Source organism: Rhineura floridana, chromosome 15 (assembly GCF_030035675.1).
Source record: "Rhineura floridana isolate rRhiFlo1 chromosome 15, rRhiFlo1.hap2, whole genome shotgun sequence".
NCBI lineage: Eukaryota > Metazoa > Chordata > Lepidosauria > Squamata > Rhineuridae > Rhineura > Rhineura floridana.
The window spans coordinates 34,969,338-35,189,610 of record NC_084494.1 but is presented as its reverse complement, the minus strand read 5'-3'; the positions used below and the strand labels follow the sequence as shown (position 1 = coordinate 35,189,610).

Sequence of the window (220,273 nt, the reverse complement as noted above, 5' to 3'; positions counted from 1 at the left end):
TCCCCAGGGTCTCTGGCAGAGAAGGCGCCTTTCCAATCACCTGCTACTTTAGGTTTAGAAAACTGAACCTATGACCTTGTGCACGGAAAACATGTGCTGTTCCACTGAGTTCTGGCCTTCCTGAGGGGTTGATATTGACCCCCTGAGGTCGATGGGACTGTGCAGGGAGTGAATGAAGGCCTGGGGTTCAAAAGGGGTTCAAAAAAGGCCTAGGGTGGAAAATATGTTTATGAGCTACAGTGCAAACAATTTAGAGTCTCAGAAATAAATGGCATAGGCATGTACAGAGTGCACTTCCTTTGCCAGTGAGGAACCTCTGCATTTAATAAGAGGATTCCAAGATACAACAATATTCTCAGACCATGCTGCATTGTTGCTATAAAAATGTACACAAGCGCAGAGTTTCATTTTTTAGACTTTTTTTACAGTGTCAAAGGGATAATTCTAACACTCATCTTTCCCTCCCCCAAAGATGGAGACATATAAAGGCAAGCTGACTTTTGCAAAATGTCAAGGAGCTTTTGAAAAGGCTTCAGAGCTGCATTTCCCTACCCCCTTCCACATGTTAAGGACTCCCCTTGCTGCTCCACAAGGCTGCCATTTTTAAAAGTTCTCAGCAGCAGAATTTGGGGTCAACGACAACTTTATAAGCTCGTCAAGGCGTCAATGCACTGAGAAATTTGGGAAAACCCTGATCTGGTCTCTACGGGCAGCAAAACGACTTGAGCCACACTTCCAGCTCTGAAGGATGCTTAGCCAGGATTCCAGCAGGCCTGGATGATACTGGCCACCTCTCTTTCTCTTTTCTCTCCCTTTTACTTCTCGCCCTTCTCTAACAATCTGGGCTGTTCTGCCATGTTTCAGCAGCAAACAGGAAGTTCTGGTTAATCATCAACTGGACAGCACCACCATGACAGGTGTGGGCCAAGGACGCCAAGAGATAAGGGAACAGACGGTGGCGGTGGTGGTAGCGGTGTTGCTGAGGGGACCCACCCCGCAGATAACACGTAGCCACGCGGCTTAACCTTTTCCATCCCAAGGCACCTCAAAATGTTGCCCTCCCCCAAGGAGGCAGAAGAATCAGCATTAACAAGAAATCTGCAGGGTTATTTATGGCATAGCCTGATACTAAAATTCTTTACTTGGAAACATTCCCCAGTTAATTGAATGGGGTTTGCTTCCTAAGAAGAGTGCACTGGATGCAACAAGCTCTGATTCCCCACAGGAATGAGTGGAATATGATCTATTCCTATTGGAGCACATCTGATGTACCACTAGAGGACAAAATAACAAGCCATCCCTTCAGCAATAGATAAGAGGGAAATCTATATTCAAATCTCAACTATGAAGCGTAATGGAAGGGGGAGCTTTAGTGCGACACACTCTCCCAACCTAGCCTACCTTGTAAGATTGTTGTGAGTTGAAAATGCTGCTGTGAGCTCCTTGCAGGGAGACTGAGGTAGAAAGACCTGGTGTAGTCCAAGGTTGCTTCTTGATGTGGGTTTAATTTTCAAATAGGTCAATGAGATACTGCAAAAGGGACATTGGCAACAGTTTTTTGTTTTACTTATTGGATCCTTCCCCCCAAAAGTATGTCCAGATTAAATAGGAGAGGAACTGTGGGCTGGAAGCACAACAAGTGTTTTTCACATGGGAAAGTTGAATCAGTTTGTGTTTAAAGTAAAAGTGACGGACAATGTGACTGCAGAACCTAAATTGGCCAGAATGTCCATTTAATTTATCTCCCCCGTTAATAGCAGCTGCACGTGGCACAGATTGGCAGGGAGGTGCAGAAATACACTATTAGTGCTTGGTGCAAAAATGGTCTTTGCAACTGGGCGACAACCGGTTGTAGAATTTCCTGGTTTTCTTCCTCTAATAATGTCAGTAAGCTATAACTAGAGTGAGTCAATAGGTTCTTCCCCCCCAGCCCCCAAGGCTGAAGGCAACCGGAAAGAGGAATTGGCTGCTTGTAGAGTCCATTCTCATCCCACTTTGCCTCTGGTAAATGGGTCTGGCATTTTGTGGCATTGTTTCAAAATCCTAGCCAACCTGTTTGAGCCGAGGGGAACTCTGGTGAGCACCAGCTTGAAGAAGGCTGTTATAAGTCCTTGAGGTGGAAATTGTTATTTCTTTGCTCTGTTTAGTGACACCAGGGATGCAAAAAATGTCAAAGAGCTGTCATAACTGTAGTTTGCCCCCCTGGTTTGCTGCCCCAGACTGAACATGCAGGAAGACTACTGATTTTGCACCAACCTTGGGAGGGGAGAGTGCTCTTGTCCACTGGTCCTGCTTGCAGGCTTCCCAGAGGCCTGATCCAGCAGACTCTTCTTATGCTCTTCTTTGCATTCCTAGTACATATCCAATGTGATTCATTTGTATTTTGTGATTATTCTATTTTAATATTGTTTTGATTCATTTGTTGTATTTATTGTACTTGTGTGTGTGTTTGAATTAGGAAGTATCGTTTTCATTTGTACGTGTTTTGCTATTGTGAGATGCTTTGCGCTCAACCTGACTGTTGGGAGAGTAGCATACAGTAGGGCCCCACTCATACGGCGGGTTATGTTCCGGACCCCCGCTGTAAAGCGAAAACCACTGTAAAGTGGAACTAATTTAATATAATGGTGCGCGATGCCAGAAAACCACCGTAAAAGCGAAACAAGCGCCGTATGAGTGGGGCTTTAGTCTAATTGCATCTAATTGAGACCGCTGTATTAGTGAATCGCCGTAAAACGAATCGCCATAAAGCGGGGCCCTACTGTACAAGTATTATTATTAAAACTACAGGTCCCAATCCTGCATTTAGTACATTCACATCTTGCTCTTTTCCCTAGGAAAAAGTATTTGTGAACCCCTCCCCATTTTATCCTCACAACAATCTCACAAGGTTGGATTAGGCTAGCCTTTTCCGACCTGGTGCCCCTGAATGTTTTGGACTATAGCCCCCACTGCCTCCAGCCAGCACAATCAATGGTCAGTAGTGCTGGGCACCGTAGTGCAGAAGGTCTGGAAGGTACCAGGTTGGGCGTGTCTGGGTTAAGTTAAGAGTGGGTGATCAGCCCAGTGTTGCCCAATGATATTACTGAGCAAAGATTCAAACCTACATCTCCAGGATCCAGTACTACAGACCCACTACATTACGGGTAGCCAACATGGCACCCTCCGGATGTTTGCACTCCATTTCATATCAGCCCCAGCCAGCATGGCCAATGGTCAGGGATTATAGGATTTGTAGTCCAACAACATCTAGAGGGCACCATGTTGGCTATCCCTGTCCTAGAGGATGCGGCGTGTGCTCTGTGGCTAGGAATATACACGAAACAGCCCCCTGCAGATCCTCTTCAGTAAATGCCAACGTCAGGGCAGATTTCTATTTCTGTTTTATTTTGATTTTATTTTCACATTTGTATCCCATTTTCGTCCAAGGAGCTCAAGGTGGTGTACATGGTTCTCCCCACCCTGTATTCTCAAAACAACCCTGTGAGGTAGGTTAGGCTGAAAGAGAGTGACTGGCCCAAAGTAGCCCAATGAAGATCAGGATGAGTGGGGATTTGGACTTGCTCTCCCAAGTCCTCATTCAACATTCTAACCAAGACACCCCACTGGCTTTTGATTTTTGAGGCCATGCGCCCCCGAGAGCACTTCCTACAGGAGTGAATGGTAGCAGTTTACTTAAGCTCACCACATGTCATTGGACTCTAATTCCCATTAGCCCTAGCCAGCATGGCCAACGGACAGGGATGATGGGAGTCCAACATCATCTGGAGGGCACCACGTTGGCTATCCCCGTACTACATCATTTTGTGTGTGTGTGTGTGTGTGTGTGTGTGTGTGTGTGTGTGTGTGTGTGTGTCTCTCTCTCTCTCTCTCTCTTCAGGTTAATAATAATCAAGGTGGTCTGCTTATCAGCCTCTCCAACACCACCGCCCTCTGTGATGTTCCTGCTTATAGTGTAAATATGGTAAGTGCTGTTTATATAGAAGACATATGGTAAGTGGAGTGAAAGAGGAGGGGGGAGTACATGAGCAGTAGAATGCTGGATGATTGGCTGAGCGTTTGAATGGCTGGGAGTATAAATGGAAGAAGGACAGTTGAATCTGGGTGGATGTTGGGAGTGTGGAGAAAGAGGGAGTTGGAGTTCTGATTAATAATAAGTCAAGTACAAAACAGGAATAGATGAAACCATACGCTTGTGAAACATTCTAAAACTAATCTTGTTATTTCTGATATTGAATAAATACTTATTTGGTTTACCAAAGGCCAGATCCTTGGCTGGGGGATATACATACCAGAAGGGAGGGCAAGGTAATTACCAAGGCTGAACAGAAACAGTATCTAATGGTGGCAGCGGTGAAGGGAGGAATAATAACAATTCAAGTATCCAGAGCAACCCAGAGTTGTATGCGTTATCTATAAAGATACAAGGGGGTTGGGAACAGCACAAGCACGCAGTCACAAAAGTAACCAGCTAGAGAGAGACTCAGGCAAAGTCTCTGGGAGTATTAGTTATAGGACGTGACTGGTGGTGCTGCCTAGCAGGGGGATCTAGTGAGATCTGTGCTAGAGCGGAGTGAGAAACCTTATAAAGGATGGTCCGGACTGGTGGTATCCCTGGTGGTGCCTAGTGAAAGGCAGTAGCCACAAGCAGGTGGGAACCTGACAGGGAGAACCAGGGGAGGGCGTCACATGTGGTGGCTGTAGCGGTGGGATATGAACAATAGAGAGTCCCTAAAAGTGGTGTGGCTAAAAGAAATAACAAATAAAGATTACTTGTGAGAGTGACTGGCAAAGAGTGTGTGGCAAAGTGCGAATGAACTCCTAAAAACATGGCTGAATATATAAAGATGAAAAGAGAGGAGCTGGTGGAGAAGTGCATAACATTCAATTTACCTCACGAGGGTAAAGGGGTAGATGAATTGTGAGTAGCATTGATAGCATTCGCATCTGTTAAACAAAAACAACCTGACAGAGAAGAGAACCCAGAAGGGTACTCAAGCAATCCCGCTTATATAGAGTATTTGAGAGAGAAGTTAAAGTTGGAAACTGAGAGATTGAGGATGGAAGGTGCAGAGAAGGAAAAACAGTGGGAGTTGGAAATTGAGAGAATGAGAATGGATACTGAAAGGATGAGAATGGGGTTTGAGGAGAGGGAGAAGCAATGAGCATTGGATGCTGAGATACAGGTGGAAAAGTTAAAATTTGAAAGAGAGAAGTTTCATTCTGATGAAACAAGAAAGGACAGAAATGAAACCAAAATAAAGGTTACACCAAAAGATTTTGCGGTGTTTGAACCTGGACAAGACCCACAGATTTACCTCAACACCTTCGAAAAGGCAGCTCAGATGTGGGGGCTACCGGAGGATAAATATATGCAATATTTATCAAATCTGATCAAAGGGGAATTGGCAGAGGTATACCAATATTTCCCCTCAGACAGGCCCGTCACATATGCCGAGTTTAAAGAGGCAGTGTACAAAAGATTCAGACTGGGACCTGACTACTTTAGGAAGTTATTTCGAAACTGTCGGATTGAAGCAGGGAGGTCTTTTGTTGAACTGGGAGCAAAACTGATGGACATATTTGGAAAGTGGATGGAAAGTGCCAAAGCTCAGTCAGTGGAAGAGGTGAAAAGCCTCATGATACTGGATCAATTATACCATCAGTTACCACCAGAAATAAGACTCCATGTCAAAGACCGTTCCCCTACATCTGTTCAAGAGGCCGCAGAGTTGGCAGATCACTTTGCCTCCAATAGAACTGGCTGGATGGGGAAAACATCAAGAGAGTTTAAACCCAGACCATATAATGGTGGCAGAAAGGATGTGGTACCACAGCGAGTGAGTCCTCCAATAAAGTCTGAAGGGCACAGGACACCCCAGAGTGGATCTGTGTACCCTAAAATGGAGGAGAAATTATGTTATAAATGTGGTAGACCGGGGCACCTATGGTTTCAATGTGAGATTGCCAACCCCATTGGTAATCCTGCTCAGGGAAGGGCAGTGAAAACAGAACCAAGGGAGTTAGAAATGAAGAAGGTTCAGTTCTGCCAGATAAACTGGACAAATGTAAAAGACTGATTCGAGTCTGAGGGAAGAAGTGAGTGTGCAAGGGGCAAATTATTGGGCATTGCTTGATACTGGTGCCGCTCAGACGTTACAGAGGCCAGATTTGATAAAATCTGAGGAAATATTACCTCAGGAAACGGTGACAATCCAAGGAGTGAGGGGTGAACCAGAAAGCATACCCATGGCCCTGATAAAATTAAAGTGGAGAGGAAAGGAGGAAATATGTAAAGTAGGTATTAATGCCCAACAACAAGAACCAGTGATACTGGGAAGAGATGTTATGGGGGCACAAGGAAAAATATATGTGGTGACCAGACAACAACCTGGCAAAGCAACAGAAACCATGTTAACAGAGGCCAAAGAAAACAGGGTGGAACCTGTTATCGAGCCTAAGGTCACCATAGCAACCCCTGGCAGGCCTGCTAAAAGAGACAAACTGTATCAAATGGTCTCTAGTGAAGAGGCAGAGCAGTCCAGAGAAGAGCTGGATAAGGATGCAAGTTTGAAGCAAATGAAGGACCAAGCCCTTACACAAAAGATTCCCTTTACTGACAATCTGAGGAATCAAATTGTGTGTGAGAATGGGATTTTATATAGACTGTGAATGCCTGCTGAGAGAGAGAATGAATGTGAACCAGTGAAACAATTGATGGTACCTAGCAAATACAGAGCCAGATTGCTAGAGGTAGCCCATGATGTCCCATGTGCAGGGCATCTTGGAATAAAGAAGACCAAGAAAAGATTGGCTGCACACTATTATTGGCCAAATATTTCTAAAGACGTAGAACAATATTGTTTATCTTGGGACATATGCCAAAAGGTGGGGAAAAGTGGAGTAAAGACAAAAGCACAATTGAAGCCCCTTCCTATAATAGGACAACCCTTTTATAGAGTGGGAATAGATGTGGTAGGCCCTTTTTCCAAACCCACAAGGCATGGCAAGAAATATCTATTGGTGGTGGTGGATTTTGCCACCAGATACCCAGACGCTGAAGCACTAAGATCCGTGGAAGCCCCTGTAGTGGCAGAGGCTTTATTAAAAATCTTTATGAGACTGGGTTTCCCTCATGAAGTGTTGACGGATCAAGGCAGTGTATTCATGGGAGAAGTGATGCAATGTATGTGGAAGAGTTGTGGTCTAAAACATTTAAAGACAACTACTTACCATCCAGCAACCATTATCTCTACCATAGATCTGTGTAAAGGATTTTGGCAGATGGAATTAGATGAACAATCCAGAGCCAAAACTCCCTTCAGTACACCAGGTGGGTTATATGAGTTTGTGACTTAACCCATGGGACTAAGGACCTCACCAAGTTCTTTTCAGAGACTAGTTAATACTGTGTTGCGAGGCATGTCAGATTTTGCAGTGGCCTATATAGATGATGTGGCCATTTTCAGCAAGTCGGTGCCTGAGCATGTCCAACACCTGACAGCAGTATTAGAGGCATTTAAGAAAGCAGGGCTAACAATAAAAGCCAAGAAATGCCAGTTTGGGTTGAATGAAGTGATCTATTTAGGACATAAGGTGGGGAGTGGGAAAATAACCCCCTTATGGAGCAAAGTTGAGGCAATACAATCATGGCCCATCCCCTTAACTAAGAAACTAGTTAGGGCATTTTTAGGTGTGGCTGGTTTTTACCGTAAATTTGTAAAAGATTTTGGGGAAATCGCAACCCCCTTGCATGAGCTAACAAGGAAAAAGTGTGCTGAGCGTGTGGTGTGGACGGATGAATGTCAAAAGGCTTTTGACCCTCTGAAGCAAGCCTTGTGCCAAGGGCCTGTATTAATAGCACCAGATTACAAGCAACCATTCATCGTGGCTACAGATGCGTCGGACCTAGCGCTGGGAGTCGTCTTGCTACAAGAGAGAGGAGGCACCAGACATCCAGTGGCGTATCTTAGTCGCAAGCTGACATTGAGGGAGAAGAATTATTCGTCGGTCCAAAAGGAGTGCCTAGCGGTCGTGTGGGGACTGAGCAAGTTGCGCCCATATGTGTGGGGACGAAGATTTACAGTGACGACGGATCATCAAGCATTGTTATGGTTACAGACTATGAAAAATCAGAACACTATGCTGCAGAGGTGGTCCTGGGCTCTACAAGATTACCAGGTGGACTTCAAGTTCATAAAAGGCAAGGACAATGTATTGGCCGATGGACTTTCAAGGCAGGTGGCCGGGACTGCAGTGACGTGACCCAGACGTGGGTGCAAAAAAGACATTTTCCCCAAAGAGACTTGTTTTTTATTGTTAATGCGTCGTATGAATCCTAGAGCAGGAATAATACTTTGCTGTTATTTTAAGGGGGGGGATGTGATGTTCCTGCTTATAGTGTAAATATGGTAAGTGCTGTTTATATAGAAGACATATGGTAAGTGGAGTGAAAGAGGAGGGGGGAGTACATGAGCAGTAGAATGCTGGATGATTGGCTGAGCGTTTGAATGGCTGGGAGTATAAATGGAAGAAGGACAGTTGAATCTGGGTGGATGTTAGTAGGGTGGAGAAGGAGGTGTTTGGTGGTGGATGTTGGGAGTGTGGAGAAAGAGGGAGTTGGAGTTCTGATTAATAATAAGTCAAGTACAAAACAGGAATAGATGAAACCATACGCTTGTGAAACATTCTAAAACTAATCTTGTTATTTCTGATATTGAATAAATACTTATTTGGTTTACCAAAGGCCGGATCCTTGGCTGGGGGATATACATACCAGAAGGGAGGGCAAGGTAATTACCAAGGCTGAACAGAAACAGTATCTAATGGTGGCAGCGGTGAAGGGAGGTATAATAACAATTAAAGTATCCAGAGCAACCCAGAGTTGTATGCGTTATCTATAAAGATACAAGGGGGTTGGGAACAGCATAAGCACGCAGTCACAAAAGTAACCAGCTAGAGAGAGACTCAGGCAAAGTCTCTGGGAGTATTGGTTATAGGACGTGACTGGTGGTGCTGCCTAGCAGGGGGATCTAGTGAGATCTGTGCTAGAGCGGAGTGAGAAACCATATAAAGGACGGTCCGGACTGGTGGTATCCCTGGTGGTGCCTAGTGAAAGGCAGTAGCCACAAGCAGGTGGGAACCTGACAGGGAGAACCAGGAAAGGACGTCACACCCTCCCGAAAGGTAATCGAGAAAAATGTTAATTCTTTTCCTCTTTTCTGCCAGAGAGTCGCCTTTGACCCATTTGTTCCTCGTGCAAAATGTGAGGTGTGGCTTTCTAAACGGCCTTCAAGCAGAACTTTCCTATCTGTCCCTATATTCACACATTGTTGGAACAAGCAGGAAAAGACCCTGTGGTGTGCAGTGTTTGGCTCAGGAGACCTAGGTTTGTTTGCTGTTTGTTTATTTTATCCACAAATATCCATTTTTTTGCTCTGTCACAAATCTGGTTTGCCACCAGATGGGCTGAAGTCGCCCTTTGTCTGTAACAAGGGAATCCTTCCACTCCCCCCCCATTGCTGATTTCTCCCAACACATCAGATGCCGGCTCTGTTCCAGTTTTTCTGAGAGCGTTAGTCATCAATGTTGTTGATTCATGGCAGTTTATCATGAAAGCCTTTTCTTATCGTGAGGAGAGAGCTGTAGAGCTCAGCTGCGGAAGAAACTGACCACGGCTAGTTGTTTTGGATGCCAGCCTCTTAAGACCCCGAAACCGATTGTGTGAAAGACTAGGGTGTCATTTGCTGGGCCAGTAAAATACTTGTTTTTGCTGATTGGCGACTGACAGCCACATTCCAGAACATAATGTTGGGTACCAGCTGGGCCCCCCCTCCAAACTGGTATTTTTGTTTGTTTGTATGTTTTGCAGGTATGTTTGGCAGCATGTCATTGTTGACTCAATAATGGTGCAGTAGTGGTGGAGTTATACTGGACCACCTATATTGACACATCATTATGCTTTATTAGTTGTTCTGCAAATGCTTCCCCCCTGTAACCCCATTATTGCTGTCTGGAGGGAGACTCAGCGCATCAAAAGTAGGACACACCCCACACATCTGTGGGAGCAAAAGTGAAAGTATTTCATCCAGAAACTAGAGGACTTGCACCTATTGCAAACAAAGCAGTTATGAATAACCACCCCCCCAAAAAAACATTTGCAGGCACACATGAAAATACAATTACATATAACCACTCCAGCGCCATCCCCACCACAAATCATCATGAATGCACTGTTAAAAGAAGACGCTTGGAAGGGCTCCGAGACTTAAAAAAAAAATCTTACTGATTTATGAAAAGTGTAGTTCTTAAAACAAAATGGCTCCCTGCTACACAATGAGATTGCTGGGGAGCCAGTTGGTTAAAAACCAAAATGGTCCCCTCCCATGAGCTGCCAGAGAATCAATACAGGCTTGAAAAGGAGGCCCTTAGAACCAAAATGTCCAGTTTGCAAGGCAACAACATTTGCTGAAACACCAATATTACACCATCTTTATTCTGAGGGTATGCTCTGGTACCTTTTTTTAGAGCATCAGTGGGAAACTGTTTTGGCCAAGCAGGCCAGATCATCATCTCCCCTCACAGCGTGGGCCAACTTTGACAGGTGGGCAGGACCACCCAACTTCAATCATGTGATGTCACCTGTCAAGTTGACCCATAAGGTGGGGGGGGGAGAGATAGTGAGCAGGATTGAACTGATGGGCGGGGTGTGTGTTCAGTCCTGCTTTCTGCAGGCTTTGGACGTGTGAGAGAGTTGTCTGCGGAGGGCTCCCTTGCATACCCGAATGGAGCAGGATTTAATCTCCCGCCCATCAGCCAAAGAGGTGCGGTTGGATTCAGTCCTGCTTTCTGCTGGCTTCAGGAGTGCTAAGTAGGCTTTGGTTACTATGGCATCTCCTTTTTTACAAAAAAAAAGGGGGGGGGAAACAATGATTATATAGATGAACTCCTCAGCCAGCCACATTTAAATCACATCCAACTCACATTGAAAGCCTGTAACTTCCCTCGATGAATAATGGGAACTGTAGTTTGTTAAAAGTGCTGGGATGTTGTAGTTCTTTGAAGGGGAAACCACTGTTCCCAGGATTCTTTGGGGGAAGCCATGCGCTATAAATGTGCATTGGATGTGATTTAAATGTATGGTGTGGATCTGCCTAGATGGCATTGCCAGCCTGCCCGAGACATTTCATATCACTTGAGGAGAGCAATCCAAACATTGCTTCCTTCCACAGTAAAACAATAAAAAATATGTCCAGCCACTTCTGACTGGGCCTTTTAATTAGAGCGCCACCAGGCTCCGTCTGCTCTGGAAGGTTCCATTTCACACCTGTCACTTTAAGGGCTGGTCTGAAAACCTCCCTTTATAGAGGCATGATCTGGAGGGGGACTAGCCCTGAGGTAATCCCTCACAGCAAACACGGAATGTGTGCTTAAGATATAGGCCTCCTGATAGACTCTTCACCCTCCTGCTTGAAACAGCCGGGCCTCTCCCACCGCCCCCACCCAAGGGCAGAGCTAATCCATCAAACTGGGACATGGCTTGCTGGCAACCCATTAAACATTAACCCTGGTGCAGTTTTTGCTGCCCTCCCGCCAGTGCCAAGAGGGCGGTGCCGGTTGGGTGGGGTCTGATGCTGCCGCCATCAGCATGGGATATTGCTATCTTGGAGGGAGAGTCTCCCTATCGTGGCTCCCCCCTCCCCCCGTGAGTGGGGCCAGCAGGGCAGGACTTCGGGGCAAACGTCCCGGGCCCCACTCAACAGGAGGGCCCCACCCCACATTTTTTTTTATTTTAGCAAGCCTGGTTTAGGCTTACCACATTTTGAAGCAAGTGAAGTAATCCACATTCCCTTCTAAAGAGCAGGGGCCCATAAGACCATTCATTCCTGAGTCTGACATGACCTAAGGGCACCACCACTGCTGGGTCCCCCGCTGTTTTGAAACCTGTTGTTTTTTGGCTCTCTCGATGTCAGCATGCTGTGAACATGGTATGCAAAATGAGAAAATGAGACCTTTTCCTGATTGATTGATTTCTTACACTTATTATACCCCACCTTTGTTTCATCATGCAAACCCAAGGCAGCATACGTCCAAGCACTGACCAGACCCACACCTGCTTGGCTTCAGCAAGGTGGTGGCCTCATGTTCCTACAGACCATAGCCTTGGGCTCCTTCTGGGAGGAAGAATGGGATATAAATAAATAAATAAAATAAATGTATTATTTTGATTTAAAGCCATATGCAAGTGGTTTACAACAACAAAAATACAGCAAAGTTGTGTGCCGTTCCCTCCCCACAGAGGTGCGTCTGATCTGGCATTTTCATGATGCAGTTTATGTTCAGTACTCAAGATGCACCTCTTTATCCTGGCCTTTGACACCTTATATATTTGGGACCCCACCCTATTCTTCTGACTGTAATTGTTGGGAAACTGTTTTTCATATTGTATTTTAAATTGTAACCTGCCCTGGGGCCTTATGGTGGAGAGCAGGTAACAAATTGAGATGATGATGATGATGATGATAATACACTTTAAAAACAAAATTCAGTTTCCTGAGATTTGCACAAGAATGGGTAGGATTATATAGTAATTCAGGGTCAGACTAGCCTATCAGAGCCAGCTCAGCATTTAAAAATACGTGGTAGACGAGAGGCTGAGGGGCTGGGTGCACCTCACGTATTGCAAGTTTTTCTTTCAGCATCCACATGACACCATTGGCAAAAAAATATGCCAGCCCATATTTTCCTCCATGTAATCAGGATGTAGCCTTTCAGTGAGAAATCAACAAAATTAAAAACAAAAATCTATTGCCAACAGCCTTTTTGCAATATCTCAACAATCCGTTTAGAATATTAAACTCTCATCTGGAAGTACCCTGACTATGGATTTTAGGAGAGTTGAAAGTGGCTGAAGCTTTATTTTCTGTATGGTATATATACACGTTTATTTTTTCCCCCTTCTCTGTGTTAAACAAGTTTGGCAGTTTTTTTAAATAACACAAACCCCTGCAAAAGTGGTTTACCAAAGGCAAAAGGGGAGAAGTCTAAGCACACCATGAGCAGTGAGCCCTCTTTCACACTCCCTGCAAAAGTTATTATCAGCTTCAGCCCATATGCAAGGTTGCTTTCTCCACCATTGGGCATGTACAGAATTCTGGGGCAATATCTGGGACTCCACTTCAGCTGTGTGACGTGAAGCCCATCCATGATGGAAACCCGAAGTCATCCCAAGAAAAGGGATAATGTGCATCACATGGGCCCCAGTCAGCAGGTTTTCCACCCAGGCCCAGGCCCAGGGCGTCGGAAAAATTCCCTCATCATCACATGTGCTAGCTCTTCTGCGTGTTAGTTGAGAAAGATGCTGGTTTCTTCGAGAATGAAGAAGGGAAATGCATGTGAGTTTCCCCTGTGCGTTTTTGGAAATCCACCTTCATCCACATCAACTGTGGCCTTCTTCTCTTGAGAAGCCCCATCCTTTCTGTCACCGCCACCACCACCGCCGGAGTCCTCCACCCCACATCCATTTCCACCCCCTCCCAACAGCGCCCTGACTCTGTCCATCTGAGTTGTCCTCCTGTCTTACACCTTGGAAGGAAACTGGCAACCCGGACAGGAACATCTTTATACTCGCAGCCTGGAAGCCGAGTCCTTCACACCCAGCCCACCTAGCTGGATACAAAGGCCTGAGTGTTTGGTGTCTCCCTCCCACCTCCAGCCTGTCCTCCAAGTCCCAACTGCTGGAAGAGACACAGGCCTCGGTGTTGATTTAATAATGTATGGATATATATATAAAACTGCTCCAAGCAACCAGGGCCAGGAGACGGATGTTTTCGGGGAAACTGACTGAGGATGTGAGGAAGGTTGGACAGGCAAGGGCCCAGCGACGTGAACGCCAGTGGGGTACACCCTCTACTTTGTAAAAAATAAATAAAAATTATTTTTGCCATCTCCTTCAAAGCTATTCTATATTTTTTTTCAGATGCCAGAGCTGGTCTGCCTTCTAGAATGATTGTGGTGTTCCTGGGAGTGGTTGCATACTCCATGGGGGCAGGGAATAACAGATGCAGTTTTCCAACCGTCAAAGGTGGCACAGAAAATTTGCCCACTGATCCCACCCACCAACCTCAAATTGCCACCTTGACAAACTTGTCCTTTTGAAATCAACATCATTGCCCCCCCTCGACACCACCTGTCTGAGGCCCCCCCTCTGCACATCCGCTGCCTGCTCTTACCACTCTCTCTGTCTTAGTGACAGGCGTTACATGTGAATATTATATTTAAACACAGGTAGTGGTAATTATATTTGTATATTATTCTTACATAAGCAGGCATGCATGTTACATAAGCTGCTGTAGTTATGTGAATCCTGGGTTCAAATCTCAGCTGTAAGCTCAATGAATAATGTTATGCAAACCATCTCTTAGGGTTCCTTCAGGTGACCTGTTTGTGCAGCATTCATCCTGATTGCTTGCATAAAGCTTACATGGTGGTTAGACTATGGGTTCCTGCGGATGACCTGTTTATTGAGCATTCATCCTGACTTGCTTGCACATAACTTACACAGTGGATAGATTATATTGAGCAATCATTCTGATTAGGAGGTCATTCACAGACTGGTTCAACAATCAATCCCTCTTCCTAGAGAACTCTGAAAACGTAGCTCTGTGAGGGAACAGGGGCCTCCTAAGAACTCTTAGTACCTTTACCAACTACAGTTCCCAGGATTCTTTGGGGGAACCTAGGACTGTACATATACATTTAAAGCACATGACTTCCCTCAAAGAATCATGTGGGAACTGTAGTTTAAGGCCACATTCACGCCATACATTTATTCTGCTATTATTCCACTTTAAACAGTCATGGCTTCCCTCAAAGAATCCTGGGAAGTGTAGTTTGTGAAGGGTGCTGAGAGCTGTTACGAGACCCCTGTTACCCTCGCAGAGTTACAATTGTCAGAGTGGTTTAACAGACAACCCAGGTCTACAATCCCCACTATCCTTAACAAAGTGGGGGGAGATGGGTGCTTTAAATGTGTTTTCAATGTGTGGTGTCGTGTATGCAGCAGTCATTATGCTTTAAATGTACGGTGTGGATGTGTTTGTAACAGTGTGTTCTTAGTGGATTTAAATATCTGTTGCTCATTTGTTTTATTATAAGCCACCTCAAAAAGAAGTATGGAAAGGAAAGGAAGAAGGAAGGGCATCCAAAAATTTGTCAACCTTACAGTGGACTGCCTTCCTTCTCACACACACAGACGAGTCAGCAAGTAATGTCTCTCAACAGGGTTGACTCTTTTTGTATATTTTCTTCCTTCTTTACTTTCTATTCCTCCACCCTCACCTCCTCACCACTTGCAGATCTCTTAATAATTGGCCTTCTTTCGATTTCCCTCTAGATCAGTGGTAACCATTTTTGGATCAGGAACCCCTTTGAGAATCTGATGATGGACCCTCTCCCCAGAAAAATGCACATAAGCACATACACACAAACATTAGCATACAATTTATTTTATTGCATTGGATTATTATTATTTTGCTGATAACCCACCCATGAACCCCCTAGGACCGCCAGGTTCAGAACCCTTGCTGTAGATATTTCTTATTTTGGAGGTTTTTCTTTTTTAAAAACACACATTGTTATTTATTTTCATCTCATTAATTTCACACAATATAAATAGGAAGATAGAAAAAAGTTATCAGTCTTGGTTTATTGATATTTATTTGGCTTCAGATTTTATCTGTGGTTGTTGACTTTATTGTTTTATATTACCGATGCTCTCGGTTTTATGTGTTCTAAAAGTATGTTCTCAGTGCGCATCATTTAATGACACTGATTTTTATGTAGCCTACCTTGAGGTTTTGCACAGAGAAAGGCAGGATACAACAGAAAGGAAGGAAGGATTGTGGCTTGCCCCTTTTTCTCATCCCCTTTCCCCCTGTGTGCAAGTGGGTGAGGCCTGTGCCAGTCGGGGGTGGGGGCCGGGGTGGGGGAGCTGCCTAAACAACAAGCCCATCTGTCCTGGAAGTGACGGAGGCAGCAGCAGCAGCAGGGCTGGTCTCTGGCTGGTGCGGTGGTGGCAGCAGCAGCAGCCCATATGTGGGAGCATGAAAGGAATCTTTGTAGCCTCAGGTTGGCCACGCCAGGAACCGGGGAAAAGGACAGGGTGCTGTGCCTTCCCTCCCGCCAGTTATTTATAACTGCCAGCCAGCAGGTATCCCACGTCCCCACCCAGTCCCACTGCCAGACCCAAGGCAAACTCACCTGATCCGGCACAGCTATAGGCCTCCCAGAGCCCCTAGGTAGCCCGGTGCCCAAATGGAAGTTGACATCATCTGTTGCCTCCTTCCATGATCGGATGCCCCATCAAGGTGAGGCCAGGGATGTTCCCCTCCCCCTCCCCCGAGCATGATTCTGGTTCACATAGTACCATCCTCAGGATCATGTACTACATGTTGCCAGAAACTGAAGATGCCCCAGAGAGGAACTGTGCAGTATGTGTGTGCATGAGAGAGAGAGAGAGATTATTGTGTACTTGTTTTGTTTCACATACAATACTCAGGCATGGGCAGGTGCACTTGCATGTAAGTATGATTGTATATATGTATTTTATTACACTTTTATCCTGACCTTCCTCCCAGGAGCTTTAAGGTGTAATACATGACTGTCCCTCTCAACATTTTGTCTTCACGGTGGCATGGAAGGTGAGGCCAGGAGTGACTTGCTCAAGGTCACCCAGTGAACTTCATGGCCAAGCAGACAAATGGACATTGGTTTCCCACTCCCAGGAGGATAGAGACAGATTCATTGTTTTGCCAGTTCTAGTGCATCTCCACGTCTCTTTTCTGAAAATGGGGGCACACAATGCTAGCCAAACCCTGCCCCATTTTACTGTACAACCTGGTGGGATCAGCGTAAATGCCTTTTATTTTTTAAAATTCAGCTTCAAACATTTCACAGCTGATGGGCAGATCAACCCGTTGCCCCTCCAGGTGTGGCCAATTAAAATGCTTTGCTGTAGGTGACTAGTGTGCTCAACCCAGTGTCTCTTCCAGACATGGGCCTCCGATGGGCCTCTTAATCTACCCATAGATGAGTTGTGTAGCCATTCCACACACATGCATCATATTTGTTGTAGAGCACTTGGGAAACCCAGATTTTTGGGGAGAGAATGTTTTGGATGGGTCTTTAGACCCTGGCTTTAGGTCTTGTGAAGGGGCCCTCAAAATCAAATTCCAGAAACCACATTTAATAAAAAGACAGAATTTTACATTTTGGATAAGATATGTTGGGAATTTGCTCAAATGTATGGGAAATAAATCTAAGTCCCTCCCATTTATTTGTTTGTTTGTTTCACCCAAGAAAAACAGGTTTCTGGCATGAACCCCCACACGTATGGTCTATGAATGATGCCTTGCTGCATGCAAGGTGCAAGGAAGATGGATTCGTCATCGCTCTGTTCATGAGTTGGGCGGTTCCCCCCTTTTCCCACAGCAAAGGAACTACTTTGCCCGGAGCAAAATGGGCACATCCGGCTAGCCAAGGCGTTTCACCTGTCGTGTTTGCGCTGTGTAACGCACGAATAGGAAGGAATCGTTGTGGCAAAACAAATAGATTAAATTACATGGAGCAAGGAAGGCAAAGCCGTGGAGGAATGCACATCAGTTGCCACCTCCAAGGCTCAACAAAAGAGCCAGGGGGTGTGGATCAGGATGTGGGGGATCCTGGTGGGTGTGTGTGGGTGAGTGGGATTTCCACCCAACTGCTTGAAACATCTCCAGTTCATAATCCTAACAAATACTTATGTGTGACTGAGGGAGGTGGTGGCGAACTACTTCCCTGGGTTGCCCTGAGGGCAAAAGAGAGAGAAGGGTAGTTGAACACTTGTCGCATTTTGTTCCTGTTGTTGCTAATGTTGTTCAAGAAGAAATGGCAGCAAATTTTCACTTTGGAGAACCACTGTTTATTTATTAATTCATTTATACAATGTTTTTCCTTAAAAATGCTCAAAACAACAATGTAATCTACTTAATTTGTAGACTATACTGAGTGGGATGGAGCAAAGACAGACTCCTAACATCTCCATATTTTAAATCCTGACGTGTAAGCAAAACTCAGCTACTATTCCAAAATAACATGTACAGCATAAACACATCTAAACAGTATAGCTATATATAACAATCCATGAGAACATCAAATCCCAGGAGTAGGTAAGGAAGTCTGTATTACAGTTTAGCATTTCTCTGACATTTAGCCCATCTTGGAAATTGATTAGACTTGTGTCTCACCATCTTCCTGATTAACAAAGGAAATAAAGTCACTCCAAGTTGTTGAGAATCAGGGCACATCCAGGCTATAGATTTAAAGTGGTTTAATAATTAGTCCTTCACCCCAGGGAAATCTGGGAACTGTAGTTCTGTGAGGGTAATAGGAAGGGTCTCCTAGCAATTCTCAGTCTCCTTAACAAATTACAGTCCCCAGTATTCTCTGGGGAAAACTTTGGCAGTTAAAGTGGTATAGAATCACAGAGTTGGAAGAGGCCTACAAGGCCATCAAGTCCAATCCCCTGTTCAATGCAGGAATCCAACTTAAGTCACACCTGAAAGGTGGCTGTCCAGCTGCCTCTTGAATGCCTCCAGTGTTGGAGAGCCCACCATGTTGCTAAATAATTTGTTCCATTGTCGTACTGCTCCAACAGTCAAGAAGTTTTCCCTAAAAGTGCTTTAAATGTATAATGTAGAAAAGCCAAATGTCTGTTGCCTTTGGATTTCTTAGTGACTTAAGGTGGCATGTTAGTTTCTCTATTATTGCCAAGTCATAAAATTTGGTGTACCAGATCTGGATATTCAGTCCCGGAGCGCTACTTTTCCAATGCTCTGCAATAATCAAATGTGCTGCCAGAAGCATAAACCTAATCAAGTCCTTAGAAGATGCTTCCACATTCTCACAGAAAATATGGATAACAAGCACAGGCTGGGGTCTTTCACCACGGGACAGTAGATAATGAGGCTTATCTCAGTAACAGCATAATCTCAAAACACATCTGCCAAACGACACTGCTAGCACAGATGAAAACAGGAGGCTCTAAAGCCACATTCTTTCCAGTAGTCTAGTCATCACCCTCCTTGGAATTAATCTACTTTTTGAAACAGAAATGTGCAGACTAGCATTGCTGCATTAAAATACTGTCTGTTGTGGCATGTGTGTGCATGATCTAATAACATGTGAATACATGAAGCAGAAGCTTTATACCATTCTGACCATTTGTCCATCTAGGTCTAGTGCAGTCTACTCTGGCTTGCAGCAGCTCTCCAGGGTCTGCATTGAACAGGGGGTTGGACTCCATGGCCTTATAGGCCTCTTCCAACTCTACAATTCTATTCTATGATTCATGCAGAGCGTTTTTGACCTCATTTGCTATTCCCTGAAATCTTTTTAACTGGAGCTGCCTGGAGTTGAATCTGGGGCCTTCTTCTGACTTTTGGACACCAAAAAAAATAATGTTTGTTCCTTTCAGATTTGTTGCTTTTATTCATGTACAAATGTGTGCATATTTGATTTGTTAATGGTCTAAAACTCAGACGAAATCAACTAAGATTGCTTTAAGTGGGTGATGTCTCCAAGAGCTTTATTATCAACTCAGGCCAAGCCGCTGTCTAGTCTACCTATCTTCCTATCTATCCTGAAGCAAAGGGATCTCTGCCTTTAAGTTTGCATTCCTAGAACATTGGCCAATAGTTATTTATAACAATACTCACTCAGTGCACCGACTCTGAGTTAACCAGAAAAGTAGGTACATCTGATTAACTTGCTATCATCATAATGTTGCACAGTGTAGATAATTGGGGGGGTCGATTCCCCCCATACATTTTTAAAGGCTCGAAGCTACCACTTACCAGCAAACCTATCCAGTTGGTGCTTCCGTCTGAGACCTGAATGACAGGTGCGTGAAGGTGTAGAGTGTACAAATTAAAGACACGTCTACCCAGAAACTAGGACGCCGTCATTTGGTATAATTAATTCAGCCAGGAACCATCTTGCCAAAATTAATAACTTTTAAAAGTCTAATTGATTTACACCTAATTGAATTACTATTATTATTATTATTATTATTATTATTATTATTAAAGTCTCATTGATTTACAGTATGTTAGACACATGCCTAACCTTTTCCCGCTGAGTTCAACAGAAGATAACACTTCTGTCCTCACTTCAGCTGGAATTGTGCCTTTTATTATTTGTTTCCAGATAATGTTAGCTTGTAAAGATAGCTTTAAGTTTAGACAAATTCATGGAGTGAGTTAAATCTATGAGTGATTAAAAGCCATTATGGACTATAGCAGGAGTGGGAAACCCCAGGCCTGGGGGTTGACTCAGGCCCTCCAGACCTCTCTGTTTGGCCCTTGGAACTCTCTGCAGGCCACACCCCTCTTCCCAGGCCACACCTCTCACTGGCCCTGCTTTGGTTAAAAAGTTGGCAATCCTGACCTCAAACAACATCCTATGCCTTCAGACCAACCATTCCCTCATCCCACAGAGTTGGCGGTGCAGACCATGTCCAAGTGCCTGGAGTCCGTAAGTGGATGGATGGGCGAGAACAGGCTGAAGCTAAACCCCGACAAGACCGAGGTATTGCTCGTGGGTGACAAGAGAAGGTTGGGAGACATCGACTTGATGCTTAATGGAGTGAGATTACCCCTTAAGGACCAGGTCCGCAGCCTAGGGGTCATTCTTGACTCCCAGCTGTCCATGGAGGCTCAGGTTTCGGCAGTGAGCCGGGCAGCTTGGTGTCAATTACATCTGATACAGAGGCTGCGGCCCTACCTTCCTATGCATCTGCTCCCACGAGTGATACATGCCCTGGTCTCCTCTTGTTTAGACTACTGTAATGCGCTCTACGTTGGGTTACCCTTGAAAACGGTCCGGAAATTGCAGCTGGTGCAGAATGCGGCGGCACGCTTGATAAAGCATAGCCGTCGCCGGGATCACATCACCCCGGTGTTGGTAAACCTACACTGGCTGCCAGTGGTGTACCGGTCCCAATTCAAGGTGTTGGTGTTGACCTTTAAAACCTATACGGTTTCGGCCCAGTTTATCTGAAGGACCGCCTCCAGTATCACCAATCAGGCCGCCTTACAAGATCAGCCACACAGGACCTCCTCGCGGTCCCACCGGCCAAAACAGCTAGGCTGGTGCGGACCAGGGAAAGGGCATTCTTGGTTGTGGCCCCCACCCTCTGGAATTCTCTCCCTTATGATATTCGACATGCCTCCTCCCTGATGGGTTTTCGCCGAGCTCTTAAGACCTTGCTATTCAGGCAGGCCTATGGGAATTTTGGGGTGGATTAGCTTGCTGTTGTATTAGTTGATGTTTCTTGATGTTGGATTAATGGATATTATGTTTTGGATTGTTATTGTATTTTATTATGTTGCTGTAAGTCGCCTAGAGTGTCCATGAATTCGGACAGATAGGCGACTAACAAATAAAATTTTATTATTTTATTATTATTATTGCACCTCAAGTATGTTTGCCTGGCTGGAATTTGTCTTTGAACTCTGATAATGATTGTCTAGAATAGATGGAGGATAGACAGAGATGTATGTGGAAACTAGCCTACTGTACAAACATAAAATTTACATTTGTTGCTCTGCCCACTTTTGCTTCTGGCTCCACCCACAGCAGGCATGTGGGCCTTGGATTTGGTAAGTTGCCCAGAAAGGAATGTGGCCAGGGCCGGAGCCAAAGGGAAGCCTGGTTGTGCCGTGGCCAAGGGCCCCTGTGGCCCTTGGCCCTTCAGGGGCCCCTCCTTAGGGTGCGGGGGTAGCGCTCCCCTTCTGTAATCCTTGGCAGGGTCAATTCCCGACCCTGCCACGGATTGCAGAGATGGAGCTCCCAGCCCCCCCTCACAGACTGTGTGGGCCTGCAGCACCTGCCCACTCCACCTACCTCTCCTCCCTTTTCAACCAAGATGGCAGCAGAGGCTTCTCTAAGGGGCTAATGCCCCTACCACCATCTTGACTGATGGCAGGCATGTGCGCGCACACAGCACAGCATGCATATGTGCCATCAACGAAGATGGCTGCGGGGGTATCAGCCCCTTAGAGAAGCCTCCGCTACCATCTTGGTTGATGCCAGCAACCTGTGAGCCCAGCGCGCAGGGCATTCACAGAAAGATAAGAGGTAGGTGGAGCGGTCTGTGATGTTCCTATATTAATGTATATATGGTAAGTGTTGGTTGTTTAGAAGATACATGGTAAGTGGAGTGAAAGAGGAGGGGGAGTGAATGGGCAGTAGAATGCTAGATGATTGGCTGAGTGTTTAAAATGGCTGAACGTATAAAAGGAAGAGTGAGAGTGGAATCTGGGGGGAGAAGAGAAAGAGTGGGTTGTTTGGTGGGTTTGAGAGAGTGGTTTGCCAGGAGAGAGTGGAGAAGGAGGGGGTGGAGTTTGGATTAGTATTGAGTAAAACCATATGCTTATGTGCCTTAAGAAGAAATCTTGTTAATCTTGTTAGCTTCGTTATCTTTAATAAATACTTAATTTGGTTTACCAAAGGCCTGATCCTTGGCTGGGGTTTCACAGACCAGAAGGGAGGGTAAGGTAATGACCAAGGCTGAAGGGAAACTGTAACAAATGGTGGCAGCGGTGAAGAGAATAACAATACCAGTATTCAGAGTCTCTGGGACTACTGGTTATAGGATGTGACTGGTGGTGCTGCCTAGCAGGGGGATCTGTTGAGATCTGTGCTAGAGCGGGGAGAGAAACCATAAGAAAGGACAGTCCGGACTGGTGGAGTCCCTGGTGGTGCCTAGTGACAGGCAGTAGCCATGTGCAGGTAGGAACCTGACAGGGAGAGCCAGGGAAGGGCGTCACACGGTCCTGCATGGTCTGTAGGGGGGTGCTGGGAGCGGAGCCCCCGGGGCAGGCTGGCGCCCAAGGGCCGAGTCACGCCTGGAGCCAGCCCTGAATATGGCACTTGCTACTGACTTTCAGGCATCTCTTGAAGACCTTTTTAAACAGACAGGCCTTTGCAGCTTTATAAATTGATGAGCCTGTCACTTTAATTATTACTTGCATTGCTTTAAATGGTGTTTCTACGTTTTATTGTTGTACACTGCCCTGATATTTTATTGTATGATGAAATAAATATACTTCTATAAATAAATACGTTGTTCTTGAAAGCACAGCTACAGGAGCCCGTTAAAAAGTTGGCAATCCTGACCTCAAACAACATCCTATGCCTTCAGACCAACCATTCCCTCATCCCACAAATCACTTTCCTTCTCCCTCGTATGACTCCAGCCTCTCTTCCTCGCTGCCCCTTACATCTGGAACTGCCTCCGGGCACTGGAATCTGGGCATCTGTTGGGCCACAGTGCCCTGGAAGGGCCAACATTTGACATCTGCCCCTTCTTCTTCTACTATCATAATGCTTTTTTTGTAAAAAAAAATAAAAAATGAGGTGCTGATACTCATATCTTTGTAAAAGTGGTGTGTGTACCAGCACAAAACGGTACAAAATGGCTGCCAATGGCAGGAAAAAATGGCAGCACAAAATGGCTGCCAATGGCAGAAAAAAGTACTGTCACAAAAAAGCACTTTGTTATAGTTATTTTGCAAAGCTGACTCAGTGCTCTGAACAGCTGATTCTAGTTGCCATATTAATTTCCCACAATGCTCTTGATGTCACTCCAGGGCATTGTGGGAAATTAAAAATGGTGGCTAGATTCAGCCACCATTGTGGTGTCATTGTCTGCTGCTGCCAGTTAAACTAAAAAGGGGCACACCAGCAGTGGGGAGGGCCCCCCAAGAGTCACTTTGCCCAGGCTCCTCTCAAACCTGGAGGGCACCCTACCTTCCTGAATGAGAGGGATCAGAGAAGCCAGCCCCTTCCTTGTCCGCAGCTGCCAGCTGGGGGGCAACTGGGCTCCTATGCAGCTTGCCCACAGCTGCACAAGTGGCAGGGCACGTAACCCCTGAGCCACTCACTGTGGGGGTGATCTTTAGCTGGCCCTGACACCCAGGAGACATGAGTGGGGATTTGAACTCGCAGACTCTGGACTCCCAGCCAGGCTCTCCTCTCCACTGTGCTATAACAGATAAATGTATATCTCCCTATATATATATATCCTGCTTCCATTTCCTCCCGCCCTTCCTGTCTGTCGTCTTCCTTGTGCTTATTTACATAGAGGAATCCTCTCAGGGCACTTTGTAAATAATCAAATAATACATGTAATAACAATGCTACAATAATAAACCGTGTATAGATTTTTTAAAAAAATTGGCCTCGGTGTTTCTGAAATGTGCAGCTAGCCTCTCCCTTCCCCCCACGGCCACGTGAGGATCTCTGCCTCTATCCCTCTGCCCCCTTTTTCTTGTCCCACCTGCAGGCCTCTGCCCCTCTGCCTACCTGATTCCCTTCTCTGTACTTTTCCATCCGCGCTCCTACGTTGTTTTTTCCTTTCCAGTCTCTCTCTCTCTCTCCCATTCCTCTCTCCCCACATTGCCCACTTATCCCTGAACGTTGGTGCCAGGCACGGGGCTGACTTTGAGATTTTATTTGCAGGTTCCACACGGGCGCTGTGGTCAACCCTGGTGGGTACACGGGGCCTCAGAATAAATGGTGCTTTGCTCAGAAGGGCCCATTAAAAATAAAAGTGTATGGGGGTGTTTCTCAGTTTTGGATGGGAATGGAGGGTGAAGCCAGGTCGTGGGCTCTGGCAGATAAATTTAGAACCTTTTGGAATCCACGTGGCTGTTTTTTTTCAGCCCAGCCTGAAACCCCCTTGAAAAAGGGCATTGAAAAAGCTGGGCCTCATGCATGCTGCTGCCCAAGTCTCTCTCAGGTGAAGCGCTTGCAAACTTGGACAGTATGTTTATTAGAGCTGCAGATGTTTCCAAGGCTGCTGGATGCAAGCTTTTGAGTGTTACAGGACTCTTCTTCAAGTAGAGGGGTTAAGAGAAAAAAGGGTGATACTTTTATTAACACTGGATGATTCCAAATGCGAAGGCTGCTAGCACTATCCAATACTTGCTTTTTAGCCAGTTTAACAAACTACTGAACTCCCCTAGGAACTGAAAGAAGAGCTAAACTGAAGAGGCTACAGGTGACTATCTGATCTTGAACTGCCTCTCCTACCCCTCAATTTCCCCAGTTGTCTCCCCCAACACCAACATTTAGACTGGAAGTTCCTAGGGGCAGGAAATTAACTTAAATTGTCCCTGTGCATTGATGGTATAATATAAGAAGTGAACATTCCCAGAATAAGGCCTATTCTGTCGCTTCTTTTAGAGTGGCCACCTTTTTCAGTGACAGTCCTCTTGTAATTATAACAGCTGCCTGAAAGGCAGAAATTCAACAGTGGAAGTTTTCCTCATTACTGCATGCTCAAGAAGCATGCCCCTTGCAATGTTGCAGAGAGGCATTTCTCAGCTTCTCTTTCCTCTAAGAAAAGAGAGGCACTTTGCATGTGCTCAGTTTAACTGTTTCCTTTTTAAACAAAACAACTTTGTCCCATTTGGAGAAGCAGGCACTCTACACCAGTGGCAGCTGGTGGCTCCGTGTCAGTGGGCAGTGGAATCCATTCCAGGTTTTAGTCTGGACTTACAAGGAGCTGTCCAAGATGTGAAGCTCCTTGAAAGTTTGGATGGCTACCAGCCGCTACTGCTGTATACTGTATATACTTACAAGACATTCAGCCCAAGGTCCACTGCTAGGTTTCATTTTCTAAAAAATATACAGACAGTGTCAACTTTAGCTCCAAGCAAGCATTTGTGTACTTTGCCTAATTGGGCGGGGCTTGCAGGGCTTAGCATTGATGTGAAGCTTGTCTCACATCACTCGTTTGGGACATCCAACTGGGTCTGCCCCACTTTAGAAAAGAAACCCTGTGGCTTCCTTATGGCTGAGGTGGAGCTAGCCCACTGGAATCTTTCCAAGCTTATGTGGAGGTGGATAGGCATCACTCTTTGGTTTTTACTACTGAGAACTGTAAATCCCTAACCAGGAAACCGTATCCTGTTCAGCAGGGCCTTTGCAGCCACACCTGCTTTATCACCAGTGGATGGGAAGAAGGAACCAGGAAGTCGAGATGCCCACATGCATCTTCTCATTTGGTGTCAATGCTGGGGCAATACTGAGCTTTATATCAGCTCCAACAATCAGTTAGCAATATCCTGTGGGGTGATGTATTTGGGTCATAGGGCCAATCTGCACATGTAGTGCGAACAGGAGTGGGGAACCTTTGGCCCTCCAGATGTTGCTGAACTACAACTCCCTAGCAAACATGGTCAGTCACTCAGCCCTACATCAGCCTAGCAAATGTGGCCAATGGCCAGGGACAAAGGGACTTGTAGTTCAGCACCATCTGGACTGTCAAAGGTTCCCCACATCTGATGTGGGAGATCTACAAGCAGTTTCCCAATTATAAACATATATTTACTTATTTTACTGAAAAGGAGCCTCCCATGGGACTGTGTAAGAACATAGGGCCCTGCTAGATCAGGCCCACCATGTTCAGCATCCTGTTCTCACACACTGGGCAGTCCAGTGCCTCCAGGAAGCTTGCAAACAGGACATGAATGCAATAGTACCCTCCAGCACTTGCATGACCATCGGGGCTATGGATTTGATTGCATCAGTGAAGCTAGGCAGGGGGGAATGAATCAATAGCAACTCTTCACCAACAGCTTTCTTACCTATGTCAAGGAAAAGCCACCAGGATGTTTGTGAAAGCACCTTTGGATTTTGCAGTGGGGCATGAGGGGGGAGGTAATCTCTTGCAGAGCCCAAGCTGATAAGGACTTTAGTTATAGGTCAGAATCAGCATCCTGGATTGTATCAGCAGAACAGCGATAAAAGGCGCCATCACTTCATCTCCATCACAGGCCCATCAATATCTCATCCTCAACAGCCAGTTAGGTGCATCAGTTGGAGTTTCTGAACAGTCATCAAGGGCAAACCTATGTAGATTGTTACAGTAGTCAAGCAACAGATTCTATATCTTCAATTTGAGAGGTCAGCTTACAGCTGCTGACTAGGCCATAGCCTGGAAACAGCATCTGTTTTTAGGAGATCCACAGCTGCAGAACAAACATACCTCCATGGAACTATTGGGAGGAAATGCAACTCTTGTGTTAGCAGACCACAGAGAGGGTGGGCATGGATCTGAGGAAAGGGCAGGAGAAACTTCAGATGCATCTTGCTTTGCAACCAACAATGCTACTGCTGACACCTATTCCCTACAAGTTAAAGGTTTTATGGGGAGGGAAACTAAATACTGAAGAGACCAATGAGGCAAATCAAACACAAGATGGCTCCAGTCCTTATCATTCTTGTTGGGGTGCAGAATCCTCCCATCTGAAAGAGCAAACTGATATTGTCTAGGAATTCAGCATCCCCTTTTCCAGTTGACTCAGTAGACTTGGCACCCTCTTTTTTCCTTTTATCTTTTTTTCCAGCCATGAGAGGCTGTGGATCCCTGACCTTCTCCCGGCAGCTTGCGGTGTTTTCATTAAGAAGGTGTTGCTAGAATGACGGTTTGGCTGCCCACCTCCATTGAATAAAGAGCCCTTTCTGGTCAAGGTTTTGCACTGGCCTGCCTTGGAAACTGTTAAAAACAGCTCTAGGAAGGAAGGGAGAGAGATTGGTCTGGTGGGGAGGGAGGACCCAAAGGAGGATTCAGCCCACCTCCTAGCTGGAGGAAGCCTCCTTTTATTGGCTGGAGGCTATGGGGCTGGCCTGTGTGCAGAGGACTGGTGTGTTTTTTTTTCCAGCTCACTGTATACAGGTGGCCCCACGGTGCTGAACTGGGTCTGTATTTATTTGGCCATTTGTATCCTGCCCATCCTCCAATCACTTTGGGATATCATAACTGCATGTGGAGTTTTCCCATGTCATATTCACAACAACCTTGTGAGGTGGGTTAGGCTGAAAGACAAGTTGCTGAAGGCTGTCTGTCTATCCATGGGAATGGAAAAACCAAGGTCTCTCTATACTGACTCTGCACTTGGATTTCCATATTTGTTGGTTTTATTTTTATGAACAGTTTTTTTAAATAGTGTATCATAGCAGTCAGCTAGGTGTTTGAGCTATGAAGCAGGAAGCCTCAGTATCAAACTGAGTTCACTAAGCAGTGTTCAGAGGAAGGCAATAGTAAACCACCTCTGAATACTGCTTACCATGAAAACCCTATTTGTAGAGTCACCACAAGTCGGAATCGACTTGAAGGCAGTCCCTAGCAGTGTTAGGTAAGCAATAATTCCCCCACCCCACCTTTACAACTGCACTGTGGGCATTATCTTTATAATACTGTGCTACCTTACAGGGCTGGCGTGAGATAATGTACGTGAAGCACTTTCGACACTTGAAACACCCTGTGTACAGTAAATGCTCCTTGCTGTTATTACCACTGTCTTTTTATAACCGTATGCCAGGTAGAAATCCAATTATCCTGATAATGGAGAGCGCAGTGTTAGGAAAAGCTTCACCTGACGAACTTTCACCTGCTGTGCAGTTATTATTAAGGCACTGGCACTCCGCTAGTCCTCTCCCCACTAAAACTAGCAACCCTGTTTTTCTGTTCTCTGATAGGGGCACCCCATGGTCTGGGTGGCTGGGGAGAGGGTGGGGTGACTAAATGGCCCTGCAAGTTTTCCCCAGTGGCGGGGGGGGGCAATGCGGGGAGGAGAGATAATCTGAACCCGAGGAAACATAACAACAATATTATTATTATTATTTATTACATTTGTATACCGCCCCATAGCCGAAGCTCTCTGGGCGGTTTACAACAATTAATATAACTCGGTATACTGTACCACTGAGTATGCCACCCCCGCCCCCAGCAGACACAAAGCAGGCAGAAACGCGGCAGGTGCTGCTCTCCTAATGGCTCCAGTGCCAAAGCTGTGCCCGTTCAGGTTCTGCCTGCGGCGGAGCTTCTTCAACGCATACGGGGATCCAACCCCAACAGAACAAAGAAGTCAGGCGGCCCCTGCCAGTGTGGTTGCGCAGGGTGGATCCTCGGGGATCCTTGTTCCTGTCCAGCTGAAAGGAGGCGGGTGGTTTGTAACGCCCCGCAGCTCCCTGCCTTGAGCCGGGCAGGGCCGAAGCAGGCACAGAAGCCCCCTTTTTTTTGTGCAGCCCGGCGGCGGCGGCTGCAGCGGTGTTGTTTTTTCCAGGAATGTGCTGAATCGCGCTGCGTCCGGCCAGCCAGCCGGCGGGCGGGCACACGCACGCACACGCGCACACTGGCCCCATTCAGGCCTGCAGCCGGGAAAGGGAGTAGCCGCACCGCGGGCTGGCTGGCGGGCTGGCTGGCAGGCAGGATCCCCGTCTGTGGAAGTGGTGGCACTGCCCCAGGGGCCTCGAGGCAGCAGAGCAGAGAGACAGAAGGCGAGAAAGGAACTCTGGATGGATAGAAGGATAGATAGCAGGAGGCAAACCATTCGTTTAGCACTTTGGTGGAGATTTAGCACTTTAGAGAGAGCGTTCACGCATACACGGCCTCTATAACTCTTATAATAGCCCGGTAAGGTAGGTGAGCGTTCTTGTCGCCTATGTGAGCAGACACGCCCTGCAAGTAGAAAACTAGCATAAAAAGCAGGAGACTGGGTGGGTCAGTTCCTGACACTCTATTTCTTTCTTGCAGGTAGAGGGGAGAGCTTTAAAAATGGCGCCCCCCCCACCTCCAGGGTGATGTGGTACACCTCAGCATTGAACCACATCAAGCTCCTGCATGTGTAGATTAGGGCGCAGCCCTGGGATGGTTGAAGAAATAATTTCAAGAGGGCCTCTGAGCATATGAAACATTTCATCTTCCTCCTTCCATCGCTGAGTAGCACAGGGTGCTTATGTGTATCAGAGGTTAATGGGAGATTAAAAGATGTGGCTTCTGAGGGAGGCTTGAGCCCTGACACCTCTTTTTAGAAACTCAGACTTGGATAAATAATGCATTATTTTGAATACACGTTCCTGCAGCCTTTTTTTCAGTAGCAAAACCTGGCCCTTGAATGCATGATGTGGCTAGAACACATACTGTACATCAGCCTTCACCAACCTGATACCCTCTAGATGTTTTAGACTCCAACTCCCATGAGCCTCAGCCAATACAGCCATGCTAGCTGGGCCTGTTGGGCATTTATGTAAAGGAAGAGATAGAAAACAAGTGGCCTAAGTGAATAAGGGGTACCATCAAGGTTGGACTTTGGGGCAGAAGTCCATGGCCCCACTGTCCAGACTAAGCAGGAGCACCCTCAAATGCAGCAAGGCTGCCTTATCACTTTTGAAGTCAGTGAAGTAATCCACATTATCATCTAAAAAGCGGGGAGGTCATAAGACCATGAGGTCCAAAGGCTAAAATTACCTAAGGGCTCTGTTGCTAATGACAGCTGCCCAGGGGTTTTCAAACTTTGTGGCTTCAAGAGAATCCTTTCCACATTGACTTATCTGCCAAGGGACCTTGAGTTTGGGGAAGGGCCTAGCTCTGTGGGAGAGTGTCTCCTTTGTGTGCAGAAGGTCCTACATTCAATCCTTAGCATCTCCAGGTAGGGCTGGGAGGGATCCCTGTCTGAAATCCTGGAGAGCTTCTGCCAGCTAGAAGCGGCTTCCTATGTTCCTATGAGTGTCAAGTTCCAGAACACCTGCCTACTGCTGAGGATTTTGGACTGGTGTCTTCTAGGAAGCAGAGTCAACTCATTCTGGCCCCACAAGAACTGTCAGTGTGCACTCAGACACCATTTGCTGTTTCTCTGCCTCTCCAGATTGTGAGGGAAGACCGTTTAAGCTATCTTTCAAGAGCTCTTGTCTGCTGTGATGAGAGATACGCCCTCCATAAGCTTCTGAGGACCCCTAGTGTCTTCTAGGCTAGAACAACAATTTGTAAACCACCAATGAATGGAGATGGTTTAGATAATACAATGTGGAGTGTGGAGTATGTACAGAAATGACATTGTGGACGGGATGGTGTTTCGGAAAAAGTGGAGAATGTGGTTGGGTTCCAGAATTCCTGGACTGGAGCGTTCCAGGGAAAGGGATTAGTTTTCAGTTCCAAATGTAAATTCCGTTCCCGTTTTCAGTGGGGCCTTCCAAGCTGGGCTGGTTGATTAGAGGGGATGTTACAATCCATTGTCCCCACCTTCCTTGTAAGATCTTGTAAAAGTGACCCTCATGGCTCACAGGACTTTCGCATTGCAGTGCTACAGGTGCTGCTAAGAGAAAAAAGGGTTCAGAAGGTGTGCATGCTTAGGACATGTCCCTGTGTGTGGTGTGCTTGGCCACGTAGTTCTTGTGTGACCCTGGTGCTTGGGTGTTGGGGCTTTGGCAAGTTAGTGATTAATCTGCACTGCAAGGGCAGTAGGAGTGGGATTTGAAGACCTGGATGCCTCCCATAGGAGAGTGTGGGCACTGTGTTTGAGGAGTAAACAAACCCAGGGGTCATGGACCACGGTGGGTGGGTGGCAATGGTGGAGGATAAAGGTTGGAACAGTGGCCGGAAGGGATGGCATGAGGATTTTAACACAGGTCACAGTGAAGGTGAGCTGTATTCCCTCCGCCCCCCCAGACATGCACACCGCCCCTTTTCATCAGAGATTTGTGGGGAATCTCAGGTACCCCTAAATGTGTGCCCCATTTCCAGGCTTTTCAGACTGGGCAGTTGTTTGAAGCCCTCTTTCTCTGCTTAACTTGCCTGCAGATGAGGTGAGGTTCTGGCTTTCAGAACTTTAGGTTTGAGCTATCCACCATGATCAGCCAAGCTGAAGTTTGCCTTTCCTTGGAGCTGGAGTCTTGCAAGGAGCTCTGATCCCATCTGGCAAAGCTGAGGGCTTATTTAAATGAGTGTGCAGAGGAACCTATATGCCTTGCAAAGAGTTTTGGTTTTGTCTAGCAAGTTCAGGTTTCCTAAATTGCTAATGACATCACTTAGGACTGGGGTTTCCAAAATGTGGCCCATGGACCACCGGTAGTCCACAAGCTTCATTCAGGTGGTCGGGGGCGTGTCTGTGGATTTGTGGTTGAAGAAGGGAGATGGCATATCCACTGCAATGAATATTCATATTGATTTTTATTGTTTTTTTATAGCTTTTATTTCTTATATTATGGTATTACCATTTGAATTCTATGGAATTACAGTTACTACAACAGGCAGGAAAACTGCTAAGTGGTCTGCCAAGACGCTCAATGACTTTCAGGTGGTCCACGGGGGAAAACATTTTGAAACTACTGACTTAGGACACTTTGAAGAAGCTGAAATTTTAAAGAAATGTGGGGAAGCCTGGAGTCAGAGGTGTCATTTCAGATTGAGGGAGTGGCAGTGTGGGGTAGTGTGGATAAGATTCTCAGCATGGTTTAGAGCCTGCTTTCAAATATATTCAAGATTGAATAGGAGAAAAAGGATTATATTTTATTACTGTTTATTGTGGGGTTTTATATATATATATATCTCACAGTATGTGTAGCAGTACCATCAACCCCGTTCATTTATATTTTTAAACAAAGGAGTTTGTGCCATTGACATATCTACCTAGTATAGGGGCCCATTTAATTATTTCTAACAGGACTCTGTATAACAGCCTTCAGGCCCCTAGAAACCTACAACCTTACAGCTCCTGAACCCACTCTTGTGTATGGAAAAATAAAATGGAAGGGACTTGATGAACCAAGGTGACGTCACAATGGCATCATTGTGACTCTGTCTTCGATCCCTAAGTTCCTTCCAATTTCCCTGGAAAGTAAAGTAAGAAGCATGGCTGGGGGTGTGAGGAGGCAGGAACTGTAACCATGGAGGACCGTAATGTGTTCCTTTTTGCTCTTCCCCGTACCCCAGCTTGACCAGAAGGATCCTCCTTAATTTGGAGCCTGTGTGCAAATTTCTGGGATGGTGTGTTGCATTCCACTAAGTCCTACTCAGAGTAGACCCACTGAAAGTCTACTCTGGGCTCCTACTGGGAGGAAGGGCAGGATATAAATTGAATAAATAAATAAAAATAAATAAAAAACCTAAGTTAGTCATGTTTATTAACTCCAGTGTGTCTACTCTGAGTAGGGCTAGGATTGAATACCATCCCAGTGTTTTGGTCTTGTGGAGAGGGGTAAGGCCTCTGTGGTTGCTTAGCAACCACAAGTTTTGAACGTCCCACCATTTTGAAGCTTGTAGAATACTTTACAACAGAAGCTAATACCTGGGCCTAATCCAGTCCCCTAAGTTGGGGAGTATGGGTCCCAAATTGCCAAGCAAATATCTGAAGGAGGGAAGGCATCAGTGGCAGGAGAGATAAAACCCCAAGTGTGTATAAAAATAAAGATGTTATGACCCAAAACATTTAAAATGTAAATTATTCTGAGGCACTTGATAAAAGCACAACACCATGTGTTCTAGGCTAGAGTACATTAGATAGAACATGGTGTGTGTGTGTGCTAAGTGCCCTTCAAGAAAAAGTTTAGTTCAGTACGTATTGGGCCAATAAAATATTTATTTTTGTGCATCCTCAGGATTTCATCTCTCACCGTTTTTTATTTTCAAACTCCCAAGATCAGTCGCAAGAGAGGAATGAGCAGCCATGGTGGCAATGGGATCTGCCAAGCTGCTGCTCTTGGCCAGCCACTTCATAGTCTTACTCTTTTGTGGAAATGGCTTTCTAGGATTTGCTGACATAGGCTTTACGGGCAATGGTTGCTAATCTGTAATAAAGGTCTGGCTTCCCCTGAGATAATAACACAGGTGACTATCGCTCGCAGAGGCAAATCAGTACCCCCTGGACAGATGTCCATCTTGCCCATCAGCAGTTTCTTTAAGGGAATTGACCCATCTCTTACCCATAACAGGCTCAACTCTGTGGAACTCCCTCCCATTTGAAATCAGTCAGGCACCATCCCTGCTAAGTTTCAGATGTCAGGTCAAAACAGTTTTATTTCAGGAACTCTTTGCGCCGTGAATGCTGTCCTGTCTTATTTTTCAGTGTTTTGATGTACATTTTAAATGTCGTATGTTTTCATTTTTGTAAGCTGCCTGGAGACCCAGATGTGTGGAAAAGCAGGGCATAATTTTTTAAAAAATAAATCAGGCCTTGTTGATGGCCCAGATGTTTGCTCATTAATTTGATGTTTCAGTAGCAGCAGATGCCCTGTGAAGCTAGAAAGCTGAATGGGTCAGAGGGGAATTGTGAAAATTATGGTGCCAATTTTGGCTCCCATTAAACTCAAGAGGCTGGGGAGGAGGGTAGTGGAATTGCCATTCTGTTGACCTATTTAATCTGATTCTCTCTGTAGACTCTGCAATTGCATCTAGGACTGTTCACACAAGCATGTGGTTTCCAGGGCACTTTGGAGTAATCTGTGTTTCTTTGCAAGCCTTCACACGAAGGATGGAAAAGGAAAAGGACAGTGACTACAAAGGGAGATAAGGTAGGGAGATACAAGCCATGGTTTATTGGTAGTGATACAGATGAGAGAGAGAGATTGCAATCCCCAAAATAGGTTAAGTTCCATTGATATCAATGTAACTTAATTGTGTCTAATTTTTTCTGGACTGTAGTCTTTTTGTTTTGTTCACTGTATACTGTGATTGAGCTGCCAGTTCAGATTTGTGGTTGGAAAGTGGGGGGAGGAAGGGGAAGAGATCTTACTGAGTATCTGGGCATGATAGTGGTGGTTAATTTTTTTAATTTATATCCTCTATTTCTCCTCTGGAGAGGTTGTTGTCCTGCAGAAGGGCTGTAGCTCAGTGGCAGAGCACCTGCTTTGCATGCAGAAGGTTCCAGGTTCAGTCCTTGGCAATGCCGAGTAGGGCTATGAGAGAGCCCCGTCTGAAATCCAAGAGAGCTGCTGCCAGTCAGTGTAGACGGATAGTGAGCTAGATGGACCAATAGTCCGACTTGATATAAGGCAGCTTCACATGTTCACATCCTCAGCCCTGAAAGACTGGGAGGATTATATAGCAAAAATAAATAAATATTTTTGAGGTCTTAAGTGTTGGGAACTAGGAATCTTTGCTGACCATGCCAACAGATCAGATTTATAAAGTCCTTGCCAAGGGGGGTGGGGGAGAAAAGAAAACCCTGAATACCGTTTTGTTTTAATTATCATTAATACAAAAAAAGGAGAGACACACAAACTTGAAACACCCCCCTGAATTGTCTCTAAAGTATGATATATTAAATCAACTCTTACCCCTTTTCCCAACAGAAAGCACAAATATTTAAATATATAAAGCAACTTTAAAAAAAGGTCAACTATATTTTCCCTGCTCCTGTTCAGGCTGAGGCCTAAATTGTCTTGGGGGTAACAAAACCCCTTTGTGTGTGTGTAACAATGGAGTCCAGCCATGTATCATTCTGACCTAAATGGGTGGGTTTGAGAATCCCAAGACAAGTTCAACCGTTGACTGTAACATCTATGTTGAGACAGGAAAGTCAAATGTTCTGGGCCAAGGGATGGTCCCCAGCTTGCTGAAGATTGCAAATTTCCATTCCTATGTTCGTTTTCATGTATTCATGGACATCCAAAGCTTGACTCCTGGATATTTCAACCATCTTTACTTACTGTAAAATTCAGAAAGGGGTCCATCATTTTCAGATGATGGAATTTGCCCTTGGGAACCCATGCTAAAATAAAGCTGAATTCCATGGCCTCTTTTACCCAACTAGCCATTGGTTGATAGCAGCAAGGTGTGTGGACTTGTTCTTCCTTGCTTCTCCCTGGTCATTTATGGGCAAGTGAGTCTATTGAAATGGAAGGCCTCCAAAGGAGCTCTTTGACCACTATGAGGCAATTTCGGTCTTGAGGTCTGGAAAGCGTATGGTTCATCGGTGTCGGATAGACCAGGGCCTCTGGCTTCTTTCTCCTTTCCATTGGCCATGATGTGATTGGATGGCAATGGAAGGGAACATCTTGCTGATGGACTTACTGGTGATTGTGGCATGAGGCTGAGTTTCTTTTGTCTCTTTGGCCTCCTCTTATCTTGCATTGCAACAGGGTGACAGCCTTATGAGGCGTTGAGCAAGGAGCGGCTGTACAGGTTCTGATAGTAGGAGCCAGTCTCGCTGAGCGAGGTGGTTGTCTCGTAGGCGTGTTTGCTTTCCACTGAATGTGGGGAGCTGTAGCCACTGTATGCCATGGCCTGCTCATAGGACTTCAGGTCAATCTTGTGGCTCTGCTCTGTGGACATCAGGTTGGTGATGGAAAAAGGGTGGTTGAAGTTGAACTGAGGGTCCATTTTGAGATCACTTGGAAGATCCAGGTTGGTAATGGAGGTGGCAAAATAGTGGCTATTCATGGACTGGGAGATGGGGGCTGGGGAGGCTTCAGAAGCGGGGGATGAGCCCTGCCCCCCGGAACAATCCAGTTGGACCAAACCTCTTTGCTCCTCAGAGCCATGGGAAGTATCTGAGTGGCCTGACTCTGCCCCTTCAGAGCCTGTGTTGGGGCTCTGGCCTTCCTGAAGACCCTCTGGAATCTTGGAGGCCTGCTCTTGCGTATTGGAACCTTTGGAGTTAGGCTTCTTGGCCTTGTCCTCAATTTTGAAACGCTTCTGGCGCCTCAGATAACAGCCATTCTCAAACATGTTGCCTGAATTTGGGTGGAGGGCCCAGTAGGAGCCTTTGCCGGGCTTGTCTGGGGAACGGGCCACCTTGACAAAACAATCATTGAAGGAGAGGGAGTGACGGATGGAGTTCTGCCAGCGCTGCTGGTTTTCACGATAGTAGGGGAAGAGGTCCATGATCCACTGGTAGATCTCGTTGAGGGTCAGCATCTTGCTTGGGGCTTGCTGGATTGCCATGGTGATGAGGGAGATGTAAGAATAGGGAGGCTTGGCATGGGTCAGTGTGCGCCGATATGACTTGTTGATCTCTTTGGGCCTGTTCATGCTTGATGGTGAGTAGCCTAGTGGGGCCATTGATTGGGTGACATTTTGATAAGGTGACAGAGAGTTGAGAGTGGGAGCCTGAGCTCCCAGCGGAGTCAATACTGGACTGACAGGAGATGCCACTGTCGGAAGGCCCATGGAACTGGTGGCGTTGGTCAGTCCAGTGAGAGACGGGCTACTCAGTCCACTGTTTGGATATGTCATGTTCATAGAGCTGGGGGAACTGAGAGGGTTCAATGTGACGTAGGAATTAATAGGGTTCATAGGCCCCAGGCTGGACGTCATAGTGCTCACCGAAGGAAATACCTAAGGGAAGCAAAGAGAGACTGTCACAAGAGAGACCTTTACTCTGTGGGGAGACAAATACCAAGGAAATGGTCCAAAGTTTAATGCCTTCAGTAGTTACACAGCATGCAGAAATCAATAGGTGAAGCTTTTACCACCACTCAAATACAGTAAAGGGGACAGCTACACCTGATGAATTTCTATTATGCCCCTGACAAAGACACAGATCCCCGCTGTGTCTAAACAAGGCGGAAATGACTTAACAACTGCTTACCACATGAAAATGGAGGGAAAGAAAATAGACTGAGATTTTGACCGCCTTTGTTTGTCTGAGGTGAGCAATGTGAAAGAAATCTACAACATGGTCCATACAGGGGAAATGACAGAAGTACGGAACACAATTAGTGGTAGTGAAGGCCCACCATTGCTTCATCTGGGCCCAAAATGAGGAACAGCCCACCTCTGTATTATCGGGGGGGGTGTCCATAGAACGACCATTTTATGGTAGGAGACTTAAAAGGAAGAGGGACCACCACCACTAACACACAAAATATAGGGGGAAGGGAGCCATTTTCCCACAGGGGAGCACATAAAGTTCTACCAGAACACATCACCACTGTTCTACCAGGGAAAAAGCAGAGAGATGGAGTGCAACTAGGAAGAAAGAGCTAACACTAGACTTTCCACTGAAATTTTGCCTGAAGGAAAACTTGAAGTTAAGGGTTTCTTCCTAGGTGAAACTTCCCTGGTCAGCACAGTCTACAGGGAACAGAGAGGACGAAAGTGCACAGTTTGTCCAGTGGAGAAATTTAGGGAGTTTGGGCTGCCATGGTCCTTTCCTGTGCTGCTGAAGCCTCCCACCCCTTCAAATGAGGTGAGTTGGTGGTCCATGAACCCAATAATTTCCCTCAAGCATGCCATCTTTGTTTACCAATCATTTTATTTGCTCAAAACCACTGAAGGAGAATCAGATGCTTAAGGGCAGAGAAGCAACACCTGCTATTTACATAAGAAAGGGACTTCATTGGTGAAACTATTGATCCTCATTGATAAGTGAGGACTTGCTGCCAACGGATGGGCAATAGCAATCAATACAGTCTGGTGCCATAAGCCTCATTGGCCATATGCCTGGTGTCTGTTGCTGTGGGTGACTGAGCCATAAAATCTATTCACAGAGCCTGTTCTGAAGGTCGTGCAAGGCAGTGCGAAGACATCTATAGATCTGAATGGGGTTTTGTTTAAGAAAGGAGACATGCCTAAGGAGGCTATTGTGTTGGGTAGAGCATTTGCTTTGCATACAGGCAGTCCCAGGTTCAATCCTCAGTATCTCCAGGTAAGACTGGGAATGACCCCTCTCTGAAACTCTGGAGGGCTGCTGTCAGTTAGTGGAGACCAAGGATTGCCAGCATGGTGCACATGGGCACAGTTGTACTATTGACCTCTTCCCCTGGTGTCCACAAAACCTCTGAGTTCACCCCACTCACTGTCCCCTTTGTCATGAGGTGGTGAGGGTGGGTTACTTTCTTCTCTCTTGAGAAGTACATAGAGTTGAAGGAGGAAGTTGGAAGAGTGACACTCTTTCCTACTTCCTCTTTCAGCTCTATGTGCTTTTCAAGACTCAGATTAATTCTACTGGATCTAACTTTTACCCAGATCCCTTGGAAAAGCTAAATGTGAGTGTTCATACTTTTTTACTTTCTGTCTCATTGCTGTGTGTGGGGGTACTGATCCAGGGGACTCGTGGGGGGGGAGTGACTAGATGGTTGGTGCCCACAGTATTGGCTCAAAAATCCAAATGTGCTTACAGGCCTAAAAAAGTTGGTGACCTCTGGGTAGACAGACAGTACCAAATTAGATGGATCTTTGGTCTGACTTGTTTAAGAAAGAAATGCTTTCATCATCCAGCTCCCATCAGCCCCAGCAAGTATGGCCAGTGGCCAAGAATGATGGGAGCTGTAGCCTATTGGCTAAGATCAAGTGTAGTAGTCTAGAAATATCTGATGGGCCACAGTTTTCCCACTCCTGCAACATACATGCCCTGGGTGCCAGGGAGGAAGATTAAGATTAGGATACAAATGTGATCAGTAAGTAAATGAATACTTATATAACCTCATTAACGGCCCTGACATTCCCCAATGAAGGGGATTATTATCCCCCTTACAGAAGTACAGTTCCTATGATTCTTTGAAGGTGGTAGCCTGCCTGCAACAACCTATTTCTAAAAAAAAAAAAAGTATTAGAGACCCAGTCGCCGTTGAACGTAGTAGGATTTCCTTCTGAGAAGTTCTGGGTAAACATGCATAGGATTGGGCAGTAAATTAAGTCAGATGACTTGTTCCCAAAGAATCTGAAGGGAACTCTTTGTCTATCGGTATCAACCTTTGAGAAGCAGCAGAGATTTCTAAAAAACCTGTTCAGTCTTCTCTTAGGGACAGGGCACTTAGCATTTACAAAGCGCTTTTTGAGTGTTCAAAGTGCGCCACATAAATTACTGCAGTAATCCTTACAACAGCCCTGTAAGGCAAGGCAGTATTGTCATCGCCATATTGCAGATGGCCAGAGATATGGAGGAGGAGAAGGAGGAGATAGTTGCTTGTTGAAGGCCACCTAGTTAAGGCTGAGGTAAGATTTGAACTGGGGATTTTCCAGCTCACACTGTTCGTCACTACATTATGCAGGTGGCCTCTCGCTTCATGGACTGGATCCACCTAAAGTAATCCACCCAAATGTTTGTCTAACTGCCTTATACAGCCTCTTTCACTGCTCCACCCACCACACTTACAGTTAAGGCAGCCTGTTCGATTGGTTCACCACTCTTAGAAAATTCCCAGTAATGCAATGGGTTTGCAGAATGTGGGGCAGACCCTGGCTTGAAAGGACACCGTTTCTAGGGAGGGAGAGGAGAGGCAGGTGGAAGAGCCTCCCTTCTTCACCAACCAAAATATGTCTGGGATAAATGTACCCTGGACAGGGACCATGATTGATTCACTTTTGATTCGTAGGGGTGACTGCAAATCCCACACAATCCCATCATCCCAGTCTGATCTGGGGAAAGGAAGAGCTACTGTTTTGCTCTAATGAAAGCTCCTCTGTGTGTGACTTTAGGACCAGGAAAGGTCAGAAATGTCCTCTTCTATTCCTCTTCTGAGGCCAGTGTTGTCCTCCAGTCTAGAGATCCTCACAAGCAATTTTGGGAAACTGCCTTCAAACGTGCATTAGAATCTGCACACAGTCACACTCAGCTGTAGAGAGTTGGGCTGGGGAAGGGGAGGGATGAAGTAGAGGATGTTCAGAAGAAGTAGCAGTCATGTTTAACCTGAATCTTTTTGCAGTCTGCCGTCTGAGCCCATGCCTTTATACAGGGGTTGCTGTGCTAGTAGTCTCTTGCAAGAAAAACAAGAGTCTTGTAGGCCCTGAAAAACTAACAGACTCATTTTGGGATAAGCTTTTGTGGACTACAACCACTTCATCAGATGCATAAAGTGTTACCCTGAATTACACAGGATGACCATGTGTGTGTGCCTGCACCTTTGTGCATCTGATGGACTGTCTGCAATCCATGAAAACTTATGCCAAACCCGAGAGGTTGTGTACTTATTACAGGCTTAAAACGCAGCTAGGCTGTTCTTTTTCTCAAGTTGGATCAAAGCTGGTTTGGAGAAAAATGCATCAAAACACAGTATTTTATAAGAAACAACAGGGTAAGTAGAGGATAGGTATGGATTGTAGCTAACGTGTGTACACCATTTCCCAAACCAGCAATGGGAGTGCACTGGATGCAGTTTAAACGGGAGCGTGTACATAACCATATAGACTAAATTTGTTAGCCTTTAAATTGCCACAAGACTTTTTGTTGTTCATGTCTTTCTAGTTACATCTATAGTGAGACAGCAGCTAAAACTTGGAGAACTACTTTAGCTGCACTCAAATCCAGTAGGACTTCTGACCTGTTTGGTTTTACACCCCTACCCTATGATATGTTAGTGTTTTGCCATATTTTGTTTTGGGCTGCTGTTTGAGAAATATACAAGCCCAAACATCAGCTGGGTTCATGGAACTTGTTACACTGTTTGCTGGATTGCAGCCATGGAATACAGCTTATAAAACATCGGCTCAGTGCAGATGTATGAAATGCTGACTGATCTCACCATGGTTAGATGATTGCCCCCCCCCTTTCCCTGTCCTCTTCCTCTCTTGTATGGACATTCCTCTCTCCCTTTGAGTTTTGGAGCTAAGTGTGGTTAGTGTTGTGTTTACACCAGCATTTCCACTAACTGTTGCTGGTGCCAAACCATAGTTAGTAACCACGGTTCAAAGTGGGCCTGCAAACTGTGGTTTAGGCTAACTATGGTTAGCACAAATGACAGTGTAGATGTTGCACTAATCAGAATTATCTCTGAAACTCAGTGCAGTGGGTGAGTACCTGTGTTAGAGGGGAGGAGGAAGGAGAACCATAAAAGCCCATGGGTAATTCCTTGATCTTCTGAGCATAGTTTGGAGGTGGGGCAGCATGATGTCTACACCAGGGCTTTGTAGTTTATGTGCTGGGACAATGTAGTTTCCTCCTAAGACCTTAAATTAAGATATTTCTGAAGCAACACCTAACAGTATTACAAATGTCTGGAAATGGTCCTAATACTTACAATATCAGCACTTTGAAATTTATTTATTTATTAATTATTTTATTTATATCCCACCCTTCCTCCCAGCAGGAGCCCAAATGAGTGTACTAACAAGTTATTTAAAACAACACACAGCCAATAGAATGCAAATGCCTTGGATCACAGCCTATGTAATAAAAGAAACTCTGGAAGAACCTCCCTAGGATGCTCAAGGGAGCAAAGAATGTAATTGGTTTTGAACAGAACTGAATATAGGTGTGAATGTATGCATTTAATTGTAGGGTAGGTTTTAATCTGGATCTGGGGACTCTAATCTTGTCTGTAATATATCTTCCTTCTGCAGCATCAGAAATATTCTTAATTATAGATCAGTGTTTTGATGTGTGTATGAAGAACTTGTAAAAGAAGACTAAGGCTCTTCCACATGGCATTTTATTGTAGACTCAATGCTACTCCCTCTCCACAGAGGTGCATCTTGCAACTAGTAGTAAAGTCTACCCTGGGACCTAAGGGTGAAGGGTGAGTTGTTAATAATAATAATAATAGTAATAATAGTAATAGTAATAATAATAATAATAATGCAGATTTTCTCAGCCTCCACACAACAGTGTCTTCATCAAAATGCTATCCCATATATTCCCCCCAACATTTAATTAAAACTGGATTAAATGGGAAAATAATATGGGATGACATTTTGATGAAAATGCTGTCACATGGACACTGCCAAATTTGCATGCATGAACAGTACCGAGTTCCCAATAAAACACCGTGTGGAAGTGCTTTAAGAAACATCTCCTGGAGACAGTGGAGGCTGGTGGCTCTAATGTCAGTGGGCAGTGAATCTTGCTCCAGGTTTTTGCCCAAACTTTCAAGAAGCTGTCCAGTGTGCTGAACACACTGAAAGAACTAATTCATGCCTGCAGTCAGGAGCATTAAAGACTGGATTTCTCCCACTCAGAAACAGTTTTATGGGTAGCAGCAAGGGCAATTCCACAGGGACTCTGTGGACCTCCAGATACTGTTGGACTCCAACTTCTATCAGCACCAGCCAGCATAGCCAATGGTGAGGGATGATGGGAGTTGTAGTCCAGCAATCATTGGAGGGTCACAGGTTCCCCATCTCTGGATTATGCTGATGTGAATTAGGATCCCCAACCAGCATATAATATATGGACAGGTGGGGAAATCCACTATATTCCAACCCTGTAACTGGTCTATAAAGGTTGCTAACACTTTTATGGCCCCTATGCCTGTGCCTTTTAACAGCATGCAGAAATTTGGCAGGTGATATTTCCTCACCAATTTCATCCCCAGGTTCATGGATACAGCCGGTCAACAACAATGGCATCCTTTCGAAGCTTTTGGCTTCACCTCTAAATCGAATCCCCAATAAAATGAATGTATGCAAATTCGCACTTATTCAAATTTTGCAATGCAGTTCTCTAACCAAACCATGTTTACAAAAATGCATATGTTAGGGGAAAGTGTGCATAAAAATGAATATGTTAGTGCAAATAATGTACTAAAAAGCATTAAATTAGGAGAAAGTTTGCAAAAATGTATATGTTAGTCAAATGTGCATCCAGAAATGTGAGTTAGAGAAATTCATGCTGAAATGCAGAAGAATTTTCATGAGAATTTCCTATTTTAAAAATTGGCACATTGCTGCAGAAATTTGGGGAACTGAATTTCAGATTGGAAAAATGAGAACCTGAGAGAACCGAAATAGACAGATTCTTCCATCCCTAGTCTTTGACAATCAGGAAGTTTTTACCATTGTATTTGTTAATAATGTATTTTGCTATGTTTATGTAAGCCCGCTTGTGAGGGTAGATATCCTGAAAGGTGTGGGATAGAAATCTAGATAGTAAATAAATAAGCAGAGAGACCAGAGGCAAAACCACAGCGAATCATGGTGAGGACTGGAGAGAGCTTGCTTCTACTCTGTAGTGTGCACTAAAGTGGCAGTTTGGGTGAAATTTGCATGCAGAATTTTTGCAGTGTCCACACAGTTGGCATTAAAATACTAGGCAGTATTACCACTGGATTTACCTTTTCCAGGGAACAATTCAGTGAGTTAACTATGTTGTCAACAGCCCATTTACGCTAGTGGACTGTACTGAGCTAGACCCCGAAGGTCTGATTTAGTTCAAGCCAAACTACACATTATTTTGACGTTCCATGACTGGAACTCCAACACAACTTTGTTCAAAAAGCAAACACAGGGAGGGGTAATTGGGGAAAAGAGGGTCCAAACCTTTTCCAGTTGCAGACTTATTTATTTATTTGATTTATATCCCACCCTTCCTCTCAGTAGGAGCCCAGGGCGGCGAATTTGAATCCCAAGACAACATATAGTTTGGCTTTTAAGGTAGCTTCTTGTAACAGCTCTCCTCAACAGAACTTCAGTTCAATCTTCGCCAGCCTAGTGTCTTCTAGATGTTTTGTCCTACAACTCCCATAGGAGTTGGGGGGGGGAACCAGGTTGGTGAAGGCTGCTTTAGAGGGATTCCTACTTGGCCTGTCCTCCTCCATCTGCCTTGGGTGTGTCTACCTTGCAGCTTGTTTTTTTTCTGAGCCAAACATTGTAAATCTTTTTTAGAATGAGTGAAGGAGATTAGCCCGCTCCCATCCAAGGTCAGCTTCCTATTGTTTCTGAAAAAGCAAATGGCTTTTGAACCTTCTTTCATTATCTTGGATTAAAGGGAGCTGTTTCAGGGCCGTTCTTTAACTCCTTTGTCAGTGGCTGGAATTTTATTAGCCAGATGTTCCTGGGGTCCAGTAGGAAATTTCCTGCCCCCTCTCCAGGTGCGTGCAACCCATTCTTGTGCAGGATGTGTTGAAATGAATAAAAGATGCAATCTACGTTGCTTTGAGAGTCAGTTGACATTTTGAGACAGCATGTTCCCACTGGTGTTTACAGATGTAAAGTGTTGAGAACAGATGTGTGTTTGTAAATTTGTGGGAACACGTGCAGTTTGGCACGTATTCACTGTTTACAAATACACAACTATGCCACACACTTCATTGTGTTTACTGGTGTGGACACCAATATGTATGCAGCAAACACAATTTGCCACATAAATTGTGAATTGGCTTAGACATATCAGTTTGCATAGCTGTATTGATTAGCTCCCTTACTCCAATTCCTGCCAATTGTATTGGGGCTTCTACCTGCCCAACTGCTGGCCTAGAGATACCCCCGGAAGGTGATGGCTTAGAGCAGGTGTAGCCAACGGGGTACTCTGTAGATCAGCCTTTCCCAACCAGTGTGCCTCCAGATGTTGTTGGACCACAATTCCCATCTTTCCTGACCATTGGCAATGCTGGCTGAGGCTGATGGGAGTTGTGGTCCAACAACATCTGGAGGCACACTGGTTGGGAAAGGCTGCTGTAGATGTTCATGGGCTGCAACTCCCATCAGCCTCAGCCAGTATCGTTCCATCAGGAATAATGGGAGTTGTCATCCAACAATATCTGGAGGTCACCTCATTAGGTAGCCCGGCTTAGAGCAGCCTTTGCCAACCTGGTGCCCTCCAGCAGTTGTTGGACTACAGCTCCCATTCCATTACCACATGCTGGCTGGGGCTGCTGGGAATCATGTCCAACAACATATGGAGGGCACTACTTTGGCTAACCCTGCCTTTGTGGTCTGAACCCTGATCTCCCTAGTCCAGATCTAAATGATGGTCCACTGCACCACACACAGTCTCTTTCTTTGGATATATTTTTCTGTATAGGAAATAAATCTGGAGGCTCTTACTTTTCACTTAAAAGAAAAAGTAAAGTTTCGAGCTCACAGGATTATCAAGAAATGTTTAGAAATTGACCTTGGGGACCTTCATGTTTTCTGTCACAACCAGGGTTGAACAAAAGTTAAAATTCTTTTTCTAGAAAAGCTGCGTTATCCTGTGCACATAGGTTCTTGAGAGCCCACCTCACCTCTTCCATCCTTTTAATTTCTAATTAGCAAGATACAGCATTTTCAGCTACAGGTTTTGCAAGTTTGGGGACGCAGCAGCCTTAATTGCAGCAGCTCAGGAGAGTGGGATTTAGATTTTCCATGGCCTCTCTCGTTTCCCAGATAGCCCCAAATCCTTTCCAAACAGCAAGGCAGACGCTGGGGTTGTGCAAGCTAGACTGGGGCCGTCACCCCCTCACCCTCCCCCCCTGGACAGGCAGCCTTGGACATTAGAACCAGTTGTTTGCATGGGGGGGGATGGCAACCAGCCCTGGCTTGGTCCTTACCCAAAAGGACAGAGGGATCTCTCATCCCCCGCCTCCCCTCTGCCCTGTGTACAAGAAGACCTTTGAAACATGACAACAGCAGCATCAAAGCCCACCCCTTCGTTGGGAAACTAGGAGTCAAATCTATTCCCTCATGCAAATGAAGAGATAGGGTTGGTTTGCAAAATCTTAAAAAGCATTTTGCCCACGGAAGCCCAGATTCATTAAACCTGAATAACCACCATGGCTTGGCTTAACAGCCAGACAGTGCAGTCCTAGGCAAACTTAGTCAGAAGCAAGTCCCATTGTGTGGATAGGATTGCAGCCCCAGCCACAGAAGTACCTTCATGATCACCCAAAGTGCAGCAGCAGCAGCATTGTTCTGCCTCCCTTTTAAAAATATGCCATTATCTTTCTTTAACATCAAGCTTGTGAGTAGGGACTGTCCAGTTTTAAAAGGCACCTGGTCTCTTTTTAGGCCGGGGTAGCTATCCGGATGTTGCTGGACTACAACTCTCATCATCCTTCATCGCTGACTATATTGGCTGGAGCTGATGGAAGCTGGAATCCAGCCGTATCTAGAGGGCTACAAATTCACATCCCAGTTTTAGGAACTTGAAACATTTGATTTAGGGTTGCAACATTTAGTGGATTCATTGGTTAGATGAATAAATTAAAATTCATTTTGATGAACTTAAAAGGGGGCTTCTGATTAATCGGGCAGCAAATTTTTAACTTTTGAATCCAAGGACTTTAAGTTTTTAATACAAGTTGCTTGTGTAACTGCACACGGCAAGTGCTATCCTAGAAGAATTCTGTCCTGTGTGACAGAGAAGCAGGAATGCCTCTTCTGAGATCTGCTTGCAATATCCAAAAACAAAGGAAGTCTGCTTTTTTATTTATTTATAACGGTTTAATTGTTTCATGTGCAAATTTATCCAGTGTAATTGATCACTTAATTAATTGCCCCAGGATGCAATCCTAAATACACTTATCCACACCATACATTTAAAGCACATTCAACACACATTTTAACCATATGACATCCCTCAAAGAACTGTGGAAACTGTGGTTTGCCCCTTACAGAGCTACAAATTCCTAGCAACCTTAACAAACTACAGTAACCATGATTCTTTGTGGGAAGTCATGTGCTTTAAATGTGCGTTGAATGTGCTTTAAATGTATGGTGTGAATTGAGTAAGCACCACTGAAAGCAGTTATTTCTAAATAAACATTGACAAATTCACACCATACATATATCCCACTATTCCACTATTCCACCACTTCTCAGAATCCTGGGAAGTGTAGTATGTGAAGGCTGCTGGTAGTTGTTAGTTGATTCCTATTCTGCTCATAGAGCTACAATTCTCAGAGTTCTCTGGGACTGACTGTTAAACCACTCTGGAAATTGTAGCTCTGTGAGGGGGAATAGGGGTCTCTAAAAACTCCCATTAGCATTCACAAGCTATACTTTACAAGATTCTTTGGAGGAAACCATTACTATTTAAAGTGCAATAAATATATGGTGTGAATGTGGCCATTCACAGAATTACAGTCCACAGTTGGAACTTACTTCTACTCTGGGTAAAGATGCATAAGATTGTTACTGCTCAGTTTCTTTAATCAAGTGATCTAATATTATATAAGCAGGTTTATTATCATAATTACTGTACCATCAGGAAACACAGAGCTTTACAGAATAACAGAAGCTCTCTGCACTGAGGAACCTACAGTCTAAATCAGTTTCCCCCAACCTGGTGCCCTTCAGGTGTTTCAAACTACAACTCCCATTAACTCCTGATGGGACCTGTAGTCAAAACATCTGGAGGGGACCAGATTGAGGATGACTGGTGTAAACATATAGGCTAACTATATATTGAACCAGTGGTTCTCAAAAATTTTGAACATGAACATCTTCTATACTTTGTCTGTTTTATGATACCCATGGTGGACAGGGGTGGGGGGAGGCTTTAATTGCCAAGATACCCTCCTTGGTTGGAACTTTGTGCCTCCTTCAGGTGTCACATATGCCCCCCCAGCAGCCTGCCCCATGCAGTTTTGAGGCCCCTTTTGTGTTGTGTGCAAATACATGCAACAGAGCCCCAATGTTGGCTGTTTAAAAAGAAAAGTTGGATGCAAACACCTAGACCCTTGGGCAGCAGGTTAGGAGGGACTGAGGAAGACAAAAGAGGCAAGTCTGTTTGGGAGGAAGGGCAGGATATAAGTTTAAATAATAAATAATAAATTTCATAATAAATAGAATAAGTGAGGGGCACAATTACTAAAGGATGAATGAGATCATCCTGCAGCAATGTGCCAATTAAAAAACATTCTTCTGCATATTAGCATGAATTTCTCTAAACATTCATATTTTTCTATGCAGATTTGATTAACATACACATTTTTGCAAACTATCCTAATCTAATGCTTTTTAGTACATTATTTGCATGAATATATTCAATTTTATGCACACTTTCCCCTAACATATACATTTTTGTAAACATGGTTTGGTTAGAGAACTGCATTGCAAAATTCAAAGCAGTGCGAATGTCGCACAATCTATTTTAATTGGGGATTTGATTTAGGGGTGAAGCCAAAGGCTTTGAAAGGATGCCATTGTTGTTGACTGGCTGTGTCCATGTACCTGGGATGAAATGGTGGGGAAATGTCACCTGCTAAATTTCTGCATGCCAGGTTGCTGTTAAAAAGCACAGGCGTAGGGGCCATAAAAATGTTAGCAACCTTTATAGACCAATTACAGGGTTGGAATATGATGGATTTCCCCACCTGTCCAGATATTACATGCTGGTTGGGGATCCTAATTCACATCGGCATAATCCAGAGATGGGGAACCTGTGACCCTCCAATGATTGCTGGACTACAACTCCCATCATCCCTCACCATTGGCTATGCTGGTTGGTGCTGATGGAAGTTGGAGTCCAACAGTATCTGGAGGTCCACAGAGTCCCTGTGGAATTGCCCTTGCTGCTACCCATAAAACTGTTTCTGAGTGGGGGAAATCCAGTCAATGCTCCTGACTGCAGGCATGAATTGGTGTTTCCACCATGTTAAGGACTGAAAAGTAAGGGCATAGTGATCTGCATCATGCCCATTTATTCGGGAGATGCACATCAGGAATAACATCACCATCCTTTGTGTATGTCAGCCCTCCTCTGCTGGCTGGGGCTGAAAGGAGTTGTAGTCCAGAGCATATGCAGGCACCAGGTTGTGGAAGGCTGTTGCATGTTCACTTTCGCTAACAAGGGCTGCAACTCTAATTCTTCCTTCAAATCTCTCCACAAAACCTGCTTTTCCTACTTTGTGATTTGGGAGAAGCAGGTGTTTGTTACTCTCTTCCCATCAGCATTTCCCTGACTGAAATCCCACCCCCGTTCCCCACTTGCAAGCTGCTATTAACCCATGGAGGGGGAAAATACAGATATCTTTCTACCTGTCTTTGTTCCCCTCTGTGAATGACAACAGCTTTGGTGGGAGGGATAGAAATGATGCTGGGGGTGAAAGGGTTAACTTCCCCTGTTGACTCAGCAACCCCCCCCCCCCGGAAGATTCCATTACAGCATACTCCCATGTCACATCTAGCTTTCTTATTATTCCTCTTACGAGAAAAGCCATAGCTCAGTGGTAGAGCATCTTGCCTTGCATGCAGAAGGTTCACTCCTCAGCATCTCCAAGTAGGGCTGGGAGAGACTCCCTGTCTGAAACTCTCGAGGGGTGCTGCCAGTCCGTGTAGGCAATACTGAGCTAGATAGATCAATGGTATGATTCAGTATAAGGCAGAAATCCTATATTTCTAAGTAGGGCTGGAAAAGAGCCCCCCGGGGCACTAACTTTCGAGAGCCTCTGCCAGTCAGTGTCGACAATAATAGAGTGGCTTCCTTTATTCCCCAATGAACTGAAGTCTTAAGTATGTGTAATTTGCATGTACTTTGCACTCCACTCTCTACATGGCCCTCTGTTGTTCTCTGCATTGTTAAAATTTAGACTGTAAGCCCGTTAAGGCAGGGACCTAGGGTTGTATCCAACTAAGCTACTCAGAGTAGACCCATTGAATTGAATGAGCCTAATTATGCCTTAAGTGGATCTATTTGCAGGACTAGCATTTGGTACAAACCCTGCCCTTTTTTTTTGCATACTCTATAAAGCCGTACATGGAAGGAACCGTATCAGCATCAACATCATGATGGTTATTCCTAGACTGAAATCTGGTCCTGAAAATAGGTTTAGGACCTAACTTTATTTGAAAACTGGCTCAGATTAAACTCTGCTACTGAGTGGAATCCTGCCTTGCTCTGATGGAATTGGTTGAGCCCAGAATCCCCCCCCTTCCCAACCATATCCTGTTGTCACCTTCCTCTGAAGGACAACCCATTGGCTCCTGGAGAAAGTGTACATCTTGCTCAGCAGGTGTCTGTTTGCTCCGTTCCACCAAGACCACAGAAGGTGCTAAAATTAAGTCACTTTTTCCTGCATGGGAAAGTTTGGGCCTATTCTGAACACCTGGGGGCTGGGAGATATGAGGGACTGGGCCACATGGGGGAAAGAGAAAAGAGCCCTTGTCTTATAAATGGCTGTAGGTGCCAACTCTGCCTGGCCTTGCATAATTTTTTTCTCTTCAACCAGCCCCCAGAAGGACTTCAATGGAGAGTTGGCAGAGTTTTCAGAGTTGGCCTTTCCCCTGTGCATTTAACAGCAGCCCGACAAATAGAAATTTAGCCAGTGAAGCTTTTCCCATTGCATTGGTTCCATGCCAGGAAAATATTCTCATTCTGCATTTCTGCCAATCAAGTCACTGCTAAAGACACAGGAGCAGGGCTAGTAACAAAAAGTTGGCAACCCCTTTTCTAGCCTTAGACTTCTACCAAGGCCAGCTCTGTGACAAATCATGTAATCAAAAATACCAGATCAATACATCTGAAAGAGATTACTGAGTTTCAGAATATTCCTTTGGATTATAAAATCCCTTTAGACCAGAGGCAGCCAACATGGTGCCCTCCACATGTTATTGAACTACAACTCCCATCATCTCTGACCATTGATCATGCTGTGTGGGGTTGATGGGAGTTGTAGTTGAAAACATCAGGAGGGCACCATGTTGCTTGCCTATTTTAGGCAAACTGGGTCTCTAGCAACAGCAGTAATCAGTGTTAGTTTTTATCTTATGCATACAGGCTGAAGGTTAAAAAGTATTCCACTGATAATTGTCAGCACGTTCTGATTGAAATAGTCATGAATGGGATTGGGAGATTCTATCTGTCCGTCTCCCTCTATTTTATGTCTGGGGGAATAGAGGCTGCAGTCCTAAACACATGTGCTGCCACTCTGAAACATATTTACTCAGAAGTAGGTCCCACAGCATTCACTGAGACTTACTACAACGTAAATACACAGAACCACATCCTTTTATTGTACCTCTCCCCCTTACCCTGCCCTCCCCAAGGCTAACAGCATACCCCCAGTGCCACAGGTTTGATCCAGGTCTTCTCCCCTGCCCCCCACTATATTTGTACAAAGAAAATGACTTTCACTGTTCCTCTCTCAGATCTACTGACCCACTAGAAAAGTAATTTTCTTATCCACCCTTTTATTTCCAGTTACTGCATAACACCCTACATTTAAAACACATTTAAATCACATCTTTCCCCTCTCCCCTGTCCAGGAATCCCTGGGACTGTAGTGTATCCCTCACAGAGCTACAGGTCCCAGCACCCTTAACAAGACACAGTTCCGAAGAACTGTGGACTGTCATCTATGAAACCTTATGCCACTAGTAATCTGTTAGTCTTTCATGTGCCACATGACTCTTCTTTGTTTTTAATCCAGCCTAGTGCTGTGAGGGCCTGGAAAAAAATGGGAACCCCCCCCCCTTTTCCCAGTTTTTTCCAATTTTTCGGGGAAAAAGCTGGAAATATTTTTGGGGAAAAATGTTTCCCAAATTTCTGGTTTTCCCCCCAGGCCTTCACACCTCTAATCCTGTCTAGTTATCATAGGAACACTGGATAATTTACAGCCCAGTCCTAAGCAAGTTTAATAAGTCCCATTGCACTGAACGATAGATTCTTCTACAAGGGGCCAAACTAGCCAGGGCCTGTGCGATCTGTGAGAGGATCTCCTAAAGGGCATTTCTAGCAATCACTATCAGTTTACTGTGTGTGCAGCAAATTTCACCTTTCTGTCCATTGTAACATCTCAATATTAACACCCCCGAAAGTGTGGATGAGTCAGTCAGTGAGTTCCAAAAATCGTTATCTTCAAAATAAGTAAATACATAAATAACATTCAAGAATAAGACACTGTTTGCTCTGCACACCTAAATCTAACAAATTTTAAACTTTGGCATTTTTTCAAAGAACTTCTAATGTATCATGTCACCAGTTCCCTTTCATTGCTTTCGGCCACCACTGTTGTGGATACTCTGTTTTTATTGTATATTTTGTGATTTGTTTATTTTTAAAAATATATTATTTTTACATCTGTGAGAACTGCAAAATAACCTGGGTCAAGAAGGCCCTTTGTTATTTTCTAGATCCACCCATTTTAAATACTCTTCTGTCTAAGGTTCTGTGCAGTTCATTCGCACAAAGATTTATCCCACTAGGTGTGGGGACCACACAGCTTTTCATAACATAGCTGTTGCTGCATGTAAACCCTGCCAGGCCTTCTGTACTTCGCAGTAATCCTTCCTACCACCTCCCCTTTTGAAAATATTTGGCTGCCCTCAAATAGGTTCTGTTTCCAGTATCAGTGACAGCTGATTTATTTTAGAGGGCGCTCTCAAGTGAGGCACTGTCTGTGGGCTCCCTTAACCTAGAACAGATGTGTTGTGTTGCAAATGGGGAATTCTCTCTTGTGCGTTACACTTTACCTTCTTGGGTAGTACATAGGAAGTGAAAATGTCAGTGTGTGGTTGACAGTGCCCAACAACTAATTCAGATTAATAAAACTGGAGTAGTTTTGTCTAGAGTAGACCATCTGCATCTATTGTAATGGTGTTATCTTTTTGATTAGATTGGTTTCTGATGCTGTTGGAATAGGCAGATGCTGAGAACATGAAACAACTAGGGCAGTCTGCTAAATTAAGGATTGTTTAGCTAGTGTCTCTTTTAACAACACATTAAACAATTACTAAAATAATGTGCAAGCTTTTGTCTTATACAGAACTCCTCACCAGCTAGAATTAAAATGTTAATTCAGAGGTACTCTAACAGCAAAGTTACTTATTAACCCAAGTCTTTTAAGAGACTCACATAGAAAGTGGCCCAATCGTAAAGACTTCAGCAATAAGATAAACCTACATTAACCTGTGGGAGGAGTGACTCCAAACTGTTGCAATGACCCACAACGTCAATTCAAATGGTTGTTTGTAGAACTGAAAATTTAAAATAATCTTAATCAGTCGATTCTGACTTATGGCAACCCTATGAATAGGGTTTTCATGGCAAGCGGTATTCAGAGGGGGTTTACCATTGCCTTCCTCTGAGGCTGAGAGGCAGTGACTGGCCCCAGGTCACCCAGTGAGCTTCATGGCTGTGTGGGGATTCCAACCCTGGTCTTCCAGGTTGCAAAAAAAAAAAAAAGATATTAAAGTTGCCTATTTACAGAGTTTGCACATGGCTCCTTTCAGCTATGGTCTGAAGGTACATAAACCCAGTTTCCTGCTGAAGCTAAGGAGGGTCAAGTCTGGTCAGTGCTTGATTGGGAGACCGCCTGGGAACCATATGTAAGCTGCCTTGGGTTTCTATCAGGAAAAGAACGGCGTGGTTTAAATGAAATAAATAAATAAATAAAAGACACCTGCAGTGAGGTTTTGCTATTAGGCCCATTTACTTAACACTGAGTATTTGATTAATCCATTCATTGGGAGGTCACCTAAACATCAGCAGGCAGTCCTAATTCTATTACCTTCTTTTATAAATGCAAATAGTCTATCCCAGACAAAATTTCTCTAGTCTGATTAATCTGAATTACTTCACCAAATCAGGAATGACTGCCATTGTGCAATGGATCATTGCATAGTGCGTTGACATGTGGATTATTTTATCTGTACCGCTGAATGAAAAGAAGTCAGGGGAGGCAACTGCCCAAACGTAGGATTCCCTTACTGCTTCTTTTTCCTGCTACATTGGATCATTTGGGTGCAAAACATCATCATACCCTTTGATAATTTGAACTAAATTTACTACTTATGTACAAAGGCACATTTACCAAATGGAGACTTCTTGGCTGGCTATTTCTGCAGGGGAAAGGTGGGGTTTCTAAATTCTAGAAACCTAAAAGAATCTGTCTAATAAGGCAGAGGCGGGCTGGGGGTGTACTCAGATATTAAGCATTCATTTATACTGTTCTAGAATCTGGCCCTTGCAGGTCAGTGCTATTCCTGATTTACCCTCATTGATTTGCCACTGGGTTCAGTTGTACAGGATTTAACTGTATAGGGTTAGTCCTATACTACAGGATTGGTTCTGTAGTTAGTCCTAACTGACTTCAGTTGTGCGGCCCACCACACAACTGTTCTTAGGCATACTGCTGGTTTTTTTTTTTAATTGCTGGCTTTGATCTTGTTATAGTTTTGTGATTTCAACAAGTTTTTTCTTTTCTTTCTAAAACAAATTAAAAAACTTAGCTACCTTGGTGGAAAGGTGGCATATACATCTTCTTTAAAAACAGAAATGCATGCTTAGCTGATTTTTCACATTCCCCTCTTAGTTCCCTTGCCCACTTCTGCAGACCTTGAGGTTCCCCCAAGCTTGCAGCGACCTCTCTTTGGTGCATGGATGGTGCTGGCCATGACAGAGATGTAGCCAGCCCTGTGGTTTGTCCCCAGGAACTTGTAATCAGACTTCCCGCCCCTGGCCATAGAGGCTCCATTCTGTCCTCCTGTGCGTGTGTTGTGTGCCTTCAAGTCGATTCTGACTTATGGCGACCCTATGAATCAGCGACCTCCAGTAGCATCTGTCGTAAACCACCCTGTTCAGATCTTGTAAGGTCAGGTCTGTGGCTTCCTTTATGGAATCAATCCATCTCTTGTTTGGTCTTCCTCTTTTTCTACTCCCTTCTGTTTTTCCCAGCATTATTGTCTTTTCTAGTGAATCCTATCTTCTCATGATGTGTCCAAAGTATGATAACCTCAGTTTCATCATTTTAGCTTCTAGTGATAGTTCTGGTTTAGTTTGATCTAACACCCAATTATTTGTCTTTTTCGTGGTCCATCCTCCATGAAATCAGAATGGCCATAGCATCTACATGAGTCCTTTCTTCCAGCAAGCATGTAAAGTAAATAAATAAATAAAACTAGAAATTAAGATAGAAGTGTTATCTCTGTGCTAGTGTTAATAAGCCAGTGAAGTCACATGTTCTAAAAAGGCAAAAGGTGCTGGCAATGTGTGGAGGGGGCATGTGGATTTGTAATCCAGTTATACTTTAGGCCTGTACAGATAGGCTTAAGTGAATGTGTGAAGGGATGGTGGTGGAAGAGGATTCCAGTCACGCCCACTGGCTGTGCCCTTGACCTTCAGGTGTTGTTGTGAAGAGCCTACACTTATCAGTCGATGCAATCCCAATTTTTCCTCCTCTTTGCCATTCTGCCCATTATTGCTCTATTCTGCACAGGGGCCAGGGCTATAGTCTTTGCCCCGTTGGCTTAGAAAATGGCCACCAACTTGGATGGCTTTAAGAGAGGATTACACAAATTCATGGAGGCTTAAGGCTATCAGTGGCTACGAACCATGATGGCTACGTTCTACCTCCACGGTCGGAGGCAGCGTGCCTCAAAATGCCAGTTGCTGGAAACCACAGAAGGGGAGAGGGCTCTTGTGCTCAGATCCTGCTCGCATTGGGGCATCCTCCCATTGGGGCACCTGGTTGGCCACTGTGAGAACAGGACACTGGACTAGATGGGCCCCCTTTAGCCTGATCCAGGCTCTTATGTTAAAGCAGTTTTACTGGGTTTTACCTAGCTAGTACCGGTAAAAGCCATAGCCCTGAAAACTGTACAAATACATGCCTAACAAATGGTGGTGGTTGGGAGTTGCTTTTTCCCTGCTTGCAATGGGAGTGCCTGACAGGTTGCATGGAAAACTCCTTTTTTGAAACTCACAGGTGGGGTCTAGAGCAGTTGGCACCAGAGGACACTGTCTCTGCAGCCTCTTTTATGCCTCCTGGGGGGATAAATGATGGCTTGATCTTCGAGGGGTAATTCTAACACCAAGCTAGTATCTTCAGCCAAGTGTAAGCCTCCCGTTGAAGGATTAGGTCTCGCGGTAAAGCAATGGCTACCTCCATGTTTGCTGCCTTTTGATGTCAGGTGAATTCCATCTTCTGGGGTTTTGGACCTGGTGCATGTTTGAAAGTGCAGCTGATGGTGATGTGACCCAACCTTTGTCACACCCAGGGGTGTAGTCATCCGGGGTCTTGGGGGGTCATAGACCCCTTACGTTTCTGGGAGCAGGGTCCCAGCAGGGTCCCTGTGCCTCCAGCATTCTACGAGCCAATCAGCATGAAAGGGGAGTGTGTTAGTCACTGAGAAGAGTCTTCTAACCTGCTTCCTTGCCCTTTCCTGCTGATTGGACCCAATCAGAGTGAAAGGAGGTGAGTGAACCACCGAGAAGACTCTTCTCAGTAGCTAACACTCTCGCCTTTCATGCTTATTGTCTCCTTGGGGTGTCTGTTGTTGTGGAAGAAGGCGTTAACAAGGATCTCATTCTCAACCACTAGCAAAATAAGAGGGGTGTGTGTACAGCTGTGACTAACATGAAGGGACTCTGCACTTCTGAATTTTCCACTATGCTACTGGTCACACCCAGTCTCTACAAAGTATGGGTGCACAAGGTCTCTCTCGGTTGTGACTTGAACAATCCTGATGCACCTTCCTGGCACTTTCAAGTCTAGCCTGGTCCCCAAGACTAACTTTGGCTGCCCTTAGCTGGATTATCAGTGTTTTAATAAGTTTCATCCTTGTGACTCTTCACCCCTGAAAGCGTTCCTTCCTTCTTGAGTGCAGCGTCAAGCGATGGTCTCATGGGGGGGGGGGGATGAGCAATCTAAGCTGATGACTCACCTCAAATGGACCTTTTTGAGGCATCAGATATCAACTTAAACATGACATTTTTCACACATTCAGCTGAGAACTGTGTTTTTGGGGGGGGCTTAAAATTACATTTATATACTGGTGCCTAAGGTGGTTTACAAATTTTAAAATATCGAAAACAAATCATATACAATATAATATATGTTAGCTGTTACTTTAGCTTTGTTGCTAAAGCAAACCCTTCCTGTTTCCTAATCATCCTAACTTTCTTTAGCTGTAAACCTACGGGCAGGATTTGTTCTTTTTATTGACATTATCATTGACATTATCGTGCAGTGCCTGGCCCCTGAGGCAACGTTAATTTGCCCCATGGGTCACTTTTAACACTCTCCTGCTTTATTTATGATCTGCATTATTCTACCTTTTGTAAATTGCTTACAGATCTGTGCATATAGTGGATTCATAAATATTTTAAATAATATATATATATATATTTATATATATGAAGAAAGGTTGCTGGGAAGGGCCATAGCTCAATAGAAGAGCTTCTTCTGCTTTTGCATGCAGAAAGTCTCAGCTTCAAGCCCCGGCATCTCTGGGTAGGGCTGGGAAAAGAACCCTTCTTTGAAACCCTGGAGAGCTGCTGCCGGTCAGTGTAGACGATACTGGGCTAGATGGACCAATGGCCTGAGTCTATGTAGTTTAAACCATGCTGTGATAGAAATCGTTAAAATAAATACATAAAGAGGAGTCATCAAATGACAAGAGCTTAACCGACGTGTGCCCATGTTTGCCAGGGGATTGCATGAAGGCTGCCCCTAATTTGCAGAGTGTTTGGTAGACAGGGTTGTTGCACGAAGGTGGCTTTGGGCTAGGAAGGAGAGGGCTACTTTTAGAGGTGGGTGCTCCAAAGTTGAGAGAACCAGTGGGCAGTGTCCCACTCTGAAAGTGTACTCCCCTCCCCGCATGTGCACACACTACAGAGCAGCCTTCTCCAATTTGGTGCCCTCCAGATGTTTTGGACTACAATTCCCATCAGCCCCAGCTGGTCCAAAACAGCGGGGGGGGGCTTGCTTGGTGCCTGCCTTAAGGTCTTTTCAGCATTTGGCAAATATCTTCTTCTTCTCAAAGGCTTTTTAAATTTGATGATTTCCCAGCCTGCGTTGCACTGGTTTTTTAATACGGTTGTTTTATTCTCGAAGGTTTTTTTTTTAATTTGCGTGATCTGCTGCTTGGTATTTTATTTTATTTTATTTTTAGATTTCCTTGGTTTTATCTTGATTGTTTTAGCACTGCTTTGTAGAATTGCGTTGCGGATTTTTTGATTCTAAAATGTTGGATAATATTTTTGTATGTTGCACAGAGAACGACAATTATTGGGAGACTAGTAGATAGAGCAGATAAATAAACAATAACCTTGGCAGCACATGTGTAGGAGGCAGCAGTAGCCCCATGCGGAAACAACTTTGCCCTAAGAATATATTTTCCATTGGCTATGATATTGGGTGTCCTGAACGTATCGCCTTGTTGGATTCAGTCCAAAGATCCGTCTAGCCTAGCATTTTCTTACTCAATGTCTCTGGGAAACTCATAAGAGGGCAGCCTAAAGGTGATGGCCTTCCTTTGTTGCTAGTCCTCAGGGTTTTGCTTTCAGTGATATGATGGGGCTTCCATTTTAGATCTCATCATGACGGTGCTGCAGGGATTTACATAGTCTTTCTGCAGAGCTGCAGATATGAGTAGCTGTCATAGGCTTTTTTAGAGACTTCTGCTTGAGTAACTTATGCACAGAAAGGTTACAGCCAGAATGGATGCCTTTGGAGCAATCATAGCCCTCTGTGCATTGCTGAGAGAGAACAAGGAACTGGGTGAGAGAGATAGGCATAGATCTGGGCCCTTTTGTGCAAAAAGGCATGTTCAGATGATGGAGGAGGGATGTGCACTGTCTTCACTCCTAGCTGGACACTGCAGCATCATGTGCAAAGCACAAGAAATGGCCTAGAAATAAACAAATATTTGGTAGTCGTTCCCCCTCCCCTCCAAGCAGGGAAGAGTTATTCCATAAAGCCATGGTTACTGGGTGTATATGCATGGGGCCAGCAGAGATGAGGGTCAGAGGTGCTGGCAAACTCCTGCTAAGTCCAAACTGTAGGGTTTCGTGACATTCAAGAAGGCCAGGACCTTGTACCCTATGTGGGGACTTAAAACTCAGTGAGAGAGCCCATATTTTGCATGGAGAAGGTCCCTGGTTCCATCCATTCCACGCCATCTCCAGATAGGGTTGGGAAAAGACTTCTGCCTGAGACTCTGGGGAGTTGCTGCCAATCAGTGCAGAGCAGACAGTGCCAAGCTAGACAGATCAGTGGTCTGATTCGGTGAACTTTGTATGTTCCTGCCTGTGCACTGGCTGCTTATGGAGCCATTTTGGAAATGCGTTGCGAACTATCCAACACTTATTGGAAGCATTAGCCTGAGAAGCAAAGTGTTGGGAGTGTCAGTTTGCTTATTTTATAATCACATTGACAGCATTTTTTCTACCTTAAGACCCTATGATCACAATGTTTATTTATATAGCAGCAACAGTTGTGGAAAAAGGAAGAAAACATGGTAAAGTTAATGGTAAAGTTTTCTAACTGGTGTATTAGTGATGTATTTTAGCTCATTTTATCCTTGTTTTTAATGTTTGTTTTTGTAAGTCGCTTTGAGTTCATTTTTCTGAAGGAAAAAAACGACTAACAGCAACAACAACTGCGGGAAAGATGGCTAAAAGAAAGGTGCTAGAAAAATGTAGCATGAGAAAACTGCTCTTTTCCTTTCTTTTTGAGATGGGACTTTGCCACCATCACCACAAAATTAACACACTACGTACACTTAAGAAAAGGCTGACGCCAAGATTTTTGGAAAACTGAATTTCATTTGCTTAACGACTTGGAATGTGAAATACCAAAACGGCGTGAATCCTTATGCACTGTGATTGACCATTTTACAGGTTTTCTTTAAAAATGTTATAGAATGCAATAATAAAATGATATAAAATTATGACCAGGCAGATACAGGGTGTGTGTGTTAGATACGTGATTCAGCCATGATTGGAGGCTGTACATAAACCGTTTAATACCAGATGGTGGGGCCTTCTAATGGCACCTGGGGAAGGGCTGTGGCGGCTCACTGGCTGAGCACCTGCCTTGCATGCAGAAGGGCCCAGGTTCAATCCCTGGCAGCATCTCTAGGTAGGGCCAGGAAAGATTCCCTGCTGAAACCCTGGAGAGCTGCTGCCAGTCAGTGCAGACAATACTGAGCTAGAGGAACCGACGGATTGGCTCGGCATCAGGCAGCTTCCTATATTTTCTATCTGGAATAGTGGAATAAGTGGACCTTGGACCTGAACTAGGAAGGCAAACTGTAACATTCTTAAGCATTCCTAAAATCTGCAAGAACAAACTGCTGTACTAAATTACGCCCTCTGCTACCTTTCCCCTCATTTTACGTTGTCACCAGGTAGACAAGTCAGCCAGTTCCGCCTGCCTGGTGAGGATGGCCACTATAGTTCCTTATAACAATGGGAATGTTGAGCTGCATATTCTAATGTACAACCATGGCTAGCTGCAACATTGTGGAAGCACAGAGTACTCTCCCCCCCCCCCCCGCCTGCCAGATCACAGTATGGTTGAGTCCTATAACTAACATTATTTTGTATGCACTCTCCAAATAAAGATGGAGTGCAAATTCATTCCCAGACCCAGCCAGCGTTGCTTCTTTTGACCTCTAAATCCATACATCGATTCCCAAGTTTGTTTATTTTTTTTCACTTGGCACCTACCTCCGTGGGTTCGTTGTAGTATGAAGTCCATTCGGAAATGTCGTGCGATTCCATTTTGACAGAGCCCAGCATTCCAAAATCCCAGTGAGGAAAAAAAAAGGAATCTTGCGAGTACGTGCTTATTGTTTTTTTAAAAAAAATACTGGAATTGCTTTATTTAGGATTTTTTTTGCTACTCAAAAATATATTCTTTCTGAAATTGAGCCCGAATCCACCCAGCAAAGAAAGTGGTGATCAAGTCTGATGCTTAATTAACCGCCTGCCACCTTTCCTCTGCCCCCCCCACCCAAAAAATGCACAGTGGCACTTAGGGAGCAGAGTTAAGGGAATCAATAGGCGTCCATGGTGTAGAACGAAGTGAGGCAATCCATCCAAGGTTGGGACATCAAGTCTGTTGCGGCTTTCACCAGGTAGAGATGTGTTTTCGTGACGCTCCTGTTGGCCACTGCTGTATAGACCTGAGCTGCTGCGGGCTGTCCTCAGCTTGTCTCCAAGTAGATGAAGGGCTGGCCCTCTGGACAGAACCAAGTCTTTATAAAGCAGCCAGGCCCTTATCCCAATACTCCGCCCGCTGGTTGGCAATCAAAATCTTACCGCTCTTTTACCTGACGTTTATCCCAGCTGGTTGGGCCAGGTTGCCTCTGCCACCTTGTGGAAGAGAGGAGTTTGGCAAGGAAGCTGGTGGCCAAATGGGTATCACACTACACTCAGGCTGTAAGGGCCAGCTCCAGAGGACAGTGACTGCGGCCCAGGCAATGAAATAGGCCAAAGGGCACACTTTGCACCCAAGGCAGTCAGAAGCAGCAAGGGAAAATGGGCAGGTTAAGGGGGCTCACTGTGTTTTGTCTGAACCCCCCCTCCAATGCTGGAGCTGTTATGTTCAGGGGTACCTTTTGCGGGAGGGGATAGGGGGGTTAGGATTGCCAGCTTTTAGCCAGCCATTGTAGCTATTTCTTAAGCAGTAGCTTGATGTACAGATGTTAGCAGGAGAAAATATTTATCTCTGTGGTATGAAGTGCTTCAGCTGCCAATATCAGCTGTCAAAAGCACAAAGGGAGGTTTCTTTCACCCCACCCCAATCAGTTGGCAACCTTATAAGAGAGTTTTGCCCTCCTTGTTTTGGGGAACTGTCTTTATTCCTCAGGGGCAGCTGGATTTCTGACCTATTCTGGTTCAGTACACAGAGTGGCTATAAAAAGCTCAAAGGCCTGTGCCCTAGGTGTGCATCTTAAAGGCACGAATCCACTTGCTTAGAAAAATGGTGTGTGTGTGTGTGTGTGTGTGTGTGTGTGTGTATCGCTGAACATGCGTTAACATACTATGAGGTATTCATTCCCTCATGTAGATAATCCTAATTACATGTAAAGAACGATTGCTCATTCTCCTTTGTTCATCCCTCTGTTGTTTCCCCTGTGTTGAATTTTAGATTGTAAGCTCCTTGAAGCAGGGACCTCTCTTTCTGCACCAGATATGGGGCTGTTATAGAGTTGCACTGTTTATGCAGGGGTTGCCAATGTGGTGCCTGTGGGCACCTGTGCACCCACAGAGGCCTTCCCTAATGGCCTCAGGGACCCCTTCCCCCCACCAAAATTAGGCTTGAAAGAAGCACTCTATTCTAGCCATTACAATTGGTTGCAGTGTGTGCTTGGTTGTGATGTGTATGTGTGTGTGGTGCCCACAACAGTTTATCCGGTTTGCGAGCATGAACTATTCCACATTGAGAATAATCTACATTTTTGTGCTACAAACAGGTCACAGTCCTGTTCACAAGGCCTGCTGGCTGAGTAGCAGGAAGGAAGTGGCAGAAGCCTTGCTATGCCCATGGAACACAAGTTACTCTGCTATCATAACAGGTACACTGGCGAAACTCCCCCGGTATGCCAGCAGAAAACTCCACTGGTGGAGCCATTCCTGCTGGTGAAGTTTTGTTAGACGATCAGCTGAAATGCTGGTGGGTTGCAACGGCACAGGAAAGGAGCAGCCGCGTGCCAAATCCTGTACTTCTTCCATTCACAGCCACACCCTTGTCTTTTGGGGCCTGTGGACACATTTGCAAACTGTTGTGGCCCCTCACACATACACCAACCAAACACACACCACAACTTATTGTAATGGCTAGAACAGAGTGCTTCTTTCAAGCCTAATTTTGGCCTGTGTGGGTGCATTGGTGCCCACAGGCACCACATTAGCAAGCCTTGCATAAACAGTGCAACTTTACGCCAGCCCCAGACCTGGAGCCAGTTATTTCCTTCCCATTGACTTCAATGGGAGATGGGAAAAATAAAAATAGCTACCACCACCACACCCTGTCCTGTGTTGCCAGGACAGAGCCTAGAATCCTCTGCACAGAGCATAAAATAGTGCGTAACTCAGTAGCTAATCATAGCATCCCATGACCATTGCATAACGGTAGCATCCTGCAGATACCATCCTATCAGGAAGTGTGTTCCGCATGATGTTAGAATTGGGCCTTTAGTGTGGTGGCATCTATCCTTTGGAACTCTCTGCAATTATATCTCAGACAGGCGCTTTCTCTGTTGTCTGCTCAGCACCTGCTAAAGACATTCTTCTTCCAACAAGGCTTCTAAAACCCTTATTTCAGTTGGTATCTGCTTTGGATTTGAATTGACTTTATGTATGGGATGTTGTTGTTTTAAACTGTATAAGGGCTTTAGATGTTATTTATTTATTTATTGCGTTCCACATGTGCATCTCAGGGCGATGTAAAAGATACAATAAAAACAGCTAAAAAAAACCCAGTTAAAAACACAGAAAACAGCAGATTTTTTAAAATAAAAAAAATAAAAAGTAGACACCCATGACAGAGACTTACTCATCCAGCTGTGAAAGCCCGTCAGAACAAAAATGTCTTCAGTTGTTTCTGGAAAGTGCAGATAGGGGGCACCTGCCATACCTCAGCAGGAATGCTGTTCTACAGAACAGGGCAGCCACGCTGAAGGCCCTGCTGAGTTACTGTGGAGTGAGGTTCTGATCTCTTTGGAACTTGCAGGAGAAGCTCTCCTGCAGATTGCCGTTAAGACTTAGCGGGTATATAGGGGATATATGCAATCGTTTTAACTTTTTTCATATATGTTATTATATTGTAAATTGCTTTGGGATGCCTCATGGGAAGCAATCCATAAACGAAAGAAATTATTATTGTTGTTGCTGTTGTTGTTATCATCATCACCAACAACAACAATATAACCCCCATGCAGAAAGTAATAGTTCTGTGGTAGGGGTGGGAAATCTTTTTCAGCCTGAGGGCCACATTTCCTTCTGGACAATCTTCTGGGGGGCCATATACCAGTGGTGAGCAGAGCTAGAGGCAAAAGCAGGCTGAGTAATGACTATATTTTTTACCGTTGACAAGTTTTAACACACACCCCTTTGGCGTTTCCCTCTGTCTGTCCCTTGGAACTCTCCCCAGGCCACACCCCCTCTCCTGAGGCCACACCCTTCACTGGCCGTGCTTTGCATCCTCCTGTTTTTGCCTGGCTGGAATGTGTCCTTGAACTCTGATAATGCATTTGGCTTGCCTGGACAGAGGTTAGAGAGGGGTGTGTGTGTGTCAACTAGCCTACTTTGCAAAGGTAATACTTACATGCATTGCTCCACCCACTTTTACCTCTGGCTCCACCCGCCACTAGCATGTGGCCCCCAGAAGGTTGTCCAAAAGAGACTGTTGCCCTTTTGCTGAAAAATGTTCCCCACCCTTAGATTAGATGTGTGCATTAGAACAAATAGGTGCTGCACACACAGTGGTGCATTATAATCCTCAAGGGGAAGTGTACTCGGTCACGGTGTTCTCCAGGCAACCGGTTTGCTCAGCATTCATCCTGATTTGCTTGTGGGGTGTTTACACATCTTCCCATTAAATCATCCATTCATCCCATACTTTTAAATGCATTTCCCTGCTACTTTCCAAACTGTTTTAAAAAGAAGAAGCAGCAAACAGTGGATTTGTCACACAGTCGAGTGACAGAATGCTTTAATATACTTTAAATGTGCAAAGCAGTTCCAGTGCGTGCTTGAACCCCTCCTGCAAAATACTGGCAGTCTGGAGGCACCCACAGTCACTGCAGCCTCTGACTCCCCTGCCCCCCCCCCAATAGCAGCAAGGAAGGGGAGGTTGAGGCAGGAGCACTTGTGTGTGTGGCTCCACTCTCTTCTCTTTTACTCCTTCACAAACACATCTGTTCAGGGACTATGGGTAGAGGCACACTCACTGTTCTACCAGTTCCAGTGCGTCTCCACCTCTCTCTTCTGGAAATGGGGGCACATGACGCTAGTCAAACCCTGCCCCTTTTTACTCTAAATCCTGGTGGGACCAGCTCCAGTGTTGTAGTTGTTTTTCTTTAATTCAGCTTCAAAGAGATTTTGCAGCTGATTGGCAGATCAACCTGTTCCCCCTCCAAGTCTGGCCAATAGAAATGCTTTGCTGTAGGCGACTAGTGTGCTCACAGCCTTCAGGTTGTATCCATCCAGAGTAGACCCATTGAAGTGAATGGATATTACTAAGTTAGATCCATTAATTTCAGTGGGTCTGTTCCTAGTAGGACTTAGTTGGGTACAACCCAATGTATTTTAGCTCCTGACCAGTGCTTGTTATTCTCTCCTTATGCCTCCCTTTGCTCTCCCACAGGTACAGGATCCACCCCACACCTGCTCTGTGCAGAGCAGGAGGAAGGCCTGTCCCCCCCCCCCCAACCACCAGCAGACTTTTCTTGGGGTTGCTACTCCAGCCATGCTCCCTTACACTTGCATGACAGACAGTTGCACAACAGGTGAAGGTGCGTCCTTCTAGCATGGAGGTGGTGCCATTAAGGCACAGGAGCCCTGCTGGGGTGACTAGTGGGCAGCCCTACACATCTGCCTTTACCTTTCAGGACCTGTTCCATCCAGGATGCTCTTCAACAAAAGCCTTTGACGTTGCACAGGTGTGGTTCCTTTTGTTGCTAGGGTGCGGTGTGCAGGGATCTTTTTCCCACACCATTCTGGAGCTGGCTTCAGCTGGCCTCGGGATGGGACTCGGAGGGAGGGAGGGAGGGAGGGAGGGAGGGAGGGAGGGAGGGAGGGAGGGAGGGAGGGAGGGAGGGAGGGAGGGCGCTTGATGGGTTCAGGGATAGTGGCCCCTCGGCTCACTCAGATACCCTGTACCATGAGGGGGCAAGCCTCTCAGGATGCACATGGGGATGGGCGCTGCTGCCAGGATATAGGAGGCAAAAGGGGGGGGAGAGCAGGCAGGGGAGGAGTAGTCCAAAAGGGATGGTTAGCCATACAGGGCCAGGCTATTGGTCTGTTCTGTGCTAATTCTGATTGGTTCAGGTGTGCCTAGGTGTGGAAGGGACCTCTCCCCTCCCCCCCCCATCACCATCCCTAGTATTGGATTGTACCAGGAATTTGAACCAGGAACTTCCAACATGTAAAGTAGGCTGAGGGCCACATTCCCTTCTGGGGTCCATATGCTAGTGGTGGGTGGGGCTCAAGGCAGAGGCAGAGCAAGAAATGTGAAATTTTCTGCAGGCTAGGTCCTACACACACTCACTCTCTGCTCCTCCATCCACAGCAGATCTTCAAATCTTGTTGATGATCCACCCCAGCCTTTGCCAACCTGGTGCCCTCCAGATATTTTGGACTACAGCTCCCATCAGCCCCAGCCAGCTTTTAAAAATGGGGGAACAAGGGGTCAGTTGACAAAGAGTTACAGGCAGTGTACATGCCATACCTTTATAGCACATTCAAAACACATGCCCCCCCAAGAATCATGGGAACTGTAGTTTACCCCTCATAGAGCTAGAATTCCCAACGCCCTCAACATACTACAGTTCCCAGAATTCTTTGTGTGTGGAAAATGTGCTTTATGGGTATGGTGTGTACACATCTCAAGGCTTAAAAATACAGCTAGTTCTGCCACACATTTGCCTTGGCAAGTCATTTTTCTCTCAGCCTCAGTTCCCTGTAAGGTTGCCAGCTCCCCCCCCCCACTTTTTTTTTCCTGGCAGGCCTCCTCTTCCTTTAACAGCAACATGAAAGATATAACATTTGGTACAATTTTCCTCCCAATATGGATAGGACAGCCATCTCCAATCTAGTGCCCTCCAGTTGCTTTGGACTACAACTCCCATCGACCCCAGCCAGCGCAGCTGTGGCACCAGGTTGGGGTGGCTGGGATAGGGAGTGATGAGGAAAAGACACTACTGTTTAATTTCTGCCTGACATGCAGATGTTAAAGACACAGCCCACCTGCACACCAAAAAGCAATCCTCCTTTTATTGTTTTATTTGTTTATTAAAATATTTATAAACTTTCCACACATGTGAAATATCAAGGTGGTGTACACAACAATATGTACAGGTACTATTAAAACATAAGATACCATAAAAAACAACACAAAATAATTGTTTAAGTGACTGGCTGATCTTGAGCAAAACTGAATAGGCTTCTTGGCAGGAAAAGGCTTTCAAGAGATGCCTGCCGAATCTCTGCTGGAAGAGTGTTCTGCAGCATGGGGCCAGCCCAACTTCTGGTTGAGGCCATTCAGGCTTCTGAAATACTTCTCAGCATTTTAAGTCACGTAACAAATACAGGCAAGCGTTTGCTTGATACCTACAGTCCCAAAGTGACACAAGCCTCCTGTACAGTCAGTTAAGGGTTTGGCACCCCCACCTAGGCATGGTAATTAACAGATGGGTTTCCTGAAGATCTCCAGGGTCACCTCTGCAAGACCTTTCATAATCCCATGGCCTTCACTGCCAGTTGCAATAAAGTCTAAGTACATTTGCTCACATCTATCTCTCTGCCACTTCTCTGTTTCTTTGGTTGCCTTTCCCATTGTGAAAATGTAGACTGTATGTTCCTCAGGGCAGAGGCCTGGTTTCCTCTAAAGCGCCAAGCACATTGATGGCCCTGTATCTGTTAACAACAACAGCAGCAGCAGATCCTGAAAAGGCAGTACTGAGCATTTTGGGAAATCTTGGCCCATTATTATTTGGGCCCTGATTCTGCTAGCAGCAAACTATCTTTAGTGCCATTAGTAAGCATGCACTCTGACTAAAAGTTGGCTACACTGACATTCCAGGCCACTTCTCTCTGACTCTTGAACACCCAGCTGAATACCTATCTCTTAATCTTCACCCCATGTGGACATATCTGCAAAGAACATATGAAACTGCCTTATACAGAGTCAGATCCATTGGTCCATCTCACCTTGTATTGTCTACCTTGACTGCTAGTAGCTCTCAGAGGCCACTGTCAGAAATCTTACCCAGGTCTGATAAGTGAAGTCCCTTTAACGTAGTGGAGGCTGGCATCTCTGATGTCAGTGGAGCAGTGAATCCACTCCGGGTTTTAGTCCAAACTTTCAAGGAGCTCCTTGAAAATTCAGACTAAAGCCTGGAGTGGATTTACTGCCCCACTGACATCAGAGCCACCAGTCTCCACTGCCTTAATTGGAATTGAACATGGGACCTTTGGGATGTTTAAACAGGTGTTCTACCACAAAACAGTGGTTTCTTCCCAGACTGCAAAGAGCCTGAATATACATTTACATTTGCTTGTATTCATCTTTTGTTACCCTTGCCTTTCTACCCTGTTCTCTTCTTCCCAAACCCACTCTCTAAATTTAGAGTGTGAGTTCCTTGAGATAGGGACCTGTCTTTTGCTTATGGTACCCTGTAAACCCCCATATACACACATGAGTAGCCTCCAGCCAAGGAACTGGCTGGTTAGTTAACACTATGAGAAATTCAGCATTATATCCTTCTGCTGCTTTGTCTCTCTTGTCACAAATACAGCAGCAACAGTAGGAGCTGCAGACAGGCAGAATTCCCTTTTCAGGCAACTTTGGTAAGATTTTAATCCCAAATTGACAACTCTCCCTTTCCTAAAAGTAGCTTCATTGCAAACATTCTGACAGCCTGGGGAGCTGTAGTATTTGCAATCATTCTGTGCCATCATGGAATGCCAGGGGACCTTAGACCAGTCACTGTCTCCTAGCCTATAATCTTTCATACAGGGTTGCAGTGATACTGGAGGAAGGAAATAATGTACGCTACCCTGAGTTCCTTGAATGAAGACAGGACAAACTTGTAATTGAGCTAGAAATTAAAAACATAAATCAGCCTAGCGAAATGATGTTGAGAGGTTTCACCACCAGAAGCACCCCCAACCTAAAACAGCTATTCACCAGTGGCAACAGGCTAGATCATTTATTAATTTATTTATAAAAATATTTATATACCGCCCTCTCACAAAACATCTGGGCAGAGTACAGCAACATAAAAACATTTAAAAGCAATACAATTTTAAACAACTGCATAGGCCTGTTAGCACAAAAAAGTCAAGAAATTCAAAAGCGAGGATGCCTGCCCAATCTCTGCCAGAAGAGTGTTCTGTAGCAGAGGACCAGTGGCACTAAATGCCTGACTTCTGGTTGAGGCGAGTCAGGCCTCTGTAACACAGGGGACAAAGACATAGCAGTGATATGGACAGTGACACAGGGACCAGGCAGTGTGGCACACCCAGATGCCAACTCTGCCCCCATGTTTACTCGGCAGCATTACAGGATCTAACAATGTCATCCACAACATCAGGGGTTCATTCACTTGCTTATCTTCCAGTGTTATATATATCCTCTGTCAACAGTGCCTTTCTACGTTCTGCAGTGTAGAATCTCCACAGTACAAAATAAAATAAAATGGCCAGATCCTAAAAGAGGCAGGGGAATGTTTTAACTTCCCCATGCTGACCTTAAGTAACTGACCTTACGGTGTCCTTACTGGAACAAAGCAACATCCAAGGGAGTCAGCCATGGGAAAATGCTGAATTACAATTTATCAAGAGGCTTACTTGGAGACTGAATCTGGATATGTGTGTTAATTGGCTTACCAATGCCAGGCTGTCTAGGTTATCAACTACTGCTTTTTTGTTAATAATGTGATTATTACCGTCTGTATTTCTTTGCATTTCACTTCCTTCTGACCTTGTTTATCATCCTCCTCCCCACAATTCACGATAACATTTAGGGCGCTTCCAAATGGGGCTTTAGGTCATTGAGACCTGATTTTTCTGTGTGCACAATTGGCCTCTCACTGTCCACACACTCTGTTGTTTTAGTCTTCCATTTTTTTTTATAGGTATTCTGTTGTTTCCCCATCCGCCTCAGTGGGCTATCCTTGATGGAATGTTTCCTTGCGTTGTTTTACGAATCCACATAATTACTACTCCCCCCCCCGCCCTCCACCACCTTTTCCTGTCCTGGCATGCATGCAGGCATTTCTATACCTGTGCGTGGATACCTTAAGGGTTTTGTTTTCCCCATAGGAAGTGTATAAAACCACAAGAGCAAATGTAATCATGTTTCACTATGCGCAAAATGGAGACTTGGGGTTTTTTAGGAGACAGAGAGACATCTGTTTCCATTTATTGGAAACAAATTCCGTTTGTTTTTTGCTTTTGTTTCGTTAAATTAATAGAGGTGCTGCACAAGGTGCTGTGCCTTCTACCTCCACTAGCCTCCAGTAGCAGTTGCTAGGAATCACCAGCGGGGAGAGTGCTGTTGCACTCATGTAACCTGCTTGTGTGCTTCCCATAACAGGCATCTGCTTGGCCGCTATGAGAACAGGATGCTGGACTAGATGGGCCATTGGCCTGATCCAGCTACAGGACTTGTCTTATGATCTTAAGACTGGTATTTAACTGAACAAAAACTCTGATAAAGACATCTTCCATTAGACCACTCTGTTAATTTTTTTAAAAAAAGACTTGATGTATACACTGCAGTTAAGTCTCCAAGATAATTCCCTGCAAGTGCTGAGATCTTAAGAGAAGAGCTCCTCTGAACCAGGTTGTTGAAATTCCAGTTGGTAGAAATAGGTGTCCTTTTTTTTTGTTCTGGGAGCCACTGAAAACAAACCAGCTAGGTTGGGCTCAGGCAAGAAGGAAACCAAAGAAGGAGTATAGTGATTGAGACCACTCATCACACACGACAAACTGCCCACCAAAAATTAAAAGAAAATGTTTTTAAAAACAACAACAAAAGCACTAAAGAGCTTCCACACCAGTGGGGACTATGGATGCATAATGGGTTATTTTTACTTAACGAATAGTCTGTGGTAAGAGGAAATCCACATTAAATGTAAAAAAAAAGTACAGGCTGGCATTTGGATGGCAACATCATGTGGACAGTGTGAAAAACTTGCATGCCCCCGAGGAGCAGATTCTACTATAAATCTCGGTCTAGAAACAGAATGGACTTTAGTCCATGAAAGCCTATTATGCCATCATAAATTTGTTGAGTCTTCAAGGTGCCACAACACACTGTCATTTTGACAATCAGAATACTACACGTACATACACACATTCACATACAATACCCAAGAACGGTAATAGTAAATGGAAAAAAAAGATAATCAAGTTTATTGACAAAGACGAGTAAAAGAAATACAACCCCCCCGCAAATGTTAACATTCTGTCTCCCTCCCTTCCCCCTCACCGCAGTCTCATATGTGAGAATCCAAACTGCGATCTCCTCTCTGTTTCTCTCACTCCTCCCCAATCCTTATTGCAACACAAAAACACACACAAGGTTGGCAGAACTATCTGCCAATAAATGAAATTGATATGGACCCATACAGGGTGGCTGTTACAGTTAACCCCAATACACTCCTAAATCACATCACAGTAGGTGCTAGCCTCCCTTCCCATGACTCTTACTGATGTATGGTGGCCATCCTTCTCATCCAGCTAAGAAACACAGATTCCACCCCCCCCCAATCCTCCATTCAGAGCCAGCTAATGATTTTTTCAAGAGATTTTGCAATATTTTGATTTTGGTTGGGGCCAGGAATTAAAATGCAACAGGGGTGCATCTCTCTTATTGTTTTTGCCCATTGCCAGTTCAGGGATCTCCTGAGTGGCCTTCTCTCTCTCTCTCTCTCTCTCTCTCACACACACACACACTCATTCACTCACTTTTTTGGTGTGCATGCTTAATCTTTTGGTATGAAAAAATACCCTCCCTCCCCCCTCCAACAAAAAAATCCCCAAAAATCTACACAAGAGGCACTTCTTCCATCTCCACCTCTCCAGCACACCAACATTCCCTAATTTTCTGGACCCTCCCCCTCCCATCCCTTTCCTAAATGAGATTCCTACACAACTTGCCCCTTCCCTCCCTCCCTCCCTCCCTCCCTCCCTAACGCTCAGAATAAGACAGTATCCAAGCTGGCTACAGAACTCTGGACTCTACTGTAAAGCTGCACAGATTTAGGACTGCCCTATGTACACCATGTCCTCCTGGGTGGGGAAAGATTGGAAGAAATGGATGAGCTGGTAGTGGTGGTTGTGGTGATGGAGATCTATGGATGATATGTGAGGAGAGCTGAACAAAGGGATGCTGCACCCAGGATTCAGGGACATCCACAAAGATTTGAGGAAACAGAGCCGGGATGACAAGGCTGTTTGGTTTGGGAGTAAGAGAAACAGCAGGAAATCCAACAGGAGAGAGAATGTGGGGATATGGTGTATGTGAGTTTGGCGGGGGGGGGAACGACTCTGATGAGCAGCTGACCTCCCCTCTGGAAACTCATCTTCTTTGCTGCCTATCCAGGCATAGGGTAAAGACCCTGACCTAGGCCTCAGATTTTGGAGGATTCTGTGTTTAATCAAGGGTTGTTATCCATGAAAACAAAATGGAGCCTCCAAGTTCAGAAGCCGCATATCTCTGAAGACCAGTTGAGGAAAAGCTCTTGCCTTCGTGCCCTGCTCGTGAACATCCCAGAAGCCTCTGACTGCCCCCTTTTAGCAACAGGGTGCTGGACTCAATGAAGTGTTGGCCTGACAGTCCAGTAGTAAGGCAGTTCTTATGTGCTTCAAGGATGATAATCAGGCAGCATAAATTCCTTTATGGGGGTGGGAGATAGAAGCGTGTGCCCTCTAGGGGGCACCAGTTCCAATGCCATCTTAGCTAATAACAACACAACCTTGCCCATGTCTGAAGGGCTGTAGCTCTGGTAGAACATCTGCCTTGCATGCAGAAGGTCCCTAGTTCAATCCCCAGCATCTCCAGGCAGGGCTGGTAGAGATTCCCTGCCTGAAACCCTGGAGAACTGCTGCCAATCAGTGTGTACAATACTGAGCTAGGTAGATCAGTGGTCTGACTCGGTAAGAAGGCAGCTCCCTATGTTCCGGAAATGCCATCGAGCTGGTTCAGTCCTCAGCCTGGATTCCCATAACTGAAGGGCCTTTGTGGTTTGCTTGTTCTGAGTCCAGCCCACCACTGACTCACATTCGCTTCCTAGCAGCTGGGGAGGTCCTTGAAACATACGACTTACTAACAGCCAGAGCCAAACTACAGCGTGATTCCAACCCCCCTCCCCACAGACACCCCAATTCCACCGATGCCAAATTCTTCACCCCACCCCACTTAAGAATCACCCTTCCCACAAATTATTGCCCACCCCTCCATTCCCATGCCCTCATAGATGGTTACATAGATGTGGCTTCATATATAAGCTTGCTATGGAAATATTATTTAAAAAATAGATTTATGTACGAGGACCCAGTGGGCTAAAGAGGGTGTTGGGCAGGGAATAAGTTACTAATCCCAGTCATTGCCGCAGTGGATGGGAGAGAGGGTAGGAGGGCATGTGGTTGCCCCCAACACGATGTCCCGGATCCTGGCTGCCCCCCTTCACGGATCACGTTCCTTTTTTACTTTCACGTCTCCAGCTAAGATGGTGGCAATCTCGCCCTGCATGAAGGCCCAGGGGACGTTGGATCCCACTAGGGGGCATTTTTCGCCACTGGGGCAGTACACCTCTCCAGCAGCTCCTTGGGCTTTAATGAAATCCCGGGAGCAAGGGAAACAGAACTTGTGCCCAGGCACCGAAGGGCACTGGACAAAGTGGGTATCCTCCAGCCGCTCGTGGCAGATGGTGCAGCACAGTGGGGCGCTGCTCGCTCCTCCTGAGGAATCGGGGGTGCTCTGTGTGCCACTGGGCTCAACTCCCCCGGAGTGGGCCCCGGAGGAAGAAGAAGAGGAGGAGGTGGTGGTTGCTTGGCCCGGTTCACCATTGCGCGGGACGAGCCGGTGTTGCCCTGAGGCAGCTGGCGATGCCGGGCTGGCACTGTTTTGCCGGGCGGTGGTGGAGTGGACTGGGTTGGCTTCCTTGGTCCCCAGTGTGTCAGCCACGTTCTTCAGGGCAGTGATGGGAGAGGGGTCATTTCGTAAGGAGCCCTCGGGCAAGGGCCCTTGGCCTGCTGATGTTGGTAGATGGGCCATGCCTGATGGGTAGATGCTGCCTGACCCTTGAGGCAGCCAGTGCTGCCTCTGTTGCTGCTCTTCGCCAGTCAGTTTGCCGGTCAGTTCTCCCTCTGGCTCCGGAGAGGCCTTGCGCCTCCGCATGACAGCACGGGATGGGGGCACAGCCCTCAGCGTAAGACTGGTAGGCATGGCATAATTGCTGTCGAGGAACTGTTGAGGCAGGGCATCTGGCGCCGGGGACTCCCTGAAAAAGCGCACGCCTTCGGTGAAGAGCTCCCCGAGGAGACGCCAGTCGCCTGAGCCGTGGCGCTTCTCGTATTCCAGGTACTTGTAACCGGATGAGATGACTTTGCCAGGGTCCTTGAGGCAGTCTTGGAACATTTGCTTGGCCACACCCAAAACGCCGGCATAAACGTTACCGGAACCGCATGGGTATTCAGTAAAGAGCTTGAGTTCATATTCGTAGCCAGGCCGGGAGGCCGCGTCAAAGGCGAAAATCCTCCCGATCAGTGAGTGGTCCTTCTTGAAGCGCACGTTGAAGGGGGCACACCCATAGAGTGCCAGCAGCTGCTCACGCACGGCCTTGGGCTTGCCGTGCCATTCCTCGGCCCGCCCGCGCATGGCCTCGTTCAGCTCGGTGAGGCACTCGGTATTGCGTTGCTTCTCCTTCTCATAATCCCCATAGGCCACTCGTGCTGGCTTTGCCAGCTCGCCCAGGATTGGCGATGCCATGGCCAGCGACGTGGGGCGCCCCCCCAAGCCAGACACTGCTGCCAGCAGCCCCTGGGGGCCTCCCATCAGCCCTTGGGGCACCAGGCTTGGCGGGACTGGGCCAATGAGGGCCCGCCTGGCCGTAGGGCTCTGCCGGCTGCCCTCACCTTCCTCGGCAGCACGTGCTAAGCCATTGGGCAAGCGTGGGCTGAGGGTGTAGTCGCCACCGGAGAGGCGGCCTCTCTCATATCTCTCCAGGGCCACCCCGCCGCCGTCCTTGGTGTGCTTGATACCCTGGGGCCCCGGCGAGCGTCCTTCTTGCATGACATGGTTCCTCTTGAGCTGCCTGGCGGTCTCGATGAGGAATTCGATGCGGTCGGCCCCTTCAAAATTAACGCAGCCCCGGCACACGGCCTCACTGAAGTCCCAGATCATAGCCCAGGGCATCTTGGGCAGGTCACACAAGTAGCACCATTGTCTGCGGGACGTCTGCACCGAAGACATCTTGGCGTCCCTCTGTCTGGCTGTCTCCTCTTGCAGCCCGAGGATGGCTGCCAGGGATGGGGTCTGGGGGGGTGTCTTGTTTACACCTGTGCAGCTAGGAAGGGGCCCAAAGTGCAGGGGGAAGGAAAGGATTTCAAGTCCAGGAGGAAGAGGAGGAGGGGAAGAAAAAAAGGGGGGGGAAATTCCCCGCTCGCCTGCCCTCTTACATGGAGAAACTTACATAACTCCGCTGCAAGGTCTGCTGGGAGATGTAGTCCTGCAGCCTGGCGGGGAAAACTCTTAAAGGCAACCTGGTTCCTGTAGTTTGGTTCTTGCCAAATGAGCAACAGAGTCCTATGGCATCTGCAGATGAGCAAATGTGTTGCGTAAATATATTTATTGCACAGCCAAGACAGACGAATGTACTGCAATAGATCAGTATTGAAATTACAAGTTGCAGTCAACTTTGTGAAGTCTGTTTACTTTATTGCAGAAAACAACTAAGAGTATTGTCATCTTAAAATCTAACAAATTTATTTGGAATAAGCTTTTGTGCACTAGACTAGAATCAACGTCAGATGCAAGATGGGTTGCTTTAACACAGCTATTGCTGAATGGTTGCTGTTACTTAGTGCCAAGATTAATATGGCAAAGGCTATTGTTCCAAAGAATAACTACTTTAATTTGCAGCTAATTTATTGCAATAACTTACCCATCTGTTTGTTAAGACAAGCTTTCCCAGCTGGATGAATGCGTCTCTGCCGCCGGTGTCTCCTCTTTGTCTTTTTCATTTGCTGTCATTTCCTGTGCTGTTTTTAAAGCTGTCTTTATTCTACTGTACATCGCCGTGAGACATATCTGTGAAAGGCGACCAATAAATAACAACAGCAACAACAATAGTAATTGAGAGACCGTTGGATTAGGTTTTGTTTGCTGCAACAGAACTAAAGGAATACTTCTCTGGAATCTGCCCCTTTATTTTGTTGCCAGGGATATCCCAGGATCGGAAATGATTACAATTATTATTATTCAAGACCTGTCTTTTTATTTATATTGATGTGTTTGTTTGTTTTTTCCTTACTGGTTTGTTACTATTGGTTTTAGTGTTTTCTTACTATTGTGCTTTGGGTCACATTTGCAAGGAAAGCAACTAATAAACAACTGTACTAAGCACAATCATAGTAAGTGTATTACCTGCCCTTCACCAGTAGGTCCCAGGGCGGGCTGCAACAGCTTAACATTCAGTATAAAAAGGTTAAAAAGAAATTACAGTCACAGGAATAAGGTTGGTCCTGCAAATACATGTCTCAGGTGTCAAAGGCCAGGGTAAAGAGGAGCATCTTCAGCATTCTCCGAAAACTGTACAAGGAAGATGGCAGATGCACCTCTGTGAGGAGGGAATCCCACAAATCATGCCCTTCATTGGATCATTTAGATGGCTAGGTTACATTGGCAAGCTTTCAGGCGGCATAGAATTTTTCTCCAGGGCAAAGCCCATGGACACGCCTACAATCCTCTCCAGCTGTGAAGCCACACACAAAAAAAACAGCTAAGCATGCCCAAGTGGGATCTGATTATATATTTATTGGTGTTTCACTATAGAGAAGCTACAGCCACCAGCAAGGCCCAGATTGATTTGAACAGTAACTTTGATTAGACCAACTGGGCAGACAGAATGAAGTAGCAAACTTTCAGGTTGCATGGGATTTCTCTCAGGTGAAAAGTCCATAGGATGGAGAGATGCCTACCTGCTACAGATCCATAGAGCCCCATGGAACTGATCCATGCACAGATCCACAGAGACCCATTGGACAGAAGCTATATGTGTCAAAAATGTGGAGGGGGAGAATAGGTGCAATGGGGGATACCATCCCCACCACAGCCTCATTACAGTTCCATCACGCCCACCTCCCCTCTAGTAAAGGCACACCACTGACCACCAGTGGGACCCAGAGCTGAGAAGACCAAACCACATGGAGCTCCTGGTCCTGCAAGTGTCTTAGAGAGGATAAGCTTGTAATACCTTTCTTAGAGGACAGTTGCTTTCTTCTTCTTCTTCTTCCTTTAGAAAAGAATGGGACAACAGCAGTGTGGTGGATGGCTGGTGCCCAGTGGGACTGGTAGGGCAGGAGACAGGAAGACAGAGCCAGAGGTGGAGCCAGAGCCAATGACAGGCAGAGCCACGCCCTGACCGGTTGTGTTGGAAGCCAGGCAGGTGGGGCAGTGCCTCATATACTCTAAGGAACTGGCCTCCACTGGGCAGCAGTGTGGCTCCATGTGGTTGGCTTCTAAACACTAGGCACTTCTCTCTCCTCATCCTTTTCAGAAATAGAAACAGACCCCAGGAACCATGGCTTTGCTCCACTCCAGTTCCCAATCTGTACATACAATTCAGACACATGATTCTCTCCATCTTGGGTTTAGAAGAACCTAGGCATCTGAGTTTTACCCTCACGATAATTTGTAAGTGGCCCAATTAATTCCCTCCCCACTCCTTTTGGAAAATAAAATTCAACCACATCCCTTGGTCTGTTTCCCTCCCTCTGCCCCCCTGTCTCATTTATTCCGAGGGCAGAGATTAAGGAGACACTAAAGGGTTAATTCAGCTTCCCTGTGCTGAGGAAGAGAGAACTACATTTCCCAGAATGCAGGCTGCCTCAAAAGCCCGGATGCTCTTGCGCATTTCCTGCCCCCTCTGCTTTTGCTCTTTCTCTTCTGCAAATCACCCCCTTCCTGCGCAGCAGATCATAGGTCTACTTGAAGGGAGGTACCAAGGGGGGTTACCGACAGACAGAGCAAAACAAAACCAACAAACAAGAAACCGTGCAAAGTTCACCACCCAGGAGGAGCTTGTGTGTATGTGATCCCATGTACAATATAGGTATCCCTTACTGAATATCCACTAATATCCAAAAGCCTAAAAAATATAATTATATATTTATGTAATAATATTTGTTTTAAGACCCCAATGATGGGCACATGTCAAAGCAACAGATTAGTGAGAGAAATGTACTGGGGTTAGGTAAATCATTGCTCACACTTACGGACTATACAGACTACAGCTTCTTAATAAATGTTGCCGAACACCATTAGCCTCTCCTCATATGTAAGCTCACCAGAGCTTGGAAAAGTTACTTTTTTGAACTACAACTCCCATCAGCCCAATCCAGTGGCCATGCTGGCTGGGGCTGATGGGAGTTGTAGTTCAAAAAAGTAACTTTTCCAAGCTCTGACAGCAGAACCATCTCTGCAGGTGAAAATTTGAAACATGAAACACACTTCAGACCTAAGGAGAAATCAAAAGACATGCTTGTGTGTACAATCCAGTGTCCCGAGTATGGGGAAATACTTGAAGTATATTTCAGGAACCCTCAGAATTCTTCATGCTTATAAAAGGATGATGAGAAACTGTGTCCAGTCAGAGGAGCAAGGTGGCAGAAAGCAGCTGTTCCTTAGGAACACCTTGCCACTGGATTAGGGAAGTGATGGCATAGACCAGGAGTGAGAAACCTTTTCAGCCAGAGGGCCACATTCCATTTTGGGCAAACCTTTCAAGGGCCACAAGTCAGCGGTGAGCAGGGCCAGAAACAAGAGTGTATAGAGGGATGAATGCAGTAGTGTAGTGACAAATTCAGAAGTGCAGGGTCTCCTAATGTTAATCACAGCCATGGTGCCCCCACCCTCATTTTGCTGCTGGGTTGAGAATGAGATCCTTGCTAATGCCTTTTCCACAACAACAGATGTCACTAGGACCCAATCATCATGAAAGGGGAGAGTGTTAGCTGCTGAGAAGAGTCTTTCACTCTGATTGGCTCCAGGGCTGTGGAGTCAGAGTTGTGGAGTCAGAGTCGGAAGCTATTTTGAGTGGAGTCGGAGTCGGTAGAAATGTACTGACTCCGACTTCAAAATAAAATCAATATTTTAATATTAATATTAACATTAATTTATTAATATTAATACATTAATATACATTTGCCATTTATGAAGGAGTTGGAGTCGGACAGTAGAAAAATAGAGGAGTCAGAGTCGAAGGTTTGACATACCAACTTCACAGCCCAGTCACCAGGAAAGGACAAGGAACATGTTAGAAGACTCTTCTCAGTAGCTAACATGCTCCCCTTTCATGCTGATTGCCTTACAGGATGCTAGAGACATAGGGACACTATTCCCAAAAAAGTAAGGGGTCTAAGTCCTCCCAAGACCCAGGACAACTATACCCCTGAATGAATTTATTTTATTTTATTTATTTATTTTATTTTATTTATATACCGCCCTAAGCCTGAAGGCTCTCTGGGCGGTGTATTTTATTTATTTTATTTTATTTAAAATGTAAAAATGTAAAATTTATCTTTGTACAGTAGGCTAGTTTCTACCACACATACTGTACCCTTCTATGTCTAGGTGAGCAAGAGGAATTATCAGAATTCAAGGGCATATTCCAGCTGTGCCAAAAAAAAAAAAAAAACTCAAGGAGGATGCAAATCAGGGCCAGGGAGGTTTGTCGCCTGGGGAGAGTCCTGAGGGCCAGATAGAAAGGCCTAGGGGGCCACGATTGACCCCCCAGGCCTGAGGTTCCCCATCCCTGGCATAGACAAAATGTTCCAGGGATCCCTTTCAAAAGAGAGTGAACTTAGCTGAACTCCTTTTCCTCCCATTTTGGATGTGAAAAACGGCTTTGTGTGCCTCTCTTCAGTTTGTCTGTAACACCTTCATAATTTGCCAGTGATGTTTCTATGTAGACTGCATAGGTACAGTTTCAGTGTTGATCTGTTCTGACTTGCAGACACTAACATAACTCTTTCTAAGCGGGAAGGAACCCATAGAAATGTTCATTATATCCCTCTTCTGTTCCTCATTTCCTTACATTATTTCCTTATACCAGGGGTTCCCAAATTGTGGTCCACAGACCATCAGTAGTCCATGACCTTCATTCAGGTGGTTCATGGTGTGTTTGTAAAAATACGATTAAAAATCATATAGCATCTAACATTCTATAGATTTCAAATTGTAATGCCATAAAATACAGCATAAGAAATAAAAGAAGCAATAAAATGCAATTAAAAATATGAATATTTAATGCGAACCACCTGAATGAAGCTCGTGGGTTGCTGGTGGTCCACGGACCACAGTCTGGGAATTCCTGCCTTAGACTGATGTTGATAATTTCCTCCCTGTTTCTGTTGGTGTAGCATTTTTGTGTCAAAGCATGGCAAGGGGTATCAGATTAAATGCTAAGATCTCCCCTGCTCTATCAAAATATTTACCTTTGGTTAGTTTAGCAGACAGCAGGTGTCTTCTTAGCCTCTAAGAGTAGGAGGCATATACCACTTTTTAAAAAATTAATTGGCGAGGGAGTATGTATGGTTTTGAGATTCATGTATCATTGTGCATGATGAAAAGTTCTGTCATACCTGAAAGCTTGCATATTCGCATGCTAAGCAGTCCTCGCCCAATAAAATACAGCATTTTACTTGCTTTTAGTCATTCTACTTAAAAAGGTAAGATAGTTGCTTACAGATTTAGAAGTATGTTCATTTTTCCTTGTTAATCTGCGTGTTCCAGCCAGTGCCTTCAGTAGCACATTCTGTCCAAGCGATGTTTCTGAAAAAATCTGAGTTTGCCTGTGAGTGTGTGTGTGTCAAGTAGGGTACTAAGAGGAAGATTTCAGAAGTTAAAAGATATATACATTCTGGGAGCATCTGTTTTTGTCTTCTGCCGTCGTGCTGTGAAGCTTTCCATATTCCTGAAATGGTCTCCTCTCCTTACTATCTGATGTCCTTCTCTAGAGGCCCCTGCTGGCAAAGGTTGGGTGAATGGCAGCTGGATTTAGGGGTGGCACCTCATCTTTAGAATACTGTCCCTAAGGAGGCCATTTTGATGCATTTAAGATGGCAGGTCAGCCTTTGCCAACCTGATGCCCTCCAGATATTTTGGACTACAACTCCCATCAGGCTCAGCCCGCACATCTCCAAGCTGGGCGCCTGCTGCTATATGCTGAAATCTTCCAAGAGTCCGAGGAACTGATGAAATGTTCCTTCCCCTGCCACAAGGCTGCAGTGGTCAGAGCGTCAGCCGGCTTCTACAGATTGTAAACTCTGTGGGACAAAGACCTGTCTTTTTGGCACATGTTACTCTACAAAGTGCAATGCGTGCTGATGGTGCTGTACAAATAGAGGCTGATAGCAGTCTGGTGCCCAAGAGAGCAGTCTGTCATGCAGAAGGAGAAGCAAGCTCTCTGATCTTAGGACAGCTTCCCCTCAGGACTGCCATGCTGGCTGGGGCTGCTGGGAGTTGTAGTCCAAAACATCTGGAGGGCACCAGGTTGAGGAAGGCTGCCTTCGGAAGTCCCTATGGGACTTGATGACGCTGAGAGGAAAAACTGGCATTTGAGACTGATGCGGAGTTTTCAGGTCCCCGTTGTTGTTTTCCCCACAGAGAGACCCCTGCCTGTCCTACGTGTTTCAAACCTGAATCCTGGAGAAAGTAGTTTGTGCATGGGCTTGCTGTGTGGCCTTATGTGTTCCATTCTAAGCTCCAGAGCTGTTTTGGACATGCTGAGTGGGTGGGGTGGAGGGGACAGGGAGCACAACGGGCTCTGACTTGTCGCTGCTGTGCTCCTGCAACAATAGCGAATGGCAAAGTGCACGCACACACGCACACACGGATGTTGTCCATGCTGCTGATGGGGGGATAGAGTTTCCAGTGAATAGCATTAACTGGCCAGGCAAATAGATAGCCAGCCCAACAGATACAGAGAATAAGGAATAGAGACCACATGTGGACCATCATGCAGCTATCTGCCAGATAGGTAAAGAGCTCTGCATAACTTTAAAGTCTGCAGATTTCTGCACCAGCCAAAAACGTGCGTGCATTATACTTAAAACCTGGCAATTTTTTTTTTTAAAAGCCACATGGGTTAGTGGATGGAAAACTGATTGTGCATTTGAGGAACGAGTTTGGCCTCATCCACAGCATACATTTAAAGCACATTTGAAGCAAGTTGCTTTCTCCAAAGGATCCTGTAGTTTACCTCTCACAGAGCTACAGTTTCCAGCACCCTTAACAAGCTACAGTTTCCATGATTCTTTGGGTGAAGTCATGTGCTTTAAATGTGTGGTATGGATATGAGTCTCACTTTTATGTGGTCCCAGTAAAAAGTAAACACACACACACACATTCACACAAAATCTGCTAGCCAGCTGGGCTCAGTTCCTCATCTGCATAAGGCAGGGGTGGGGAACCTTGATCAACACAAGGGCTGCATATTCCCTTCTGGGGGCAAGGGAACCTTCAGGGGCTACATCCGAGAGGTGGGTGGGGCCAGACAAAAAAGTGAGAGGAGCAACAGATGTGACTCTTGCCTTAGTACAGTACACCTCATTCCAGCCACTCATAAAGCCAGAGGTTTCTATGCCTCCACATCTCTCCAGCCTCCATCTAGGCCAGGAGGAGGAGGAGGAGGAGGAGGAGGCATTATCAAGAGTTTAAAGACAGTTTCCATCCAGACAAAAGCCCTCAAAGAGTAGGGCTGGTATGAGATGTGGCTGTGGGATGGGGGGCATGGCCCAGGGAGAGTCCCAAGGGCCAGATGGAGAGGCCACAGGCTGCGTCCGACCTGCCCGCTGGAGGTAATACCCCACCCCTGGTGTCAAGGGAGTAGGAGTGTCCCACTTCATAGAGCAAAGTAAACAGCAGCATAAAATCCTTTGCAATATGTGTGTGTATAAAAGTGCTTTCTAAACTATTACGTTCATATTTTGTATTGGTGAGGGAGATTTCTCCTCTTCCTTGTATAAAGCTCTGCCCCAAACTCCATCTGTTCCTCTCCTCTCCCCACCCCATCCCTGCTTTCTGAATAAGGGTCCATGAGTACGAGGGAGATATGGTATGAAAATAGGTTTATTGAGCATCCATTGGGAGGGGATCGAGCAGAGTCAAGGGCACTGCCGGATGGCTTAAACTGTGGTCGTCTGAGGCCGTCTTTGCTCCCCGTGGGCCTTCTGTATCAGGGAGGCCAACAGCCGCCTTTGGTCGCCTTGCTCCTCTCCCTCTGCATGTGGCTCCGAGGAGCTGGCTTTAAACTGAGGATGATTTTGGCTTTTCAGGTGCTGGATGGGGTTAGGAAAGAGGGGAGGAGAAAGGGATGGTGGTCTCTGGGGGACAGGGAGGCTGCCAAATCACCCCATATTCTCCCACACCAAGAGTATCTTAACAGAGAAAGCTATTGGGATGGGGGGGGTACTGCCAAAGCTTGGGAGCTGGCAGGGGGGGGGTCTGTCCATTTGCATTGCATCCTCCCCCTGCGGTCCAATTTCTCACTGACCTTTTCTGGCGAGCTTTCAGTCCTTGATTTAACCCAGACCTGCACAGACGTGTGACCTGGCAGGCATGAGCACTGGGAGCTCACCAGCGGCAGCTTGATAAACCTCTTGGCTACCTGGGACTGCAAATACCAGGGAATCCTCAAGCGCCATCAGGCTGCACGAGGTGGCCTGGGGATCTGCCTTTGGCTTGATCTTGGGTGGTGAGTTGGGAGGGCACGGAGACCCCTTGTAGTGACAACTCCAGGGGCAAGGGCAGGGCCGTGTTTTGTCAGGGAGGGTACAATCTTGCATGGTGGTGGGGATCTCTTTGGGGTGGGGTTTAGAGAGAAGTCATTAAGAGCCTGCCCCTACCAGGCACCCATGACCCCTCTTGTCCCCCTGTAGGGGGGCAGCAGCAGCAGCAGCAAGTCCTTCCAAGCACTCACAAGTTCTTCCAGCGTCCCCTGCGTTTCCGAGTGGGGATCCCTTTCCTCCGCTTCTGGGGTGGAGGGCCCCGGCTTGGGGTTTGCCCACTTTTGGCCGCAGGCTGCCCCTCCTCTTGCAGAGGCCTAACCTCGTCCTCCCCCTGCTCTGGAGATGGCTCCACCTTGGTGGTGAAGGTGTCCCTGGGGGGCAAGGTCACTGCAGAAGGGGCTGGTGTTGGGGTAGGGATCTCCCCCTGTGGGTGCAGCAGGCTGCTTGTTTGGACAGGGAGGAGGGGCAGAAGGGCCGCCACCACATCGGTGAGCCGCTCCAGGCCTTGCCGCAGGGTGTAGGTCAGCTCACGGATGGCTTCAGATGTCTCCCTCTGCGCCTGCAGGAAATCCAGAGGGGGTTCGACGGGCGGGTCCAGGCGGGGGTGCCGGCGCCGGAGCGGTGGTGAGGTTGAGGGACACGGGGTGGTGACCAGCGGCTCTACGGGGGAATGTTCGCGATGTGGCCTGCAGCCCAAGCTGGTCGGAGACGGTGCCAGCTGGACGATCTGCAATGTCGTGGGCTGGGCAGAAGGGGGCGCTGGTGAGTCACGTTCCTTGGGCCTCAGCAACCCCCCATCCAGAGGGCAGCAGGGAGCCCGGGCAGACATCTCTGGGCTGCAGGAGACATTGCTTCTGGCCGGCATGTCTGTAGGGAGAAAGGAGGAGATTGACAATGCTGGCACCCTGAGTCTTTCTTCTCCCTGGGTCTGATACCGGTCTGATTCCCTTGTAGGCAGCCTATAGGCCATACCCAAGCCACTGAGCTATTTTCCCCTGGCTAGCCCTTTCTGGGCCAATCCGAATGGGCGGAAATAGCATGTGGTATATGTAGCCCTTGTGGACTGTACCTCTTTGGACTGCAGGTGGGTGAGCACAGGTTTGAATTCTAACCCTGTGTAAAAAAAAAAGAAAATCTCTCTGACTGTGGAATTTAGCTTATCAGGGAAAAGACAAAGCAAAAGCCCCCCTTTCCCCAACCTGCTGGCTTTCTGTGTGCAAGAACCTTTTCCATGGGGGAGCATTCAAACAGGCAGCCCTCCCCTTCTCCATGTGGCGTGAAGCTGTGTAGCCCCTCGAGAGCGAGGCCTGTGTGATGTTTCTGGCCCTTGCATTAGCATTCTCTCTCTCCCTCTTCTTCCTCTGTTCCCTCCTGTCTCTCTCCCCTTCGCACCTTTCTCTGCAGCATCAGGCTGCAATAGATGAGCTCCTATGAGAAGGCCCAAGTGTAATTTCTGCGCATGGGCCCTGCCTCAACAGGAAATGTAGCAGCCGGCATGCCACTGTGGGCTATCCCAGAGCAATAGCTGCAGCGGGCAAAGGATGGCCTCCGAAGCTGTCTAGTTGCACAGTTTCAATCACATTGCCTTACCCTGCTCTGTACCTGAGAATATTTCCCTAAAGTCAAGCCACTCCTTCAGACCTGAAAGCCCTTTGCTCTGATCCCATCTATAGATTGTGTGAGCTCAGTGGAGGCCAATATAGTGACTCGGAGCTGAGGGGAAAGTACTCTGTACATGCACAGAGACACCTGTTTCTTGAACATGGATTTACATATGCCCAGACTGATTCCGACCATTGAAAAAAGGTTGCGGGGAGAAACCTCTGGCAAGCCACATTGAGCTGTGAAGTTCTGGGGAATCCGTAAGGAGAGACTGAAAGTCAGGGAGATGTTGAACACAGGAGTACTTTCCCCACCAAACATGGTAGCATTTGCAACCCTCCACTGTCTGCCTTCTTTCCTGTTCTGTACACCTATCATGCCAATATGACTACCTACAATTTATCTCAGTGAATGAATCCAAGGTGTGGGTGACAATGGAATAAAAATAGCATCTCTTCAGGGCTCAGTCCTCAAATCTCTGTTGGATGCCAGAGCTCATTCTTTGAGTAATTAAGTTTCTGAGCATGTGTAGAGTGCCTCTCCTTCATCATTGAGTCACATTTGGAATTAGGAGCCAGGATACCACATCCACACCATATGTTTTTTCCCCACATCATGCATTTAAAGCATATGGCTTCCACCAAAGAGCCCTGGGAACTAGTTTGTTAAGGGTACTGGGAGCTGTAGCTCTGTGATGGGTAAACTACAGTTCCCAGGATTCTTTGGGGGAAGTGATGGGTTTTAAAAGTATGATGTGGTTGTGACATGGCTTTCAGGATGTTGTGCAACCCCAATACCTCTTTAAAAAAGAAGGAAACAAAGAAATTAGGCCCCAATTAAAGGACATGGATGGAAGAAGAGGGTCTGGGGAACACTTGGGGGGAGGAGGGTGCCAGCATTCTCCATGCAAAGTACACATTTCACTCAGTTGTCTACAAGTCAGATGGAACGTGGGAGTTTATATCATTGTGCAGATAATTGCTTTAAAAAGACCCTCTCCTGCTCACCTTCCAAAGTGATAGCCCTGAATATCCATAGTTCAGTGACAGAGCACATGCTTTGCATGCAGAAGTTCAAACTCTGATAGCATCTTCAGGTAAGGCTGGGAGATACCCCAGTCTGAACCCCTGGAGAGCTGCTGCCAGTCAGTGTAGACAATACTGAGCTAGATGGGCCAACGGTCTGGCTCAGTATAAGGCTGTGTCCTACGTCCCTATCTATAAAAATACATACATTGACTTGTGGAGCAGCACCTTGGCTGGCTGCTCCGTATCACATAAATTTCCCCTGCTGATGGGGCAGCTCTTTGGGAACCTAAGGCTTTTTCTCTCTTTCCTGCCTTTCGCTTCCTCTTCTCTCTCTCTCTCTCCCCCCCCCCCCGCTTTCAAGAGCAAAGACATTGACCTGGCAAGTGCCTGTTTTTAAATACCAGAGGTGCTGGGGAACAGACCTGCCTGACACTGACTTACTCCCCACACCCTAATCTGAAATCCTCTCCCCACTCACTCCTAGATACATGGGATCTGGTTGCAGTTACTCAGTGGTGAGGGGAAGGCACTTTGCACGTGTTCAGAGGCACAGCACTTATTGCTTCACATTGCTCCATTTGAGTAAGCAGTGCCTCAAATTAAGCACGTCTTGGTCCTCTTGCACCTTGTTGCTTTAGAAACTGGCTCCTGGCAATGGCATATGGAGGGATTTTTTTTACCCATGCTCATGTTCTGTCAGAATGCCAACCCACATGTGGCACACCCCACGCCATTATCTCCTGACAATCTGTCCTCTGCCATAGATCTTCCCAATGCCTTGGTAAAGCCCTCCCCAGACACACCCGCTTCACCGCTGGCATTGTGGTAGCCACTTATGCCCACCAGAGGAGTCTGGCAATGTTGGTACTCACCCGTGCCATGTTCAGCTGCCAGGCGGTAACTGTGGGTGGCAAACCCTGGTGTGTTCTGCAAGGCACTGGGTTCTGCGCCGCCTGCACCCATCATGACGCCAGGCCCCAGAATGGCAAAGATAGTCTCTTCCTCAGCCGAGAAGGTCTCGTCACATGCGTTGCCAGCTCCCTGGGTGGAATGTGGCACCCTTGCCAACTTCTCCTTGGTGCGCCTTTTGAAGTCATTCCAGCGTTTCTGCACCTCTTGGCCTGTCCGTTTCCAGCTGGTGATGTTGTTGATCTTGGTGGCGATACCTTCCCAGACCCGCCGGCGCTCAGCCACCGTCACCCGCCGGCTCTGGGTGCCATAGAGCTTGGCATAGTTGGCCCTCACCTCTTGGATCAGGATCTGGTTCTCCTCATAGGAGAAGCGTGGCTTGCGAAGGCGGGTGATCTCCTCACTCTCTCCAGACATCCTGGTGTTGTGGTTTGGTTTGCTTTTGCTTTTTTCCAGTGCCACCTTGTGCCCAGCTCTTTGAGGTCTGGGCCAGTTGGGCAGTGGTTCCTTCAGGCTGGCTCTGCACTGCTGGCACCACCGCACAGACAACCGAGGCCGGACAGATGCTGGTTCTGGGAGAGAGAGTGATTTCTGGCATCCCCAAGCAGGTGCTTGTAGGCTGGCACAGTGTTGCACCATGCAAAGGGGGACACCATGCAAAGGGGGGCACACAGAGCCACGGTGGCTAACGGGATTGGTCTCCAGGGATGCCCTCTAACACTGCCCCCCCCAAGCCTCCCCACTGGGGGAAGGGGTGCGTGGGGAGGGCTCTTTTGCAAGCACTCGGGACTCTGCTCCCGCTTAGCTGCCTTGCTGCATTGAAAAGCCTCCCCCGCTCCTCCCTCTGGCTGCTTTTGAGTTCCTCCTACTACCGGGCATGCTCACTGCTTAGCCGCACTCCCAGCAGGCCAAGGGGCGGCCTGGATGGTTTCCGTAGCAACCATGGCCTGTTGCCTGCTCACAGGGCCTCGTAGAGTGGGCAGCAGGGGAGCCCCAAAGGCTTCTGGGAATTCAAAAACACAAACACACACACAGAGGTTCAAAATTAGAAGGTTGTCTCTTGTTGTTGTGACCCCCCAAAAGTGGGTCACTGACCTGAATGCCCATTTGCAGGCACCTGTAACTGGGGAATAGTTGTGGGTGTAGGAGAGGGGGACGAGGTGAGCTGCTGCTGCTGCTGTCTGTGACAGCTCTTCTTTTAAATTTGCTTGGCTGTCTTTTCCACCCGTGCAGCAGCATCCATGCTCCCAACCCCAAATCTCATTTGCTTTGTTTTGTTTTCTAAGCTTTCAAAGCAAGCCAGATCACGACACAGAAATATGACGTGTCACCACCTCCTCAGAATAAGAGAGAAGAGATTTCATCAAATAAGAATAAGATTATGATCTTTATTAAATTCTATTTATACAGCACCATAATGTACATGGTGCTTTGCAGAGTAACCAAAGAAAAAAGAAAAGAAAAGGAACGGCTCTTTGCCTCAAGTAGCTTACACTTTCAACTTTAAATTTTAGTGTGGAAGGCAAGAGGGGGAAAAAAGAAAGAAAATAGAAGGCAGCACAGGTAAAATGGGCATTTGTTAAAGCCTGTCATTTTATAAGGAAGATATTACTGCTGTAGGGGGAGGAGATATGGACTGACACATGTAAAATATAACAGCAGTTGCTGTTTTTGCACTTCCAGCACCAATAACCAGACCCAGTGTGGTATAGTGGTTAGAGCATCTGATTAGCACTGGAGAGATGCGGGTTCAAATCCCCACCTGGCCATGAAGCCCTCTGGGTGACCTTGGGCCAGTCCCATTCTCTCTTTCAGCCTAACGTACCTTGCAGGGTTGTTGTGAGGATAAAAAAGGGGGACAACAGATACATCTCCCCAAGTTCCTTAAAGAAAGGACAGAATAACAATGTAAGCAAAGGTTAAATGAACACAGGTAGCCATCGATGAAACAAAATTGTTCCCATTTTCCTGCTAGGGAATTGAGGTACATTCAGGGACAGCAGTGGGGTGAGGACAAAACCTACTCCTACCTGGAATAGGCAGGTTTACTCGCCTATGTTAGTGTCCCAGTCCATTTTAATATTAATTCTATTTTATTTTGCCCCATAGTACTCAGTGGAAGCAACTGAGAAATGACAATGTAGTCCCTATCTGTAGAGACTAGCTGGGAGTCCAGAGTCTGTGAGTTCAAATCCCCACTCATGTCTCCTGGGTGTCAAGGGCCAGCTAAAGATCACCCCCACAGTGAGTGGCTCAGGGGTTACGTGCCCTGCCACTTGTGCAGCTGTGGGCAAGCTGCATAGTCCCAAGGAGCCCAGTTGCCCCCCAGCTGGCAGCTGCGGACAAAGAAGGGGCTGGCTTGTGCAGCTGTGGCAAGCTGAGCAGGCCCTAGCCAGCTGGGGAGGACTAACCTCAGAGGGAGGCAATGGTAAACTCCCTCTGAATACCACTTACCACGAACACCCTATTCGTAGGATAGCCATAAGTTGGGATTGACTTGAAGGCAGCCCATTTCCATTTCCTGACATCCCTGTCTGTTTCTTGGTCACACTCCAGCAGTGGAACCCATAAGCTGGGTTTTTTTCTAGATATACCTATAACAACCTGATAGGGGGTTTGTGGAATGGGTACAGGCCAATCCATCCGAAGCAAGGCTACCTGTAGGCAGCTGCTGCTCTGAATGCAAAGGCAGTTTGCCTGAAACAGCAGTCAGACAAGACTTCCCTTATATCAGGTGTGGGGAACCTTTAGCTCTCCAGATGTTGGCGAACTACAACTCCCATCATCCCTGGTCATTGACACTCTGCATGGGGCTGATGGGAGTTGTAATTCAGCAACATCTGGAGAGCCATAGATTCCCCACACCTACCTTACAAGGTTTTGATTTGGCAAATTGTTCGTGCTTGCAGCAAAGGAAGGGGCTATGGGAGACCAGAGTCAGGCTCTGTGCCCACTACACTGCTTTCTCCCCACAGTGCATCCATTACCTTCTTCTATATATGTTCTAACTGTTTTCTTGTGATTTTGTTTATGTATGTAGATTTTAATTGTAAGCCATCTTTGGGAGGATAGTTATCCTTAAGGACAAGTTGTAAATAATTTTAATAACTAATTGATCAACATAAGAAAATGGCTGCCACTTGCTCTTCTGGGAAGATGTGAATCACTGAGGTTTGGGGTCACTGCGTCCTAGTGTCCCCTCATAGGATACACAAAGGTCCCTGCTTTAACTGGATCCTCTCTCTTCCTCCTGTTACAGGAATTTGCATGGTGCAGGGGCAAGGGAGCTATCAGGAATCTCTCATCTACCATAAACATAACTACTATTGCTGTCATCATCATCATCTTAAAATGCTTCATTTTAAAAAAATATGCTATAGATATATGAAAAAATAAGTCAATCCCTGGCTGTAGGCTCACAGTCTAATAGATGTGATACAAAAGGAAGAAGGAATGGGGAGGAAAGAAGAAAGTGGATCCAAGCAGCTACATCTTCATGGGACCACAGGCCAGGCTTGCCATTTTGCTGTTCCTGGGTGGCAACAGGGAGGGCTAGTGATGACTGGTGTCCGTTGGGACTGGTGGGGCGGAAGGAAGGGAGCCCAGCAGTAGATAGAGCCAGAGCCAATGACAGGAGGAGCCAACTAATGCTAGTTTTGTCCCCATCTTCCTCCAGCTGAGTTCTACAAGGGCAACACTCAGACTGAGGAGGAGGAAGCTGACAACCAGGGCCACCCCTAGGACTGGTTGTAAGTACGAAGACAGGCAGGCTTGGAGGAATCATGGCTGAATTTGGTGGGGCAGTGTCCCATTTGCCCTGTGAAGCCGAGCTGCCTCCACTGGGAACGACAGCCTCCTAGTGGCCTCGCCTTTCATTCCTTTGGGGAGACAATCATGCAGGCGTTTTGTTTCATGTTCAGGGGTGTTTGCCCAAATGTCTGGGCTGGGCTATAGTTTGCTCTTTTATTTGATTTGTAGCACGCGGTGGCATGGCTTATGTAAGGTTTAGAGAATCTTTCCATGGGGTTAAGGCTGAACTGCTGGGCTTTCTGGTCACTTCATAGATGGCCAGAAGGAGGCCTCTTTCCATCTCAGCTTCTCCAGCTGCAATATGGGGATGATAATGTTGACCATAAGTCAGAATCGACTTGAAGGCAGTCCATTTCCATTTTCACCTTACAGGGTCATTGCAAGGATTCCAGCACACTGCCCATCACCTTCTAAGTTGGCCTGCGGCCTCAGGGGTGGTGGAGTTGGAGGAAACTGTCTTGTCACTCAGGGGTGCTGCTAGGTCATTAAAGAGCTTGGGGCACAGGCCCAAGACACAGATCTACATAACATTTGCATCTGCTCATTTATATGTATAGATCATGCCTCTGGGAAATGAGGATGGTGGGTGGCTGGAGTCTTTACAACACTGCACTTTGCAGCACACAAAGCCACCCCAATATAAGCAAAGTTTTTGAAAAAGGGTCATCATTGCTGGGGCTCAGCTTCAGGCCCCCTGGACCACCCCCTCGCAACATACCTGCCATCACCAGTATTGAGCTAAGGTTCAGCTGCCAGTCCAGTTGGCTTCTGTTCGTGCATTTGCTGGCAAGGCATGGGGTGGGGGACGTTGTTCTTTGCCTTCGGCAGCAAAATGTCTTGGGTTGGCCCTGTGAGCAGCCAGCAGGTGGCACCACGAAGGCAAACTGAGACCTAAACCAACGGAAGTTTGGTTTATATACCAAACTTGGTCTTGGGAGTTCATATACTCTGAATTAAAGGAATATGCCTTTAAAAATGCAGGCATTATTACAGTTTTTAAAAATGACTGAGAAAATGAATGTGAAGAAGCTCAATCTGTTTCCATATTTTAAAAGGGGTATCCAAGAAGCTCAGTTCATTTGCAACTCTGGGAACAGCTGCAGCACTAGGGGGACTGAAGAAGACCTGCCCTGGGAGTGAGTCTCTGAGCATCTGGGTGCTTGCTCCTTGCTCCTCTAGGTTGCTGTCTTTTGAGACCGCTGACATCCCTGGTAAGCGCTGCAAGGACTGGGAGCCCCTGCCTGACCCTGCCTTCAGCGAGAGGCTGCAGTCAATCTTGCAGCCTCTTGCATCGGCTCCTGGCTTGGTCAAGAGGCCTATAAGCCCGGCTGCCCTTCGTTATCTTCTTGGCCCCTATTGAAGACTTTCCTGATTCAACAAACTTTTTAAGTTGAGACCTGATCCCAGTCTGCTTCTGTGTTGGAATTGCTTTTTAATATGTTTTAAACCTTTTTTCTTTCTTTTAAACATGTTTCTTAACCTTTTTTTTAAAGATGTCTTCAAAGCTTTTTGAGAGCTAGTGTGTTGTAGTGGTTAAGGTGTTGGACTATGACCTGGGAGATCAGGGTTCGAATCCCCACACAGCCATGAAGCTCACTGGGTGCTGTTGGGCCAGTCACTGCCTCTCAGCCTCAGAGGGAGGCAATGGTAAACCCCCTCTGAATACAGTTTACCATGAAAACCCTATTCAGAGGGCTGCCATAAGTCGGAATTGACTTGAAGGCAATCCATTTCCATTTTCAAAGCTTTTTTAAAAAATGTTTTTAAAGTTGTTTTGTTTTAATGTATTTTAAAGTCTGTTTTTAGTAGGGCTGTGAAGTTGGAGTCGGAGTCGTGGAGTCGGAGTCAGAAGCAATTTTGGGTGGAGTCGGAGTCAGAGTTGGTAGAAATGTACCCACTCTGACTCCCGGTTCAAAATAAAAGCTTTCATAGGAATTTAGGAAAATTTTCTTGTTCAGAAATTTTAATCAAATAAATATATTTTATGTTCTATCAATCTAGCCTGATGATTCAGGTGGTGGTGATGAAATGCCTTGTGCTACCATTTTACTACAGTAAATTTGTTATTACTATTTAATATACATTTGCCATTTATGAAGGAGTCAGACAGTAGAAAAATAGAGGAGTCGGAGTCGAAGGTTTGGCGTACCGACTCCACAGCCCTGGTTTTTAGTGCTTTTGTTTGCTGCCCTGGGCTCCTGCTGTGAGGAAGGGTGGGATATAAATCAAATAATAAATAAATAAACTCTGTGCATGCTCCAGAACAATGTGTGTGTAATTTCAGTCTGTTCTGAGCAATACATGCAAGTGCTATTGTAGGAGAGAGCGAGAGCACATTGGAGCTAATGCTGATACCAGTACAACTGCCAGGCACAGCCAGGAATTGGTTGCATATGCCCAGACAACACCAATAATTTTGCAATTAATCATCCCTGGCAAGTAAATTGATTCCTTCCAACTAGGGTTGCCAGGTTCATTGCCTGAGACTGATCTTTGTATCTTTAGGAGAAGAGAAAGTCAGCCAAATGCAGGTGTTCTTGCAACACTGTAATGAGAAAAACCACAAGGTGGAATTCTCCCTCCCCCCTGCACACCTTTTAAAGATACAGAAGACCTCTTGGTTGCCAAATCTCAGTGAAAACTTCTTTTCAAATTCAGGTCAATGTCCACTGATGAGACCATCCTGTAACTGGATGCCCCTCGCATGCCAAAGTTGTTCAGCCTTTGGCACGTCATCTGAAGGCTGTTCCACACTGCTCTTTTTAAGGCTCCCCAACCCTGCAGATTGCTGTGGGAGTCTGGCTCCCTCCTTACCTCTCCTTCCTGTTCCCTTGGCTCTTGCATTTGTTTGTTATTTTTCTCTTTATGATCAGTCAGGACTTCCTTGTAGAACCAACATCCAGTGCCTTTCTACAAGAGAACCTTCTCTCTATTTTTAACCATAATTGGAAGGGTTCAAAAGAAAAGGTATAAAATAGGTTGGTGTGCCAGCCACTCTGTTGAGACCATGATTTGACAGGTGGAAGGAGATATTTAGCCATGTTGACTCTCTCACCTGAGCTGTGATGATGTCCCAACTCATTACAGTGGAAACATGTCCTTCTGCTTCTCTGTGTTCATCTTACTTCAGGACAGACAACCACGGCATGCCACCCCTCTCTCTACCTTTCTTATTTCATGGATCTTGCCTGGTTGCAGATCTTGTGAGATCTGTAACTGTTTGCATGTGAACCTTTCCCCTTCCTGGCGCTTAGTCTCCTTCCTAGGTATAGAGCTCCATGTAAGGCATACTGCCACCTATCTCCCTGTTAGGAACTATCTAAAGCGAAGGGTTCCGGCAACCAAGGGTGGTGAAAACTAAGCGTTCCCTTTTTCATATTTCTGATTGGCATTTCAGCCCACAAAGCCATTTTCATTCTTTGTCAACCACTTTTGTGTGTGTGTGTATATATATATATATATATATATATATAATCATATTAAAAAGATGGTTTTAAATATTTTTTAAAAGATGTTTTTGAGACGTTTTGTTTTTAAGGCCTTTTGTATATGTTTTTAGTGTTTTGTTTGCCACCCTGGGTGGGATATCAGTCAATCGATAAAATGTTGCAGTGCCACATTTTGCCCACTAGAGGGGGTTGATACCTTCTTGTCATCCCCCTTTCCCCTTTTAATGGCTGTATGAATGGTGTGATCTATGAAATGGGTCAGCAGGGGGCACTTTTCGTCCTGACTAGTGATTAATTTTCTGGCAGGGGTGTGTATGCTGCAGGGTACACAAGGGTGGTGGTGGATGGAGTGGCGGGTGTGATACCATTGGCGAAGGATGCATGAACCATCCTCATACAGACTGCCTTGGGTGTTGAGTAAAGGGGGTCAGTGAGGTGGGGGTGGTAGGGGGTGGCCAGCCTTCCTGTGCCTAGGATCAGGCAGCGGGGGTAGTGGCCAAAGGGCTTGAAGGCTCTGGGGATTGTGCGGGTGCAGGGAGGAGGAGGAGCGAGGGGCTTCACAGAGTCCAGATGTGTCAGCATGGACAATGGGCGAGCGGGAAAGGACAGACAGATGGGCCAGCTGATACAATGGCCAAGCCATTTAGCATTCAGGAGCCGTGCTCGGCTGACTTGCTGCCTCCCCTCCCCCTCCGCCTGCTCCGCTATTGAGCCAGCCAAAGGCCAGGATGAAAAGGCCTCCCCAAAGCCCATCTGCTCAAAGCTCCCTCTCTCTCTCTCTCTCTCCCACACACACACTATTCATCTCTGTGTGTGTGTGTGTGGGGGGGGGGGGGGAGGAGAGAGAGAGAGAGAGAGAGAGAGAGAGAGAGAGAGAGAGAGAGAGAGAGAGAGAGAGAGAGAGAGAGAGAGAGAGAGAGAGAGAGAGAGAGAGAGAGAGAGAGAGAGAGAGAGAGAGAGAGATTAATACATTTAATTGTGCCTTATTAAAAGGTGTGGCTTGCTCCTCCCTTCCTTGTTGCACTCATTTTACGGTTTGGGAGAACTGAGGCTGAGAGATTGACCCTCCCTCCCAGTGCCTCAAACCACAGAGCATCAAGGTGTCCACCTCAGTCCTGAGAGGTTCATTTACTTCTAAAAAAATCCAGGTGTGGGAGCTCCAGGACGGTGTGGCAACCAGATTCTCTGATTTGGAAATCATTGATATTTACCTATTCTCAGATGTGTGTAAACTGGCTTTGGTTACTAGGGTGATCAGCTACGATAGAAACAGGGCTTTAAGACCTTCAGTAGTAGAATAGGACTTTTTTAATGTGACCTGTTTTTGCAGCACTGTGGGTGACAAGCTGAATCCGCTGAAATTTCCTATTCTGCAGAACTATTAAAGCCACAGGATAATAGCACTGAATATCATCGTGCTCACTTGGTGGCATGAACAGGGATGTTACAGTTTTTTCAGTGCCCACACTGTGCTGCCCCTGGGTCTTTAATAATTCCACAAGAGGCAGAAGCTAAACTGTTGAACTTTTTCCTGTCATGGAGTTGCTGTGATGGGAAACCTTTTCCTGCTGAATTTCTGACACTGACACAGCTGTCAAAGGTACAGGAGCCTAGCTAGAAAAAAAGGTTAGCAACTCTTCTTCCATGTTGTGTGAGAACAGACAAAGGAGATTGTGAATATCTTAACTAGATCCTGAATGGGGAGGACCCTATATTATTAAATGTGATTCCTCAAGGTTAAAATGTTCTAAAAGGGGACCTCGAGGGGTTGGTTGTAACCAGGGCTTGGGACTGCTAGCTGGCCGGCTTACTGTACTGAAAGTCTGTGTCCGTTAGCAGGATCGGGGCCAAATCTGCCAGCCAGGATTTTCCAAATGCCTCAGGATTCCTTTTTCAGGCTCAGTTTAACAAATGGTGAGCTCCTCAGGAAAGCTTCATTTATTTTTCTGCTTACGTGGGAGCCAAAATCTACAGAGCAAGAAAAAGAGAGGAGAGAAGGGAGAATCTAACTGTTGGGTATCATAGGGTAGCAGAATGCCCATCTTTATGACAAGCCATCTGCTGAAGGAGGGCCTGCAAATGTGTATCTCAAGAACCTTAGAGGAGGGTGCAATGTCTTTTGGTGTGCACATACTGCGCATGCACATGCACACAGCTTTGAAGTCTTCCTCTCTGCAGTGCCCCATCCTGGGCATGGCTTCTTGGTCACAATAAGACATGACAGAGGTAGAGCCTAAGAATAGAGAAAGAGAGAGGTGTTTATTGCATTTATATCCCACCTTTTCTCCAAGGAGCTCAAGGTGGCATACATGGTTCTCCTCCTCCTCATTTAATCTCCACAACAACCCTGTGAGGTAGGTTAGGCTAAGAGGCAGTGACTGGCTCAAGGACACCCAGTGAGCTTCATAGCTGAGTGGGGATTCGAACCCTGGTCTCCCAGGTCCTAGTTCAACAAAACTTAACCTGTGTATTTAACAACTATAGCTACACAAAAATTGTTGTTGATGATTATTATTATATTTGATATTATTATTATTATTATTGTCTGATATTTCCAATATTGGAAAAAGGTATCTGAGTTGAGCGGCACTTAACAGGAAGCATAACAAAGCTTGCCAGCCCCCCAAAAAGATTGTCACAGGCAGGGATGTGTAGTATCCTGTTAGGGGATGGGGTTGGGGAGATCTGCACCAAGAAAAGCAGAATTCCATGACCTGAACAAATTATGCAAATAGGGAAAAATTGCATGATTTCTGTGTGTGTGTACTTCTGCTTTTTAAAAAAAAGCTTTCTCATCATTTACTCTGTTTCTTTTGGTTACAGAAAAGGGAAGGAGTTATACAACTACCTTAAACCCTTTCTTCTGACACTTGGAACTTTTATTCAGTGATTCTTCTGGCTCCCGAAATGTACCAGGCATCCCCTGTAAATTTTACAGTGTATATTTGCAATCATAAGGGATAGAAACTTGGGTGTTTTTTTTTAAAAAAAGCAAACGTTGAGATTGTTGGGAAGGTAAATTCTACACCTGCTACCACATTCTGCAACCTTTCTTTGCTTCCACAGAATCATGGCACACATGCAGCCTGATTGCTGGTCTTGTTCCCCAGTTATAGCCCTAAGATATAACCATATTCCTGTGAAGTTCTACAACAGGAAAGGGGAAACCTGGCCCTCCAGATGTTGTCCCTGACCATCGACCATGCTGGCTGGGACTAATGGGAGCTGGAGGCCAACAACATCTGGAGGGCCACTAGTCTAGAGATGTAAAGGCCTGTGGAGAAAAAGGAAAATTCAAGAGAAAAAACAGGGTTTTTTTTAGTTTTTTCCTGTTCTCTCCCCCCCCCCCCAGTTTTTAACGTTTTTCAGAAAAAAACAAAAAGGCTTCAGAAAATCCCCAGAAAAACTCTCCTCCCCTGAATTTTCCCAGGCCTTCACATCTCATCTCTTCACAGGTCCTGCAGGGAACACATTATATTAGATTTCTTCAGCTTCTTACTGGTTTCCCATGCCTTTTCTCTGCACACTTCAAGTTGAACAAAAGTACTTTGCATCATGATTTCTCTCGGTGTCAGCAGGTGGCGCTAATGTGTAATGTTACTCTGCTGTAAGGCACACTGGTTAATGGATCCCAGGGCTCCTGGGTGTGGATCCCTAAAATGGCAGAGAAATTGTGTGAAAGCCTTTGACCATTGTCTAGGTAGACACTGTGCTGAATTTGTCTTTGAAAGATAGATTGCAATGTGGTTCAACTACAGAGAAGGATACATTTGGGAAATCCATAGGATAAATTAGTAGAAGTTGTTAAAAATGGGTGGAAGGAACTGCCTTATAGTGAGGTCCACCCATTCATTGGTCCACCTGCAGCCCTGCACTTTGTTTACTTGCTAGCAGGAGCTCTCCAAGGTCTAAGGCAAAAGCTTATCCTAACTCCTGTTACCCAAGGTATTTTAAGAAGAGATGCCGACTGAACCTGAGACCTTTGGCATGCATGTTCTGTGAGTCTGAATACTTGGAGGTCAGAATGCTTGTCACGTAACCAGTTTGCATTTTTGTGAGAATAGAAGATAGGGAGAAAGGGTTGCGCAAAAAATATTTAGACGAGGTGAGCTTCAAGTGGATGGTTTGGGGATGGATGGGAAAGTAACAGACCATGTGACAAAGTGAGCAGCCACCCCCACATACAGTGCATTCCTTCCCCCACTGGGAGACACAGGAGAGAAAGAACAAAGAGGGTTGTATTCAGCTAAGTCTTACTCAGTGTTGTTGTTGTTGTTGTGTACCTTCAAGTCGATTACGAGCCTAAGCTACCCAAGCCTATTCACTTCAGTGGATCTACTCAGAGTAGGACTAGCATTGAATAGTGCCCAGCGTCTTGTGGCATCTGAAAGACAGACATATTTATGGTGGCATAAGCTTTTGTCAACTGCAGTCCACTTCCACTGGATGCTTGAAGTGTAATGTCAAATTGGCAGATCAGACCCTTGTGGGAACGGGCCACAAGGAAGCTGAGCCACAGACCCAGAGGAATGAATGGGTGCATAGCTCCGATGCACGCAAGGGAGCTTCCTGATGGGTTGCATTGTGCCCCCTGGAGGGGGCCATTGCACAGTCAGCAGAGCACCTTCTTTGAGTGCCCAAGGTCCCAGGTTCAGTCCCACCATTGACAGTGGAAAGGCGTCTTGAGTAGCAGCAGGACTGGGCGATGGCCTTGGAAAGCTGGACATTCACTGAATCATTTTACATCCCACTTTTCTTCCATGGAGCTCAAAGCACATGGTTCTCTTCCCTCCTCCTCCCTTCCCAGTTTTATCCTCATAACAACCCTGCAAGGAAGCTTAGGCTGAGAGAGACAGAACAACTGGCCCAAGGTCACCCAGTGGCCTTGAGGCCTGAGAGTAGGGACTAGAATTTGGGTCTTCCCTATCCTGCTGTGAGGCTCTTAAGCACTGCACAGCCCTTTGAGGGGTTGGCCCTGGGCTAGGGGAGCCCGTAGTCTGGCTCAGGTTCCAGGCAACTTTGTGTGGTCTAGTGGGTGGGTCCATTTGGGATTTCCACCTCGTACAGGGGCTGTCTCCAGACAGCATGTAGGCACAGAAGGCAAAAAGGATGGCGCAAACACAAGTGAAGGATGGATGTGCTAAAAGAGTACAGAATTTGCCCCCCCCTACACACACACACCTCCTCTTCGGATGCACACCTTAATGTGGTGAGGTGGTTTGAGTGTGTTGAAGAAGCTGAGAGCAAAGCCGTCAGGAGTCTCGACCAAGAGGCTAGACTCCTAGCAGGGGCACCCAAGGCAGAATGGTCAAAGCTGAAACACCAGACTAAGATGCATTCAAACTCAGAGGAAAGCAATGGTAAACCACCTCTGAATATCTCTTACCACGAAAACCCTATGAACAGAGTATCCAAAATGCAACACGAGATAGTGCTGGAAGATGAGACCCCCAGGTCAGAAGGCACTCACCGAGCTACTGGGGAAGGACAAAGGACACGTATGAGTAGCGCTGTGACTAATGACGCAGCTGGGTCAAAGCCGAAAGGAAGCCCATAGGCTGATGCACACAGATGCAAACGAAGAGTCCAGAGTTGTATGACGCACAAAATAGGAACATGGAATGTGAGAAGCATGAACCAGGGAAAGTTAGAAATTGTCAAGCAAGAAATGGAATGCATCAAGATTACAATACTTGGCGTGAGCGAATTAAAATGGATGGGAATGGGACATTTCCAGTCAGGCAACTACAAAATATTTTATGCAGGAAATGAGAAATTAAGAAGAAATGGGGTTGCTTTAATAGTGAGAAGTGATGTAGCAAGAGCAATTAGGAGCTACAACGCAAGGTTTGAGTGAGTTATATCAATGAGATTAAATGGGAAACCTATCAACATAACCATCATCCAAGTCTATGCTCCGACGGCAAATGCAGAAGAAGAGGAATTGGAGAGATTTTATGCAGAAGTACAGGAAGAAATTGATCACACACCAAAACAAGATGTGCTGATAATCATGGGGGACTGGAATGCAAAAGTAGGGAACAGAGAAGAATTAGGAATTGTGGGGAAATGGGGCCTAGGAGACAGAAACGAAGCAAGACAAAGGCTTACTGAATTCTGTGAAGCCAATAATTTGTTTCTTGCTATCACATTTTCTGAACAACCGAAAAGATGACTGTACACGTGGACATCACCAAATGGTGAATATAGGAATCAAATTGATTATATAATTGGTAGCAGAAGATGGAGAAGTTCCATACTTTCTGCAAAAACAAGACCAGGAGCAGACTGCGGTACAGATCATGAACTGGTCGTATTGAAAATCAGAGTAAAGCTAAAGAAGTCCAACAAAGCAATCACAATGCCAAAATACAATTTAAATAACATCCCAGAAGCATATAAATATCAAATAAGGAACAGGTTTGAGGCTTTAAACTTAGTTGACAGAGAACCAGAAGAACTATGGAATGAAGTCGGAGACGTTATCAGAGAAGAATGCAAAAATACAATACCTCTAGCTAAAAAGAGAGAAAGACCCAAATGGATGACTGAAGAAACTCTTAGAATGGTTAAAGAGAGAAGGACAGCAAAAGCAAAAGGAGATAGAAACACGGTCAGAACCCTAAATGCAATAGTACAGCGACTAGTACGTAGGGACAAAGAGAACTATTACAATAGTTGTTGTATAGAAATAGAACAACAAAAAGGGTAGAACAAGAGCCCTATTCCAAAAGATTAGAGAAATTAAAGGGAAATTTAAACCAAGAGTAGGGATGTTGAATAATCAACAGGGAAACACACTGACTGACCGAGATGAAATAAAAGGAAGATGGAAGCAATACACTGAAGAACTCTATAAAAGAGATGCAAGGATGACAGATTCATTCATACAGGAACCGTATGATGAAGAACCATAAATTTTAGAATGTGAGGTGAAAGCTGCTCTTAAAATTCTTGGAAGAAACAAATCACCAGGAATAGACAGCATATCAATAGAGTTGCTACAAGCTACTGAGACTGAATCTGTCCAAATTTTGACAAAAATTTGTCAAGAAATATGGAAAACTAAACAATGGCCCACAGACTGGAAGCGTTCAATATATATCCCACTTCCAAAGAAAGGGGATCCCAGGGAATGCAGTAATTACCAAACTATTGCCTTAATATTCCATGCAAGTAAAGTAATGCTCAAGATTCTACAACAAAGGCTCTTCCCATATATGGAGCGAGAAATGCCAGACGCCCAAGCTGGATTTAGAAAGGGAAGAGGCACCAGAAATCATATCGCAAACATACGTTGGATAATGGAACGGAGCAAGGAATTTCAGAAGAAAATCACCCTGTGCTTTATAGATTACAGCAAAGCCTTTAACTGTGTAGATCATGAAAAACTATGGAATGCTTTAAAAGAAATGGGGGTGCCACAGCATCTGATTGTCCTGATGCGCAACGTATACTCTGGACAAGAGGCTACTGTAAGGACAGAATATGGAGAAACCGATTGGTTCCCCATCGGAAAGGGTGTGAGACAGGGGTGTATTTTATCACCCTATTTATTTAATCTGTACACAGAACATATCATACAGAAAGCAGGATTGGACCAAGATGAAGGAGGTGTGAAAATTGGAGGGAGAAATATCAGTAATTTAAGATATGCAGACGATACCATACTACTAGCAGAAACCAGTAATGATTTGAAACGAATGCTGATGAAAGTTAAAGAGGAAAGCACAAAAGCAGGACTACAGCTGAACGTCAAAAAGACTAAAGTAGTGACAACAAAAGATTTATGCAACTTTACAGTTGACAATGAAGACATTGAACTTGTCAAGGATTATCAATACCTCGGCACAGTCATTAACCAAAATGGAGACAATAGTCAAGAAATCAGAAGAAGACTAGGACTGGGTAGGGCAGCTGTGAGAGAACTAGAAAAGGTCCTCAAATGTAAAGATTATCACTGAACACTAAAGTCAGGATCATTCAGACCATGGTATTTCCGATCTCTATGTATGGATGTGAAAGTTGGACAGTGAAAAAAGCTGATAAGAGAAAAATCAACACATTTGAAATGTGGTGTTGGAGGAGAGCTTTGTGCATACCATGGACCACAAAAAAATCAATAATTGGGTGTTAGAACAAATTAAACCAGAACTATCACTAGTAGCTAAAATGATGAAACTGAGGTTATCATACTTTGGACACATAATGAGAAGACATGATTCATTAGAAAAGATAATAATGCTGGGAAAAGCAGAATGGAGTAGAAAAAGAGGAAGGCCAAACAACAGATGGATTGAGTCCATCAAGGAAGTCACAGACCTGAACTTACAAGATCTGAGCAGGGTGGTTCATGACAGATGCTCTTGGAGGTCACTGATTCATAGGGTCGCCATAAGTCGTAATCGACTTGGAGGCACATAACAACAACAACACACACACTCACTTTTCCCATCGTGCAGCCTCAGAGCTCACAGCTGCCTCTTCTTCCCTCCCTCCCACCTGCTCCCCCCTCCCAGCTCTGCCAAGCCCCCAAGGCAAAGAATAGCTTCTCTCTCTGTGTAAGTGTCCCAGTCCCGCCCCCCCCTCACCAGCTTGGCCCAGCTCCTCGCAGCCAATCTGCTGGGGGGGAGGAGGAGGGAGGTGGGTCTCTCCTCCAATGTCAGGGGCTGGGTGGCTCGCTCTGCCACCGCCACTGCCGCCACCGCCCGCCCACCCGCCCGCAGTCCAGGATAAGCGAAAAGAGGGATGCTGTGAAGAGGAAGACTTTGCCTGCCTGCGCTTTCTCTTTCTCTCTCTCTTTCCTCCCCCTCCCCTCAACACAAGACGCTTCCGTGCCTCTCTTCCCCCCCCATGCACTCCAGCCTCTGCATGCTCCTGGAGGCAGCTTCTGCCGCCCCCCCCAGTGCCCTCCAGACCTCCCCCTTGCTCCTCCCATCTCCCGCACAGCCGGCACTTTTGGGATTTCCTTCTGAGGGTCCTTCCTCTTTGTCCCGTCCTCTCTTTGGCCTCCCCTTTCTCTCTCCCTCTGCCCAGTTCTCTCCTCCTCTCCTGGGTGTTCATTCCTTGCCTCTTCCTTTTGGGATTTTCCTTGGCCAGAGGGGGTGGGGGGTGGCAGGGTGGGGGGAGAGAGAGAGAGAGAGAAGGAACCAGGACAGCTGGCTTGATTGCGACCCACCCACCTGCCCACTAATTCCAGCCCTTGCTGGGCACTTTCCATTTCCTTTGTCAGTGTCACCTGGAGTACGGCAGGCAGGTTCTCTGCTCTCCACCCCCACCCTTCCTTAGCTGGACACACCTCCCTCCTCCTCCTCCTCCCACCCCTCCCTAAAATCTGAGCATCCTTTCTTGCCTCCCCCCCACCTCCCCCTGCTGGAGTCTCACGGGTACCGCGGAGGGGAAGTCCTCCGCGCCCTTGGCATGAAAATGATGGCAGGAGGCTCTGTGCATCAGAACGGCATCTTCCCTTCAGCTCCTCAGCAGCAGCAGCAGCAACAGCAGCAACAGCAGCAAGGGGGGCCCCAGCCGCAGCAGCCCCCCCAAGCCCCTCCACAGCCCCACATGGATTCGGATCCTCCTGACTCTAGGAAAAGGCCTTTGGAGACCCCCACGGAAGCGATCAGCACCAAGAGGAGCAACACAGGAGGTGAGCAGGTTGCGGGTGGGAGAGGGGAAGACTCTCTAGGGTGGGGAAGTCAGTGGTGCTGCACAGTGTCCCCCCCCATACCCACACCCACTCCCTGCCCACTTCCCAAATGCATACACTGCAGGGGGGCCATTCTGAGGAGGGATGTAGGGAAATCCAGCACACACCAACAGCCAGCCTGACACTAGGACACCTATCCCCCTGCCCTGGTGGCCTGTTCTGTCAGTCTGCTTATCTTCCACTATCACCACCCCAAAATCTGTCCTGCAGAGCTGTCCCCCCCATATATCTCTGTCCTTCTTAGCATTCTCGTCTCTTAAGGTCCTCCATCCCGGCCCTATATATTTGTTTGTCAACCTGAGTCAGTTTCTCCACCTCTGCACCAAAGCTGACCCCCCCAACCTATGTTTGAACCCAACTCTCCCTCCACATGCCTGGCTTCAAGTCCATCCTCCTCCTCTCCATCTTCCTTTTCTTTGCCCTCTCCTTTTTTCACACCCTAAAGCACACAATCTGGTCCCCTTTTAGCCACCCTCCCACAAACAAGGGATTATCTTATCTTTTACAGTATAGGATTCAAAAGATGGGTGTCCCTTTTTTGCAGTTCAGCACCATCTCTTACCTGTAAGGTTTTTGGTGAAACAGTTTAATCTATTATGCACCTTTATTCCCACAAATGGACACTTGTATTTTTAAGCCTAGATTACAGCCTCCCCAGTGCAACATTTTGTTTTTCCTGGCTTAGAAGGGGGAGCACACAAAATGTAATCAGTCCCCAAGAACACACATTTCCCTGCAAAGATTTTACTAGTCCATGCAGCTGGTTATGTCAAAATGGAGTCATGTTAGAATAACTGTCTGCTTCCAGGGAGGAGGGAGTGGAGATATTTTTTTCCCTCTCTCACATATGTAGACTATGGAAAACCTGTCAGCCCCCCCCCCCAATTTCCTCTGCTTGAGGAAATGAAGAAGGGAAGGATGTGAAAATCTGGACTCAAAAGAGGATGTGGACAGCTGGGTTGTTGAAAAGGACACTGTGTGATCCAGGGATTTGTGGGGAGCTGAAGACAGAGGGAATGGGGGATGTCAATGGAATATGGGGGTGGGAAGAGAAGACTTGTGAGCATTTCTGAGGCGCTGGATGTAAATGAAAAAATGTAAATGAAAAAATGCTTTAAAATACCAGTGGTCATTTCTGGTACCTGATTTTCAGTTGTCACTGAAGCTGTATAAAAATAGGGCTTTGCAAGGCGTCTCTCTCTCTCTCTCTCTCTCTCTGACTCACCCATCTGGGCTCCTTTTGTGAAGGGCGACTTCACTTATTCTGGTATTTTTGAACCAACAGCAGTAGTTGCCTACGGGTTTTGTGCCTGCTCAACTCTTCAAGTATAATAATAATAATAATAATTTGATAGTAATCATTGAATCTGGTTCTGTTTTATTGCTTGCAATGATGAATATACGAAGGCGTGCGCACGCACACTCCACACCATCCCCCTCCAGATGTAATTAACATTTCAAGATGCTTATGAGCTGCAGTGTGAGGGCAAGAAGCAATAAATATTGCGTCTGAAACAGCCCTGGGGTCCCCTGGGGAAATCACCCTCCGTTATGACAGTGTTGCTGATAGGACTAATGGAGCGGTGAGAAATAAATAAATTTGGCGAAGGAAGGTGGGCTTATTGCATGTGTGTGTGTGTGTGTGTGTGTGATTTAGGTTTAAGCTCATAAAGGGGTGGGGGGAAGACTAGCAAGAAGAAGCAAAGGTCTGGCAATATTCTCGGCATGCCTTCGCAGACTGGTTGCGCTGAAGGAGGAGATAGTGGATTGCTTTTGTGGGTGTTGCTGCAGAAGCCTAGCAGGAACGTATTTAAGAATGCCATTTGGCTGCCCTGCTCCACTGGCCAGTTTTTCCTTATTTGCTTCTAATGCGACGCCAGGTTGGGATTGAAGATTGGGTTTCTTCCAGTGATGGATTTGGGGAGGGAGGAAGGGAAGCACTGATGGTATTGTTGGGGTGGGGAGGAGGAGTGTGACGGAGATGGAGGGGAACGCGTTAGTGGTACCTAGCGTGCATTGCCAAAGGACACCGATTGCCGAGGAAATGCGCAAGAGCGAGAGCCATGCAGGCCTGACGGCCCATCTGGGAGGTTAGCAAGCGCCTGGTGCTTGAGTGTGTGTGTGTGTGTGTGTGTGTGTGTGTGTGTGTGTGTGTGTGTGTGTGTGTGTGTGTGTGTGTGTGTGTGTGTGTGTGTGTGTGTGTGTGTGTGTGTGTGTGTGTGTGTGTGTGTGTGTGTGTGTGTGTGTGTGTGTGTGTGTGTGTGTGTGTGTGTGTGTGTGTGTGTGTGTGTGTGTGTGTGTGTGTGTGTGTGTGTGTGTGTGTGTGTGTGTGTGTGTGTGTGTGCCTTTTGTGTCATATCTCACGTGCGGGTGAAGGTCAAACTGGGTGGGACATTTTGTGCCTGCTAAAGTTTAGAGATTTTAATGGAAGGAAACTGTATAGCCTCAGCATGTGAGGAGGGGGAGGAGAAGTGGCCAATGATTATTGTGCAAATGATCTGATTCATCCCACCTCCTGATGGGTAATGGGCAGATTGTTGTGCCAGCTTTATGGAGTCCTTAGGGAATAACATTGAGACCAGGATGTCCCCTCTGAGCTCTGCTGGTGAAGCCCAGGCCTTCCCAGTAGCATGAAGGGCCAACGTCACCAGCAGGAATGGTGACCAAAGGAAGAGGGATGGCCACTGTCGCTCTGGCTGTTGGCTTTGTAGCACAGCTGAAGAGATCTTCAGACAGCTTGTGGCTAAGAAAGGGGTCAAGATTGAGAAAAGGGGGAAAGGGCATGACAAGGCCTAGTGACACACAGAAGTATTTTCCATTCCAACTGTATGTGTGGGGCTCTAGACTGACGTTTCCAGCCCTGGTGTCTCAGAGATGGTGATAGGCCATCCAGGAGGTCAAGGTTAGTACTTGGGACTAGAGTTCAGTTCCTGTTGCCCCTGGGTGACCTTGGGGATGTCACTGCGTTTCTCCTTCATGCTGCCAGTGTAGTCAAAGCTCAGCTGTCTGAGCGCTGAGCAAAATGAGATATGACAGCCTGTCTGATGATGGAGTAGAGATGCATGCTGCCTGTTTTCCTCCAAAATGGCTACAAAAGTGACTCCTCCCCATTCAGGCCCTGTTACGGGGCTCTGAGTCCAGTTTCCAAGACAAAAGACCCAAGAGGTTCTCAGCCTTTTCAGGGCCGGTCTGTGGCAAATCGGAACAGAATTGAGAGGGGAGCTAGGAACAAAAGGCACTGCAGCTCTGAGTCCCAGTGAGGACACAAAGCGAGGAGGGGGAGTGAGCGTGGTGAGGTGCCAGGTGAGTTCAACACCTGTACAAGTTTGGTGGTTGGCAAGAAAAACTAGGGAAGGCGATTCTCTTCCCAGCACTACAGTGAGGTTAGTTAATTGGCACAACATTTCATTTCATTTAAAAAAAACCTTAAGCAATCAAAATCAAATAAAACTAACATGCCAGCAGGTCTCTGGGAGCTATCCAGTGTTTTGCACTGAGGGGGCTTCCAGATGACCTGCTTACTGAGCATTCATCCTGATTTGTTTGCAGGAAGAGTCCATGACATTGGCTAAATAAGCATTCAATTTGATTTGTTTGCAGGGAGTTATATGACGTTGCATCAAAGCAGGTATTATGCCACACTTTCCGGTGCATTTTCCTGTCACTTTCCTTATTGCAAAAGGTCTTTTGGGGAAATGGGTTTGTAGTACAAGACCTCCCAATCAGCTGTAATTGTGCAATCTGAATTTGCTGGTATGCGCTTGAATCTCACCTGAAAATAGTGACAGTCTGGAAGTGCTCTGAGTTTCACGTCTTTCTGTTTGCTTGCTGGGTGGACATTTGCAGTGGGGTGGGAGGGCTCTACTTGGTGCAATCAGCTCCTGGCTCTTACAGAGCAAGTTCATTCACTTGAGGCCAAAGTAGCTGACCCAGAGAAACAAAGACGCATGTAGATAAAACCTTCAGTAACCTGATCAAAAGATTCAGCTCCCAGGCTGCCAGCACATTTGCTGGTACGCAGGATTGGGGTCTTGGGCCACAAAGGTCTTGTACTAAGGAAGAAGGAGACCAGAATATTTTATTTTGTACTCTAGGGGTAGGCAGGGTCCCAGGAATGGCAAGATTTGATCATTAAGAATACCTTTCCCTGACCTGGTGCCCTCCAGATGTTTTCGGCTACTGTGTTGGGGAATGCTGATTAAAGAACAGGTCCAAATGGAAAGAACACAGCAAAACTTGGAGTTTTGTAGCAGGCAATGGCATGGGATTGGCTGTTCAGGGTCATATGATTCCTAGAGCCCAGGAGGATTTTGGATCATATTAGCATCCTAGTTTATGCTGCCTGCAGTTCCGTCCTTCATTCAGTGGAGGCTCAGTGCCTGATGCTTGGAGTTCCCAGTTCAAGCCCTTTGGCACCTCCATTTTTAGAAATGAAACAGTGAATGTGTGTTTGGTAATGGGGAGACAATCTGTGGTCCTACAGATGTTATTGGATTCCATCAGCCCCAACCAGCATGGTGGATGGTGAGGGATGATGGGAGTTGTAGTCCAACAACATCTGTAGTGCCCCATTCCTGGGGAGCGGGGGGAGAGCCTGTAAGGACCTGGCCTCCTCAATGGTACCCTGGTCTCTTTCCCTGAGTTTTAAGTGTTCATTAAAAACACACAAGCAAACAAAAACCCTGAAGTGTCTACTTAGGAGTTCTTTCAGGCACCATTCTAAGCAGTAAACATAGTTTTGCCTTCCTGGGTTCTGGCTGTTGAGCCCAACAGAACTGAGATGACAGTCAAGCATTTGTGCTTGTTTTTAGACATTGAAATGCATCCCCCTCCCCAAGAATAACAGTTAATCCATTTAAATAAAAGTTAATCCTTAGGCCAACTGCTACCCCCAGATTTCTAGCTCCTGACTTTGCAACTCTCTGCTTTTCGACATAACCTGTCACTTAGAAGGCAAATATCAACCTGGGCTCCCTTCTCTCCTACAAGAAAGAGACCTTTCCGGATCAAATCCTTTCCTCTCTAGAGAGGGGCAGTTTTTCATATTTAATCACCACCCCTCTTACCCAGCCTTCCGTGATCACATCTTAGTGGGAGGAATGGGGGGGGGAGGGGAGGAGGTTGTAATGCTTGGCTCACTGTTGATCTCAGGATTTGCAGTTTCAGATCAGAGCCCTTGCAGCTGTTTACAGCTGTTCCATGCAAGGCTTTGCTTTCAAGCAGTAGAGAGAAGGGGGAAATTGATAACCATTTGAGCTTAGACATAACCAGTCTGGTGCCAAACAATTCTGCGCATGCACGCACACGCACACGCACACGCACACACACACGTTAGCTGCATCATCCTGATTTCAGAGGCTCAGCTCCTGTTGGATCACATTGTAGCACAGCAAAGACAAGGATTGAACCTGATCTACTTTTACGTGCTGGAGGGTGGGAGCATTGACCCGGGAAATACTAACAATGGCCACCTCTGCAGTTCCTAGTCTTTGCCCACCTACTCATCTGCTGCCCACAGGGCTTTGGCATGGATGGTAGCCGCGTCTTAACACATTTTCCCACCATTTATCTCCCTTCCCTCTCGTCTCTCTCTCACATTTTCAGTTAAATAAGGATATCAGCAGGAGGGTTGAGAAAGGCCCAGTGACCCAGGCTTTGGGGGTGCTTCCAGACTGTTGCCCTTTTCTGCTGGGATTCACTCACATACTAGCAAATTCAGGCTGCACTATTACAGTTGATTTGGGCCTCATGTGCCACAAACCCTCTTCATCCTCCAACACTGGACTTTTTTGCAGTAAGAAAAGTGACAGGAAAATGCACCGGGAAGTGTGGTCTGACACTTGCTGAAGTGTGGTCTGACAGCAGTGTCATCTAACCTCCTCGCAAACAAATCAGAATGGATGTTCAATAACAAGTGACGTTGTCTAGTCTTCCTGAAAACAAATCAGGATGAATGCTCCATAAACAGGTCATCTGGAAGCAACCTTGTGCTACAACTCCCATCAGGCCCAACCAGCTGGTTGGAGATTATGGGAGTTGTAGTCCAAAACCTCTGAAGGGCACCAGGTGGGGGAAGGCCTTGACCCAAGAAAGGCTTTGACCTTGGAAAGCCACCCCAGTCAGAATAGACAGGAACGCACCAGAGGGACCAATGCTCTGCCTTGCTATGTAAGGCATCTTCATGTGCTCATGCATTACTAAGGTGGCTTGGGAGGCAGGCAGGCAGGCAGAAGTGGCAGTTACAGTGTTTGTCACCCCACAGCTCATTCACTGCATGCAGAAGGTGCCACATTCTGTTAGCAGATAATGGGAAAGGCGCTTCTGTGCCTGAGACCCCAGAGAGATGCTGCCAGTCAGAACAGACTGGGCTAGGTAGACACCCAGTATGCAGCAGCTGTGAAAAAAGGCAAATTCCATGTTAGGGATCATTAGGAAAGGTATCAACCATTAAACACCTAGTATTGTAAAGGCCTTTATAGAAATGTAGAGTGCAGTTGTATTTGGAGTACTGTGTACAGTTCTGGTTACCACATGTTAAAAAGGATATTGTGGAGCTGGTAAAGGTGCAGAAAAAGGCAATCAAAGAAGCAGTGATGGCCACCAGCATGGATGGCTTTAAACAAAGATCGGACAAATTCATGGAGCATAAGGCTATCAATGGCTATTAGCCATGATGGCTGTGCTCTACCTCCATAGTCAGAGGCAGTGCTTCCAAATACCAGTTGCTGGAAACTACAGGAAGGGAGAATGCTCTTGCACTCAGATCCTGCTTGCAGGCTTTCCATAATGGGTATCTGTTTGGCCACAGTGAGAACAGGATGCTGGACTAGATGGGCCACTGGCCTCATCCAGCAGGGCTCATCTTAGGTTCTTATGTAAATGACCAGGGAGCTTGAGCAACTCCCTATGTGAAAAGGTTACAAGGTTCAGGGCTTTTTAGTTTGGAAAGGTGGGTAAGTAGGGAAACACTGTAGAGGTGTATAACATTATGCATGGTGTGGAGAAAGTGAATAGAGAGATGTTCTCTCCCTCTCTCATCCTACTAGAGTCCGGGGTCATCCACTGAAGCTGAACGGTGGGAGATTCAAGACAGACAAAAGGAAGTACTTCTTCATACAGCATATAGTTAAATTAATCATCTCAAAAAGGATATTATAGAGTTGGAAAAGGTTCAGAAGAGGGCAACCAGAATGATCAAGGGGATGGAGCGACTCCCTTACGAGGAAAGGTTGCAGCATTTGGGGCTTTTTAGTTTAGAGAAAAGGCGGGTCAGAGGAGACATGATAGAAGTGTATAAAATTATGCATGGCATTGAGAAAGTGGATAGAGAAAAGTTCTTCTCCCTCTCTCATAATACTAGAACTCGTGGACATTCAAAGAAGCTGAATGTTGGAAGATTCAGGACAGACAAAAGGAAGTACTTCTTCACTCAGCGCATAGTTAAACTATGGAATTTGCTCCCACAAGATGCAGTAATGGCCACCAGCTTGGACGGCTTTAAAAGAAGATTAGACAAATTCATGGAGGACAGGGCTATCAATGGCTACTAGCCGTGATGGCTGTGCTGTGCCACCCTAGTCAGAGGCAGCATGCTTCTGAAAACGAGTTGCCGGAAGCCTCAGGAGGGGAGAGTGTTCTTGCACTCGGGTCCTGTTTGCGGGCTTCCCCCAGGCACCTGGTTGGCCACTGTGAGAACAGGATGCTGGACTAGATGGGCCACTGGCCTGATCCAGCAGGCTCTTCTTATGTTCTTATGGAATTTACTTCCACCAGAGGTAGTGGCGGCCACCAACATGGATCGCTTTAAAAGAAGATTAGACAGTGGCTCCTACTGATGGTGGCCATCAGCAGAGGACGATGATGGTGAATTCCCCTTTAGTTTGTCCATGGTATTTAAAGGTATATTGCCCCTCAATATGAAGGTTCTATTTAGCTATTGTAGCTAATTGATAGAAAAACTTAGGAGGGAAAGGACTAATTTCAAGCCATCCAAACTAGAGGCTATCCTCACATTAGCGTGAAGTACGTCCCATTGTCTGTCCAATCATCTTAATTGTATTCAGTGCAATTTGTTGAGTATATATAATAGCATCTTAAAACATGTTGCATGCTTTTATTCTCTTGAAATGACTGGCAGGCAGTCAAGAGTATATCGAACACAGTTAAATACAGGAAGTTGCTTAGGAGCCATTAGCATTTTAGTCACTTTGGGCATGTTTAGAGAGCCAGTGTGGTATAGTGGTTAAGGTGCTGGACTATGACCTGGGAGACCAGGGTTCGAATCCCCACACAGCCATGAAGCTCACTGGGTGACCTTGGGCCAGTCACTGCCTCTCAGCCTCAGAAGAACGCAATGGTAAACCCCCTCTGAATACAGCTTACCATGAAAACCCTATTCATAGGGTCGCCATAAGTCGGGAGCGACTTCAAGGCAGTCCAGGAATGTTTAAGCCAACTAGCCCAATACACACTGACTAACATGCAGGTCGGGATGCAGTTGTTTTTTGGTTTTTGCACATCTCCAAATTTTGCAGTATAGTTCTTGGCACAAAAATGTACTAAGATGCACATTTTAGGGTAAAATACATAAATATTAGGTTAAAATGCCTACAGACATATGAATTTTCATGCATTGTTTTTACAAAATCATCTCAGAATGAAGTGGGAATGGGACAGAACAGAATGAGCACATTCATTCATTTCATTTATTACAGTCAGTGACCAGCAGTGTAAAATATATGAACAGTAAAACAGTAAAACATACCAATATTATACAGAGGAGAAAAGCAAGGGCTACAGCCTAAGATAATATGGTACTACTAATATTAAAATTAAGAAATCAATGGTCCATCCAAGATTAACTATTATTATTATTATAACCGTAGTCCAGCATAAAGATGTGCAAGATAAAAACAAAGATAGTTCAATACAACTCATCCCACTTAGCTTACGATCACATTTAAAATCAGTTCCTCAACTTTAGATTATTAACTGTTAGTTTAACAGAGTTCTTCTGCAGCACATTGCAGCTGCACAGGAACTCGCAACCTTTGCTGATATCTGTGGGGTTTGATCAGATAAAAGATAATTGACATTAAAAAATTCATTTCTACTGGGGATGTTTTTTAAGATTGGAATAATTAACACTGTTCGAAGATCACATGTGCCACCGATTCAATTGACCCATCACCACATGGACATAGCCTCTCACCATACGGAGTTTTTTTATATCTACCCTCCAGTAGAGCTGAGGGGAGAGTATTAAACCTGGCGAGCGTGAAAGCTAGAGAATGAGCACATGTAATGAGCACATGCAAGACTGGCACAGACTGGAGACAGAGTGATTAGTCCATCTTTCAGAGCTGCCTTCTGCAGGGTCCGGCCATTTGACCATCGTGCCGAGGGTTGTCTCCTCTAATCTGACTGGCAGTGACTCTTCAAAGCCTCAGGTTTCCTGCTGTCTTGCTGTTTGATCCTTTTTCTAGAGATGTCAGGGACTGAATCTGGGACCTTCTTCATGCAAAGCAGGCACTCCACCACTGCGCTAACTGCCTGTCCACATTTCTAAGCATTGCTGGCTGACATCAAATTCTGGTATTGTGAAAAACGAGAAAAATGTCTCCGACTTATCCATGCATAATTTTATCAACATCTGTCGTATTTATCCACCCTTTTAACATCTTCCTTCTTAACCAAAAAAGCCCCGAAGGCTTTTAGCCTTTCCTTTTAGGGAAGATTGTCAGGTCAGTCCCCACTGAGAACCTCTCTCTCTCTTGCAGAATGTTGTGACGTAAGAAGAGCTGAATCAGGCCAGTGGCCCATCTAGTCCAACATCCTGTTCTCACAGTGGCCAACCAGATGCCTCTGGGAAGCCCACAAACAGGATCTGAGTGGAACACCATTCTCCCCACATGCAAGTCCCAGCAAGTGGCATTCAGAGGCATACTGCTTCCAACATCATTTACATAGGAAGCTGCTTCATACTCAGCATTGTCTATGCTGACCTGCAGCAGTTCTCCAGGGTTTCAGACAGGATTCTCTTGTAGCCCTATCTAGAGATGCTGGGATTGAACCTAGGACCTTCTGCATGCAAAACAGATGCTCTGCCACTGAGCTACAGCCCTAGCCTTATGACAATGTCAGAGGCAGGGCCACATCTGATAGGTGGATGTTGTGCCAAACAGGTTCAAGTGCAGTTGAAGAGTCTGGTTCCCGGCCCCTATGTGTGAAATTGTAGTCTTGGGTTCAGATTTGTGTTTTAAAAGCATGATGGGTTGGATTTAATTTGTTGTTGATGTGTTAAATTTAGCCTTTTACTGTTCATAATTTAAGTACTGTGAGTTTTCATAGAATCATAGAATAGTAGAGTTGGAAGGGGCCTATAAGGCCATCAAGTCCAACCCCCTGCTCAATGCAGGAATCCATATCAAAGCATTCCCGACAGATGGCTGTCCAGCTGCCTCTTGAAGGCCTCCAGTGTCAGAGAGCCCACGACCTCGCTAGCTAATGTATGTATGCCAAGTGCTGTATGTATGCCAAGTGTTCAGCAGTGAAGTTTGAATGGCCTAATTTGAATGGTTTGAATGGCATAATTTGAATGGTTAATAGATAATATTAATAGATAGATAGATAAATGCTTGGCCATGAACTGTGGGCCACACCCCATCTTCTCCACCCAGGGCCGGCACCAGCCTGCAGTGGGACCTTAGGCATCAGGCTGCAGGGGTTCTTGGCGGCGGCGGCAGCAGCAGCAGCAGAAGGAGGAGGAGGAGGGATTAAATAGACCCAGCTGTGTCACCAAGTAGCGTACTGTGTGCACACACCTACCATCACCTAAGACAGTGAGGGGAGCTGTTGATGGCAAGCATGCATGCATAGTCTGGTGATATGGTGCCATAGCACCACAGGAAGATGTGCAGCCAGCTTGTGCCAGATGGGGGGGGTGCATGGGAGGGGTGGTGCTGCTCCACAATCCTCATCAGCATCAGGTCATGGGGCATATATATATGCATGCCCTGGCCATACCCATGACCCTGGTCTGGCACTATCAGTGATTATTTGGCTCCTCTGTAAAATGGATGTTATAAGGCTGTACCTAACAGAAATGAGCTTGATGTACAATCTTGCATCTTTAAAACATTATGAGATTAATGGTTGAGGCTTGCTCTGAAAAAGCTGTCCCATGTTGTGGAGCAGCTAGGGTAGCTAGTCCCCAGCCTGGGGACCAAATCTGCCACCACCAAGTCCCACAGCGCTGCAATGGGTCAGCCGAGTGCCCTGACTGGGATGCAAATCATCCCTTCCCAGCGACCAGACTGATAATACTGATCCTTGATAATCAGTAACTCCCCTCCTCAACCAATCTGCATGGATCAGCTGAGAAGGGTGTTTGCCTGCCTCTGCATGTGCACTCTACGTAGGGTTACCTCTGAAGACGGTTCGGAAACTTCAGCTGGTGCAGAATGCTGCGGCCAGAGTTCTTACTGGGACAAAAAAATTTGATCATATAACACCTGTCCTGGCCCAGCTGCACTGGCTACCAATATGTTTCCGGGCCAGATTCAAAGTGTTGGTTCTTACCTATAAAGCCCTTAACGGCATCGGACCGCAATACCTGGCGGAACGCCTCTCCCGCTATGTACCTACCCGGTCGCTGCGCTCGACGTCGAAGGCCCTTCTCCGTGTCCCAACGCATAGGGAGGCACGGAGAACGATAACTAGAGCTAGGGCCTTCTCAGTGGTGGCCCCCGAACTATGGAACGCCCTCCCTGATGAGATACGCCTGGCGCCTTCTTTGTTATCTTTTCGGCGCCAGGTAAAGACCTACCTCTTCGCCCAGGCATTTTAAAAATTTTAAAAATTTTAAAATTTGAATTTAAAATTGAAAATTTTTAATTATGTTTTATTGTGTATTACATCCACTTGTATTTTAACCTGTTTTATTATGCTGTACACCGCCCTGGGACCTTATTGCTATAGGGCGGTCTAAAAATGTAATAAAATAAATAAATAAATAAATAAATAAATAAGAGTGTGAGGTGCCACACCAACTCTTGGCCACACTCATCACTGCCATGTGCATTCCCCCAGGTTAGCCAAGAGTGAATGGTGTTGTCAGACCAAAATAGGCTAGCCTCCCTTGCTGTAGAGAGGAAATGAAATGGAAATGGACTGCCTTCAAGTCAATCCCGACTTATGGCGACCCTATGAATAGGGTTTTCATGGTAAGCAGTATTCAGAGGGGGTTTACCATTGCCTCCCTCTGAGGCTGAGAGGCAGTGACTGGCCCAACAGCACCCAGTGAGCTTCATGGCTGTGTGGGGATTCGAACCCTGGTCTCCCAGGTCATAGTCCAACACCTTAACCACTACACCACACTGGCTCTTGCTGTATAGAGAGGGCATGGTTAATTCTGAACCCTTTGATGAATCTTGCGCATGCCTCTGTAGTAAAAATACAGTATGCAATACACAGGGCTTTAGCCTTGTGCTTGCCAAAAACAGTAGATTTGGAGTCTTCCCCATGATCAGCCTGATTGTTTCTGCCCCATGCTGGAAAAAAATATGATAAAACTGGGTTATATCTTCTAAGGTTTTTATTCAAACAGACCTTGATGCTCAAGGAGTGTTAAAGCAGAAGTAGTAAGGCATTACATATTGACACTGTGGTCCCCTCTCTCAAAAAGGTAGCATAGAGCTGGGAAAAGTGCAGAGGAGGACAACTGAAGTGAAAAGTTGGAGTTCCTTCTCTGTGAGGATAGCCTAAATTTTGGGGGGTTCCTAATTTGGTGGAGGGTGATGGTAGATGGTTATAAATAACAGTGAGAAGAGAAATTATTTTTAGAATGTGGCAGTCAGCAAATAAAAGTCGATGGGGAGAAATTTCAGGACTTTTTCACACAGACCATCATGATTGAAATGGAATTTACTATTACAAGGTTTGGTTATTGCCAACAGCTTAGATGGTAAGGGTTAGAGTGTTGAACTAGGACCTGGGAGACCAGGGTTCAAATCCTGACTCAGCCATGAAGCTCGCTGGGTGACCTTGGGCCAGTCACAGTCTCTCAGCCTAACCAACCTCACAGGGTTGTTGTGAGGATAAAATGGAGAGGTAGGAGAACATGTGTGCCACCTTGAGCTCCTTGGAGGAAAGGTGGGATATAAATAAATAAGTAAGTAAGATTAGACAAATTCATGGAAATGAGAGGGAGTATCTATCAATGTCAGTCAGTCATTTGAATTTATTTGGTAGAAGCCATTTGGTCATCACAAAAATGCAGGTATAATCAAAATGAAAGATACATTTTAGCCTAGGTGATCCCCAGCACATTAGACGTCATTTTGTCTGATCTGTTGGCCTGCTGGAGTAAACATAGAAACCTTATATGTTATGTATTTACCCCTTACCAACAGTTCTCTAAACTGTGCAAAAAAGAAAACTGTCTCGAGAATCTCTCTCAGAAACTTTCAGAAGTGGGAAACTTGTGACCCTCCAGATGTTGCTGGGCCGCAGCTTCCCCATCCCTGCCTTGAGGGAATTATGCAGGGAACTGTATCATAGCGGACAGTATCTTCTGCCTCTCTTTGGCCACAAAAGCATAAATAACAATTTACAGGTATTCTAGCATTTCTCCCCTTTAAATATGCTATGGGCATAGTTTGAAATCTCAGAGCAGTATATGCTTTCCTCTTCACACCCAACAGATGGTTAAAAAATTAGTCTGTAAGGCCATAATCAGATTTAACAGAATAAAAAAACATTGGTGAGAATTTGATAGTTTGAAGATAATATCTAGTTAACAAAAGGTCCCACTCTCTAACTTTATTTTTAGTTAAAAATATATTTTTTAAAAAGGATTAGACACCTTCGTAGAAATTGGGGGGGGGGCGGAGGTCTGATTAGCTTGGGCTCCATCACTGACTTCTAATGACTTAACTGGTTTAATCTACCCTAGAGGGAATTCTTTTAAGTGGATTTAGACAGTAGATCCTTCAGCTTAGAGAAATCGTGACAGGAAGCTCACCAAGGCATCAAGAAGAGGGTGACAAACAGAGATGACCCAAGAGTGGACACTACTGTCCTCTTCTTCTCCATAGCTTTCTTTTGTAGGGTTGCCTGTTGCCTTATGTTAAGAAGAACATATTTCAAATGCCCTGGTCCCAGGAAGCAGACATTGCAACTTCCTAGAACCCAGTCAATTAGGTAGTACCAGTTCCAACATCAGAAAAGTGTTTCTCTTATGAAAGAGAGTGTCTCATAGGCTGCAATCCTATGCACACTTACCTGGGTATAAAGATTTACTTTTTAGGACATCACCATATTTAGAGAAAAAAATAGGGTTGTAAACAGTGTGTTCTCAGTGTGTTTGGTAGTGAACGAAGAGGAACTACCACATTTTCTGAGCTACAAAATGTTGTATTTCAAGTGCTCAGTAACTATGCTACAGATGGGAAAACAATTCAAAAGTCATTAATTCCTGCAAAGAAACCTGGAAATTGTTGTTTCATAAAGACCATGAGAGATTTCCCCACAAATCCTAGCCCCTCTGTTGGACCACAGTTTGTAGAGGTTCTTTGGTTGTTGGACCCCTTGGCAGTTAAAATGAACTTAAAACGCCTTTCAAGGGTGGATGATGGGGAGAGGTCCAAATACAACGACCCTGCAGCCCAAGTTGCACCTTGAGGAAAGATGTGTGAAAAATATGCCACATGGGGGACTCAAATGACACAGGCAGAGACCCTTTTTCAGCTCAAGGGCCGCACTGCCTCATGGGGAACCTTCTAGGGTTCCAGGGGTGGGTGGGCCAATGACAAAAGTGGGTGGAGCAAAATTACATTCCAGCCACACAAAAGCCAGAGATTTCTATATGCTCACACTCCTCTTCATCCAGGCAAGGGACAGACATTAGCACAGTTCAGGGACACATTCTAGCCAGGCAAAAACACTCCGAGTAGGGCTGGCAATGAGTGTGGTCTGAGAAGGGGGCAAGGCCTAGGGAGAGTCTCAGGGGCCAGATCGAGAGCCCTCTATGAAGCTCCCAGAGCCCTGTATGAAGCTCCCAGGCCTGAGGACCCCCACCCCGGCGTAGAGGATAGATGCCCAAAATGCAGTGCAGTTGGAGAGGAAAAGGAACATGAAAACCAGCATCAGGCACCTCCTTCAGAACTGTAGTGGACCAAAATCATAGAATAATGGATTGCTAAGTGTAGACATAAGTATGGCTTTTATCATCATCATCATCATCATCACCATAGAATAGTAGAGTTGCAAGGAGCCTATAAGGCCATCGAGTCCAACCCCCTGCTCAATGCAGGAATCCAAATCAAAGCATTCCCGACAGATGGCTGTCCAGCTGCCTCTTGAATGCCTCCAGTGTCGGAGAGCCCACCACCTCCCTAAGTCATTGGTTCCATTGTCGTATGGCTCTAACAGTTAGGAAGTTATTATTATTATTTACAATTTCTATCCCACCCCTCCTCCCAGAAGGAGCCCAGGGTGGCAAACAAAGGGCAAAACACCAAAAACATTTTAAAACATCTTTAAAATAAAACATCTTTAACATACTTTTTTAAAAAAAAACATCTTAAGTCTTAAAAAGCAATTTCAGCACAGACGTGGACTGGGATAAGGTCTCTACTTAAAAGGCTTGTTGAAAGAGGATGGTCTTTAGTAGGCACCGAAAAGATAACAGAGACAGTGCCTGTCTAGGATTTAAGGGGAGGGAATTCCAAAGGGTCAGTGCCACTACAGTAAAGATCCCTATTCTATGATCAACTAGGTATATAAGGGGTATATTACCATACATCATTTATAAAACATCAGCATTAAATACAATGAACACAGAAGCCCATAGAGCAGCCTTCCCCAGTCCATGGGGCTGAGGTTGATGGGAGTTGTAGTCCAGAACATCTGGAGGGCATCTGGTTGGAGAAGGCTGCCATGAGTTCACCACCTTTCTTATTTTGCTCTGTATGTACCAAATGAGTCAGCCTGTCTCCCAAAGCCTTCCCCTTAGGATTGTGTTAATGGGCTGCCTTTAGTTTGGAAATTGTATAAGCCTTACTTAATGAATGGAATCTGTCTATATCCTGTGAAGTTGAAACAAATTTCCACCACTTTTGGCTATAGTTTTTGTGTGTATATATGTGCATGTGTGTAGATATAGATATGGAGATACACACACACATTTGGGTGGCAACTATGGCTTCTGGAGTGAGTTGAGAGGAACAGCAAGTATGTTTCAAAAAAGCAAGCAAGAATTAATATGTTATTTTGAAGACAAAATAATGATTGGCATTGTTTTCAGGCCTCCTCTGAAAATGTAAAATTCCATTTAGAATACCAAGAGACCAGAATGACCTTTCTGGGTTTGTGGCCTGTTTCTGGATACACAAAACATCACACTGCAGGCCACACAAAGTCCCACTCCCACCGTGGGTGCCTAGACTGTAACTTACCAGATTCTGTCCGTTGCTTGGTGCCGACAAGACAGAGGCTTTAGACGCCATTCAGAGTGGTAGAGATGAAGACAGCCAGGAGAAGACCCCTCATAGCTGATCATGTGCACCATGGCATGTGATGCCATGTCTGTGACCAGTCCATAGCACGGGAGCTGTAACTGGAGTTGGAGCAGCAGATTTCAGGAGCTCAATAGGGAGCTGTTAGCCCCGCAAAAGTCCGGATGAAACTGAGATCTCACTGCCAGCCAGTGACGTCCGGTGGCTCCATGTCAGTGGGGCAGTGGAATCCATTCTTCTTTCAGCACTCTGGATAGCTTCTTGAAAATTTGGACTTAAACATGGAGCAGATTCCATGGTCCCACTGACACGGAGCCACCAGCCGCCACTGATGCTAGCGGTGCCTTCTCTTCCTGCTTACCTGCTGGGTTATTATCAAGTCTTCTGTCAGCCAAATGAACTCCTACAGCAATGGAGGCTGGTCCATTTGGTCCACCAGCTTCACTCTGCCCTTTTACTTCCCACCGGTCTACAAAGTGGCACTGCCTCTCAGCTTCCTCCTCCTGAGTCTCAGTGTTGCCTCAGGCCACATCCTTCACTAGCCCAGTGTCTCAGGGAACAAGGCAGGGCCTGAGATGCCGGGGGGGGGAAGGCGGTTATCAGTGGGCCTAGAGGAGACATCCACAAGATGGGGCAGCTCAGGCTGCCTTGGTACTATGGTGGGTTCCTCCAGGTTCTTAGTTGCACAGGGGGTCTCCACAGGGTCCCACAGAGAACTCTCTAGGGCAGCCTTTCCCAACCAGTGTGCCTCCAGATGTTGTTGGACCAGAACTCCCATCAGCCTCAGCCAGCATTGCCAATGGTCAGGAAGATGGGAGTTGTAGTCCAACAACATCTGGAGGCACACTGGTTGGGAAAGGCTGCTCTAGGGTCTGGGTCGGGTGGGATGCTGGCAGCAACCTTGCTGACCTCTGGGTGCAGGGCTTGGTCTGGTCACCTAGGAATGGGGTCAGATTAAGTTAAAATTACCTAAAATTCCAGAGCCTTGCTGGATCAGGCCAAAGGTCTATCTGGTGCAGCATCCCAGAGTGGCCAACAAGATATCTCCAGGGAAGCCACCCAACAGGGCTTGAGGGCAAGAGCTTTATCTTGCTCCCTAACAGGTTGTGCCCATTGACATTAAAGCCATCTAAGCCTGTGGCCATCAGCATATCTTGCAGCAACAAACTCTGAATATTCTGCAGTGTGAGGGATTCGTCTGTCTTGAATCTCCTGCTTCTCACTTTCACTGAAGGACCCTGAGTATGAGATACAGAGGGAAATAGTCTCTCTCCATGCCATGACTAATTTTATAAACCTTCCACAGGGATGGGGAACCTCAGGCCCAAGGGCTTGCTGTCTGGCCCTCAGAACTCTCCCCAGCCCATGCCCCTCACTGGTCTTGCTTTGCACCCCAAACAGTTTTGCTTGGCTAGAATGAACCCTTGAACTCTGATAATGCCTCTTGCTTGTTTGGATGGAGAATAGAGAGGGGTGTGGGAGTGCGTGTAGCCTGCTGTACAAAAGCAATATCTACAGTTGCCACTTCACCCACATTTTCACTCGGGCCCCACTCACTACAGGCACGTGGCCCTCGGAAGGCTGCCCAGAAGGGAATGTGGCCCTTGGACTGAAAAAGTTTCCCCACCCTGCTGTGTCATATCTGCCATTTGTTGTCCTTTCTCCAACTAAAAGGGGTGACTTTTTTTAATGAGGTAGCTGCAGATGTGGACCAGCGCTTGGATGGGAGATGGCCTGGGAACCCCCCTGTGCATTGCCTTGAGCTCCATGATGAATGAGATGCAGGGTATAAATATCACGAATAAAAGAGCGTGCAGTTCCTTGGGGAAAATCTTCTGTGCAAACCCCATTTAAATTAACAAGAACTTCAGAAGAGCATAATAAGGGGTAAAGAAAAGGGGTGGAAAGGAGAGATAAATATGGAAAAGAAAATGCAGAGAAAGAGAAAGACGTGTGTGTGGAGTCCTCCTCATTCCCTTCCATGCCCCCTCATGTGTACATTTCCTCCAAGATGGATCTAATGCACACACATGCTCACTTCCGTATTTCCCTGTGAGTTTAGCACATGAAGCTGCCTCTCATTTTAAAAAAGGAAAGGGTGAAAAAGGGTCTACCTTTTTCACTGGGGATGCTGAGGACTGAACTTGGGACCTTCTGCATACAAAGCAGGTGCTCCACCACTGAGCTATGGTTCTTCCTCAGGTGCTGAATTGTGGGCCCCATGAGGGTAGAAGAGCCAGAGGCACCCGGAGCTAGCCCACGGGGTCCACCGTCCACCAGCTTTGCATGAGCTTTGTTGAGCCCACTTAACCTTGACAGGGCTTGCACAGGAGAACTCCCCGGTAATTTGTCTGTCCCATGGTAATTGGAGTTGGTGTCATTTGGAATTTCCACATCAAAATTGTGGTCTAGAGGCACCTGCTGCTGCCACAGAGGGGTGGGGGTGTAGGTAGGTGTGAAATTGTTATATGTGCATGCACGTGCATGCCTTTGTACATGCATGGATTGCCAGACGGAAGGCTGTCTGTCTGTCTGGGCCCTTCTGTTATGGCATTCTTTAAAAAGGGGGGCGAGGGGGGAGAGAGAGATCTGTTTTCAACAAGAGAGGGCTTTGATTTAGTACAGCAGGGGATCTTTGCAATCTGGACACAGCAGCGGGTCCAGATCGCATATCACAAGGTTTCTCACCAGCCCTGGCATTCACATCTTCCTCAGCATGGGACTGAAAGCAGAAGTAGGTCAGGTCTGTGTCTCGGCTAAGCTCCGTGCAGAAAAGCAGCACAGCCCCTCCGCCAGGGCCAGATAAAAATAGGTGCTCCCATCTGAGAATGAGGGGGTTGCTTATTATAGCCAGGTATAAAAGTTTAGTTGTTTTCATATTGTCAGATTGCCAACCATTGCCACTCTATTCAGACGTATGGGGAACTTCAAACTGAATCTGAAACTTGAATGCCTGGTCAAAATGGGTCCAGGGTTTTTGGAGTGTGTGTGTGTTGTAATCATTATTTTTAAATAAATAATAAGAATTTAAGGACTTGCCTTAAATGGACCACTGGTCTAAAGTATGTATCCAGCTTCCAAAAGAGGATAGTCAGGTGCCTCTGGAAGCAGACAAGAAAGAAAGCTGTGCTGCCTGTGGCTGATGGGAGTTGTAGTCCAAAACATCTGGAGGGTGCCAGTCTGGTGGAGGCTGCCCTGTGGTTTGTTGCCAGGGATTTGGTTCTCTCAGCTCTGCTGCCCCTCTACATGGAGGATCCACTGTGCTGTGTGTGTTTCAAGACAGAACAATTTGCCCAGACTGTATCTAAACATTATAGAGTCCCACAGGAGATATTCAGGCTACCGAATGAGTGCAAAATTCAGTCCAAAAATAAAATTTCCAGTAGAGCAATTGAGGCTGCTAGGTGAGCGCAAACACTTATCAAATCCTCTCAGTTGAGAAATGGAGTCTCATATAAAGAACTGTAGCCACGTGGTATTTTGAGTTTCTTTTTTTTTTTTAAACAAACTCATTTTAAGTAAATGTGGCTAGCAGGAAGAGCTTATAGCAGCATTTATTAAATTGTAGTGTGTCCAGTCTGCCCCAGACCTGCACCTCAAGAGCAGCTACTTCCCTGTGAAAAAGCTACTTGAAATAGTTGCAGGAACATGAACACTTCCTTGTCATGTTGAACGTGCACAGATATGCATAGATGCATGGCACTGTGAGAAAACACGGGGCCAGAACTAGGAGACCTCGAAGACTCCATAATGGACAGCAGAGAAAGGACAAGGAAGAGGCCTGGGGCTCATTGTGAGAGGCCCGTGGCCCGATGTGGCAACTCCCAGAGGAACACAAGGGCAGAAAATGGGTGGTGGTGGTTGTAGTGCCTTCAGCAGCATGCAGAAGTCAGGCCCCTGTCACGAGGGGCTTCCAATCTAAAAAAAAAATGAACAGAGAGGGTAGCAACAGAGGGAGGGAAGGAAGATGGAAGCAAAAATAAATTCAGCTGTGTACCTTTTCTTAGGCTGTGTATGCACCATACATTTAAAGCACATGACTTCCCCTAAAGGATGCTGGGAACTGTAGTTTGTTAAGAGTGCTGGGAATTGTAGCTCTGTGAAGGGTAAACAGTTCCCAAGATTCATTTGGGGAAGTCATATGCTTTCAATGTGCATGGTGTGTGTACTGTACACAGCCACTATTTCAGTTGGGGACAAGGCTAAGCTAGAGGTTTGTGGAAAAGGTAAGTTTTGAAGAGGAAGAAAGGATGAAGCCACTTGTGGGAGCAGGAGACCGTCAGGATGGCTGAACATGAGGAGATAGCCAAGGTCACAGGAGAGGAGAGGAGGGCTGGGCAGGGAGAGGAGGCACAAGTCCATGGAAGGCTTGAAGCTCTCTGGGTTTGGACCCAAGCCTGTAAAGTGCTGTGGGGTTAGGGGGACAGCTTTCTGCTACTGCATTCTGCCTTTGTCAGTGGCTGTTGGGACTGTTGCTATTCTTTGTGTCTGGGGAGGAGGAACACTCCTGGATCAAGACATTTTTATTTCCTTAAATAAACAATGCAAAGAAATGTCAGCAGTTGTGCATATATTTCTATAAATGTGCCTAGTGTGCATTCTTTACTCCCTACTTTCAATATTGAAGAGATGCAATTATTTGTTTTTGCTATGACTTTTTATGGGGAAAAAACTGAGTGGCAGGTGGAGAAGAGATATTTTAAGTGACATCAAGAATGGTCTAGGAGAAGAGGCTTCAGCTCCCAACCCCTGCGGGCATATCCCTTGTGCCTTAAACAGGTACAAATCAGGGAGAAATACAACATTTTCTTTCCGCGAGGCCACGACAGGGACAAAAATGACTGGATGCTGTTTGCAGCCTTGAGAACTAGAAACTTGGCTTTTGTTGTAATCTGCAATTCTCAAGATGTTTAATTTCTCTGCATGTGACGCCCAGTTGCTCCATATATACCGAGCCCTGAAGAAAAGGAGTTGTAAAATGTTGAGAAGCTCTGAATCCTGGACTTTTTGAAGACATTGTCTGTATGATTACAGACATATCACCAGCAATCCCAATTCCTAAGCCCTAGGAACTTGACTGGGGGCAGGGGGAACAGAAGCTCAAATTAGACAGTTTGGGTGGATCAGGGGCCACTGTTGTTGTGTAGGCTGATGCACTGTTGTGGATTTGGGGAAATGCATTAGCGGTTATTTGCAAAGATGTGATCTGCCTGCAGTGATGTCCTATCCAGTAATAGCTGTTGGAAAAGTTCACCTTTGCTGACTTCCATCTGTATTGTCCTGCCACTTTTTGAGCCTTTTACGTTGCCACGCTGAAAGCCAATCCAGGCTGAATTCTATGCAAGCCACCCTGTCCGTTGTGATGATTTGGTGCATCTAGAAGTTGGCACAGGCTGTCTTTTTCCAAGTCTTACCATGACTAGAGATGGTTGTGGCTTTCATTTGGCCTGGGATTTGGATGATGCTTCATGAGATCTCTTTCTCTTCTCTCCCTTGCAGAGGATGGCGAGTACTTCCTTAAGGTCCTGATCCCTAGCTATGCTGCTGGATCCATCATCGGCAAAGGAGGCCAAACAATTGTCCAGTTGCAGAAAGAAACTGGAGCCACCATCAAGCTCTCAAAGTCCAAGGACTTTTACCCAGGTGAGTGTGGGCAGTTGGGAGGAGCAACGTTTTCACAACAAAAGTGATAAGGGGAAAGGGAGATGACCTTGCACATTTGCCAGATCTGGCAGGTATGAGGCATCCCTTTTCCCTGGAGACCTGGTGACACCAGAGACTGAAGAGGTAGTTCATATGTGCCTGTATGTTGCTTCTGCACTGACAGCTGAGTGTGTAAGTTTACTCCCTTGAAGAGTGTTGAGTCTGGCTGCCTTCAGCATATACGCATGTGCTTGACTGTCACTTGAGGATGCGGTCATCAAGCAAAGAACATGCATGTGTGAACCAAGCATTGGAGGGGGGGGTTGAGAGAGAGGAATTGTGGTTTTTTGTTTTTTGTTTTTGTCGAGATGCCATTAAGGCCTGTCTGACTGGGCTGGCTTCTGGAGATCCAGGTGAAGCCTATATAGAGCTGGGCGTGGAGTTGTAAGATTTGTGCAGTTAGACTCTCTCTCTCTCTCTCTCTCTCTCTCTCTCTCTCTCTCTCTCTCTCTCTGTGTGTGTGTGTGTGTGAGAGAGAGAGAGAGAGAGACAGAGAGAGAGAGAGAGACAGAGAGAGAGAGAGAGAGAACACAATGCAGTCTGGCTCCTGTAAGCTACTCTGGAACCCTTTTTGGCTGAGGAGTGGGGTACAAATACAATAAATAAATCCAGTTTGAAAGAACATATGTTCTTCTCCTTTCCTCAACTCCCCACCTCCTCTTCCCCTCATGCCTTGACTATCTGTACCTGTCCTTCCCTCAAGTCTTTGCTTCTTGATCTACCAACTGCTCCAGCCTTCCCCAACCTGACACCCTCCAGATGGTTTGGACTTCAACTCCCACAGTTGTGCTGGCTGTGGCTGATGGGAGTTGTAGTCCAAAACAAATGTGGCTGATGGGAGTTGTAGTCCGAAACAAATATGGCTGATGGGAGTTGTAGGCCAAAACATCTGGAAGGTGCCAGGTTGGGGAAGGCTGGCCTACTCCATCCCCACCCCGGCTTGCAGATACACCAACCCCGAGTCCCTTAGTGCCTGTGCTTTCCTGAAGCTGTTGTCACTGGGCTTCACCACTACCCCTCTCTACTCAGCCCTTCCTGTCTTTGGGGCCCTGTGTGAGTCCCCTCCTCCCCTCTCCTAGTCAAACCCTCTCAGAAGCTGGGCTGCTTGAATTAGGATTGGTTTTCGGTGGAGACTTGTACGGTGGGCATGTAGGAAGGTAGGCAGAGCAGCCCCCAGACGGCAGGGACTCCCCTGAGGGCAGCTGAGGAGGGCTGGCATCCTACAGTTGCGAGCGGTGCCTGTCCTCTGGTCAGCCCAAGTGGCCAAGGCACCACCTGCAGAGGGCAGAGGCCTGCCTGCCCGCCTCCTGGTTCCCTGTAATCCCAGGCTGTGATTGAAGGGCAGACAAAGCCCTGACGGGACAGCCCTGGCTAAGTCGCTTTCCCTCCACATCCTCCACTCTTGATTGCCGGATTATGGGATGGGCTGGCAAATCCTCGCCAGTGCAAAATGATGATCGGGGAGGAGGGGTGAGAAAAGGCCCAACTCATGTTGCCATGGCAATGGGGGGAGCAGGTGCCTTATTTGTTTGGGCTTCCGGGGAGCCCCCCCCCCGGTCCCTTCAAGGGAAAGGAAACCCTTTGTATTTTATGGGGTTTGGCCATGGTGGAAACGCATCCGCAGTGCAGCCCTTCTGCTCTCTTGTGAGGCAGGCTGAGAGAGTCACAGTTTCTTGCTCACTGAGTGCGGTTTAGGCTGCATACTCCAAATCATGTCTTTGCACTCTGCTTGGATTAACCCCAGCACCACTACGACTCACTCAGTTCTCTGTCTGCAATGGTGCTGCAAGCTGGGAGGGATTTTGGCACACGTACTTGAAGTAGCATGGGCAACGCTTTCCCACGATGCAGTCTCACCCTGATAGGTGGGCTGGCAAGGTGGTTCCTTCCCATGCGAAAGTTTCCTAAAACTGCCTTTACTGTGCCAAGGATTAACTTGAGACAGCATTCAGCTCCAGAATTGGCTTTGAATACAAACACACGTCTTTGGAATATGTGAAGCAATGCTAGAGCTTCTGAGTACATGCAGAGTGCTTCTCTTATAGCATTGAATAACCACAGCTGGCATATCTGGGATAAGGATGCAAGCTATTAAGCCAGAGGTGCAGCAGCTATGGCCTCAGCATCCATTTTTGGAGATGAAGCTCTGAGTGCGCGTGCCTCAAAAGGGCAGTGAAAAAGCTTTCTTTCTCTCCCACCCCCCCAACTGAAAACAGCACAACAACCAAAGCTTGCAGCTCAGTCCTGTGTGCGTGTGTCAATGGGCCAGCCCAGGGGAGGGGCTGTGATGTAGGTGGAGGCAGGAAGGAAGCCAAGTGTTAAGAGGTTCCAGGTTCTGATGCATTTTTCCCCCACAGCCTCTTGGAATTTGGGGTCCAGTCCCCTGACTGCATATGTGGCTCAGTCCTCTGACTGTGTGTGTGCATGTATGTTCATTCCAGATCTGTGAAGATACAGCCAGGGCTTGCACGCATACAGAGGACAGTGAGAACAGGATTGTGGCTTTGAACATTTATTTCTGTGACTGCAGAGTTTGATTGGAGTAGGGGGGGAGGAGTGTACAAGGAAAGGAAACAGGAAATGCAGCCTGGGCTGGCCAGCTAGGGAAACAGATTCAATGGCAGGAAACACTCCTTCTGATAAGGGGGCCAGAGGAACGCAGGCTTGGACTCTGTGCTCCAGCCTTGTTGTGTGTTCATCCCTTAATCCAGATTTGGGAGCTGCTGCCTGGTGAGCAGGATAAGGGGCAGCACCCTGTTTACTGAGGGGTACAGACCCAGGAATTGGTTGCAGTTGGAAGGAGGTGGATTTGGCCACTGACTCAGGCCAGGCCCTTGGAAATATGACTGGGGATGGGGTTAGGGCTCCAAGGACTCCATTACCAAGTGAAGAGGAAGCAAGAATGGAAGAAGCCTGTCTGTGCAGTCCCTGCTGCTCCCTAGAAAAACACAGGAACAATGAGCAGGGCTGACTGATGGAAAATTCGGAGGAAACGCTGAACAGGAATTAATACTCAGGGAATGCCTGAGGGCTCCTTGTACAGACATGCTAGTAAGTTTCTAGTCCACAGAAAGATTAACAAGCTCACCTGCCCAAACATAAGGGCCAAACTACAGGTTATATTCAACACACTTTCCAAAAAGTAACTGGGCCACTTGCATGTTATTTTGAAGGAACACCAGCCAAATAGGCCCTGATATGGACCAGCTAGAGGTATTTTCTTTAGGAAACTGGAATGGACCTCAGTCTGGATTGTGACGCCAGGTAGTTGCTTTTCCTTAAAAATAAAAGTGGCCTGCTACAGCAAGCTTTTTAAATAGCATGTTTAATGTAAAGTGCAGTTTGGCTCCAAATCACGTGGGCACATCAAAAATCCAAAAAGGAGTATGGAGTTACTATGGGAAGACAGCTTTCTTCCAGTTTACAAAAGCCTGGTCACCTGGAGGCAATTCTTACTCACCATAGGTGAGGGACTATTGATAAGCCTCTCATAGATTACAGTATTGCTTTATAATAATAAGTCAGTGATGATAATTTTATATTTTGACTTTGTTTATCTCTGTGCAGTGGGCAGGACAAGGAGAGAGGACTGTGACTGAGTAAGAATTTACACACGGCTCTCCCACACCTAAACCCAGTTACCTTAACTCCTGCATCAGACTGGCTCCAGTGCCATGGCTATTCCTCCAGTCAAACAAATACATACAAATAAAACCCACTCTTCTGGCAGTGACATGGTAAATTCTGTGCTCTGTACAGTATCTAGCATCCTGTTGGCATGAAATATAAAAAAAAGAAATAGCCATCGTGTTGAGATCCAGGACTACTGTCCACACAAATTCTGGGACTTGTTTTCCCCTGTCCAGATATATGAATGCCTGCATTCCCATCAGTGCCACTGACACCACTGCCATTCATTGATTTCTCCCCAACACAGCTCTTATGCTGTTCATAACCATGTAACAAGCAACAGTTCAAGAGCTGAAGATTTCCTCAGTGCTACATTGTTGCTTTCAGGTGGCCTGTTTATTAAGCGTTCCTCCTGATTTGCTTGCAAGACCTTTGCGGGAGGGAGGGAGCTTATATGATGCCAGCTGTTTATTGAGCATTCATTACAGTTTGTTTGCAAGGAGGTTGTTATCCCACACTTTTGAGTGTGTTTTCTTCTCACTTTCCTTACTGCAAAAAGTCTTTTTTTAAAAGTGGGTTTGTTGTGCAAGAGCACCGAATCCATTTTAACTATGCAATGAGAATTTGTCGGTATGTGAATGAATCCCTTGCCAAATAGCAACACTTTGGAAGCAGCCCACCTCTATGCTGGGAGAAGGCTCAGGAACATTCTGGCTGCCACACAGCTGTCGAAGGCACAGGAGCCCCACCAGAACACAGTGGGGGGGGACACACCTCCTTCTCTTGCCCCCCTCCCCACAATTTAGCCTGGGGCTGGCAGCCATCTGAGTTCTCTGAAGGGGGCACTGAGGAGCCTTGTGTGCTTTGATTGCTTAGATCCCTGTTCTGTCTCAGAGGCTGAGAATGTGCCAGGTCTCTCCACGCCCTTTCTTATTTATCCAGTGCTGACTAACCCTGGCAGGGCCTATTCTTCCTGGGAAAGTATAGCCATTGTTAGTAATGGGGGGGGGGAGAGCATGCGGGAGGGGTGAATGGATTCTTTGGCTAACCTCTGCAGTCAGGGAGCTGTCAGGTTGTGGCCTGCTCAGTACAGCTTTGACTGCTGCGAAAATGAAACAGCTGCTCTCTCCTCTCATAAGAACATCAGAAGGGCTTTGCTGGATCAGGCCGGTGGCCCATCTAGTCCAGCATCCTGCTGTTACGGTGGCCAACCAGATGCCTATGGGAAGCCTAGCGCAAGCAAGACCTGAGCACAAGAGCACTCCAGAAATTCTCTACTGCTCTGTAGGCTTCATCACCCATGTTGTGCTAAATAAAAAAATAAATAAGAGGAGACTTGCTGGATGACCGTCCACTTGAGTATCTTCTTTCCAGCATGGCTACCGGCTGACCAGCTGAATCCAGAAAAGAGATCCCAAGGAAAGTATGAGGGTGGCAACAGCCAGCAGTAATTAATATTCTCAGCATTAATTACTCTGAGATAGACTGCCCTTGAACTTGGAGGCCCCATTTGGCTTATCACATTGCTACTGGTATTTTGAGGTGTTCTGGAATGCAGCTGTTTCTCAAGGAGGACAGTCTCATTGCCAGTGAACAGCTGCATAGCACAGTCACATAGGTAGCAAATTAAGGGGCACCACATCCAGGTGAAAGTGGAAATAGGAGTCACAAATACTGATTTAAAACTGGCACATCATTGAAAGGACTTGGGGGGGGAATCCATTATTTATTAGCCTGTATGGATGCTAAAGGATGCTGAGCCATCTTAAATGATCTTGTGCACCCCAAGGGTGGCATGTTCATCAGTGTCCCAAAAGGGGTGGAGCCAAGAGGGATAGCTGGTGGCTTTGTAACCATTGCCAAGCTTAAGGTAATGGCAGTTTGTACTTGGAAGTGTGTTTTCTGGAGATAAGGCAATGTGGATTGGATGGCTTTAAAAGAGGAGACAAATTTATGGAGGATAAGGCTACCAATGGCCCTAGCCATGATAGCTATGTTCTCCCTTCATTGTTGGAAGCAGTATGCCTCTGAATACCTGTTGCTAGAAATGACAGATGGGGAGAGTGCTGCTGTACTCAGGTTCTGCTTTTGGGCTTCCCAGAGTCATCTGGTTGGCCACTGTGAGAGAAGAGCAGTGGGCTGGATGGGCCTTTGGCCTGATCCTGCAGCCAGGCTCTTCTTCTGTTCCTAGTGGGCTGTGCTTGGGCGGTGGTGTCTGGTGACCCTTTGTGATGAAATCTCGTTGCCTATGTTTTTTATAGTTAACCTGTGTGTGTGTGTGTGTGTGTGTGTGTGTGTGTGTGTGTTATACGTTTTGAGAAAGTGGACATGGTTGTTTTGACTGCTGGTCATTTTGGTAGGTTGTGGGCCTTCATGCAGCAGCCTCCCTTTAGCTTGACTTTGATGCAAGCCATTTCTGGCTCTTCAAGACACTGGTCTTCCTTTGACTGAATCTGCTCTGTGCTTGTGGGGGACTTAACTGCCACATGTTTCATGGCAAGGGAGTGTGGGTTTCCAAGGGGAAGGCAGGGGATGCCATTGTTACAAGAACTATAGTAGTATGTTTGAGCATTTTTGAAAGTGGTCTGATCTGTGGAGTCCTGCTTTGGGGGCGGGGGAGTTATTTACTTTTTTTAATGTATATATCCCACCTTTACTCCAAGCTGCTCAGGTCAGAGCTTGGAAAAGTTACTTTTTTGAACTACAGCTCCCATCAGCCTAATCCAGTGGCGATGTTGCCTAGGGCTGATGGGAGTTGTAGTTCAAAAAAGTAACTTTTCCAAGCTCTGCTCAGGGTAGTATGTACATGGTTCCCCCCCCCCATTTTATTGTCACAACAGTCCTGTGAAGTAGGTAAAGCTGAGAGATGGTAACTGGACCCAGATCACCTAGGGAACTCTGTGGCTCATAAGTGGGGATTTGAACCTAGGTCAGCCCAATCCTAGGGAGGTATCAAATGCCCTATTCCATTAGTACAAGGATTTACACTTGTGCAACAAAACTTTACCCCCTCCCACTGGGTGCACCCTGTGCCTTCTGTAAATCTACTCCGAAAGGTTGGAGGAAACCCCAGAACAGATTTAGGGGACTTGCAGAGGGAGGGGAGCAGAAATTTCCATTGCCAAGCATAAATACATCCACTAATGAAATGAGAGACTTAGTGCAACTTTGGATGTAAGCCCTAATCCATTGCTCTAACTCCTACACCCCACTCTCTCTGAGGTGTATGTCATCAGTTTCCGTGTGTCTTTGTGGCAACAGCTGCAAAGGTGTTTGTCAAGAGTGACAGGTGGCACTATGAATCAGCGGAGGCGTTGGGTGACAAGTTTGTGGTAGGGCATGAATGTGCTGTAATACTGTGGACCAAGGCCTGCTTGTCATGTGACCAATCAAGGCAGCCCAAGAGAGCTTGTTAGCCATGGCATTGTGGCCTGCCAGGGGTTTTACAGCTCCCCCCCCCTCCAGCCAGTTTTTACAATCCCAGGGCTGTTACACATTTGTCAGGTTGTATAGCTGGTATGCCTAACTGAAGAAGGCTCTGAATTACTGGTGCACCTGTGGTAGCCTTTGCCAGTCTGGTGCCCTCCAGATGTTTTGGACTAAAACTCCCATCAGCTAATGGTAGGTCTCAAGGGAGTGTGGCTGTGCTGGCTGCAGCCGATGAGAGTTGTAGCTCAAAGAACCTGGTGGGCACCAAATTGACAAAGGCTGCTCTGTGCGATACTGTTTGTAATGGTTCCCTGCACTCTTGTTTTTTGGGGTGGTTTGCTGAGGGCTATCCTTTAAGGTGGCAGTTTGTGGTGGATGGCAGAGGTGTGCAGGTGTCTTTTATCTGACAGTGTGTGAGATGGTATTTTTTTAGTTGGCATTGTTTGTGTGGCGTGGGAAAAGGAATGTTTTCGTGCAGCTGTCAAATCCTTGTGGGATTTTTCACATTTGTTATGAAGAACTCATCTACTAAGTGCTTTATTTTGGGGGGGGGGCTGAGGTGAAGAAAAGAACCTTCAATGAATAGTGGCCCTCATTTTTAATTCTGGCTGGACAGTGACGTCTTCACCTGCCAAACTCTGGTATGGAATGTTGTGCTTATACCCCATTGTGGAGGGTGAGAGCGGGTAGGGGTCATCCCTGTCTTGGCATGGTGTTGTGGCCGCAAGGGTGAACTCTGAGCAAATCCCAGTTCAAATCTCACCTGAGCTACAAACTAAGGAAACTGGTATCACTCAGCTCCCCCTTCTGCAATATGAGGATAGCACTGATCTATTTTTCAGAGGTGTTGTGAGGGCCACTGAGAGAAAGTACAATGTAGAATACTTGAATATGCTATATATAATTGCTATTATTATGCTGGATATCGCATATCATTATCATTATTTTTCTGAATTCCTAAAATAATAGGTGGTAGAATGAAATCCCCCTCCTCCCCTGGAAACTGTGGAAGGGATGCAGTAATGGCCACCAGCTTGGATGGCTTTAAAAGAAGATTAGACAAATTCATGGAGGACAGGGCTATCAATGGCTACTAGCCGTGATGGCTGTGCTCTGCCAGCCTAGTCAGAGGCAGCATGCTTCTGAAAACCAGTTGCCGGAAGCCTCAGGAGGGGAGAGTGTTCTTGCACTCGGGTCCTGCTTGCGGGCTTCCCCCAGGCACCTAGCTGGCCACTGTGAGAACAGGATGCTGGACTAGATGGGCCACTGGCCTGATCCAGCAGGCTCTTCTTATGTTCTTATGAATGCAATCCCAGATGTGCAGGAATTGATTGCAGTTCCAGAAATGGTGAGGAGAAAGCATTCTTCATTCGCTCAGAGATACTCTTGCTCTGTAGTTACCACACGTGCCCTGGGGTTCCCCCCACCAAACAAAAAACAAAACCAAGATCCTGCAGCTGAAGCCTGGGGACCCTTTCTGGTTCAAATGCTTTTCTGTTGCACGCAGACCTTCATTGCTCAGTGCAAGCAGCTTCTCACCCCTGGTCATTGGCAGGGAGGGGGCAACGAAGACCCTTCCTCTGCATAGTGGGTGTTTTGCTCCTGCAGACAGATTTTGTGTGTTTGTGTGTTCCTGTTGCCCAGGTGATGGTCTCCTGCCCCTCCCCCACCCTCCTTTTGCAGATGAGGGGGGTGCTGGTTGCCGGGACAACAGGCCCTTGAGGCCTGCAGCCCTGCGCGATTGCGAGGTGGTGGTGGGGAGAAGGCAGCTGTGGGTTGCCATGGCAACTCTGTGGCAGAGATGTATTGTTGAGGCAGCAGCTGAGGAGAAGGCAGGGAGGAAAAACGGAAGATCCAGGAACCCAACTTTGCCCTGGGGGGGGCATGTTTGTGGGAGAATGTGAGCACTCAGTCTTCTGGTGTCCATGGTGCTGGTGCTTGCCCTACTCAGGTGGCCTAAAGCATTCCCTTTCTCCTTCCTGCAGGCGTGCACATGCAATCACACACACAAACACATACACAACTCTTCTTATACTTGCATATTCCTTGCTCACTTGTTATCCTCAGCAGATGCAATAAAATACAGGCTGTGTTTTATAAATAGCGGTCTAAAACAGGAGTCCAACCCTTGTATTTGTTTCTGCAAAATGTAGGAGCCAGCACAATTTTCTAAGAAACAGCGAAGAGGAGAGCGCTCGCTGCTGCACTTCTGCGGCAATCCAGCTGCCACTTCCCCGCCCTGATGTTTGTACAGGCATGGTGAACATCAGTGTTTGTGCATCAGTGATGCCAGGAGAGATGGAGTTTTGACAGATGCAGCTGGTTCTCTGCCTACTGAAGTTCCCTCTATGCAACTGCAGACAGTCCTGGGGCCTTGCTGGCCCCCTGTTCCTCAATGCTTGCCAGTCCCCATTGCCCTCTTGTTCCCTTTGTTTCACCAATCTATGTCCTCTTGGCTCACAACACACTCCCTGACTTGACCCTTTTGCTGTTCTGGATTGATTTCCACATTACACGTGCCGGCTTTGCCCCTACCTTTCCATGACGGATATACATAGATCAGGAAAATACATAATAAACTTGAGCAGTGATTGGAGTGGTCACTGCAGGTATATGAAATGTCTTTTAGGCATTACAGAAAACATGTTGTCATTGCCCAGTAGAAATATAAGGAGTCTGGCCAGCAGAGTGAAATGGCTGCATGTCTGGGGCACCGTCCATGAGTTTCAGTTGCTTTGTTTGTTTCCAGCTTGTATTGACAAAGACACCATAGGGGAAGTGGCAAAAAGTGGAAGGGTTGTGGTGGCTAAACGGTGGAGCACCTGCGTTGCAAGCAGAAGGTCCAGGTTCAGTCGCTGGCAGCGCCAGGCAGGGCTGGGGAAGTCTCCTGCCTGAAACTCTGGAGAACCACTGCCAGTCAGTGTCGACAGTACTGAGCTAGATGGAACAACCGTCTGACTCAGTATAAGCTTCCTAACTGGCAAGTCAGGCGGGATGCCGGTTTTTGCCCTGGCCTCCCCACCCCCAGAGGAGTGAGAGAAGAAATAATATCTAATACAGATGAAAGTAAAGCACTAACTGCAGTGCACCGAGGGATGCTGTGTGTGTGTGTGTGTGTGTGTGTGTGTGTGTGTGTGTGTGAGAGAGAGAGAGAGAGAGAGAGAGAGAGAGAGAGAGAACCTGCCCTTTGTTACGCCAGTGGGTGGGGGCAGTTTCTTTTTCCACTCTTTAAAGGAGCCACAGTTAATCTGGCCTGCTGCTATTGTCCAAGAGAACACAGCGGGGCCACTGAAAGCAGTACGTAGCCCAGCCCCATTACTGAATAGCCTCACCCTGTGCTCTGATTCTTGATCAGAATAAGGTCTGGCAAATACCATTTTTTTTAAAGTGATCATTCAGGCACTTCAGTATGATCACACCTTCTACTAGCGAATTTAGTTGGTGTGTGCCGAAAGGATTGCAGCCCAAATGGGCCACTGGGAAACCAGAGGGAAGGATCAACATGCTCAAGGGAATTTTCCAGAAGTGCAAAGATAAATAAATAAATAAATAAATAAACTTATAGGGAGCAAAAAAAATGCTTAGTGGCCACAGGGGTGGAGGGTTGGAAAGGGGAAGTGAATGAAGTGATTGAACGGAAGCATTTCCACACTGCAGTATTTTGTTGCTGGACCTTCTTGTATTATTTCTGATCATCATCATCTTATGTAAACCGCTTGCTGAGGTCGACTGGAAAAGCAGTATGTATGTATGTAAGTAAGTACGGAAAGAAAGAAAGGAAGAAAGGGGTGTGCGTACACACACACACACCCCCCACCTTGCATTTTAGGAGGAAATGCCAGTGCTAAAAGCACAGCACATTTACAGTCTTTCCTCATGCCAGGTCTGGGTGCCTGCTACCCTTTTCTCTTACCTGGTAGTGCCTTTGTTCTCGTGTGAAGGGGAGAGTCCATAGAACCCTGGTTAAGCACATGCAGAAGGTTCCAGGTTCAGTCTCTGGCAATTTCCAAGTAAGGTAGGATCTCAGGGTGGAGTATGTGGTAGGATAAGCCCTTCTTGCCTGAGAGCCACTGCCCATCAGAGGAGACAGTCTTGGCTTAGATGGACAATTTGTCTGAACTGGTATTAGGCAGTATCTACCTGTAGTGGCTGGTGGCCCCATGTGAGTGCAGCAGTGAAATCTGCTTTGTGTTTTAGTCCAGATGTTCAAGGAGCTGTCCAAGGTGCTTGAGCACCATAGCCAGCTCCTTGAAAGTTCAGACCAAAACCCAGAGTGGATTCCGCTGCCCCGCTGACATGGGGCCACCAGCCGCCACAACTTTCTCCTGTTCTGAACTTGCTCCCAGTCTTTTGTACCAAAGTGTCTTCCTCCTTGTCCTTGAGTGCTTGTCTGTCTTCTTCCCCTCACCAGAAATCTCTCTTCCCTTTCCCTTCCTCCTTTAACTCTTTGTATCCTTGTTCCCTGCCAGCTTCTCCTGAGGGGAGGGATGGAGGAGAAATTCAGTTCATTTTGCATTTCAAGCAGAGTCTTGCACCTATCTGAACTTTGTGATACGGTTCTCCAATCAAACAACCTTTAGAAGAATGCATCTGTTAGGGGGAAAGGTGCATGCAAATAAATACCTTAGTGAAAATAACATACTAACATGCATTCTTTTAGGAGAAATTGCTTGCAAAAATGTTTACATTAGTCAAAACTGCAGACAAAAATGTGTTTATTAGGAGAAATTCACACTAAAATACTGAAGAATTTTCATGAGGATTTTGGTGGGTTTTTTTTTTAAATTGCAAATTGCTACAGAAATGTGGAGAACTGAATTTAAGATTGAAAATATGAGAAATTGAGAGAAGCAAAACTGGCAGATCCTTCCATCCCTAGCTGAGGGAGACCAAACCCTCGCAACAAACCTCTCCTGTGGTGCCATCTGTCTGTAGCCCCTGCAGCTCCATTTTAAACACGCTCAACTGTTTTGCCCAATGCAGGGACGACGGAGCGTGTGTGTCTCGTTCAAGGCACAGCAGAAGCCCTTAACGCTGTTCACAACTTCATCGCTGAGAAGGTCCGAGAGATCCCCCAGTCTGTAGTGAAGCCGGAATCAGTCAATATCCTGCAGCCCCAGACAACCATGAATCCTGACCGAGCCAAGCAGGTAAGTGGCCTCAGGAGCAAATTGTTTCTTACTTAGAGGACTTGGGGCTACTTGAGGGAACTTGAGGGCCCCTTAAAGAAAACCTCTGCTGGATCGGACCAAAGGTCAGTCTATCGGGGGGGGGGAACCTTAGGCCTGGGTGGGGACCAATGCAGACCCTGCTTATCTGGCCCTTGTAACTTCTCCCCAGGCTCCACTCCTCACTGGCCCTGTGTTGCACCCTGAGGGGTTGTTGGTGCTTTTTTTGCTTGGCTGGAATGTGCCCTTGAACTCTGGTGGTGCCTTTTGCCTGTCTGGATGGAGGGAAGAGAGAGGGGTGTGAGTGTGTGTAGACACAAGCGTACAGTACAAAGGTTATTTCTTCACCCACCTTCATTCCTCAGTCCGCTTTTGCCTCTGCTCCTGCCCTGCCCACCGCTGTGATATGACCCTCAAGGTCATCCGAAAGGGAGTGCAGCCCTTGGGCTGAAAAGCATCCCCCTCCCTGGTCTTTTCCAACATCATAGAATCATAGAACAGTAGAGTTGGAAGGGGCCTACAAGGCCATCGAGTCCAGCCCCCTGCTCACTCCAGGAATCCAACTTGAAGCATCCCCAACAGGCCGCTATCCAGCTGCCTCTTGAATGCCTCTAGTGTTGGAGCCCACCACCTGCCTAGGTAATAAGTTCCATTGTCATACCGCTCTAACAGTTAGGACATCCTATATTTGATAGAGGCAAGCAGGATGCTTCTAGGGAAATGCACAAGAAGAACATGAAGGAAACAGACCTCCCTCTGATATTTGTCCCCAGCACCTGGTATTTAGAGTGGTAGAATGCTTCCGATTACGGAGGTTCCATTGAGCCAACATAGCTAATAGCCCTTGATAGAACCTAAACTTCATGAGTGTTTGATACTTGCTCTTTGGATAATGATAAAAAAAAATCAGAGGGGGTCAAACAATAATAAAAGGCTTTCTGCCTGAGCCCTTGGGAAGTCTGAAGTGACATTTAGAAGGAGGTCCAAATTTGCTAAATTTCTCAAAATCCAAAATTTTGACATGACAGTTGGTCATTTTAAAATTTGGATTCCAATTTCCCATTTTGAGAGATACTGCTTTAAAACATCACTTCTTAATTCTGGTTGAATTTAAAAAAATGTAAGGCAGTTGGATTTCAGCCTTGAATTTTAGCAAGTATTATTTGCCTTTGCAAAATTGCCTGAACAAATAAGATTAAAACCATTAAAAATTTAAAAGCAAAACAGACATAAAAATATTTTTTAAACAATTGTATTTTTAAAAAAAACATTAACAAATGCTGACTAGTGTGAATGAATGAGTTTATTGCAGTCATAGACCAACATAAATATATGTATCATTAAAAGGAGAACAAACATTTTCAGTAAAAACAGCACAGGACAATCAAAGTCTCATTAAAACCGGGTCTACGTCAGCAGATTAACCATCAACTTAACAGAGTTATTCTGCAATGGATAGCGGCGGAACAAAAACTAGCTATCTTAGCTGATATCTGGGGGGACTGGTCGGATAATAGAAAATCAACATAAAAAGCCTCATTTTTACCAGGGATGTTTTGTAAGATTGGAATAATTAGCTGGGATCTAAGGTTGTGGTAGAATAAACAGTGTGTAACACATGTTCCACCAATTCTACTGCCCCGACACCACATGGACAGACCCTCTCGTCATAAAGAATTCTTTTGTATCTGCCCTCCAGGAGTGCCGAGGGTAGGATGTTAAACCTGGCCAGTGTGAACGCTTTTTGAAATTTAGGAACAGTCAGAGTCGCTAGATAGTGGGCGGTACAAATGGCCTTGCATTAAATCTAGATTTTGTAACCAACATCAGATGGCCTTGGAAATCAATATTGAGAATTCATTGGAGAATATTCTCTTTAGCTTTTACATAACGCAGATTGAGAATCATGGGAGTGGAGAACCCTAAGCTTAGTAGTTTAGCATTCATCGACTCTTTCCATTTAGACTGGAAAGCATCTGATAGGGTGTATGGGGCCAGACCCACTGGAGCAAACATCATCTTTAACCATGATTTAATTCTGCACATCCAGATACGGGATTCTATTGTGGGGAGCCCAACCTCTAGGCATAGAATATGGTTGGGGACACAGCATGGGACAGCAAGTAAGGATCATAGAAATTTGTTTTGAACTGTTTCAAAGGGGGCATACTTATTGTAGGCACAGACTTGTGCACCATACAGCAGCTGTGGGATGACTTTTGCCACAAAAACCTGTATAGTTGCCGGAAGATATTGGCCCCCTTTATTGTAATAGAAGGAGAGAAGTGCCTTCGTACTTCTTTGAGCATTGGCAATGGCAGCCTTTACTTGGAGTCGCCATGCTCCCGTTGAATGGAAGGTCATCCCTAAATATCTAAAAGAGGCTACCTGATCAATTGAGTGCTCATTTATCTGCCAGCAATGCTTTGGCCTCTTGTTAGAAAAGACTAAGACTTTCGACATCATAATTGACTAGTGTGCAGGAAGACTAGGCCTATATTTTTTCCCAACAGAGCCTTTCTTGTTACAAGGGAAGGCTGGGGAAAAAAGAGGAGGGAGGGGGAGGTCTTTCCCCCACTCAAGGTTGTTGTGTGTGGAAGAGGCCAGACTGCAGGTTTTCATTGCCACTCGATTGTGCTGTTGCCATGGCACTGCAAAGGAAAGGCAGTTTTGGACTGGAAGCTAAAGACAAGGGTTGTGGCAGACCCACCTTGGAACATGGGTCAGGGTGGTATATATGGAAGAGGGGGTTTGTTTGGCAGATAGGATATGGGGCAATGAGCCAGGAGTCCCCTCACCTTGACCGCTGGAAAGAGGTACCCTTTCTTTTCTTGGGAAGCTGTGAGGAAATTCTGCAGAAATGCTCACATCTGACGCTGCCTTAGACGAAGTCAGACTGTTTGTTCATCTCACCCAGCAAATAGAGTTGAAACTAGAAGACTGCTGAATTTATTTGCTTATTTTACATCAAATATTTACGCCCTGTCCTTTAAGAAGATTCTCAGGATGGCTAAGAAACAAAACACACAGTTTAAAATCCTCACCAAAGAGTTGAATAGGCACATAATACGCACACAGTTGGATTTCAGAAAAGAAAAGGATTGAAAGCCTTTGCTGGAACTGGAGGGCCTTTGGCTCAGGGGAGGAGCACAGGCTTCGTATGCAGAAGGCTACAGGTTCAATCCCAGGCAGCATCTCCAAGGAGGGCTGGGCAAGTCCCCTGTGAAACCCTGGAGAGCGGCTGCCAGTCAGAGGAGACAACACTGAAATGGATGGACAGCTGTAGGTTGATACAGTATAAGTCTGCTTCCTAGGTTCCTATGAGAGGTCGGGGTCATGGATGGGAAAGAACAAGTTATGAGGCATTTGTCCAAATGACTAGCCTAAAGGACATCACAGTGAGGTTAGCATGTATTTTATGAGAGACTAATTTTAGCGCCAAAGTAACTAGAAATGAGACACAAATTGGGGCAGGTCACTCAAAGTGCTTACAAGTTAAACCAGGTGGTGAGGGCAGATGTCCTTCCTGAGGCAGAAGGGGATGCTCCTGTGTGCAGGGGTCCACATCACTGCAGCCAATCCTGGGTTAGTGGCTGCCACGACACTGCCCCTCCCCTAATATGTGGGGGTCTTGTGCCTGATTTTTTATTATTATTTATTAATTTATGTTCCACTTAATTGCCGAAGTGCCTTCTAAGCGGTTTACAAGTAGAAAAAACTATTACTAATCAGTGCCATCAACATGTTGAAATAAACATCCACAATTAAACAAGCCCATTGAAACAGCACAGCAATTAAAATAGTTAAAACAGCAATTAAAGCAATTAAAACAGGAGGTTCAGGTCAGGAGATTAGGGGAATGCTTGCCTAAACAGGTATGTCTTCAAGAGCCAGTGGAGTGCCCATACCGATGGGGCCTTTTGTATTTCAGCCAGGAGAGGACTCCACAACACTGAAGCTGCCAGTGAAAAAGCCCTCCTCTGTGTTATCACAAGCTGATCATCAGGCCATAGCAAAACTAACCGGGTTCCATTTGTTGATCTTAATGCCCTTTCCAGGCAATAGATTACAATAACTGCATGCTGTGTCTCCAAACACGGCGCTGAGATCAGAGTGGGGGATCCTTCCCATAGCCAGTGTGACGGACAAGCTGTCAAATGTCCTTTGCCCTTTTCAAGAGTGCCTCCGAAGCACAGTGACACTGTGGGGCAATCCATCATCTGCCTCCCCAGTTCCACTTGGTGGGTCTGTTCTTTTTTTCTTTCTTTTTTTTTTTGCATTCATCACATTTGCGCTCACATGGTGTTTAGAATTGTAGGCCCTGGTAATGTAGGTCTGTATCAGGTTGTTTGACCCCAGGGGTGGTCTTTGACGAACGGAGTGTCTTAGCTGTTTATTTTAATTCAGAGCTTGTTGGGTGCTCCTGTAATTCTCAGATTACAGTTTCTAAAGCTGGGATGCAGCATCCAACCAGACAACCAGCACAGAAAGATTTTCTCCAGTGTCCTGCTCTCTCCCTTCCCACTAATCCAGCACCATTGCTCTGGGTTGGACGAGGCAACAGATTCCAGGAGGTGCCTGTGACTCAGTTACATAAGACCATTTGCGTGCTCAATCTATATGGCTTTTTCCTTCTCATAGTTACATAAAGGCATTCAAGCGGGCAGGGTTGAGGAGCTCCCTACCTCTTCGTTGCAGAGCCCCTGCAGCCATCCCCGTGAGTTCCCACTCTTTCCCTCCCCCCTTTCCACCCATCATCTTCTGCTGCTGGCTTTTGACAGTTCACAGAACTGGGCAATGTCTGCTGAAATCTCTGAAGCCAGAGGAATTTCTGAGAAAGCTCACAGAAAATCTAGTCCAAACTCTCTGTCCTGAAACATGCTCCTCCACACATTTGGTATTTCCTGCCCCCCTTTATTCTGGTATAAGCTGAGTTTATTCTGCGGCATAAGCATAAAATGCAGCAACAACTACAGAAGTCATCACAATGAATCTCCCTTTCATTCTTTAAGAATTAAAAAACAAGTTTCTGGCCCTCATGGTTGTGAAAATATGTTTGGCTGGTTGGAACTGGGTGGACAGTGCCTGCAGAAATCTCAGTGGAATTACTGAAGGAAGGTCCCAAGTTCAGTCCTCAGCATGTCCAGGTGGGGCTAGGAGGATGCTACCATATCATTCCCTGTAACTTGCAGGAGCTGGCTAAAGTGTGCAAGACAGGAGAAATCATGCAAATATGCTTAACTTGCATAATGTATGCAGGTTCAAGAATTCAGCTCTCCTTGGAGCAGAAGTTTGATGTCCTCCTTCCTCTTCTTTTTCTCTTAGTCAGAGCATCCATAGCCCTGGCTGTAAGCAAAGCTGTGTGTCTGTGTATGCGCGTGCCCACCTCAGTTTCTGTCAAGGCTAGGATGGAAGGCTTGCAGCCAAAACTTAGGATCTCAAATATTCAGAAGGGCACTGGGAAACCATTAGCAATCTAGAACAGCCCTGAGTTGGGTGTTCTTGGAAGAACGTAGAGTGTTGATTGACTGTGCCCTTTCTTCATGAGCTCTTGGGTTATTGGGGTTAATGCAACAACCCTAAGCTGTCTGGCCCAACTTTCCTGAGCAGAGATGAAGGCTAGCACCTGAATGTGAGGATGGGGTTGCTCTCCATGGTGCTGAAGAGGCTCCTTCTATAGCGTTATTAGTACTAGACTAGATACACATTGTCCAGCTGGCATATAAGGTAATAGTGGGATGATTTAAAAATAAATAAATAAACAAATAAGGAGGGATGGAATTAATGGGAGGCAAACGAGTTAGGACTTGAGCCATAATGGCACCTTCTTCATATAGCTAGAAGCACGAATACAGGGCGAACGGGCCAAACGAGCCAAGTGGAAGGCACATCAAACAAATCCTCATCACAACTATCTTCCATCTGGAAACCTCTGTCCTCACTGTGGGAGGCTATGTGGATCTAGAATTGGCCTCCACAGTCACTTACGGACCCACTGTTAAAGACCTTATCTTGGAAGACAGTCTTACTCGGCCACGAGTGATCACCAATGAATGATGAATGCATTGTATTCTGAAGACACACCTCCTTACCCTGGCCTTTGACAGCTGAGATATATTTTAGGACCCACCCTATTCTTTTAATGTAAATTGTTTTACATCAATATTTAAAACCAATTTAAATATTGAATTGTTGTTGCTATATTGTTGTAACCTACCTTGGGACCTTATGGTGAAAGATGGGTAAGAAATCCTGTAAAATAAATAAATAAAAGGTAAGAACCGCACCCCACAGCAAGATAACTCCTTCGAGTCCTTTTCCAGACGCTTCCCTTATTTTTCAATAATGAATCTCTTCAACAATAAAAGAATTGGGCTTTGATCCCATTCTTAGGTGATGGAAAATAAGATTCCTAGGATTCTGATGGAATACCACCCTAATTTTCTGCATGTCTATCTCACATTTCTGGGATGTTGCAAGGGCCTCACCTCAAAGTATTATGTTACTGTCAATCACTTCCTGTTCTTGCCATGTATGTGACCCACAGCACATAGACAGCTAAGACTCGTGGCCCTCGCTCTAGATACAGAATTGAAAGGTCTCATGTGGGAGGCAGAGCCATGATGCAGATGTAGGAGTCACTCTGCCCTGACTCGTTTAAGGTGCAAGCCCTCCGTGCCAGGTATTAGTCCCCCTACCCCAAATGATAAGGTTTTTGATAGCAAAAATTCTGTGTAAACTGATTAGAGGTTTTGATAGTTAAGCAGCATACAAGTCTTAAAAATCATTACCAGAGGCAGCACCCTGATTACATTGGGATTAGGACTTTTTGATGCAGCCCTCCAATTTTCAGGGGGGTGAGTGGCGTTTCCAGAACATTTCAAATTGGGAACTTTTCTAGGTGTAGCAGATCAATTCTGATCTACCATATTTGACTTACATTAACTTTTTTTAAAAAAAGGATGCCAAGTTTAGTTTAAATATGTGAAAAGTTTTTCTAATAGCTAAAAAATGGTTGAAGTATTTGACCAGGAGGAGAAAATCAATAAAATATGCTTAATGTAGTTTAAAAGTTATATGCAAACAAATTTGAAGCCTAACTTGGAAATTATTTTATTGGAATATTTGTAAATATTTGGTAACATGAAAACTCAATACACTTCCCTTTACATTGTTTATTTTTTTAAAAAATGAAAGTACTGGAAAATAGTTAATACACTTATTTTAGCATGTCCCGAAAGCTGTGCATAAGAGATATCCATGCTTTGTAAAGAACAGCCACCTGCAGAAGGCAATCACAGCTTTGGAACTGATCAGTTTGGCTTGTATTGTGTCAGTTCATTAATAATGAATTTCTAATTAATTTTCTGAAACAATGCATTTTTAGAAAAATGTCCACAGAAAAGTCTAGTATTGGAACCTTTCCCCTCTACATCACTGTGAGATCCATTTTCTCTAAGAGAGCATTTATTCCTGTGATTTAATACTCTAGTCTAGTTTCTGTGACATTCAGCAAAGATAGCCTTGCAGCAGTGAATGGCAACTAAACAGTTTGAAGGGCCTGTAGGTGGAAAAGCAGATATAAATGCAACTGAAATATCAAAATAATACTTCTTCTTCTCTCCTTTCCTCCAAACGCAGGCCAAGGTGATTGTTCCTAACAGCACCGCCGGGTTGATCATCGGCAAAGGAGGGGCCACTGTCAAGGCCATCATGGAGCAGTCTGGAGCATGGGTACAGCTGAGCCAGAAGCCCGAGGGCATCAACCTCCAGGAGCGCGTGGTGACCATCAGTGGCGAGCCTGAGCAGATCCACAAGGCTGTTGACATCATTGTCCAGAAGATCCAGGAGGACCCGCAGAGCAGTAGCTGCCTCAACATCAGCTATGCCAACATTACTGGCCCCGTGGCCAACTCTAACCCAACTGGATCACCCTATGCCAACTCCACGGACGTGCTGCCAGCTGCCGCTGCTGCAGCCACAGCTTCAGGCCTGCTGGGTCACACCAGCCTGGCGGGAGTAGGAGCCTTCCCAGCTGCTCTACCAGGTTTCTCTGGCAGTGACCTTTTGGCCATCAGCACGGCTCTCAACACCTTAGCGAGCTATGGATACAACACCAGTTCTTTGGGTCTCGGCCTCAACTCAGCCGCCGCCTCTGGGGTGCTGGCAGCTGTAGCCGCTGGTGCTAATCCAGCAGCAGCAGCTGCTGCTAACCTCTTGGCTTCCTATGCCAACGAAGCTTCTACTAGTACCACCACCCCAGCTGGTGCGGTTGGAGCCTTCACCTTGGGTTCCTTAGCCGCAGCCACTGGGGCAGCCAACGGCTATCTGGGGACGGCCTCTCCATTGGTGGCTAGCTCCTTCTTGGCCACGGAGAAGCTTGTGGAAAGCGCCAAAGATATGGTGGAGATTGCTGTGCCGGAGAACCTAGTGGGCGCCATTTTGGGGAAAGGCGGCAAGACGTTAGTTGAGTACCAGGAGTTGACAGGCGCCCGCATCCAGATTTCCAAAAAGGGGGAGTTCATCCCGGGTACTAGGAACCGTAAAGTCACCATCACAGGCACTCCAGCCGCCACACAAGCGGCACAGTATCTTATCAGCCAGCGAGTAACGTATGAGCAAGGAGTTCGAGCCACCAACCCACAGAAAGTGGGATAAGAGAAGGCTGGGGGAAGGAGTAGAATTCAAATCAATTCTTTAATCATTAAAATGGTAACCTACCCAACACCAGCCCCAGTCCAGTGTCCATTTCTCTCTCTCTCTCACCCACCCACAGACACACTCACACACACACTCCTGGCTGAGAAACAGCCCAGCGTATGTTTTACCGGACCTTTATTTCACCAATGGTGCAACCTGTTTGTGTATATATCTATATATATATGGCAACGTTTTCTTTTTAAGTTTATGGATTTTAATAGAAAAACATTTTTTAAGAAAAAAAATCCTCTTTCTTTCCCTCTTTATTTCTGAGTTTCTTATCCAAGAATCTTGATGGGGAAAGATATGTCTCTTACTACTTCTTTCCCCACTCACCAGAGTAATGATCAACTTCAGGATTTCTTGATGGGGTATATGTCCGCTCAGAGTGTTACCATCTGTAGATGCTCAGATCTGGAGGGAAGCAGAGATGGGTTCAAATCCAGGCGCAGTGGTTCATGAAGTGACATCTGCCCCATGACCTTGAATTCTGAAGTTGATGCAGCTCTATATTCTGTCTAATCCACCCGGGGTTTGTAGTGACACTCAACATGGATTTTCTATCTGTAGGTAGCATAGCTCGTGCTAAGGTGAGGTTGAGGAATGAGGGGTTGTACTGGGGTGGGCTCTGCAATGGGGAAATGGCCTGGTTGGGTTAGTAGTTTTTTGTTTGTTTCTTGCTCCTCCCCTTTTTTCTTTTTTACAATTCTTCTATGCATATTTTCAGGGGAGGGGGAGAGGGTGATGTGTGTGTGTGTCCTTTCCCCTATTTCTCAGCCCTATTAATCAAAAGGAAAAAAATTGTTTGAAAGTTGTAGATGAGCATCCGTGCTATACTGAAGAAATAATTGGAAAGAAGTCAGGGGGAATCGGACCCAAGTATTCACAGTGGAGAATTGTCATGAAGTGCGGGTATTGCCTTGCTCGGAAACAGGGCTCTGAGGTTGTTAGGTTGCTTCTCCTGTGATTTTATGAGTGCCAGAATTGTAGGGAGGCAACATAAATAAATAACAAGCCTCCTGAGATGTGGCAAGTGCCTGAGAACAAAGTAGGAGGCTACTTCCTGTGAGGCAGAAATCAGATTCCCGTTCCTGTGTCAGGGTGGTATAAGCTGCTTCTTCATGGGGGTGCCATGAGGCAGTGTTCTCTTTCCTGTGATGCATGTGGCTCCTTCCCATTGTAACGCCTCTCAGGAATATCAGTTTCTTGGCTTTGGAACATGACACTTCCTGTTAGGCTACATCCCCTAATAGATAAGTTCCCTTGCCTCTCCTCTCACATTCGATTGTGTCCTGATAGCAGGAAAAAAGCTTTAATTGGCTTTTCAGGGTTTGCCATCTGAACCAGTGGCAAGTTTTCCTAAAAAGACAAGAACAGCAGCAAAACTCATTCCAGATTTGTCAACAAGTTACCGTCCCTTTTGGTAAAAACCCAAAAGGCCTACCTGCATGCTACTGTATGGCCTAGTGCATTCAGTAAAGCCGTCAAAGGTTGCACAACTCTCCTCTCCCTGCCTACACAGTGGAAGCACGAGGGCATCCACAAGCTGTGTGGTGGCTGCCATGATCAGTATTAGCTCACTGAGCAGTGCCGTATGTTGGCAAAGAGGCTCTTTCCTGATCCCCACCCAATTGTGGCTTCTCTCTAACCCACAGTCCATCCCTCCTTCCTTCCTTCCCTCCCTCTCTCTTTTTACAAGCAGTATTACCAATTCACAACTGTGAGAAGGCCTTGGCTCCTAACAATCACCCAGCCAGGGATGCCACTTCCTTGCTCCAGTTGCCTCCTCCCTTGTGAAGATTTGCTCATAGAGTCCCAGTCCTAGCGCAGCTTGATCAGTGCTTCCTGTTTCCAGGAGAATGCAGTCACTGTTTGGATGGTGACGAATGTCAGGCAAATATGGCTTGCATCGTAGAGATGTGAGGTAAAATGGCAGCACTGCTCCCCCTTTCTGTGTCACTATCCTGCCATCCAAATGGCAGCTTTCGGTTTGGTAGTCAAAGCACAGGGCTGTGTGCATTGCTCTCGTTTTTTCTTCTCTCTCTGTGTTTGCTAGCCATCGAATGATCAACACTGCTTATCTCCTTCCTCACCCACTCATCCACCCTTAAAAGGGTAATAAAATAAATCAGGGTATTTCCCTGCTATGTTTACATATAGGACTTGCAACATCCTCTAACACATGGAGAGGATTTAGTCCGATCTGCTTTTGAAGATGCCAGCATTTTAATAAGAGCATCCCTCCCACCCCAGCTTTCCTGTTGTGTGTTTGTTGTTCTGTGTACCTCATGGGAACATTAGAGTCCAGGGTTTGCCAGAAGGCTGAACAAATCAGCAGCATTATAGTGCAATATCAAACACTGGGTTGCATCAGTCTTTTCCCTTTTTTTTACAAAAAGGTTGCTTGAAAGTTAGCTTGTGTGGGACCCTCCTGTTGCTGGCTTGCTCTGGTGGTATGCTGTTTCCTGTTTCAGAGTGAACTACTTCCTGTGTAAGGTCTCAAATGTGAAGTGGATATCTACCTCGTCACCTGGATCTCACCATGATGTGGCACAATACACGGCTTCCTTTCAGGTCGTGCAGGTGTGAGTGACCTTGCAGCCATTATGGCCGACGTTAGCTAGTGTGATACTGTTTTTGGGGTGACTTTGTGTGTGTGTGTGTGTGTGTGCGCGCGCATATGTTGCCTTGTTTGTAGTAGGGTTGGTGGCAGGATATTTCTCTGTTGGGAAGAGCTGAGCTTGAGGGAGAATCCCATTTGGTATGGCTGAGATATTTCAAGTTGGGTCAGGAGCTGAATGGGGCATGTTTGTGACGACGGTCTTGTCTGAGACCTTTGGGGGGAGAAGAAGCTGGGAAGGCAAGCAAGAGAAATTCTCATGTGGTTTAATCTCTTGGTGGCTTCTCAATGCACTTGTAACTTGTTAGCACAGATTTGTTTCTTACAGCAGCCTAAACATCCAACTCTCCTCCCTTCTTACTGCAGTGTCAAGGTGTGGACTTGTGCAATATTCTTGCTAGAGGGGAAACGTTTCCTTCCCGGCTCTTTATGAAGCATGGGGGTGGAGTTGGGGTGGTGGGAGACTTTGGCACTTTTCCCCACCTTTCTTTAGGATCCTACATTAGCTTGTGCAACTGTTAGGCAAGGCCAGCGCTCAGGCTGACTGTGGGGTCTGATATGGGGAGGTGGGGAATTAATCACTTATTAGGCAGTAGTATGCCTCTCAGTTCTGTTTTCCTTCTTAGATTGAAGGGGGGGTTGTCTTAAGACTCTAAAACCACTAGGAAGCAAAACTCAAAATGTGAAACTTAAATACTATAAAAAACATAAAAAAGGAAGCAATATCTATATAGTATCTTGCACTGATTTTATGGAGCTAGGAAAAGTTGTGTTTTATCTGAAAAGTTTGTCAGTCAGTGAAAGAAATTGCCAGCGATTAAAGGCCTCTATTTACACTGGCTGAGATTCCGGGCCACCCGGTTTTTATGATGAACAAAATATTGCTGCTGTTTAGCAAGTGTGTTGCATATCAGACTTTTTGTCGGGGGGGGGTATAAGGAAATGTTTTTGTGCCAAACTCTTAGTCTGCGTCTTTTTAAATACTGTGGATGCGTAAGACAAAAAGGGACATTGCCCCAGCCCTCCCTTCCCTCAAAATGCTGCAGATATTTTGACAGTATCTTCCAAGGCTGCACTTTCTACTTCTTGCTGTTGTTTCTGGCCCCCTCTTCTTTCTACAATGGGAGCTTATGGGTAGGGCTGTGCGTGCTTCAGTATCCAGCTTCTGTGCCAAGGAAACCCCAATTCTGCAACAAAGGAAATAATGTGGATTCTGCAGCCTGGATGGATTATGCTAATGAGGCCAGTCTGCATATTTTCTCTTATTTTGCATACTTCTGCATTTTTAAAATTTTAGCATAATGCCTCTTATTTCTGCAAGTGATGGGGAGGGGTAAGAAGTTATGTACTAAAGCACACCCTCTCCTGCTTGACTTCTGGAAAACTTCATCAGCTTCTCTGTGGCTCAGGCACTTTCAATCATATTTTTGAGGATCAGAAAGTGCTCCCCCAATGGATTAAGGAGCTCGATTTTGTATCCAGGACTTCCTTGTATGGCATTCCCATCTTTCTTGCTGCAATCATAGAGCCCTGGCTGTGGGTTAAGCAGTGGTACCAAATTTCCTGGGGGCATTATTGAATCCCTCACCCTGGCGATTTTTTCACTTGAAAATCTCCCCAGCAGGGACAACAATGCCCTTTATGGCTTGTGACTGAGTTGCCCAGATCACTGAGTCTGTTGTAGAGCATCTGTTGCACTTCTCTGGGCCTTTAGGATAGGATGAGCTGGATATCTGAGTGAAGAAAAGTACATCTGCCATATTCTGTACAATAGTTTTCAACTATTACTTTTTTAAAAAATGCCTGTTGTAGGCCATATGGTTGCTCAGTAAAGCTTGCGCCTCTGAAGATACGGAATACAATCCAGTCTGTGGTACTTTGGACTGCAGGACTGTGCACCATTCTGAAGATTATTATAATTCTTTTTGACATTTTGACTGGAAGAAATCAAAAGTCTATAGGGCCTTATGTCTCAGCCTGAGGAATCAAGGATTCAGGCATTGAACTCCCCTGGCAGATCCATTGAGCTGAATCTCTTTGGGTTTTAGTGCAGAGAACTGAAAATCAGTGCTGCAGACTACCTAAAGATGGTGGTGGCTTTTTATTGCAAAAAGGGTGGCTTTACTAAAAACCAGGAAATGAATCTGGCAATTAGCTCAAAATTATCTTTTCTACTTGCACAAAATCATCGCACAGGTGGACGAGCAGCTGTCTGTTCTGGCCACTGGCTCAGAGGCCCAAAAGTCTTTTTTCTTTTGGTTTTTTTGTCCGCGAAGGTTAGCATGCACGCCCAAGGATGGGCCCAAGGGTTCATGGCAGAGCCTCTCCTCCTGGGATATCCAGCTGAACAGGCTCCAGGGCAGCAAGACCAGTGGGAAATCTTTTTTTGGATAGCTGCTGCAGCCCTGGGCAGTTTTATAGGCTCACGTGCCCTTTACTTGCCAAATCACTTTGGCCAATAGAATTTGCACCCAGAGTTCCTTGCCAAGAATGTTTTGATCCTTTCAGTGCTGAAATCCCTTCTTCAGCTCTTTTTTAATAAAGGTTTCCCTGACCTCTTCTTTTTCCTTCCTGCTTCCTGCCATCCACAAGATCCTGCTACGCTTCAGACCTGTAGAGAGCATCCACAGTGCAAGTTCCATTGAACCTGAGCCAAGCTGTGCAAGAGCGGGGTATCGCTGTGTACATCTCTTGTTCGTTCTAAAAGAGCTTTTGTAGGATAACTTTTCTAGTAAATTCCAAGCTCCCCCCCTCTTTACGCTTCTCTTTCTAATCTGCAAAATTATTTTCCTCTTTGAGAAGGATGCCAGGGGCGGGGAGAAGCATTAGAGAAGCATTTCTGGCCACTGCAACATTGGAATGATTACTGCAGCTGTCCCCAACCTGATGCCCTCCAGGTGTCTTGAACTACAACTCCCATCAGCCCCAGTCAGCATGGCCATGCTGGCTGGAGCTGCTGGGAGTTGTGGTTCAAAACATCAGGAGGACACCAGGTTGGGGAAGGATGGATTTACTGTATTGTACCACAATGTCTTATCGGTGGAACAATGAACCATCGGGAATAATATTGACATATCCTGTTTTAAAAAGACGCACTTTTTCCCATTTTTGAAGTGCCAAACTATTATTTATAGAGAACATGCAGCTATTTAATTTTTTTTTAAGGGAGAATTGATGGGGATGGGTGGGGACTGGGGGGTGCATTTTGATATTTAAAAACAAGTTGTTTTCTTTGAAAAAAATGAAGTGTAGAACTTGTTAATGGATCTGAAATCAGGATCCATAGTGGCTTTTTAAAAAAACTTTTTCTTTTAAGGGAGACCATAAGGGTCTTTTATTGCAGCTGTTGGGAATCTCTGTAGCTATCTTGATAATTTATGGTAGGGAGAGACAGGATTCTTAAATATTTTGCACCATAATTCTAGGGGGTACAATTTGTCTACTGGCTCTTTCTAGGCAAGGTATCTGCTCAGTGAAATAGTGTTTGATTTGGTTTGGATTTTTTTTTTTAAAAAAAGGTGTTGAAACACCTTCCTGTTTGAGAGCAGGAGAAGGTTCCTTCCATCTGCTGAGCCTGACCTTGCTTTAATATACATTTCTACTACAGTACCTTGTAGACATCCTGGTTTTGGAGTAAGAGTGTACAAGAGGAGAGGGGTAGGGTGGGGAGACCTTTTCAAACCCATCTTATACTGTGAATTAATGCCCAGCATTTTCTGATATTGATATCCTCTCTCCAGCAAACTGGACCTTTTGTTTAAAGTGAGGAAACATATCCTTCTTTGGACATCCAGTGGGCACAACCTGGTAGAAATTAGTTGAAATTTGTGGGATTTTAGCTTAGTCCTGCCAAAGTCCCTTCCATTGTTTTCCACCTTCATCCTAAATCTGTTTCCTCAGAATTAGATCTTCATTTCACTTTCCGATTAAATATGCTTAGGGTAGCTATTGCGACTGGATTTTTTTGCTTGGTTGTACCCAGTGTCTCTCTTGCTGTTTGTCATGCTGGGATGTGGCTATGTTTCCCTCCTGTCCCAGATCCCCTGAACTCTGACCTGCTTGAGAAAAGATTCTCCTGGTTTACTCATTTTGGTCATAGCTATGACCTTGATGCCCAGGTAAGAGATGGAGGAATCGATGCCACACTCGAGTGCCAGGCATGGTGGTTCTTGGAGATCAAAGTGCATGTCTCTGAATTGCTGAGTTTTCTCCTCTCTCTTCACCAGATTCCACTACCAGAATTTACCCTGTTTCCCTTCCATTTTTAATAAGTTTTGAAAGTGCTCATTCCTGGGAGTTTTGCCCCCTTTACTACTAATCCCCTTCACACACACCGGTGCTCGTGGGAAGCAGCGGTGAAGCCTGCCAGGGTGACAGCTGAGATTTACAAGCTTTCTATGTGCCAAATAAGAACCAGATTTTTATGGATTCAATAATAAAAAGTTCCTGAAATAGTCATCCGTGGAGGTGGCCCGGCTGGACTTTACGGCTGTCCCCCACCCCCCAGCCTAAAGAGAAACTCCGCTGTCTCTGCTGTCCCATTTGGGGATCCCCCTCCGAGCTACTAGCAGCAGCTGCCTTGTGCCAAACAGGTGCAGAGGAGTGCTTGGTGCTTCTGAACTCAAAGGAGCAAGAGACAGCTGTGGAAGGCAGGGGCAAGAATGGACTCTCCCCTTAAAAGGGGGGTGGGGAGAGTTTCCTCTCTGTAAGCATATTCAAAGTCTTGAAGGGCCAATATGCATCTGCATATCTCTTGCCCTGCACTGGAATCACAGGAGCAGTGGAGGGAACGAGAGCCGGCTTGTTATCATCTCCTCTCCACTTACTGTTCCCCTTGCATTTACCATATCACTGTTGTTGTTTTTTCTTTTCTTTGATTTCCAGGCAGTTCTGTTCCATGAAGGGGATTTGGTAATGGGATGAGAAAGGGAAAAGAAAAGTGGGGAGGGCAGGAGGGGAAAGGCCCAATGTTCCACCAGGGAAACCCCTCTCCTCCACTTGTATGTACATCCCAGTTTTGAGTGCCAAGCCCTCATTCACCCCTACCGTTCCCCCCCTTCCTCAAAAGCCTTTTTAATTTGTGTTAGGACACACTCATTATCCGGAGCATCCTTTTCATCCAGCGTTTTGACGAGTTCGCACACCACAAAGTTCTATATATAAATATATATATAAGTATATATATATATTATTTTAAAAAAGCTATCTAAAGCAGCGTGGGACTATTTATACATTGGTTGGCTACCTCCGGACTGCTTTTTCAAATCCACCTTCATCCTTCTCAGCATCAAGAACATTCCTAGCGTGTTGTTTTTTCAGGGGACACAGCCTCTCACCTTTCAAAAGTTTGTGTTTTTTTTGTAAAAAAAAAAAAAAGTCAACTTTTTCTTCATCCGAATTTGGGGATTCCATCTCGAATTCTGTTGCTGCCGGGGACAGTCATCTTGTTTCAACCCGTCTTCTGAACTTCTGAGCTTCACCCTTCCATCATTTTGAACTTTTTAACCTCCCTCCTTCTGTGTTCATCAAACCTGTGTTTTTTGGATTTTTTCCTCATCTTCCATATTACAAAAATAAAACAAAAAAATAAAAAATATATAATATAAATATATAAATATTAGGAAAAGGAAAGTGCAACAGACTGTCAAATTCTTACAATTTTAACTACTGAATGGGATGATTTGATGTCATTTTTCCCTTTTAACTGTGAACAAAACGTTTCTTCACCATCGCTTCATTGTAAATACTGTTTCTGTTTAAACATGTTTGCGGGGGGGGGGGGAGGGAAGAGAGAGGGAGAGGGGGGACCATTAATTTTGTGTTCCCAAACATCAGAGACATGTTTATGCATAAAAGTTGCGGAGGTTAGAGAGGGGGAAATGGATCCACTATTTGAATGACCCATGGAAGGCTTGAGGTGGGGGACAGAATGAAACATTCTTATACTCTTAGGGTTAGTTGATTCAGTCAGAGGTTGGCATAGCAGTTCAAGCTGTGAATGCTTTCACGGAGTAAACACCAAAAAGAACCATTGCTCAGTGGCAGAGCACCTGCTTTGCATGCAAAAGGCTCCATGTTAAGTCCTTAGCATCTCCAGATAGGACTATTAAAGACTCCTGTCTGAAACCCTGGAGAGACACTGCCTGTCAGTGTCAGCAACATTCAGCTAGATGGACCAATGGTATAAGGCAACTTCCTATTTTCCACCCTCTCATTGTACATAATAAGCCAGCATGTCAGAGAGAAGGAGGCTTCCAATATCTTTTGTTTTTTAATGGGCAAGGAGTCGTGTGTTGTCGTCCCCCCACACACACACACACGGAAGAGCAGAGAAATCTCAGGATTCCTTAAAGGAACTGAGGTCAATATAACTGGGTCCAGTTCTGCAGAAGTGGAGGTGGTGGTGCACCTGCATGTCACTGCAGGGACCTCTTGCAAGGGAGAGAATGGACCATTCATTGGTGCGGGCAGGTGCTAGTTCAGTTTCTTCCCTGCAGTCACAAGGAAATTTAACTTGCTATGGAAGTGAGCAAATGAAAGGCTCTGGGTGACCTGCAACTTTGGATAGCTTTGGGATTTGAAAAGCTAGGACGCTTGCATGGGTTCTAATCCCACGGGTGACACCTTGTTATCACTGCTGCTTTTGCTGAGGAAGACCCCTGCCTGAAACCTTAGGAGAGCCACTGCCAGTCAGTGTAGACAATAATGAGCTAGATAGGCCAGTGGTCTGGTTCAGCATAAGGCAGCTTTCTTCCTGTATTCCTATGGCATAGGGCTGGTAGAGACTGAGACCCCAGAGAGTCAGTGCCAAGCAGTCCAGGGCCAGGTGAGTCAGTAGCGCTGAGGGCACAGGGCAGCTTCCTCCCATTCACTTCTGTTACGCACAAACCTCCGCTATCTTTTATGCAACCGTCTCAACCATTCTGGATTTTTGTTTTCCATCCAAACTCTCCTTTTAATAGCAATTTATTCTCATGGGGTGGTGCCAAAGGGGGAGATGAAACCAAGGGGGGGTATGGTTGAAAATGTTTTTATTGTTTAAAAAAAAAGCAACCAAGTATGCAACTCCGTTGCCATGGCTACATAGCAAAAAAAAAAAAAAACCCTAAAACAAAAAAAAAAAATTCTGAATGTCTTGGTAGGTTTGTGTGTTTAGTGTAAAGTTGTGTATTGATTTTGTGCTCAGTGGAGTCAGCATTTTTTTTAGTGCTAATACTATTAACTCATTTCTGTCATGATAAATGTCCATTCACGACATCACTTCCGTCTTCCGTTGTCGTTTTTTCTTTACATTTCACAACAATCTCTTAACCCATTTTTACTAATGGAGTTGGGGCGTGTCACAGCAAGGAAGCTGCATCTAGGCCTCATCATTTCCCTTCCACCCCTTCCTTGTCCCATTAATCGGGCACAGGATGACCTCAGAGCAGCCCTCCAAATGGTTTGGACTGACAAGAGCTATAGTGGAGGGCACCTGGTTGAGGAAGCCTGGCTGAGAGAGTGGGCCACAGATGCCAGGGACTACTTTCTTCCAACTTTGAGGGCGGGCCAGTAATTCCCAAACTGTGTGACTGTGAGAGAATGGCTTGTGTGTTGTGAGAATATGCGAGTGAAGGCTAAGCCCATGAACCAAAAGTACTCTCCCACAGACAGGCTGTCCTGCCGCTTCCCTGTATGAGTCTCTGTTCTGTAGTCTTGCCTCCTTACCACCAGCCTCTGCTTGAAATTAGTAATTCTACTGCATTTCTCCATCAGGTGATTGAATGAACCAATTGCTCTCAGTGGGAGAGACATGGCAGGATGACTCCTATCCTTCAAGAAAGTGGTCCATTGCATCTCAGCATGAGTCACTGCTCTGGGGACACCTCCATTGGGGTGCAGGTTGTTTTGCTGCATCTCTGCATGAGATTAAAGGAGCGGAAATACCAGTGGATTCTGGTATGACTCCTTTCGATTTACCTCTTTCAAGTTTGAAAGCACACTCATAACAGTAACTCATGGAGAGATGCAGTGGGTCCCCTCCAAGGTTGGAAATTCATTCCTTTTTATGCACTAAAAGTAAACCCCTTTTGGGTGTAAAAAAGTGTGCCTCCGATTTTTAATTTGGGTGGGGAAACATTTGGCAAAATGTGGTTTAGATGTTTAGATCTCAAGGAAGAAAGTGAAGTTTAGCTGAGGAAGGACATCCCTTGTGTGGGAAGGTTTTCCCTTCCTCCTGTACATTTCCTTTGGATTGAAGTTTAAAGAGAAGGGAGATAACAGAGTGTCCTGAATCCAGAGTTAAGCAGATCCAAACGTTTGAGGCATGTTCAATCTATTAATATAGTTATCTGGATTAGAGGGTGGATTTCTAAATTTAAATCCCTACTGGATGTTAGGGTGGAGGTGCTTTCCTTCCCTTATTTTGATGTTGTAAAGCCTGTATTCTGTCACTAGGAGTCAAGATGTGCCCTGTGGATCAGCATTAGCTTCCATCAGCACTAAGACAGCCCCTTGTAACTGAGGATGACAGCATGAATGCAAAATAGGACAAATGTGAGCAGAGTAAAGAAACCCGCAAACAGCCACTGATTTACAGTAGAGTAGGAAAACTCTTTCCAGGTCCACAGGAGCAGCTACATGGACCCAATCCCAAGAGAGGAGCTTCCAAGGAAACCATGGTCCCCCTCCTTCCGATGGCTTTTTAAAAATGTAAATACGATCAGTGACTCACATGGAATGCACTGAAACAAAACTCGTTGGGCCTTTTATTGTACAAATTTGGCCCCAGTAGCCGCAAAAGTAAAACCAGAAGAAGACCATTACTTTGATCTGGAATGTCCCCCTCACACACACTCTCTCATGCGCATGCAAACACACTAGAGGCATCCGTCTGTGCTCCTTTACTCTGAATGTTCATAGGAGAAAACCACCAACTAGATATTGCTTTGGCGAGTTATCCAGCCACTACTGCAGGTGTGTGTCCCCCCCACACACACACGCACTGCAAATATGGCAGATGTGAATGAAAGCAGGTACTTGGACTAGAACTGGGTCATGCTGGTAAAGTTACAAGCCAGCCCCCCTCCCACCCCATTCATGGTTTTTCCTGAAAGTAGAGAAAAGCCCCTAATAGTTCCTAGAACAGCAACAAGATATGCAGGAGAAAATGTCAGAGCAGCCAGTGTTCCAGTGGATCCTCTGATCTCCCAACGTTATGTCACCACCTGTGTGATCATTAAACATTCCAGTAGAGGGTTACATGAAGAGCGGCTGATTCTCAGTGACTTCCATGGAGTTCTATGGCTCAACCACCACTGATGGGGACTGGAGCGGTGGGGGGAAGTAGTGGTCTTCCCATGGGCTGGAGTAACGGATGGGTGGGTCAGTGAGGAAAAGCAGTGGAGTGAGGGGAGGCAGTGACAGCTGGTGCCTCCATGTCAGTGAGGCTGTGGAATCTGCTCCAAGTTGTAGTCTGAACTTTCAAGGAGCTGTCTAAGCTGCTGAAAGTAAAGCGGATTACACTGCCCCACTGACATGGAGCCACGAGCCACCATGGGGGGGGGAGGCGGTGCTGTGAAAAAGAGTGGAGCTCACCATCCTTCCCTGTTTACCAAAGCCAATAGGTCTTTCTTCATTATTATTTATTTTATTAATGTATGAATTGCCTTTCACATGACTTTCAAGGCGATTTACAAACATCCCATAAAACAACTTTAAAATAGTTTTCAAAATTGTACAAAACAACAACCAGATAAGTTTAAAAACCATACAAAATAAACACCTAAGACAGATGCCTTTCCATCCAGTTCAAAAAGCCCCAGAGAAACAAAACAAAGTCTTCCGTTTTTCCTGAAAAGTATGAATCTGTTTTAATTGTTTTTTAAATTTTAAATTGTTGTAACCTGCCCTGGGACCTGCTGGTAAAGGGCAGGTAAAACATCATCATTATTATTATTATTATTATTGGGTGCCTGTTGTGTTTCAGCAGGGAAGCTGTTCCACAAAATGGGCCACCACAGTGAAAGCCCTACTCCAAGTTACCGTGGAGTGGTATTTTAGGGACTTATGGTATTTTAGGGCAATAGTGGGGAACCTTTGGCCCTCCAGATGTTGCTGAACTGCAACTCCCACCATCTGTGACCATTGGCCATGCTTGCTAGGGCTCATGGGAGCTGTTTCGGCAGCGTCTGGAGGGCCAAAGATTCCCCATCCCTGTTTTCAGGACTTCAAGGAGAAACTGACCTTCAGAACACAGTGACTTACGGTATATGCAGGAGACAAGACAGTATCTATCTAGCAGCTGGTTGGTGATAATATTTAGGGTTGCCATGTTTAGCCAATGAATTAATCAAACAATCTATTTAGATTGGGGGGGAAATATACCCCTGATTAGCCATATACGTACTTAACAAAAGTAGTACTTACCTAAGTACTTACAAAAATGCAAGTGGCATTCCTTTTCTTAGGAAAAGGAGGCATTTCACATTCTCATGCGGCCAGGAATGCCTCTTCCAAGGTGGCAACTGCTGCAACACTTGGGTGCATCATCTAAAAACAAAGAAACACTGGCGCTGATCATATTTGCTGAACATATTGTGACCCTGCTTTGGACCCAAACATTTCTATCCTGGTTTTTTGGGGTCTGCAAAGTGACTCAGAGAAAGAAAAACATAATATCATAAAAGAAAGCAATAACTTATTGTTCTATCCATATGCAAAAGGTATGCTGATTTAATCAAGTCACTTGATTAAAACTCATGCAATTCATGGCTGCAACCCTAAGCACCCAAGAAAGCCAGTCCCATTGAAGTCGGTGGCATCAATGGCAGGCAGCTGTCCCCATGATGCAAATAACAGCCCCGGGGTGAAGTGGGGTTGATCCAGATTGGGACCACAGTGGGGGCAAAGGATTAAAGCCTCCTCTCCATGCAATGGTCCCAATCTGGATCAGACCCCTCTCCCAGCTGCCATTTCCTTTTTTTTAACATCATGCAGTTGTTAATTGTGTAAACAATGTCACATTAACCTTGGTCCTGTCTAAAAATATGTAGGATTATGCTTGCAGTTTTCTTAAATCTTATGACAGTTGTAATATTTTTTTTAAAAAAAACGTACACAGGGACTTTTCTATGTGCTCAAAGCACTATACACACATTTTCTCAGGAATCCTCCCAACAACCCTGTATGGCAGGCTCAGCAAGGCAAATGTTGCAAATAGGCTTTGTGAAGGTCACCCAGGAAGTTGAAATTTGAATAATGCGCATCTACCACATTAGCCCATGCTCTTAACTGCTACCACTCTAGAGCAGGGGCTTATTTGGCCAGTGTTATGTGGGGAAGCTAAGGGCCCTTAATGACATTCCCATAGCCTTCTATAAATAGTAGCTAAAGATGTCATCACAAATTGTACAGGGACCTACCTGGCAGGGGCAGTGTTAGGTATTTTTTAAAAATTGGGACATGAGTGCATAGACAAAAATGCATATAAAATTTGCATATGCTAATCTATATTTATAGATTCAAATTTAGAATGTAAATATGACAGAAGGCAAGCCAACATCAGATAAATTTTTCAGTTAATTTGCACCCTACATCAGTTCCTCTTTAAGACATTTGTTTCCCAAAAGATCCTGAAGGACTCTAAATTCAGTTCTCTTTCAGATACCCCCATTAATTACCCCAATTTCTCCATAAAGTCACCTTAAATTAATCAATTTTCCTAAATTAATATCCTACCAAGTAAACCATATCACAGACACCCCGAATTTCCTTCAGATTCATTACCCACATAAAAACACTTGAGGAACCTAGAAAAATATTCAGGGTTCTGTCCCATAGTCCCACTAGTAGCAATGCCTCCACCACTTGGCCCCTCACAATGAAAGGCTATTTTCCTAAAATTTATTCTGTATCTGAGTGAGTTCCTCAGTTCCACAGGAGTAGGTTCAACCCAGGTTTCAAGGAGAGTTGCTGGACTTTAAATCTGCCAGAAAATGGTATTTCTTGAGGTTGAACAATTTATCCCTCATCTTGTAGGGGTTGTTGTGATTACTCAGTAGGGAAGAAAAAGGACTCTGTGCATGCCTAAAGGCACATTATGATTTAGTATTTCTTCACACAAACCAGGACACAGCCCTCACACTAAAGCAGAAACAAAATTTCTCTTCTGGGAGTCTTAATGGTGAGAATTCCTGAACATCCTTTGGACACATAGATCCTTGGTGAATATTTTACATTCAGCATCTGAATAATAATGATGATGATGATGATGATGCATCCCACCTCTCCTCCCAGCAGGAGCCCAGGGCGGCAACCAAAAACACCATAAACACTACAACACATCATAAAAACGACATCTTAAAATGGAATTCCAACACAGACACGGACTGGGATAAGGTCTCTGCTTAAAAGGCTTGTTGAAAGAGAAAGGGCTTTCAACCTTTGATATCCAAGGAGTTCAACATTTGATGTTGTGGCGGTCTGTGTTTGACAGCACCTGACAAGTGGGAGTCAACACTGGACAGCTGACTTGCAAGAGGATTGAGTTGATTTTTAGATTAATTTCATTCAATCAGTCCAAACATTGATGTTGGGTTCTGATGTTAGTCTTTTCATTCCCAAGTCCAAATGTCAAATGCTTACATCAAAATCTGAATTGTGACTTTGGGAAATTTGCCAAATGATCCAAATGTTGAAAACTTTTAATTTTAGCTTTATCTCACAAAGATTGTGGGATTGCATCCTGTTATATTTTGTCCCTTATTTGAAACCTGGTTAAATGGTTCACCTTAGGGTATCCTTTTATATTAATTAGTATTAACATAAAATTAATATTAATATTGTATGTGTGTGTGTTTGACTGTCCAGATAGAAAGAAATGGGGGTTCAGCATAGGAGATTAAGAAATAATACTGCTGAGTGTACAGTTAGAAAGCACCTTAATTTTAAATCCTACTCTTCATACTTGCAAATCTCAAAGCCTGAATGAAACTCTCAAAATATTTAGGGATGTAAATTTGATTGTCAAAATTCAAATTACAGAGTTTACTTGTAGCCTTTTACCTTGAGCCTTTCACGTGTCTGGTTTCTGGCTGGTGGTATTTCAATTTCAATAACAAATGAGTTGTTTGTTTTTAAAAAAAAAATGCATTTCAGTCCAAATGTTGTTTTTCCAGAAAATTGACTGACATAAGAACATATACGATATAATTGTATTCCAATTGTTCTTGCTACCACCATCTCCCATTCCCCGCTGGCTGGAAGAATCCTAGCCTTTAATCCAACTATTTTAATTCTGATTTAAAAGATACTGAATAGGGAGAAAATGTAACAAGGTTGCATATGTGGAAGGGAGGCTATCCCACTCAAAATAAAAATGTTCACTTTCAAGGAGTTGGACAGCTGGACAGTTCCTTGAAAGTACAGACTAAAACCCAGAGCAGATTCTACTGCCCCACTGACATGGGACCACCAACTGCCACTGCCCCTTAGATTAACATCCATGTATACAGGTGTATTTGCAAAAAGTGTAGGATGTCATGCATACTCAGCAAGTGCTTGGAACAAATATTCAGACAATGCTTGGAGGCCAGGTCTACCTGTTAATGGTGCCTGTCTGTTTTACTGCCATTATCCATCATCCCCCTTCCCTCTCCCTCATCGCACCCTCATTGATTGCATCCCACTTGCTTTACCTGGAGTCACTTAGTGCACCTGGCAACAGTGCACTCAGCTGTGCTCTTGTGACAACCTGTGTTGGTTAATGACATGTACGCTTTTGCCTCTAAGTCTGTAACATTGCACACACAAAAGAAAACCATCATGCCCCCATCATAAGATTTACCTTGCTGGATAAGAGCACCAGTCCACCCAGCCCAGCGTTCTGTTGCCTTGATAGCCTGTTGCTTACCCCCAGCAATCAGAGATACGCAGCCTCTAACTATGGAGGCTCCATTTGCCTTGATATTTTATGTATTTATTGCATCTGGATATAAAAGAAAAAAATTGGATCTCCAAGGAGCTCAGGGTGGTGTACATTATTCCCCTCCCCCCATTTTTATCCACACAACCACCCTGTGAAGCAGGTTGTGCTAAGAGAGAATGTTTGGCCCATGGTCATCTCAGACCTATAGCCAGCCTTCCTTGTTAGGTGGGGCAGCCACTTTTCTAGGAGGGGCATTTTGTAGGGATGGAGGTGCATTGCATCAGCCAATTCCCTCCACCCACTGATGGAGAGGATTTGAAGGCCAGGCCAGGGGAAGAAAAAGGCATTGCCTTTTCCCCTCATTCCTCCTCCACGCAGAGATGTGTTATCTTACATAATGGGTTATGTAAAGGTCAAGTTAAGAGAAAGTATGAACACCTCAAATGAAATGACTGTCATATTTTTGTTTCCCAAGAGGAAAAGAAAGGATCTTAAGGATACAGTGAACAAGCTCCTTGAGGGTCCCTCCTTCTGGTATTGTTCATGACCTTTAGATTTTCCTTCCTGTTGAACAATCAATCTTTTTAACCGGTTGCTACATAAAGGACTAACTAAGCAATGGAAATTAATTGTGGAAAGCAACTGGTTAAAAAAAAAAAAAGCCTGGTTGCTCAGTTGATTTTCTGCCCAGAAATACTGAGAAAGCTTGTGTTGAGCTGCAGACATTGGGAAAATCAGAAAGCAGGCCTGAGTGACACTCTAGGTGCCCAGACAACTAAATACAGTGTGCACAGTAGTGTTTCTATTCCTCTAACACTGATTTCATCCTTTGCCATCAAGTACTTAAGAAAACGAAGTAAAAAATAGCCACTATGATTGTGAGTATAGTGAATACTATAAAAAGAGCCAAAGGTAACTTAGATATTTTTTTCAGATCACTTTAAGTTATCTCTTTATTTCACCCTTTAGCAATAAACACCCAAACCTGCTCTACTTATCATAATAATTGCAGAATAAACAAACTCTTCTTACTGCAGGGCAAGAAAGATGCTTCTTTTAGTAAATTAAAAAATAAATAAAATTGCTGACTGGGTAGACAACACAACTGAAAGGAAACTGAAACTGAAAAACAGAGCACAGGAAAATCCAAGGGAAGGAGTCTAACTGTACCTCATAAGTTCTAATATCCAGCTCTTTCAAGGTCATGTCACTATACAAGCTATTTCCCCCCCCCAATCACTTAAGTGATGTGATCATGAAACATCCACCCTCAGTCAGGAAATGTCCTGAGACAGCACGGTTTTGGGGGCTCTTCCAGAAGAGACTTTTGCTGTGCACTCACCCTTTCTTATTCACTTAATTGTTCAGAGGGTCCTCTTCTTAAATTGCTTCCGTTCTTAAAACAAGTTGTCATACTTTAAATGGAGGCTGTCATTGTCATGTCACAAAATAAAAAAACAATTTTCCAAAAGAATCCTAGGAGGGGCAACCTACAGCTCTGAGGGAAGGGCCAGGGCACCCATTTGCCACACCCTGGCTACAGGGCTGGGTCACCCACTGAGTTCTCTTTATGTGGCTAGTAGCAGCAGCTCCAGAGGGCAGCCAGGTTAGGCCCTGGCTGAGGGCCCCTGAAGGGCCCCTCTTTAGGGTGGGATGGTGGTGCTCCTGTTCTGTGATCCGTGGCAGTGTCGGGTCCTGCAGCCCAACACTGCCATGGATTGTGGAGAGGGAGCTCCCAGGCACACACACCCCCATATAGACAGCATGGGCTTCAGTAAGTCCACCCACACATGCCATCTACCTCTCCTGTCAGTGTGAATGCCGTGCATGCTGTGTGCACACGCCTATGTGTCATCACTCAAGTTGGCGATGGGGGCTTCCCTAAGGGGTTGATGCCCCCGTCACCATCTTGGTTAATGGCAGGCATGCACGCTGCATGCACATGTCATTCATACAACACAAGAGGTAGGCGGGGCACATGGGCGGGCTTATCAGCCTTGCGCAGCCTGTATGAGGAGGTGTTGGGCTACGGCACCATGAGCCCGGAGCAGGCTGGTGCCCAAGGGCACAGTCTGCCTGGCGCTGGTCCTGGCAGACTGGGGTAAAAAGGGTTTTGTAAAATGCAGCTCCCACACAGGAGATAAAGCCTCTTTCGTGGCCTCTACGACGACCTAGGGCCCAGTTGCCAGGCCCAGTTCCTTAGTTACCAATGGCCATGGGCTGCAGGGTAGTTTGCAACCCTGCCCATATCTGTTGATAGATCTATCTTCCACCAATGTGTCTTTTTTTTTAAAAAAAGGTCACTGCTCAAGGTCATCACCTTACAGTGTTGCAGCGAGCCCACTGTGTGAAGAATCTTCTCCCAGCCTCTCCCATCCAATCTGAGTGACCTCCCTCTGAGCTCTAGTCCTCAATGCTTGGTGCACCACCTCATAAAGTAGTCTTCACCAACCTGGTCTGCTCCATCAGCCCCAGCCAGGAAGCCAGGCCGATGGTCAGAGATTATGGAAGTTGTGCAACATCTGGAGGGCACCGGGTTGGTGAAGGTTGTCACAGAGTCAAAGGACAGACACTCGAGAGCAGGGATGGGGAACCTGTGGCCCTCCAGATGCTGCTGGACTACAACTCCCATCATCCTTGGCAATCAGTCATGTTGGCTGGAGCTGATGGGCTATGGGTTTCCCATCCCTGGACTAGAGCATGTTGTTCAAATTTGGGACCTCTGCCTGAATCTCTTCCCTCGCACCCACCTCCTTTAACAGTGATGGCTGGTGCCCAATGGGACTGGGAGGGCGGAAGGCAGGGAGCCCAACAGTAGGTGGAGCCAGAGTTAATGCACACACCAAGCCAATTCATTTTGTTTTTCTCTCCATCTTCCAACCTGCTGAGTTCTACATGGGCAGCACTGAGACCAAGGAGGAGGCAGCTGACCTGCTGTGCCATCCCTCTGGACTGGGAGTAAGGATGAAGGGAGGCAAAAGGAAATAAACGACAATAATACTGTAAAAAAGGGAAGAAAGGAGGCAGGTGAGGACTGGCTGAGGGCAGACGGAGGTGCCCCAGTGGAGCAGCCTCCACCACCACTTAAATGAACCCTAACCTAACAAAGTGGCTAGAGTAAAGCTTTTCTCCATCTCTCATAACACTAGAGCTTGTGGACATCCAATGAAGCCGAATGTCCGACGTTTCAGGACAAGCAAAAGAAAGTCCTTCTTCATGCAGCGCATAGTGAAATTAGGAAATTCGTTCCCACAACAGGCAGCAATGGCTATAAACGTGGATGGCTTTAAAAGAGGAATAGACAAATCCATGGAGGATAAGTCCCTCAGTGGCTACTAGCCATGATGGCTGCGACCTGCCACTATGCTTCTCAAAACGAGTGTTCTTGCACTCAAGTCCAGTTTGTGGGCTTCCCATAATGGGCATCTGGTTGGCCACTGTGAAAACAGGATGCTGGACTAGATGGGCCACTGGCCTCATCCAGCAGGCTCTTCTTATGTCCTTATATTCAATGATAATTTGTTCCACAAGGAAGCATGTGTAAATTCTCATTGGATGTGCTGTTGGATCTGTGCCCCATCTCTGTCCTAGAAATCAGCAGCTCTGCTTAGCCCGCACCCCCTTCTTCCCATATCAGGAGGTATGATAGCATCACTGGAGCATCACAGCTCTTCCCCCGCAATGCCATTCAGAGTCTTCACTGCTCAGAGGAGGAAGGTTCCACCTGACTCAGGATCCCAGAGTGGAACTATATGCTTGTCTTTCAGGTAGCCACTCATCCAGAGAGCTACATCAGACTGGCTGGCCAGCCGTATTTGGGGAGAGAGTTGTCAGATCACATGTGATTATTTTTCAGGAGCATCCAATCTCTGCCCTCTTCCCTGTTTTTGTATGCGGAGTGGCTTCCACTTTAAACACAACTCAGCCGGGCCTATGGATGACATATGCATGCCAAAGGCACAAATCCCTTTATTTATTTATTTTAAAAAGGATGTTTGCAGTGGTGGGTGGTAGCTCCATGTACAATGGCAATGGAATCTGCTCCAGGTTTTAATCCAAACTTTCAAGGAGCTGTCCAAGGTGCTGAAGCTTCACTGCCCCACTAATATGGAGGCACCAGCTGCCACTGGATGTGTGTTCGCCCTCTGCTGATAATCCAGTTCTTTATTAGATACAAACAAGAAAATTAATATCATGACAGATGTTAAAATTAGGGCTGCAACCTGATGAAAAACTTTTAATCAAATAATCTTATGAGTTTTAACTCATTCATTGAATAATCGATGGATTCGATTTGCGCATTGGCAATAAGCACCCTTTTATTGCTTTCAGATGATGTGTGTCCAAATCATAGGTGGCATTATTATCTCTGAAGAGGCCCTCCCTGCTGCGTGGGAGAGAAGGAAAGGTTCGCTTTTGCCACCTGCAAATTTTACGTGTACTTGTATCAAAACCCTACATATCTTTTGCCTGAAAAACTGAGGGCACTTTTTAGTTTATTAAAAGTTGTTTAATTGATTAAATGTTGCAGTCCTGCTTTAAAATACAGAGCTTCCCCCTTCCTTTTGGGGGGGAGGAGCAGCACAACTTTGAAAGTATCCAAGAAAGAGACTTTGGTTGGAGCATTTTGAATATTGCCACCAGCATGCCCTCTGCTGTAAACTGGTGTCTCACACTTGGGTTGCAAAGGGTATCTGTCCCATAAACATACTCTATGTGCTGTTGCCTGTGCTGTGCATTGGACTGGACGGGCCTAGTGTGGCATGTCTGTGTGATGCAAACAGATTTGGAGGCTGGTAAGTCATGTCCCAGGTGAAGTGCTGCCTCCTCCTCTTCCTCTTCCTCTTCTTTCTTGCTGGAGAGAAGGTTGTGGCAGGTCTCTGTCACTTTCCTGGGCAAAGAGGCTCAGAGACAGGATGGGATATGACAAGCCCCATCCAGGAAGAAGATGCTGGCATGTCAGAACCAGCCGGAAATGGAAATAGAAAGAACTGCCTTCAAGTCGATCCCGACTCATGGCGACCCTATGAATAGGGTTTTCATGGTAAGCGGCATTCAGAGGGGGTTTACCATTGCCTTCCTCTGAGGCTGAGAGGCAGTGACTGACCCAAGGTCACCCAGGGAGCTTCATGGCTGTGTGGGGATTCGAACCCTGGTCTCCCAGGTCGTAGTCCAACATTCTGAATTATACACCAAGGTGTCCCCAGAGAGGGAGGTACGTGCAGTGGGGCAAGTGGGGGGAAGCTTGCTCTAGCCAGAACAGGTGGAGGCAGGAACGTTGTTAAGAATCAGCCTGCTGTGGTCAAAATGCTAGTTTGCGCTCTGGTTGTCTCCTCCCTTGGCTACTGCTACGGCTATCTCTCTGGCCTTCCATTGCCACATTTGGGTCATAGGAATGTAGGAAGCTGCCTTATACCATTGGACTGTCTAGCTCAGCATCTGCAATGCCTGGCAGCGGCTCGCCAGGGTTTCAGGCCTCACGCCTTCTGCACTCAAAGCAGCTGCTCTGCCTCTGAGCTCCGGCTCTTTCCCCTCATCTCTGTGCAAAAGTTTTCAACCAAAGCTGTTCATCTCTCTGGGCCAGGCCTTCCTTTCCCTGCCACTGGCCTCCCAGTGCCTCCTGCATCCAACAGCTCATATTACTCGCTCTTTCCGTAGAAGAAGCCCTGTGTAGGCCAGCTTTCTCCTGGCATGGCCAATGTCAGGGGTGAGGGGAGTTGTCAGTCCAAAACAGCTGAAAGGCGACACACTGGGGAAAGCTGCTGATGGCTTTGAGGGCCTAAGAAGCTAAGAAGAGCTCTTCCGGATCAGGGGAGAATGTGGAAGTTGCCCAAAAGCAGTGAGCACCGGCAGCAAACTGAGCTGGCATACAGGGCACCTGGTCACAGATGTGTTGTATTTCCATAGGAGTTATAATAATTATTTCTACATCTGCATCTATACAATTAAATTACCATGTGCAAACCTCATGCAAATCCGTGACCTCTCTTCAGTGACATTTTTTCCTCTTCTTTGGCAATGCATAAGTGGCCATCCTGTGTGGCATGTGAAGGAGAATTCCACATGGGGTTGGCCCCATATTATTTGCACATAATATGTATATATTATTGCAAACATCACAGAAAAAAAAGAAACAACTTCAGCTCACATCAATAAGAATAATTCATCAATCCTAATTTAAATATATATATATTGATATAAGCAGTCCACATGTTCAAATAGATATCCAAACAAGAATGACGATTATAAGATACACATGTAAATGTAGAAAGGGCAGTAAGATCTTCAGAGCTTTGAGTAACACATGCTGTGTGCTTATCCTTCCAACCATGAAGCATAAATCTCTTTGCAACCATACGGCTGTTCAGGATCCACATTATTTGGGGGGGGGCAGGGAGGGGGGGGAGGTAGCACTTTGATTGCTAGCCTCAAGTAAAAATGGCTTGGGTGGGACCTTTCTAATGGCACCCCAAATCTGCTGAAGCAACCATCTTGCCATGATTCATGGTGGGGCTGGACTCTGTGCCTGATACACCAGAGGCAGATGTGGAACAGATTAGTTCTGCCGAATGAAAGGCCCATGAAGGTCTTCTCTCTCTCTCTCTCTCTCTCTCTCTCTCTCTCTCTCTCTCCTCACCTTCCTCCATACTCCAGCAGCGTTGGCTTATTTCAAGGAGATTTGAGGGTTTTTCAGCTGGACCATGTTGCCATGGCAATGGGATGCAAGCTGGCTGGGGCGGTGGATAGGTTTGGATGGAAAAAGCAAGAGAGAACAGAGGGAGGCCTCAGTGCCACAGCTGTGCCAATTCATTTCGAGGCTGTTCAGGATGAGACAATATCAAAACATTAACAGAAGGACAGGTGCAGCCCCCTCGCCCCCTCCCCGTCTACTCCTCAACCATCTCCCTGACAAGTGACTCAATCAAGGAGCATCTTTAAAGGGTTCAACGGCATTCTACTCTATCCTTTATTCATTCTCTTCTTCCCAGAATTAAGAAGCACAGTTTCTCCTCATCAGCAGAGAATGCACTCCACATTTAAAATAAAATATTGTGCTTGCATTGTGTCCTCTCCTCAAGATCCTCAGGTGAAATGATGGGGTGGGGGAGGGTTGAAAACATAGACAGACACAGTTGGATTCCAGGAAGCTTGCCTTAGACCCTTGCAAACTCTTTTAAATTTAATCCCTACAAAATAATATTTCCCCCTATACCTTAGCTCCCCCTTTCTGAAGTCGGTTAGAAAGGAGAGGTGGACAGGTATCTACCTGTGGTGGGAGTGTAAGCTGCTCTGCTCATCAAGGATTCCCAGCCAAAAATATGGGGAAAGACCCCCTTAATAAAAATGTGAATTGAGGGGGGAGGGAAGGGGAATGAAGGCACAGTCAGATACACATATTATTTTTTTCTATTCCATTTATATCCTGCCATTCTTGACCAGACCTGGATCTGCATTGTTTCAAGCAAGTAACCATCCCATATCTTCAGGCCAGGAAATATCATCTCTATAGAACAGAATAGCATTGTGTCCAGCAGGGATGGGGTTCAATTTTGCTATTTTCCCTCCCAATTTTCAATCCGTTTTCCTTTTCCTCCCATTTTTCAAGCTTTCACATTCTGTAAATTGCAGTTACCCCTCCTTCCCCACAGAGAAACAACATAGTGAAGGGGTAGCCAACATGGTGCCCTTCAGATGTTGCGGACTACAACTCCCATCAGCCAGAGATTATGAGAGTTTTAGTCCAAAACATCTGGATGCCATCATGTTGGCTTACCCTGGCATAGCCTAAGACGTTGAGTGCCAAAGGTGGAAAATCTGAATGATGACCCTCCCTGAAATAATGTTCTAACTCAGCCTTTGCCAACCAAATGTTTGGACTGCAACTCTCATCAGCTCCAGCTCCTGTGCTGCCTGGAGCAGATGGGAAGTTGTAGCCTAAAACATCTGGAGGGCGTCAGGTTGGCACCATCTCTGTTAACTTTTCAGCACCTACTGAAGACCTAACTCTTTCAACAAGCCTTTTAAGTAGAGACCTTATCCTAGTCTATGTCTATGCTGGAACTGCTTTTTAAGATTTTTTAAAAGGTTTTTTTATTTTAAAGATGTTTTTGATATGTTTTTAAAGATGTAATATATTTTAAAATCTGTTTTTAAAGATGTTTTAGAGTGTTTTTGGTGTTTTTGTTTGCCGCCCTGAGCTCCTACTGGGAGGAAGGGTGGGATAAAATTTAATAAATAATAATAATAATAATGTAGTGGGGCCAACTGTTTTTTTAAACATCTTATTTTCCACTCCTGTGGGATGCTGTTCCAACAGAGATTCAGCAGGCTCATCCTTCTTAACTTACAAATGTTTGTTGAAAACTTTTCTTTGCCACCAGGCTTATGTTAAGAAAAACATTTTCCATAGTAGTCAGCTGGTAATCTGTTTTCAACTTTTGTGTGCTTTTTATTACATTATAATTGTTGTAAGCCACTTTTGATTTTTTAAATGGAGCTGCGGTATGCAAATATTTTTATAAATAAATAAATAACCTGAACCATTTCAGAATTTGGTAATCTCCATCCTAAACTAACTATTAGGATTCTTTTCTGTCCTCAGAAATATGCACTTAATGGAGGCAGCCTGTTTTAATTCAGAATCATGAGGGGGGAATGGAAATACTACAAAACACATTTATTAGCAATTCTCAAACTAATCTCCAACCTCTCCTGTTCTGGCCACAATGTCAAGCTTGTATGAAGACTTAAGAACTGGTGGTTTAAACAATTTCAAAATTATTTAAAGACCAAATTTAGGTGTCTGTGCAAGGAGCATATGAAGACGCAGAAAGCGTTGACACTGTGTGCCTGAACCAAGATTTATCTAGCTGGTATCTCTCTCCGCCCCGCTGTGATTAAGGAGTCTGGTGCTCTCTAGTGGTACTTCTAGAAAATGACACAATGTCAAAAAGTTGGCATCTGTGACTGTATTTTGATTTCATTGATTAATTGGGAGTCTCTGTTATGGTACCCGGAAGGGTAAGCTGGTTGCTTAGCAACAGCAATGCACATCATTCTTCCCCTGCTGGGCTAAGGTTCCAAATGGTTTTTATGCTGGGGAGTGCAATCAGGTAGAATTTAGCTTTGGGACCTGCTTTCAGTGCCAGGACTCAATCTTCAAAGTAGGGTTGCCAACTTCTTTTTCTGACACGGCTCCTGTGCTTTTCATTGTTGTGTGTCTTGCAAAAACAAACAAACAAACAAACAAACAATAACATTGCAGAGTCCTAGATTCAATGTCATCTTCAGCCAGGTAGCTTGCTGGCTGGCCTCAGGCTGCTCACAGTGTCTGTGGTGAGCAGTGGTGCAGTTAGGTAATTTTAAACTCTGGACACTATGGTTTTGCAGCCCTCCCCTTTTGCAATGTGCATTATTTCACTTTCTTCCAAAACTAGTAAGCCAGCATGGCTGAATTTGGGCCTCCTCTTGCTGAGTGAAGTCCTGGACATCTGCCTCAAAAGGCCCATCCTAACTGGGAAAGGACTGCAGCTCCGTGCCAGACCACCTGCTCTGCATGCAGAACGTCCTGGGTTCAATCTCCGGCAGCATCTCCAGGTAGGGATGGGAGTGTCCCTTGTCTGAAACCTTGGACAGCAGCTGCCAGTCAGTGGAGACAAGACTGAGCTAGATAGAGCAATGGTCTGACCTGGTATAAGGCGGCTTCCTATATTTCTATGACTAACCCATTGTTTGTGAGGGGGGATGGAATATCCACCCCCCACCCACCCCATGTATGGCATTCTTAGTTTCTTGCAAGATTATTACATTTCAAAGAGCTCAGAGTGGCCTTAAGGGCTTTCCCCACTTTTATTCTCACAACAACTCTGTGATGTAGGAGAGAGAGAGAGAGAGAGAGAGAGAGAGAGAGAGAGAGAGAGAGAGAGAACTGACCCAAGGTCACCTGGTCACCTACATAGCTTAGTGGGCATTTTAGCCTCCATCTCCTTAGGCCTGGTGCCACATTCTAACCTCTAGACCACACTGCCTCTGAATGAAGCCACACCTCTAATGAAACAGAGAGTTTTATTGAGCATGTGTTGACTGCTTTTTCACCACCATGGCAGCCCTCTATCCAGCCTTCCTTGTTAGGAGAGGCAGCCACATTTCTAGATGGGGCATCAGGGTGGGAGAGGTGCATAGTTCCAGCCAATCCCCTCCCCCCACCGCTGGCAAGGAAGTGGGGGCCAGGCCAGGGGAAGGAAAGGTAATGACCATCCCCGTCAGTCCTCCTCCATCCAGAGAGTGTGTTAACTTACATGAATTAACTCATCTGTTGAATTGTCTCACCCTTTTTTGAGAGATCCGCAGGAATACCAGACTCCAAATCTTGACTTTGTATATAGCTACAGCCCCCTTTCACCTATGGTCCATCCCTGTGTTCTGATTCTTCATGAACGGAACTACTTTGGTAAAGACAATGAGCTCCTGAGCTTGGTTATGATGCTGCATTAGGTATCTCAGTTTTAGATTCCACTTGAAAAATAAACTTGTCCATATGACCAGTTTAGGGAAGGGCAGAGAGAAAATGAATACTATAGGGTGTGTTTGTTAACTCCTCCTTGAGAGTCCCTCCTTCTAGTCTTGCTTCTGGCCTTTAGATTTGCCTTCCTGTTCGACAATCAAGGAAAAACTTTTTAACTAGCTGTTATATAAAGGACAAACTAAGCAATTGAAAACTAATTGTTGAAAGTAGTTGGATTTTTTTTACTAGTTGCTGGGTTGATTTTTCTGTCCAGAAACCCTGAAAAGGCCTCATGTTGAGCTACACATATTGGGAAAATCAGAAATTAGGCCTGAGTTACAGCCCGGGTGGTCAGTCAGCCAGCTAGCTTAGTGTACATAGCAATATTTCTATTCCTCTAGGGCTGTTTTCATCCTTTGCCATCAGTTAATCAAGAAAAAGGACAAAATAGCCAGTATGATTGTGGTTAGAGTGGATGTTTTAAAAAAGTATAGCCATTTTTTCAGATCACTTTATCTCTGTATTTCATCCTTTAGCAATAAGCACCTACTCCTGCTCTACTCATTATAATGACTGCAGAATAAACAAACTCTTACTGTAGGCAAACAAACATGCTTCTTTATCGCTGGCTGGGTAGAGAACACAACTGAAACTGAAACTGAAAAGCAGAGCAAAGGAAAGTCCAAGGAGTGGAGTCTAACTCTAGCCCATAATACAAAGTTCTAATACGTAATTCTTCAAGGGTCATGTTATACAGGCTGTTTTTTTCAGGATCACTGAAGAAATTGTAGGGTGGTTGTGATCATGAAAAAAACCACCCTCAGTCAGGGAAGGTCTTGAGGGAGCAGACTTTTAGGGGCTCTTCCAGATGAGGCTTTTGTGGTGCCCCGCTTTATTCACTGTTTTTTTTTCAGAGGGTCCTATTCGTAAATTGCTCCTGTTCTTGAAACAAGCTATCGTTCTTTAAATGGAGGCTGTCATTCCCTGTCATGTCACAAATTACAAAGAAAACAATATCCCCAAAGAATCCGGGGGGGGATAACTCGGGGGGGCAGTGCCCCCATTTGTCCCCCCTGGCTACCGGCCTGCACCATGAAGCCTCTCACTGTCTGGGAAGAAGAAAGGCTTCCCAACCATATAGGGTATGAGTTGCAAGTTTGAGTCCCACCACTTCAAACTCTGCTTGGAAACGGGCAGCATCCATACACAAGCAGGATTCAGGGTGCGTTTGCCCCTTCCCAATTTCACTTTCCCTCCTTTCCTCTCCGCTTGCCATTGCAGCATCTCCTTCCTCTCCTCCGCCTGGGACCCCCCCCATAATCCTATGCAACCCCCCTTCTTGTTCCTATGGCTACGAGTGTCAGCCACACTGCGGGACCTAGTGGTTGCCATGGCAATGCTGGGAGTCTTTCTGGCCTAGGCAAACAAGGCCCCTGGCCTCTCCTGGCTTTTCCCAAATTACTCGCCACTCCCTTCTTGGCCTGGGCCACCAGAGGGCCAGTTGTTATTGTTGTTGTTGCTGACTTGTATGGAAGGAGTTAACGATCTGCAAGGATTCAAGGGTGGCAAAACGTCAGATAAATTTTGAAACAGTCCCCAAATCTGAGGGCTAGTGTATCTCTTAAAATATAGTAAGATAGGCTTATTGGAAGAGGAAGGTCTTTCGTAGGTGCCAAAACGACAACAGAGACGGCTTCTGTCTAATATTTAATGGGCGGGAATTCCAAAGGGTCGGTGCCACAACACTAAAGGCCTGATTCCTATATCATATGTGATGGACTGTCTGATAAGTTAGTATCTGCACTATATACTTTTGCAAGATTTATTACCAATATGCTTTAAACAACATCAGGAAATTGGTTCTAACCTACAGGAAGGGTTTAGTGTGGCCTTCCTCAATTTGGAGCCCTCCAGATGTTTCGGGTTGCACTTCCCACAGCCCCGGCCAGCATGGCCATCTGGGGGCACCAGGTTGGGGAAGGCTGATCTGGCGTAAACCCTTTCATGGAAAATTGCTGTTAAGAGAATCCTGAAAGGTTTAAAGGGAGTGCACTGGATAATTAGTTATCTCAGAATGCCTTGTGGTTACACAGACAAGGGCAACTCTGTGGGTCTTGATTGTGTGTTCAGGACCCAGTGGGTAGCCCTGCATGGGCTATGGGCAAGCCTTAAGGGGCATTCAGATATGGTTTAAGAGGAGTGGTGCTTTGCATGCAGAAAGGCTCAAATTCAGTTCTCAGCTAGGACTTGGAGACGTGTGTGCGTGAAACCCTGGAACGCTGCTGCCAATCAGTGTAGGCATCATTGTGCTAAATGGGATAATAATCTGACTTGAAATAAGGAAAATTCCTGGGTTCTTATCCAGTTAAGATAAATCCTGCTTTAATCCTCTGACTGCCACTGTCCAGAAGAGTCACCATGAGCAGTGTGAACAACTTATTGGGGTAGCAGTATTTCTGGGGCACCAATGACATAGCATGAAATCCCAGGGATGCCTCCCAGGAGGCCTTGCAATGTCACAGAAAGGACTAGAGTGCTCTTCTCAGAGTGCACGTGAAGCTAGCAAAATATCTTTGAGCAGAAGTCAGACTATCGTTTTCAAAGAGTGGAAGGTGCTACGACAGAGGCATCACTTCTGGTGATAAACATTCCCCCCCCTTTTTTTTAGCTACTATAAAACAGGTAGCTTTGAAGCAGCACAAAAATTGGTGAAGGGGGATGCTTGTGGGATAAGAGTGCCCACCACAAGTGATGACTGCCTCCATCATGTTGGCCCTCTTTGTGGGTCATGCTGCCCTGCAACTGGGTCACGTATGCCACGATTTTGTGGTTCATGCCTGCAGCAGCACCCCAGATGTCTCCTTAGGTGGTTTTAAAGAAAAGGTGGAGAAGGAGAAAGACGGGAGAGAGACCAGAGGAAGGAGGAGAGCAAATGAGGGGAAATGGAAGGGTTTAAACTTGTCCCTGTTAGGAGGACGCATATGTGCACAGAAAATGGTCCTATTGCCAAATACTAAATTTTTATTTTAAGTGTTACCTAGTGATGTTTCTGTTAACAAATTAGCAACACGGCCAAAATTATTCACAAAATCCATACAACAAAAGAAATGTAGAATTAGTATGGGATTGTTACAAAAATACCCAGGGAAGGAGGATGGGATGAGCCAGGCATGATGAAACTGATGGTACCAGTCACAGCACATTGTATTGTCTGTTCATGCACAGAATGAGCAGAATGAGCGACCATGGCTCTGGATGGAGTTAATGGAAGAGGAGCCACGAACAGCTGAAACTTCTATATTAAAAAATAAATAAATATTGGACATCTAAAGTGGATAGCTAATCCATTCACTCATAGCACTTTGGTGGCATGAAAAATGGGAGAACCAAACTGATTAAAGAAGTATCTTCACTTAAAAAATGTAATCCAAAGATAAAAAATCACAATACAATCAGTGGTAAAGCGGGGATTTATTATGATTAGTTGACTTTTATGATTTTTTTTTAAAAAAACAACAGCTTTAACATTAGACAAACTGAAGGATAAGCTGCAAGGTATTTGACCTAACTGGCTTTATTTGTATTACAATTTGCATTATTTATTTATTTATTTATTTATTTATTTATTATTACTTATTTAAGGCATGTATATGCTGCTTTTCAGGCAAACTTCACAAAGCAGTTTACATTTATATACATATACATATACATATATATATATATATATACACATATATACATATATACACACACACACACACACACACACCGCTATTCATTTAAAAATATTAAATACTGAATTATATAGAATTCAAACTCTAATACAATAAAATGTTTCTTTTATTTCATATACTTTATTTCATTGTATTATAGTTTTGAATTCTGTGGAATGCAACTTGTAATGCCATAAAATACAATATAAGACATAAAAGCAGCAATACAAAATACAGTTAAATATCATCCTGCATGGTGCATTGCAGTTGCTACAACAGGCAGGAAAATCATTCAGCAGTCTGCCAAGACCATCAGTAATTTTCAAATGATCCATGGGGGAAAATAAGTTTGGGAACTGCTGTCTTAGGACAGGGGTAGCCGAGATAGTGCCCTCAACATGTTGCTGCACTACAATTCCCATCATCCCTGATCACTGGCCAACCTGGCAGAGGCTGGTGGGAGTTGAAATCCATCCCCTTCTAGAAGGGACCACACTGGCTTCCCCTGGTTTGGCAGATAAGTACCAAAACAGGAAATGTGCCATCCAGCCATACATCTAAACATCTAACTTGGAGACCCTCACTCTTTCTCATCTCACCCTCTCCTATCGCTGCAGGTATTCAAAGCACACACTCCTCTGGGGGTTTTTGAAACCAAGTCTCCTATGACATCATGAGCAACGTCACAAGGAAAGATGGGGGCCACCTGAGGGCAGCAGGCTGGACTGGAGACAACAGCTTAGTGAGGAACTCCAAGGCCTGGTTTCTCTGCTGCCGGAAGGTGGGAGAATAAACCGGAGAGTGTATGGGAGGGTGGGATTATTTGCCTTTCTCTCGCAATCCTTTATGTAAGTAGGTTGCCCACCATGGCAGAGCAAGACAGGAGGCTTCTCTCACTGGAACAGCGGAATCAAACACTGGTGAGTGTCCTTGATGCCCTACCTAGCTCTAAGGGCCCTTCCAGGCATCCTTTTAATCATGCATTTGGGATGATTTGTGCTCATGACAGTATTGGGGTACTTAGACGTGATGCCACTTTCAATAGTGTTTGTGCCTGCAAAAGTTTTACTTTGTTTCAAGTGGGGGCAGGTTAAAATCCTGTAACTTTTCAGACCACAAATGTTTCAGGGGGAGGGTGTTTTTTGGTCCTGCTTTTGTTGTGCTATAGGGCAAAAGTGCCCCCCAGACAGCAATAATGCATTAACATTGGGGAAGCATCGCAGATCAGCTAATAAAGGGGAATGGTATGTGGAAGGTCCAGTATTAATCCACCGCTAATGCACTATGATTGCGTCAAGAACATATTGCAGATTACACCTGCAAAAAGTAACAAAAAAGTGTGAAGGGGCCCTTATTCACTTCCACATGGCTTTTGTTGTTGTTATGTGCCTCCAAGTCGACTACGACTTATGGCGACCCTATGAGTCAGTGACCTCCAATAGCATCTGTCATGTTCAGATCTTGTAAGTTCAGGTCTGCGGCTTCCTTTATGGAATCAATCCATCTTCCACATGGCAATTTATTTTTATTTATTTGTTTAAGTAATCTATATGCTGCTTAACGTTTTGGCAAAATCTGTAAGTGGTTTACAACAGGAACACAGGAAGCTGAGTCAGACCATTGGTCCATCCAGCCCAGTACTGTCTTGCACTAACTAGCAGTGGCTCTCCAAGGTTTCAGGCTGGAGTCTCTCCTAGTCCTGTCTAGAGATCTGAGGACTGAACTTGCGATCCTGCATGTGAGGCAGATGCTCTACCATTGAGCTACAGCTCTTCCCCACAGAAAATATTATCAATGATATAATATTATATTATATTAAAATGATAATATATAACTATTATATATTATAACTACAAATCAAGGTACGGCAAATACAATACAGTAGGACCCCACTCATACGGCAGGTTACGTTCCAGACCTCCGCCTAAAAGCGAAACCCGCTGAAAAGCGGAACTCCTTCAATAAAATGGCACCCGACGGCCGAAAAATGCCGTAAAAGCAGAACAAGAGCTGTATGAGTGGGGCCTTACTCTAATTTTAGCCGCTGCATTAGCGAAACGCCGAAAAGCGGGCTGCTGAAAAGCGGGGCCCTACTGTACAATAAAAGAGTTTATTGTCAACTTGGTGCAATTGATGTGTGCAAGTCCACACGCGGCGTCTTCAACCAAATGCTGTGCTGTATTATTCTGCCATTTAATCCTGATGTACCAATTCCACCGAAAGTCCAATAAGTTAAAAACAGAGGCACAACCATGGAAATGGCGAATCAAGATTAACCTGGAGGGGAGGGAGATATGGGATGGCATTTTGATAAGGAGGACATCATGTGGCTACTGAGGGAAAAGAAGTGCCTGCGTGGACACCACTGATTCTGAGGCCACAATAAACGGCCGAGAGGAAGCACCGAGAGCCTGAGCATTGGCGCTGAAAGTAATATTAGCAAATAACTGGCATTTGCTAGAATGTCCAATTTTGACATTCCCATTTTGAATGTAAACACAGAAATATAAGAAGCTGCCTTATGCGAAGTCAGACCATTGGTCCATCTAGCTCAGTACTGCCCACACTGATAGGCAGCAACTCTCCAGGGTTTCAGATAGGGGACATTCCCTGCCCTACCTGAAGGTGTTGAGGATTGAACCTGGGGATGCTTGCATGCAGCGCCATTGAGCTATGGCCCTTGTACCCCATACTTTGAAATGCAAGACTTCTTGACATTCTGGGTTGTTTTGATTTTGGTAGGCAGAAAATATGAAATCTTGTAAGCCTTCAGCTGTCAAACAGTCAAATAATAAATACTGCTCCATGTCACCTATAAGATGCTACTCAATAGCACTGCATGTAAACTATTTTACACTTTCAATATTATTGCAAACCAAACATCAAATATAGTAGAATATTAATACCACTCCATGCCATCCATCCAACGCAGGCATATGTCACAGGCCACAGCATGCCAATCGTCATATATTGTCAAATATAAAACACTAAATATGAACCTCACATTTTCAGCAAATATTTGAGCCGTCAGGGAATAGCTGAGAATATTCAATACCAGTGTTCTTAGTTGGACATTTTAGGGAGAAATTTGGGAACAAATTTGTTCCAGCAAATTATTGTGATTTTTAAAAGCCAAATCTCTAGAATACCAGCAAATTTTCTCTCCCCAAATTGTTATCTCCTACAGATGGAGAAGATCAGATCCCTTCAGAAGGCAAATGCAAACTTGCGGCAAATGGTGAGCATCATATAACAATTTTGGCTGGTGCACCATGAGTGGAAGGGCCATAGCTCAGTGGCAGAGCATCTGGCTTGCATGCAGAAGATCCCAGGTTCCACTCCCAGCATCTCCAGGGGGGGCTGGGAGAGTACCCTCCCTGAAATCCTGGAGAGCTGCTGCCAATCAGTGTAGACAATACTAAGATAGATGGACCAACAGTCTGACTCAGTATAAGCCAACTTCCTATATTCCTATGATTGACTGTTTTGCACCCTAAGGCAGGGGGAAACCCAGCTCAAGGAAGGACCATAGTGGCAGAGCATCCGCTTTGCACGCAGAAGGTCCCAGGTTCAATCCCTGGCATCTCCAGGTAGTGCTGGGAAAGACTCCTACCTGACACTTTGGAGAGCTACTGCCTGTCAGTGTAGACAACACTGAGCTAGATGAGCCAGTGGTCTAATTCAATTTAAGGCAGCACTCAATGTTCCTGAAGGGGGTATGATTAGAGGCATTGCTTCTGGCAACAGATCGCCCTCTTGGGTTGCTCCTTGCATCCCTGCAGTGGAGGCTTGTCCATTAGGGCGAATGGGGGGCCCGTCCCACCAACCTATCTGCCCTCTGCCTGCTCCCGCCTGCCTGCCTGCCTGCCTTCTCGCAGCCAGTCAAGGGGTGGCTCTGCCTGTCACTGGCCCTGGCTCCATCTTACCAGCCCCAGTGAGCACCACCCACCATTGTCAAGCTTCTATCCTCTGTCCTCAGCCCAAAGGCCACCCTCTCATGAGTGTACCCAGAGGCATAACCGGCAGGGCCGGCCCAAGGCATTTTGCTGCCTGAGGTGAAAGACAAGATGGCACCCAGCCGCCCACTCTCAGTTCCGTCTGCCAGCCAGCCAGCCACGCAGTTTATTTATTTATTTTTATTTAACAACATTGATATGCCATTTCACTGTAAGAAACCTCTAAGTGGTGTACAAGGGATATTAACTTTATTAATAAAAACAGTAAAAAACAAGTAATGAAAAACGGTGAAAAGACCATTTCAACAGCAGTTAAATCTTACTTGAATTCTGGATGCAGGACAGCAGCGCCTGCTTCTGAGGGCAGCAGGCTACGTCCTCCAATACCTCAGCAGCTCTTTCTGCCCACTTACCCTCAACATTTGCCACCAGAGACAGCCACCTCTCTCTGCCCAATGATAGGGCTGGCCCTGTTAAGTGGACATCTATTATTTTCTCTAATCTAATCCATCTTCTCCTGATACTTGCAGAATTCAAGGCTGAGGGAGGAAAATGAAGGTGAGAGTCTGATTTGGGCATATTTGGCAGAAAAACTTGGGACATTTGGCTTACCTTGAAGGATAGACAGAGCAGCCAGGGTGAGGGGGGCACCAGCTGTTTTGAAACCACCTTTTGTTAAGAAAAGACCATAAAGCAGGTGTGTGGAAATTTTTGCTCTCCAGATGTTGTTGAACTGATGTTTAATTTATTGCCCAGGGCATGTTACAACAATTTAAAACAAGACATTAAAAACTATTTCAAACAACTTACATCACAAAACTAGGGTGGGTCCTAAAAATATACTTCTCAGGTGTCAAAGGCCATGGTGAAGAGATGCATCTTCAGCACTCGCCAAAAACTGTGTAGTGAAGTTGACACACACACACAGAGAGAGAGAGAGAGAGAGAGAGAGAGAGAGCTTCTGAGGGTGGCTGAACTACCAAGAGGGCCCCCGGCAAGCATGGCCAACAGCCAAGGATGATACAGCAACATCAGGAGGGCCGAAGATTCCCCACAGCTGCCATCGAGAATAGGAACATTGATTCATTGGACTAGTTTGTCCACAAGAGAGTGCCAATAACGATGCTAAACGACACTCACCTTACTTACCTGGCAAAGGGAGGGGGGGGATTCAGTTGTCGTTTTGTTGTTTTATTGTTCTGCGAGTTTTTGAAACTTTAAAAATAGATGTAAACATCACAGAAAAGGAGCAGACCTTTAAAGAGAAGCAAACTCCGGGTTTTTTATTCTGTGGCATCTTTTCCCCAAATCCATGGAGAGGTTTAGTACACCTGCAGCAGTGGCAGCTGGTGGCGCCATGTCAGTGGGGCAGTGCAATCCGCACCTTGGAAAGTTTGGACTAAAACCGGGAGTGGATTCCACTGCCCCACTGACGTACAGCCACCAGCTGCTGGCCTGCTGGGTGTATTTGTGCTGGACTTTCCCCCTTCTCAATGTGCCATCCAGGGCCAGCCTCATCTGAAGCAGTTGCTTTGGGCAGTATATTTGGGGGGTGGGGGTGGGCCACACTTCCAGCAGCCTCACCATCACAGTTCACTGACAGTGTTACTTTTTCCCAGGCTTCTCCCAGCCCCGTTAATCCTGTTCTACTACCAAACTACCTCTAGACCAGATGGTTCCCCAACTTCCCCCCCCCCTGCAGACCCTTTGAAAATTACTGACGGCCTTGGTGGACCACTTAATTATTTTCCTGCCTGTTGTAGCAATTGTCATGCACTGTGCTACATGCCGTACAATTTTTAATTGCATTTTTATTTATTTATTTAATTTAATTTATTATGGCTTCCTTTATTTCTTATACTGTATTTTATATGGTACTATAGTTTGCATTCTACGGAGTGCAATTCGTAATACAATAAAATAGACTATAAGAGATAAAAGAAGCCATACAAGTGCAATTAAAAAACAATATGGATATTCAATGCAGACATGCCATGGATCACCTGAATGAAGCTTGCAAACCACTGGTGGTCCACGGACAACAGTTTGGGAATCTCTGCCCTAGAATATGATTGGGGAATCTGTGTGCCTCGCCCCAGATGCTGTTGGACTCCAGTTGTGCAACATCTGGAATGCCACAGATTCCCCAGCCCTGCTGTAGATTATTTCTTAGTTAATAACCACCAATCTTGTAGGAGAATTCACGTTTGCTCGCTGTCTTTTCTTTCTCTTCCTCGACAGTCTTCAAGTCAACAGAAGAAATCTTACTTAGGTATTTCTGATTTATTTATTTATTTTTAAGAGGAGCACAAAATTTGTAACCTACCAATTGGCTAAATGTTAGCAAGTCAACTAACTTTTTTTTTTTAAATCCCATATCATCTAAAAACACACTAAAAATGTTTTTTCTAAATCCCATAAATATATTTATGGAAATATATCATATAAAAATGCATAATATGATGGGAAATTGCTTGCAAAAATGTATACATTAGTAAAAACTGCCTACAAAAATGTGTTTATTAGGGCAAATTTGCACTAAAATCCTGGAGATTTTCATGAGGATTTTTTTATTTAAAAAAATCAGTTGACAGAAGTTGCCATCCCTAGTGTGGACTACATAGAAATAACAAGTACTCAGTCTCCATTGATTCTAGAATAAGATGTGTGTGTACGCAGCCAGAATCTAACCTCCACGTCATGTTTGTGCAAGCAAATCAGGATGAATTATGAATAAGCACGATGTCTGGAGGGGTCCTCGCGTGCCATTTTAAATGTGTGAACCTAAAGTTCCAGTATGTGTGTGAACCCTTCCTGTAAAATAGTGATAGTCTGGAGGCATTTGCATTGCATCCGTCTGCTCATCCATACCGCCACCCCGTCCTTGATTTTCAGAGACAATGACAAGATCAAGAAGAAGGTTGAGCAGCTGAAGGAGCTTCAGGAAACTCTGGCAAGTTCTCTCTTATCCTTCGGGTTGCCAGTCTTTGTGCAGGGCCCAGGGAGGGACTGCAGGCGATCAAAACAATCCAAGGGGGAAAAAGAAAAATAGCGCTGCTGCCTCATCTCTGCAGGTAGCAGCAAAGGTGAGAAAGACCCCATTAGGATGCAAGTAAGGATGGGGAGAAGTTTGGTCCAGGTTGCATTTAAAGTTAAATTTATCAGATTTGCACTTTCCGAAATAATATGAGAACCAAAACACAGCTGTTTTCAAAATGTGCACTTATCTGAATTTTGCAACGCAGTTCTGCAAGCAAGCCATGTTGACCAAAAATACTGCTTTGAAAAAAGTGTACATTAGTGAAAACGACATACAAAAATGGGTTTATTAGGGGAGATTCACATTAAGATACTGAAGAATTTTCATGAGGACTTTTTTTAAAAAAGCAAATTGCTGCAGAAATGTGGAGAACTGAATTTAAGATCAGGAAAATGAGGTTCTGAGAGGACAGAATTTGACAGATCCTTCCATCCCTAGTTGCAAGATGACAATCTTAGACTCTGTCTACCCAATAACATTTGCATTGGGGGGGGCGTCCTGCAGAGAGGGGGCCTTCTCAGTGGTGGCAACTGAACTGTATTCCTGAGAACTTTTCATTTCCCCACAATTCTTACGTACAAATTTCATTTTGCCACATGTTTTATGCTGCTTTTCTGGCTTGTTATGTTTCACTCTTTTTTGTAGTTCCATTTGAATTTTTATTCTTTCTCTTGTACACCACCCTGGGGACACGACTGAAGTGCCAAGGGCCTTCTCCAAGAGACGTACATTCTATGGCTACAAAAGGGAGGGCCTGTTCTGTTATGGCGCCCCGACTCTGGAAACCACCCCATCTCAAGAGAGATGATTGCTACCAGCGTTACAATCTTTTTAACACCAGTCTAAAACATTTGTATTTGCCCAGGCATTTTAAAAATGGTGACCTTTAGTCTGCATTATAGTTTTAAAGTACATTTGCTGTCTCTCATTTTGCTCATTGGTTATGAATGGTGATGCTCTGTTGCAGAGAGGAGGAACCTGTAGTTCTGCAGATGTCGTTGGACTCCAGCTTCCACCAGCCCCAACCAGCATGGCCAACAGCCAGAAACTGTGGGAGCCAATGGAGGCTGCTCTATGATGGTGAATGGGGCACTGGCCTACCAACCTCATTCTGTCCTGAGCCAGCCCCCACCTGACTGTCTTTTTACTTGCATCCAGTCCAGCGAGAGCCACTGCCTACAACTTCCTCCTCCTCAGCCTGAGTGTTGCCCTTGTAGAACTCAGCAGGGAGGTGGATGGGGGCAAAGTTAGAATGAGTTGGCTCCGTCTGTCATTGGCTGCGACTCCGCTTAATGTTGGGCTCCCTTCCATCCTCACAATCCCAGTGGGCACCAGCCACCGCTGATGGGAGTTGTAGACCAGAAACCACAGGAGCAGTGGTGGCTGGTGGCTCCATGTCAGTGGGGCAGTGGAATCCACTCTGAGTTTTAGTCCAACCTTGAGCCTTGGCCAGCTCCTTGAAAGTTCTGGAGGGCCATAGGATCCCTGTTCTATTGTGCTGTAGTGAATGGTTTTATTTAGCTCCATTACACACCACCCTGGAATCTGTCTGGATGAAGGGTGGTCTCTAAAATATTTATTTACTAGAGGGGCAGAGCTTGCTCTCTCTGCTCACCAACCCTCTGCTCACCACTCCCAACCCCCCACCACAATCCCACTCCTCTCGCCAACCCACTTGTATCGCCTGTTCCTCCTTCACTGCTGCCATGCACCGCCGCTGCCCTGCGCCGCCCCAAACACTGCCACTGCTCAGTGCACCTAGGCCACACACTGGACTTCTGCCCACCCACCCAGACTGCTGCTGCCACTGCCGCCACTACCCCACCCACTGTCTCCCCTGGAGAAACTCCAGGACCTCCAAGGTGGCTTTCTCTGAAATGCTACCGGTTCCACGCGCAGGACCAGCCAGACAGGCCCAGCTTTGCAGTCTCAATGCGTGGATGAGACGATGGTGTCGGGTGGAAGGGTTTAGATTTGTTAGGCACTGGGGAACATTTTGGGACAAGCCGGGCCTGTACAAAAGGGACGGGCTCCACTTGAACCAGAATGGAACCAGACTGCTGGCACTTAAAATTAAAAAGGTAGCAGAGCAGCTTTTAAACTGACTGAGGGGGGAAACCCGACAGGAGCTGAGAAAGGTCCGGTTTGGAATAAACCTCCCCCCTGGGATAAAAACCAAAGAATTGATGAAATTTTAAAAGGGGTAGGCCTAGAAGTAGGCATTGTGAGAGCAGGGGCACAGGATATAAATTCAGAAGAGCAAAATTACCACAGGCCAAACCACAAGTGCCAAAGACACTTGAAGAGAGACACTGCTTACAAGTGCCTGTACGCTAATGCTAGGAGCCTCCGAACCAAGATGGGAGAACTGGAGTGCTTGGTCTTAGAGGAGAGCATTGATATAGTGAGCATAACGGAGACCTGGTGGAATGGAGAAAACCAGTGGGATACAGTTATCCCTGGATATAAACTATATCGGAAGGACAGGGAAGGACGTATTGGTGGCGGAGTCGCTCTATACGTGAAAGAAGGCATTGAATCCAGCAAGCTCGAAACCCCAAAAGAGGCAGACTCCTCCACAGAATCGTTGTGGGTGGTGATACCATGCCCCAGGAGGGACTTAATACTGGGAACGATCTATCGTCCCCCTGATCAAAATGCTCAGGGAGACTTTGAGATGAGATATGAAATTGAGGAAGCATCCAAACTAGGAAATGTGGTAGTAATGGGTGACTTCAACTACCCGGACATAGACTGGCCGCATATGTGTTCCAGTCATGACAAAGAAGCAAAGTTTCTAGATATTCTAAATGACTATTCCCTAGACTAGTTGGTCATGGAACCAACCAGAGGGACGGCAACCCTGGACTTAATCCTCAGTGGGGACCGGGACCTGGTGCGAGATGTAAGTGTTGTTGAACCGATTGGGAGCAGTGACCACAGTGCTATTAAATTAAACATACATGTAAATGGCCAATTGCCAAGAAAATCCAACACAGTCACATTTGACTTCAAAAGAGGAAACTTCACAAAAATGAGGGGATTGGTAAAAAGAAAGCTGAAAAACAAAGTCCAGAGGGTCACATCACTCAAAAATGCTTGGAAGTTGTTTAAAAACGCTATATTAGAAGCTCAACTGGAGTGCATACCGCAGATCAGAAAAGGTACCGCCAGGGCCAAGAAGATGCCAGCATGGTTAACGAGCAAAGTCAAGGAAGCTCTTAGAGGCAAAAAGTCTTCCTTCAGAAAATGGAAGTCTTGTCCAAATGAAGAAAATAAAAAAGAACACAAACTCTGGCAAAAGAAATGCAAGAAGACAATAAGGGATGCTAAAAAAGAATTTGAGGAGCACATTGCTAAGAACATAAAAACCAACAACAAAAAATTCTATAAATACATTCAAAGCAGGAGACCATCTAGGGAGGCGATTGGACCCTTGGATGATAAGGGAGTCAAAGGTGTACTAAAGAACGATAAGGAGATTGCAGAGAAGCTAAATGAATTCTTTGCATCTGTCTTCACAGTGGAAGATATAGGGCAGATCCCTGAACCTGAACTAACATTTGCAGGAAGGGATTCTGAGGAACTGAGACAAATAGTGGTAATGAGAGAGGAAGTTCTAGGCTTAATGGACAATATAAAAACTGACAAATCACCGGGCCCGGATGGCATCCACCCGAGAGTTCTCAAAGAACTCAAATGTGAAATTGCTGATCTGCTAACTAAAATATGTAACTTGTCCCTCGGGTCCTCCTCCGTGCCTGAGGACTGGAAAGTGGCAAATGTAACACCAATCTTCAAAAAGGGATCCAGAGGGGATCCCGGAAATTACAGGCCAGTTAGCTTAACTTCTGTCCCTGGAAAACTGGTAGAAAGTATTATTAAAGCTAGATTAACTAAGCACATAGAAGAACAAGCCTTGCTGAAGCAGAGCCAGCATGGCTTCTGCAAGGGAAAGTCCTGTCTCAGTAACCTATTAGAATTCTTTGAGAGTGTCAACAAGCATATAGATAGAGGTGATCCAGTGGACATAGTGTACTTAGACTTTCAAAAAGCGTTTGACAAGGTACCTCACCAAAGACTTCTGAGGAAGCTTAGCAGTCATGGAATAAGAGGAGAGGTCCTCTTGTGGATAAGGAATTGGTTAAGAAGCAGAAAGCAGAGAGTAGGAATAAACGGACAGTTCTCCCAATGGAGGGCTGTAGAAAGTGGAGTCCCTCAAGGATCGGTATTGGGACCTGTACTTTTCAACTTGTTCATTAATGACCTAGAATTAGGAGTGAGCAGTGAAGTGGCCAAGTTTGCTGACGACACTAAATTGTTCAGGGTTGTTAAAACAAAAAGGGATTGTGAAGAGCTCCAAAAAGATCTCTCCAAACTGAGTGAATGGGTGGAAAAATGGCAAATGCAATTCAATATAAACAAGTGTAAAATTATGCATATTGGAGCAAAAAATCTGAATTTCACATATACGCTCATGGGGTCTGAACTGGCAGTGACCGACCAGGAGAGAGACCTCGGGGTTGTAGTGGACAGCATGATGAAAATGTCGACCCAGTGTGCGGCAGCTGTGAAAAAGGCAAATTCCATGCTAGCGATAATTAGGAAAGGTATTGAAAATAAAACAGCTGATATCATAATGTCGTTGTATAAATCTATGGTGCGGCCGCATTTGGAATACTGTGTACAGTTCTGGTTGCCTCATCTCAAAAAGGATATTATAGAGTTGGAAAAGGTTCAGAAGAGGGCAACCAGAATGATCAAGGGGATGGAGCGACTCCCTTACGAGGAAAGGTTGCAGCATTTGGGGCTTTTTAGTTTAGAGAAAAGGCGGGTCAGAGGAGACATGATAGAAGTGTATAAAATTATGCATGGCATTGAGAAAGTGGATAGAGAAAAGTTCTTCTCCCTCTCTCATAATACTAGAACTCATGGACATTCAAAGAAGCTGAATGTTGGAAGATTCAGGACAGACAAAAGGAAGTACTTCTTTACTCAGCGCGTAGTTAAACTATGGAATTTGCTCCCACAAGATGCAGTAATGGCCACCAGCTTGGACGGCTTTAAAAGAAGATTAGACCAATTCATGGAGGACAGGGCTATCAATGGCTACTAGCCGTGATGGCTGTGCTCTGCCACCCTAGTCAGAGGCAGCATGCTTCTGAAAACCAGTTGCCGGAAGCCTCAGGAGGGGAGAGTGTTCTTGCACTCGGGTCCTGCTTGCGGGCTTCCCCCAGGCACCTGGTTGGCCACTGTGAGAACAGGATGCTGGACTAGATGGGCCACTGGCCTGATCCAGCAGGCTCTTCTTATGTTCTTATGTTCTTAACTCAGCTGTTATGCAGGCCACACACCAGCCCCCCACCCATCTCGCCTGCCAAGGCTGCTGCCACCACTTGCTCACTTCCCAAGGTAGCCTGCATGCCAAGGCAGGTGATGGCAGGCTGTGTGAGTGGTGTGCAGGTGGGTGGGTAGGGAAGCATTCACACTGCAATTTGCAGCAGCACCTGTCTGTGGCATTGCAAACTGCACAGCATGACACTTGTATTTATGTATATAAAGAAAATTAATAAACCATTGTCTCAAAACGTAGGTGAACCTGCCTTGATGCAAAGCTTTAGATACTTTGTTACCCAAATTGGCTTGATTTCTACAAGTATTTACTACAGTAAACAGCTATTTTAGTAATTAACCTTTCTTTCTCCTTTGCAGCAAGACGATATTTACGTTCTAGAAGAACAACTGTGTAAGTCACCCAAGAGCCTTTGGCTTCAGGCTGCATTTTCAAGCACTGCAGGGACTCTTTTTAGCAACCTGGTTTGAAATTACTCTTCTAAAAACTATTGTACTCTGCTTTGGACCTGGGAAGACCAGGTTTCAAATCCCCACACAGCCATGAAACTCACTGAGTGATCTTGGATCAGTCACTGTCTTTTAGCCTAACCTACCTCACAGGGTACATATAAAATGGGGGGGGGGAGAGCTATGCACACCACACTGAGCTCCTTGAAGGGAAAGGTGGGCTAGAAATTGAATAATAAATAAAATTAAATATGAACTTTTTATTTGAAATGTTTGGCAACTACCCTAAGAGTTTTGGGTGGTTGTGGTGGGTTGAAAAATGCAAACAACTAAAATAATGAATCTTACAGGCTCAAAGCAAACTAGCATGGTGGGCCATGATCCATGCATGAAGTACATGCCCCAATTCCCATTCATCCCAGTAGGATCTGTTTGCATGGGAGAATATTCCAGAATCCATGGCACCCAAAGGAAATGTTATCCTTGCCTCATAAACTTTTTTTCAGCCCCTTTGTTTCATTTGAAAAATAATTTTAAACCATAACATTTCAAAAATAATTTCCCACCCCACCCCACCCCACCCCATTGATTTCACCCACACACAAGGCTTGATTTTTGGACTTAATGCAACCTGACGTCTACTCTGTAAATGCAACTCAAACCTTCAAGGAGAAGGAAGGGAAATTGCTCACGGTTCAGTGATCTTTCTTATCTGTAACTTGTGTTAACAGATGCTGAGTGCAGAGGGAGAGGGAGAGATGCATATAAAATGTCCCTGGAGTGAGCGGCAGTTGCCTAGTGACTGATCAAAACAAGAAGGAACTTATTTATAGCTTTGGTTAGAGGGATAGCGGGGTGCATTTGTCTATTTGTGGGCATCCATCAAAAGCAGATCTTTATTTTTTATTTAGTTATTTATTTGCTTACTCGCCCTTCACCAAAAAGACCCAGGATAGGTTATAACGATAACATACAATAATAAAAACAGATAACACAGTTTCGATTTATAACAAAACAGTAAAACCATTCCAAATGGAACAGGCACAGTATAAATTCAACAAAAGGGGTGGCCCCCCAAAAAACAAAATTCCTTAACTGTCAAAGGCCGAGGTGAAGAGGTGCACCTGGCAAAAGCTATACAGTGAAGGTGCCAGGCGCACCTTTGTGGGGAAGGAGTTCCACAATTTCAGGGCTGCACAGGGAAAGGCCACTCCTGGGCTGCCATTCCCATCACGACTGAGGGTGGTGGAACTACCAAGAGGGCCCCTTCAATAGTGAAGTCTGCAACAGTGGCTGGCAGGTCAGCAAAGGTGGGACAGCGCTGCGCATCTGGCTTCTGGGTGCTGAGCAATGCTGCCCCTTACTGAACAGGGGGATCTGCGAGGTGCAGAGAGCTCAGGGTGGTGTGGGTGCAGTGGCAACAGGAGCATCAGATTGGCTGTGCCACCATGCCCACACTGTGCTGAGCTTAACCTTAACCCCCATCCTTGTGAGGTCAGGCGGGTAGGTACGCAAGGCACGGTCACCTCAGTGGTGGCACCAAGACTCTAGAACATCCTCTACATGCAGATCCGTCGGATCCTTTCTCTTTTATGGTTTTTAACATCTGTTAAGGATTTTCTTCTTTCAGTGTTATTCAAATGTATGATATTTTAGTCCACTTTGTCTTCAGTATACTTTTACTTTGGCTGCTGTTCAACAACTTTTTTATGGGAGATGATTCACCCATGTGATAGAGGAGCAGCCATATAGGATGCCATCAGAGTGTGTGGTGCACAGGGGCTCACAGGCTCTGCGTGGGGGACACCAAACCCAGAAATCTTCTTATCATTTATGATAACATTGTAGTATGTGGCAGTTATACAATAATTATGGGATTTTTATTTTTGTTCTGTCTGATCATATTCTAATATAGCAATATCATGTTGATTAATTTTACATATATTCATCCATAATTTATATCCATTCTGAGGATATGTACATACTTAATTAAATTTCTTCTTCTCATAATAATGTTTCATCTCTGATGCGAGATGTCATTTAGGTCAACAGAAGACAAACTTGCATGTGTGACCTGGACATAGTAGTAATAAATGCCCCGCTGCCGGGTCCTGATTATTACATAATTGGTATTATTGATTGGACTTTCATGCTATTTTTAAGATGTGGTTTTGATTTATCTATTGTATGCATTGTATTTTTACTATATATTTCTTATGTTTTTTTTATAATTACATAATATGTTTTATAATATGTTTTTATAATATGTTTTTATAATATGATGTTCCCACTTTGGGGGCCTTTTGGCCAAAAAGTGGTATATAAATAAACTATACTAATACTAATACTAATAAAGCAACTTTGAACCTGACCCGTTTTCTCCAAATGTCCTTTTTTCAGGTTCTTGTACTTGCCAAGAAGAGAGCAAAAGGTACGTCATCTGTGTTGTAGCAGGACTTTCCTACCCAAACCAAAAGAGTCTCCTTTCCTCTTTCAGTCTGCCCACCCAGATCCACCCAGAACAGTCATCGTTCATGTGGGGGAATCTCCTCATTGGTATCTTCAAAATGGAAAAGGATAACTCAGTAAAAAAAAAAGAAATCAGGAGTTAATACAGAATAGCTTTCCCGGTGCTATTGGACTAACATTTTGGACTGCAACTCCCATCAATCCCAGCTGGCATGGCTGAGCTTGCTGGGGCTGATGGGATTTGTAGCCCAAGAGATCTGAAGGATACCAGTTTGGAGAAAGCTGACACAGAGCATTGACTGTGTTCCTTTGCTATTTCGGAGTTTTCCCTTATCCCATCTCTGGTAAGATCTTGAAAACCTAAGATGTAAAATCACCATATTACCGGCTTCCCATCTCCTTCTGTGCCAGAACAAAATCATATTTATTTCTATATAAGTATTTACATGCCACTCCATTGCAAAGCATCCAGGTGGTGTAGAGCAACATAAAAACATTTAAAAGCAATACAAAACAATCATTAAAGTGGTTGGCTGCTCAAAAAACATTTTAAACAGCTACGCAGGCCTGTTGGCACACAAAAAAATCTTGAAGAGAAAGTCAAAAGTGAGGATTTTATTTATTATTTATTTTATTTAATTAATTAATTTATATCCTGCCCTTCCTCCCAGTAGGAGCCCAGGGCGGCAAACAAGATAACTCAAAAACAACATAAAAAAAGGCTCTCCCATCTTTACCTATTTGCCTCCCCTCTGCCTCACACACAAAATCAACTCCAGCTGCTGACAATTAAACAAATAATACAGTAATGGACTTCAGCATACTATGGTGTCATCTAGTTAACTCCAACACACTTCAAATGGACCTTTTAATTCATGAGCAAACTATTAAAGGGCGAATGGCTGCTTTAGGAGCTTTAATGTTTGCGCTGCAGATGGGAACCAAGAGGCGGCAAAAAGCAGGAGAGGTCACTGTGGCTAAAGGTACCTTCAATATTATGATGGTCTTTATAGAGTAACCTTCATCTGGCCATAGGAAACTGAGAGGGGGCTGCCATGTCTTAACTGGCACAGGCTAGCGGAGCTCAGGAGGGCTCTTTCGAATTCTGATGCTCACCCCTTCCTTTTCATTTGTCTGCAGAGAAAAAAATATAGAGCCGTTCAGCCTGTGAGAAGAGCCAAGCCATTTGAGAGACCAACCCCACTTCTTTGCAGCGTATCACCCTCAGTGCCACTACAGGACTTGAGATGCCAGTTCTGGAATAAACGCCTGATTCTCGGTTTGATCTGGGACTGGGAATAGTGACTCCCTGAAGTTCTAAAACACTAAGCTAGCCTCCTTAAGGAGGCCTGGGCTGCGTTTGGTAAACGGAAAGTGGGGCTTCCTCTCTGATCCCTCCCTATCCAGTCTGAAACCAGTTTAACTACTGTCATGGCTTCCCTCAAAGAACCATCAAAAGTGTAGTTTTGTGAAGGTGCTGAGAACTATAGTTCCCAAAGTCTCATTGAGTGGCAAAGGCAGCCTTTAAAAACAGATTTGAAAACGGCTTTGGCTCTGTAATATGAGGGATAGGGAACCCCAGGCCCAGGGAGCAAATGCAGCCTTCCAGGCCTCTCTGTCTGCTCCTCAGAACTATCCTCAGGCCACACACCCTGGCCCTATTTTGCACCCCAAGTGATTTTGCCTGGCTGAAATGTGTTCTTGAACATGGGAGCATTTCTTCATAGCAAATATACTGCCTTTACCGTCCTAATAGATTTGCAAGGTCCACACTTTGTGCCCTATGGTAGCTTCAGATCCATTGTTTTCCATTCACACAAGTAGGTGTACCTCTGGGAAGGATTAGTGTCGCTGTTTCCTTGTGGCTCTGTCCTCTGTTACATTTTTACTCCCTCCGGTTGCTCAGTTACTGGGCATATGCAAATGTTTTTGACCTGTGCAGTATTTCCAGTCTCTCCTGTCCCCACCGCTTCCTGAAGTTTGGCAGTTGAAAAGAAGTGGGGTCATCTGCCCCCCTTCTCCACTGTCCCTTGCTTTTCCTGAGATAATTTTTCCCCTCTGGAAAAACAAATACATCGATATTTTAAAGAAAGTGTCAATATCTTGAGAAATATCAATATCTTATCAATTTTGTTGTTGTTATGTGCCTCCAAGTCAACTACGACTTATGGCGACCCTATGAATCAGCGACCTCCAAGAGCATCTGTCATGAACCACCCTGTTCAGATCTTGTAAGTTTAGGTCTGTGGCTTCCTTTATGGAATCAATCCATCTCTTGTTTGGCCTTCCTCTTTTTCTACTCCCTTGTTTTTCCCAGCATTATTGTCTTTTCTAGTGAATCATGTCTTCTCATTATGTGTCCAAAGTCAGTTTCATCATTTTAGCTTCTAGTGATAGTTCTGCTTTAATTTGTTCTAACACCCAATTATTGGTCTTTTTTGCAGTCCATGGTATCCACAAAGCTCTCCTCCATCTTATCAATATTTTTTCAAAATATCAATACCAATATTGATATTTTCTCAAAATACCGATATCGATACTGATATTTGATATTTGATAACTGATACTGATATTTACTTTAAAATATTGATATTAATGTCAATGTTTTTGAGGCAACTTTTAAAAAATCCACTTAGATTTTTTAGGAAAAAAATTGGAAACCAGGCACAGAGAGATGTTACTTCAAAATTCTATAAATAATATGGAGCATTTGGTCTTGCAACATCTCTGCAATGAAACCAGAGGAAGGGCCTTAGGCAAGTCTGTCTCTTCTTTCTGCTCCCCCTCATAGAGTTCCCTGGGAAGACGGACAGATTGTCAAGCTGCTCTGAGAATTGTAGCTCTGTGAGGGGAAGAGGGGGTCTCAGCACCCTGAACAAACTAAAGTCCCCAGATTTCTTTGGGGGAAGCCCTGACTATTAAAATGGGTTGATACTGCTTTAACTGTACAGTGCAGGTGAGGCCCCAGTCTAACCTCTGCATAAGCTTTGGGTAAGCAACTCAGGACGAATGCTCAGTAAGCTGGTCGTCACTTTAGAAGGGTCCATTGTTGCTCCTGAGGAGCTGAATCAAACTAGACACCCCCTACAAGCAGAGTTGTGTTTTTGTTGCACCGATCTGGTACCCAAACTTGGGAGTCAAAAAGTATCACTCAAGCACACAGAAGGCTTCGTCGTGGGGGTGGGTGGGTCGGTGGGAGGGGTGAGACCAATGCATCCTTTCCCCCCTTTTTCTCCCTCTTGAGATCTCCCCCTCCCCAATCACCACAGCGAGCTGTGAATATGTGAACCGCACCTCTACAAGACCCTCTTGTTCCAGGTCAGAAGAGCGCTCCTCCTATGGGGTGAGGACAGCCTGTAATTTTCTGCAAGGCCCCACTTGGGAGCTGTGATTAAAAAACCAAAATGTCTACCATTTCTGCACGAATACTGGGAACAATCTAAAGCTGGGGTGGCAGCCTTCCAGGCCCACGGGAACCCTTCTGGACTCTCTAGGTAGCCCTCAGAACACTCTCCAGGCTTCACACCCTCCTCAAGTGTCTTTCCCTAGTGGGGATGTGCCCCTGAACTCCAGATAATGCCTCTTGCTTGCGGGAGTTGCCTAGAGGGGCACATGGCCCTCGGGCTGAAAAAAGGTGCCCCAACCCTGACTGAAAGACATGATGGGGGAGAGAAAGAGGCCTGATTTTAAAAAATTGCAAGTGAATAAATTCCCACCCAAGACTTAAATATGGGCTGTGTTTCCCACTTGTTGTTCAGATCGGTTTAGGATTGGGCTGGGAAATGTGCACTCCAATGGCATCTTGATATTGTCTGAGCGAATCTGTTGCAGCAATGGCAACACCAAGCCCTGGGTTGCCTCCAAGATGGATATGTTTATTGTGGTTAAGGAGCCCTCTTCAATGGATACATGGACTGATGCCTCATTTGGCAGATATTCAGTGGTGTGGCTGCTGGCAGATATACATATGCCCAAGCATGTTGAACGCAGAAGGAACGTGTTTGTAAACATTAGCAAAATACGCCCCCTCCCAAAAAAATGCAAGGGGTGGCACAGTAGGCTTATGGTGTTACCTCACTACAAACCCCAAAGGTAGATCAGAGGTGGTGGGCTTTATTTACTACTAGCTAAAGGCCTGTAAAATTTAACAGTAGGGGGGAAAGGGGGAAGGGACACAGTCTTTTAATCACCCCACTGTCTCAGCCATTGTGGGGGCCAAAGCCTCGGTATTTTGTCCCACAGAATTCAGTCGAAGCCACAAAGGAGCAAGCCAGCCCCTCACGTTCACATAGCTCATTCGTTTGCATAGCACTGCCCTAGGTTTATTTATTTATTTGATTTATATCCCGCCCTTCCTCCCAGCAGGCGCCCAGGGCGGCAAGGTTGTGTTCCTTGGGCACACCAGAGCGTGACGGAATACTGGGACAGCATAACAGATTTTACCAAGATATGGCTAAGATCTTGGTAATTTTGGTAATTTGTGTGCAGCATAAGTAGTTGTTGTTGTTATGTGCCTTCAAGTCGATTACGATTTATGATGATCCTATGAATCTGCGACCTCCAACAGCATCTGTTATATAGCACCCTGTTCAGATCTTGTAAGTTCAGGTCTGTGGCTTCCTTTAGGGAAGCAATCCATCTCTTGTTTGGCCTTCCTCTTTTTCTACTCCCTTCCCCCCCCCCAGCATTATTGTCTTTTCTAGTGAGTCATGTCTTCTCATTATGTGTCCAAAGTATGATGACCTCAGTTTCATCATTTTAGCTTCTAGTGATAGTTCTGATTTAATTTGTTCTAACACCCAATTATTGATATTTTTCGTGGTCCATGGTATGCACAAAGCTCTCCTCCAACACCACATTTCAAATGAGTTGATCTTTCTCTTATCCGCTTTTTTCTCTGTCCAACTTTCACATCCATATGTAGAGATTGGGAATACCATGCTCTGAATAATCCTGATTTGAGTGTTCAGTGACACATCAATAAGTACTTAGTTCAAGGTTAAGAACTAATTTCCATTGATTTATTGAGGGCAAAGACAGTGATGTGTTGCACTCATGCCCTTCTTCTGGGCTTTCCCTGAGGGCATCTGGTTGGCCATTGCGAGAACAGGATAGATGGGCCTTGGATCAGATCCAGAGGGGTCCCTTTCGGTGGTGGCGTCCCCTGCCTATGGAGTGACTGGAGATAAAGAATGGTTGCCCCAAGGAGGCTGGCTTGACACCAACACCTTCTCAATGCCAGATTTTCCTCTTCTCCCAGGCATTTTGATGGCTTTCTTTTCCAGATAATCTGTTCATTGAGCATTAATCCTAATTTGTTTGAACAGAGTTTGCAGGGAGGTTAAACAGCATCAGCCATTTATTGAGTATTCATTCTGATACGATGTCAGAATGCTGGGAAGTGATATGATGTTGTGTCGAGTCAGTGCATTTCCCCATCGCTTTCCTTACTGCAAAAAAAATTTTTTTTTAAAAAAGAGGAAATGTTTCTGTTGTACAACAGTGCCAAATCCACTTGAATTGCACAACCTGAATTTGCCATTGAATCTCACCTGAAAATAGCAACAGGCATATATACCACACATTTAAAGCACATGACTTCCCCCAAAGCATCCTGGGAACTATAATTTGCTAAGGGTGCTGGGAACTGCAGCCCTGTGAGGGGGAATATACAGTTCCCAGGATTCTCTGGGGAAGCCATGCGCTTTAAATGTATGGTGTGTCTACATGCACCTCTTTAGTGTCATTCTGGTTTGTTGATACTCATTTGATTATTTGTTTTCCATGGGTGAGTGTTGTTACATTTTTATGGTAGGTAGTTTTTAACAATTTTGTATGTTTTTAAACTTGGTTGTAAGATGCCTAGAGACTGCCCTGAGTTGGCCATCAAACAAACAAACAACAGACACAGATTCTTAAGGCCATTTTCTCCACCTGCACGCTTTGGGGAGTGGAGAAGAGGTCCTAATATGTTAGGGGGGTTGACTCCTGCGCTTTAACGCCCGTTGCTGCCTCTGTTCCTTACCTTTCTTGGGTTAGAGAAATACTCTACGCAGGGGCAGACCGTGGGTCTGCCTGTTGCTGTCTTCTTGCCGAATAAGAATATCTTGGCCCAAGAGCGTAAGTGCATCCAAAGGCACACACGACAAGCACAGTAACTGTGGCTGTACCAGTATTCAGTCAGACATATTTCCTACACTAAATGGGGATGTTCTGGATGTGGGTGCTTTCACTCAGCAGCTCATTGCAGACTTGGTGCTGTTCCTGCAGGTAAGTTTTCAGCACATCCACAAAAACGGTCCTCCTTATCAAAATGGCATCCTGTGTTATTATCCCATTAAGTCAGGATTTACCATTTCCACAGAAAATCCAATCAGTAAGAAACCCCTCACCACAACAATGGAAATTGTGAATCTGGATTAAATTGGGGGGGGAAGAGAGAATATGAGATGGCATTTTGATGAGAATGGTGTTGTGTGGGTGGGTGCTGTGAAAAACTTGCTTGTGTAAGCAGCACAATACTGTCTGGTGGGAGCACCCTTTTGGGCTCCTCCAGACAACCCATTTGTTGAGCATTCATCCTAGTTTGCTTGCACGCAGCTGACACGCAGGTTAGTTGTTCCGATTCATTTGCAGGGAGCTTACATAACAATGATTGTGGGATGTTCACATTCCTTCCTGTTAACCATTCATTCATCCCACACTTTCCAGTGAAATTCCTCATCACTTTCCTAACTAGTTATTTATTTATAAGAATATTTACATACCATTCTCTTGCAAAAAAAAAAGTACAGTAACATAAAAACATTTAAAAGCAATCCAAAACAATCATTAACATGACCGACTGCTCAAGAGATATTTTAAACAAAGAGGTGCTGGCACAACAAAGTCTGAAAGTCAAAGGCGAGGATGCCTGCTGGATCTCTGTTGGAGCAGTGTTCCATCACAGCATGGGACCGGCAACTCCAAGTGCCTGATTTCTGGCTCAGGCCAGGTGGGACTCTGCAACATGGGGGACAACTAACTGCAATGATGCTGGTGTTTTTTAAGTTGATTTGTTGCGCTAGGGTTACAGAGCGCTTTAATCAACTTTAACTGCACAACCTAAATTTCCCGCATGCACTTGAATCCTTCCTGCACAATGCTGACAGTCTGGAGGCACCCTAAGAACACCAGGAGGGCCAGTACTCAGTACTCACAGGCCCCGTTGTTGTTGTTGTTGTTCTCCTGTTAGAACCCTTTCCCCCATGAATTGTAGGGCAATGGCAGTGCTCGGTTGGTACATTGCGTGCAGCAGAGGTGAGAGGTCAAGCCAGGCCAGGCCAGGCTATGAGTGTCAGTCTTGTACTCCTGGGCTGACTTTCTTTTTTTGAACCTGGCTTTTAGACCTTGACGGTTTGGGGTTGTTGTCTGGTGACCTCAGGAAGGATCCCCATCAATTTCTGTCTTAGCTTTGCTCAACTGAAGTGGAACAGGGGAAGGAGAGTGAAGTCCAGTCCTTTCCAGGGCTCCCTGATATTTCTTGTCAGTTTCGAGAGACAGGGCCCAGACTCAGGTTTTCTGGACGAGACGGTGGCAGGGAACCGTCTCAGTGAGAGATACAAAATTCCACTTTGTCCCTGCACTTGTTGCTGTGACGGGTTTAGAACACTGTCAGAGGATCCGAGCAAATGGGTCAGACTAAGGTGGCGTATACACCCTGAGTTGTAGTAGTCAACTAAATCCTACTCAGGGTAGACTTACTGAAATTAATGAACCTGTTAGTCCTGTCTATTAACTTCAGTGGGTTTACTCTGAGCAGAATTAGCCGTGGATACCACCTCATACATTTAAAGTACACCCCTTCCCCCAGAGAATCCTGGGAACTGCAGTTGACCCCTCATAGAGCTACCACTCCCAGCACAAATTAGAGTTCCCAGGATTCTTTTGGGGGAAAGTCATGTGCTTTAAATGTATGGGGAATACACAGCCAAAAGGCCTTTTTATAGTCTAGCATCCTATTCCTCCCCATAGTGATGAGACAGGTGCTTCTAGAAGCTCAGCCCACCTTGTATGGACAGAGGAAGAAAGTGGCTGGATCAGGCCCATCTAGGCCCGCATTCAGTTTCCCACAGCATCTTTCTTACCAGACGCCCGTCAGAAGGACACAAGCAGGAGATTGGGTAGGATGGGACAGTCACCCTCTCCTGCCACTCTTCATGTTATTTTATTTAACAAAATGTTTTGTTGTGGGCACCCCAATCTCAGAGCGGAGACTTTCAGGGGTTACTGCGCTTATCCTCCCTATTTTGCAGGTGAGATTCATTCGTTGCAAATCCAGGTTGTGCAATTAAAGTCGATTGGGAGGTCTTGCGCATCAAACCCGCTTCCCCAAAAGACTGGACTTTTTGCGATAAGGAAAGTGACAGGGAAATGGCACCTGGGAAGTGTGGGAGAACACCTGCCCTGATGCAACACCGTGTAACCTCCCTGCAAGTACATCAGAATGGATGTTCAATAAACGGGTTGCCTGGTAGCCCCTCTGTCTCCATCACGGGATGCTCGCTGGTTCGAGCATTATACGAAAAATGTCTCCCAATCCGCTTTCTGCACATGCTAAAAATGTCTCCCAGTCCGCTTTCTGCACACGCCATGCATCGTTCTAGAAACCACCATCATGTCCTTCATGACCTCCCTCCTGCTGAACAAAAGAGATCCAAACATTGTAACCTTCCTTTGCAGGGGATTTGCTCCACTTTCTTGATCATCTTGGTTGCCTTTTTTTCTGCACCTTTGCCCAGCTCGGAGATGCATGACTGAGAACAAATGTGCACAGTTTCCCAAGTGTGGCCATTTTATTAGCAAACCCACACACCATACATTGAAAGCACATTCAGCACACGTTTAAAGTGCACGACTTCCCCCAAAGAAGTCTGGGAACTGTAGTTTGTTAAGGTGCTGAAAACCATAGCTCTGTGAAGGGGAAACTACAGTTCTCAATATTATTTGGGGGAAGTTGTGTGCTTTAAATGTGTGCTGAAAGGGCTTTCAGTGTATGGTGTGAGCAGACCATTGGCCTACACTGGCTGGCAGCAGCTCTCCAGAATTTCAGATCAGGATGCTTGTAGATGTGGCTGTGGATTGAACCTTGAGTCTTCTGCATGGGGAGCAGATGCTGTGCCACTAAGCCACGGCCCTTTCTGAAAGCCACCTGTGCCAGTAGCCATCCACAGATCTTGCAGCAGAAAAATTATTTTCTTAGACTGCAACGCTGGGCACTTTCATGCAGGCAAGGGCCACCTGTGACCACAGCAGGAATTCCATGCAACCAAACATGCACAGGATTGCCATGCTCTTAATTCCATACTTTGCAAAGAAGGACTTTCCTTCCTCTGTCATGCTCACTAGACCATAGTGGGCTGCAGGGATGGCATTATTTCTGCATGGTGTCCATTTGAAGAAGATCTCCATGGCTTGGACCCATACCAAGTGTCTTCTTTACTATGTTTATTATGACCCAGGCTCTGTTTACTCTGCATTGTGGGGGGATCTGTATCAAGATAAGTCAAGCCTATACCAAGAAAAGCTAAAAATCTGTGGTCTGTGTACATTGTGAAAATCAAGCAAATACTGCCAAATACCACTTAAATTCATGTCCACAGTGTGCACAGATCATAAGAATGCAAAATCTAGCACTATTCCCAGGATTTTGGAGAAGGAAAGAAAGAGGAAATACACACTTTCCTTTCCCCGCTCTCCAGAACCACCCCACTCCATCTCTTTTTTGCTGTTTGTTTTTTGAAACAAGTTTCTGGCCCTCATGCTGACTTGAAAGTATATGCATAATGCCTGCTGAAATCGCAAAAGACTAAATGGGAGCTACATAGGTGTTTTCATTGGTTAGTGGAGATGAGGCACATTTCATGCTTAGTGAAAGCATTAAAATTATGCAGACTTAAGGAAAGGTATGCTAGATTTCAGAATTTACATAGGCTGCAGAAATCTGCTATCCAAAGCACGGCCTTAATTCAGATTTATTTTTAAAGGGCAAAATGACAGTCTTTCCCATTTTCAGCTTATGATCTTCTGCAAGAGTCCTGCTGGACAGCCCAGTTAGCTTCCATATCAGAGCACTGATATATTTCAACTCCATATCTGTATATTTATGCACGGAAGGCTGCAGTCCTAAAGATGTTTGCAAGGCAAGGGCCCAAGTGGAACCTATTTCCAAGTAAACCTTCCAAGTTATGGTCAGGCAGTTGCATGATCTTTTGCAACAAGCAGTTGAGGAAAACTCAAGGTTTGAAGCAAGAACAAAACGGAGAAAGCCAATATCTGATGCAAGAACAGTAGAACCTTGTTTATTAAACTGAACAGTCTCAACATCGCTGGAAAAACCATAATAAACTTCTGCAGTGAAAACATCACCATCCTGAGAGGTTAGACAAGAACAAATATAGATATCAATATTTTCCTTTTTAAAGAATAAAAATAAATATACATTTCTTTTCAAAGCATATAAACTTTTCCCACACGTATGAAACATGCAGGATGTAAGAAACTAGATAGCAACTTTGGGGGTTTTTTTAAATGGGGCTTTGGAGGGAAATGTCTGCTTCCATCCAGGCCACACGTGGCCCTGACATGATTGAAGACAATGACAACACAACAAAAAGAACACTGTTATAAACTCACAAATTTTGCTTTTAGAAAACAGGCTTCTCTTCCCTTTCAAACTGAAACAGGACGCGTTTTCATGAAGTCACTCAAGTTCCAATGTCTTTACAAAAACAAAAACATATTTGTCTCATCTGTCATCTTCCCGGTGTAAAAAGCAAATAACAACAAAGAAATGTCTTTTGATTTTGAAAGAAGAAATGGAGGTGAAAGAAAAAATGGAAGTTGCCTTCTTTGGAGTCGTTTGTTTCCAAAATGTGCTCTGTCTGACATCATATATATATATATATATATATATATATATATATATACATATATACACACATACATATATATATACATATACGCATATACATATACAGGTGTGATGGTTCTGCATTATGAGTCGAGAGTCTCCTCTCACTTCATCTCTTGACCTTGCGTCCAGCCGAGTTGCGTCCACACTTGCGGTACAGCGATTGCTTCTCCTGGTTGAGCGGGCAATATTTCAGCGTGTGGGCCTTATCGGCAGTCGCACCACAGAGCGGGCAGGTATACTTGCGCAGGATAGGACAGACCACCACCCCGTCGCCTCTTTTGAGCGGGTGAGAGGAATAGACATTTTTGGATTCCCCGTTATGTTTGCAGAAATTGCAGATCGTCCCCTTGCCGGCTTGCTGGGACATCTGGGGAACCCCGACACTCGCCCCACACTCTGAACTGCTGCTGCCACTGGTTCCGCTGCTGTTGGCCCACTGAGTCATCATGAGCCCCAAGCGTTGCTCAAGAGGGACCCCTGGCACATCGCAATCAAGGGCGTCCCAGACTGGAAACCCAGACTGGCCCATTTTCCGCTCCTCGATGATCTCCATTACAACCTTTGATAGATTCAGATAATCTTTAAACCTGTCAAAATATTGGCCCCCAGCCATGGCAGGTGGAAAAGGTGGAGCAGGCATGGAGGAGAACATGGAACACAAGGTCTGTGATCTGTGCTATGCAGGCACAACTCTTGATTGATCCGGAGTGGACACACAAAATGCAGTTTAGACAATGTTAATATTTGGGAGGGTGGAGTCTGTGACTTAAAGGGCCATGGAATCAAAATCTTCATTCCCCTCCCACCCATACCCCCCCTCTATGCCCTGAATTTAGCCTCTACATGTCTAGACATCAAAGGTTTTCTGCAAGACTCAGAAGTTGGCCAAGAGGAAAAAAGGAGGAAGAAAGTTGCTCCTTTTTGGGGGGCACAAAATTAGCTTGGCTGATGCATCCACTGCTGGCCCTGGAAGCGCAACTGAAAGCTACAGGAGAACAGAAGAAGAGCCTGCCTGCTAGATCAGACTAGTGGCCCACCTGCTTCAGCATCCTGTTCTCACAGCAGCCAACCAGATGCCCTTTATGGAAAGCCCACCAGCAAGACCTGAGCGCAACAGCACTCTCCTCTCCTGCGATTTCTAGCACCTGGTATTCAGAAGCATGCAGCTTCTAACCATGCAGGCAGATCATAGCCATCATGGCTAGCAGCCATTGACAGCTTTCTCCTCCATGAATTTGCCTGATCCTCTTCTAAAGCCACCCAAGTTGGTGGCCATCACTGCCTTTTGGGGGAGCAAATTCCAGAGTTTAACTATGCACTGTGTGAAGAAGCATTTTGTTTTATCTGTCCTGAATCTTCCAACATTCAGCTTCATTGGTTGCCTCTGAGGTCTAGTGTTATATACCTCTATCATGTTCCTCCCCACCTTACTTGCCTTTTCTCTAAACTAAGAAGCTGTGCTGGCTGGAGATGATGGGAGTAAAAAGGACACTGGAAGGAAAAGTCCAGAGGGTCAAATCTCTCCAGGATACTTGGGGGTTATTCAAAGCTATAATAATAGAAGCTCAGCTAGAATGTACGCCACAGATCCGGAAAGATGCCACCAGGGCCAAGAGAATGCCAGCGTGGTTGACTAGCAAAGTCAAAGAAGCTGATAGAGGCAAGAAGGCTTCCTTCAGAAAATGGAAGTCTTGCCCAGATAAGAAGAACCCCCCCCCCCCAAACGTTGACAAAAGAAATGCTGGCAAACAATTAGGGCTAAAGAAAAAAAGAACTTGAGGAATGTATCAACTAAAAAACATTTTTAAAAACCTTGAATTACATCAGAAGCAGGAATGCAGCTTTGGAGGCAGCTGAATGATAAGGGAGTTAAAGTTGTGCTAAAAGAGGAGAAGGAGATTGCGGAGAAGCTGAAGGAATTCTTTGCACCCATCTTCACTGGAGAAGATGTAGGGCAAAGTCCCTGTGCCTGAACTGACTTTTTTCAGAGAATGGAGTCTGAAGAACTGAGGCAAACATTGGCGGCAAAAGTTGAAGTTCTGGGCCATATTGACAAATTAAAAGGTAACAAATCAAATCACATCAAATGTGAAATTGCTGATCTTTGAACAAAAATATGTAACTTGGACCTAAGATTGAGCTCTGTACTTGAGGACCACAAAGTGGTCAACGTGACACTGATTTTTTAAAAACAAGGGATCCACAGGAGACCCAGGAAGCTACAGACCAGTTCCAGATAAACAGGTGGAAAGCTTTATTAAGGATAATATAATCAAGCGTGTAAAAGGAAGTCATCTTCAAGGAGAATCTGTATGGCTTCTGCAAAGGTGAGCCCTGCCTCACTGACCTTTTGAGTGTTAATAAGCATGCGGTTGAGGTGATTCAGTTGACACTGAGTACTTGGACTTTCAAAAAGCTTTATGGTCCCTCACCAAAGACTTCTGAATAACCTCGGCAGTCAGGGAATAAGAGGAGAGGTCCTCTTATGGATCAGAAGCAGAGAGGAAGGAGACATCAATGGACTGTTCTCCCAGTGGAGGAATGTAGAGTGGAGTCCCCCAAGACCCAGTTTTAAACAATGAGATGAGAGAACAGAGTGTAAGACGAGCCCTGTAGCTGGATCACGCCAGTGGCCCATCTAGTCCAGCATGCTGTTCTCACGATGGCCAACCAGATGCCCGAATGGGAAGCTCAAGAGCAGGACCTGAGTGCAAGAGCGACACCCTCCCTAGCCACTGGCCTTCTCAGGCATACTTGCCTCCAACAGTGGAGGTAGAATATAGCCATTGTGGCTAGTAGCGGTGACCATCTTACAAATCCGTAACCAATAGAATCAGGCCACACCAAATTATTCAGGAATGTGGGGAGGCCTCCAAAAGGGTCCCTCCAAAGCGGGTGAATGGGCAAGCATTAACAATGGCAAATGTGGTCCAGTGAAAGCAAGCATAAAGTGATGCACGTTGGGGCAAAGGTTGTGCGCAGCAGCTGTGAAAAAGGCAAACCTCTTGCTAGGGATCATTAGGAAAGGTACTGAAAATAAAACTGCTGATATCATAATGCCATTATACAAATCTATGATGTGGAGGAATTTGGAATACCGTGTACAGTTCTGATCGCCTCATCTCAAAAAGGATATTGTAGAGCTGGAAAAGGTTCAGAAAAGGGCAACCAGAATGATCAAGGGGATGGAGCGACTCTCCTACAAGGAAAGGCTGCAGCATTTGGGGCTGTCTGGTTTAAAGGACGGGCAAGTAAGAGGTGACGACAGAAGTATAAAATCCTACATGGCATGGAGAAAGTGGATAGAGAATTTTTTCCTCCCCCTCTCTTAACAGTGTAGAATTCACAGACATCCAGCGAAGCAGAATGTTGGAAGACTGACGACACACAAAAGGAAGAACTTCACACAGCTCATAGTTAAAATTATGGAATCTGCTCCCACAAGAGGCAGTGACAGCCACCAATTTGGAGGGCTTTAAAAGAGAATTAGACAAATTCATGGAGGCTATCAATTGCTACTAGCTATGATGGCTATGCTTTGTCTCCATGGCTGGACAGTATGCTTCTGAATTCCACTGGAAAGTGCAGGAGGGAAGAGCACTCTTGCCCTTAGATCCTGCTTGCGGGTTTCCAAGAGGAACTTCATGGAGGTTAATGGAGGCATCTGGTTGGCCACTACAAGAACAGGATTCTGGACCAGATGGGCCACTGGCCTCATCCAGCAGGGCTCTTCTTAGGTTCTGAAATGCCCAAGTTCACATATACACTGATGGGGACTAAATTGGCCAGGAAAAGGATCTTGGAGTTGTGGCCAACAGCTCAGTAAAAATGTCAACCCAGTGAGCAGTGGCCACAAAAAAGGCAAATTCCACGTTCAACCAAGCAAAGGGGTTGAAAATAACACTGCAAAGATTATGCCTTTATACAAGTTTGTGGGGTGCACCCACACTTGAAATACCTTGTACAGTTCTGCTCACCACATCTCAAAGAGAATACTGCAGAGCAGGGAAAGTTGTATAAAAGGGCAACCAAAATGCTCAAGGGGCTTGAGCAACTCTCTTAAGAGGAAAGGTTACAACTTCTGGGGCTTTTTAGTTTAGAAAAAAGGTGACTGAGGGTGTGTGCAATAGAGGCAGAGCTTGGAAAAGTTACTTTTTTAAACTACAACTCCTATCAGCCCCAGCCAGCATGGCCACTGGATTGGGCTGATGGGAATTGTAGTTCAAAACAATAAATTTTCCGAGCTCTGGACAGAGGTGTATAGAATGATGGATGGTGTGGCGAAAGGATGTTCTCCTTCTCTCTAGAACCCAGGCTTATCCAATGAAGCTGAATCGTGGGAGACTGAAGGCAGACAAAAGGGGGCGCACAGCACATAGTTAAACTATGGAATTTATAACTGAAAAAGGTAGTGACGGCCTCCCATTTATAGGGCTTTAAAAGAGAATTAGACAAATTCATGGAGGATAAGATTGTCAGTGGTTACTGAACATGATGACTATATTCCAGTATGCCCCTAAATAAAACCAATGCTGGGCATCACAAGCAGGAGAGTGCTCTTGTGCTCAGGTCTTGGGTTACATCCACACCATACATGTAACGGCTTCCCCCCAAGAATCCTGGGAACTGTTGTTTGTTAAGGGTGCTGGGAATTATAGCTCTATGAGGGGGGAAATATAGTTCCCAGGATTCTTTGGGGGAAGCCATGTGCATTACATGTACAGTGTGGATGCATCCCTGCTTGCGGGCTTCCCTTTAGGGCATCTGGTTGGTTGGCCACTGTGAGAACAGGATGCTGGCCCTGCTAGCCCTTCAGCCTGATCCAGCTACAGGGCTCTGCCTGTGTCCTTCTGACAAGGATGGAACCAGCATCCTTGAATCCAGCAAAGTAGCATCCGCATCTGCACCATACTCGTAAAGCACATGGCTTCCCCCAATGACTGCTGACTTCACGTCTGGGATGTTCTAGCAATGGGAACCAATAACTCTGGGTGGAAGTTCCAGGGATATGAGAGAGAGAGAGAGAGAGAGAGAGAGAGAGAGAGAGAGAGAGAGAGAGAGAGAGAGAGAGAGAATGGGGTTGCAACTTTGGAGAGAGCGCGTTTTCTAGCTGGAGTTACTGGAAACTGGAATGCGACTCCAGAGACTTTATGAGTCCCAATTTAGGAGTTTACTGTCTGCTAAAGACTGCCTCTTTACTTCAACTTCAGGAGTGAGGGAACCTCAATCCTGGGGACCCAATGCAACCCCCCCGGCCTGTCTTTTTAGCCCTCAGAACTCTCCCCAGGCCACCCCCCTCACTGTTCCTGCTTCACCTTGAATGCTTTTGCCTGGCAGGAACGTGTCCTTCCACTGTTATCGTAAGAGCCCTGCTGGGTTGCCAGCCCAACCGCCTCTCTAGCCCTGCACCAACCAGATGCCTCTGGGGAGGCCCCAGGAAGAACCAGGCCCACTGCCCCCACCCCCAGTTGAATGCCAGTTGCTGAGGGAGATGGAAGGATCTGTCAATTTCAGTTCTCTCCGATTCTCATTTTTCCAATCTTAAATTCCATTTTCCACATTTCTGCAGCAATTTGCGATTTTCTTCCTCTTTGTCGGCCTTTGAGTACCAATTTCTCCTAACAACATTTTTGTCTGCAGTTTTGACTAACATTACCTTTTTGCAAGCAATTGTCCCTAACATGATGCATTTGGCACATTATTTTCACGGATATAGTCATTTTTGTGCACACTTTAATATATGCTTTTTTGTAATCATTGTTTGTTTGGAGAACAGCAACGCAAAATCCAGTTGTGCAAGTTTTCAAGCTTGGCTGCGTTATGGATCTTGGATTGTTTCGGAAAGTGCGAATCTGATAGATACGTCTTTAAATGTGAATGGAATCGCATTACCCCCCCCCCCAATCCCTCGTTCTGACCCAAAGGAAACTAAAGCTAGGAATACCACGCTGGAGCATCTCACTGGCTGGCGAAGCGAGGGGCACATTAATGATGTGACATCCAGAGAGAAGCACCAGGGTGCTTCCTGTGGAAAAGATGCTTTATGCAGTTTCTCCCAAACGTATGATAACCGAGGAACTGTACCTGAAGCAACAAAAAATAAGAGCCACCAGTGCCTGCAGAGGAGCCTACCCTTACATTTCTGTGCAAGTCCCTGTTTTGGGTGCATCTCTTGTTTGGAAGGAGGCGAGCCCAGATCCATAATGCTGTCTCTGTTGCCTTTTTGGTGCCCACTAAAGGCCACCCTCTTCCACAAGCCCTTTAAGTAGAGATCCTTCCCAGTCTGCGTCTGTATTAGAATTGTTTTTCAGATGTTTTCATTGTTTTATCATTTGTTGTTTGCCACCTTGGGCTTCTTTTCGGAGGAAGGGTGGGATGTAACAACAACAAAAATAATTTGGGCAGAAACACAACGGACAGGACGCCTCTATTGGGTAGTTCCTGCTATGTTTCTGCAGGAGTCCCTGTTCCGATTGGGCTTACCTGATGGAAAGTGGCAAGATGGGAGCAGCAATTCCAACAGAGATGCAGTGGGCATACTCTTATCTGAACGGGTACTTAAGTATCCCAAGAGCCTTTGGCACACACTGCTGGTCTAAACACCCGTTCAGAGAGTGACTAACGAAATGTCTTTGGGAACCAGGTGGTGGAATTCCCATAAGTTGGTATTCAGAGGTATAATGCCTTTGGCCATGGAGTTTCTATCTAGTGGTCACAGTTAACAGCTGTCAATAGACACTCACCACTGCCATAGGCCAAGAGGATGGTGAAAATGAAATTGGCCCTTGAGAAAACGTAATATTGGGGACAAATTGCAGCCTCCCCTTGCATGCTGTCGTGCTTCTAGAAAAGACAAAAACAAGGATGGCCAGTGGCCTGACAATCTTGCTCGAATCCTCCAACAGACGTTCACTAGTTCCTAAATGCAGGCTGGACCTCCAGAATGCAAGAGAAGAGCCACAGGCCCACTTTTGCCCACTAGGGGCTGCTCTGATCATGAATGAAAGGGGGGGGGAGGAAAGACCAAGTGAGGAGGACACAATGAATCCAGTGTGAGCGGAACGCAAGAGGCGCTTGAATGAAAAGAAATCATGAGAAGCAAAAGGGCCCAGTAATTGTGAATGGCCGGGAGGTGGCACCTGGTGACAACAAACAGGAGTAAGGGTGGGCTAATAAGCATGAAAGTGAAAAAGAGGTCAGAAAATAGAGGTCTTTCAACAAGCCTTTTAAGCTGAGACCTTATCCCAGTCTGCTTCTGTGTTGGAACTGCTTTTTAAATGCTTTTAAACCTTTTTTTAAAAACAATATATTTTTAAACCTTTTTTTAAAAAAAAGTCTTCAAAGCTTTTTAAAAAAATGTTTTTAAAGTTGTTTTGTTTTAATGTATTTTAATGTCTGTTTTTATGATGTTTTAAAGTGTTTTTAGTGCTTTTGTTTGCTGCCCTGGGCTTCTGCTGGGAGGAAGGGTGGGATATAAATTTTACTATATATATATATATCTTTTTATTTTTAAAGAAATCAGCTGAGAGTCCTAATATCCCAGCCCAATCATTGAGATCATCCAGAGGAGTGCTGTTAGTTGTCCCCTGTGTTACAGAGGCCTGACTGGCTTCGACTAGAAGATGGGCATTTAGCATTGCTGGCAGTAGCGTAGTGGCAAATTCAGAAGTGCAGGGTCCCTTCATGATAGTCACAGCCACGCCCTTCCCTCTTTTTTTGCTGCTGGGTTGAGAATGAAATCCTGGTTAATGCCTTCTCCCACAACAACAGACGTCCCAAGAGCCAATAAGCATGAAAGAGGAGAGTGTTAGCTCTGAGAACAGCCGGGGTCAGGAAAGGTGGTGCTGGTCATGGTTCCACCAACAGAGATCCCTTGCTCTGTGGCAATCCAGAGGAAAACGTTCTGGGTAGCAGTGGAACTCCCTTCCTTTAGATCATGGAGAACTTGCTGCTTTCTAGCCATTGCTGGACTACAACTCCCATCATCCCTGGCCATTGACCATGCTGGTTGAGGCTGATGGGGGTTGGAGTGCACAACAACAGCTAGAAGGCCCCACAGGTTTCTCATCTCTGACTTAGGCCATAACCATGAAGAATTATAATTTTATTCTTGGCCTAGACTCACTAAATAGTAAGTATTTATGACTGCAAGCTTTAACTGACGTACAGTACAATCCCATGGGTTTGCAAATCCCATTAGATTCAGTGGGATTTACTCACAATTAGGGATGGAAAGACCTGTCAATTTCGGTTCTCTCAGTTTCTCACTTTTCCAGTGTTAAAGTCAGTCCTCTACATTTCTGCAGCAATCTGGGAATACTTTTTTTAATCCTCATGAAAATTCTCCATTTTAGTGCAAATTTCTCCAAACACACACATTTTTGTAGGCAGTTTCAGGGTTCGAATCCCCACACAGCCACGAAGCTCACTGGGTGACCTTGGGCCAGTCACTGCCTCTCAGCCTCAGAGGAAGGCAATGGGAAACCCCCTCTGAATACCGCTTACCATGAAAACCCTATTTATAGGGTCGCCATAAGTCAGGATTGACTTGAAGGCAGCCCAGTTCCATGTTTTTGACAAAGATACACATTTTTGCAAGCCTTCTCATCATATCATGCCTTTTTGCACGTTATTTTCCCTCATTTTTTAGGCACACTTTCCCCTACGATATGCATTTTCATAAATATTGTTTAGTTGGCGAACTGCATCCCCAAATTCTAATAAATGCGAATTTCAAAGGATGGCTGTGTTTCGGATCTCATATTGTTTCGGAAAGTGCAAATTTGATAAATTCTGCTTGAAATGTGAACTGAATCAAAATTCTCACCCATCCCTACTCACACTAAAGTGTGGTACTCATAAAACTGGAACCCGGGGCCATCCAATGAAGCTGACTGTTGGAAGATTCAAGAAAGACAAAACAAAGTTCTTTGTCTCATGAGATCCACCAGGTGGCGACCATCGGAGCAACAGGGTAAGCTGTGAGCTCTGCTAACCCTGCAGCCTTTTCTTCGAAAAAAAGCCTTGACACAAATTACAAAACTCCTCTTAAAAATATCTGACGGAACCAGGAATACCTCCTGCAGAGTTAGATCAACAGCAGTACTTGTCATCTTGACAAAACAACCTCTCACTGGACACATCGTGAATCAAAGCAACCCGAAAACATTAAAATGGCAGCGAAAACATCAACATCATCAAAAAGTGAGTTAATGCAGCCCTTAATCCCTGATTCAGAGCAAGACCCAGCTACAAGCCTCCTCTCTACGCAAATTGCCTCCTTACAAAGTTCACTGTTTCAAAAATGGGACGATAGCGTTAAGATCTTAGATGAAAAAATCTCATCCCTGACAACCAAAATGGCCGACGTTGCTAAAACTGCAGATGAGGCCTTAGATTTAGGCACTCAACACACAGAGGTGATCAAACACATTATTCGCAATCAAAAAGAAATATTAACCCGCGTCGATGACCAGGAAAATCGAAGTCGTCGCCGGAATTTAAGAGTGCGTGGGATTAAGGAATGGACTGATAATAAAAATATTATTCAGGTTTTAATATCTTGGTGGTCAGCAACCATGCCGGAAGCAGGCATCATTGCATCAGACATAGAACGCGCACACAGAAGTCTGGGTCCTCGCCCAAAAAATAATGCCCCTCCTAGAGACATTATAATTGCATTTTATAATTTTGCAAAAAAAGAAGAACTGCTTAAAATTGCACGTACAAAAAATCAAATCGAATTCGAAGGCAGCCCCGTCTTATTTCTACAGGACCTGAGCACTGCAAGACTGCAAAAACGTAAAGCATTTCGCCCTGCTACAGAACTACTAAGAAAAGAAGGCATCAAATATTGGTGGGGCTTCCCATTTGCGCTAATAACAGAAATTGATGGTATTCATCACAAAGCATCAACTAAAAAAGACATGCTAAATTTACTGGCACTATTCAACATCAACTCTCCGTGGGACGAAGAAGAAACAGAATCAGATGAGCTGTTCAACATGTTACTTGACTGTGACAACTGGAAATCCTTCCCTCATACCATGAGACGCAGAAGACGTCCAAGAGGGGACACAGTCAGCAACTCAATGACTACTCACAGAGCACTAAGATCCACATCTAAAAGAAAGATATGAACATTCACGGATGGATCACTGTAAGAATCAACATACAAACAGATTTCTCAAGGACTGAATCACAAATTTCTAACATGCACAAAGGCTAAGTTGGTGCAATTTATCACAGGCCAGGGTTGGCAGAAACATAATGAACTATTTAGTTAAAAGTTTTATCTATTTGCTACAATTCAAATTTATACTATCTTATTCTTCTCTGAGGTAATAAACCTCAGAAATTCGACCGACTAATACAGGGCTGTCAATGACAACACCTGTAAGCAGAGTAAGCTTACTCTGTCTTTTATTAGTCAGGTACGGGGGTTACATGTTGGGGGGGAAGTTATGTTTTATTTGGGGTTCTCAGAGCTACACATTCAATATATGTTATATGGTTAAATACAGAAATGTTAAGATGGAAATGGTACAAAGATAAAGGATATTGGTATATTCAGGTGATCAAAACAATCAGTGTACTTATCTCTAATGGCTGAACTTAAAATACTAACTCTAAATGTAAGGGGCATGGGAGACGTAATCAAAAGACGGAGAGTTTCAGACTACATCAAAAGTCAACAACCCTCAATTATATTTCTTCAAGAAATATATAGACCAAAACCTAACTATCATCTTCTTCCACATAAATATTTTGGTAAGCAATTCTTAGCTACGGGAGGAAATCACTCAAGAGGAGTAGGAATTATTTTTGCTAAAATATTAGATTTTCAGGTTCAAAAACAACAAATAGATCCAGAGGGCAGATATATATTCCTTTCAGGATCACTACAAAATTGTAATTACACCCTAGCTTCAATTTACTCTCCTAATACTAATCAGCTAAATTTTCTATCTAAAACACTCAAAAAACTTCAGAAATTCGCCTCAGGTGAAGTTCTTATAGGTGGGGATTTAAACATATGCAGTGACCCTATACTAGACAAAAGCATATGACTACCAAAATCGCTTGCAAAAACATCATCTCCCATACAGTCTCTACTACAAAAACACGGGTTAATAGATGCATGGCGCCACATGAATACTAATATCAAAGATTACACATATCAATCACCCAGATTTAAAACTTTCTCGAGACTAGATTACATCCTAGTGTCTTCAACACTCCTCACTAATATCACCAAAGCAGAAATATACCCCAGATTTGTATCAGATCATGCTGCAGTAGGAGTAAATTTAAACACCCTAAAATACACTCCATACAACTCAATATGGAGATTTGATTCTTCCCTTACTACTGATTGATCAGTCACTAACATACTACAAGAAAAATTAAAAGAATATTTTGAATTCAACACTACCCCTGACATTACAATGAACATTTTATGGGACGCAATGAAAGCAACAATGAGAGGTCACAGTATAAATGAAATGGCCAAAAAGAAACGTCACACCGACCTAATTAAAACCCAATTATTAAAAGAAGTGGACAAATTAGAATCTCAGCATAAACAAAATAATTCAGACACCACATTAGGAGAACTACAACAGAAAAAAAAAGAATTAGAAGCTATAGATTCTATGAAAATAGCCAAATCTCTCTGGTATACTAAACAAAAATACTATGAATGGGGAAATAAACATTCCAGATTACTAGCTCACGCTCTAAAATCACAATATACAGCTACTACAATTACAACAATTTCACATCAAGAGAACATAACCTCTGATATTAAAGAAATTAATAAACGCTTCATGGATTTTTATAAGAAACTATATAATACCACACCTATTAAAACAGAGGAACTCCAACATTTTCTCCTTGACTTTTCCCCACCCACTCCTTCAGATGCTCAAAAAACACTTCTAAACCAAGATATAACAACAGAAGAGGTTTCTACGGCAATCATAAACCTCAAACACAATAAGGCACCTGGACCAGATGGCTTTAATAGCACGTTTTATAAAATCTTCAAAGATATATTAACTCCACACCTCACACAATTATTTAATTATATTTGGTCAGGTGGAATTATCCCAGACACCTGGAAAACATCCCGTATAATAGTTATACCCAAACCAAATAAAGATAAATCAAAAGTGGAATCCTACCGCCCAATAAATCTTCTTAACCAAGATCAAAAATTATTTACTTCTATATTAGCAAATAGAATCAATTCAATGATAACTGATCTTGTTCATGTAGATCAAACAGGATTCATTAAAGGAAGACATATATCTGATCCCATCAGAAGACTGCTTAACATCATATATCACGCCAAAACAAACAAAAAACCATTAGGTATCTTATCCTTAGATATATACAAGGCCTTTGATTGTTTAAACTGGAACTACCTAATTAAAGTACTAGATAAATCTAAATTAGGAAACAGGATACTAAACATGATTAATCGGTTATATGACATCACCACTGCAGTAATTCGCACTAATAATCTGGATTCTGACCCCATAATAATACAAAGAGGCACGAAACAAGGATGTCCTCTCTCTCCATTACTATTTGCTCTGGCTCTGGAACCTCTAGCCATGAAATTACGCTCACATGCTCAAATACAGGGATATAAAATTAATACGACTGACGAAGAACATCTATTAAATTTATATAATAATAAAATTTATAATAATGATAATAATAAAATTTTATTTAGCAGACGCCCATCTGTCCGACTGAACGGACCCTCTGGGCGACGTACAATATAAAATACAATATAAAATACAATCTGCTCATATACATAATCATCACATTATTAATATCATAACATCTCATCTGAAGACCATCTTACATTAATACAGTGTCAAACCTAACCCACCCCAGAGATCCCATAGGCCTGCCTGAAGAGCCAGGTCTTCAAGGCTCGGCGAAAAGTCAACAGGGAGGGGGCATGCCGAAGGTCAAAGGGAAGTAAGTTCCAGAGGGTGGGGACCACGATCGAAAAAGCCCTCTCCCTGGTCCGCACCAACCTAGCTGTCTTAGTCGGTGGGACCGAGAGAAGGTCCTGTGAGGCTGATCTTGTTTGGCGGCATATTTGGTGATACTGGAGGCGCTCCTTCAGATAAACTGGGCCGGAACCGTATAGAGTTTTAAAGGTTAAAACCAACACCTTGAATTGGGCCCGGTATACAACTGGCAACCAGTGTAATTCAATCAACACTGGGGTGATATGATCGCGGCGGCAGGTCTGCTTTATTAAGCGTGCCACCGCGTTTTGTACCAGCTGGAGTTTCCGGACCGTCTTCAAGGGTAACCCCACGTAGAGCGCATTACAGTAGTCTAATCGAGAGGAGATCAGGGCATGTATCACTCGTGGGAGCAGATGTATGGGAAGATAGGGTCGCAGCCTCTGTACTAGATGAAGTTGGTACCAAGCTGCCCGGCTCACTGCAGAAACCTGAGCCTCCATAGACAGCTGGGAGTCCAAGATGACCCCGAGACTGCGGACCTGGTCCTTCAGGGGCAAACTCACCCCATTAAGTATCAGGTCAAAATCACCCAACCTTCCCTTGTCCCCCACTAGTAATACCTCAGTCTTACCGGGGTTCAGCTTCAGCCTGTTCTCTCCCATCCATCCACTTAAGGACTCCAGGCACTTGGACAAGGTATCCACAGCCAACTCTGGTGAAGATTTAAATGAGAGATAGAGCTGCGTGTCATCCGCATATTGGTGACACTGCAGCCCAAAACTCCTGATGATGGCTCCCAGCGGTTTCATATAAATGTTAAATAGCATGGGAGAGAGGATAGAACCCTGTGGCACACCAAAGTTGAGGGGCCAAGGGTCTGAAACCTCATCCCCCAACACTACCCGTTGATATCTACCGGAGAGATAGGAACGGAACCACTGTAAAACAGTGCTTCCTATTCCCAGTCCCTCCAGGCGACTCAACAGGATACCGTGGTCGACGGTATCGAAAGCCGCTGAGAGGTCCAGGAGGACGAGGAAGGTATGTTCTCCCCTATCCAACGCCCTCCTCATATCATCCACCAGAGCGACCAAGGCTGTTTCAGTTCCGTGTCCAATCCTGAAGCCCGACTGGAAAGGATCTAAATAATCTGCTTCCTCCAAGTGTGTCTGTAGCTGCTTTGCCACCACACGCTCAATTACCTTGCCCAAGAACGGTAAATTGGAGACTAGGCGAAAGTTGTTTAAATCTTGGGGATCCAAGGAGGGCTTTTTCAGAATAGGTCTTATCACTGCCTCCTTGAGGGGCAATGGCATTACACCCTCCTCCAAGGATGCATTTACCATTGCCTTGATCCCATTGCCCAGTCTCTCTTTACAGCTCATAACGAGCCATGAAGGGCAAGGATCAAGTAAGCAAGTGGTTGGTTTTACAGTAGAGAGCACCTTGTCCACTTCATCAGAGAGAAGAGGCTGAAACTGATCCCAGCAGACCGGATTGCAACTGGCCGCCTCTGGACCCCTACTTGTAACCACGACGTACGGAATCTTGTCCTTTAGGTGCTCGATTTTATCGGCAAAGTGTTTAACAAATGTGTCACAGGAGGCTTTTGATTGTTCCATAGGTTCCTGCGCTACTGGACCGACCTCCTGGGACAGCACTCTGCCGACGCAATAGAGGCAGCAAAGAATTGCCTCTTTGTTGCCTTTGTTGCCCGCTGGTAGGCCGCTATTGCCGCTCTAACCAGTGTCCGATCACCTTCAGTGCACAATTTCCGCCATCGGCGCTCTAGTCGTCTCACTTCCTGCCTCAGACTGCGTAACCGTGGTGTATACCAGGGTGCAGTCTGAGTTCTATTCAGGAGAAGAGGACGTTTCGGTGCCACCCGGTCTATTGCCCTAGTGATCTCCCTATTCCACTCCATCACCAGGGCTTTGACCGGGTGGCCTTCAGTTAGCTCCAGATCACCCAGCGCATTTAGGAATCCAATAGGCTCCATCATGCGTCTGGGGCGGACCATCCTAATAGGTCCTTGTCCCCTGCGGAGGGTGTGCGGCACAGAGAGATCCAATTTCACCAGGTAGTGATCTGACCATGACACAGGGCTAGAAGAAACAGTCCCCATCTTCAGATCACTTTCCTTCTCTCCCGCGACAAATACAAGGTCAATGGTATGGCCGGCTACATGGGTGGGACCCATATTACTTAGGTGCAGTTCCCATGAAGTCATGGTTTCAATGAAATCCCGAGGGGCTCCATGCAGATGACATGACATTAATGTTAGGAAACCCATCACAATCAGCCTCAGCACTTAAACTGATGCTTGAAAAATTTACAGAAATATCTGGTCTTAAAATAAATTTCAGCAAATCCTCTATAATGTTTTTTCATGTTGGCCCTCAAGACCAATTGACCACCCGCAAAATACTGGGAATTAATATATGTAACTCTGCTTTTAGATACCTGGGAGTTTTAATTCCCAAAAATCCATCAAAACTGTTTTATATTAATTATTACCCTTTAATACAAAAAATGAAACTAGATCTCAATAAATGGAAAAAACTCAATATAACCATATTAGGCCGAATAGCGACCATTCGCATGAAAATAATCCCCAGATTTCTTTATTTATTTCAAGTACTCCCTCTTCTTATTACACATACCACTATTCGCAAATGGCAAACCATGATAAATAACTTCATCTTTCAAAATAAAAGACCAAGACTAGCAATGACATCCTTTTACACACACACAAGTTCTGGAGGTTGGGGTCTTCCGAATTTACATTTA

The 220,273-nt window shown here is 45.5% G+C and overlaps 5 protein-coding genes and 1 long non-coding RNA gene across 9 annotated transcripts; 2 read left to right on the top strand and 4 right to left on the bottom strand.

Moving 5' to 3' along the window:
- The first annotated feature begins 28,998 nt into the window (after positions 1-28,998).
- On the top strand, positions 28,999-65,789 carry LOC133370258 (uncharacterized). The gene is made up of 3 exons (XR_009759108.1): positions 28,999-29,529; positions 34,261-34,395; positions 65,500-65,789. It is a non-coding gene; the product is annotated as an uncharacterized LOC133370258 (long non-coding RNA).
- FOXA3 (forkhead box A3) lies at positions 34,397-61,380 on the bottom strand. The gene is made up of 2 exons (XM_061596313.1): positions 60,855-61,380; positions 34,397-37,162 (listed from the first exon to the last, which is right to left on the bottom strand). The coding sequence occupies exons 1-2, from the start codon at positions 60,924-60,926 to the stop codon at positions 35,975-35,977; spliced, it is 1,260 nt and encodes a 419-aa protein (XP_061452297.1). The 5' UTR covers positions 60,927-61,380; the 3' UTR covers positions 34,397-35,974.
- Positions 65,790-73,383: 7,594 nt separating the features above from the next.
- IRF2BP1 (interferon regulatory factor 2 binding protein 1) lies at positions 73,384-77,433 on the bottom strand. Its single transcript, XM_061596312.1, has 3 exons — positions 77,339-77,433; positions 76,028-76,173; positions 73,384-75,678 (listed from the first exon to the last, which is right to left on the bottom strand). Exon 3 carries the CDS (start codon positions 75,334-75,336, stop codon positions 73,549-73,551), a length of 1,788 nt encoding a protein of 595 aa, XP_061452296.1. The 5' UTR covers positions 75,337-75,678; positions 76,028-76,173; positions 77,339-77,433; the 3' UTR covers positions 73,384-73,548.
- A 5,603-nt stretch (positions 77,434-83,036) lies between these two features.
- On the bottom strand, positions 83,037-92,107 carry MYPOP (Myb related transcription factor, partner of profilin). Of its 3 annotated transcripts, XM_061596788.1 has the most exons (4): positions 91,941-92,107; positions 89,238-89,295; positions 87,376-87,984; positions 83,037-84,740 (listed from the first exon to the last, which is right to left on the bottom strand). In XM_061596788.1, the coding sequence occupies exons 2-4, from the start codon at positions 89,281-89,283 to the stop codon at positions 84,061-84,063; spliced, it is 1,335 nt and encodes a 444-aa protein (XP_061452772.1). In that variant the 5' UTR covers positions 89,284-89,295; positions 91,941-92,107; the 3' UTR covers positions 83,037-84,060. The 3 variants fall into 3 exon arrangements, with proteins under 3 accessions (XP_061452772.1, XP_061452774.1, XP_061452771.1); XM_061596790.1 differs by lacking the exon at positions 89,238-89,295; XM_061596787.1 differs by lacking the exons at positions 89,238-89,295; positions 91,941-92,107 and having other exon boundaries at positions 83,039-84,740; positions 87,376-88,288.
- Positions 92,108-92,300: 193 nt separating this feature from the next.
- On the top strand, positions 92,301-153,307 carry NOVA2 (NOVA alternative splicing regulator 2). Of its 2 annotated transcripts, none has more exons than XM_061596786.1 (5): positions 92,301-92,433; positions 104,144-104,317; positions 126,394-126,537; positions 138,640-138,806; positions 146,466-153,307. In XM_061596786.1, the coding sequence occupies exons 2-5, from the start codon at positions 104,233-104,235 to the stop codon at positions 147,480-147,482; spliced, it is 1,413 nt and encodes a 470-aa protein (XP_061452770.1). In that variant the 5' UTR covers positions 92,301-92,433; positions 104,144-104,232; the 3' UTR covers positions 147,483-153,307. The 2 variants fall into 2 exon arrangements, with proteins under 2 accessions (XP_061452770.1, XP_061452769.1); XM_061596785.1 differs by having other exon boundaries at positions 92,356-92,433; positions 103,904-104,317.
- Positions 153,308-204,594: 51,287 nt separating this feature from the next.
- NANOS2 (nanos C2HC-type zinc finger 2) lies at positions 204,595-205,128 on the bottom strand. The gene has a single exon (XM_061597760.1). The coding sequence runs from the start codon at positions 205,126-205,128 to the stop codon at positions 204,595-204,597; it is 534 nt and encodes a 177-aa protein (XP_061453744.1).
- Between the last annotated feature and the right edge of the window lie 15,145 nt (positions 205,129-220,273).

What these genes read in the sequence shown, in the direction of transcription:
- FOXA3 (XM_061596313.1), bottom strand. Translation starts at nt 60,926, where the DNA reads ATGCTGGGCTCTGTCAAAATGGAATCGCACGACATTTCCGAATGGACT. An exon ending in ACTACAACGAACCCACGGAG is followed by an intron (nt 37,163 to 60,854) that starts GTAGGTGCCAAG and finishes TGCTTCCCTTAG; the next exon opens with GTATTTCCTTCGGTGAGCAC.
- IRF2BP1 (XM_061596312.1), bottom strand. Translation starts at nt 75,336, where the DNA reads ATGTCTTCGGTGCAGACGTCCCGCAGACAATGGTGCTACTTGTGTGAC.
- NOVA2 (XM_061596785.1), top strand. Translation starts at nt 104,092, where the DNA reads ATGAAAATGATGGCAGGAGGCTCTGTGCATCAGAACGGCATCTTCCCT. An exon ending in CAAGAGGAGCAACACAGGAG is followed by an intron (nt 104,318 to 126,393) that starts GTGAGCAGGTTG and finishes TCTCCCTTGCAG; the next exon opens with AGGATGGCGAGTACTTCCTT. An exon ending in GTCCAAGGACTTTTACCCAG is followed by an intron (nt 126,538 to 138,639) that starts GTGAGTGTGGGC and finishes TGCCCAATGCAG; the next exon opens with GGACGACGGAGCGTGTGTGT.
- MYPOP (XM_061596787.1), bottom strand. Translation starts at nt 88,051, where the DNA reads ATGGTGCAACACTGTGCCAGCCTACAAGCACCTGCTTGGGGATGCCAG. An exon ending in GGCAGCTGAACATGGCACGG is followed by an intron (nt 84,741 to 87,375) that starts GTGAGTACCAAC and finishes TTCTCCCTACAG; the next exon opens with ACATGCCGGCCAGAAGCAAT.
- NANOS2 (XM_061597760.1), bottom strand. Translation starts at nt 205,128, where the DNA reads ATGCCTGCTCCACCTTTTCCACCTGCCATGGCTGGGGGCCAATATTTT.